The following is a 288,358-nucleotide window of genomic DNA, read 5'->3' as shown; positions in this document are numbered from 1 at the left end:
GGGATGGAACGTTACTCCAAAGCCCGCCGTGGGCGTGTCCGTGGGTGGCTTGCTTTTTTTTTTCTAAAACTTTCTAATAATAATAATCATGTTTTAACCACATTGCATAGCACATGGAGCGTGCGATTTGAAAGTAATGCTCCGAGTCCTTCAGCAATGTACATTTCCACGTGTTTCTTAATATTGGAGCCACCCATGTGTTTTGGTCTTTTCTGCAATGTATATTTCCACGTGTTTGTTCATATTACAGCCACTCATGTGTTTTGCAAGTGTGCTACGCATGTGCTAACCATTTTGCTAATGGCCTCACTCAGATGCGCAACTAGAGGCAAATTTCGGGGGAGGGGGGGGGCTAAGAAAAAATTTCGGGGGGGGGGCTGACCTTTAATCAGTAGGCAGAGTGGGGCTGCAGGGGCTCTTAGAAGGGGTGCAAGGCCTAATTAACATTCAAATGGTCTTTTAAAGACCTGTTAAACGTTCGGGTGCGGCTGTGTGTGTGCCCGGGATCTGTCTCAGCCCGGGCTGCCACACACGACGGTGGGGGCTGAAGCCCGGTGAGTTCAATGGGTGTTGAGCGCGATCGAACGTTACTCCAAAGCCCGCCATGGGCGTGGCCGTGGGTGGCTTGCTTGTTTTTTTCCAAAACTTTCTAATAATAATCATGTTTTAACCACATTGAATAGCACATGGAGCGTGCGATTTGAAAGTAATACTCCGAGTCCTTCAGCAATGTACATTTCCACATGTTTCTTAATATTGGAGCCACCCATGTCTTTTCGAGCTTTTCTGCAATGTATATTTCCACGTGTTTGTTCATTTTACAGCCACTCATGTGTTTTGCAAGTGTGCTACGCATGTGCTAACCATTTTGCTAATGGCCTCACTCAGATGCTCAACTAGAGGCAAATTTCGGGGGGGGGGCTATGAAAATTTTTTGGGGGGGGGCTGACCTTTAATCAGTAGGCAGAGTGGGGCTGCAGGGGCTCTTAGAAGGGGTGCAAGGCCTAATTAACATTCAAATGGTCTTTTAAAGACCTGTTAAACGTTCAGGTGCGGCTGTGTGTGTGCCCGGGATCTGTCTCAGCCCGGGCTGCCACACACGATGGGGGGGGGGGGCTGAAGCCCGGTGAGTTCAATGGGTGTTGCGCGCGATCGAACGTTACTCTAAAGCCCGCCATGGGCGTGTCCGTGGATGGCTTTCTTTTTTTTCTCCCAAACTTTCTAATAATAATCATGTTTTAACCACATTGCATAGCACATGGAGCGTGCGGTTTGAAAGTAATGCTCCGAGTCCTTCAGCAATGTACATTTCCACGTGTTTCCTAATATTGGAGCCACCCATGTCTTTTCGAGCTTTTCTGCAATGTATATTTCCACGTGTTTGTTCATATTACAGCCACTCATATGCTTTGCAAGTGTGCTACGCATGTGCTAACCATTTTGCTAATGGCCTCACTCCATTCCTTCTGATCGAACGTTACTCCAAAGCCTGCCATGGGCGTGGCCGTGGGTGGCTTGCTTGTTTTTTTCCAAAACTTTCTTATATTAATCATGTTTTAACCAGATTGCAAATTTCGGGGGGGCTGACCTTTAATCAGTAGGCAGAGTGGGGCTGCAGGGGCTCTTAGAAGGGGTGCAAGGCCTAATTAACATTCAAATGGTCTTTTAAAGACCTGTTAAACGTTCGGGTGCGGCTCTGTGTGTGCCCGGGATCTGTCTCAGCCCGGGCTGCCACACACGACGGGGGGGGGGCTGAAGCCCGGTGAGTTCAATGGGTGTTGCGCGCGATCGAACGTTACTCCAAAGCCCGCCATGGGAGTGGCGGTGGGTGGCTTGCTTGTTTTTTTCCAAAACTTTCTAATAATAATCATGTTTTAACCACATTGCATAGCACATGCAGCGTGCGATTTGAAAGTAATGCTCCGAGTCCTTCAGCAATGTACATTTCCACGTGTTACTTAATATTGGAGCCACCCATGTCTTTTCGAGCTTTTCTGCAATGTATATTTCCACGTGATTGTTCATATTATATCCACTCATGTGTTTTCTAATGTGCTACGCATGTGCTAACCATTTTGCTAATGGCCTCACTCCATTCCTTCTGATCGAACGTTACTCCAAAGCCTGCCATGGGCGTGGCCGTGGGTGGCTTGCTTGTTTTTTTCCAAAACTTTCTTATATTAATCATGTTTTAACCAGATTGCATGCACTTGCAGTGTGCGATTTGAAAGTAATGCTCTGAGTCCTTCAGCAATGTATATTTGCACGTTTATTCATATGTTGGTTGCTAAACACGGTTTAATTTATTTCCCCAATGTATAAATGATTTGCTGTGAGAATTGAAGTCGTTTATGGTTATTGATAGTGAGGAGGCTCAAGGTCCTGAAATGTTCGTCCGGTGGGGGTCCCAATGCTTAAAAGTTTTTGATAGGGGGGTCAGCATCTGAGATTTTTAAGACCTGTGCTGTAATCTGTCTCGGTCCAATCGATGAGACGTTGAAACACACCCATGTGTTTTTTGATCAGTGCTACGCACTCAGTCTCTATGGCCAATGTCCTCCAAATAATTTTTCTCAGTGTTACCTTGCATTGTAATGTTCTTGCTCCACGTTTCTTGTACTTTAGTGTGTAGTGCAACCCTTCCTTGTTTTCACCATCACTTAAGTGTGTATTGCAACCAACCATTTGTTTTATGTAATTGTGGTGTTATGTTTTTTGCCTTCCCTTTTCAAATGTAATGAAACCCTTTGTTTATGAAAGTTGTTGATGAGCATCACACCATCATTGTTCAACGTGTGCCTAATCAATTTTGATTCTTAAGAGTCATAATCATTTTTTTCCCCCTATTTTTCGTAGGTCGCACTCCCAGCTCTGCTGACAGTCTGCAGCCCATTCTTTCCTTCGCTTCTGTGCCACTCCACTGTGTAGTCCAACCCTTCCTTCTTTTCACTTCGACTTCACTGTGTCCTGCTACTCACCTTTGTGTTCTTTAAAGTTGGCGAGTATTTTTTGGCCTTCCGTCCACAAATTTCATGAAACCCCAATGTTTGTGAAATTGAATTTGATGCATGAGTTGGTCACGAACACAGTCATTGTCCACCGTGTGCACATTCAATGGTCAATTTAACGAGTCATAATTGTTCAAAACTTTCTCCAACTTTACCTAGGTCGCAGTCACAGCCCTGCTTACAGTCTTCAGTCCAACCCTTGCTTCGGGTCTGTTCCACCTCAGTGTGTAGTCCATCCCTTGCTTCTTTTCACAAAGACTTCACTGTGTACTGCAACCCACTCTTGTGTTTCTTATACTTGGTGAGTGTTGTTGACACTGCCGTTTGACCATGCGATTCAACCCCATTGTTTGAGAAAGTCTTTTGAGCCATGATTTTCATAATATTCTTAGACGTTTCACTGATTGTCATTACTGGTTGAATGAAGTGTGCGAATGTCATTTTTTGCCTGCTGCCTGCCAAAGTCATGAATTTGCAATGTTTTCGCAATTTTTTTTGAGCCATCATTTGGAGAGTACGTTTTGGCTTCTCCCTGAATGTCATTATGGATGCCATGACGCCTGCAAAGTTACTCACTACTCAAGAAGTATGTTGTCTTTTGAATTGTAGTCATGTCCATGGAGGTATGCTAAAAGTCAACTATGTTGCGCCCAGTATAATGTCCAAGAAATTTTAGGTTTTGTGAGCATTCCTTGTATTTGTCACCTAATTTTGGCCTGCGACGTACATTAATTCTCATTTGCTGTTTAATGTCGTTGAAAGTCTTTCTTAGTCATTGTGGATGCCCTTATTAGAAGTACGATATTTTCATCTGTAATTCACTTTAGTATTTTGTGTTTTACTGCAATGTCAGCTGCCATTTCTTCAGATGCCATTTTTCCCTTCCTCAGGATTGTTTCAAAGCCTTTGTAGTATTTTAATTAAGTTAATGTATGGCATTTATATATTAATGTCTTACTTTTAGACGCTTGAGGTAGTTATGCTGTCAGTCTATCATTCTCTTTTCCTCTTGAAGAATATCTAATTTACCCAATTTGCTTTTTTTAAATTAATTATTTATTTTCAGTGGCAATCGAAATGGATCCCTGCAAGTTCAATGACCTTGTGGCTTATTTGAGCCGTAATGTGTATCCTGTTGGTTTTACCAAATTAGAGAAGCATACATTGCGCCGAATGTCCAAAAACTACCTATTCCAAGGTATTATTTATTACTTTTATTTCTTTTTTTTGCCATGTGTTTTCAGCATGTTCGCCATTGATTGTTGATGTGTTTATGTGGTATTTCGATTATGCTTCTTTTGGCAAATCTTTCTTCTTTTTCGTTGATAGATGGACATTTGTTCTATACATTTAAAGATGGAAAGAGGAAAGTTGTTGTTGGTGCTGAAGCTGCTCTAAAAATATTTCATGAATTTCATTCGTCGACATTTGGGGGCCATTCTGGTATCAATAAAACACAGAGAAGCATAGCAGCCCGTTTTTTTTGGCCAGATATGACTAATCATATTAAAGATTGGGTGAGTGATAATGTTGTTTGCGCCTACAAAAACTTTTTAAAAAAGTTGTTGCCTTGGTGATAGTAAAGAATTCACATGCTTCTTTAGTACTTAAAATGATTTTTGGGTACTTGTATTTGGTGAAATTTTTGACTTTATGTACAATCAGACATCGTTTTCATTTGAGTTTTGGAATTATCTATTTGCAGATTAAACATTGTGATGCTTGTCAAAGGGAACATCTCTCAAGAAGTGCCCAGAGTTAAAACCAATTAAAGTATGTTTAAAATTGTCATACTTTTTCTTAAAGGACTCTCACCAAAGTTAATTTTTCTAATTTCCTATCCTATAGTCGTGTTTGGGAGCTTCTAGGAGTGGCTTTGATGGGACCCTTACCTACAACTGATGCAGGCTACAGATATATTTTGACTGCAACCAATTATTTTTCTAAGTGGGTAGAGACATTCCCTTTAAAAAGGAAGACTGCATCTGAGGTAGCTGCGAGACTTTTGGAAATCTTTCACCTCCATGGTTGTCCAAAAAGGATCATCTCTGATAAAGGGCGGGAGTTTTTGAACGAAGTAAGTTAACTACCTTTTGCTGCCATTGTTGTCATGTTTTCATATTGTGTTATTTATTTTTTCTCTTTTGAAAAGTATGTATTCAATCTTTCTTTAATCATTCATATTTGTAAGTTGTATTTCACTTCTTTTGAGGAATGTACCGATGTTTGCTTTTTAGGTTAACTCTAAATTATGTAAGGTGTTGAACATCGAACGTTCTGTGAGTGCAGCCTATCATCCTCAGACAAATGGGTTAGATGAGCGTACAAATGCTAACATTAAAAGGTAATGTGTGTTGTTATTGTGAGTAGTGCATACGTTGATGTCATGTTTCATTTTTGGTCGCTTTTCAAGTTTTGTAATGTTTAATGATTGTTTTTCTGTAACACATATGTAAGTTGAAATCAACGTCCAGTAATGATCCGTTAGTTTAAAAAATGACATATGCAACATCTTTTTTAATTGTACAGCACATTGGCAAAGTACGTGAATGACCATCAGACTGATTGGGATCGTTATTTAGACCATGCTTTGTTTGCTTTACGGTCGAAGCCGCATTCTACCACAAAATTTTCCCCGTTTCTACTGTACTTGGGCCGTGAAGCAACATTCCCTAGTGAGCTAGATGATGAACTGGTATGAGATTTTCAATACTTGACTTAATATTTGTATCTGGCAAATGTTATATGCCCTACATTTTCTATGTACTTTTCTTTTATTTGGTTTACATACCAATTATGGATTTGTAAAGTCTTATTAGATAATTCTCTTTGAAGACTTATCCCACTTCTAAAAAAGTAAAAAGCAATTATTGATTTTTATGTTTCCTTTATTAGCTGCAGTTTGTAGAACCATCAGAAAGTGATTATCCCGCAATTGTTGCAGAAATGAAAATTAGAGCAGCAGAGTTGCAGGAGCAGGCCAAGCAGAATATAGCGGTTGGCCAGGAAAGACAAAAAATCCAATATAAAAATAGACTTTGCAAGAGATATCAGCTATACAGCTTCCACAAAGGAGAGTTAGTGCTTTTGCAAAATGTTAGGCGATCAACCAGAAAAGGCGGCGTTTTGGAGACTAGATTTTCAGGACCCTACTCTGTTGCTGAAATTAAAGGGAAGCGTGTAAAGCTAATGAATGAAAAAAACAAAGTATTAAGTAGAACTTTTAATTTGGACATTTTGAGGCCGTACAATGCTAGCAATCCAGGTAATTTCAGGTTTATTACCTTCCTTTTATCCTTGACATATTCATGTTACCTCCGCAGCCTCTTTCATTCGCTCTAGAATTTGTACGAACTGAGTTGTTCTCAACATGAACCTTTCAAAAGCAGACTCTTTGACTATCCTGAGCAATTGTTATGTTTTTATTTCTTCTGGTTATATATTATGGTACTGTCTTTATTGACGTAACTTGTTAATAAAGTACATTTTTAAAAATGTTTTTTCAGGCAAAATAACTAGTGATACTTGCTCTTCTGTGCTTCCATCATGTCCTGCACCTCTTCCACTGTCACCATCACATCTTCCAGAATCTCAAATTTCATCGTAACCAAGTCACCTTTCATCATCTCCAGCACGGCTCGCCCTGTCTCCGGCACGGGTCGCACCATCTCCAGCAAGCTTCTCACCAAGTGCAGGCCACATCTCACTCTCAACAGCACAGCTTACAGTTTCTCCATCACAGCTTATATCCCCCCATTCTCTGACTCTGTTTTCACGAAAAAAGTTTCTGATGTGTGGAAGAAATGTCTTACTGGAAGGTTGGAAGCAATAGTTTCAAATGTTAAATTATATGATTCTTCGTTTGCTACCTTGAAAGGAAAAGAATGGATATGTGATGAGGTAGGTGTGATATTGCTTATGTATATTCATGCTTGTACCTTTAATGTGCTGGAACCTCTCATGCTTGTATTCTGGAATACATGAGAGTTCCAGCTGTCAGTTGAAGATTTCTCCTGTGGCTGAGGCTTAATTAAAGTATCTCCTTAGCTCATTATATATGTTCCTGCGCGTTTATTCTCATGTGAAGACACCACATTATTTTGGCGACGATCGGGTGAACCCAGGACTTCGCCTCAACAAAGGAAGACAAGAAAAAACGACTCGTCTACTCCTCCAGCGGCAGAAAGAAAATAAAGACTGAGAAAGGAAGCGGTGTCTTCCCAGCGGCTGTATAAACATTAAGAAAACATACGGTGAGGAGTAAGGTGGGCGGTTTGGATAGAAATATAATTATAAACTTAAAATATGGGAGCAGGAAACATCGAGTGAAATAACGTGTGCCTCTCACGCTCTCTCTCGAGAAGAGACGTGACGTTTCACCTCTCGCGCTGAGGCTTGGCTTGCGCGCACATGAGGAGAAGACGCGGGATTAGTAAAGACGCGTGACCTTCTGACAAGTGAACGCGTGCGAAGTGAACGCGTTCTCCCTGCGCAAGCCTGACATTGTCTTCAACATTCTTTAAGTAACAATCAGCTGGAATTGAAATGCGCTGAGAGTAAAAGAACGCTTTGGAGAAGAAGAATTCTTGAAAGTTCTTCTGTTTAACCTGAACATTCTGATTTACATCATAAACGAAAATAAAGAAGAAATTACATCACAACAAAACAAAGGGAATAATACATTCTACTCTACAGAAATAAATGGAATTTATGAATTACAATCTTTATCTAATATAACACAAAGGGAAAAGATTTATTCTTTGTAATAAAGAAGGAAAAGAATTAAAAGAGAATTTATTGTGCAAAGTTTTATTTTCATTTTTAAAGGAAGAGGAATAAAATATTTTAAAGGAAGTAAGAAATCAAAATGCAGAATGTAACCCAGCCTGCTTTCTTTTTGAATACTCCTGGAGAACCAAACATAAAATGGAAAATATGGAAAAAGATTTTTGCCAACTATGCGAGGGTATGCGGAACTAACTTGAGTGCGGAAAGGAAGCTTGCTCTTCTTCTTCATTGTTTAGGAGGGGAAGGACAGGATGTGTTAGAACATCTTCCTGATTTATCTCCTGAAGAGCAACGTAATCTAAATGAATATGAAATTGCAATTGCTCAACTAGACAAACATTATCTCCCGAGAGTCAGTACTATTATGGAGCGTTATCATTTTGGCTTAAGAGAACAGAAAAGAGATGAGACTGTGGAAGAATATGTGTCATCACTAAGAAAGTTAGCGTCCTCTTGTAACTTTGGATTGACTCTTGATGAAAGGATTAGAGATCAATTCGTACTTAGGTGTGCACATGATGAAATAAGAAAGGAACTTTGGCTAAAAGATGAACCACCTCTTGAGGAGGTTTTAGCTATAGCAAAGCAGGTTGAACTTATGACGAAGTGTGTTGGAGAGTTAAAAAAAGAAAAAGAGAAAGGATCTTTAGTTGAAAAGAAACAAGAAACAAAAATTGAAGAGGTTGTTTGTCAAGTTAAGAAGTTTGAAAAAAATGAAACACAAAGTGGTTCAGGAAAAGAAAATTTGGGATCAAATTCAGAGACTCAAAACAATTTTATGGGGCAGAGTAATAAATTTACATGTTTTAGATGTGGACAAATGGGTCATTTGGCCAACTCTCAAATTTTTCCAGCTTTAAGAATTTCATGTAATGTTTGTGGTAAGAAAGGTCATTATGGAAAGTTTTGTAGAACAAAAGTATTTAGACCGGAAATGACAAGGAAACGTTGGAGTCAGTCACAACCACAAGTTAGAACTATTACCTTTGAAATAAAAAGTGATGTGTCTGATCATCCAAAACATGATGTAAAAGTAGGAAATGTGATGATTAACTTCAAATTTGATTCATGTTCTCGCATTACATTAATTGATGAAGAGCTTTTTGACACACATTTTGCAGGAAAAGTAAGGATGATGAAATCAGATGTAAGACCTCTTGGATATTCAGATAAACCGATTAAAATGGTTGGTTGTTTTATGGCTGAGATAGAACTAGGGAGCAGGATAATTGTGGGCAAAATCTATGTTGCAAAGAAGGGGGATACACTATTAGGTTGGGTACATCAGGGTCAACTTGGGGTAACTTTGAATCCCAATGCTAATCCCCAAGTACAGATTCAACAAATAGACACGGTTGACATGAATGAAATAGGAAATAAGTTGTGTGAAGATTTAGCTAACAAGTTTCCTAACGTATTCAGAGAAGGTTTGGGCTGCTTGAAAGGTTACAAACATCACATCAGATTAAGAGAGAGTGCAACACCCATAGTAGCAAAAGTGAGAAGAATACCTTTGATGGAACAAGAGAAAGTGAAAGAAGAGATAGATAAGTTATTAAAAAATGATGTGATTGAACAGGTAGAAGCTACTGAATGGTTGCCCCCTGTAGTTATAGTTAAGAAACCTACTGGAGAAATAAGACTCTGCGTTGATCTCAGGGCATTAAATAAGGAAGTGGTTGTTGACAGGTTTCCTCTTCCAAATATTGATGAGATGGTGAGCACGTTGGAAGGAGCTAGGTTCTTCACCACATTAGATCTTGCTTCAGCCTACCATCAGGTTGTATTAGATGATTATTCCCAGGACTTGACAGCATTTATTACCCCTATGGGCACCTACAGATATAAGAGAATGCTGTTTGGCCTTGTGTCTGCAGCTTCGGTTTTCCAAAGAATTATGGCAAGGATTTTAAGAGGGTTACCTGGTGTGAGATGCTATCAAGATGATTTACTTATTTATGGAAATAGTATGAATGAACATTATAATCGTGTTTGTGCAGTACTCAAGCGTTTGGAGGATGCGGGTATGACACTTAAGAAAAATAAGTGTAAATTTGGTGTGAAGGAAGTAAATTACTTGGGCCATAGAATAACTGATCAAGGTATTTTTCCAAAGAAGGAATTGGTGGACACCATCAACAAGGTAAAAGAGCCTGAGAATAAGGAAGAACTAATTTCCTTTCTTGGCATGGTGGAGTTTTATGGTAAGTGTATTTGTAATTTTGCGGACAAAACCCAGTCTTTGAGAAAGTTAACATCAAGGAATGTAGAGTATGTGTGGTCAGATGAATGTAAGAGAGAATTTGATGGTATAAAATCTGAATTGAATAAGGCTCCTTCTCTTCAGGTAGTCGTGCCAGGGTTACCTACTATATTGTTCACTGATGCGAGTGAAAAAGGTCTTGGTGCTGTCTTGGTACAAAAAAGAAATGGAAAAGATTATTTAATTTGTTGTTCTTCAAGGTGTCTAAGAGGCTTAGAATTGAAATATTCTGTTATAGAGAAAGAGTCTCTTGCAATCTATTGGGCTCTGAGAAAATTGAAGAATCTAATTTGGGGGACAAAGTTACTTGTTCTCTCAGATCATAAGCCTTTGAAAGAGGTTTTTGATAAGAAGGGTTTGGATGCGATTTCCTCAAGAATTAGGAAATGGATTGTTTCTTTACAAGAGTTTGACTTCTCTGTTGATTATATTCCAGGAGTGTCAAACAAATCTGCTGATTGTCTCTCGAGAATGGTAGGAAAAGAAAATTTTGATGAAGAAGATGTTTGTGGTTTTTCTGATGATTCTATAAATGTATGTGAAATAATAGAAGGAGCGATTGAAGAGAAAGAATGGAGAGATGAACTTGAGAAGGATGAAGAAATAAAAAGGGTGATGCTTTCGTTGAGTAATAACTCACGGTTAGAGAAACCCTGGACATTCGTTTCGGATGAACTTTCTATAAATTCTGAATTTTTAACTCGGGGTACAAAAATGGTACCACCTCTGGGTATTAGGAAGAAACTTTTGTCCCATGCTCACTCTGGACATCTTGGTATTGTTAAAACTAAAGAAATATTACGCATGCAATTTTGGTGGCCAGGGGTGGATCTGGAAATTGAAAGACTTGTAAGAGATTGTCCAGATTGCTGTGCTAGTGATAAGATACTTAAGACAAAGCAGATGCCCATGGTTAAGAGATCTCTACCAAGTCATCCTTGGGATGAATTAGCAATAGATATAGTTGGTCCCTTGTCAGGTGTAAGTGATACACCTTATCTTTTGGTTTTGATGGATTTTTACTCTAGGTGGATTGAGGTGAGTGCTGTGAGAGATATTACTTCAGAGGAAGTGATTAAGTTCCTTGATACTATTTTTAGAAAAGAGAGCTTTCCTAATAGTCTTCTTTCAGATAATGGGCCACAATTTTGCTCAAGAGTTTTTGAAGAATACATGAAGAAATCTGGTATTTTACATAAAAAGTGTTCATTATATCATCCTGAAACTAATGGTGCAGTAGAGAGGGTTAATAAAACATTGAAAGAGGCTATACAGTTAGCAAGATCCTCTGGTCTAAATTGGAAATCTGCCCTTCAAGAAAGAATAAGTGCCTATCGTTTTGCTCCCCATTCGACTACTGGAAGATCCCCGTTTGTTTTGTTTAAAGGGAGGGCTCCCGACACTTGGTTGTGTCCTGGTTGGATGGATCTCAACAAGGGTTTGATTGATAATGGACTTGGTGAATGGCGTAAGAAGGAAGAAAGGAAACAGGATGAAAGGAAGAATTATTTTGATAAAAGAAATTGTGTGAATGTACAAAAGATCTTGGTTGGTGATCTTGTTTGTATCAAAGCTCCAATTGGTTGCAGATCCTGGTCAAAATACACTGACGTGAGGGCTGTAGTGAAAGTATTCAAGAATGCTATCAAAACAGAGGATGGAAGAATTTGGAATAGGAGTAGAGTGGTTGTGGTTAAGTCAAGAATTCCTGTGCGTGATTTCTCATATGGAAGACAAGGTTTGCATCTTTCAACTTCTAATTTTGCTGATGGTTTAAATTCGTCTTCTTCTTCTCCTAGAAGTCAAAGAGTACGTAGACTCCCCTCTTATTTAAGAGATTATTCATTATAGTTTTGTTCTCTTCATTTTTGTGTATTTGAAACTTTATCCCTGTTATAACTTGTTGTTTTTACATTTCTTTGGGAGGGAGATGTGTGATATTGCTTATGTATATTCATGCTTGTACCTTTAATGTGCTGGAACCTCTCATGCTTGTATTCTGGAATACATGAGAGTTCCAGCTGTTAGTTGAAGATTTCTCCTGTGGCTGAGGCTTAATTAAAGTATCTCCTTAGCTCATTATATATGTTCCTGCGCGTTTATTCTCATGTGAAGACACCACAGTAGGAGTACTTCAAATTATTTTTTATTGTACGTAGTGTAATGTTGTATGCTTTTCATGTTGGTCCTTGGAGTAACGCACAGGTTTTCCCCTTTTTTTATTTTTTTCCAGGTAATAGATGCTTATCTGTCCAGAATGTGTTTGCTCAGACCAAAGGTACTTATCTTTTGAACAATAAGTCATAGGTCTACTTTTCATTGTTAATATCCATTAAATTTAACTTCATGATATTTTTTTCACTTCATAATATTTTGTTTGTTATCTTTAGTGTTTATTGATGTCTGCCACAGTGGCTTCCTCTGTATTCAGTGGCAATTATCCTTCGTCTTCTTGCCGGGTAAATATTGTTATGTTTCTCAAGGTTCTTATTCGATTTTTCTTGGTATTTTTGGTGGTCCAATTATTTATGAATTGTAATGTCATACCTACTTTCTTAATTTAGTTTACTGTTACCTATTGCAAGTGTCGATGTTCTTGGGTTGTCCTTTTTGTTAATGTTTGTTACATTTCCATTCCATTGTTAACCGCATGATATTTTATGGTTACTTACTTTACTTTGGATGTTGTATGTGACTTGCATTATTTTTTCTTTTTGTTATGCATCGCATAGCTTCCTCTTTTTGAAAATGAGACGGTCCTGTGTCCAACCAATACCGGAATGCATTGGATACTATTGGTGAGTGTAAACGTTAATGAGTTGATATTGATGAATTTAACATGTAAGTGTTGTCATCCTTCATGCTTGTTACTAATATATTACTCCCTTGCTTGCATTTTCCGTCCACATGTTTTGAAGACACAAATGGATGTAAAAATAGAATGTATCAAATATTCATTGTCAGTCTTGTCCTTTTCGTTGCAGATAGTGAAACCTTTGGCCAAAGTTTTATTACTATACGACTCATTGGTTGGCGATGCTGTCAAGTACCAGAAGTGCTTAACAAATTGGAGGTACCACTGTACTTTCAATGTATCTAAAATGTGTGTAATCTGTAATACTGCATACTTAGTACACTGTGGATATACGGATTGTAGATGTGTAAGTTGTGTTCAGTTACATTTTGTGTTATTTTCCTTTTGTTGAGGGACAAATATGAAACATAACTGTTCATATGTTTCTAAAGGGCTTTCCTACAGGCAATCGGTTGTCAAGACAATGATCAATGGCAGTTAGTGGTAGCAAGTAACGCCAAGCAACAGGACAGCTACAATTGTGGTATTTTTTGCATGCTGGTAATTGCTCTATATTGTTATGGTAATTTTACGTTACTTTCGAGGTTTGTTTAGTGCTGCCAAGTGTAAGGTGGGTGGTTTTTGGCAGCCTATTTCTGGGGTTAAGAACATTCACTTGAAAGGAAAGTCGCTACTGTGTGAGCTTTGCTGAATTTTTAACAAATGAAATATAGTACATTGTTCATTATAAAGATCATTTTCTTTACATTTCGTTACTTGTATAACTTTTTTTTTTTAATTGTCTACTTAGTTTGCAGAATCTTATATTACTGGTTTTCCCGTTCCACACCAAGAGATAATAAATGCTTCCTTTCTGACGGAATACAGACTGTTCATTGCAATGAAGCTCATGCAGTTCTCAGGTTAGAGTGCATTTTTTGCCACATTTCTTATGACAATTGAAGTGCTCCACTTTTCTGTTTTAAACTTTACATTTGCTATTTATTTGTGGTTCTTTCAATTTTCATTGAAGCTCCGATTGATTGTTGTTGCTTATATTCTCCACTGGTAACTTTTTGTCACTTATGTCAAAAACGTAATTTGCAATTCTTTACACTTTTTCCAGTTGTTCCTTAAATGCGCAAATGTTTGTCTCTCTTCAAATTTAGATTCCGTCCAAGATGTCTGTGGCGAATGTAATCGTACCTCCTCAAGTCTTCTACCTCAGTCTACCGTCCTTTGCCATGATTGTTGCAGATGGATTCATTTGCAATGCATTAAATTTGACACGTCTTTATTGCATCCTTCTCAAGGCTTCCTTTGTAGCAAATGTCTTTGAAAAAGTCTGGTATTTATGTTATTTATTAACTTTTTGCAAGCCGGCTGTACATCACCATGTTCTGTAAAATCATGTCCTGTTCTATTGTCACGAGTAAGAAAGTGGACTTTTTTCTCAATGTTTTTTGGCATTTGCTATAGTTTCATTCTAAATCCATGATTGCAAAATGCTGACAATTTCTCAATATATACTTGGTAGTACGAATTTACTTAATTTCAGTTTTAATCCAAATTTCAAACGTTAAAACCAACACCCCTTATTGACAGTATGTACTCTAGGCTTTTAGGGATGTTAAGCAACCTATTTCTATCAGTCATATGGTGCTTGCCTTATCTGGCTGCGGACCTGTTGATGGAAGCGTGCTGACCTGAATTCCCAGAAAGTCACCATGCCCTCTTGGCAACATGTACCCACAATGAATAATTATATTTTTAATGTGGCGGTCTCTGTATGGTCGGCACACTACTACAATGCAAAAAGGTAGTCATTTTGTGTTTTCAATGTGTTATGCATTTCCTCACTGTTTTTTGTGTTTCTCCACTTGCCTCATCCTTAAAAGCCACCTGTAGAAGTTCCAAAAGTGGGCTAATGCAAAGTTTGTCCTTGAACTATTTGTGTGATATCCGCACATCTACGACACTGCTCCTTACATATAATTTCTATGCTTTGCAGTTTCAGATTGAACTCATCACATAGCCTCAGCAAAATCCCAAGTCTGAGCCACCTGTCCAAGACAATAATTTGTTTAGACCACTAAAAGACTAAAGTATGTTGTAACCTAAAATTGTAACACATATTGGCCCACATGCATCAAGCATTTTTGTAGTCGCAAACGGTGCGATTACTTAAAATCGGCCGTTTGCGAATGCAAAAGTGCTTTTTGGGATGCATGAAGCAATTTTAGAATTCGTAACATTGTTGCGAGTTCTAAAATTGCGGGTGCTTTTAAGAAGTCGCAGATGTGCGATTTCTTAAAAGCAATGCATCATTCCTTTCACAAGTGCAAAGTCGCAATTAGGGTGCCAAATTTACCGAGTGGTTGAACCACTCGGTAAATTTGGAAAAAGTGTTTAAAATGCTGCAAATGTTTTTTTTTCTACATTCATGTTTCACACACACATGTCCTTAGGACATGTGTGTGTGAAACATGATGCGAAAAATACATTTCAGGGGTGCATGGGGGGTCCTTTGGACCCCCCCCTGCACCCATGAAATTTTCAAAGTGCCACTCGCAATTTGCTGATGCCTTCCCATTGACTCCTATGGGCCTTTTGGCCCATAGGAATCAATAGGAATTGCGAAAATGCACTTAAGAATTCGGTATTCATTTGGGATTCGGTAAAAATTGCGATTTTTACCGAATCCCAAATGAATACCGAAAACAATGATGCATAGCATTTTGCACTTCTTAATTTGCGATTCCTTATTTTTCGCAAATTAGGAAGTGCAAAATGTAACAATGATGCATGTGGGCCCATGTGCTTATTCTTAAATGTGACAGCATCACTTTCACCCTGATCAGTCCCTGTACTTAGATTTCACAAACCACTCCTGGTAAGCCGTGTGCAAACAGTTGTAGTGAACATTAGACATCTTTTTATGGCAATGACAGCCCGCCAACAAAATATCAGTAAAATTCATTTAAACCTCATAAGCAATAAGATTGTTCGATAGGCAGCCTTGATGAAAATGTTAAGGTCGAAATTGCTCATCATTTCCTGCTTTTACTTTGTGTTAAGGCACAACCTAAATATGATAAAAGGTCATATATGTTGTAGCTAAAAAAAAATTACAAAATTAAGTATCGTCTATAAAGCACAGAAATGTGAAGTTATAGTTCGGTCATATCTAAAGATGTGTATCATTAAAATGGAACGCATAACATGACATTGAAATCTAAAAAATGACATCTTTGCTCCATTCACAGATGTAAAATGTAAGCAAACGTCCATTTAGTAGACAAATGGCATGTTAATGTTGTTCGGAAATGTAGTTGATATAAAATAATCCAATTTTACAAAAATTAGTTTAAAAAAGAAATAGGCTTAATGATACCGTTGGTACCACCAAAGAATGTGTGTAACTGCTAAGACATTACACTTACACAGTTTGTTTGGAACCTTTGCATTTTTGGTTTACAAACAAACCGAACATTTGTCTATAGACCTTTTTGATCACACATTGCTTTAATGTGTCATCTTAATATTGTATTGATTAATGTAGTAATTCAGACATCATACCCAAAAGCATGGGGAACTCAAGAAACAATCGTACACACTGTTTTGCAACAAATGGATGGATGGATCATGATTTAATAGTGTTGTCCTGGTATGGTAAATCTGAGAGTTCCTGTGTGAGCGGGGTGTATCGGTATGTGGAAGTAAGCTTCTGAGATTCACATTTGCCAGGTACCCTCCTTGTCACAGCAGTGTCACTACCTGTTGCAGTGTGACCTATTTTGGGCCCTGAGCTCTAATATTGTTGTTATTGACTTGCCATTTTTTGGGATTAGGAACTTTAGTCAGTATACCGCTCTACCCTGATATACTAATGATACTAGTTTTGGACACTTTTTTCCAGCATAACGCTAACCTCTTGCTGCAGTAACTTTAGATGTTCTTTTGACATTGGATGCTGAATGGGTGGTATGTTGGATCGTGTTAAGAAACACTCTTCAAAACGTCGTATTCTGTCTTAGATGTTTCTTGAGTGTTTCTGATTGTCAACATTCGTGGCTCCCTATATAATCTTCAAGGTCGAGTCACCGTGAAGTAAAAGACAGCTTGTATTTTGATTGCACTTACCTTTTGGGAGACCTGGTGATGTGAATGTACGTTTCTGTTGCAGTGGTTTTCTGTATATTTTTTCATGGGAATTGTTCACTTGCACCATTCCCTGTCTGGTTGGAAGGTTGCACACTTGTGGGCCTGTAATTTTATTCATTTTTGGAAGTACAGGCCCCTTCTGGGCCTCTACTTTTACTGTCCAATTTCCAATTTGTCTGGTTTCCAAAGTACGGGCCCCTTCTGGGCCTGTACTTTTATTCTGTTTTGAAAAGTACAGGCCCCTTCCTGGCCTGTATTTTTATTGTCTGTTTTCCAAAGTACAGGGCCCTTTCTGGGCCTGTACTTTTATTTTCTGTTTTCCAAAGTACGGGCCCCTTCTGGCCCTGTACTTTTATTTTCTGTTTTCCAAAGTACGGGCCCGTTCTGGGCCTGTACTTTTATTTTCTGTTTTCCAAAGTCCAGTCTCTTATAAGTTCCTGGAAAACTCGATAGATAACGACATGGGTAGTCTTCCAGCACTTTTTTCTCCTGGTTCTTCTGCCACCAAGAGTCACTGTTCTGGGCCTGTATCTTTATTGTAGTGTTTTATAGGTACAGGCCCATTCTGGCCCTGTACTTTCATTGTTCAATTTTCTAAGTTATTGTCTGATTTCAAATGACAGGCCCCTCAATCCAGAAGGATGAGGAGGCAGGTATCATTTTGATCTAGGTTTTCAAGGGCGTTGTCTATTATGTGAGTCTAGCAGTTTCTGTACTGGGTCCTGCTCGGAAGCCTGATTGATGAGGGTTGAGGAGATCAAACTGATCAATCTGTTTAGTCTATTCATGTGACCGCTGATTGCTTGGTCTTGACGACTGTCTTTTTGTGTACCTTGTAGACCACCAGCTGTTTATTGTTCACTTTGAGAGCTATACTATCGAGTTGAAATCCTTCGAATGCTTAAAATTGCTAATATGTGGAACTATATTTGTTCCTGGAAAAAAGGCCCTGTGTATTACATCAGTTGAATTCTGTTAAATCTATGTTGATATATTTCAACATTCAAAATAATTGTGAGTGGGAACTCCCACTATTATAACGAGGGGCTGTACCTCTAGACTAACTAATTCAAATGCTGGCTGTCTTCTTGACCCCGGCGAGAGTCTCTATTTAACGCTGGCTGTCTTCTTGACCCCGGCGAGAGTCTCTATTTAATGTGCTTAATCCAGTTCCATAAGTTTCTTTCAATCCAATCCATGTCTATGAAATTCCTCAAAATCGGTACAATCTAGGTTGTTTTTTTTACAACATTGGAGATAATTGTGAGTGGGGTTCTACCGCTATACTAACGAGGTGCTATACCTCTAGACTAAGTAATTCAAACCCTGGCTGTCTTCTTGACCCCGGCGAGAGTCTCTATTTAATGTGCTTAATCCAATTCCATAAGTTTCTTTCAATCCAATCCCTGTCTATGAAATCCCTCAAAATCGGTCCAATCTAGGTTGTTTTTTTTTACAACATTGGAGATAATTGTGAGTGGGGTCCTACCGCTAGACTAACGAGGTGCTCTACCTCTAGACTAACAGATTCAAACGCTGGCTGTCTTCTTGACCCCGGCGAGAGTCTCTATTTAACGCTGGCTGTCTTCTTGACCCCGGCGAGAGTCTCTATTTAATGTGCTTAATCCAATTCCATAAGTTTCTTTCAATCCAATCCCTGTCTATGAAATCCCTCAAAATCGGTCTAATCTAGGTTGTTTTTTTTACAACATTGGAGATAATTGTGAGTGGGGTCCTACCGCTATACTAACGAGGTGCTCTACCTCTACACTAATTAATTCAAACGCTGGCTGTATTCTTGACCCCGGCGAGAGTCTCTATTTAATGTGCTTAATCAAAATTCCATAAGTTTCTTTCAATCCAATCCATGTCTATGAAATCCCTCAAAATCGATCAAATCTAGGTTGTTTTTTTTTTATAACATTAGAGATAATTGTGAGTGGGGTCCTACCGCTATACTAACGAGGTGCTATACCTCTAGACTAATTAATTCAAACTCTGGCTGTATTCTTGACCCCGGCGAGAGTCTCTATTTAATGTGCTTAATCCAATTCCATAAGTTTCTTTCAATCCAATCCATGTCTATGAAATTCCTCAAAATCGGTACAATCTAGGTTGTTTTTTTACAACATTGGAGATAATTGTGAGTGGGGTTCTACCGCTATACTAACGAGGTGCTCTACCTCTAGAATAACTGATTCAAACGCTGGCTGTCTTCTTGACCCCGGCGAGAGTCTTTATTTAACGCTGGCTGTCTTCTTGACCCCGGCGAGAGTCTCTATTTAATGTGCTTAATCCAATTCCATAACTTTCTTTCAATCCAATCCATGTCTATGAAATCCCTCAAAATCGTCCAATCTAGGTTTTTTTTTTTTACAAGATTGGAGATAATTGTGAGTGGGGTCCTACCGCTATACTAAGGAGGTGCTCTACCTCTAGACTAATTAATTCAAACGCTGGCTGTATTCTTGACCCCGGCGAGAGTCTCTATTTAATGTGCTTAATCCAATTCCATACGTTTCTTTCAATCCAATCCATGTCTATGAAATTCCTCAAAATCGGTACAATCTAGGTTGTTTTTTTACAACATTGGAGATAATTGTGAGTGGGGTTCTACCGCTATACTAACGAGGTGCTCTACCTCTAGAATAACTGATTCAAACGCTGGCTGTCTTCTTGACCCCGGCGAGAGTCTCTATTTAACGCTGGCTGTCTTCTTGACCCCGGCGAGAGTCTCTATTTAATGTGCCTAATCCAATTCCATAACTTTCTTTCAATCCAATCCATGTCTATGAAATCCCTCAAAATCGGTCCAATCTAGGTTGGTTTTTTTTACAACATTGGAGATAATTGTGAGTGGGGTCCTACCGCTATACTAACGAGGTGCTCTACCTCTAGACTAATTAATTCAAATGCTGGCTGTCTTCTTGACCCCGGCGAGAGTCTCTTTTTAATGTGCTTAATCCAATTCCATAAGTTTCTTTCAATCCAATCCATGTCTATGAAATTCCTCAAAATCGGTACAATCTAGGTTGTTTTTTTTACAACATTGGAGATAATTGTGAGTGGGGTTCTACCGCTATACTAACGAGGTGCTCTACCTCTAGAATAACTGATTCAAACGCTGGCTGTCTTCTTTACCCCGGCGGGAGTCTCTATTTAGGTTTAAAGCATTTTATTAAGCATTCACAAGGAAAAAAGACAATCAGTTGACACATGGGAGCAAGCGTCTGTTACAGTCATATAATAGCGCACCAGTGCAATAGGGTCCTGTAAAGTCAATGTACATTCAGATGCAATAGCTGGGGCGTATGCTACCACAAGGTGCTCCAAAGTGACCAAACCCCTCAACTCCCCACCACCCCAAACCCAACCATACCCCCTCCCCCCACCCCCGTCCAGTGCTCCAATACAACTCCCACCGCCCCTCCAAAGACCATTCCCCTCCGTCCCGTGCCCTCACCTCTAGGCTCGCAGGCCTTCCAAGTCTGCCAATGTAGTCAGCCTCAACAGGCGGAGGTATCTGGGGCACGTAAGCTCTGTAAATTCCCCCACAAGCAATGAGTGAAACGGTTGCCATAGTTCATTAAATTGTTCCATCTCCCCCGCCACCATGAGCGACAATTTTTCCATTCCCAGGACATGCCATAGTCTATGCAACCATCCCGTGGTGGAGGGAAGTGTGGCAGTGCGCCAGTGAATAAGTATATTTTGAACAGCAGAACCCAGTGCTATCGCAATTTGCCTCCCTCTACGCGACTTCAGAGGATACATCAACCCGTTGGGCAAGCCCAGCAGAACATACGCCGGAAAACGAGGCAATTCAATCTCAAAGTTGGAGTCAATCAAGTCTAAAACCTCTTTCCAGTAGGGAGCTAGTATGGGGCATTCCCATAAAACATGAGTGAGGGTACCCAGTTGTCCACATGCCCGCCAACAGGTGGCGTCAATGTTGTGATTCATCTCGTGTAGCCTTTGGGGTGTGTAATACCAGTATGTGGATACTTTTGTGAATGTCTCCGTTAGCCCAGTGTGATATGCAGAGTGTCGGGCCCTATATGCAATGCTGTCCCATTCCTTACGGCTCAAGGATCTCCCTAATTCCCTTTCCCATAGTTCTCTACCTGGGTTATAGATGTCAAAGGGGGAGGGCTGCAGGAATTTGTACAAGTCCGAAATGAGTTTTTTGTCTGAGGTGCATGTTACAAGCCATTTCTCATATGGCAAAAGCTGCCGGTCTGCCGACTCTCGAATCTGTGGTTGCAGTGCCCAATGACGCACCTGCATATAGCGCAACCGTTCTCCCTCCGGCAACTGATATTCTGTCCTGAGTTCCGGGAACGGGATGATGCCCTCCAGGCCATACAGATGAAAAAGAGCCCTGCACCCGGCCACCCTCCAACGTGCAAAGGCCCCTGGTTCGATGCCGGGGCTGAATTCTGGGTTGCCGATCAGAGGCGTGAACGGAGAGGGGAAGGTGGTAAGTGAGTAAGTCAAATTTGTGGCGTCCCACACTCTCAAGAGGCCCCGTGTGATACAAGATGCATATAGATTGGAAGGGCGATGTGTTCATCACAGAAAGGGCACTTCTTGCAAGGTCCGACCCGCAACCGCCTGGTCCTGAACGAGCCAGTGTTTGTCGGACTCCCATTTGCTCCACTCTACCAGATACCTTAGTTGGGCTACTTGAAAATATTTGCGAAGGTCCGGTATCCCGAGCCCCCCTGCCTCAGGTGCCAGAGTGGCCAAGGTCCTCTTGAGTCTGGGTTTACGGCCCTGCCATATAAAGCGCGCAATGTCCGCCTGAATCTGAAGCAGCCATCCCTTTGGGGGTTGCAGTGGCAGGGCGCGGAATAGGTAAAGCGCCTGCGGCAAGATGGTCATTTTCACCGCGGCAATCCTACCCAGCCAGGATAATGTGCCCTTGCCCCAATGGCCCAGTTCCTCCTTGATTTTAGAGCCTAGAGCGGTGTAGTTCACAGCCACCATAGCAGGTAGTGTAGGCGCTACAAGAATGCCCAGGTAAGGTACCAGATCCTTCGACCAATGCATGGGAAATCGCCTCTGCAAGTCGGCTCTAGTGGCCGTGGTGAGTGAGACGTCAAGGGCCGCCGATTTCCCCATATTCATCTTAAAGCCCGCAATGGCAGCAAAAGCTTCCATCTCGTGGATGCAAGCAGGGAGCGACCTCCCCGGATCCTCCAACGTCAGAATGATATCGTCTGCATACAGACTGATAGTGTGGGTATACTCCCCCATCTTAACTCCCAGGGCATTCGGATTCTGACGAATTCTTTGGGCCAAAGGTTCCATGTAAAGCGCGAATAAGAGGGGGGACAATGGGCACCCTTGTCTGGTACCCCTTTCGATCGCAAAGTGATGAGAACTGCAACCGTTAACCCGTACCACTGCTGATGGAGACTTATAGCAGTTAAACACCAGAGTACGGAATTTCTCGCCAATGCTGACTTTCGCCAGAACTCTCTCTAGATATGGCCAGTGTACTCTGTCAAAGGCTTTCTCTGCGTCGACTGCTAGTAACATCCTTTCCCCGGGCATTCTGGAGGCCTTCTCCAGAACATGGATTACCCTCTTGGTGTTATCCACCGTCTGCCTCCCCAGAACGAATCCAGCCTGATCCCAGTCCACCAAACCCGGGAGATGAAGCGCTAAACGAGCCGCCAAGATCCCAGTGTACAACTTAAGGTCGACATTTAAGAGGGAGATAGGCCTGTAAGAGCCACATTGAGTCCGGTCTTTCCCCCGCTTGGGGATAACCGAAACCGTAGCTCTAAGCAGATCCGGGGGAATAGCTCCAGGCTCAGAAAAGGAGTTAAATAGGCGTGTGAGAATCGGGGCCTGTGTGGGGCAGAAAGTCTTATAAAAGAGGGAGGTATAACCGTCGGGGCCCGGGGCTTTCCCGTGTTTAGGCCTGGAAATGGCTGAGATTACTTCCTCCACTCGGATATCCCTCTCAAGATGGTCTGCCTGCTCCGGAGCAAGGGAGGGAAGGTCAACCGAGGAAAGGTAGGTCTCCTCTGCCTGTGCTGATGGGGGTTCGCCCCTATAGAGGTCGGCATAAAATCGACGGAAGCCGTCAGCTATTTGATCATCTTCCGTCACCGACTCCCCGGAGGGCATCGCTAGCTCCTTCACCAAGTGCTTCTGATGCTTTTCTCTAAGTTTATGTGCCAGGAGTTTCCCACATCTGTCCCCACCAGTATAATACGCATGTTTCAAGCGCAGTGCAGCGTACTCCGCCCTGTCCGTATCCAAGGCCGCTAAAAGCTTCCTCGCCGTCTTAAGCTGCTTCCAGATTCTGGGTGCCCCCGTCCTCTGGTGAACCTGTTCCAGTTCTCGCACCTTGCCTGTGATTTCCTCACGTTTCCGCTGACGCTCCCGATTCTCAGCTGAGGAGATGGCAATAAATTCCCCTCGGAGCACCACCTTCAGCGCCGCCCATTGCGTTGCTAGAGAAGTGTCACCATTATCATTGTGCTCCTGGAATTCCCGAATCGAGTCCTGGATCTGTTTTACCACTGTCTGTCTATGCTACAAGGTGTCCCTGAGGCGCCATACCCCACGCCTCGGCGATATCGGTGGCAATTGAAACTCTGCCGTAACAGGGGCGTGGTCTGATAGAGAAAGAACCCCTATCGTTGATGCTATGGCTAAATCGTGGAACGCTTGGAGACCAGGAGATGATCGAGGCGACCGTAGGTCTTATGAGCGTGTGAGTAATAGGAATAATCTCGGGTGGTGGGATGCAAGGAGCGCCAGAGGTCATGGAGATCCGAGTCCTCCAGCTGGCGTTTGCCTATCTGTGAGATCTCCCCAGTCTGCGGTCGCCGTTGTACGGACCTATCCAGGGAGGAGTCGAAGACCATATTCAGATCCCCCCCCTATGATGATGTGCCTATCTGGTGTGGCGGTGATATCCACCACCACCGAATGTAGGAAATGTTCCTGGTGTTCATTGGGGCTATACATCGATCCTACCGTGAAAGTCAGTCCCCCGTACTTTACCCTATAAGCCAGGAGCCTGCCCTTCTGCTCAGCAAACTTATGTAGAACCTCCCCCTTGAACTTGTGGGATATCAAAATTGTGACCCCAGCGGTCTTAGTGGTATTGCAGGAGAAGAATTGAGTGGGAAACTTATGGGAGCGCATCCTCTGGCAATCCCTGGTCAGTAGATGTGTCATCTGTGTATGTTAGAGCAAGGCAGACGCATTGTGACACGGCCCGAGAGGGGTAGGCACTGTGTAGGCGATGTGTAGAAGCACAGCCAGGCTGTGGTGAGTAGCACAGTTGCACTGGACAAACCCCGTGATTCCCCCCAAACCCCCCCCACCCAACTCCCAGACTGTCCAACCCTCCCCTCCCCCTCCCCACAACACCCTCCACTCCCCAACACACCCTTCATGCAATCAGCCAAAGGATCTCTCCCCCCTCCCCCCAACAAACCCCCAAAAACCAAACAACTATTAGTCCCAGTCATGCCCTCGGGCAAGTCTGTGGTGAGGTATCAATGTGGACGTCCAGCCACTTACCCTCTTCCCCCACTTCCCCCCACCCCCCGCCCTCCAAGACCCGAACCTGCTATTCCAGTAAGGCTGTGGTGTTCTCCCCCCGGAGCATCATCATGCTGTGAGAGCCACATCCCCGGTCGCTGCGTCGCTTCTGGCAGCTTGGGAGACCGCGTCCGCCATGTTGGCTCTAATGGTGGGCCAGTCTGGCCTCCTGGGGTTGGCCGTTCCCCGTCTCCGCGACACCCTCTGCCAGCCGTCTCTGGGGCCGCGTCTCCCGCTCGGCGTGTTTGTGTCTTCCTCCTCCGCCGTGATCCCCAGGACCCCACAGGTGTCTTGCAGCGATCGAAGTTGGTGCATCGTGCCGTTCCATCTAAAGATGAGGCGGAATGGGTGGCCCCAGGCATACGGCGTTTCGTGCTCTCTCAAGAAGTCTGTGGCGATCTTAAAGGATTTCCGTTTTTGCAAAGTAATGGCGGACAGGTCTTGATATAGTCCTACAGAGTGGCCACGGAAAGTGAACCCAGATTGTTTCCGGGCTTCCGCCATGATGCGCTCTTTCAATGGGAAGTCCGGAAGGAAAGCCAACATGTCGGGGGGGTGCTGATGCTCGCCGTGGTGGGCCCACCCGATGCGCCCTGTCGATCCTGACCGGGAATTCCGGTGGCTCTCCTAAGATCACTCGAAACAGGTCCTTCAGGTAGCCAGTTACATCCGTGCCTTCGTCCGAGGACGGAACTCCCCGGACTCGAATGTTGTTTCACCGAGAGCGGTTCTCAAGATCTTCGTTATGCATCTGCAGATCTAGGTGCTGTTCTCTGAGGCGCAGCACCTCCTGCTGTAGCAGGGCCAGCTCCTCATCAATACGGTGGTTCGTACCCTCCACTGTAGCCACTCGTTCCCCGATCTCTTCCACTTCTCTGCGCACCTCCCGGACCTCGCACGCCACTTCCTGTTTCAATGTCTGAAAATCGTCTCTGAGGGTGCTAAACAGCGACTCAAGAAATGATCTGGTGACCGGTGGCTCTCCTCCAGTCGATCTCTGCGAGGCCCCGGCCGGACTAGCTGAAGGCGGCCCCCTGTCTCCCCTCAGTTGGGATCTGCTGAGCATTTCCGGGAGAGTACGCTCTCCACGCTTGTTGCCTTTGCCCGACGCCATCTTGGGTTGAATGCGGGCCTGGTTACTGCTCTCTTGGTAAATAAGGGCCCGTGGGTCGCCACCAGCACTACACCAAGCACCCTCTGTGGCTAGTACCCCTGGGATCTTCACATGGGGGTCCGTGTGCGATTGCAATCGCAGGGCGTGCTCTCCGCCTGTAGGCCTCACCCGCCTCCGTCTGTCGCGCCCCCCACGAGGCCAAGATACGATCACCCGTGACTGTCCCCTCTTTCCATCACTGTTCGGGAAGCTTTATGGATTCCTCCGTAGATGCGCAGGACTCGCAATCAAAAGCCTCTCAGGGCGATTCCGCCATTTCTAGGCGTCGGCCAAATTCGTCAGCGCCACAGTGCAAATGACCGGGATCTGCTCCGGGCCCGTCTCTGCAGGGCATGGCGTGGGTCCACCGGGAGCACCGGCGACACTGCGGGCCACGGTGTGTGCGAAGTTGTGGAGTCCCGCCTCTGGAAAAGGCACCGCACTAGGCCCCGGGTCCGCACCTTCGTCTCTTCGATGCCTTGTCGAGGATGGCCAAATGAGGATGCCGGGATTCAGGCGTCACACCCTGCTGCTCCTACGGGGCCACTCCGGTCGTCTCACCCAATTTCCAGGACCCCCTGAACGAGGCGTTGCGGCGTCTCAACTGGCTGCTCACTCCAAGCGGCACTGGGCGCGGCGTGCGTCCGGACGACGTGCTCTGGGGTCGGCCTCCTCCTCCTCGCATCTCCCGGGTCGGACCTTCAACACCGTCCGACGGGCTGTCCTGAGGCAGAACGGAGGCTTGGACTCGACCAGCGTCGTCTCTGTAAATTCCGCTATCTCTCCCCGTGCCGTTAAGCTCCGGTGGGGGGAGAAAAGAGCTATATTTCAGGGCTCGGTCCTAGTCGGGCCGGGGAGCATCGAGAAGAAGCGTCCTCTCACTCCGCCATCTTGGCCACGCCCCCGAGAGTCTCTATTTAGCGCTGGCTGTCTTCTTGACCCCGGCGAGAGTCTCTATTTAATGTGCTTAATCCAATTCCATAAGTTTCTTTCAATCCAATCCATGTCTATGAAATTCCTCAAAATCGGTGCAATCTAGGTTGTTTTTTTTACAACATTGGAGATAATTGTGAGTGGGGTTCTACCGCTGTACTAACGAGGTGCTATACCTCTAGACTAAGTAATTCAAATGCTGGCTGTCTTCTTGACCCCGGCGAGAGTCTCTATTTAATGTGCTTAATCCAATTCCATAACTTTCTTTCAATCCAATCCATGTCTATGAAATCCCTCAAAATCGGTCCAATCTAGGTTGTTTTTTTTACAACATTGGAGATAATTGTGAGTGGGGTCCTACCGCTATACTAACGAGGTGTTCTACCTCTACACTAATTAATTCAAACGCTGGCTGTCTTCTTGACCCCGGCGAGAGTCTCTATTTAATGTGCTTAATCCAATTCCATAAGTTTCTTTCAATCCAATCCATGTCTATGAAATTCCTCAAAATCGGTACAATCTAGGTTGTTTTTTTTACAACATTGGAGATAATTGTGAGTGGGGTTCTACCGCTATACTAACGAGGGGCCCCTCTATGGCCTTTACGTTTATTCTTCATTTTGCAATGTCCAGGCCCCCTCTTTCAAAGTACAGGCCCCTTCAAGTACAGCTGAAGTGGTCACAAACTTTAAGATCACTTTGGAACACCTGAGGCCAGCGGTTTTTCGCCATCCACACAATGCAACACACCTATTTAAAAGAGCGGTGACTCCCATTCTTTACATTTAAAGTACTGGCCCATTCAGACCTGTGTTTGTTTATTCTTTCAATTGAAACTCGAGACCCTTTCTGAGCAGTGTTTTTTTTTCATTTTCTTTCAAATCAAAGTTGTGTCCCTTTCTGAACTGTGTTTGTGTATTATCACAGTTAGTTCAAGTAATGGCCATTCATTGATCCTGTGTTCAAATTACAAAGTACAGGCCCCTTCTGGGCCTGTACTTTTATTGTCTGTTTTCCTAAGTACAGGCCCCATCTGGGCCTGTACTTTTATTGTCCAATTTCTAAAGTACAGGCCCCTTCTACGTAGAGGTGTGTTCCGTTTCCCTGCCTCCGGGGCGGTGGCCGGCTATTTTGGCGGATGTCCCAATGGCTGAAATTTAAGGCTGCTGGATTCTTGATCTTGGCGGCGGAAATATTTTCCGCCTTCTTGGACTCTACCGGTCTTTTTGTTCACCTTGAATGATGTAGATGCCTGGTTACCCCCGGTTTGTTTGAATTTTCTTTTGTTTTTTTCTAATGAGGCGCGATCTCCATGCCAGTGGTGGTGATTTCATCCTCTGATTCTGAGTGTAGGTGGAACTGTAGAACGCTACATCACTGGTGTGTGTCAACGGGATCACGCTCCACGGGATGTCCGTCGACGTGTGTCCCTTTCCCTCGCCCGGGACCCTTTTTTGTGTACCTGGGCGGTAGGCAGCTATTTCTTAATATTTGGAACTGGCCGCCTTCTTTCCTTCCAGCTCTTTTTTTTATTCACCTTTATCTTCTTCCGCCAAGGGCATCATGCATTGCTGTATTCTTCCATTTTATCAAAGTCAAGGAGAAGGGGATGAAACAGTTGTATCCACGAGACAGACCAAGTCCAGACTATGTCCTGTTTACTCAGGGCACAGACAATATTGCTGTAAAAACTGCAATTTTAACAGGCAATTTACTTGTGCAAAAAAGTATTGGAGGTCTTTTTCCGTCGTCAGCCTTGTAGGCTTCCCCCCTCTTTTTTGTTTTCTTCCGTTTTGTCACTTCAGAGACATTATGTACTAATGATACTAGTTTTTTACACCTCAATCCATTTATATGACATGTTCCCCTTCCACTTTACTAACTATTTCAAACGCTGGCTGTCATGACTGTCTGTGGTACTCCAAGTTGTCTCCCCTCAATCCATTCATGTGACATGTTCTCCTTCCATTTCAGCAACACACTGTGCAAAAGTGCTTTATCTTCACCCCGTGCCTGAGCCTTGTCGGCGGGGACACCTTTATTGGCCGCTGATTGCTTGGTCTTTACGGGTGTCATTTGGTGCACCACACATGTTTTTCAGCTTCTTCTATAGCCTTCGTGGGCAGACCTCAAACAGGTCTTTCGTGTTCAATGTATGTTTACATTTTTCAACATTCTAAATAATTCTAAGTGGGAACTTCCACTATATTAACGAGGGGTTCTACTTCTAGACTAACTGTTTCAAACGCTGGCTGTCATGACTGTCTGTGGTACTCCAAGTTGTCTCCCCACAATCCATTCATGTGACATGTTCCCCTTCCACTTCAGAAACACACTGTGCAAAAGTGCTTTATCTTCACCCCGTGCCTGAGCCTTGTCGGCGGGGACACCTTTATTGGCCGCTGATTGCTTGGTCTTTACGGGTGTCATTTGGTGCACCACACATGCTTTTCAGCTTCTTCTATAGCCTTCGTGGGCAGACCTCAAACAGGTCTTACGTGTTCAATGTATGTTTACATTTTTCAACATTCTAAATAATTCTAAGTGGGAACTTCCACTATATTAACGAGGGGTTCTACTTCTCGACTAACTGTTTCAAACGCTGGCTGTTATGACTGTCTGTGGTACTCCAAGTTGTCTCCCCTCAATCCATTCATGTGACATGTTCCCCTTCCACTTCAGCAACACACTGTGCAAAAGTGCTTTATCTTCACCCCGTGCCTGAGCCTTGTCGGCGGGGACACCTTTATTGGCCGCTGATTGCTTGGTCTTTACGGGTGTCATTTGGTGCATCACACTTGTTGTTCAGCTTCTTCTATAGCCTTCGTGGGCAGACCTCAAACAGGTCTTACGTGTTCAATGTATGTTTACATTTTTCAACATTCTAAATAATTCTAAGTGGGAACTTCCACTATATTAACGAGGGGTTCTACTTCTCGACTAATTGTTTCAAACGCTGGCTGTCATGACTGTCTGTGGTACTCCAAGTTGTCTCCCCTCAATCCATTCATGTGACATGTTCCCCTTCCACTTCAGCAACACACTGTGCAAAAGTGCTTTATCTTCACCCCGTGCCTGAGCCTTGTCGGCGGGGACACCTTTATTGGCCGCTGATTGCTTGGTCTTTACGGGTGTCATTTGGTGCATCCCACTTGTTGTTCAGCTTCTTCTATAGCCTTCGTGGGCAGACCTCAAACAGGTCTTTCGTGTTCAATGTATGTTTACATTTTTCAACATTCTAAATAATTGTAAGTGGGAACTTCCACTATATTAACGAGGGGCTCTACTTCTAGACTAACTATTTCAAACGCTGGCTGTCATGACTGTCTGTGGTACTCCAAGTTGTCTCCCCTCAATCCATTCATGTGACATGTTCCCCTTCCACTTCAGCAATACACTGTGCAAAAGTGCTTTATCTTCACCCTGTGCCTGAGCCTTGTCGGCGGGGACACCTTTATTGGCCGCTGATTGCTTGGTCTTGACGACTGCCTTTTTGTGTAGCTTGTAGACCAACAGCTGAATCTCACAGGAAACACTTACTCCATATCCACCAACTGCACTTCAACGATTATTTTCATATGTGGTGGTATTTTGGAATCTGGCTGTCCTTTCGTGCCTTAAGTCCATTTGGATTCAATGAAGACCTAAGCCTTTTTGCCTTTTATTACGGTTGTAAGGGCTTCATCCGACTGTATAATCTAAGCAAGCAAGGTCATTTATTGAGGTCTACCTTCCGTGAATCCTTGGCATAATAGTTCACATTTGTTTTGTCATGGTGTTCTCTCCGCTGCCTGTTTCATTCTTTGATCGGTGCATCTTCCCCCCTCAATCCATTCATGGCATTTGTTCAACCGTCAAGGGTCGAGTCATCTTGAAGTAAAAGACAGCTTGTATTTTGATTGCACTTACCTGTTGGGAGACCTGGTGATGTGAATGTACGTTTCTGTTGCAGTGCTTTTCTGTATATTTTTGTCATGGAAATTGTTCACTTTCCCCATTGACCAACCTCACTGTCTATTTAATGGGCTTCATCCAGTCCCACCTGTTACCGGACTCTTCCACTTCCCAGAGCATTATGATTGGAGACCTCTTCTCAGACTGCCTAGTCCTTGCAAACTTGGTTGAAACCTATTTTCCTGATTCCCAAAAGTATACTGATTGATCATCAGCTGTTCCATTGTGTTTAAATCAGGCAATGTGCCGCTTCATTCTTGTTTATGAGGTTGTATAATCTATGTTGTATATTCCTTGTAGGGCATCAAGATAGATGGAGATTTGTTCAATACTTTGAAAGATATGAAGAGGAAAGTTGTTGTTGGTGTTGAAACTGGTAGAAAAATATTTCATTAATTTCATTCGTCAACTCTGCTTGGCCATTCCGGTATCAGTAAAGCACACAAGCATTGCCTCCCATATTTTTGGGCCCGATATGTCCACTCATATTGAATAATGTGTGACATCACAAGGTGCTGCTCCCACAGTCCCTGTCTGGTTGGAAGGTCGCACAGTTGTGGGCCTTTACTTTTATTGTTCAATTTTCAAAGTACAGGCCCCTCCTTGGCCTTTACGTTTAGTGTTCAGTTTTCAAAGTACAGGCCCCCACTTTAAAAGTACAGGCCCCTTCAAGTACAGCTGAAGCGGTCATAAACTTCAAGATCAGTTTTGACAACATGAGGCCATCCGTTTTTCTCCGTCCACAGAATGCAACACACCAATTTAAAAGTACAGTGACTCCCATTCTTTACATTTTAAGTCCCGGCCCATTCTGAGCTGTGTTTGTCTATTGTTTTAATTCAAACTCGAGACCCTTTCTGAGCAGTGTGTGTTCATTTTCTTTCTATTCAAAGTACTGTCCCTTTCTGAGCTGTGTTTCTGTATTATCACTGTAAGTCAAATTAATGGCCGTTTAATGATCCTGTGTTCAACTTACAAAGTACAGGCCCCTTCTGGGCCTGTACTTTTATGGTCGAACTTGCACAGTACAGGCCCTTTTATTGTCTAATTGTCTATGGACAGGCCCCTTCTGGGCCTGTACTTTCATTGTCTCATTTGAAAAGTACAGGCCCCTTCTGGGTCTATTCCGTTATTGTTCAATTTTCAAAGTACAGGCCCCTTCTTGATGTTCTTCCGCTGTTCCATTGTGTTTAAATCAGGCAATGTGTCACTTTCTTCTTCTTTGTGGATTTGTATAATGTCATCCTGAGACATGTCGATCGCCTTCATGGCTGCGCACTCGCCATCGCTCTGCTCCATGAGCGCACAGATACAAGCACAGTATACATTAATTAACGCCATCATACCAAACATGACAAGAATCCCCCAGCACTACCTTGCCAGCTGCCGATATGCTGTGGTGCGCATGGTCTTTTATAAGGTCATGGAAATCAGGATAGATAACAACATTAGTAGTCTTCCAGCACTTTTTTCTCATGGTTTTTTCTGCCGCCAAGAGTCACTGTTCTGGGCCTCTACCTTTATTGATGTGTTTTCTAGGGATCTATGACAGAATTTCGACAGACAGAATTTCGACCTACACAAATATCGGCGTAATTATATCGATAGCAAAAATATCGACGCCCTATGTACAACATGGTAAGTACCAAAATATCGAAAATTTAATATCGATGTAAAAAATATCGTTGTTAAATATATCGATTTTTTTTTATTTAAAATAACATAACAAAAACTGTAAATAATACATAATAATTACTTAAACATATTTAAATATATGTAATAATTGTTAAAAAAAATAATAACACATATTTAATAAAAAAAAAAATCATATATAATATATAATTACTTAACAATAATTACTATTCCCACTCCAGTGGGTGCAACAGTAGGGAAAACTGACCCTGAACACTAAAAATACCCCTTTACCCAAAAACCTAAAACTGACCCTGAACCCTAAAAATACCCCTTAACCCATAAACTGAAAACTGACCCTGAACCCTAAAAATACCCCTTTACCCAAAAACTGAAAACTGACCCTGAACCCTAAAAATACCCCTTTACCCAAAAACTGAAAACTGACCCTGAACCCTAAAAATACCCCTTTACCCAAAAACCGAAAACTGACCCTGAACCCCAAAAAAATACCCCTTTACCCATGAACTGAAAACTGACCCTGAACCCTAAAAATACCCCTTTACCCAAAAACTGAAAACTGACCCTGAACCCTAAAAATACCCCTTTACCCAAAAACTGAAAACTGACCCTGAACCCTAAAAATACCCCTTTACCCAAAAACTGAAAACTGACCCTGAACCCTAAAAATACCCCTTTACCCATAAACTGAAAACTGACCCTGAACCCTAAAAATACCCCTTTACCAAAGAACTGAAAACTGACCCTGAACCCTAAAAATACCCCTTTACCAAAGAACTGAAAACTGACCCTGAACCCAAAAAATACCCCTTTACCCAAAAACTGAAAACTGACCCTGAACCCTAAAAATACCCCTTTACCCAAAAACTGAAAACTGACCCTGAACCCTAAAAATACCCCTTTACCCAAAAACTGAAAACTGACCCTGAACCCTAAAAATTCCCCTTTACCCAAAAACTGAAAACTGACCCTGAACCCTAAAAATACCCCTTTACCCAAAAACTGAAAACTGACCCTGAACCCTAAAAATACCCCTTTACCCAAAAACTGAAAACTGACCCTGAACCCTAAAAATACCCCTTTACCCAAAATTAATTAATATTACAAATAAATTACTTCCCACCCTATTCCCCTATAAACCCACAACCCGCTCCAGTAGTAAAACATATAATTTAGTTAAAAATACACATAAATTATCAATGAATTAATCAATTAATCAATTAAAATAAATCATTGCCAATTAATATTTAATTGCAAAATAAATTAATAATTGAAAAATAATTATTTAATTACAAATAAATTACTTCCCACCCTATTCCCCTATAAACCCACAACCCGCTGTGGTATTAAAACATAATTTAGTTAAAAATATACACAAATTATCAATTAATTAATCAATTAATCAATTTAAATAAATAATTGCCAATTAATATTTAATTGCAAAATAAATTAATCATTGAAAAATTAATTATTTAATTACAAATAAATTACTTCCCACCCTATTCCCCTATAAACCCACAACCCGCTGTGGTAGTAAAACATATTATTTACTCTTATATATTTTTAAATTATAAAAACATATTAAACACATATTATAACAATTAATTTAAATACGTAACTTATATTTCTAACACATATTAGTAAATCGAAATTACTTACATCGATATATATGCTATCGATATTAGTAATTTCGATATTACTTACCTTAGGGTCGATATTCTGGCCATCGATATTCTGGACATCGATATTCTGTCCCATTGATATTAGCAACTCGATATAAGTGTAGGTCGAAATTAAAAACTCGATATTTTGACTGTTTACCGTTTTCTAGGTACAGGCCCCTTCTGGCCCTGTACTTTTATTGTCCAATTTTAAAAGTACAGGCCCCTTCTGGGCCTCTATTTTTACTGTCTGTTTTCCAAAGTACAGGCCCCTTCTGGGCCTGTACTTTTATTGCCTGTTTTCCAGAGTACGGGCCCCTTCTGGTACTGTACTTTCATTGTTACATTCTCTAGGTACAGGCCGGTTCTGGGCCTGTAGTTCTATTGTTTGATTTCATGGTAGAGGCCCCTTCTGGGCCTCTACTTTTATTGTCTGATTTCCAAAGTACAGGCCCCTTCTGGGCCTGTTCCGTTATCGTTAAATTTTCAAAGTACAGGCCCCCTATTTAAAAATACAGACCCCTTCAAGTACAGCTGAGGCGGTCACAAACTTCAATATCAGTTTGGCCAACATGAGGCCAACGGTCGCCATCCACACAATACAACACACCCACATTTAAAAAGAACTGTGGCTCCAATTCGTTACAAATCTAGTACCGGCAGATAGATCATGTGTTAAAATTACAAAGTACAGGCCCCTTCTGGGACTGTACTTTTATTGTTCAATTCTCAAAGTAGAGGCCCCTTCTGGGCCTGTACTTTAATTGTTAACTTTTCAAAGTTAAGGCCCAGAATGGGCCTGTACATTAATTGACTGTTTTCTAAAGTAAAGGCCCAGAAGGGGCCTGTGCTTTTACTTTCGTGGTGTGTTCCGTTCCCCTGCCCGGGACCCATTTTTGGCCTCCACTGCGGGGGCAGCTATTTTGTTGTCTATACGCTTGGCCTCATTCTTGGCTTTGAGGTCTTTGTAAAGGTTTAATGTAAATCTGTATACGCCAGAGTTGACGGGTCCATTAAAGTCTCTGTGGGTGCTAGCAAACAGCGACGTCTATCCTGGACATGTAGCACTGTGTGAGCTGCAGATCATGACTTCTTGTCACCACGCAGACGCATATCCGTATAGTGAGCAAGGAATCCAAAACATCCAGCCTTTGACATGGCTCCCATCTTGTTGGGTGGAGTGGATATTAACTCCACACAATAACCGTACAGGATAAGCTGCCTCACCCACCTGTCTGTGGTGATGGATTGGCAGGAACTGTTGCAGTCTACACCCGAATGGTGTGGGATGGTCTGGGGCCAGTGACAAGACGCCAAGAGTCAGTTTTCGTTTATGGCTTTCTACGGTCAGAAAACGATTCAACATCGTTGTGTGTCAACAGGATCACGCTCAACGGGATGTTCCATTCCCCTGCCTGGGAGCCTTTTTGGGCCTCCAGGGCGGGGGGCGGCTGTTTTGGCGGATGTCCCAGTGGCCGCATTGTAGGCTGCTTAATTCTTGATCTTTCCGGCTGAAATATTTTCCACCTTCTTGGACTCCACCTTTCTTTTTGTTCACCTTGAATGATGTAGATGCCTGGTTACCCCCGGTTTGTTCGGAGATTCTTGTGGTGTTTTCTAATGAGGCGCGCTCTCCATGCCAGTGGTGGTGGTTTCATCCTCTGCTTCTGAGTGTAAGTGGAACTGTAGAACGCTACATCACTAGTGTGTGTCAACGGGATCACGCTCCACGGGATGTCCGTCGGCGTGCGTCCCCTTCCCCCGTGTGCCCTGTTTACTGTAGGCACAGACAATACTGCTGTAAAGAAATGAATTTTTAACAGGCAATTTACTTTTGCTAAAAACTATTAAAGGGTCTTCTGCATAATAAATCGTCCCACTCAATCTAGTGCCACATAAACAACCTGTTGGCACAAAACTCGAAGGTTTCATCGTTTAGAAGAAACTCGAACACCAGATTTGCCCCTCTGGTCTTCACGACTACCCTTGATTAGCCAATTGCTCTGCTGGCACATTATACCTTTCAACTGGCAAGCCTCACAGCAGGGGCACTGTGGTGGCTGCATGTTGAGGATCGTCCTCTTTGTAAATCTAAACCTGCTGGCAGCTGTATATCAGGGCATGCACTCCTGTCCACCGTTATTTCCTTTTGGAAATGTAAGAGAAAAGATTGGCCTTGGACCTGGAAAGTGCCTGGTTTTGTTATTTTTTATCCCTACCGCTCAGTCTGTACTGGGCACGTTGTTCACTTACTATCTTCTTTACATGTGGTAGCAGTTTCTCTGGCTCCCACTGCGTAATCAGACTCCCATTCCGTGTAGTGGACCGGAAATCCAAACACCCAATGCCCTGAAAAAGCAAAGGTTGATTTACGCGTTTGCTGCCTTTGTTTTGAACTTTAATCCTCATGGCCTTCTGGGCGGGGTGGAAGCCACTTATTGAAAACTTGTGCGGCTTCTACCTCTGTTTGGGTCATCATTTTCCGTCATCGGCCTTGTAGGCTTCCCACTCTTTTTAATTTTCTGACGTTTAGTCATTTCAGAGACATTATGACATTATGTCGTGAAATGCTGCCCCTGCTTCTCATTCAGTATTCACATGTAGATTGAAAAGTGCAAACGCTTCGACACTAGTGTGTGTCAACGGGATCATGTTCGACGGGGTCTCCGTCGAGGTGTCCCGTTCCCTCTCCCGGGACCCTTTTTTGGGCTCCTGGGCGGGGGGCAGCTGTTAGTTTGCATTTGCAACTCCACGCCTTCTTTGATTACAGCTTTTTTTTATTCACCTTTACCTTCTTCCGCCAATGGCATCAAGCATTGCTGTACTCTTCCGTTTTGTCAAAGTCAAGTAGAAGTAGATCATAGTCTTCGATCAACAAGACAGAATGGCTGGCCGTCGACGTGTGTACCATTCATCCCCCTGTAACCCTGTTCCAACTTGTGGGCCTGGTTTGGTGCATTTTTTAACCGCTGGTTTCTTGGTGTTGGGCACTGTCTTCTGGTGCGCCATCTCGGCCTCCAGCTCTTTATTGTTCTGCTGATTCTGGCTGCAAGAGTCACTGTTCTTAAGAAAGAATGGGTGAGTAATGTTTTTTGCAATGTTGATTAAGCTGAGGAAAGCACGAAACGAAGGGCTGAAAATGAAAACCATCGGTCATTCCACGTAAACTGAACCACTTGAATTGTAATATCATATCATTTTTTCTTACCTTGTTTTAATGTTACCTATTAGAAGTCGGGATGCTTTGTAATTTCAATTTTTGTTGAATGTTCTACATTTCCATTCCATTTTTAACTGCATGTTATCTTTGAGTTACTTACTTTACTATGTAGTATCTAACTTGTAATTTTGATTATTTTAATTCTGTATCGCATAAGCTCATTCATATTCAATTCCCACGTAAGCCTTTTTACCTATACTCAAGGTTGAAAGTGCTTCAGCTCACCCTCTGATAACTTTCCCATAATCAAACTTCGAAACTCTAAGGTTTACCCACTGTCTTCTTTTTGAAACTTGTGGAAATATTTGTATGAAATACAGTACCATTCTCCAACTATTCTGTGTAGCAGCAATGAAGTGTTGATACCTTATGCGTTCTTGTGAAACAGGATAGGACTAATTGGAATTGATTGAATGTTTAGCCTGAAAATATATCAGGTATAACGTATAATTTAACAAGCTTTTGAATCATCTTATTTAACAGTTAAAATCAAGCATATTGACGGAAGTGCAATTACCTCATGTTGCAGTCTTGAAGATTGTTGACTCCATGCTCTGAGCTACATGTGATAGCTGTGTAGAGTGTGTACTTCCCTGCTGCTGAATGTAGTACATTGCTGTCATGTTGTCTGTCTGGGTGAATACCATCTTGTTGCACGAATGTAATTTGAACGCTTTGAAGGCAAGGAACACTGCCATAAGTTCTAGCATGTTCATGTGCATTTTCTTCTGTTGTGCTGTCCATAGGCCCTGCACTGTGTACTGATGTACATGGGCTCTGATAAGTTGAATGAAAGATGTGAATATGTTGTCTTATAATGAGACTACTCCCATGGCCCCTTTTTGCAGCATAATGATAACCTCTTGATGCAACAAGTGTACATGTTGTTTGCACATTGGATGTTGAATGGGTGGTGTGGAGAAGCGTTCTAGGCTGTAGCCATACTGGATAATTTGTCAAACCCACTTGTCTATAGTGATGTTTAGCCAGACTGGTAGGAACTCTTGTAGTCGTCCCCAGACCGGTGTGTTGTGGTGGGAGGCAGTGACAATAAGTCACTGCTTGGTGTTGGTTGCGGATCTGGTGGTCTTACCTACTCGGGGGGCAGAAATTTATTCAGATTCCCTCGCCCGGGAGCCTTTATAGGCGGGGGCAGCCACTTGTCTGAAAATTGTACGCCTTCCAGGCCTACCTATTTCTTATGGTTACATTTGGCCTTTGTCAGGCTTCTAGCATTCCACCTCTTTTTTGTTTATGAAATCCTACTCACAAGTACCTGTCCATACAGGCTAACATTACTATTGGTTTTTCTTCCACCTGTCCACAGTTTTGGGATTAATAGACGCCATTTTTTATGATGTCAAGCACTGCCCCTGCTGCCATTCAATAAGAACATTTAACTGTGAAAAAGTACACCTTTATTGTCCGCTGATTGCTTGGTCTTGACGCCTGCCTTTGGGTCCGCTTCCGCTTAAGTGTCATGACTTGAGAAAGGAGGGAATCAGGGAAGGTTTCTGCAAATAATCAGCAAGGGTCAGTGAGAAATCAGGAAAGCATCTGCAAGGAGTTAGAAATGTTCTGAAAGAGATCTGATCTGAAGCCCAAGGGGAACGGTATGTTATAACATGTACAGTCAATTGGCAACACCCCCTTGATCTGCCGCCAAGAGTCACTGTTCTTTCTTGGCTTTCTACAGTCAGAAGACGCTTCCACATTGTTGTGTTAACGGGATCACAATCGACGGGATCTCCGTTGAGCTGTGTCCCCTTCCCCTGCACAGGATCCATTTTTGTGATCCAGGCCATTTATTTATTTATTTTATTTTTAAAGTTTTATATAGCGCGGACAAGATCTTTGCAGATATCAGAGCGCTTTACATACAAGGGGTACATGAGGGAGCATAGTCAAACAGATAAATAAATAGATCTAACGGTACAAATAGGTGGCTGCACAGCCAATCATGTGAGTAATAAGACAACTAATGCAAATAAGCACAGGGGTCCAACATGTAGTACAGATCGTGCAGAGTATTAACAGAGTTCGAGAAAATGGTTCAAGTGTATTTAGCCATGAGGATAGCTTTTACTTATTTTTTAAAGAGTGTAGTGGAAGAGAAAAGTCTGGTTTCGGGAGGGAGTGAGTTCCAGATCCTAGGCGCCATTCCTGAGAAGGAGCGCTTATATGTTTTTTCCTTCCGGAATCTTCGATGTTTCAGGAGAAGATGTTTGTGCCTCTAGTGTTTCTAGCTCCGCCAGAGATTGTCCGCTTCTGAGCGAGGTAGCCGGGTGAGTTTAGGTGTACCGCCTTGTGTGTCATGCAGGCGATTTTCAGATGTATTCTGGCTTCAAAAGGCAGCCAGTTCAGGGATTTCAGGTCAGGGGAAATATGGGAGTGTTTTTTTGACCCAGTGATAAGTCTCGCTGCAGCGTTTAGAGAAGCTCTTAGGGGTGCGGTAGTAGTTAGGGGGAGTCCGCAGAGGGCAATGCTGCCGTATTCTATTCGTGGGATGACTAGTGCTTGTACTGCGGTTTGGAAGTGTTTGGCTGGGAGGAAGGGTTTAAGTTTCCTCAGAGTATTGATTTGGAAGTTCGCTCCCTTTGTTGCCTTGCTGATATGTTGCTGCATGTTGAGATTGGTGTCGAGTGTTATGCCTAAAGATTTTGCTGAGTCCACGATGGTGGGTTGGACATTGAGTGCGGTTAGGTGTTTAAGCCAAATTTGAGCGGTGGAGATCTTCGCTGGAGGTGAGATCAGAAGGAACTCTGTTTTCAGGGCATTGAGTTTGAGATGATTATCGGCAAGCCAGGATTGGGTGCCTCTGATCGTTGAGTTCAGGAGCAAGATGTCTTTGGGGGATTGTACTTTGAGATAAAGTTGGGTGTCATCGGCATACATGTGGAAGTGTACATTGGATGCTTGTAGCAAGGTGGTGAGAGGTTCCATAACTAGGTTGAACAGAGTTGGGGATAGAGAGGATCCTTGGGGGACGCCTAGCGTTACAGGTATTGGCGAGGACATCAGGTTGTTGCTCTTGAATTTCTGCGACCTGTTGTGAAGAAAGGAAGTGAACCACTTGAGAACAGTTCCAGATAAACCCATTCTTGTGTTTAGTAGTTCTAGTAACTTCTCATGTTTAACGGTGTCGAATGCTGAAGAGAGATCAAGAAGGATGAGGAGGCAGGTGTCGTTTTGGTCTACCATTTGAAGTGCGTCGTCAATTATGTGAGTCATAGCAGTTTCTGTACTGTGTCTCTTTTCCAAACTTTGGGCTTGTAGGAATGACCCGGGTTAACTTTAACTTTTTCATTGATGAAGAATGTGACAATATGATGATCTGACCAGTCACAGGGTTGGATAGACTCAAGTTGGATAGAGTCCTCTTTGGAGATGATCAGGTCGAGGATAGAGCCTTTCTCGCGGGTCGGGCTGTTGCATATTTGGGTGAGGTCAAAGGCATCGAGGAAATTTTTAAGACTATTTACCACCGCGTCATTGCGATCATTCCAGTGGAGGTTGAAGTCACCAAGGTATATTTGGGTGAGCTGCCGTCCGGAATTGGTTGAGATCAAATCCATGATTTGTTGGGAAAAGGTGAGGTTGTCCCTGGGTGGGTGGTAAATGCTGTGAAGAGAGCATATCGGTTTGCCCTCACTAATAATGTTGAGGCAAATGTATTCCCAGCTGCCATGGGGCAGCTATTTTGCCACATGTTCCAGTGGTCACATTCTGGCCTTCCTGCTCTTCTTTGTTCACCTTGGTATTCCTTCTAGGGCATCAAGATAGATGTAGATTTGTTCTATACTTTGAAAGATACAAAGAGGAAAGTTGTTGTTGGTGTTGAAACTGGTAGAAAAATATTTCATTAATTTCATTCGTCAACTCTGCTTGGCCATTCCGGTATCAGTAAAGCACACAAGCATTGCCTCACATATTTTTGGGCCCGATATGTCAACTCATATTAAAGAATGTGTGACGTCATAAGGTGCTGTTCCGAAAGTCCCTGTCTGGTTGGAAGGTCGCACACTTGTGGGCCTGTACTTTTATTGTTCAATTTTCAAAGTACAGGGCCACTCTTTCAAAGTACAGGCCCCTTCAAGTACAGCTGAAGCGGTCACAAACTTTAAGATCAGTTTGGAACACCTGAGGCCAGCGGTTTTTCGCCATTCACACACACACATTTAAAAGTGCAGTGACTCCCATTCTTTACATTTAAAGTACAGGCCCCTTCTGGGCCTGTACTTTTATTGTCTGTTTTCCAAAGTACAGGCCCCTTCTGGGCCTGTACTTTTATTGTTCAATTTTCAAAGTACAGGCCCCCTCTTTCAAAGTACAGGCCCCTTCAAGTACAGCTGAAGCGGTCACAAACTTTAAGATCAGTTTGGAACACCTGAGGCCAGCGGTTTTCGCCATCCACACACACACATTTAAAAGTTCAGTGACTCCCATTCTTTACATTTAAAGTACAGGCCCCTTCTGGGCCTGTACTTTTATTGTCTGTTTACCAAATTACAGGCCACTTCTGGGCCTGTACTTTTATTGTTCAATTTTCAAAGTACAGGCCCAGAAGTTGCCTCTACTTTAATTGTCTGCTTTCCAAAGTACAGGCCCAGAAGGGGGCTGCACTTTTACTGTTGAGGTGTGTCCCGTTCCCTTGCCCGGGACCCTTTTTTGGGCTCCTGGGCGGGGGGCACCTGTTTCTTTGGATTTGCAACTGCCCGCCTTCTTTGATTCTAGCTTTTTTTTATTCACCTTTAGCTTCTTCCGCCAAGGGCATCAAGCATTGCTGTAGTCTTCCATTTTGTCAAAGTCAAGAAGAAGGAGATCATAGTCTTCGATCCACGAGACAGAGTGGCTGGCCGTCGGGGGAACATCATTTACGACGCGGTTTTTACACCGCAGTGCCTTTACCCCGCAGCTATTACAACGCAAGTCGTTACTATGACTTGTGCTGGATGGCGCTGTGGGATATGGAATCTTGCAATTTTATATTCCAACACCTTCCCTACTGTTACGGGGACTGGTGTTGGAATATAAAATTATAAGATTCCTAAATCCACGCCCTCCAACGCAAGTCGTTGTAACGACTTGCGTTGTAAGACTTGCGTGGTAAAGGCATGCGTTGTTACAACATGCGTTGTAACAACATACATCCGGCCGTCGACGTGTGTACCGTTCAGCCCCCTGTGACCCTGTTCCAACTTGTGGGCTGTGTTTGCAGCTTTTTGAACCGCTGGTTTCTTGGTGTTGGGCACTGTCTTCTGCGCGCCATCTCGGCCTCCAGCTCTTTATTGTTCTGTTTTTTCTGGCTGCAAGAGTCACTGTTCTTTCGCAAATTTGTACAGTCACTAATACGCTTGGACACCGTTGTGTGTCAACGGGATCACGGTCGATGGTATCTCCGTCGGGGTGTGTCCCGTTCCCTCGCCAGGAACCCTTCATGGGCTTCTGGGCGGGAGGGCAGCAATTTAGTGAAAACCTGTGCACCCTGTACCTCTTTTTGGGTCATCTTTTTCCGTCGTCAGCCTTGTAGGCTTCCCCCCTCTTTTTTGTTTCTTCCGTTTAGTCACTTCAGAGACATTATGTACTAATGATACTAGTTTTGTACACCTTTTTTGTACACCTTTTTTGCAGCATAACGCTAACTTCTTGCTGCACAAACTTTAGATGTTCTGCACAAACTTTAGATGTTCTTTGGACATTGGATGTTGAATGTGAAGTAGTGTGGCTCACTGGTTAGAGGCGGCAGACCCGAGAGCAGAGGACGGCCCGGGACCAGGGTTCGATTCCCGGCGCGGCAAGTTTCTGGACCAGGGTCAGCGGACTCGATAATTCTCTCGCCTTGGTGCCCACTCTGATCAGCGATCACACTCGGCAACTCTGGGCATTAGCTTGCCTCATCTTCACTAACGGCCCCACCAGACCGCCGGGGATGCCTGGTCTCACCCTGGAGATACCCATTAAGGGACCATCTCTCAGGGAAGCCAGGAAGGGTTTCGCAGCGGTCGAAGCGCCTTGGGACCCTACGGGTAAGTAGTGCGCTATATAAATGCCTATACATACATACATACAATGGGTGGTATGTTGGATCGTGTTAAGAAACACTCAGCAAAACTGTGTTTTCTGTTTTAGATGTTTCTTGAGTGTTTATGATTGTCAACATTCGTGGCTCCCTATAGAATCTTTGATATTTATATATGTATTTATCAAATTTGTAATGTAATTGTACCCGTTGTTGATCAGCGCCTACTAATACACCCTGTGCCTGACCCTTGTCAACGTGTGCACAATTATTGGCCGCTGATTGCTTGGTCTTACTGCTGTCATTTGGTGCATCACACAATTTTTTCAGCTTCTTCTATAGCCTTCGAGGGCAGACCTGAAACAGGTCCTTCGTGTTCAATGTATGTTGACCTTTTTCAACATTCAGAATAATTGTAAGTGGGAACTTCCACTATATTAACGAGGGGCTCTACCTGTAGAATAAGTATTTCAAAAGCTGTCTGTCATGACTATCTGTGGTAATCCAAGTTGTCTCCCCTCAATCCATTCATGTGACATGTTCCCCTTCCGCTTCAGAAAAACACTGTGCAAAAGAGCTGTATCTTTACCCCGTGCCTGAGCCTTGTCAGCGGGGACACCTTTATTGGCTGCTGATTGCTTGGTCTTGACGACTGTCTTTTGGTCTACCTTGTAGACCACCAGCTGTTTATTGTTCACTTTGAGATATGCGTGTGTCCCGTTCCCTCGTCCAGGACCCTTTGTTAACATTTGTTTTGTGATGGTGTTCACTCCGCTGCCTCTTTCATTATTTGATCGGTGCATCTTCTCCCCTCAATCCATTCATGGCATTTGTTCAACCGTCAAGGGTCTTTGTCACCTTGAAGTAAAAGACGGCTTGTATTTTGATTACACTTACCTGTAGGTAGACCTGGTGATGTCAATGTACGTTTCTGTTGCAGTGGTTTTCTGTATATTTCGGTGTTCACTCCGCTGCCTCTTTCATTATTTGATCGGTGCATCTTCTCCCCTCAATCCATTCATGGCATTTGTTCAACCGTCAAGGGTCTTTGTCACCTTGAAGTAAAAGACGGCTTGTATTTTGATTGCACTTACCTGTAGGTAGACCTGGTGATGTCAATGTACGTTTCTGTTGCAGTGGTTTTCTGTATATTTTTTCATGGGAATTGTTCACTTTCACCATTCACTGTCTGGTTGGAAGGTTGCACACTTGTGGGCCTGTACTTTTATTGTTCAATTTTCGAAGTACAGGCCCCTTCTGGGCCTCTACTTTTATTGTCCAATTTCTAAAGTACAGGCCCCTTCTGGGCCTGTACTTTTATTGTTCAATTTTGAAAGTACAAGCCCCACTCTAAATTACTCATGTTGTTCCACATGCAGTTGTGTTGATGTCAGCAGATATTTTCCACTTCTGCTTCCATGTATTCACACTGGACCCAATAACAGCAATTGGGGGTCTCTTCTTGACCCCAGCAGTCATAAGACGCTTCAACGGGATCATGCTCATGTGTTCCGTTCCCCTGCGGATGTTTTGGCGGATGTCCCAGTGGCTGCATTGTAGGCTGCTGGATTCCTGATTTTGGCGCACTGGTCACCTTATGGAATGCATGGTGAACTACGATCTGCATGCTTGAAGACACCATTTATAAGAAATACTTAAATATGATTGAATTGATAACACTCCAGTGAGTGTATGCACATACTTACACTTCTTCCAATATAATTAATCAAAAAATTTCAAGGGTAGACGTTATAACAGTGCTCTGTGGACTGTATGGCCACTGCCTTGCTACATCTAGGGCATACGAGTTGAGTGCTTTGTATCCAGAGATGTTCAGTTGGCCTTAGATTTCTTCTATGGATAGCTCCAACGCGGTTTCTTCTTGCTCTCGGTGATCATCGCCTGTTTTCCAAACTACGGGCCCCTTCTGGGCCTGTCCTTTTATTCTCTGTTTTCTGTTTTATTCTGTTTTCCAAAGTCTAGTCTCTTATAAGTTCCTGGAAAACTGGATAGATAACGACATTAGTAGTCTTCCAGCACTTTTTTCTCCTGGTTCTTCTGCCGCCAAGAGTCACTGTTCTGGGCCTGTACCTTCATTATTGTGTTTTCTAGGTTCCAGGCCCCCTCTGGCCCTCGACTTTTATTGTCCAATTTCAAAAGTACAGGCCCCTTCTGGGACTCTACTTTTACTGCCTGTTTTCCAAAGTACGGGCCCCTTCTGGGCCTGTACTTTCATTGTTAAATTTTGTAGGTACAGGCCCCTTCTGGGCCTGTAGTTTTATTGTTTGATTTCCAAAGTAGAGGCCCCTTCTGGGCCTCTACTTTTATTGTCTGATTTCCAAAGTACAGGCCCCTTCTGGGCCTGTTCCGTTATTGTTCAATTTTCAAAGTACAGGCCCCCTATTTCAAAGTACAGGCCCCTTCAAGTACAGTTGAAGCGGTCACAAACTTCAATATCCATTTGGGCAACATGAGGCCAACGGTCGCCATCCACACAATACAACACACCCACATTTAAAAAGAACTGTGGCTCCAATTCGTTACAAATCTAATACCGGCAGATAGATCATGTGTTAAAATTGCAAAGTACAGGCCCCTTCTGGGCCTGTACTTTAATTGTTAACTTTTCAAAGTCAAGGCCCAGAATGGGCCTGTACATTAATTGACTGTTTTCGAAAGTAAAGGCCCAGAAGGGGCCTGTACTTTTACTGTCGAGGTGTGTCCCGTTCCCCTGCCCGGGACCCATTTTTGCCCTCCAGGGCGGGGGCAGCTATTTTGTTGTCTGGACGCTTGGCCGCCTTCTTGGCTTCGAGGTCTTTGTAAAAGTTTATTGTAAATCTGTGTACGCCAGAGTTGACGGGTCCATTAAAGTCTCTGTGGGTGCTAGCAAACAACGACATCTATCCTGGACATGTAGCACTGTGTGAGCTGCAGATCATGGCTTCTTGTCACCACACAGACGCAAATCAGTATAGTGAGCAAGGAATCCAAAACATCCAGCCTTTGACATGGCTCCCATCTTGTTGGGTGGAGTGGATGTAAACGCCACACAATAACCGTACTGGAAAAGCTGCCTGACCCAGCTGTCTGTGGTGATGGATTTGCAGGAACTGTTGCAGTCTCCCCCCGAATGGTGTGGGATGGTCTGGGGCCAGTGACAAGACGCCAAGAGTCAGTGTTCGTTTATGGCTTTCTACGGTCATAAGACGCTTCAACATCGTTGTGTGTCAACAGGATCACGCTCAACAGGATGTTCCATTCCCCTACCCGGGACCCTTTTTGGGCCTACAGGGCCAGGGGCGGCTGTTTTGGCGGATGTCCCAGTGGCCGCATTGTAGGCTGCTGGATTCTTGATCTTGGCGGCTGAAATATTTTCCACCTTCTTGGACTCCGATTTTCTTTTTGTTCACCTTGAATGATGTAGATGCCTGGTTACCCCCGGTTTGTTCTGAGATTCTTGTTGTGTTTTTTAATGAGGCGCGCTCTCCATGCCACTGGTGGTGATTTCATCCTCTGCTTCTGAGTGTAAGTGGAACTGTAGAACGCTACATTAGTGTGTGTCAACGGGATCACACTCCACGGGATGTCCGTCGACGTGTGTCCCTTTCCCCCGTGTGTCGTGTTTACTGTAGGCACAGACAATACTGCTGTAAAAACTGAAATTTTAACAGGCAATTTACTTTTGCTAAAAAGTATTAAAGGGTCTTCTGCATATTAAATGGTCCCACTCCTTCTAGTGCCACATAAACAACCTGTTCTTGGCACAAAACTCGAAGGTTTCATCGTTTAGAAGAAACTCGAACACCAGCTTTGCCCCTCTGGTCTTCACTACTACCCTTAATTGGCAAATTGCTCTGCTGGCACATTATACCTTTCAACTGGCAAGCCTCACAGCAGGGGCACTGTGGTGGCTGCATGTTGGGGATCGTCATCTTTGTAAATCTAAACCTGCTGGCAGCTGTATATCAGGGCACGCACTCCCGTCCACCGCTATTTCCTTTTGGAAATGTAAGAGAAATGATTGGCCTTGGACCTGGAAAGTGCCTGGTTTTGTTATTTTTTTTTTTTTTTTTGAAAACCTTTATTTATCGCAAACATAGTACACAGCGTCTGCCTACAACCACTGCGGGCCGGCCGCTATGACAATATACAACCTGCCAAGGTACCTTGCGCTACAATAGATGACAAAGGTAACAACACAACGCTGGACTGGCAAGGGACCAGAGGAAAAGGATAAAGAGGGTTTCATTTTATCATTTTGACGAATCGTCCTAAAGTCAGACCGGGTAGCTGAGTGGGCGAGCCACATATAAGGATATCCACAAATGAGACATCGTTATCAAAATACTGGCGTAAATCATTACAATAATAATACACAAGCGCAGAAGTACATGTCGCCCCAATTAGCGCCCGCCCAATCAATATATCACCTAAGGAGTTGTAATCTAGCTTATCAACAGTATAATAGGATATTAGAGGGATCATTCTATAGCAGCAATAAAAGGATACGAAGACGTATATAAAGCACTCATTATATGGGAAAATCCGCGACAGGACATGCGCCCTCAAACAGTAGTAGAAAAGGGAAGGAAAAGCAAAAAAATGTAATCATTCAGTGACTATGCATTAAAATCGATATCGTGGTTAGAGAATCAATAAACCATGTGATAAGACATAGACGCAAAGCGCAAAAATCGTCCCGGAAAGAACCAAACCCAACCCCCCGTCTGACCCCAGATAGACAAGAAAGAAAAAGAGAAATAAGAGAAAGAACAAGAAGAAAAGGCCATAGAAACAAAAAAGGAAGGAAAATCAAGCCCCAACCCCCCCACCCTGCACGTTGAAGAGGCTACGGCCCTCCCCCCCCACTAACGTGCCTGTCGCCCCAAGAAACCCACAGAAGGGTAACTCCCAAGAAAGAGAAAAAGAGGGGAGGAGCCCACCAAATACTAAGTCTCCCGGACACCCCAGCCATACAACATCTTCTACCCTATACACAGTAACAAGAATAGATAGCATACAGTACTGAGTAAAATAGGGAGAGATCACAAGTATCACAACAGCACGCACTGAAGAGGTGTCCCATTCCGAGTCCCCACCCGCCAATCGAAACCAATTCGTCACTCCCCCACATGTGTATCAGCAAAAGCAGTGAGCTGCGAGCATCATACAAAGCAAGCAGAGTCACACTAGTATATTTTATAGGAGCGCTTCAATCCGAAATCTCGCCAGCCAGGAATGTACAATCCACCAAGTGAAATCCGCTAACCCTGGCCAGTCCGTACCCGTCCCCCCGGCCGGAACCCTCGTGGGGCGACCCACACTAGCAAAACAAAGGAACAAGATGGCCGCTTTCGACAGGGAGTTGTTGTTCCAAGACAAAATGGACGGGTCCAGTCTCGACCGAATCCATGAACACCACGAAGTGGTGCCAACCGATGCTGCAAAATAATAAAAGTCAGAAGCAGGGCCAACTGAGCGTGGGCAATCAGGCTAACCAGATGCTGCGCCTGCGGCGCCATTCCCGAAGGCAGCAAAGTCAAGGCAGAGATTACAAGTTCCGACAGATATGGAGACAGTGTAGCGCTGGTGAAGAAAGCAGGCATCAAAACGCGTCCGCCAGCACTGTCGGAGAGCCGAAGTGTAGAGCACTCGTGCGGCAACAATGTAGCCCGGTCTAGAGTCAGGATAGGCAGAGCGTCACGGTGAGAAAAGGGAGCCAATGGTGTAGAATCCACCCCGGGCGTGACAGCATCAAGTCTCTTGCGCAGCGATAGAAAGCCTTCACGCACGTCTGCCCGCAAGTTGTCGAGTGCATCGAGAATAGAGCCATAAGTTAGAGCAGCCGGGGGTTCCATCTTCTCCACGAGCACAGGCGCGGTTTCAAAGTTAGTACAGTGCCCAGGGCCCCGCAGCACAGTCGAGTGCTTATCCAAGGCAACGTTGGTAATCAGCGCAGCCGGACCAGCCATCTTGGCAGCCCCATCAGGGGAATCACAGGGGCGCGTGGGCGCAAATACCACAAAACCACAGAGACTCAGGTCGCAGTCTCAGGGCAGAACTGTAAGCAGTGGGCGATCCGTGATAGGACCTCACGCCGATCAATTCGGAGCGGTAGCAGGCTTATGGGGAAGCTACAGTATTCGGATGTCTGCCATCGTGGGAGTGGCGCCACGCACCTCACCTGTAGATCCCGGTAGCAGCGGCACCCGTGAGAACTCCGGTCGGCAGGCACACAGTTCACAAGTTGAAGGCAGGCGCATACATTAGGAGACAGCAGCGCCAGTCAGGACGTCAGGTTCACTCTGCATCCGTAACCCCTCGTAGCTCCGGCAGCCGCCATATCTGCATCCCAGCCTGGGTCTCGATTACGGGGGTAGGGACGAACGCCGTAAAGCACTCGGTAATATATCGGGATCTCAGGCAGGCAGGGACATCAGGGGAGCACCAGTCAATGCAGCGCTCGCTTGCCGTCCTCTCGCTATCACACAGCGGCAGGATACAGGTCAGGATATCATCGCGAGGAACAAAGGATCGAGGAGCCGAGGGGCTACACGTCCGTTCCCGTCGCCATCTTGGCTCCTCCCTCCGGTTTTGTTATTTTTAATCCCTACCGCTCAGTCTGTACTGGGTACGTTGTTCACTTACTATCTTCTTTACATGTGGTAGCAGTTTCTCAGGCTCCCACTGCATAATCCGACTCCCATTCCGTGTAGTGGACCGGAAATCCAAACACCCAATGCCCTGAAAAAGCAAAGGTTGATTTACGCGTTTGCTGCCTTTGTTTTGAAGTTTAATCCTCATGGCCTTCTGGGCGGGGGGGGGGGGGGGGGGGAGCCACTTATTGAAAACTTGTGCGGCTTCTACCTCTGTTTAGGGTCCTCATTTTCCGTCATCGGCCTTGTAGGCCTCCCACTCTTTTTAATTTTCTGACGTTTAGTCACTTCAGAGACATTATGATATTATGTCGTGAAACGCTGCCCCTGCTTCTCATTCAGTATTCACATGTAGATTGAAAAGTGCAAACGCTTCGACACTGGTGTGTGTCAACGGGATCATGTTCGACGGGTCTCCGTCGAGGTGTCCGGTTCCCTCGCCCGGGACCCTTTTTTGGGCTCCTGGGCGGGGGGCAGCTGTTTCTTTGGATTTGCAACTCCCCGCCTTGTTTGATTCCAGCTTTTTTTTTAAAAAAGGGCATCAAGCATCGCTGTACTCTTCCATTTTGTCAAAGTCAAGAAGAAGGAGATCATAGTCTTCCATCAACAAGACAGAATGGCTCGCCGTCGACGTGTGTACCGTTCAGCCCCCTTTGACCCTGTTCTAACTTGTGGGCGGGGTTTGCTGCATTTTTTAACCGCTGCTTTCTTGGTGTTGGGCACTGTCTTCTTGTGCGCAATCTCGGCCTCCAGCTCTTTATTGTTCTGCTTATTCTGGCTGCAAGAGTCACTGTTCTTTCGCAAGAATGGGTGAGTAATGTTTTTTGCAATGTTGATTAAGCTGAGGAAAGCACGAAACGAAGGGCTGAAAATGAAAATCATCGGCCGTTCCACGTAAACTGAACCACTTGAATTGTAATATCATATCATTTTTTCTTACCTTGTTTTAATGTTACCTTTTAGAAGTCTGGATGCTTTGTCGTTTGAATTTTTGTTGAATGTTCTACATTTCCATTCCATTTTTAACTGCATGTTATTTTTGAGTTACTTACTTTACTATGTAGTATCTAACTTGTAATTTTGATTATTTTAATTCTGTATCGCATAAGCTCATTCATATTCAATTCCCACGTAAGCCTTTTTACCTATACTCAAGGTTCAAACTGCTTCAGCTCACCCTCTGATAACTTTCCCATAATCAAACTTTGAAACTCTAAGGTTTACCCACTGTCTTTTTTTTCAAACTTGTGGAAATATTGTTATAAAATAATGTACCATTCTCCAACGATTCTGTGTAGCAGCAATGAAGTGGTGATACCTTATGCATTCTTGTAATATAGGATAGGAATAATTGGAATTCAATGAATGTTTAGCCTTAAAAGATATCAGGTATAACGTATAATTTGACATTTTAACAAGCTTTTGAATCATCGTATTTAAAAGTTAAAATGAAGCATATTAACGGAAGTGCAATTAGCTCATGTTGCAGTCTTGAAGATTGTTGACTCCATGCTCTGAGCTACATGTGATAGCTGTGTAGAGTGTGTACCTCCCTGCTTCTGAATGTAGTACATTGCTGTCATGTTGTCTGTCTGGGTGAACACCGTCTTGTTGCACGAATGTAATTTGAATGCTTTGAAGGCTAGGAACACTGCCATAAGTTCTAGCATGTTCATGTGCATTTTCTTCTGTTGTGCTGTCCATAGGCCCTGCAGTTTGTACTCATGTACATGGGCTCTGATAAGTTGAATGAAAGATGTGAATATGTTGTCTTCTAATGAGACTACTCCCATGGCCCCTTTTTGCAGCATAATGATAACCTCTTGCTGCAACCAGTGTACATGTTGTTTGCACAGTGGATGTTGAATGGGTGGTGTGGAGAAGCGTTCTAGGCTGTAGCCATACTGGATAATTTGTCAAACCCACTTGTCTATAGTGATGTGTAGCCAGACTGGTAGGAACTCTTGTAGTCGTCCCCAGACTGGTGTGTTATGGTGGGAGGTAGTGACAATAAGTCACAGCTTGGTGTTGGTTGCGGATCTGGTGGTGTTACCTACTCAGGGGCAGAAATTTATTCAGATTCCCTCGCCCGGGGGCCTTAATGGGCGGGTGGCAGCCACTTGTCTGAAAATTGTACGCCTTCCCGGCCTACCTATTTCTTATGGTTAAATTTGGCCTTTGTCAGGCTTCTAGCATTCCACCTCTTTTTTGTTAATGAAATCCTACTCACAAGTACCTGTTCATACAGGCTAACATTAGTATTAGTTTTTCTTCCACCTGTGCACATTTCTTGGATTAATAAACACCATTTTTTTATGTCAAACACTGCCCCTGCTGCCATTCAATATGAAGATTTAACTGTGAAAAAGTACACCTTTATTGTCCGCTGATTGCTTGGTCTTGACGGCTGCCTTTTGGTCCCCTTCCGCTTAAGGCAGTGTGCAAAAGTGCTTTTTCTTCACCCCGTGCCTGAGCTTTGTCGGCGGGGACACCTTTATTGTCCGCTGATTGCTTGGTCTTGACGTTGCGAGATTCAAGTTGCATCCGCAGTGTTTCCTCTTTTGGTTTCATTTTCTATGCATCGTGCAATTCTGTTTCACGCGTGGACACCTTTAATGTCCGCTGATTGCTTGGTCTTCATGGCTACCTTTGGGTCCCCTTCCGCTTAAATCAGTGTGCAAAAGTGCTTTTTCTTCACCCCGTGCCTGAGCTTTGTCGGCGGGACACCTTTATTGTCCGCTGATTGCTTGGTCTTGCTGTTGCGAGATTCAAGTTGCATCCGCAGTGTTTCCTCTTTTGGTTTCATTTTGTATGCATCGTGCAATTCTGTGTCACACGTGGACACCTTTATTGTCCATTGATTGCTTGTTCTTGACGGCTGCCTTTTGCAAACCAGAAGCTCAAAACACTCTGAGAATTCGCTGGAACTCTAACGCAGATTTAAATCTGCTGTATTCTAGAAGTGAGCGGTGGGAGGGTAGCACGGAGGACAAATAATAAAAACGTCTTAATTGGTAGATAGCTGTCAACGATAATTTATCATTCTGTCCATAATAAGCCAGTAGCACATTACGTCATGGACGCATTACACCAAGTACAGGAGTTTGCGGCTGTGCTGGGAAGCTCATACAGACAATCGAAAGCTGTCTTGTAGCATCTGTGCGTGCGTGGTGAAATACGCATGCGCAGATTGTAAGGGGGAGATCATCCATGGGGAGATCCTAACTACAGAACCTTGCACATCATGGATGCTATGTACATTCCATGCACGAAACTTGCAAAGCAGTAACATGACATTATGCTGTTTCCATCGTTAATATTCTATTGTAATACAGCTTTGAGACCAGTGTGACGCACCTGCCTATTGTATTTCGTCACATGTCTTCCATGAACCTGTTGCTCATGTCCATTTGCTTCAACTCCTCACAGTTCCTCTTCCGTCTTCCATGATTCAGCCTTGTGGTGCAACCTTGGAGTAAGTTAACGCGCAGCCCAACGCTACCACATGCAGCAGAATGATTTTGAGCATCATATCCGTTCTTCCGGCTGCACAGTATTCAGTAAACCTACTGCAGTAAAAAATTTCATACATGAACTTATAAGAGATGTGTGATGTTCCAAGATTCAAGTAGCATCCGGAGTAAGTGTGTCTTCCTCCATCTCTTCAGCATCCTCTATAATTTCCTTCCTTCTCAGGCTTTATTTTCATTGGTAACCAGTCAGTGTACGAACATATTGACACTAGTTCCTATGAAAGTAAACAGAATTGCACGGTTGACAGGATCTCCGTCTAGGTGTGTCCTGTTCTCCCTCCCAGGACCCTTTTTTGTGCTCCTGGTCGGGGGGCCGCTATTTATTTTCATTTAATACTGGCCGCCTTCTTGGCATCCAGCTCTTTTTATTGTTCAATTTTCAAAGTACAGGCCCCTTCTTGATGTTCTTCTGCTGTTCCATTGTGTTTAAATCAGGCAATGTGTCACTTTCTTCTTCTTTGTGGAGTTGTATAATGTCATCCTGAGACATGTCGATCGCCTTCATGGCTGCGCACTCACCATCGCTCTGCTCCATGAGCGCGCCGATACAAGCACACTGTAGATTAACGCCATCATACCAAACATTACAAGAATCCCCCAGCACTACCTTGTCAGCTCTTGTGGTGTTTTGCGAAATGCTTCGCACTTGCATAGTCAACGTGTCGTTTTAGATAATTCCCCACGTATGTGCAACAGGTTGTACTGCCTCATCTTTAATGCGGAGGTGGGTGGGTTTGGTAATCAATCATGCAAGATGTTCAAGTTGCAGAATCAAAATAAATAGGATTCCAACAATATAGGATGATAACAAACAGAATGCCAGTGAGTCGTTCAGAAGATGTCACAAGATCACTGACCACACGCAGAAAAGCCTACCAGGGAGGAGCACAAAAAGTGACTCGGGGTGAAAGGAAAAGACATTGCAGAATACGTTTTTTTAAAAATCCAAAATGAAGGAGCGGTCAATAGCTTTGTACTCTGTATGCAGTACAATAAACTGTATGTTGTGCAGTGTGCATTCTTGTATGGTTCTCTTGGTCCACTCGAAGAAAGGAGGTAACCTGCCTCCTAGTGAAGGTGCATATTTTGGAATGCCATCAAGGTGTGTACCACCCCCCCCCCCAACCCCCTTGAGTCTTTTTGGGACTCTTTGGAGAGGGGGGGGGGAGGGGGAGAAGCATTTTTGGCCGCTGGATTATTGAACTTGGCAGCTGCCTTATTGGCCACCTTCTTGGAGCCCAGCTCTTTTTTGTTCACCTTGAATGATCTAGAGGCATGGTTACTCCTGTTTTGCTCCGAAATTCTTGTAGTGTTGTCTAATGAGGCACGCTCCCCATCCACTCAGGCTATCTGGTTTTGTCGGATGTGGCTCTGACCCTGGGGCAGACTTTTACAATCCACCTGCCTACTTGCATTTTCTTTAATATTTTAAAAAAGTATTTTATGTTTCCATTCCACCTTTTTGATAAAACTGGGTTAGTCATTAATGTAATTTGATGATCCTTTGCAGACCTTCTTGGTCGCATCGTATCAGTCATCCATCGCCAAATTTTGATGCAAACATACCGATGTGCGTCGACACCTTCTTATTTTTTTTTATTTCTCTATTAAATGCTACGCCTGTATCAGATTGGGAGTTAACTGTGCTTATCTATGCACTCCCAGTAATCAAAATCATTGGACACTTAACACACACTCCTCACAAGTACTGACCTGTCCATAACCTAACATAATGGTATTGTTTGTTTTCAGGTTAATTCAGACTTATGTAGGCTGATGGGATGGGTTGGTGATCCTTGTCAGGCGACCTGTCAGATGTTTCCCTTCTGCTTGAAGGACCCGATAGGCAACAGTACACTATATTTATGAAATGATTTTTTAAAAACATGTTTAACTTGCACATTCAGTTTTTATGGCTGTATGCAACAGTGGCTTGCGGTATATATACAAGGACACTTATCGTAGCACTTTACCAGGTAAAAATAAAATTGTTTTATTGTACTGTCTGTCAACATTTTTTTTTATGATCCCTGTGAGATGTTCAGCTCCTTGTCAGCGGGGCCAGCTTTCTGGGCCACTGGATTCTTGGTCTTCCCAGCTGCCTTTAATCCTGCTGTGAAATACACTAGTATTATTGGACATGCGTGATTTTCAGGTGCGTCAAGTTTGTACACTTTGGCCACAGCATGAGCATTTTTTGAGCTTATTGGCTTGTGGCCCTTGATTGTGCTTCCCATGCAGTGTTTGGCAAAGACTTTGGAAATTTTGAATCATCATCTTTGAAGAATGACAACAGTAATGACCATCTATGTGTAGATGATGACAAGAAATTATATATTTTTTTGACAATTCATAAATTTTCAGACTCTAAACAAGAAGTCAACTGCTGTTCTAGCAACGAGATTGAGGGAATTAAATAGCTCAGTAACATATTCCAATCAGATGGCACAACAAGTGATTGTTGTGGCATTGTCTGATGCAACCTGCTCCATTATTTTAAGCGTACTGAAGAGAGTAGACCCATTGTAAGGCAGATTCTTAATCTTCCTTTGATTATCTTCTATTATGAAAAAGGTTTCCGACCTGTGTGGCGCACCTACCCAATCTTGGCGGGCAGACGGGTTGTTAACACCCTCTTTAGTTGTAATCCAAGTCATTTTCATTCATCATCTTGAACATCATGCTGGATTCACTAGCAAACCCACCCACCTCCGCAATAAAGATGAGAGTGGAGAAGATGTTGCACATACGTGGAAAATAATAAAAAAAGACACCTTGCAAAAGTAGAAGACATATTATCAAGGAATTTATCTCCACTTTTTTGGCTTTAAAAGCCAAAAAAGCAGAGATAAAACTCCCTCCCTATCAGTAAGAGTGTGCTAACATGCAAATACGCATGTTAGAACGCTTTTTCTTTACGCTTCACCTTGCATCTCTAACATGGCGTTACAGAGACAAATAATAGGAGAAATGTTGATATGCGACATTTCAACTATTATCAAGAATTAACAACTTTTGTAAATATTGGCGCTCAGCACAAATATCTCCAAAAGCTAACACCATACCTGAGCTGTTCTTAGCCATGTTATCCAATGGAAGGTGGATGACCTGGCTAAAACCATTACCTCGGTAATGCATTAATATCATTGATTTTTCAAACTTATTTATGCATGCGGCCTATTTTTGTCGATTTTGCGATAAACATTAAATATAGCAAGGTTTATGTGTGATAATTTGTGGCGATGCTTAGCGTTAAACAATTCGTCGCTAAGTATCGTAAGCGATAAATATAGCTTAAAGTTGGTAATATGCCCCTAGTTGTGTAAAAGACTTCCTTGAATATTCCAACAGAATAGAAAATGGATAAAAAAATATCCAAAAATAAAGCCCAATGGTGGGAGAGACAAAAGGAAGAATACAGGAGTCACGGGAAGTACACCAAAAGGTGTGACGTTGACGCCCACATCTGGTACACGGTAAAAATAAGATTTGGCTACGATTCCACAGCCACCTACTGCACCCCGTAATAATGCACAACACAGGGAACATCTTATGATTCATGTTAATGCTGTAGTTGAGACGTTATTGGGAATGGAGTCCAGACGTTTACCAAACCTGCTAGGTATAGTGCTTACTGGTGATGAGGAGAATCTGGACCATCTGAGCCACTTGGGGGACGATTTTTCAGTCTTTCATTGGCTGATAACGCATGAAAATGTGGTGTGCGGCCTTACATTTTTGGTGTACGTGTGGCAATACTGCAGGCATACAATTACTTATATACCAGGTAAGATCTTCAGCCCCTCTTTCCACATGAATTGTATTATAGGACAAATATCTAAAAAGTGATGGTATTCGGCTATGCTTTACACTTTCAATCACAATGACGTTGTGGCCAATGCTGCCTTGAATTTATTGGCTAATTTTTTTGTTCTTTAATTTCATCTTAAGTGAAAATGTAGAACTGCAGAGAAGACAGGCAATGACATTATTTAAGTACAAAGTCTTACGGATTGCTACCCTACCTTGCAACCCACTCACTACCGAATATTATAATGTCTCCAAGAGTTTGTCTACCCCACCTCCTGTTTCTGTAAAGCGCTCTGATATCTGCAAGGATCTTGTTCGCGCTATATAAAACCTTAAAAATAAATCAAAATAAATAAATAAGAAATCCACTAATACAGAAGTAATGCTACAGATGTGTGGTCTAGACACATTGCGAAAGTAAATGATTTATAGTAAACGCGAACTTTAATAATTAATGAACACAAGTATTTGTCAGAGAAGGAATAGTTTCAAATTTCGATAAAGGTGCGTGTATATTATAAAAAGGTGGATCATGAAAACAAGAATAATTTATTGGGAAAATTATTAGGTACCCTTCAGTACATTACCTTTCATGCTCAAGTCATAAGGAATAATCGTGTTGAGCAAGCAAATTGAGAGAGATAGCTAACATGTTGTATGAACCTGCATAACACATTTGAAACGGCCATGGCTACCTCTGTAGGCTCCATTTGGAATGTGAGTACCTCTGTAGACGCCATTTGGAAGTAAAGGTGCACTTGATTTTTCTATTAAGCCATGCTTCTTCGCACTAGTTTCCGATGAATTTTCAACATGGCTCTTCTTCCACTTTCGGCATGTGTTTTAGGGCTCCTTGGGTACTTCCAGAGAACAATTGACATACAGGACAAATTTATCCTATTTAAATCTATCAGGTTAAAAAAGTTGTCCGCTTTTTAAAAGTATTGAAAATATCTATGAAACTCAACTGAATCTGAATACGACATCTGAATAGTTACTCAATAAGCAGAATAACATTATTTGCCCGGCAATATAGAGGACAACATTTGCATACATTGCTTTACATTAAAGTACAAGGATTTCTTTACAAGCATTAATGATTAATTATGTCTACAGAGGAAATTATACGTAACTTAAGTGTGCACATACATTTTTTTGTAAAGTACACTTCAATGTCTTAGTGATTTAGCAGTGTCGTATATAATGTCATCAGTCAGTACGATGTCAGGGCTGCACTGTCCAGTTAGGGAAGAGATGTGCCACCACGTATGGTGACTGACTCCGAAATCTGGGGATCACAGATCGATCAGCTGCAGGAGATTATGCCAGCACCATGTGACTGTGGGCAATAGCTTGCTTTATCTTACAGATGGCCCCCTGCGCCCCTTCCGTGTGATTTTGCGCCTTACAAATGCAAATTATTATTATTATAGTTACCAAGTTTCCATGTTTCATTTACTAACATATACCTAGAAAAATATTACAGTGTTCATAATTCAATTGTCACCATCTCAATACATTGATGATAACAAAAGAATGTAGGCCCTTGAAAAAATATAAGGAGACAGCGACCATGTTAATGTACAGCCGAACATGCAAAACAAATACTTACTGTGTAAGTGATTTTTCACATATGTAACATATGTCAGTAGTAAATAAAGATGTCAGTAAATGTAAATGACCATTCTGAAACATTGCAAGTATTTTGACCTGTTCTGTACTGTTGTTTCAGTGTTTATGGACATCATGTTTACAAATTATAGCTAAACTGGAAGAGTACAGAATTTCCAAAAATAGTAATTAGTATTTGTGGGCCCACAAATTTTAGTGTGAAGTACAGAATTTTTTTTTTAAATGTTACTGTTGGAATTGCAAAATTTTAAACAATTGTGCATTTTGATACATTCTCAACACTTCGATACTGTAATGTTTGTATTTGTGATGTATGATGTAAAATGTATTTAATATTTATTATGCTAATAAATTAATGTAATTGGTACATGTGGAATTTTTATTTAAATAAATGAAATAAAGAATAATAACAAATAAATAATGTGACTCCATTGTCAAGTCCTTTCGTGCACAATATGCATGGAGATGGTGAATTCAATTGTGAAACGCACAAACACAAGAGTAGACTGCAAATAAAGAATATTGCATAAAGGTGAAAAGAAACTACTTTAATGATTTGGGATTAATATGGCATGCAGAGCTAGCATATAAAGCTGCTTCACACCCTTCATTGTTTTTAATGCGAAGGGTTGATGAGGTCTTTCAAAAACAATTTGCACGATAAATGCATGAAAAATGGAAGAAAAGCCAGGAAAAACTGTGCATGAACAATGCCCATTGGAGCCATTATCAGGGTGGGTACGCACAAGGTGGTGTCTAATGATGAATATGAAGTGGTGGATCCAACATGCACTGAGAGGGCAACAACAGAAGAATTATACAGGTTTGCACTGTGAGGAGAAAACACTGTACGAGTAACAGTTTAAGTCAGCAGATTTGATGGAGTAGTTTCTTAGCAGTCAATAAAGTTCTGTACTAATGGTATCACTGTTACTAAGGATATCTCTGTTATAGTCATGCACCCACCCGGATGAAAAAGAACTGCAATGAAGATTACAAGTATAACAGAGATAACCCTACTACAGAACTGTCATTACAGATAACAAAGTACTACATAAGGCTTTGAAAAAGAGGTGGAAAGAAAATGCTTGAAGGTCCGTGGGTGGTGAAGGCTCAGCCTATTAATCTGTGTCCTACGTACTATGTGGAAAAAGTAACACACAGTAGCAACCAAAGACTGTTACTTTATGTAACACCAACATTTCGTGAATTAGGCTGTAAGAAGTAAATGTAAATGGGTAAAGTACATGTGCACAAATGTACTGGTGTGGTCAAAACTCTGGATAGAGCATGGAAGAGCCAATGTCATACATTAAACATAAAACGAAGGAAAACTGCATGAAAAGGTAAGAAGATCTTCTACAGAAAGGGAAAAATCAGCTACAGAAGAAGTGTACAAAAGTACAACAAACACACAATGTGGAACAGATTGCGATGACAGGTGCAAAAGAACTATAAAAATGTGGTGTTCCAAAAAAAAAAAAACGAAAGGTGGACTATCCTAAATACCAAGCACACTAGGAGGTAACACTGTAGTAATACAAAGAAATGTAAGTGCAAAAAGGTATATGTCCCGGTTTTTCAGGCGCAGCAAAGGAGGTGCAGAACCACTATCAACGCACACTCCCAAAATACAACAGGCCTGTATAAGCTCCAATTTGAGTTTAAGGGGTACAGACAACCACAGGGAGCAAAAACACTATCTGCTCACCATAAACAACAATGAAGCAGAAATGTGAGCAGAAATAGTAATGGCTCCCAAATCAACGCAAGCCAAACACTAGTCCACGCACACTAAAAAGCTAGAACAGACCTGTATAAGCTCCCTTTTGACTTAGGGTGTACAAAAAAACTCGGTGAGCTGAAATAATACCTGCTGCCCAATCAACGCGAGCAAAACTCTTGTAGACACACACTATAAAGGTAGAACGGACCTTTATAAGCTCCCTTTTTGACTTAGGGTGTGCAGAAAAGCAAACCAGGAACAGCCATGTAAAAGCTAGCTTTTGATTTAGGAGGGACACACTAACCACAGTGAGCATAAATACTACCTGCTCTCCAGTAACGGCCTGTATAAGCTCCCTTTTTGACTTAGGGGGTACAAAAAACAACTGAGGAGAAATACAAGCAGAACACAATGAATGCCAGCCGAACACTAGCGAACGCACAGTAAAAACCAAGAACAGACCTGTATAAGCACCCTTTAGACTTAGTAGGGAGCCAATAACCGCGGTGAGCAAAAATATTACCTGCTCACCAGGACAAACACTCAGTTTGGATTTAGGAGGGGCACAATAACCACGGTGAGCACAAGTACTATCTGGTCACCAGTCACGCCAGCCGAACCCTAGCCAAAGTACAAAGAAAACAAAAAAAGGCCTGTATAAGCTCCGCAAAGAACCACAGTGAGGAGAAATAGTAGCGGCTCACAATGAACACAAGCCAAAACATAATGAACACACAGTAAAAACTAGGAACAGGCATGTAAAAGCACCCTTTTGTCTTAATAGGGACACAAGAACCACAAGCTTAAAAAAGGGAAAGGCAGCAGGGCCGGATGCTCTACCAAATGAGATATATATCACATTAAAATATATCCTGGCTCCAAACATTACGGAGTTGACAAACTTGATCCTCAAACAGCAAAACAAAATACCCGATTCCTGGAAGGATGCAATAATCACAATCAATTAAAAACCTGGTAAGGATTCACACTAGGTGCGAATCATATCGCCCCATATCGCTGCTCAATGCAGATTACAAAATCTTCACAAAAATCATGGCAGTTAGATTAAGAAAAATAATGACCCAACTTATAAATTCTGACCAAAAGGGATTTATCAAGGGGAGACAACTACATGAAATTACACATGAACTTTTGAGTTCTATTGATAGAGGTACGCAAAAGAAAATCCCCCTTACCATACTCACTGTGGATGCCGCTAAGGCATTTGCCAGAGTCAATTGGTCCTTTCTAGAAAGAGTCATGATTAAAAACAACATAGGTCAACCATTCATGCACGTTGTAAAAGAAATCTATAAGACACCAAGATCAAAAATTCTAGTCAATGGCAGTCTTACAGAGGACGTGAATAGAGGAAGAGGAACAAGGGAGGGATGCCCTCTCTCGCCCCTGCTATTCAACTTATATATTGAGCTGTTGGCGAACAAATTAAGAAATACTAAAGACATTACCCCCTTCAGATATCAGATGTGGGGAAAAAAAGATACAACTATATGCAGACGACCTGATGATCTTTACGGACAACTATATCAACTCGAAGTCATTCATAGAAGAAACCATAAGCGAGTTTGGGAAAGTCTCAGGTTATTTGGTAAATCAACTAAAAACAGAAATTATGACCTGGAACACTCAGTTCAATAGTACAAACATCAGGAAGGAAATAAAATACTTAGGGATCCTAGTGAACCATGAACTAGAGAAGATTCCACAACGTAATCTAAACAAGGTCACAGGAGAGGTGAGAAAGTTACTCAAAGTATGGTCCAGTCTACCATTGAGTCTTATAGGAAGATCGAACATCATTAAAATGTCAATTCTGCCTAAATATACATTCCACTTTAATCCCATTGCTCTAGAATTTGGAAAGTCCCTTTTAAAAAAATCACAGGGGGATATTAGCAGTTTTATATGGGCTTCGAAGGCAATTAGGATCTCATGGAAAAAACTTAGGAGGAGAAAACAAGATGGAGGATTATCAAGCTCAGAACTGATGGAATACTGCAAGGCGTTTCAGTTCAAAAACATACAGACACTGCTAAAAAGCCACCAATACTACCCTAAATACTAACAAGCAATGACAGAAACAGAAGATAATTTTTTTTTCAAATTTGGCCATCCTAAGTACTTTAAAAAAAGTCAAACTGAAGACTTTAAGAGAGGCAGCAAAGTTATGGGTACAAATCAGAGCAAGTTTAAATATTCAATACTATAGCGCAATGGCCCCAATATGGGACTCACCGGGAACTCCTGATTGCTTAAAGGACTCAATGGCAACCCCCTTGAAACAAAGTAATATTAAGTACTGGAGTCAACTATTAGAAGGTTCAACATTGATTACATGGGAAAAACTCCAATCAATCACCAATGGATTAGTCTCCAAATTTAAATATTATCAAATGTCAAGCTGGGCGAAATCCATCCCTATAAACAATGAAGAGAACTTAAAATTGGAAAAGGAAATGGTAAAAAACCTAACCATAATTATTATTATTATTATTATTGCATTTATTGAGCGCACAGCTACCCGGAGGTTTCCCGGCGCTTGCCTTGGGAACCCGTCCTGGCTTTTCCCTGTGAGATAGCCCCTACAGGGCATCCCCAAGGTGAAAGCCAGGCATCCCGCCGCAGGGGGCCGTTGTGGAGATTAAGCAAGCTTAATGCCCAGAGTTGCAGAGTGAGAACCCATGATTAGAGCAGGCACCGAAGCGAGAATTATCGAGTCCGTGGACATTTGAGCTCAAGACCCTGCCGCGTCGGGAATTGAACCCTGGTCCCGGGTCTGACCTCAGCTTCCGGGTCTGCCTGCTCTACACCGTGAGCCACACTTCTCCACGACCATAATTAAAGAAGTGGCAAAGTGGTACTGGGCTTTTATAGCTGAAGGAGAAGGAGACATGAGGATAGAATACCTAATCTGGGGGAGAGATATAAATTCAGCTGATCTGGATAGAATCTGGGAAAAATCTGTGGAAAAATGCTGGTCAACACTAAAGTCTGCAGCCTTGAAAAGAAACCATCGATATACTATTCATCGCGCATACTGGACACCGAAAAAGTTGTCCGAATTTAAAAATGCAGGCGTAAAAAAGTGCCCGAAATGTGGAGAAGAAAAATCAGACGATGTCCACATGTTCAGAAACTGCACAAGGTTGGAAAAATACTGGGAAGATGTGGGTAAGACCATGAGCATGATCATGCATAAACAACTAACTGTAAGTACAACCCTTACTCTTTTTGGGATTCTAGACACAGTACAAGGAGGGGGTTTAACTAAATCTCAGGAAAATCTACATTTTGTACTAATTGTTCTTGCAAGGAGGGAGATTTGCATAAATTAGGTTGGGCCCTCCCCACCAACACATAGAGACTGGATGAACTCAGTCTTAAAGATTAACAAACTAGAAAGGAAGGGAAACACCAATAACAGATTTACACATTTGGGAAATCTTCGAAAACCACCTATTTTCCAATACAGGGTTAGTACACACGGTCCCATGATTAATGCGAAACAACATCTGGTAGACAAGTATGATAGTTGTCGAGTAGTCTAAACGGCTAGCTCAATCTCACACACCTCAACCAGATTTGGTACTATGTTATGGCTTAAGGGTACTCCTCTGGAAAACTCTGAGCAAACGACAAACTTGACTTACCTAAGAACTAGCTGAAACACCCTCAAATCACGGCCTAAAAGCACGGAAAAATAGAAAACACACCATTATCGCAAACTCTACATTGGCCAAACACACCCTTCACTTCAACACAAAAATCCAAAGAAATACCCAGACCTGACACGCTAGACAATCCACACTACCTACATCCCACCCAAGCCCCGTCCCCCTAGCGCAACTGGAAGACCACAAATACAATTTGTCCATGTGCGCCAAAACGCCCACTGGATACCATTGGAAATCACAGCTCCGCACACACATTGCTATTTGCAACACTTCCAATGCACTGATACTCTTCAAACTTGTCTAGACACTAGTTCCAGGGATTACCAACAATGCCACCAAAAAAACACAAAATACATCCACTGGAACAAGTACGACTTTTGACCAGAAAAAATGCCCCACGCAAACACCAAAAAGAGCCATAAAACAGGCAAATCTCGACCTAAAAAATAATAAAACCCTCAAAACCTTCCCTACAACAATATGCATGAAACAGAACAGGGCCCTGAGCCCTAGACAACAATGAAAACATGCCTACGCCTCAAATCCAGACAAAATGCACTTCTACACTAGGGCCAAAACACCACTTCCAGCCACCCTTTCTCTTAAAAACAATTACTACCAAAAAACAAGAGCCCAAACTATCAGCCCAGCACGCATACTCCGCGAAGAAGTAGCTGGAACACACAACAATCGTGTCACGAAAACACGAAAAAATTGGAAACAGACAAGGCCTCCAATTGGGTCTCTCAAAATATCAAAAATATACAAACCTCCATCAATTTTCTTCAAACCAAATTTCAGGAAAAATAAACACTCCCAACTCTCAGCCTATCTCGCCAAATCAGCTAAGAAGTAGCTGGAACACCCTGCTATAGCGCCCTCAAAACACGCAAAAATCCAAACCCGAAAATTTTTGTACATTCGACATTGGCCAAACACACCTTTCCGTGCCAGTTACAAGTTCCAAAAATTAAGTACACCTGCCAAAACACTGTCCACACCTCTCATCCAACCCGCGTCCTCCTAGCGCAAATAGAACACCCCCAAAACAATTTCTCAAAACCCACATTGCATAAATTTGCAAATCGCGCCTTTGACAAGAAATGCTTCTTGAGCACTTGCAATGCTTGAATCATCATCAAAATGACAAGGAAACTAGTTGTAGCGATTACCAACAATCTCAACAATTATCAACAAAATCCATCCACTAGAAAGGGTACGAATTTTCACCCAAACACACGCCCCCCCCAATAAACATAAAAAACGTCCCAAAATTCGCCAAAATCTGGACCAATAAACGCCAAAATCCATGAAAATCTTGCAAACCTAAATATGTACGAACGTGAGTCGGGCACTGAGCCCTAGAATCCGTGAAACCCTACCTAATAGAGCCCAAAGCCCTAAAAAAACGCATTTCCACCCACTTAAACAGCCCTAAAAACGAGCCACAAACGAAAACAGACCTCAACTTCCCTCAACTTAACAACTGAACATACTTGAAAAGAAGGATTTAAACAATATGTCATAAATAACTTGCTTTAAAGCATGCAAATGGCATGTTTTCAAAAATAACTTCTTGAAAATTATGCAAATAAAATGATATCAAAATTATTTCACTCGATTTTTACAAATATTGCTCGCGATAAAAACTTTTGCAAAGAAATGGCGGCTGTGTGTAAGCACATCGACCATCTACCAGAAGCTGCAACGAACAATGAGGAACTAAAAAATTGCGCGCGTTAAACGCTTCTGCTAAGAAATGTCGGCTGTGTGTAAGCACAGCAACAGTCTCCCACAAGCAACAACGAAGAATGAACAACTCCTCCCCCGTGACGTATGGGGAGGCAAAGCGCAATGGGGGAGCGACGGCGAATAGCTGCGTTCTGAGAATCGCTGCACCTCCGTGACGTAGGGGGTGCAGCGCCTCATGGGGATACAATGGTTCTCAGAACACCGGTCTCGCCAACCTCCCAAAAGTGCGCCGGTGGTCTGTCCCGTAGCTAGTGCCCCTGCGAGGTCTCCGTCCGGCCTCGCTCTTGCCCGCTCCAGCATGGTCTCTCTGCCAGGCGCAGGCACCAAACAGAGCCTCATGCGATCCCCAGCGCCGTGTTCCGCTGCTGCCCCCACTGCTTTACCTTTAATCGCAGTCTCTGGCAAGGCCCGCCAGCTTCGTCCGACCAAGGGCGGTCTTCTCTGCTTTACGCCGGGCGTGTGGCCTAGCAGCCGCGTGTAGAGCCCCGTCCTTTCCTGAACATGGCAGCTGCTCCCCAGTCCCGCGTTGTTCCAGCCTGTGGCAGGCACAATCTTCTAGTGTCCTGATGGTCAGTTCCCCAACAGCAATCTCTTTGGTAATTGCACCGAGTGGTGAGGGGGGTTAGTTCTTCACATTCCACGCCTTGTTGGTGAGGTATACAGTCATTTGCTCAGGATAATTTTAGGATAAGGATTCCAGGATGCAGGAGCCTCACATCAGTGCGGCCATTCTGCTTGGGCGCTCTTTAGCGCCCCCCCCCCAAGTTTCCTCTTTCTCCCAGGCACTGAAGTTATGTCTGGGGCTTAAGGATGTGGCCTCGCATCAGCTGCAGATGGTGGTGGGAAAGTTTAAGTCCAAACATGTGCGAGGTGTACTGAACAATGTAGCCAATGCGTTGTGTCGTTTTAAGATGCTGGCTTTCGGGTACCATCATCCAGGAGCAGTGGAGTTCCCTACACCTTTGCCGGAGCAACTGTGGCTGCTTGGTGCTCCAGTCTACCAGACCTTGTGGCAGCCAGTTTATAACCCAGGAGGAGGCAAACCTATGAGAGGGCATTTGGTACGTATTGAAATTTTTGGGGGCGCACAGTGTGGTGGGCTGGTTCGCTCCTGAGTCAGTGATAGCATTCCTGGAATCCCTCAGGGAAGAGGGGAGGTCAGTTTCACATGCCAGTCCTCAAACTGCTGCAACATCATTGTTTGTACAAATGCTGGGGCACACAGATGGGACGAAAGCTTTCCTAGTACAGAAGGCATTAAAGGGTTTGCAGCATCTGAACGGGATCAAGTCAGACTCTAGGTGCCCCATTCAGACAATTAAATTGGTGGCGATTATGTCCAACCTGGTGAGCATTGGCAAATCGCAAGATGAGGTCTGCCTTTTTATAGTAACTTTTACCCTTATATTCTATGGGGCATTGAGGGTGGGTAAACTGGTGACCAAACCAAGAAGGATACCTATGGTAGTTGCAATGGGCTGATGTCCAGTGGCCTGATAGCTCCCTAGTGATCGCTATTCACCATTCTGGGATGAATGGGTAGGTTCGATCACATCCTTTTTCATAGCGTTCCCGACAATAAATGTTGTTCCCTGGGAACCTGAAGGCATTTCAGGCACAGGTGGAATTAGGATTACTCCAAGTGCTATGTAAGATTGAACCTGTTGTAGGTTCCTGCCGCTAATGTCCTCTTATCTTTTATCTATGTCTCCTGTTGATGCAGGTGAATGGCATGAGGACTAGAGTCAGCCACTGGATTCCTGGGCACCTCCTGTCAACGTAGGAGCAACAGAAGCTACAAAAGTGCTCGTTTTTGACCATTCCAAAGTCCAGCGTGCAAAGGTTTTCCATTTCGCAGGTGGCTTGGCAGCTAGGGCAAAAGAGGCTGAATATCGGCTGACTTTTTTGTGGTCAAGAAGGCCTACGCCTGGCCCAGTTGGTGACTGTAATGGATTAACTTTTGTCCAGCGGATATATGAGCCATGGGGTTATTATTGTGCACCTCAGTGGAAATTATTTAGTTTAGATTGGCAAGAGGGATTTGTTTGAGTTGGTGGTTTTTGAGATTGGTTGGGTTAAAAAGTTCTCCAGAGATGATGCCGGCTTGGTCCAACATCAATCTCAGGTTGTAGTGGAGAGGTGGGAAGTTTGTCTGGGCCATCAATGACTCAGTAAAGTGAGTGAATAATAAAATTGGCAAGTTGTTCATGTCACCAAGGCTGTTGTCTATACTGCATGGTTGCATAAGGGGTGAGAGGTTTTCCTTTCAAGGCGGGGTCCACTTGTCTCAAGAAGGTAGGGAAGTATTTCTCAAGAATTTACTGGCATGGTTAGTCCATCGCCTTAGTGTTATTGGAGGATGAGACCAGATAGTAGGTGAACTATGCTGGCCTGTAGCTGTTGAGGTCATGATTGGTGGGACAGTTCAGGTCAATGTAAGGCATCCTTTTACACCAAAATAATAGCAGCGTCAGAGACCCCTCCAAGGGGTGCTTGCAGCAAGTCAAAAGGAGTTTGCTTTGGTGTCGGGTTGGGGCGGTCATTGTCACGTGGTCCTTCCCTGCCAACCACCCAAAAAGGCGCAAGCAAGCACAGGCCCTTGGAGGGAAGTAATGTTGGGCGTAGTGTGTGCCTGAGGTAGGTATCCTAGTGGGCAGGGGGGCGAAGCTAGCTGGCAACCAAGATGGCTGCTTAAGCTGAGAGCTCACCCGTAGGCAATAATCCTGCGTGCTATCCTGCCCGCAAATACCTCCAGCTGCGACCCCGCATCGCTGGACCCCACGGACCTTGGAGGGTGCTTGTGTGTCTCCTGGGCTCCCTCTCTGGCATAGGTGGGGGACGCTGGGGCCTAGTGGCGTGGCTGGCGACTGAGACCTGCGCTCTGTGGTGAGGAGGTGGGCCGTCGTCTGCCTCGTTGCTGCAGCTGCTGGGAACTGCCGGAGGCGGCCCTTCCAATTGTGAGGCCTTGGCACGTTCGTTTTTACCCCTGCCCGCTGCCGAGACTCCCGCCGCTGCGGAAGAGTACACGCTGTGGTGAGCTTTCCGACTAGGGCCTCGGAGCTGATGGTCTGTGCGGGAGCTGCGGTGCGCGCTGAAGGGGCGGGTGTCGCCCTTGGAGCGGTGAGGTGGCTCCTGTTCTGGCGACCCGACCAGCTTTTCCATGGCTAAGGAGCGGCGACGACCTGTGGGCCCCCTCTCATCTGCCGCGCACGGTACGGGCGTGCAGGGAAGCGCGGACAGCAGCAGGGGGAGATGCTGCACTGCCCGATATCCTGTGGCCCTGGTTGCGAACTGCATGCCCTAGGATCCCCTGGAACATTGGAGGAGCCTGCGCGAGGTAGCGCTGGGGCCCCACACATGCCATTGAGACCCCGGGCGGGGGCAGAGGTGAGTCAACTGTGCTGGGACGCTCTGGACCGGTGGATGTGCGGGTACTGCGCCGGTAGCCATACTGGCAGTGGAGCGGTGCGGTGCCGTGCTCCCGGCGCATAAGGACTAAACTCCGGCGGCTGGACGGGGCCCTGCATGCCCTGGGTGCATGTCTGCTGATCCTGGGTCGTTTCTGCGGCCTCCCCCCTTCCTACCATGATAAAGAGGTCTTGTGTCTCCCCAGAAGAGTGCTGGGGCGCCTTGGGCGGCAGGCTGCGCAGCGGCGATACGCCCACATCTTGCCCCGGAGTGCCTTGAAGTTGGCAGAGAGTTCCTGCAGATCAGAGCGACGTTCCTGCGGGTCGCAGCTGCGGGCGGGAGAGTTCCTGGTGGCGAACAAAGCAGTCTAGGGGTCTGCTGCATCTCGCTGTTGACGGCGCTCCTGAATGGCAGTGCTGCCGCTGCTCTCTGGATTCCGCGGCTGCTCCCCAAACGACAACACCTCGAGAGTCTTTTTGCGACGAGTGGACATTGGTCATCGGGCCCCGTTGTGATGGGGCGCACAGATAGGACGCAAACCAAGCTGTCCTTTGATCCTAAAGGAACCAAGACGGGAGATTCTGCTTCTGGGAAACACCTGGGGGAGCAAGAGCAAGCTGAGGAAATCCCACAGCAAGATATCCGTGGACTATTGCTAGCGATGGAAAAGAGCCTGCAGGGGGGGATTGCATCCTTAGGCAATAATATGGATGTGCTCACCTACCGTATGGACCGCATGGCAGAGCGGCTCGACAAACAAGCGGAGCGCATTGATATGTCTGAACGCAGACTCACCGAGGTGGGGGAGGCACAAACTACCCTAGACACAGACAACAAGCGGCTGAATAGTGCGATGCAGATGCTCCAGGACAGGACGGAGGATTTGGAGGCCCGTTCTCAACGGTGCAATCTACGCATCACGGGCCTGCCCAAGAACACGCAGACCGGTAATATGGAAGTCTTTATCGAAAATCTCCCAAAGAAACTCCTTGGCGACACCGCCTTCTATACCATGTTTGTTGTTAAAAGACCCCACCGCTCTTTAGGCCCAAGACCCAAGCCGGGAGCGCCGCCGAGGCCTATCATCGCTAAGTTACTCAACTACAGGGACCGTGATGTGGCATTAAGACTTGCAAGGGAAAAACAGCCACTCCAGTACGAAGGCTCGACCCTTTCTCTGTTCCCGGACTTTACAGCAAGGGTACAGGAGGCACAGCGCCAGTTCCTACCGATGAAGCGACAGTTGCCCGAAATGGGCACAGACTATGCGATGGTGTATCCGGCAAAGTTAAGAATAAACAGACAGGGGAAAACCATGATCTTCACGGACCCAAAGGCCCTCCAGCGGGCCCTCAAGGACTGGCGTAAGGAAAGTCATTCCTCCCCGAATGGAGTGGAGGAGGCTGCAGGAGGCTCACTGGACGAACAGGGCTAACTACGTTCCTTGCAGATAAGCGCTGTGGGTGTTCAGGATAAAGGGGGGGGGTTCGTTGTTTGTTTTGTTTGACTCATAAGGATAATGTATATCATGACGAACTGAACACGCAGATGGGCACACGCCAGACACAATGGCAACCATGCACTGAGAAAACCATGTCAGTCCTTCCAGGTACGCTATGGCACACGACGTACAACCTGATGCCCTAGGGGAGAGCGCTCGCTCGGGGCCGGTAACTCCACTACAATTGATGTCCTGGAACGTGAGGGGACTGGGAGACAAGATAAAGAGGGGGTTGGTTCTACAGGATATTAAACGACTAAATCCAGATTTGATCCTTCTTCAGGAGACACACCTAGTGGGAACGGCCAGAAAGGCCTTAGACAGACGAGGCTACAGCATGATAGTGCACTCAGATTTCACCTCAGGGCCCCGTAGAACGGGCATCTTAATGAGAAAAGCATGCCGTTTTATATTACATTCTACTAGAACTGATGAACACAGACGCTTTTCGGCAGCAATTGGGCAATGGGAAGGTAAGCCACTCAACATTGTTTCTGTATATATTCCTCCAGCATTACATGCGACTACCCTTCCTGATTTGGGGAAATTACTGTTAGATCTCCCGGAGGGCGACCTTGTGGTGGGGGGGGGGACTTTAACGCAGTGGCACACAACACACAAGATAGATTTCCGGTCCGGTCACACGCTCTTGGACCGTCCCGTTTCAATGAATTCCTGGAGGCGCAAGGACTGCTAGATATTTGGAGGCATCTTAACCCTGAGGGCCAGCAATACACCTACTACTCTGCAACCCATAATAGTCTGTCCCGCATAGACTACTTTCTTACACTGGGCGATGGCCACCTTACCATAAACGATGTGCAGATTAGACCCAGGGGTATTTTGGACCACTCCCCCCTAACATTGAGCCTCTCGAGCTCAGAAAGAGCCCGCAAAAGAATCTACCCAATCTATCCAGGTTATATTAAGATACCGCATGTCCGAAAGGAATTGAAAAAGTCGACCCAGCATTATTTTGCAGAAAATACTGCCTCTGTATCATCCCCCACGACCCTATGGGAGGCCTATAAGACGGTTTTGAGAGGGCATGCAATTACAACGATAACAGGGCATAAATGCACACAACAAAAAGAACTGCTGGACCTAGAATTGAAACTTGAAGCAGCAAACGCGGCACACATGGCACATCCAACAGAGGACGCACTTCACACACTTAATCTCTGCCAACAACTGCACAATGATCATATACGGCGGCAGACGGTTGAGAATATAGCTACGACAGCGAATAGAGTGTATGATATAGGTGACAAAGCCAGTACACTCCCGGCTTGGTTGGATAAAAAGAAAGAGGGTTGTAGGAACATATTGCAATTGAAAGACCCGGACGGAAAGCTACACTCACACCCATCGGACATAATAGAAATCCTAGCGGACCACTTCCAAGGAGTCTATACCCCGGAAGTGGAAGTCACAGCAGATGCAGCAACACTGGCCCTCCAGAATGTACGGACCCAGAATCTACCCCAGGAAACAGTAGATGAATTGGAGGCAGACCTATTGGTAGAGGAGATACAGGCAGCAATCAACGCACTACATACAGGAAAAGCGGTAGGCCCCAACGGTATACCGGTCGAATGGTACCAAACAATGGCAGACACATTAAGTGGGCCATTGTTGGCCATGCTAGAAGATAGTTTAGAGCGGGGGATCCTGCCCTTGGATCAACGGATGGCAACTATTGTGGCCATCCCGAAACCGGGTAAACCACCCGCCGAGTGTACATCGTACCGCCCGATCTCGCTTCTTAACGCTGAAGCAAAAATGTTGGCGAAATTACTAGCCACTAGATTGATGCCCCACCTATCCCACCTGATCCATCCGGACCAGTCGGGTTTTATGCCCCATAGAAGCACGGCACTGAATCTTCGACGTGTACATGGTGCATTGGCACGAGCCCCCTTACTATCGAAACCAGCAGTCATACTATCGTTGGACGCCAGAATGGCGTTTGACATGGTGGAATGGCAATAACTATTCACAGTCCTAGCACACATGGGCTTTGGCCCTAAATGTATCGCATGGATAAAACTTCTGTACACAAATCCTGTCGCACACGTGGCGGCCAATGGCCACATCTCCCGAGAAATACCGTTGGCCAGGGGGACGAGACAGGGTTGCCCGCTCTCCCCCCTACTGTTTGACTTGGTCCTAGAACCATTAGCGACTGTCATTAGAGCCACCCCATTGATGAGAGGAGTGAGTTGGAGGGAACACTGGGAGGACAGGGTCTCCCTCTACGTAGGTGACATGTTAATTTACCTATCCAACCCAACCACTGGTATCCCGGTACTATTAGAAATATGCAATGCGCATGGTATTAACTCTGGTTATACCATTAACTGGTCGAAATCGGTCATCTATGAGCTGAAGGGTCCACTACCAGACCTTCCCTGCGACTGCCCGTTGGCGATTGCAGACGTCTCGTTTAAATATCTAGGAATCTACGTCGCCCGTGACGCCTCGATATTATATTACCAGAACTTGATACCGCCACTCACTCGTTTGAAAGCAGACGTGAGACACTGGAAAACTCTACTGTTGACGCTGCTAGGAAGGGCGGCACTGTTTAAAATGAAGGCGCTTCCACGTCTTCTATATATTCTGGAAAATACACCAACTCTAGTGCCACCCTCATATTTTCAAAAAGTGACGGCGGTAGTTTCAGGTCTGCTATGGGGGGAACGTCCGGCTCGGGTGGCGCATATAAAACTTAACCGAGGCTGGTACGACGGTGGAATGGCTTTACCGAATATGCAGTTGTACTATTGGGACAAGAGAATAGAGAGGTGCACTCGATGAAGTCAATAGCACAAAAAGTTCATTAAATGTGTAAATCTTCTGTTCTTTTCTTTAATGTATTCTTTATTTTCCTTTTAAAATACAACAGCACAGCCAACGCATTTCATTCCCTTTCGTGCCTAGGGAATTTCATCAGGGCATATAATAGATAGTCTGGTAAGTACGTTAGTCCTGGATGGGGTCGCACCTAGGAAGGTGGTGTAGAAGAATGATCGCAAATGACCTCAAAGTATTCCTGAATAAACTTGGCACTCACTTCCGAATGGAATGGTGGTTCGATTCTCCCAAGCTAGCTACGGAGTTAGGCTGAGAAAGTCAAGAAGTATATTTATCCTGGACCCCTTGAAGGAACGGCAAGGCGGAAGTGGGTCTCGAGAACTACCTTATACAGACTGCATAGGACTGACCATCCAAATTGCATGAGGGGCTGTGGGGAGGAAGGGACACTGCTACACACACTCTGGGGTTGCCCGAATATTTATGAATACTGGCGACGCATAATGCGAACCATTTCCCAAACTCTAGAAGTATCGCTCACGCCGGACCCTAGAATATGTTTGTTGAATGTATGGGGGAAGAATGATTTGACACGTCAGAGACAGCAGTGGGTAATAGTGGGAGTAATGTTAGTCAAGCGTGATATAGCGCAGAAATGGGGGGCGGCGGACGTACCAACTTCGGCACAATGGTGCAGAAACATGGATAGATTGATGATAACCGAGAGAGCGGTGTACAAGATGAGAGCTAACCCTCGCAAATGGAACAGAATACGGCTACCATGGAACAAGTATCGGGGTGACCTGTGTGAACCTCTTCCAGAAGAGGACGATGATAGCTCCGAAGATGAGGACGAGCTAGATGACTGACTCACTTAGAATACTGTGGAGTAGCGGGAGGGGGTCTAGGCGCACGTGATTGCTAGTTTATACTACCCACAAAGGGAGGAGACAGAACAGTGGTTCGGGGGAACCCACTGATGTGAACGGTTGAATGTATATTGATATCCTTCTATTATGTTCTTCATTCCTAATGAGTCTATAGTTGCGTTCAGATAAAAATAATAAAAAGTAAGACGCTTAATTTTCTTCAGCTATTACCGGAATGTCTTAAGTACACTGTCCATTATTGCTGCCGGACCGGAAGGTTGTCGGCTGAAAAGCTGTGTAACACCAAAGTCGAATCACTGAATGTATGACAATTGGTCTTCGGACATACAAGTATTGTAATGTACATTTGACAACTACTAATAAAGTCTTACAAAAAAAAAAGAGATACCTGGGCATACTGGGTACAATCTTTGGCCCCAACAAAAGAGCAGTGTGCCAGCAGAGCAACACAGGAGTTAGGGAAGGACTTGAGTTTAGGGTACATGTGCTGTGCGTTTGGTGCCTGTTAGATTAAAGTGAAGAAAACTGGTGCACTGCCTGAGACACTGGACAGGATTGTTGAGTGTACTTGCCCCGGAAGCTGATTGCCCTATCCTGGAAGGAAGACCTTTTCTTCTCAAACTGGGCCGTGATTGTTTCCTTGAGTTGCGAGTTGTGCAGCTCCACCGTGGGAACAAACAGAGCCTGCCTGTGAGGCTCAGACGGATACAGGGAGAAGACTCCCCTCTGGATGGTTGTACAGCGGCTTCAATTTTCAAAGGACTTCTTTTTGTTAGCAATGTACTCCTTTGGTCGTCCCATTTTTGAGGACGAGCAGCTCTTTGTGGCTCCTCGTCCTAATTCCCCTGGCCCCATTTGGTCAACCTGGTCCCCTGCAGCCAAGATAGTATTTGTAATGATCCTTGTATTTTCTTTAATATTTGCATTAGGAATAATGTATTTTCTGCAAGAGAAACGTTTTGTGAGCAGTTTGATAAATTCTTCTTTGCCCCCCTCCTAAACACTGGAAAAGTCTATTGAAAATGTTTTTATTAGATATGTGCGGTTGGCTATTCTGAAATTTAAATAGATGGTCACTGAAATACAAAGGAGCCCTGAAACATAGAATTGGACTGGATGGTTTTGGGATTTGTTTTCTGCTTGGGGTTGAAAAATATTGATAGTTCTGTTTGTAATAATAGTCATTACTCTCTCCTGTATGTTAATTATGACCCAATGCTCTGTTCCCTTTTTGTTTCTGTCTATATCTTATATATGCCTGCTTAACAATATTTAGAATGAAAAATGCCCACCTAGCAATGGATCAAGATATTAATTTATGAGAATAAATGTGCAAAATATGTCCTATATTCCTTCTAGATCATAGTGGATGTCTTCAGCTAATGCTAAAACGGTCGTCTGTGGAAACTAGCTGCAATGGCTGTTAGCATCAGCTGAAGCCATTTTGTTTTGTGGCAGCCATTTTAGTTAGCCATGTGTTCGCCATGTGCTTTCTCCCTCGTCACTATTGCCTTCCCTTGTATTCTGCTTGTGTCATTATTTTAGTTAACTCTTTCTGCACTGAGCCAGAGCCTTGTACATTCTCAGAAAGACCTGTAGCTGCCAATACCCCTGTCCTAGTATGTAACTGTCAGGCTATTCTTACTGCTGTAAGCAGTTTAGTCTCTCCTCCCACTCTGTTGACTAAGCAATTCTTGTGTATCCTTGTATGTATTTGTGTGCACACTGTACTGCCTCTTTTTTGTGTCTTCATGCTAACTCAGCAATAAACTGGCCATAAAAGGCCCCTGTTCTCTGTACTCCTTAGACTGCCTAATACAGCGGCCTGAGGGTACTGTATGACGCAGTCTCCCTCATGTGAGGTTAATAAATACTTCTTTTGACATTACAGCTTCCGTGCCAATCTCTTCTTTGTTGGTTTAAAGACCAGGTGAACCCCTTAAAAAAGGTTTTTCTTTCTACACAATGTACAGGTAATGTTACATATGACAATGAGGGTTATAAGGTGTAGGAATCACATATCATCCATACTAGTAGACATTTTATGTTAATTGTGAATTGTCAGGAGAAGCACAAAGTCAGGATATAAAATGTAACGCAGTGATTGTGATGGTCTGCTCTAACAAGACTTTATTACTTCCCAAAAGGACCCTTCTTTGCAATCTTAGAATAGAAACAGATTGACTAAAAAGCAATAAGGATCTAAACTCTTGACTTACAGTTTGCATGCTGCATGTTGATGCTGGCAAATAGATCATTGTGCTATATTAGAAGGCTTGAAATTTATGAGCTGGAGTTAACAAAATATTCTCAGTGTCAAAATCAGTAGCTCACTTACCTAGCTACATAATATACAAACCTGTGATTTGCATGTTACACAAAGTGCCTTGCAACAGGTACATTAGGAGTCAAAACTGTGACTGAACAAAACACAGAACTCTCCCTGAGCAGTGTTAGCCATTAAAGTTATGTTACCACTATTATAAACCCTCCAAAATTGCTGGGAAAACATTGACCTCCGCAGCAGATGTCTTAACACTGTAAACCATTTTAAAATGCAGGCTCATTTTTCCCTTTTTACCAATTAATTTGTAGTTGATTATGTTTCATTTATGTATATAGTGATTGCCAGACTCTACTTTTCAAGCTTTGCCCCCAAGTGACTCCACCCCCTTTCCTCAGACACACCTTGGCCCCCAATGTATGGGTTCCTGAACTATTTTTTTCCAATTCTAGCTCTGATGCCCGCTGTAGGAAAGTAGGCTCTGCTTCTTATGGTTACCCCCACTTTTTGCTTGATGTCTCACTGTTTTTGACTAGTCTGGCTGGGATCCTGCTGATCAGGACCCCAGCCTATCTGCTTTCTCCCTTAAATTGCCATAAATGTACTTTGGTACACTCCAGATTGGATACTGGGGTACCCTAATCAGTCCCAGGCATATGGTACACCATAAACCCAGGGCATAGGCACCCTTGAGGGGTGCCTATGCCCTGGGGGCCCACCCATTCCCTCAACTTGTCTAGCGATGTGGGGGTGTTATTGACTAGAGTACGATAAAACACTTGATGTTCCCTAAAGCAAATCATTGTAATGACTCGCGTTGTAATGGAACACGTGGTAACAACGCATTTGTTGTAGTGCCTGTATTATAACGGTACTACGTAGTGCTGTCTGCATTGTAAACGCTGTTTCCAATTTAAAAAAAATTCAGAATGAGCTAAAAAAAAACAGCATGCAAAGTGCTTTTGGTTAACATGCTTTGGCAAAGCAAATAGGTCTCACCTATGAGAGAGGTATTGACTTTACCAATGTCATTTAGCCATGTTGTACAGCAGCATGGCTCCTGATCAGCATGGATAAAAGTTAGTAGCGTAGAGTGGAGTTGAGTAGCGTGGAGTAGCATATAATATAGTGGCATGGTGTCGAGTGGCACTAAGTGGAGTAGAGTTGTGTGGCGCAACGTGGCGTACAGTAGAGTGGTATAGAGTGGCAATGTGTGGAGTGGTGTAGAGTGCTGTAGGGTGACATTGGGTGGAGTGACATATAGAGGCATTTAGTGGAGTAGCATAGATTAAAGTGATGTGGAGTGGCTTGCAGTAGAGTGGCTTTGTGTGGAGTGGAGTGGGGTGGTTTGGTGTGGAGTGGAGTACAGTGGCATAGAGTCTAATCGCATGGAGTGGTATAGAGTAGTACAGTTGTGGTTGTGTAACTTAAAATCAAGCAACGGTATGGGGCTTAAAGGGGGTGAATGGCTGGTGTTGTGTAGTTCCTATATAACCTATACCGGATCTGCGCGTTTGGATAACAAACTTTGAGACTGGTGGCGGACTGATTCCGTGTGTCACGATTCACTCCCCCGACCTCTGGTAAATCACTGCCTGCCTTATCATATGAAACGGAAGAAGAAACTACATTTCCCATGATCCTTGGCGCCGCGCGCTCCTATGACGCTCCGCGACTAGGGATTATCAGGAAGTCTCACGGAAGACGCACTGCCGATTATTCCTGATTGTGACTTGGTTCGTGTACTTTGGATTCGTTGTTCAGGAGTCTTGGAGATCGGCGGAGGCAAGGTTTTGCTCGTGCTGAAGGGACACGCCGCTTTCAGCGTGTGGGTTCAGCGTATCGTGTTTTCAGGACCCGTTTGTGGATTATTCTGGTGGGGCTTAGGAAGCGCCTACAACGTGGTGTTCTTTGGAGTGGTGCTGCTCGAGTGTGGAATAACCGGAGGGGCTTAGGAAGCGCCCGTATCTGACCATCATTCCATCTACAGGTTTTTTCGGAATCGAGTGGGGCACTAACATTCCTAGTGTGTGTGTTGACTCCGTTTATTGTGTACTATCAGGGAGCGTCTTGCTCCGGTTAGCGCAGGACACCTGGGTATAGGTGCCGCCTTACCTATTCAGTACTATTTACTCACTTGGAAGCGCTTACAGAGCAGGATCTGTAAAGACGCTATAAACATACTGTACGCTGGGCATATGAAAAGTTTTCTTACTCCTACTTTATAGGGAATGTTGGAGAGATCTGGGGGTAGTCGCGTCTTGCACACCCTGAGGTCATTATTTTAAGCATTTCCTCGGAGGAGACTGACCTTTTGTTATTAACCACCGTTTTCCAGGAATGTGATCATTATTTGCTTTCCATTATATGTGCTCTGGGGCAACATTAAGTTATCTGTATCCTACACAAGGTAATTAACCAAGGGATATAGAAGCCGCCCCTAGATCCTTCCTGCATACAGGCACACCTGTGGGATATACAGGTGAGGTAGCAGGTGTTTTGTTACGTAGTATATGTTCCAGGTTAGGGGTCTGAGGTACTTATCCCTTGTTTCTGTGGTTACAGGTGACGGTTACAAGTGCCCAGCTGTTCTCCTCCGGACCCAACTTTTCCCCCGCTTGATCGCCTTAACAGTCTGGTCACATTCACAGTCAGACTTGGGTTGATCTAGAGGTGGGCCCCCTTATAGCATCGACCCAATCCTGAGGAGCAACCAGGACGGACCTGACACCGTGCACCCCACCAGATACATTAGCCTGTCTGTATCAGCTAGCTCACAGTGCCACTTTCATCCCCTCTTTGCGGGCAGAAATAAGATATTGGCAACCTCAGAAGATGACAACCCTGATCCCTCAAATTCGTGGAAACAATATACTACCTTTCGTTCAGTCACTCGTGCTCACTTAGTTGGTCTCAGAGAGATACACAGAATAAACTGGTTGGGTGTTTTCAATAAGAATTTATTGAACAGTTGTTATTCTTGTGAAGTGAGCTGCAACAACCATTAGACAGTAGCAGAGATATATGATTAGAAGCACTAAGAAAGTGAATCGATGGTGTAGCTCTACCATCTTGCAATAATCATGAATACATACAAGTATATAAAACACATGATAAAAGTGGGTACTCCTACTATGCCTCCCTAACTAGATGTACATAAATGTACCTATCTTTGGTGTAGGTGTTATGCCAAGAATCCCTCTATGATCTAATCAACCCCATTATCTAAGAATGAGAGAATATGGAAACCCGTCTGGGTCTCGAGTTGGACACCCCGCGAGGGATGTTAGACCACTGCGAGTTGGAGTGTCTGCATGCAGGAACCTCAGCATCTCTGGTCAGTGTATCAGCCGGAAAGTCACGGTATCCTCTTCTTTCTAAAGCAAGATGTGATGTATAAATATACCCACAGGTCCCCCCAGGGGTCGTACCTTGCTGTGTTACTGTGTCGGCCTAAAAATTGGTGTAGGGCCTGAACTTTATACAGAGATACTATACAGGAGATGTTCGTCCTGCTGTCAGGCCTGCTGTGCTTCCAAGATGGCTCATGCATGATGTATGAGTTGTGAACTAGGGGAAAACCCACATTCTGAATGCAGTGTCCTATCTTGGTAAAAGATCTGCCACTATGAACCATTATATATGTAATGTAGGGAAGGATATAGGTGAAAGGTTGCAGTGTCACTTGCGCCTATATAGGGTACCTATATGAAATATAACACTGGAAGGCAATGAAAATAGGCATGTGGCTGCAAGCATCATGAAGGGGTAAATGTGTTAGTGTGGGAATTGTATATTATAACGGTTTAATCACACCCTCAAGAATTGTAATTTATTTTTAGTTGTACGTGTACCAAAAGATGATAGCGTGAATAAACAATGTCCAAAAATGTGTTTGAAATTAGAACGAATAGAGAAAGCGTCAGAGACCTGCAAATAGAAGAAGTGTCCTGTAACGCCTACTTCAATCACATCGTAATCAACGGACGGACATTAATGAAGTTGAATCAATCAGCGCTTGGTCCATGCTCCACAGAAAGAAAAGGAAGTGATGCAGGGCACACACTAAGCAATAAGGAGGCAGCAAAGAAGAATGACAATGAAACCAGCAGATGTAAGCAATATGCATGCTCCAAGTCCTTTATTGTAAAAAATGCCCCTTGAATGCAAGTGTGCATGCGCTGTTGCAGGCGAGACCTAAAAAGGCAGTATTGACCGAAGGTATATCACATGGCCTTGACATCATCGTGCGAGCCAGGAGGCGCATATGTTTGCTCACAGCTCCCGCTTCGCGGGACCCGCACAACACCACCGGCACCAACAGCAACTTGGCTGCATCACAGGGGGGAACTAAAGCCCCCAGACTGCTCCCTGCTGCCGCCTTGACATAATCGTGCGCGCAAGGAGGCGCATAAATTTCCTATCGGCTCCCGTTTCACGTGACCCGCACAACACCACCGGCACCACCAGCAACTTGCCTGCATCAGGGGGGGGACTACAGACCTCAGACCCATCGATGGATCTGTCCTGCAGAGTTCATAATAGATCAACAAAGCCCGTCCAAAAAATTATCTCACAGCAACCTGAACCCGTGGGTCCAAAAGGGTCTAGCAATTCTCCTATAGGGAATAATATAGGTCTAATACGTAGCAACCATGACTCTAAAAGGGATACTCTGTTATCGTGGTATATTGCAGTAATCGGCCCCAAATTATTATCTCCAGACTGGCTAGCCTTTATTGACCTTTTTAATATTTGTTGTTTTCAAGAAATGTGGCTATTAACTGCACACCATTGGGTAGGTTTGTTAAATTATTATGTGCCGGCAGTAAAGGGGGCAAAAGATCGTCCATCTGGTGGTTTGACCACATGGGTCCGGCCATCATTAGGTATCAGTATTAAGGAACTTCCTTCCAACAGCAACGACAAACAAGCACTAAGATTAAACTTGTGATTGCTAGGTAAAGTTGATATTTTTAACATCTATGTGAGGGGAACAAGAGGGGGCAGGTCTCAAGTTTTAGCAGCTTTATATGATCTCCTCGACTCCTACTCTCAAGAAAGTAATCTAGTTATAGCTGGTGATTTTAACTTAACGTTTGAGCCACTCGCCAGCGAGGAATGGTTCCTCACTGAAGAGGAAGATGCCCAGTGGGGAATCCCAAATCTGGAGCTTGTTCCCATAAAGAAATGGACAGAGCCGGTAATACAGATAAATTCTATCTGCCTAGAGAAGGGGCTCAGGGCACTAAATGGTAGCGACTCCCCAAGATAGGCAAGGGTCCAACACATTTAATAACGAATTTGGTAACAGCAGGATTGACTATATACTTGAATGTTTGAAGCAAATTAACTACCCATTACAGTTAAAAATTGCACATAAAGAAGTCATTACTGCCCTTCAAATGTCAAAATTCAGCAAAGCACCAGGCCCGGATGGGGTCCCGGCAGACCTTTTTAAATATAACTTAGACCTCCTATTTTAACAAGGGTATTGGAGGCAGCAACCAGTATAGGATTAGTTGAGTCATGGTCCACGTCCATTTTGGTACCAATTTTCAAAAAGGGCCATCGTCATAGCCCAGCCTGCTATCTGCCCATATCACTTTTGGATTCCCTCGGTAAAACCGTTGGACGAATCCTTTTAGACCGCCTCCAAGTCTGGGCCTCTGATAATAGTATACTATCAGATTTACAATATGGCTTCTGAGAAGGCCTGGGCACGGTCGATCAGGCACTGAACTTAGCCCTATTAATTGGGAAGTATGTCTCAGCGAAGGGAGGAGCCCTGCACATGGTCTATGTAGACCTAACTGCAGCCTTCGACTGTGTTAGTCATTCAAAGTTGTGGGCGATAATTTTAGACATGGGGGTAGATCCCCGTTGGTGAATTTCCTAGGAGAGCTTTACTCAGATGAATCGGCTAGGGTAAGATATGGGGTAGAGGAAGAGCTGACCGGGCCATTTAGGATAGAGAGGGGGGTCAGACAGGGGTGTGTCCTGGCCCCTTTCCTATTTACACTGTATACTGATGGGTTGGAGTATGAGATGGTCAAAGAGAGCCAAGATTTACCAGCAATACGGCGTCAACCCATACCGGCCCTCTTATATGCTGACGACGCCGTCATCCTGGCCAGAACCCCTGTACAGATACAACGCTCGCTAACCACCTATTGTAACTTTATGAGCTCCCTGAATCTTAAAATTAACATAAAAAAGACATTCACAATGCATATTGGTCCGGGAACAAATAAAACAAAAAGCAAAGCTATATTCGTTAACAACTCTTGCTTAGAGACCACAACATCTTACCCTTATTTAGGGAGCTAATAGACAATAAGATAAACTGGGCAAAGGCAATTCAAGCTAGGAAGCTATCCTTTTTAAGGACTACGAAAGCACTGGTGGCTTTTGCTCAAAAGCTAGGCAAGAGATCGCCTGAAGAAATGTTAAAGATATATCAGTCAAAATGCACCAGTGTCGCCAGTTATGGTTCATGGCTATGGGGCTACTCAAACACTGAAGCATTACGGAAGGTAGAGAACTCTTTCATTAGATACCTTTTGTCAGTTCCCCAAAGCACAACGACATACGGCTGCCACCTAGAACTAGGACTGGACCACATATCAGATATTATAAAGATCCAGCCCATAATGCTGTGGCGGCGTATCTGGACCACTGAACAGTGTGAGTTAACCCGTTCTCTCATAGAGGAATGCATGCTTCTTGATAATAACCAAAAGATCAGATGGTTAGCTTACGTAAAGTCCTTTTTTAATGATTTAGGCCTGCAGAGATATTTTACTCACCCAGATACTATCTCTGAAATACCCAGAAGAGAGCTAAAAAGGATCTCTCTCCTTCATCTGGGTGACCTTCGATTGGTTCAAGAAATAGGAAAGCGTTCAGTGCAACATCTGCTGACCATTCAAACGACCTTCTCGATTCAGCCATATCTGAAGTACAATCTAACCCAATTTGAGAAATTTTTGCTCACTCGATTCAGATTAACTATATTCCACAGGCTGGTCTCGTTTCCAAAGCAGAATGACTGGACTAAGAATTTGCCACCTTGTCCGTGTGACTACAACTCGCCACAATCTTCAATCCACGTTCCCTGTTCTGCAAGTTTATGAGGCTCCACGCAGACGATGGATTCTCTCGTTATTGAGACAAATGGGACTTCGATCCTGCCGCCCAGCATTCCTAGCACTTCAGATGTTAGAAAACGAACTATATGCTAAATCCATTGCCTGTTTTTTAAACTTTTGTGTAAATCATCGTCCTAATCTATATTAATTCATGATTGTCCTATTTTTTAATTATATCATGTATTCTCTTTTTTGAATGATTTTAACTGTAACCACGTTAAATTTGTACTTTTATGATTTTTCTCGATTGATGAAAACCGAATAAAGATTTTGACTGACTGACTATATACTTGTGAGTTTGAAACTCTGGCATACAATTGAAGACATGGAAGTAAGGGATCGACTTGAAAACGGCCACAATCCCTTGTGTTTAGCTTTAAGTTGGTGGCTGCCCGAACAAGCGTCCAGTAAAAAGGCTGAATTACACTCCCACGATGTAGTCCCCATGAATGACATGAGACGACTCAAGTTGGTCGAGTATAGTTGAAAACCCAGGGTTTGTGGAAAATATTGCAAAGGAAGTTGACCATGCCCTAATAACGCTGAATAACATATGTTTAAACAGCACAGGTTTGGAGAACGTCTACAACAGTCTTTTTTTACACATGAGAAATTATTTTACTAAACCTCACAAGCCAAAGAAAGTAACATACCAGAAATCCTGCCGCTGGTACAACAAAAATTGTCGGCAGACAAGAGCTCTTCTCAGGAATGCCATTAAAGGTGGCGAACCAGCCGCAGTACGGGTAGCCAGGCAGGCATATAAAAAAACTCCATGGCCACACAAAATGCTCCTGGGATGAAAAAAGGTGGCAGGATCTTAAAGAGGCCAGTTACAAGAAAGACAGCAAACAATTCTGGAACATTATAAAGTGGGACAGAGAGGGTACCCCTGAACCTCCACACAACCATGTTTGGCAGGAAGAGTAGGTTACACATTTTGAACCACAATATGCACGTAACCCACTATAGGTGACATTGGGAGGGGCGAGCTATGTATTTTATGTAGATGAGGCTTTTAATAGCAAAGATTTTGAGACAGCTCTTGGTGCTGTTGTTGGAGGGAGACCACCCGGTTCAGCCGGCATCCCTGCTGATGTGTTCCTCTACGACAAAACCAGATGGGGAAAGTATATTATGCTACTGGCTAATGCAATTGCGCGAGGAGCCTGTGAGAAGTTGGCCTGATATGTGATGTCAACTATTCTAGTGGGCGCCCTGTATCAGTCCAAACAACCCTTATGGTAATGGTGTAAAGTCAACCTTATAGACCAGCTATCCTAGTGGTAGCATGGACAAAGCAGTCTTAGGCTAAAACTTCAGAGAGCATGTGAAGCCATCTGTTTTACCATATGTAACCCCTTTAATACCAAATGAAAGGACACCACACAGGTTATATATAAAATATATATATATTTATTACTAGCACAACCCCTCTGAACTCTTTATGAGGTCAGAGGCATAAGCACATAACAAGATACTTAATTATCATACAATAAGATGCACAAAATAAAGTTGAGCCCTAGGGGCGTTGCAAACCATATACTAAAATAGTGGTATAAGAACCACGTCACGAACAGGGAGTAGGCCTAGGGCCTAGGGAATCGCTAGGGCTACACTGAACTACCAAAGGTTAGGAAGCAGGAGACCCACGGGAAGTGTGTGCAGTGTCTTAACACACACGCGAGTTACCATAGGGATACAATGGGAACGTAAGTGTTAGAAACTAGTTGATTTAGGACACTATGTGGAGGGCTGTGCGTCGGTGCAAATGTGGCTCGGTGCTGGGGCTTCTCAATCCTCAATGCACAACTTCGAGGGTTCCTGTCTGGCTCTGTGCTCTGTGCTCGGGCTCCGGCGGGAGCGTCAACAAAGCAAACCGGCAAGTCGCTGTTGGTGCCTGTTTGCACAGGGTGGTCACTCCTTGACCACAAGGGAGATTCTTCAGTCATCTAGTTGCAGTAGAATATCAAAGGTCCAGAGTTTTTATTTCAAGTTTCATTTCAGGATAAATCTAAAGTCTCTAGACTCAGCTCCTAGCTTTATACTGATTAAAGGGGCAGAATTACCTGCTAGGTCCCTCCTATGGGTGGGACCAGGGAAGGGGGTGGATACACATCTTTCCCTTTCTCCAGTTTTGCGCCAGAGCTGGGGGTGGAGTGCCCCAGCAACTGGTTTGAACCAGGCTATGCATGGAGCACCTTGTGTGCCCCAGGCAGTGTCTCATTTCATTCAGCCCTCCCTGCCCCAATACACTCTGGCCTGTCTGGGGTGGTGCTAGCACCTCCCAAGACAGGAAACCTATTGTCCAAGCCTCCCTCGCTGGAAGGACTCCCAGCAGCAGGAGGTCAGACTTGTGTCTGTGGCAGCAGCATCCATTTTGTGATGCTGAGGCTCTGGTTAACTTTAACCGGGATTAACTGGTACAACATGTCTTCTCCCTCTAGAAGGGTGAAATGCTACCCCCCGCCACCAGAACTGGTGAGGGGGTAGTATTCCAAAGCGTAGGACACCTTACACGACATGTTTTGATAAAGCCAAACCAAAGTTAGCATTAACCGCGAGGATTATAATGCACTTAAGAGTATATGGTATGGCTATACCATAGAACAGCTATAAGGACATGGTTCCAAAAGCTGCAGACAGGCTCAGCTCATGCTAGAGCACCATCTCACATAAGACCCAGCACTCTGCCTTCAGGATTGTTAAGGCCTGCCATAGGAGTGACTTATAGGTATATATGTGTCTATATGTAATGGTAGGTATAGGGATACTATACCTAAGCAAGGGGTGATTACACGACCTTGCCCCAGGTGAGTGATCAGCCAGTTGTGTCAAAGTGGATGGCCAGCCAGGGGTGGCATAATACATGCTGCAGCCCCTGGAAGGCCTTGGATGCACCTATGCCCTGGGTACCTATGGTACACTATACAGGGGCTCACAAGGTGACCCAATATCCAATTGGAGATGTACCTAAAGTACATGGAGTCCATTTTACAGTGAGAGCAGATAGCCTGGGGCCCTGATTAGCAGGATCCCAGGCAAACTAAGTCGAAAACCAGCTAAACACTAGGCAAAAAGTTGGGGTAACCATATAGTCAGATATCCACCTCCCTACACAACCCCCCCCCCAACGAAAAGAGATAAGGTTATCCTTGACCAGGTATGTCTATATTACCTACGTGGCCATATAAGGAAGTACCTGCACTAGCATGATTACCACCTGTCTCATGGTCCACTAAGCAACCCCTTACCCTAAGGGTATCATAGCGTCTCGCCCATAGGGAATCTATACCTGTGGTGTGTTTTAGCAAAGTAAAAGGCTGGTGTTGAGATGGAGTACTGAAGTGAGGCTCCTCTAATGTAGGGCTCAGCTTCCTCCAATCATCTTCCACCATGTATGCCTTTCTTTCCAGGACTGAGTTGCACTGTGCTCTCAAGGTCAACTTCTGGCTACCTATAGCTGGAGGCTGGGTCCCTTTTGTTGGCTCACTGGAGTGACAGGTCATGTTTGGGGCCCTTAGGTCCCAGGTTTGGCTGTGCCCAACGGAGTCCATCTGGGGGAGGTTCCTAACTAAGTGTAAGGGAGATCTCTCAGGAGTGTTTAGAATGTTCACCTTGCTAGGGCTGCTAGCTTTGGTGCCCCTAATCTGCTGATGGGGGGGTTTTCTGGACAGGGGGCCCTTTGGGGTCCACTGGCCTCCCTGACCTCTACAGCCTTAGGCTGACTGAGGCAGGGTAGAAAGGGACAGGTTACCTGCTCCAGACTGGGTCCCACCTTGGAAGGGTCCACTGACATCAGAGGTTCTGCCAGGCTAGGTCTGACTACCTCTGGGGCAGTTCCTTCACAAGGGGTTGGGGCAGTTCCCTAGGGAGGCTGACTCTCACCTAATGTCTGGTGGGGGGAGACTTTTCTTCCTCCCCAATACTCTCTGTCTGAGTGGAGAGATCCATAGTTTCAGGCTTCACAACACTAGAATCTGTTTGAGTTTGGGCTGTGACCATCACAGCCCTACCAACCTTTTCAGGAAGGAACTCTGTTTGTGTGTGGGCTGTGGCCATCACAGCCCTGCCAACTTTTTCAGGGAAGTTTGCCTGAGCTTGGGCTGTGACCATCACAGCCCTTCCAACCTCTTTAGGAAGGAATTCTGCTTGAGCTGCGGCTGTGGCCATTATAGCCCCACTAACCTTTTCTGGAAGGCCTACTATTTTGGAATGGGTTTCTTGTTCTACCCCAGCCCAGGATGAGATCTCTAGATCATTTCCCAGTAGACAATCTACAGGCAAGTTTGTAGACACTGCCACTCTCTTGGGGCCAGTGTCACCTCCCCAGCTGAGATTTGCTACTCCCATGGGATGATCTGTCTGTACTCCATCAATGTTGATCACCTGATAGGTGACCCCAGGTAAAAGTTGTCCTGAGGGGACTAGGCTGTTAATCGCCATAGTGATGCTAGCCCCTGTGTCTCTATAGGCTTCAACTTTCTGGCCGTTGATGAGGGGCTCCTGCCTGTACTTGCCCAAAGTGTTGGGACAAGCAGTGAAGTTGTCAAACCCCATGCCATTTTCACAGACCAGAGTAGCTATGGTAGGGGACCTGGTTAGGTCAGAGTCCACATGAGTTCCCAAAGTAAACCCAGCCAAATTCTTGGGAGCACTCCTACCACCTGGGGGATTACTACTAATAGTAACAGGAGGTCTGGGAGTATTGCTTGGAGGAACAGTTTCCTTATTGTTGGCTTTTGGGCAACTGCTGTCAGTTTTCCAGTGGCCAGGCTGTCTACAGACATGGCAATAAGGTTTTTTGTGGTTAGAGGAAGTGTTTTGGGACCCGCCACCCCCAGTGGAGTTTTGGGGCCCTGTAGGGGACTTGTCCTTGGATTTATCCCCACCTTTCTCTTGAGGCTTGATAGAATCTTTCTTCTGGTCACCACCCTGATTTTTAGGCCTAATCCAGGTTCTGACCCATTTGTCTGCCCTCTTACCCAATTCTTGTGGAGAGGTCAGTTCAGAGTCCACCAGGCACAGGCACATAACAAGATACTTAATTATCATACAATAAGTTGCACAAAATACAGTTGAGCCCTAGGGGCGTTGCAAAATATATACTAAAATAGTGGTATAAGAACGACGCCACGAACAGGGAGTAGGCCTAGGGCCTAGGGAATCGCTGGGGCTACACTGAACTACCAAAGGTTAGGAAGCAGGAGGCCCACTGGAAGCGTGTGCAGTGTCTTAACACACATGTGAGTTACCATAGGGATACAATGGGAACGTAAGAGTTAGAAACTAGTTAATTTAGGACACTTCCGGATGGACTAGGAGAAAACTACTGAAAACTAGGACACTTGAATAGTCAATACCCACAGGAGCATTGGAGTACTCGCGTTACCTCACCCACAGGAGCCGGGTGCAAAGGTGTCAAGTTGTGTCGGGTTTTGTCGCTGAATCCTATGGAGACCTATAAAAAGATGCTGCAGGCTACCAGGAGAGAAGTGTCCAATTGGATCCAAGGGTGGATCGAGGATGAAGAGTACCTGAAAGCAGAGGGGACAGAGTCTGGGTCACTAGCCAGTGACAAGGAAGGAACCAGGAAGGAACCAGGCGATGTTGTGAAGCAATCAGGTGATGTTGTGAAGTTTGTCTCTGCAGCCACGAGGTACAGGAGGTATCGACGATGACCAGGCGCTGGAATCGAGCTGTCCCACAATGGCTCTAGATGTCTGCGGTGTCGGGACCCGGATTGGATCCAACGAGCCTTGTCAAATGCAACCCACGCAGGAATCGAATATTCGCTTTGAGTCAGACCAGCAAGGTCTGGGGGGCTTCTCTTTTTCAGGGAAGCAGGAGCAAGCCTGGATCAACCAGGACGGCAGTGTAGATTCAAAGGTTCACCTTCACAGAGGCCACTAGCCAATGGGCAAGTGCCCGGAAAGCTACAGCAGGCCCCATGCAGCACTCGTGGAGTGTGGAGGGCTGTGCATCGGTGCAAATGTGGCTCGGTGCTGGGGCTTCTCAATCCCCAATGCACAACTTCGAGGGTGTCTGAGAAGCTGCGCAATTAGCAAGAATCAGGTTTTTCAAGATGTCCGGTCCCACGTCTCTCGTCCCCTCCACGGGTCTCAGCTCCGCTGCAAATGTGGGTCAGGGTCAGAGAAGTTTAGAAATCCAGTTCCTGTATGGCTCTGTGCTCGGGCTCCGGCGGGAGCGTCGACAAAGCAAACCGGCAAGTCGCTGTTGGTGCCTATTTGCACAGGGTGGTCACTCCTTGACCACAAGGGAGATTCTTCAGTCTTCTAGTTGCAGTAGAATGTCGAAGGTCCAGAGTTTTGTTTCAAGTTTCAGTTCAGGATAAATCTAAAGTCTCTAGACTCAGCTCCTAGCTTTATACTGATTAAAGGGGCTGGATTACCTGCTAGGTCCCTCCTATGGGTGGAACCAGGGAAGGGGGTGGTTACACCCCTTTCCCTTCGTCCAGTTTTGCGCCAGAGCTGGAGTGCCCCAGCAACTGGTTCGAACCGGGCTATGCATGGAGCACCTTGTGTGCCCCAGGCAGGGTCTCATTTCATTCAGCCCTCCCTGCCCCAATACACTATGGCCTGTCTGGGGTGGTGCTAGCACCTCCCAAGACAGGAAACCTATTGTCCAAGCCGCCCTCGCTGGAAGGACTCCCAGCAGCAGGAGGTCAGACTTGTGTCTGTGGCAGCAGCATCCATTTTGTGATACTGAGGCTCTAGTTAACTTTAACCGGGATTAACAGGAACAACATGTCCTCCCTCTAGAAGGGTGGAATGCTACCCCCGTTGCCAGAACTGACGAGGGGGTAGTATTCCAAAGTGTAGGACACCTTACACAACATGTTTTGATGAAGCCAAACGGCGAGGATTATAATGCACATAAGAGTATATGGTATGGCTATATCATAGAACAGCTATAAGGATATGGTTCCGAAAGCTGCAGACAGGCTCAGCTCATGCTAGAGCACCATCTCACATAAAACCCAGCACTCTGCCTTCAGGATTGTTAAGGCCTGCCATAGGAGTGACTTATAGGTATATATGTGTCTATATGAAATGGTAGGTATAGGGATACTTTACTGAAGCAAGGGGTGATTACACAACCTTGCCCCAGCTGAGTGATCAGCCAGTTGTGTCAATGTGGATGGCCAGCCAGGGGTGGCATAATACATGCTGCAGCCCCTAGTAGGCCTTGGATGCACCTATGCCCTAGGTACCTATGGTACACTATAAAGGGGCTCACAAGGTGACCCAATATTCAATTGGAGATGTACCTAAAGTACATGGAGTCCATTTTACAGTGAGAGCAGATAGCCCGGGGCCCAGATTAGCAGGATCCCAGGCCAACTAAGTCGAAAACCAGATAAACACTAGGCAAAAAGTTGGGGTAACCACATAGTCAGATATCCACCTTCCTACAGAGCCCCAACACCGGACTACTGGAAAGAAGCCAAAATAATCCCTGTGTATAAAAAAGGTGATAAATCATTGCCCGGGAACTATCGACCCATTCGCCTGATCGACTCATTACAAAAAATTGTGGGGAGATTAATCCTTAATAAAATCCAGGATTGGGTTGAGGAGTACAGCATACTGTCTCCTTTGCAAGCCAGCTTCTGTGCATAAACAAGTACCATAGATCAGGTGTTTTGTTTTGTTTCAATACACTGGAAGGTGGTGCTCCTGGGAAAAGGCAGCATGTATGCTGCCTTTGTGGACCTCCAGTCTATGGGTGACCCTTCTAGAACTAGGGCTGCCCATTGAAGTCTTGACGCTTTTAAAGAGATTGCACAAGGGTAATTACGCAAAAATATGCTGGGGCTCTCAGGGACAGGTGACTGATTCTTTTCCCATTGAGCGAGGGGTGCGCCAGGGACGCCTTATGGCCCCGACCTTGTTCACTGTATTTATTAATGGGATAGTTGATTGTATGACACGTGTGAGCACAGATGCCCCGATTTTAGCAGGGATCCCGATTTTAATGTTCGCGGATGACACATTGATAATTTTGAAGACTCTGAGTGGGCTCCAACGAGCTCTAACAGTAGTTGAGGAATTTTGCTCTGCTCATGGCCTTGAAGTCAATGTGTTGAAAATAAAATGTATGACTTTTAACCAACACAGAGTTTTTAAAGCTGGCATTTTAATGAATAATCTTCCCCTGGAGCAAGTTAGGGAGATCACATATTTAGGGGTGAACATACAGAGCGACCTAAAATGGAACCACCAGATTGATATGGCCACACTGAAACATCGGCAACTATCAGGGGCCTTACGTCTTGAGCATAGCAGGTCCTTTACGAAACCTATTAGACCGGTTCTCCAAGTATATGATGCAAAAGTGGTAAGCTCTGCATTATACGGTGTAGAACTATGGGGGTTAGAGAACTTGTCTAAACTTAGCATGTCAGAAAACAAGTTCTTGCTGTGCATTACTAATCTCCCACAAAGCACGCCTCTGTGTCCGCTGTTTTATGACCTTGGGATAAAACCCCTTCTTGACACCGCTAAGCTAGGCATTGTGTTGTATTGGCGCAGATTGTGGACAACACCAGAACTGGCACCATATGCTGAGGGTTTTATGGACATTATAAAAACCGACACTTTCCACAAGATCAGTTGGTTACGTGGCGTCAAAGATATCCTAGCCAAAATTGGTATGTCAATGCTTTGGGATGACCCTACTACCGCTCGTTTTCCAACAAAGAAGGTCTTAAAAGAAAAGTACTGGGAGATGGTTATATTTAATGCCCTTAGAGTTAGTGATTCATCCTCATTAGCAGGAACATTCCTGGAATCCAAACTCATTCCGAGCTATGAACCATATTGGGACACTGTCACTAAACCACTAGACAGGAAGCTTTACTTCCAGCTGAGAGCGGGCACGCTGCCCCTAAGGTCTTTCACATTGAGGTGAAACAAAGCTTGTGATAGCAATTGTCCTAGCTGCGCGCCCTGCACTGAATCAGTTGCGCACATGTATTTCGCCTGCCCAGCTTATGAAACCCCTCATAGGGTATGGTTAAAGCCCATATGTAGACTCTTGAGGACAAGAAGCAGCCTGGCAGCTGAAAGAATCTTGCGTACTAACACCTCATCCCCAATATTTTTAGCAGTTGCCAAATATCTTGGGTAGATGTGGATAATCAGGTCGAAATTCAACTCTACTTAAAATGTGTATGTAAAATTGAGTTAAAACATTTCTCTGGTTTAATGATTTTAGACATTTTTATAACACAGTGCTCCCCAATAATATGAATTCCTATTTTTTGTGGTTTTTTATAAACTCTTAGACTCACTGGTAAAGTAAGAGATTGCTTCAGGAAACCATGAATTTTCATGAAAATTAATTTGGTACAAGTGTCTTGGACATTTTAGCTCCTTTTTTTACAATGCATTTCAAATTTCGCACATCTGACATATTAAGAAAAAGAATGACACAATATGGCTTTTGTGCAATTATTTGAATATGCCCCTGTATCCAGTGCTCTACTTGAAATCTTCTGAAAACACCACTGGGTTTGGACTCCCCACAGCAAGGCCAAGCCTCAATTTAATAAAGAACTACACACATGCCAATACTGCTACCTGATTCCAACTCTTTTAATCTAAAGCGGCCTTATTGAAAATCCAATAATATGTACCATAGACTATCTTTTTAGACTGAAATTAATCTTTTTTTAGAAAAAAGATTCATTTCTGACTAAAAAGGTGGTCTATGGTACATATTGTTGGATTTTCAATATGGCCGCTCTAGATTAAAAGAGTTGTAATCACGTAGTAGTATTGGCATGTGTGTAGTTCTTTACTACTTGAAATGTTGACTTGACTGCTTTGAGTGATTTTTTAAATGAAAAGACCCACTGCAAATGAGTTTTTCCTTTGTGTGTTAGATGGTATACCCTAACACCCTAACACCCCACTAGGGCCCTTGCAATAAATGGGCAAAAATCCCCATTACCACCAGATTCGGCAACCCCATTGCCATTTCAAAGCCCTTTGGAATTTACAGGCCACTTTCTTCCTTCTTTTCCAGCTTTGTAGCATTTCAACTTCAACTTCAGAGCATTTAAACCTGCAAATCCTGTTTATTGTTGTGGACTCAGATCTGTCCACATTTTAAGTCAGATCTACTGTATTGTTATTGAGAACCTCTATCGTTTATTTAAGTTTCTAGCCCCCAGATTCATCAAACTCAAATTCTGCAAATTCTAAATTGCGAGAAATACCGAATCGCAATTTAGAATTCGCAGAATGGGATTCATGAACAAATGCGATTAAAAAAGTGAATCGCGGGGGGGAGGAGCTACGACACCAACTAAGATGGCCGCATAGTCTCCCGGCTCCGCTGACCTCCGTCCTACGCTCGCTTATCCTGTTGAATATCCTGATCTCCTGCCCCGGGTTCGTGTGGGTGAACTAGTCGGCACGCCGATGGTGCGACCACAGAATTTTTCTGATGTTCTGGGGTGAAATAACATCGAAAATGTTTTGAGGCCTAACCCAGACTGGAAGCCGGGGTCTCGATTGCTGGTCTACCCGGGTCCAAAGTGAACAACAACGGACTGAGGAGAGTGGTTGGGTCCGGTCCTTGGAACTTTTGAAAATTTCTCTGGACTAAGTTGCAACCATCTGCTGCCTGGTGCTGTACCTGAGGTGAGATGACGGGAGGCGCGCGGTGCTGCGTCGCGGGGGGCCCCCGGCCCGGAGGCCCGGCACTAGCACCGCTGGTGCCCCGGGGCGGGGGTCCTGCCGCGCGTTGCTGCGTGCTGCTGGCCCGTCCCTCACGGCTTGATTCTGCTCCGGCGTATCCTGCCCCGGAGAGGGCGCCTCTCCAAGGGGATCGTTATGCCTGCGGAACGGACTCAATGTGGCCCTTCCTTGCGGATGGTAATGGTGGAACTTGCGGCGCTTCGGGCGACGATGAGGGCCCAGGTCAATCGTTTGCTGTCGGCAGCAGATGGGATCATAGGACCGGGAGCAAGCCCTGACTTGATTTTTGAGACCCGGCAGCCGATTTGCCTCCTGTTGGGCGCCCTAGTGGCACATTTGGACCCGGTGCTGGAAGCTGTGCCTGCCCCCGAAGAAATGGAACTCATCGTGTGTGCTGAGATTGGTGACTCTCTTACGTTCTCGGAAACATCGGTCCTACAGTTATCGGAACATTTCACTGCTTCCCCCATCCTGGACACTGTTGGCCCACACTATAATCTGTATCGGAACGAGTCGCACCCCCTCCCCAATCGGTCTCCCAACATGGCGGATGTAACGGTGCTTGGCTTCGGAGACGGGGAGGGACATCGCTTGTGCAAGCCGTGTGCGTTGGGATCTGCTATTCCTCTCCCATTTGCTGGCCCAAGCTTCGGCTGCTACTGTGTGACTTTTGACTTTCCGGGGATGGGGCTTTACTTATCCGAGGGACTCGGCAACTTTGATGGACGGGGCCAAGGCTGAGATTGTGGGTTGAATTGTGCATGATGGATCTATTGGTAACGGGACTGCTTCATTAACAGACGGATTCCGGGGTGGGGGGTTTATAGTTCCCCCCGGGGTATTTTTGTATGGTGGACAACTTTATTCGTGCTGGCTTAGGGGGGCCCCCCTTTGTTAGGGCGGGGGGGAGAGACCGGGAGCGCAGAGACTATCGCCCTCCTCCACTTCCCCGTTGGGTGGGGTTTCCTTTCTTTCTCCTTTTTCTCTGTTTCTTCTATATTTCGGGTTTGGTTCTCGGCCGACAGGCACACTGCTGGGTGGGGGGCGTAGTCATCTGCAGGGGTGCAGGGTGGGGGGTTGGGGGAGGGGATTTTTTGTTTTTATTTTGTTTCTATGGCCTTTGTTCTTTTCTCTTATCTTTCTTTGTCTTTTTCTTTTTCTGGGTCAGTGCAGTGGGCTTCCTTTGATATCAATCATTGCTTTTTCATCTGTGCCTCAATTTTCGTGGTGTTCTCTGGGTCTTAGGGCAGGTGACTAGCAGGCGCGAATTGACTGTAATATTCCTTCATATCCTGAACCGCCTGTTTCAGCGCCATTGATTTGACCGATTACTGTTTACTGTTGACACGTTTCCTATTCTGCTTGCCATTTTTCGCTGCTGGGAAATTGTTCGGCACCTGATCCTTCCATCCTATACTATAAAATGAAAACCTTTTATATCCTGTTTTTCTAATTGTGCTATTCAGTGACCAAGAGTACGCTAGCATGGTGATTCTGCTCCCCTACGTGCTGCATGTGATTTAAAATTTGCTCTCTGCTAATCTAACTGCTTAGCGGCCAGCCCCAGGGGTTGTAGGCCCATACTTGTATTTGGTTGAAATGTCAATAAAGGTTTTTAAAAAAAAAAAAGCGAATCGCATTCGGCCGCAATTCCCGATTGCGATTTTGCCAAAATCGCATAGAATTTGCAGAATCTGCCATTTTCCATGTTGAAATTGCGATCTCGCAATTACCAAAATCGCAAATTGCGAACTCGCTAATTGCGCGATCACAAAAACGGGAAGTCGCATTTCGAGCACAGTGATGACATCACAACCAGGAAGCAGGCAGTTCCCTCCCTCATTCTGCATACTGAGCCTGAAGTGGAAGCAGCACTGTCCAGAGCTCCACTCCAGACCACCTCCAGCTCAAATTCAGGAGACACCCCACAGCAGAAAATGTCCCAGAAAGCAGCAGGGAGCGGTTCCTCAGGAATGAAACAAAAAATCTAATTCTCAGAGCAAGAATTGGAATACCTAATTGAGGGAGTGAGCAAAGACCATGACCGGCTCTTTCGGAAGGACTCAAGGAGGGTGCCTGAGGCGGACAAAAGACGCATTTGGATGCGCATCCGCGCCAAAGTAAATTCCGTGGGAGTGACCCAGCCATCCATAGATGAATTGAAGAAGAGGTGGTATGACCTCAGAGGGCGTGCCAAGGAGAAGATTGCAGAGAGGCTGGGGGAGCGTGTCGCAACAGGAGGAGGAGAGCCCACTGTACCACCCAACACCCCACTGGAGGACCTTGTGGAGGACACGCTGAATCCCGGGGCATGCGTGGGGGTACCCCGGCTGGACTCCTCCCGACTCATCCAAGAATCCCAAGGTAAGTGCCATGCGACTGCGACTCTGTCCCCTAACAATGGCCATGACCGCAGAGCTACCCATTAGAAACCCCAGTAATGTAGCCCATGCACACCAGAAAAGCCCTATTGCATTGTGGGACATGTAGTCTGACCACAATTTCCATCTAGTCCCATACAGCCAGACCTGTCCAGTGAGAGTCAATCCTACAGCCAGTCAGGGAATGGTAGCCTGCATGCATGTAGCAACCTTCCATGTGCAAGATACATGTCATTAATCAACGTCCACTTTACATCACAGGTGGCGCTGAAGAACCCAGCACTGATAGTAAGGCCCTGCAAATAGATGACAATCCTGAGGACACCGAGGGAGACGTCCATCCTTCCCCTCAACCAGGACCATCTGGGCAAGCACCAGCAGTAGTACCACCACCTGCCCCTGTGGACAGGGCCACCTCAGCAACAACAGGCATGCCACAACCGCACCGTGTGACACCCATGCCAGTGGCACTGGCAACAACAGCTGCAGCACGGAAAAAAACACGGCGCACAGCCACTGTGAGAACACAGTCCAGCGGATTGGTGAGGGAGCCGCGTGACACAATACCCAGCGCCAACAGGGGGGTGAATGTGCGGGTACCTGGCCTGTCAATTGAGCGCCGTATGCTCCGCATACACCAGAAGCAGGCACGTCATCTTGCAGCCATTAACCTGCAGCTGCACAAGACTGCAAGGAATGTGGGACAGCTCTCTGACAGAATGGAGAGGATGACCACTGCAGTGGAGGAAAACACCCAGGCCATGTTGACCCAGCGGGACGTCAACCGGCGCCGCCACCGCCAGCTGCTGACCCGCCTGTCTGCGTACACATGCTCAAACCACATCATAGGGAATGCCACCTCCCAACTCTCACGACGCTCGTTGGCCATGCAAATACAAATGGTGCAATGCTGCCAGGATGTCGCTAGGGCACTGGAGCAAGTCACCACTGCAGTGCAGGGTCTGCAGGCGACTGACCATGGCCAAGCAGGTGGGGGGGGGATGACGCAAGTGAGGGCAATTCAAGCCACAGCAGCCAATTGTTGCCACTTGTGACAGTACCCCGCCGCAGCACCAGGCCCACTGCTGCCTCACGGACAAATGCTGAGGAAGAGGTGGAAAGGCGACTGGGCGCGTCCGCCCGGAGGCGCCATTGACAATTTATTTCGTACCATGCAGGGCCATGCTGATGAGACAAGCATGCCCTCCTCCATACATGGGGATGTATGACTCAATACAGCTCTCATGTAACTGTAAGAAAAAATGCCACATTATTGTGAAAAAAACAATAATATATATTCAGTACCAGTTAATTGTCATGCATGAGTGAAGTGTTGGGTGAGGGGAGTGGGTGCACTAGAAACAGTTAATTGTGATTTGGTTGTGGCGCCTGTGTCCTTCAGCAGGATTCTCACCGCGTGCATGATGCACATGTGCAGGTTGGCGGTTGTCCCCTTCCGACTCACTGCCAGAGATCTCTACAGGTATCCTGCGCTTGGTAGCAATGTTGTGGAGTATTGCACACACGGCCACGATGCGGCAGCAGACCTAAGGCTTGTATTTGAGGGCCCCACCAATCTTGTGAAGTATGCGGAATCGGCTCTTCAAAAGCCCAAATGTCCTCTCAATGCACTTTCTTGTGCATATGTGTGCAGCATTGTAACGCTGTTGCTGTGGTGTGGCAGGGTTGAGGTATGGGGTGAGGAGGTATTCACGGAGACGGTAGGCGCTGTCACCTGAATGAAAGGAGCAGAGGGTGAGTGCCTGTTATGCGCAGCTACATGGTGACAATGTACTATTTGGTGGCATGTGTACTTACCTAGTATGCGTCCTTCGCCAAAGTCTCCCCTGGCCAGTCGTGTGTGCATGCTGCTGTGCCGGAATATGAAGGAGTCATGTGTGCTCCCCAGGTATTGTGCCACTATGTCCGTGATGATTGTCTTTGCGTTGCACACCATCTGGATATTCAGGGAGTGGTAGGACTTGCGGTTCCGGTACATCTATTCTGTTTGTGCAGGTGGGCAGATGTGGATGTGGGTACAGTCAATGCATCCTATTACATGTGGGAATTGCGCAATGTTGTAAAAATCAAGCTTGGTTTGATTCAAGTCTTGTTGGGTGGTCGGGAATGTGATGTAATGGTGTAGCCGGGTCAGCATTGCCTCCAGGAAACTCCTTAGGCAGCGGGACATGGTGCTCTGGGATATCCCCCCTGCAACGGCAACCACCCCCTGAAAGCTTCCGGAGGCCAGGAGGTGCAGGCTGCACAAGACCTGGACATGGGTGGGTACGGCATTGTTCCTCCTTGTTGGGTGCTGCATCGGGGGGTCTAGGTCCCGGATCAGCTTAGTGATCATTGCCCCATTCAGGAGGTACTTGGAGTAGATTTGCTCTGCAGTTTGGCCCAGAAGGGTGATCCGCTGGCGGAATATTCGCTCCTGGATCCTGCGTCTGTTCCTTGCTGCAGCCGGGAGCCTTTGCGGCCTGACCACCATGTAGAGTCCTGGCATTGTGAGAGTCCTCATGCTCCTACGGTGTCTCCTTAAGTGTGTTTGGTCAGGCCTGCACCTGTGGCTAGTTTATTTTTTTTTATTATTTTTTTTAATTCATGGTTACCACCTGGTTTGGGTTCTCCTTAAATTGCACGTCACAAATAGCGATTTTCTGATTTTTCGCAATTTGCGAGTTTTCATTAATTGCGTTAGCGATTATTTAGCGAGTTCGCAAAATATTTCGCAGAATCCATGGATTCTCGCTAAATCCGATTTTCTATAGGGGTTCCTCCAAGATTCTGCGTATTATTTTGCGATTTTGTGGTAATTATTTTGCGAATTCGCAATTTTGGACTTTTTCTAATCATGAATTGCTTTTCTTTTGATTGCGATCGCAATAGCTCATTCGCAGCTATTGCGATCACAAATTTGGTTGAGGAATCTGGCTGTAGATCTCATAACTCACTGCTATGACATAGCAACAGATGACTCTTGGTTCTGTGTCGCAGCCCAGTCTGAGCACCCACTGCCAGTCGCCTACCTCAGCGCATCTCCTACTGCGCCCCTGTGAGGGCTGAAGTTGGAGGGACGACTCTGGTCTCCGCAATAGATCAGAGCAGAGTCGGGGAGGGAGGGGGGCGAGTCGTGTGCCATTAGAACAGTAATTAGCACCCCGGACCGACTCTGGTGCTAATCAAGCCCGGTTCACCCTCGGCGCACCCTGTGCTCTCGTAATCAGGCAGGGCAGTTCGAGAGGCAGCACCCCTGGGCTGAATGGGGCTAATCAGCGCTGGAAGGCGGCAAATCAAAGCAAATTAACAGTCAAGGGAGCTTGAATATTCACCCCGGGAGGGGCCGCAGTCTGCCCCTGCTCACCCCTCCCTCTCGGTCCGCTCCTTGACTCTCTGCCCAGGCCCAGTCACACTCCGCAGTACCCACAGCACACGTGGCGCAGGGGAGGAATTAAACAACCAGCTCTGCCTAATTAGACCTTATTAATCAACACAATGTGCATGAAATTAGACTCTTTCAGAAAAATATTCCACAGAGGAGACTTTCTCCTTCGGGGGAGTGGCTTTTTCCAGAGGCCGCCCGTGCCCGGGGAGAAGGCCGGGTCCTCCCGCAGTCTGGACTGAGGAGGCCTCTCGCCCTTCACTGGAGTCACCGCGGGTCAATAGCTGGGGCTGCTTGTTTCTGAACGCACTTTCTCCCTAAAGCCAGCTCCCAATATGATCCGGGCGGCCGTGGTGAACGGAGTCACTTGCCAAGTTTTTCTTCGAGCTGCTTCCCCTTAACTTGTAAGCACCGGGACTGTCTGGTGAGTGCTTTTGCCCCCTCTCCCAGTACAGAGATTTGAAGGCAATAAACCCCGAACCGCCCCAGCCCTCCCTCCCCGATTTATTCTGGGGACCTCTTTCTTTTCATTGAGTCACTTCCACCCTCTGTAACCAGGGGGCGGGAGATACTCACAGGGGGCTTCACTCACTTCCCATTGATCACTATCATAATGTTTACAATTCCCCCCAGGAAGCAAAGAGCTGGACACCGAGGGCGAGGGGACCAGAACCCAAACATCTGCCTGCGCTCTGCCCCTCGGCTTCTGCCTGTCTGCCCCAAACTCCCACAAAGACGCCTTGTTCAGACGCCGAGCCTAAGTCATTACCAATCATCAATCAGCATTAATAATAGCTGATTAGACTGGCGTGGCTGGGGAGGGGGCTCCCCGGGAGCAGCAGGCTGTCCCACTCCGTGCCAAAGAGGCGAAGGGGCCTGAATGAGGAAGCCAAGCGTAATTTGAGGAAGATGGATGAGGCTGCAGCGTGACACCCTCCGCCCCCCTCTTGTCCTGATGAAGATGAGCTGGGAGGGAGGGAGGCGAGAGGCCGTGAAGCAGTGCGGAGTGTGAGAGGAGGGCAGAGGGAGCCGTGCAGGTGCAGCAGGAGCGCGCCGCGTGTGCCCCCAGCCTCCTGCCCCGCTGCCTGTCCTCGCCATGCCCGCTGCCGCCTCCGGAGGGGCCCCGTCCGCACTCCACCCGTCTGAGGCTGTGAGACTGATTCTTTGAAGTTTATTCCAGAACTAAAGAAAGGGACTTTGCGCTCGGAGAGTACTGGAGGCCTGAGCGGCGCTGCCCCGGGCTCGCACCTGTGGCAGAAGTTCCAGCGCGCAGCCATGCAGAGACCCAGCGGCCCGGGCACGGCCTTCTCCATCGACTCCCTGATCGGGAGCCCGCAGCCACGGCCCGGACACCTGCTGTACACCGGCTACCCCATGTTCATGCCCTACCGGCCCCTGGTGCTGCCCCAGGCCCTCTCGCACGGCCAGCTGCAGTCCGGCCTCCCGCCGCTCGCCCCCCTGGCATCGTTCGCCGGCCGTCTCTCCAACACCTTCTGCGCCGGCCTCGGGCAGGGGGCCCCGTCCATGGTGGCCCTGACCACGGCGCTGCCCAGCTTCAGCGACCACCCCGAGAGCTTCTACCCGCCCCAGGAGCTGCCGGCGGGCCGGGGCAACCCGGAGGCTGGCTGCCGGAGGCAGCGGGAGGCCGCCGACCTCGAGGAGCTGCAGCCCCGGGAGAAGGGCTCGGACTCGTTGCACTTCCAGGACTCCTTCTCCAGCCTAGCAGGTAGGTGGCCAGGGCCCGGGGGCGGGAACCGGCGCGCCTTCCGCGGGGTCCGCTGGGGCGCCAGGAGTCTCGGTGTTGTTTGGAACAGAGTGGGACGCAAAATAAGGCAATGGATGATGCATTATCACTAGCGAGGTCTTCTGCAGGACACAGGGGGAGGCCGGAGAGTGTCTCGCATGCAGGTAGGCAGCTGCGCCTGAGGTTAGTACCGGCGTGTGCTGGAGACGAGACTCTCCACAGAACCCCAGTCTGCCTGCCCCCCCGGCTCCGCACTGGTCCTGGGGCCCCTGTCTGCAGCTCCCGTCCAGGGCCCAGCACCACAGCAAGAAGGTGCCCTGCTGCCACTTTACACCAACCCCACCTACACGTTTGAGAGTATCGCGATTTTTAATTGTGCAGGCGGCGCGCCCTCACCTTTTATCTTGCGCACATTTGGTGTGAGCCGCTGACAGTGAGTTGGAAACGTGTCGCTGGGGGCCATCCTCAGGCAGGGAAGTTTAATCACCTTCAGGGAGCTCCATCATTTTACGTGTCCAAAGAGCTGTGCCAATGAGTTCTTTTTACACAATTGACAGGGACGTAAAATGGTCAGTAAGGGGAGAGGTCTTCTCAGATTTACCAACAATCGCGCTGGTGAAAGCAGGGCAGGAGGGGCCCTTAAGGTCCACTGGGAAGGGAGAGGAGTGCGGATTGTGAGGGGGACTTATAACTCAATATGTTGTAAAATAATATTTAAGACTTTTAAACCAGAGACCAGTGTGGCGTGTGTTTGTATGTAAAAGTCCCCAAGTGAAATCGACAAACACCTCACCATATCCAATTTAAAGCGCGTGCACCCAACTATTTACTACTGAGCTTCAACTACTACAGAATACATTTATTAGAAGGGATTACCCCCCCCCCCCCCCACACACACACACACACACACCCCCAACTACATTGCGCTATTGATAATTGACAGTCAGTCAGTACGAATTCTTCTTCTCTGAAATCTGCATTTTCGAAACCGTAATTAGCAATTGTATATATTTGTGGAGCGTCCACCATCATCACCAACTAAGATGAAACTTTTGACAGCAGCTTGTAGGACTTTGCAAGTGGTAGGGTGCTTGTCACGGGTCTGGGACAGGTCCACAGCGCCTAAGGATGCTTGGATGAGGAGCCGGCTGGTTCCGTCTAGGGGAGTTTCCCTGAACAGAGCAGAGAACCCCCTTGTTTCCGACCCTGAGAGCGGCTAACCCAGAGACAAGCCTCTAGAGCATTGTGACCCCAGCGGGAGAAATTATTCTATTTTTTCGCTCCCTTTTTGTCACAGCACAGACTGCTCCTCACACAGCGAATTGTAACTTGCTGCTTAAATGCTGGCTGTTATCACTCAGCAAACAAGCGCTGACTTTACCAACCAGGAAAGTGAAAGGCTAAGTCTGTTGTCTGCCTGGCAGTGAAAGCGCACTTGTGGAGTAAGTCGCTGAAAGCAGTAGGACACCGAAAGCCCGCCCGGAGTAAGGCGGTAATACCCTCGCGGTATGTCATGTTTGCGGTATTCTGGAGAGACGGCATTGAGAGTCCTGGGGGCGCCCGGGGCTCCCTCGCCAGACAGGAGGGGCCCTGGGGCGGCCCGGGACGGGGGCCCCCTCGCCAGACAGGAGGGGCCCTGGGGCCGCCCGGGACCGGGGCTCTCTCGCCAGACAGGAGGGGCCCTGGGGCTGCCCGGGACCGGGGCCCCCTCGCCAGACAGGAGGGGCCCTGGGGCTGCCCGGGACCCCCTCGCCAGACAGGAGGGGCCCTGGGGCTGCCCGGGACGGGGGCTCCCTCGCCAGACAGGAGGGGCCCTGGGGTTGCCCGGGACAGGGGCTCCCTCGTCAGACAGGAGGGGGCTGCCCGGGACGGGGGCTCCCTCGCCAGACAGGAGGGGCCCCAGGGTTCCCTTGCTATCCGCGTGCACAGAGTAGACGCCGGCTTTTGGGGATACGTAGGAGGGAGGTTTCGAATAAAATAGAGTTTAATTTGCCTATTAAATGGAGTTGAAGAGGAATATATTTTGAGCGGGAGAACTCAAATAAAGCAATTTTTTTAAAGCGTTGGCTAGGATTGCAGTCAATTTGTCATCCCACCGATGTGCTGGCCCCAGAAAAAGGCCTGTTTAGCTCCTCCCTGAATAGGTAAGATTTGGGGTGCTCGTGCTGTTTGTATGAATAACTTAGCCGGCTTCGAACGCCTCTGATCGGATTCCATCGGCCCCTCGCCGAGGAGGGTGAGAACTTGAAAAAGTGAGAATGAATGAAGTGGGTGGTTAGACTGCTCCGGGGGCTGGAAAGGCTCGGTTGGCCGAGGGTTGCCCTCAGCTGCTGAGCGAGACCTCCGGGCTCTCTCCGCCGAGCGTGAATGCGTTTCAAGAGTTGCATGGTGGAGAGCAGCTGCCGAAGGCAGAGGAGCTGGGAGAATGGCACGGAAGGCTGGCATGGGCATGTCCTTTCTTTGAGGGTGCCGAGGGGACCCGCAGAGAGTGCCGCGTCTGTAGTAGGCGGAGGAAGAAGCGCTGCGGACGCTCACGTGCGCCAGGTGAGCTTTTCATGGAATAAGGGCCGGGTGCGGGGGAGGCAGGGACGAGGTCGAGGGGCAAAAGGAGAGGCGTGGGGGGACATGCTGGGGGCATCAGGGGACGGACGTGAGTGGCGCAAGTTAGACGAGGCACAGAAACAGTGTTGGGGAAACGGAGTTAAGAATTAAATATGGGGGGAGGCAAAAAGGACTGGAGGTATAAGGGGGCGAAGAAAATCTATATTTCTGCGGTGGAAGCAAGAGTGGAGGGTGGGGAGAGTATGATGCAAGGCGGTAAATGTAAGTAAGAGGGCAGGGCGAGAGGCGATCGAGGGAGAGCCTGCGAGCAGAAGGTGCGATGGATCGGGGGTAAGTGACGGGAGGTGACAGCGAGTAGTGAAGCTGTGCATCAGTGCTGTACACCGAATCTCGGCTAGGTGCTTCCAGGCGCTACAGAATGTTTCCTTTTTAATTAGCCACTCTGACTGATTCCTAGTGTTGGAAGCCAAACCAGAGCTGAGTGAAATACATGAATTAGTGCAAGATAAAGCCATATTAATCAAGGGCGTAGCATGAGTCTCACTTCTGGTGCCCGGGCCACACGGCAACTACTCCCCTACTTTAAAAAAACGAGACCATTTACGAATGCTTTGGTGGAACGGATATGGCAGGTGACTGTGGAAATGGGGGCGTGGCGTGGGTCTGATTGGCGGGGCAGAGTTAGGGACTGGGGTGGAACAGACCCTAGGGCGATGGCAAACATGAGTACTTATGAAAGTGTAACCAAACAGTGGCAGGACCAAATCACAAAACCATGGCGGCAGCCGCAGTCAGGCGGGGCGGCGAAAGGGCCCCACACGATGGGAACCATAACGCCAAATGCTGGTGGCGTAAAGTTTCTGGCTCGCTCTGCCATTGGACAGGATCCCGGGAGCGCGTCATCAGAGGTGCAGCGTCGTGATCCGGGGGTCGTCGCAGGTCCTGTAAAGTCCTCTGGGTTGTTTGGCGTTCACCCTCTTTACCTCCATGACTGGGCCGCTGTGCTTAACCTGCCCACCCTGGCCACTTTCCTTTACTTTTGCTCTTGGATAGCGGCGTTCTCGAAGTGTTTTTATGAATTCTGTAATTATTATTTCATGTATGCTATGAATCTGAACATGTCGTACATGTTTGTAGAGAGGACAGGGTCAGTACTGCTCCAGCTGTTAATCAGTGCTATTAGGGACGTCACATCCCGTAGCTCGAGGCCTGCAGTCCCTGAGGGGGGGAGTTAGCAGGGTCCGTGGCACTCCACGGGAGTCTGCTGACCCCCGGGTCCCCAACCCGGGAACCCAGCGGACAAAAAGCGGGACTGGGCCCAGGGTGGGCGTCTACTGACTGTCGCCGGTGGTCGACCCCCAGAGTGAGGATGTTCAAGTCTTGGCCCTCAAGCACGACGCAGGATTGGCATCTTACCCTATCATTTCAAGGGTCGTGCACGTGTTACACCTGCACTCATGCTTGCCATGCAAATAACCACGGAGGCCTCTGAGTGGGGACAGTGCTGGCCTCATCTGTTTTAGTCAGATGTAAATACATTTCTTATCAGAATAATGCCGATTTAGCAAGATTCTATTTATAATAATGTGTTTGACGAGTTTAAAGTGGTTATGAAAGCGAACGAAAGTCTATGTAGATAAATACAACCTATATTTTTTGGGAAAATGCGTATTTGGGTTGTAAGTACATTTTAAGTAGAACGGGGGTCCCTGCCTGGCCAGTGCTTACCCTCAGACCTGGAGCCTGTGCGGAGTGAGGTTGGAGGGACAGGTCACGGTGCGAAGAGGGCAGAGGCGGCTGGGCTCGGACAAGTGCACGGGTTCAGGCACCGCTGGCGCACTTCAATCATTAGCATGGAAGTAGCACGAAGGGTGAGTTGATGTGGGTAGCAGCAAGCTTGAAATGATGGTCGTATACCCTACAAGGCAAAAAACGCAGCCCAGACGACCTGCCGACACGATTAACTCACCAGTGAAGGGGGTGTCCCCTGGTCCCTCATAGTAGAAATACTGAACTCAACAAGCAAAAGTTACAAATACATATTTATTTTTGCCCCCGACATTGGATTTCTTACCCAGAATCATGTGGGCATAACTACTTTCCTTTATGTTCAAGAAAGTCCTGATAATCTGTTTTCAGAGTCCCTCAGGGATGAATGTATTTACCACAACTCTTGTGAAGCCCCGCCCACCAGTGACTGCTCCCCGAGATTGTGCGCCGTTACATGTGGATGGAGTGCGCCATTACCTTAACGGTAGGCCGCACTTTCCACAGGGCCCTGTCTGAGTGAGAAGGCAGGTGGCAGGAAGGGTGGCATTGGGGTGTGTGGAGGGGAGAAGGGGAATGTGAGGTGGTGTCAACGCTGGCGCGGACGAGGGCGACCCTGGAGGCCATGCTAGCGAGCGCCGGTGGACGTGAAACTGGAGGTAAAGATGGCGGTGAGAATTGGGGAATACGGAGGGCAGAACGGGAGGTGCGTAGAGCAGCAACGGAGTTGGAGTCTTGTAATGCCTTCGCGGGTGTGTCCATGACTAACCATTTGAACCCTTTGGTCTTTTCTACTTACAATCACCAGGGCCTTTTATAACTCGGGTCCCCTTTCCCTAAGGTCTCTGTGATTTGTAAATGTCTTTGCTGTTGTGGGACAGCAATGAAAGAGTGTCTCTCCTTCTAGGACGTGCCATTTCTGATATTGACATGCATTTGACCCGGTTTGTTGGTCTGTACCAAGGAAGTGAGATGCGCACGTGTCTGTGCGTTCCTTTTGCTGTGACCTCAAAGTGAGGGTTCAAACACTGACGGGGCTGACTTGGCCCTCATCCTACTGAAGTGAACACAACTGATCCTGGTTTAAATGAGGGGGTGGCAGAGTGTGGTGAATGTTGCCTCGAAACAAGGGTTGAGCTTCAGGTTGGAAGCGCGAATCTTGGCCACGCCTACCTTAGTCTACCAGCCTTTCCAGGTTGGTAAATTCAGACCCATTACATTGGGTATCACTAACAAAAGTTACTTGGAGCTCTTACACATTCATTAAGAGCAGTTCGTAACGCCATATAAAACAAGCTACGAAGCGACAGCTATGCCTATGAAATGCTATGCGGCAGCGCCTTCTGCAAAGGGTGCATCTGCAGATATTGATACAAAATACGCCACCGCCTGCAGATTGAGCAAACCACGTTTTTTATTCAAAATGCGTGAATCATTGCACCTGGGGCTCAGTGCCCGGCATGACGGTGCAAAGGGAAACCCGTAAGCTCTCGGCTACTGGTTACTGTGCACTGGCGTGCAAAGAGGGGCGGTTTATGATAGTGTCAGCATCACCTTCACGGACTGGGGGGCTTTATCGGCAAGTTAAAGCCGAAAGAGTTCGCTTCAATGTTAAAGGGGCGGGAAGGTATTACTTGTATGTCATGAAAACAACTGTTATTGGACACTTCTTCAAGTAGTCGGTATCTCGAAAGTGCACCCTAACAGGGCCCCAAACGTGTCCGACCTCCTTTTGAAAGGTGGAAGGGCTCAAATCCTAAAGATGTCTCCGACACAAATGAATGCACCGAGCCTGGCTTCTAAGGAGCCGGCGATAGAAAGCAACCGTTTATTCCTGCACGGCCCCTTGTTTCTGGATTTAAAAACATCTGACTCGAGGCTGTTTTACTAGTTGCCGCTTTCATCTCCTGCACGTCACAGCGCCGAAATGTCCCTTCAGGATCGAGTCGTTGCGCTATATCAAGATCAAATGAGCATTACATAACATAACTGGGACTCGATGAGCAAATAAAACCGTTTTATTCCAAGGGCTATTTCTTAAGGAGCGCGTGTACCCTGTATAGCACCCCACTCTCTCCTGAATGAGGAAATATAAATGTAGTTACATAATATTTATCTAATAATATGCCGCATAGTTTGAGATTCCATGACGCATAAATAATTCAAACTCTCTTAGTAATCTTCGAGGCGCTTCAGAAAGCAACTCCTTTCACTTGCTGTGCGCTCAGTAGCTAATTAAAAAAGTAGTATTGTTTCTACACCTAGAATAACCACACAGAAGGAAGAGCGACTGGAATAAAACGCAATATTCGAATTGTTTCCGACTGCTGGTGCTGCACAGCAGTATCTGAAGACGAGGGGAGGGACCAGGGACCGCAGCGCGCGCTTCTATACGGTGCAGCTATTTATGCGGTTGTATATTCTGAAGCAGCGCATTCATTCAACAAGATAACCCGTGTCCTCACCCAAAACAGTGGCTTCTTTTTCCGCGCTGTGCTGTGGTGAGGAACTTATCCTGAGCTAACTGTGTGTTCAGAAAGTGCAATCGCATAGAAACAGGCGCACCGCTGTGCACGGGGGTGAAAGCGCACTACACGATAAACCCTGTATAATAATCGCAATTTTAGGAAGCTAATACTTTTTTTCTATACTGAAAATCTGTAATCCAAAACTCTACACGCTAACCACTGGCATCTCCCGTGATCTGTGAGTGGGGAGTTCAAAAGCTTCCCTAGGCGCTCTTTATCTTTCCGAGGCCGATATCAAGAACCTTAAAGTGGGCAGTAGTAACACCTGTGGTTTACAGTGCTGACGCCAGAGACGGGGTAGACCGTGCGGTTTTGTTCCTTTAAGAACACGGCACGTGTGGACACCTACAAAGTAAGTTTGCATACATCAAATATGATTCCTACAATATGTAGATGGCCGCCCGTAGCGTACAAAGGATGCCAGAGGGACGGCCTGGCGCATGCCATCTGACTTCTGTTGGGGTGGCAAATACCGCTGCCTTCTGGTCCCGGCGCCACTGCACCAGCTGCACCAACGGCAGCTACGCCCTACTGCCCCATTTCCTTAAGGTGGCCGGTCGTGAAGAAGTCAGAGAAGCCGGGTTTTACACTCCCTGCAGGTCACGGCGAATAAATACGTCACTTCCATTGTTTCTCCTCCAGCACAAAAGTCCACTTATTGGCTTTTATAAAAGCGCAGTTTTACCCATCATCTTGCTGATCCGAAAACCCCACAGAGACCCCCTTTTATCTTATGTATACTCTTTGTTGTGCTGCGTATTCCTGTTGCACGCTTCAGTCTTCTCACAGGTAACACCAGTCCTCTAGGGGGCAATACATGCTGCCCCGCGGCGGAATGAAGTATGGAGACCGCGGCGGCACCTGAGGGTGGCGAAAGGATACGAAGTGTGTGTCGGCGTAGCCGTGAGAAGTGACACAGGCTCCAGGGTGAAGGCGACTGGGGCTCCGGGGGGCTTGGAAGCGGCAGGCTGGTCGGGGTTCACAAAGGGCCCGAGGCGCACACCTCTGCTCCGCCTGGCAGTAACTGAAGCCGACAGAAGGGCGACAACGTCCTGTCTGTAATGACGGAAATATTTCAATTATCTTTCCCATCTTTTGTTGTGAACAATTAAGCGCTGCTTGCATCTGGCCGCGACCGCGCCATTTGGATACTGTTACTAAACAAAATAAATACATTTGGGACCTCTTCATTGCCAACGATTTCTTTTCTTGAGTGCTCTATTTGAAATGTTTTGTTTTCCATCAAACGTCTACGAGAGATGTTCTATTTGGGAAAATAGTGTCTCTAGTCCCATGTACCCCAATTCGCTAAAATGAGGGCCGGCTTTCAGGAAGTGCGAACGGTGCGGCCGCACCGGGCGCTGACTCGTGGAGGTGGGCGCTGACCCTCGAGGGTGCGACGTGTTTAGAAATAACTTATGATTGGAGAGATAAGGGGCACTTTTGCCTGGCGGTAATGAGGGTATCTTAGAAGGAGGTAACGTGGGAGAGCGCCAAAAATGATAGTCGCAACGGGCGCCACCCGCGCTAAAGCCGCCATGACCAAAACCGTGGCTCCTGCGCAATCCGCTCAGTGGGCCTGTCGAGCGTCGCGAGGATCCTAGGCAAGGACACGCCAACAGACCAGGCCCCAGCCAGCGATTTTTTTTTTTTTATAGATGACACCATCTCAGGTTGTATTTATTAGCACGAAATTACAAAGGGAAACATTTAAAAAACGTAATAATGTATTATTTGATTGAAAAAGCAGCGCATCTAGATTGAGTTCCATTACTGAGTAACCTAGACAGAAGAATTTGTGAACATCATCCACCCTGGGCACCTTTTGTGAGAACTTTGCCCGAATCCTCCTTCCAAACCATTCTGAGCCCCACTTGGGATTGTGAATGCCCACCAGAATCTTGACCACTGGGTCTCCCCTAAGCGCAGGCACTGTCCATCCTCAGCCCCCTGTATGAAACAAACAAAAAAACAACCTCCAAATGCCCCCTTTTGAGGTCCAGATGAAATACACAATTATAATATGTATTCGATGCAAACATGAGATGCGATCAGAAGGTCCGGCGCCAATCAGGAGCCCTTCCCGCCACAATCTGACACGGCGCACCTGCATTCAATCTAATTCTGAGACACCCAGACTTGTGCTGCAGAAGAAAATAATTGCACACGGGGTTAACTGCTTCCCCTATGCATGCACGTCATCAGTATGGAATGCAGCTCTCTCCCTTGAGACAACCAGGGACGTAGCTTCCACCGGTGCAACAGGTGCAGTGGCTCCTGGTCTCAGAGGCCTGGGGGTCCCACTGAACCCTGACTATTGCTGTATGTGTCAACCAATCAATATACACGTTATACGGTTTTAAGAATAAAATACAAAAAAGCAGCGCAAGCCATAGGATAACATATCTAATCAAACCCATCCTCGATGAATACAGGTTAAAGTTAAAAAAAACATACATTATGTAAAAATACATAGAAAGGACCGCAAATCATTTAAAACAGCCTCATGCACCAAATACTTGTAGTTACATTTTTTTCTTAACCGTAAGGCAACTTTTAAAAAGCTATGGATGGTATACCCTGTAATCTTTTGCAAATAAATGAGGGCAGGTCGGACCTGAATAAAGTTAGCCCTTTTCAGTTTGGGTAGAAGGTATAATTACCTGGGAACAGCGTAAAAACTGCAGAGCACAGTAAAATGTAGCGTGTCCTGCGGAGACGTATTGTCGCAGCCGCAGGACAAAAGCTTATGACCCCAATTCCCACACGAGGGTAGGCTAACAAAAGGGCAATAGGTCTAACTGAAATCTCAATAATAAAAACCGATCATAGCTGCCTTTGAAGCACAAAAGGTAGTGTGCTCGGTGGAGGGTACAGTCTGCAACATGACATCACTATGAGCACTGGCCACAATAAGGCTACATCTTCCCTAACCAGTAACCTCTGTCTAAAAAAAAAGGCTCCTTCGCCAGATTATAATCCTAGCTGCAAATACCATCAGGGTTACTTAATAAATCTCTCATTCCTAGACTCAAGAGAGAATCCTGAATATATTTAAACCAAGGGATAGGAAGGAAATGTTCAAGAGACAAACATTCCTTTAAAATATTTTTATTCAATTGAATCCCAGGCCAGGACCAAATGCTCACCCAAAGGGAGTGAGAACGTAGGTTATGCAAGCCACTCAATTCAATTCAAATTAAGCTTTATTCGATTTCTTCATTGGAAACCATGAAAGCATATATAAAAATCAAATTCTATTAAATTGAAAACCATATATATTCCATACAAAATGTACAAACATTTTAAAGCAAAAACAACAATTTATGGACGGAATGTTGCACAATGGCAAAACATTCATCCCCAGTCACAGATCTGGGTTTAATCCATCGTTATTTTGTTCATCAAACCACCCCAGTTCAGACATGGCCATATGCAAATCAATCTTGACCCTGTGCCTCATGGGAACAGTCCAGCCCGAACTACCAAGCCATATCGTCCCTGGACCGGAACTAAGCATCGTAGGACCGGTTTCTGGCTATCAGCCGTCATCAGCCAGGATAGCTTGATTCCAGTGGCATGGAGAGCATGGGACTCCCTTCTGAGCATACCCATACGACTCTGGGCGACAAATGCAAAAACAACAATTGATGGACGGAATGTTGCACAATGGCAAATCATTCACCCTCAGACACAGATCTGGGTTTAATCCATCGTTATTTTGCTCACCATACCACCCCAGTTCAGACATGGCCATATGCAAATCAGTCTTGACCCTGTGCCTCATGGGAACAGCCCAGCCAGAAATGCCAAGCCATGTCTTCCCTGGACTGGAATCAAGCATCCTAGGGCGGTTTCTGGCAACATTTTTAAGCACCATAGCATATTAATAATAAAATGGCATTTCTACATCTAATCACACTCTAAAAACCTTGCCATAGAGAAACGTATGTACGCGTTAGGTAGATACTGTAAAATTTAGAATGCAGGTCGACATTGTCCAAACCCATAAGACGTCAGTATCAGTAAAACCCAGCTCTTTCTCTGTTCATTATAGAAGCTACATAATACAGAGTGTATTGTTGATTATAGTGACATGTCATCACAATAACATTTACAAAGACATTGCAACCAATCGTTTATCTCTGGGAAACTGGCCAAGCGATGGAATATGCCCAATCTGAAGCACATTAGAACAAATCTATTTTGTGTCCTCTCAGTAGATTTTAAATATGGTTGCATGTCGTGAGTGACCATGATCATTGGATTATTACGGACGCTGCTTCATCAATTCCGAAGACAGACTTAATCCCTCCAGTAATGATAAACACTCACTTTTCAATTTCTTTCTATCGATGTTTTCTAAAGATTTTGGCTGAATGTAAAATGTGGGGTGGCCCAGATCATTCATAATTTTTTAAGTATATTTCAGCCATTGTATGCAAAGAGCAAAATGAGATTCAACACAATCCCTAATAATGTCACTATTGAAGGTGGTTTTCACAGTGGACCAGATAGGCCACCCCCATTTCTTCGTGCACCGAGTATGTAAGGGCACTTTGTGGGACGCACAAGAAATGCCTTAAAATGGCATTCTTAACTTGACGCAGCTCATCCAGGTTGGTGTATCCCCAGATCTCGCTCCCATATACTACTTTGGAAATACACTTGGCCCTAAAAATCATCTGTAGGAGAGACCCAGTGGATCCACTGCCCAGCCGTGATGCACAAACTGCAGTGTTTGCCTTTACAAAATCCTCCCTCTTCCTGTTAACCAGAGGACGCCTACATAAAGCAGAATTGATCAACAGGCCCAGATAAGAAAACACGCTAGTCGCTGGCACAGAAGACTCGACTTTAAAAGTGGACCCTTTTGTAGAATGAGGAGCGACCACCATCACAAAAGATTTTTTTTCTCATTCACCAGGAGATCCAACTCCTCCATGAAATAAACAAAGAAATTCAACAGACACTGCAGTCCCCTGGTGGTTCTAACAGTATATCTCCGTTCTAACAATGGCTAGGGGCCCATTTCGTTCCTTGACCTAGGGCATATGACACTCTGGCTACAACCACGTGGCATGGACATTACTACTGATATGTGGACTCACCAAGGGAAGCAGCAGAATCCCCCCCCCCTAGGATTCTTTTCACAGAATGCCTTGTCTTTCACAGGCAAAGGCCTCTGACGCTGAACCATCTATTCATGAAACCTGTCTCACAGGTATGCTTCTTGAAATCTCCCTCAGAGTGACTCCTAGACTCGCCTAGCTTACACATGTCCAATCACCAGACTTCAAGTAAAGGCATGATACCTAGTGCATGTGAAGGAAGGAAACCAGCATCAGTAACCTAACTGCTGAGAAGAGGATTAGAGACAACACAAGAAGGGAGCAAAATACAAGACCATCTTTACGCACACAATAGTTTCTAGCAATCTCACTTACTTCTACCTAAGCTCTGGACCAACCCAGGCTCCAGGTCACACACTACAGATGATGTAGCTGCCCCAGTCCAAAAGGAGTGTCGGCTGACACTAGCAAGATCAATATTAGCACTCATAGCTTTGTTGAGGACTCTAATAAACTGGACCCTCAAAAGGAACCCTATTAGCATGCAGGAAATAGTCTCACCTTTCCAGCTGGGTGAATCTTAATGTAGTCCCTCAGTGCCATCATGGGGCAACATGGGTGGCCTGGGACCACCCCTCAACATTTCGTTACTCCCCTTCCCACCCAATCTTGGTCAGATTTTGAGAGGTGGTGAGATCTGGAAAGTGCTCCAGAGGCTAACAGATGCTGACACTGTAGCATTAAAAAGGATGCCCAAAGTTCCCACCCTGCATATTCTTTGCAGTTCAGGAGTCCTCCCTGTCCATTCAGGTGAGCTTATTGTTCGCTCCTAGGAGGCTCTACCTTTTTCACACCTAATCAAGGCTGAGCACAGGGTGTGAGTTGGCAGCATATTACGCTAATCAGCCTTCTGGCAGTTAAAGGGTAACTTTCTAAAAGATACATTTCCTTATCGTTTATTAAAAATCCAACTTCACTCCTCTGCTGCCTCCGGATGGAAGCATCTAAATTCCTGAAACCTGAAATGCGGCAGAGCATTAACATCATTATTCATCATCCTAGGGACAGACTTAGCTTTAAGCTGAAAATTATTTTTTCAAACATAACAGTATAATTACTTTCAATAACCTAAAAACCATCCTCAATTTTGTGTGCTGCTGAATAATAGACAGCCACTGACTTGTTGTCAGACCAGAAGCATTACAGACTGACCACGGAAGTGACCTATCCAGGTGCACAAGGCTAGCAAGATGGGTAACAATCCCAAAAGCCACATTACCCACTATGCCAAACGCGCACCATTCTTTAGGGCCTTTCTGGTCACCCCACTTCATTCCCAGAATTGCTCCAAAGCCAACACTTCTTGCCTCTATAAAACCCAACACCAGGAACACAACTATTGAAACTTGCAAGGAATGAAAAACAAAAAAAAAATCATGCTTGACCTCTGATGACACCCTCATTCTGTCAGATTTTACGTTGAACCCAGGCAAGTCCTCAGCAAAAGACTTGGACAATAGGCAGCCCGTGAGAATAATGAATAAAGTAAAATGTATTTGGCCAGCTAACACCTGCTGCTGATGTAATGTAGTGTTCTGAGCTCCTAGGGAATCCTGATTATACTCCTTGAATGCCGCCACATTCTGCTTCTGGCAATCTGCACAGGCCCGCAACCGTGCCAGTCTCTATCTTCAGAATTATAAGGGTTGTCTCAGGGCCATTGGTGTTTTCTTCAGCTAAGAAACCTCTATTCTTGTAACCAAAGGCATGGATGCTACAAGCATGCCTAGAATCTAGGCGTCCAAGGAACACTAAATCGTTAAAGTAATGCAGAAATGATGCAGACTCTTTCCCAAATACCCTTTTCAAGAAAGTGCTGAAGTTCTTGACGTAGGTGCAAGACACTGCACACCCTTTAGTCCTGCTATAATAAAACCGAAGGAACCTCTGGGAGCCCATTAGATGGAAATCTCTTGGGTACTGTGGAAGAGGCCTGCACACTGTTGCAGTGTCAGAATTTACAGGGAGGACCCTCAGCCCCACACATTTGAGCATAGCTACTGCCTGGGCTAGGGAGACATATTTCTTTGCGCGTAAGACATGTTCACTAGCATCATTAACAGATTGTCCTTTGGAGAAGAGAGGTTATGGATGAGGCAGAATTCGGCCAGCTCTTTCTTTGGCACCATCCCCAGTGGGAAGCAAGCAAAATCAAGTAAAGGCTCGGAACTAAAAGGTTCAGTAACCCTCCCTATGCCCTCTCTTTTTCCCAATCTTTATTCGGCCAGATATGGCCATAACTGACAGAAACCATACAGAGCAATTTAATGGTTATTAAGCAAATAACTCCATCAACCTCGACATAATTTATAAGATAAATGATCCAATAACCATAAAGCATAATAGCTTGTGCTCCACAAAATAAAACTACAGCACATAAGTCCTTTAAAACAATTCACATATATTGTAACAGTAACAGTTTTTATTGAGCGCGGTTGCTGCCCGCAGGCGTCCAAGCGCTGGGTAGAGGGAAAGTGACTGAGGGAGCTTAAGGTACATAGGATTGAACAAACAACAGTGTCTTTAGGTTTTTCCGGAATGCAAGAAGGTCAGAGTTGGAGCGGAGTGTGATGGGAAGAGCATTCCATAGCCTAGCGGTGTTCAAGGAAAACAGCCTGCCTCCAGACCTAGCTCGCTTCACCCTAGGCACAACGGCCAGGAAAGCCTCCGAAGACCGAAGGTTCCTTTTAGGGTGGTAGGGGGTAACCAGGCCAGTGTTTATGGAAGGTCCCGTCTTCCAAAAGGTGCGATGAGCCAGGCATAGCGCCTTGAAGGACACTCTTTGCTTCACTGGCAGCCAGTGGAGGCTCTTCAGGGCAGGTCTGGCCGACTGGGTCCGTGGAATTTTCAGCAAAGTGCGTGCTGCACAGTTCTGAACAATTTGCAGTTTCCTGAGGGTCATCTCCGGGGCCCCCAAGTATAAAGCATTATTTGAGTCCAGGCGAGATTGAATCAGACCTTGGACTGCCACCTTTTTGGCCTCTAGGGGAAGTAACGGGAGCACCTTCCTCAGAATTCTGAGTAGGCCAAAACAGGTGGCGGACAGCTTTTTGGCCTGGGTGGAAAAGGAAAGTTTGTCATCTAGCCATACTCCCAGGCTTTTAACACTTTCTTTGTGAGTGGGCGGGGGACCCAGGGCACTGGGCCATAGGGAGGTGAAAGACAAAGGAGAGGTTGGGCCCAGGAGCATGAGCTCCGTCTTTTCTCCATTCAGTTTAAGGGAGGAGTTGGTCATCCATCTCTTCACGTCCACTAGGCAGTTTAACAGGTCTGCTGAGGAGTGAGTATTGTTCTCCGTTGCCAGCGAGACCACAAGCTGGGTGTCGTCGGCATATGACACGATTTTAATGCCATATGGTTCGACAACACCCGCCAGCGGCCTCATGTAGACGTTGAACAATACAGGGCTCAAGGAAGAGCCCTGTGGCACTCCGCAGCTCAAGGGTTTCCTGGAGGACATTGTCTTTCCATCAAAGATCTGAAACGACCTCCCAGACAGAAAGGACTCGAACCACCTTACAGCGTCACCTGAAACTCCGATGTTATAGAGACGGTCTAGCAAGGTGGTATAGCTGACCGTATCGAAGGCGGCACTTAGGTCAAGGAGGATCACTGCCACCGATCCTCCCCGGTCTAGTATCCTTCTAGTTTCTTCGGTGACTGCTAATAAGGCGGTTTCAGTACCATGCTTTGGCCTGAAGCCTGTCTGGGAAGTATGTAGTAGAGAGTGGTCCTCCAGGAACTGGACCAGCTGCGCGTTTATGTGTTTCTCCAGCACCTTGCTCACCCAAGGGAGAAGTGAAATGGGGCGATAACTGGAGTGGTCGTCTGGGTCTAGGCTGGTTTTTTTTAACAGTGCCCGCACCATGGCCTGTTTCCAAGCCATGGGGACTGAACAAGCAGATATGGAGGTGTTGAGGAGGTCTAGAATTGCGGGCAGGGTGGCTTTACTGGCTCGCATAAGGATCTCTGGGGGGGCAGGATCACAGGGGGAGCCCGACTTGACTTGTTGAGCCACCTTGCTTAAGGTGTCCAGATCCAGAGGATGGAAGTGCTCAAGGGAGGGCTGATCTGGGTGAAGGGGTGGTCTGGGGGGAAGTGAGTTGCTCGAGTCCAGGGATGTAGCCGCGATAGGGAATGTAGAGTAAATTTTTTGAACCTTTTCGTGGAAGAAGTCCGCAAGCTCGTTGCATTGGTCCTGGGTTTTAATAGGTGGAGGGACCGTATTGACGTTGGAGCACTGTTTTATAATATGAAAGATTTCTTTTGGCTTGGATTTTGCTTCTAATATTTTCTCGGAGTAATGGGTTGCCTGGGCTGACCTGATTGCTTCTTTGTAAGATCTGATCGCCTCTTTATAGGCAGCCTTCTTATCTGGGAGGAAATCTAGACGCCAAGCTCTCTCTCGTTGTCTGCAAATGCGTTTTAATTGTCTTAGAGAGTCGGAGAACCAGGGGGCAGATTTCTGTAATCTCTTCGCGGAGGACCTACGATGCGGAAGGATCGCGTCTAGCGAATGAGTGATCCAGCTCTCATAGTGGGTGTTTGCCACGTTAGGGTCTGAACAGGGTAGCGGGCGGGTGGAGTCTAGATTGTTCATCCAGAGCTCTAGTGGGAGTTTTGACCAGTTCCTCCTAGTGGTGGTTTGGGGAGGTAGCTGGGAGGTCTTATGTTTTACCCAGGAAAGAGGAATTAAGAAATGGTCTGACCATGGGAGGGGGATGGGTGGATCCACAGTTAGATTCAGACAATTACTGAATATAGGGTCAAGTAAATTGCCTTTATCATGGGTCGGGGCAGCAACCAGTTGGAGCAGTTGGAGAGCTTCCAGGTCCTCTTGTAGTTCTTGAGCAATGTGGTCAGAGGGGGAGTTAAAGTGAAGGTTGAAATCACCCAAGATTGTATGATTGGCAGAGGAAAGGATTCTTTGCGCTGTAATTTCTGGAAGAGACCTGTGAAACTCTTTTGCAGGCTCGGGGGGGCGATAGATTAGGGTGCCAGAAAAAGTGCTGTTGGCATGAAATTCTATACAGAATTCTGCACTCTCGCACTCAGGGATGGATCCTGCTGTAAAACGGCATCGGTACTGGTCTTTTAAGATGATCGCCAGACCTCCGCCTCTCCCTAGCGGTCTATCCACTCTGAGGATATAGTATCCTACGGGTAAGGCTTTTACCACGTCTGGCTCGGAGTGGGCAGTGAGCCACGTTTCTGTTAGAAATACCGCGTCCGCTCTTTCCTCCTCCAACAGCATGGAGATCTGTGTGCTGTGTTTGGGTAGGGAACGGCAGTTGAGCGCGTACATACGGTACGTTTGAGCCGCGGTCGAGGGGGTTTCGTAGAAAGAGTGTTTGTACCCTGAACATCGGGCAGGTAGCTCTGTGGGTCTAAAGGTATGAGGGCACTGGGGAGTAAAAGTCCTGCCTATGCTATATAGGGTCGTCGAGCTGTAGGTTCTGCTCTGGGTAGGGCAGGAGCCAGGGGTCGTGGCCCCGGGTCCCGGCTGGTCGCGGACGGGCGCAGACGGGCTTGCCTTAGGCGCGCCTTCGGCGCGCAAACGGCGCTCCCGCTGCGCTCGTCCGCTGCGCTTCCTGTAGATGCACATATTTGACCAGAGGGGGGGTGTGGCCTAAGTGGGCGTGGTCAGCGTGCACGCCTCGTCTGATGGCGGCCGCTGGGGCTGATGAGGAGCGTCAACAGCGTTTAGAGCAGCTGTGCGCTCATTTCCATCAAGTCCTGGCGTTGGTGCAGTTTAAAAACAGCACGTTAAGTGACACCACGCAAATTGTAAAAGTAAGCTTTTTGTATTTAAAACAATCAGGTATTTATCAACACTCGTACCTCCAGCTCCCGGCTTTCCGCCTCAGGAACTGGGTCAACAGTCTGCCGGTGCGCTGAAGCTCAGCGTTTATATAGTGTGATCGAGGGGGCGTGGCCTAAGTGGGCGTGGTCAGCGTGCACGCCTCGTCTGATGGCGGCCGCTGGGGCTGATGAGGAGCGTCAACAGCGTTTAGAGCAGCTGTGCGCTAATTTCCATCAAGTCCTGGCGTTGGTGCAGTTTAAAAACAGCACGTTAAGTGACACCACGCAAATTGTAAAAGTAAGCTTTTTGTATTTAAAACAATCAGGTATTTATCAACACTCGTACCTCCAGCTCCCGGCTTTCCGCCTCAGGAACTGGGTCAACAGTCTGCCGGTGCGCTGAAGCTCAGCGTTTATATAGTGCGATCGAGGGGGCGTGGCCTAAGTGGGCGTGGTCAGCGTGCACGCCTCGTCTGATGGCGGCCGCTGGGGCTGATGAGGAGCGTCAACAGCGTTTAGAGCAGCTGTGCGCTAATTTCCATCAAGTCCTGGCGTTGGTGCAGTTTAAAAACAGCACGTTAAGTGACACCACGCATATGCATATAAAGTGCATGGTGTATCTATAAAATATGAACTAATCAAGTATAGTAAATATCTAAAATAAGAATACAATTTTTTAAACAGGCAGTACTACGTGTCCATCGTTTTCCTAGCTAAAAAAGCTATTTTAAGGAAAGGACATACTCTGAGACAGACAATTGGAGTATCCAATGATTTCAATTTGTTGCAAAGTCTGTTCACAGCTTCAGTACCCAAAGGATTTCAAAAGTGGTTTCAAAAAGAGTCTCTGGGCATAACTAAAATAATTACAAACAAGGATGTAATGCATTAGTGATTGTGAGGAAACCCCATCACAAAGAAAAGCCCTGGAGGAGCCTCCCAAGGCGTCAGTTCGCATTCTAAAACTCATAAGCCGCCAAACCGAGCCTGACTTAAAACGGAAGAGAAGGGACCTTTCCCATTGCGTTAGTTCAGGAGGGATCACTGAAACAATATCGATGGCAAAAATATAGAACTACAAAAATATCGAGTAAAAAAAATATAGAATGCCCAAATATCGACTTCCTATCTCTAAACAGGTAAGTACAAAAATATCGAATCAAAAATATCATTGTAAAAAATATAGATAGTCAAAATATCGATTTTTTTAAATAGTTAAAAGTAATTTAAAATTAATGAAATAATAAATATAACAAACTTAAACATACTTAAATAACATTAAAATAAATACATAATTAATATAAATGAAAATAAATAAATATTTTAATGCATACACATATATATATATATATATATATATATATATATATATATATATAAAATGTAGTATTAATAAAAAATATACAATATATATACCATAGGATAGCGAGAGGGTTAAATTTACTATTACCACTCAAGTGACTGCAACAGTAGAAAAAACATTGGATAGCGTAGCAGTAAAAATTACTATTCCCACTCCAGTGAGTGCAACAGCAGGGAAAGCGTTGGATAGCGTAGGGGTAAAAACTTACTATTCCCACTCCAGTGAGTGCAACAGTAAGGAAAGCATTGGATAGCGTAGGGGTAAAAATTACTATTCCCACTCAAGAGAGTGCAACAGTAGGGAAAGCATTGGATAGCGTAGGGGTAAAAATTACTATTCCTACTCCAATGAGTGCAACAGTAGGGAAATTACTATTCCAACTCCAGAGAGTGCAACAGTAGGGAAAGCGTTGGATAGCGTAGGGGTAAAACTTACTATTCCCACTCCAGTGAGTGCAACAGTAGGGAAAGCATTGGATACCGGGAAGGTAAAAATGACTATTCCTACTCCAGAGAGTGCAACAGTTGGGAAAGCGTTGGATAGCGTAGAGATAAAAATTACTATTCCCACTCCAGAGAGTGCAACAGTAGGGAAAGTGTTGGATAGCATAGGGGAAAAATTACTATTGCCACTCCAGTGAGTGCAACAGTAGAGTAAGCGTTGGATAGGAGGAGGGTAAAAACTACTATTCCCACTCCAGTGAGTGCAACAGTAGGGAAAGTAAATACTTCATATATAAATAAAAATAAAGTAAATATTAATACCAATTACAAATTAACTAAAATAAATAACACTTTTATATAATATATTAATTAATCAATTAAAAATACAAATGCAAATTAATTAAAAATAATTACCTACTAATACAAATTATTTACTAATTAACAATAAATTAATTAACAATTGAAAAATAATTAAAAATTAGATAAAAAAATTCAAAAATTGAATTACTTACAATTAAATTACTTCCCACCCTATTCCCCTATAAACCCACAACCCACTACAGAAAATAAATTAATAAAATTAACATAATTATCAATTAATAAATTAATTAAAATTAATTACCCATTATATTTGAATAAATTACCAATAATAATTAATTAACAATTAATTAAAAAATACAAATAAATAAATTAACATATTTAATTATTTATAATTAAATTACTTCCCACCCTATTCCCCTATAAACCCACAACCCGCTACAGAAAATAAATTACTAAAATTAACATATTTATCAATTAATCAATTGATAAAAATTAATTACCAATTATATTTTAAATAATTACCAATTAATAATTAATTAACAATTCAAAATAAATACCAATAAATAAATTAACATATTTAATTAATTATATTTAAATAACTTCCCACCCTATTCCCCTATAAACCCACAACAGAAAATAAATTACTAAAATTAACATAATTATCAATTAATTTAAATTAATTACCAATTATATTTTAATTAATTAACAATTAATAATTAATTAACAATTAATTCAAAATAAATACCAATAAATAAACATATTTAATTAATTATAATTAAATTAATTCCCACCCTATTTCCTCATAAACCCACAACCCGCTACAGAATTATATTACGCAAAAATTAATTACCGTAAAAAAAATTAATTAATATAAATAATAAAATAAATATACACTTTTCAAACATATACTAACATAAAAAACACTTTAAAAATTGATTTTAACTTACCTCAAATTCGATAATTTTGTAGTCTATATTCTGTCCATTCTATATTTTTGTAGTCTATATTCTGTCCATTCTATATTTTTGTAGTCTATATTCTGTCCATTCTATATTTCTGTTGTCTATATTCTGTCCATTCTATATTTTTGTTGTCTATATTCTGTCCATTCGATATTCTGTCCATTCTATATTTTTGATTCAATATTAATGCTATCCTATTCAATATTTTTGTAGTCTATATTCTGTCTAGTCGATATTGTGTCCATTCTATATTTTTTAATCGATATTAATGCAAATCGATATTAAAAACTCGATATTTTGAGTGTATACCGTTCAGGAGAAAGATAAAGAATGGACTTTGGCCTGGCAAGGATACAATAGTAAGTCGAGACAGAGCTCTTGGCCAGCTTCTTATGTGTTCTTACCTCAGCATAACTTCCAAAAAGAGACTTTTTATCCTAGCTTTGTGTCCGTTCTGTAATCTAATTGGATACAAGAACAATGGAGACAACCCCAGCTCTTGAGTGGTTGCGTCAATGTTTTTCAACCATGGTATAGATCCCCCAATTAGCCAGATAGAGACAATCTGAAATTATCTCTCTACAGAATGTGGCTTGGAGATTTGTCCTTATACTGACTCAAAGAAGTAGAGGTGCCATTCGGACACTATCCTTGATAAAACGTTGCTTAATTTATGTGTGTAGGATAAAACTAGAGGCTGAGGGGAGAGCTGTAAAAACCTTCTACATATACGTTCTTCCTCTTGCTGAAGGGAAGAGCTCTTTCAGGCGCCCCAAATCCCTGCCCCATATGTAGCCGCAGGGACGCACTGAGTGCTACAGATTTTTAATACAGGTAGAAACATCCCCTTACCCTTTTTGTCCTGAAGAGATTGAAAATGGTTCCTAATGACCTACTAAGTTTAAGACTAGAACTAGCCAATTGTGGCTACCAAGAGCTTGATGAGCTAAAAGTAAAACCCATGTAAGTGAAATCCTCCACAACTAGATAGAAACTGACACCTTATAGGTAACCTGTGGGTTTCGATTCTTACTAGTTTGCAGGCCATAATGTGGGATTTACCATGAATGCTAATTAGATCTAAACTGTCCATGAACTGGACAAAGCAGTCCAGTAACACATGCAATGCCTTAAGAGTGCAAGCCAACAGGAACGCACCATCTGAATATACAAGTGGGGGCACCTGAGTATCTGCCACTCTAGGGGTATCTACCCAAACAGAAGTCAGGTAAGGGCCAAGGTCATTGATGTATACGATGAACAACGCAGGAGCAAAAATGCAGCCCTGGCCCACTCCGTGATTGAGGCTGAAAACAGAGGACATTTCATCATTTTGGTTAAGGCGTTCTTCGGCAACTTCATCCGAGTGCACATTAAACAGAAAATGCACAAAATACACCTCTACCCCTATGTCCTAAAGTTTGAACCACAATTAAGTTCTATTGACAGAGTCAAACGCTGTTGAGACGTCCATAAAGGCAAAATAAAGAGGACAGCGTCTGGCTAAACTGCATTTATTAGCTATTAAACATAAGTTCAGGCACTATTGATCGTTCCCAACCCTGGTCAAATCCAAATTGGACCATAGACAGGATGTGCTGCTCCTGGACCCAATCAGACAAATCATTTTAAATGACTCTAACAATAATTTTAACAGTACTGTCTGGTAAGGAGATAGGTCTATAGCACTTCGGGGACATCCTGTCACCCTTTTTAAAGATGGGTACGATCAAGGCCAGTTTCCATGGCTCAACGATATGCATGTTTAAAGAGCTGTTAAAACATTAGTAATCAGGGGGTCCCATAGGTCAATATTGCTCTTTAATAAGTAAATAGGGGTCCCATCTGGGCCTAGTGCCTTAACCCCAATGCTCTCCTCAACCGCAGATTCAACTTCTATTAAAGATATATTAACTGGGGGGGGGCGGTGGGAGAGGGGCAGTGCTTAGTCTGCAACTACTTCATCTAGGGGGTAAATAGGTGAAAAATGGCCCACCAAGTCAGAGTCTAAGATGTTGTATTGCATCAGGGAATTATCAGGGGCTGATCTTAATCTAATTCTGTTAACAGAATCTCAACAGAGTTTAATTCTTCTAAAAACTGCAGCTGATTCCAAAATTTCAAAATCCTACTTATGCAGGGCCTCCTTCCTGTCTTTAAGGACTCGTTTGCATATGTGGCGGGCAAGCTGTACTTCTGAGGGTACTCTTGAGGAAGCATATAAGGCTGGCTTTAAGCGCTGATTGGCTCCTGAGTACTGTTCATCAAACCAAACAGGGTTCCCAGTTATCTTTGCGTACTGATTCTAAAAGAAAGTTTGATGGTCTGGACTAAGGTTTAAAAATAGCCTAACATATCACTTCCAGGTGCTGCTGATAAACAGTTCCATAAAAGATCCCCTGACTGATTTTAAATGGTTGGATTAACGCTCTTTACAGAAAGCACTCTAGAGATGGAAATAATATTGGGATTTCCCCCCTTCCATCTGCACAACCTCCCCTTTAAAAAAGCACCCCACGAAATTCCTAGTAATAATAGTCAATGGTGGAATGCCGACAATGACACCTATATCGACAAGGTCATCAGTGGCTAGGTATTTTGTGCCAACTCAAGTTCCCTGGCAGCATTAAGATTTCCTAGGGGTCTACCCTCCGAGAGCCTTCCCCCACCTATCCTAGCATTGAAGTCCCCCCACAAAATATACCGTGGTTGGATACAATCTTATCCTTCCGAGTTTTTAGACTAGGTAGGAAGTTAAACAACTGTGCATAAAGGGTGCAAGAAGAATTGATAAAATCATTGTTATAAAAATTAATTATGCAAAATGGCCCTCGGTATGGTGACTACCATGCCATGTGAAGGAGCCCCACTTGGTATTTCAACAAGACTGGGGCAGTTTGACGAGAAATTGAAGGGTATCGGGGATCGTGAATAATGCTTGCTTGTGGGAAGGAGGGACCTATAAGGCCCGGCTTGTTCAAAGAAGGAACTAATGAGGGTTTATTATAAAAAAAAAACGAATGGGACCAAAGTAGCGGCGCTCCACGGAGCCGCATGCAAACAAATACCCCAAAAATAAGTTATGAACTTGGAACAGAAATCTCAAATTCATAATGACACAATCACTGGTGGGATCGCTATGGTCGGGGCCAATCCAGGCACATCTACGAACCATTAGGATGTAATTGGCATTGGTCAATGGGAACCCTATATGTCGCACTATCCAGTGCAGCGATTTGTTATAGAATTCCTCATAAGATTCTGACTGATTTCTATTTAATGGAGGAACACCAATAAGTATTGCCACATGAGGACGTGCAGAAGGTGGCACATTGACAAGAGATTTATTGGGCATGAGATCCAAACCTGAAAGGCCCTTTGTCAATTTTGAAGATCGAGCAGGCACACTGTTGTGGCCTAAGTTGATCTGACTATCACTAGTGACACTAGTGAAAACAAGGGGTGGCCTGGTCTCCTTTCGAGGTAGGCTAATGCCATTCCTTCCTAAAGAATTACGGCTACCAGTTCTCCACCTGTACATATATCAGTTGTCTCCACTTCATTGAGCAAATGAGCACCTACTCCACCTGTAGCTACTGAGTGACAAACAAAGTTGGTACATGCAGATGGCAGTAAGCCAGTGCAAGACAAGGGGAAAAGTGAACCAAGACTTGATGCAATCGAAAAAACCCTCCAGTAAGGGCGTAAAATGATCGCCAATCGGGTGCTGAGAAGATCCCCCTGTTAGAGCAGAAGTGGGATGAGTGGAGGAGCTCATCCAAAGGTCATCAGTTTGGGAAGAAACTGTTTCGAGTTACTCTTGTCCTTTTTTTTTTAATGTACCGCCGCTACAGAAGTTAAAAGATTTTGTGGCCTCGACAGGGAAAAATTAGATGGAAGCATACACAGGAGGGTCACCATTGGCTTGACTGAGCATTGATCCAAGGGAAAACCTAGGTCAACGCTACCATTAATACTGCTACCAGGTCCAGCGCTTAAGGACATCCTCCTCCCTGTCAGCGCAATCTCTCCAATAGCTACGTTAATGGCCGACTCCAACATTAGATCCATAGAGGTAGGTTTGCTAAGGGGACTCGCAGCGTAAACAATTGCCTTCTTTTACCCCATGCCGGTTGGACAAATGGGCTTCTCGCTCGTGATAAAAATGACAGGCGAGGGACCCCCGAATGTTACGCAATCAACAGATATTTCAAAGACAGGCTCCACAGAAATAAAATCACGTACAATTTCGAGTTCACCAAGTAAGTCCTTGGGAACAGTGGCCGCTGTCGTGATCCTTGTTGCATCCATGATTGTCAACTAAGACTGCTGTTTCCTGCCCTTAGCCCCACTAATACTCCCTGTGTAGGGATTCTACAACCGAAATGAAAACCCAAGTACAGCTACAGAGCCACCTAGAAGTCTGGATAAAGGTTGTCACCCGAAGAGCTGCCATTGCCCAATGGCCCTCCCACCTATGGGCCCACTTTTAAATTGGTATATGATTTGGAGGTCGAGAGGAAATGGGGAGGGTGCCTTGTTGCATTTGTGCGGTACAAAAGGGGTACATATGGCCATGTCTGAACTGGGGTGGTGTGGAGTGCAAAAAAACGATGTATTTAGGCCCAGATCTCTGTACTGGGATGAATGTATGACATTGTTCTGCATTCTGTCCATCAATTGTTGTTTTTGCATTTGTCACCCCGAGTGGGATGGGTATGCTCAGACGTGAGTCCCATGCTCTCCACACCACTGGAGTCAAACTATCCTGGCTGAAGACGGCTGATAGCCAGCAACCGGTCCTAGGATGCTTGATTCCGGTCCAGGAAAGACATGGCTTGGCAGTTCGGGCTGGACTGTTCCCATGAGGCACAGGGTCAAGGCTGATTTGCATATGGCCATGTCTGAACTGGGGTGGTGTGGAATGCAAAAAAACGATGGATTTAGGCCCAGATCTCTGTACTGGGGTGAATGTATGACATTGTTCTGCATTCTGTCCATCAATTGTTGTCTTTGCACTTGTTGCATTTTTTCAGCATGGCAAGCTCACATGTGAGGAAGGAGCGTATAGGCAAAGATGTGCAGGGACAAGAATGACTCAGAGGTCCAGAGAGAGAGGCCTCCGTGGCATGGGGCAATGAGTGCATGAAAGAGCACTGATGATGAGAGAGCAGACAGAAACAGATGCACAGTGGGTACAAGGGTAGCAGGGCAATGCAGGGAGGCACAAGAGGCAGGTATCACTGGGAGGGATGAGTATTGCAATTGGAGCAGAGGGGAATACATCCTGGGAGATGGCTGCATAGACAAGGTGGGACTGGGGGCAAGTGAGGAGCAAAAAGAGCTCGAACATCAAGGTAAGAAGACTGGCTCACAGGGACAGCATGGGTCGGCAGCCATCAGAAGGGATGCACCTAGATGCATAGAAATGCATAGGAGGCACAGGAGGCCCAAGGAGGTTAAGAAGCACTGACTGTATGGGAGGCAAAGGCAAGCAAGGTAGCTATGGCCCGGAAGACTTCAACAGGCACAAGCAGGAGGCATAAAGGCCCAGACAGGATTAGCCACGACGGGGCATGATTAGTACAATACTGACTGTGGTATCATGGCACAGTGTAATATCAAGATTAACGTCCTTGGACAGAGCGAGCTCTTATGCTATCCAATCCATTTCTGCTTGCTCACCCGGGACAGTTAGAGGTTACAGTCGTGACAATTTGACACTTTTGCCTCCGGTGTTCTAGGACCAGCTTACTACTACCCATAACGGAGTACCAAGTATACCCCTTTAGCACTTGCCCCTAAACTAATGGACAGAGCGGTCTAAGGCTTACTCAGAGAGGTGGTATGGTCTAGAAATGCAGAAGTCACCAGAGACAATGATACAACCAAAAATGCTACCAATCCAACCAATGCTTTTACTTTAAAAATAAAAAAAAGTTTATACACTATTAAATACTAAACATGGAAATATAAATACTCCTGGATTAAGAACACTCAATATAACACATGCTTTTCACAAAAACCATACGCTGCCTTTCGTTTGACCTTGACACAGGGTACACGACATCAAAATCCCTCTAGGTATTGACGTTGACAGATGATCTTCACTGTCAAACTACTGCCTATGAACCATCGCGCCAGGTTTTTCAACACAGGCAGACTTAAGCCTATTGGTTTTAACAGGGAGTTCTCACTGTCAGCACTTAATACTATGCGAGTGTCAGTCCAGCCCACTCAGACCACTTCCGGCGCTGCTCTCCTACATGAGAGCAGCTTCTGGATTGGATGGGGAGCCTGCTTAGAGCACGATCATTGAAGAAGCCGGATTCCGGCAACGACAGGTAAGTCCTTTTTTGAATATATATTATTCCTGCCCCCACCGCGCTGGCTTCGGACTTAAAGCCAAATCAACAACCCTGCTAACAACTCCTAGGATAGGGAGGAGGACTGAGCGAGTTGAAGGTGCCTTTGATACAGTTACGGTCAGATACTGGGGAGTCATGGATGGAAAGTGCTCACCGCTTACTTGCTGGCAAATTCTGCCCTAGGGAGTTCGGTGTTGCTCCTATTTCTTTGTCCCTCTTGCACAGATTTGGTCTTCTGTGGTAGAGTGCCCTGCATTACCCCTCTTCATGGTGATGTGTCCTCTTCCCTTCTGGTAGAAGCAGCACATCCACAAGTGTTCAGGTCCCAGTCCTGTTCAGGCTCCTTAGTCACAACATTGCTGGATTGGTGACTCAATAAGGTAAAGTTCCTTCTTTGTGATTCAGTCCAGAATCCCCCCTGTATGCATCTGGCAGCTCCCCCTCCAGGCAGTCTTCGTCTCTCCTAGCGGCAATCTTGACTATGGTTTGTCCCCAACCTGCTGAAGAAGCCACAATCCAGGCTCCTACCCTAGTGAAAGAGAAACCTTGACACGTTTGCCTGGGGTTTTGTCCCAGTTATTACCCATGGCCCCTGTCAACATCAAAGACTCCACGGACAAGAATTGAATCCCAAGTATTTGACTTTAATTTGATAAAGAAACTGTGCATGGAACCCACATGGTTGGTTATTAAGTCATTGATCCAGTTTCTTATAGTCATCTTTGAGGAGCTCCTCAATTCCCACTGATTCCCAGGGTACTCTTCCGGCTTTCACTCTCTATCCAGGGAATATTTCCTTCCTGAAGATGAGAGAAGGTTTATGTCAGCATCTCTTGTAGGCATCTGAGCCTCCCTACCTTTCCAAATACTTTTCGCCATTCACGGGGTGGAAGGGAATTTCAAAATGAATAATTCTGTGATTTCTTTAACACACGGGAATCTCAGAAGAAATGTTTGCATTGTACTAAATGTAATGAAGTTCTTAAGTTGACATAAGTGAACCTAGTCGAGTTTTCAAATGCACTTGAAAATACTTGTGATGTGCAAGTTAAACATTGAAATGGTTTCTCATTTCTTTACCTGGGCACCAAAAGTTGCAAATGTGGCCTTCAGTATTTTTTTTTAATTATACGAAATTCAGTCAGTTTTATAGTTCTGCTTGCACTGTAACCTTTGAAATTGAAATATTTAGTTCCTGTAGAAAGAACCGATTTGTCTGTAACAATTGAAGGTCATTTTCTATGGCAGTACAGAGGTGCTGTTTATATTTTGAATGTGCCTTTTTTTTAGCTGTGAAACATAATGCTACATTATCATTGGATCATGTAAAGCAAAAGTCATTATCTTCAATTTCTTGCGGAAGTTGTCGTCTGCGCTTGTGTGTAATGAAAGGATCTGCGTCAGATTTACAACTTCTGGCGCATCCTAGCTAATCAGTGCGCCAGTACAGTTGCGACACGCCAAACCACCAGTGCGCCACCACTGATGTGCCGCATTTACAATGCAGCTCACCATGGGGCACGGATGGGCAGATGCGTGTCGCATACCCCGGCAGAAAGGCGGCGCATTGCTGGAGTCGCGTCGCAAGCGTGACGCAGCTCCAGCAAGGCTCGGGGTGCCCCTATGCCTAAAATGCTACTTCAATCCTTACGCCTGCTTCAAGCAGGTGCAGGGTTTTGACACAGCATGGCCATAAAAGTGGCTGAGTGAAATCTTGTAGATGTCACTCAGCCACTCTTCCGAGGCGTTCCTGCGCCGGAATGCCCCACCCCTGTGCTGGAACGCCCAAATGTGGCGCAGGGCTTTACAACGTGACGCATCTCCCTAAATGCGTTACGTTGTAAATACCCCGCAGCGTGGCGCTGGCTTTGTGCACAAAAGTGACACAAGGGCGGTGCAAATGTTGGGTACGGGGCTTGTAAATCTGCCCCAGAGTGTCTGAACTGTGCGCATGCTCAGTGATGCTGTTTCATGTAGAGTGCAAGAAAATTATAGTATTTGAAAAAAGTTCCTTTATTGATCCGATTCTTTAAAAGGCCTCAGCCAACGCGTTTCGTTCCCGTTGGGAACTTCGTCAGGGCAAAATGGTTTATGGGTGGAGTCCCTTAAAGCAGCCAAATAAATTTCACGAACAGGGAGTCTCCAAAGTAACCAATGGGTTTTATATCTAGTAGCTGGTAACAAGGATGTGGTATGGGTGATTGCGGTAGTTCCTTCAAATCAAGCGGCGGCAGAAATATTCACACTCCTGATGGGCATGGATAGCGTGAGTAAAGGGTCAACAAATAGCAGTTTGGTAAGGAAGCGATTGGGGGTTCTTACTTAACCTACTTTTGGTTTTCCTTTACTTCCTGTCTGTTTTTTCACCACATCAAGAGGTACCCCTTTGAATGTTGTGGTGTTCTATCACTCTTTAGTTGTTTATATAATCATTCCTTTGGGGTAAAAGAGTGAACTGTTATACCCTTACTCTCTTTTTGTTTATGTCAGTCTCTCCTTAGACTTTTTAAGGAATCATTTAAGGCTATGCAAGAAGGCATACAATATCCTGATCTAGAGAATGTAGAGGAGCAAGTGGAGTTTCTTTAGGACATTTTGTTTGAGGCAGTAAGGGCTTCCGCTCCATTATGTCAATCAATTAATCAATCAATCAATCTATTTGTAGAGCGTGCTATTTACCCATGAGGGTCTCAAGGCACTGAGGGGGGGGGGAAGCTTCGCTACTGCTCGAAGAGCCAGGTCTTGAGGAGTCTTCTGAAGGCGAGTAGGTCTTCGGTCTGCCGTAGGTGGGTAGGAAGGGTGTTCCAGGCCTTGGCGGCGAGGTAGGAGAAGGATCTGCCACCTGAGGTTGTTCGTTGGATGCGGGGGATGACGACGAGGGCGAGGCTGGGGGAGCGGAGCTGGCGGCGAGGGGTGAGGAAGCTGAGTCTGCTGTTCAGGTAGGGTGGTCCGACTTTGTGGAGTGCTTTGTGTGTGTGGGTGCGGAGTTTGAAGGTGATCCTCTTGTCGACGGGGATCAGTGTAGGTTTCTCAGGTGGGGGGTGATGTGGCTGCGGCGGGGGACGTTGATGATCAGTCGGGCAGAGGCATTTTGGATGCGCTGTAGTCGTCGTAGGTGTTTGGCTGGGATTCCGGCGTAGAGTGTGTTGCCATAGTCCAGCCTGCTGCTGACGATGGCCTGTGTCGCTGTTCTTCTTGTTTCGGTCGGGATCCACTTGTAGATCATGTGGAGGGTGTTGTAGCAGGGGAGGAGACGGCGTTGACCTGTTTCGACATGGAGGGGGAGGATTCGAGGATGAATCCAAGATTGCGTGCGTGGTCGGTTGGTGCTGTCCCCAGAGTGGTTGGCCAGCAGGAATCGTCCCAGGCTGAGAGGTTGGGTCAGAGGATGAAGACCTCCGTCTTGACCGAGTTCAGTTTCAGATGGCTGCTCCTCATCCAGTCGGCAATGGCCTTCATTCCATCGTGGATGTTGGTTTTGGCGGTGCGTGGGTCCTTGGTGAGGGAGAGGATGAGCTGAGTGTCGTCAGCGTAGGAGATGATGTTGAGGTTGTGGTGGCGGGCCACTCGTGCAAGGGGGGCCATGTAGATGTTGAACAGCATCGGGCTGAGGGAGGAGCCCTGGGGGACGCCTCAGATGATGTTGGTGGCTTCGGATCGGAAAGGTGGGAGGCTTACGCTCTGGGATCTGTCGAAGAGGAAGGATGTGGTCCAGTCGAGGGCCTTCTCTTGGATACCGCCTTCTTGGAGGCGTGTTTTTAGTGTGCGATGGCAGACCATGTCGAAGGCGGCCGAGAGGTCCAGGAGGATGAGGGCAGATGTTTCGCCGTTGTCTAATTGGCGCCTGATGTTGTCTGTGGCAGCGATGAGGGCTGTCTCGGTGCTGTGGTTTCGTCTGAAACCGGATTGGGACGGGTCCAGGATGTCGTTGTCTTCAAGGTGGCGGATCAGTTGCATGTTGACGATTTTCTCGATGACCTTAGCATGGAGCAGGGAGATGGGCCGGAAGTTCTTGAGGTCCTTGGGGTCCGCCTTGGGCTTTTTGAGGAGGGCGTTGATTTCGGCGTGCTTCCACTTTCCGGGAATGTTGCTGTTTCGAAGGAGATGTTGATGATCTTCCGTAGTTGGGGTGCGATGGCTGCGTTTGCCTTGTTAAATATGTAGTGTGGGCACGGCTCTGTCGGTGATCCTGAGTGGATGGAGTTCATGACCTTGCGTGTCTCGACGTCGCTGACGTTGGACCAAGTGGTCAGGTGGTTGGTGCTGTTGGTGTTCGGGAGAGGGGTGGAGTCCGGGGTGGTTCGGTCGGTCGTGGTGTTGAAGCTTTCGTGCATGTCGGCGATCTTGTGGTGGAAGAAGATGGCCAGTGAGTCGCACAGTTCTTGTGAGGGCGGAATGTCGTTGGTGTTGGCGCTGGGGTTGGAGAGTTCTTTTACAATGCGGAACAGCTCTTTGCTGTCATGTGCTTTGTTATCCACGCGGTCTTTGAAGGAGGATCTCTTGGCTGATCTGATGAGGTGGTGGTGTCTGTGGGTGGCGTCCTTGAGGGCTGCGTGGTTGTCCGGTGTGCGTTCGTGGAGCCATTTCTTCTCCAGTTTCCGGCGTGCGCGCTTGGAGGCCAGGAGCTCGTCGGTGAACCAGGTGGCTCTCTTTCTGGCGTGGTTGTTGGAGGGTTTATTCAGTGGGGCGAGGGTGTTGGCACAGTCGTTGATCCACTGTCTGAGGTTGCGGGCTGCGGTGTCTGGGTTGGTGGGGTCGGTGGGTGGGTTCTTGGAGAGGGTGGTGATCAGCTGATCTTCGGTGACTTTGCTCCAGCTGCGGCGAGACAGCTGTTGAGTGCGATGGTGTGTGGTTTGTTTTTTGATGGTGAAGTGAATGCAGCGGTGGTCGATCCAGTGGGGTTCGGTTGTGTGGTCGAAGGTGACGTGTGTGATTGTGGAGAAGATGGCGTCCAGCGTGTGGCCGGCGACGTGGGTGGGCGCGGTGACGAGTTGTCTGAGGCCGAGGTTGTCGATCAGCGTGGTGGAGTTGGCGTCGTTGTTGTTCTCGAGGTGGAAGTTCAGGTCCCCGAGGAGGATGTAGTCCATGGAGGCGAGTGCGTGGGTGCTGGCGAGGTCGGCGATGGCGTCGCTGAAGCGGGCTCGGGGTCCGGGGGGTCTGTAGATGAGAGTTCCTCTGAGGGTGGTGTTGGGGTTGGTGTGGATCCGGAAGTGCAGGTGTTCGGCAGTGTTGAGGGAGTCGTCTGCGTGGATGGTGACCTTGAGGGTGGAATTGTGGACGATGGCTATTCCTCCTCCGATGCCATTGGCGCGGTCCCTGCGGGGGATCTTGTATCCGTCTGGGATGGCTACGGCGATGTCTGGTGCAGAGCAGTCGTTCCATCACGGCTCGGTCAGGAAGGCTACGTCCGGGCCTGTGGTGTTGAGCAGGTCCCAGAGCTCGATGGCGTGTTTGCGTGCGGAGCGGGTGTTGAGGAGTATGCAGCGGAGGTGGTTGGGTCTGGTTCTTGGTAGTTTGATGGTTCTGTCGCAGGTGAATCTGCAGCTGCGGCAGGAGAAGGATCCGTGGGTGTGTTTCGGGGCGGCCTGGTTGCAGCAGCTCGGCCGGTGTTGAGAGCGTGGAGGGAGTTATCATCGTAGCTGAGTCTGGGTCGGGTGCGGTGGGGGCGCGGAGGCCAGGGGTTCCGGCGCTGGGCACGGTCCAGGCACGGACGGGCGCAGACGGGCTTGTCTTAGGTGCACCAGCGGGGCGCCAGCGGCGCCCCCGCTGAGCGCGGCCGCTACGTGGCCGCGTAGCGGCTTCCATATGAGTGGATGTGGGAGGGAGGAGCAGCTGGGAGGCGGGAGCGGGCGGCGAATGGGATTGCAGGTAGGCAGGGCCGCAGGGACGTAGCGGCGGGAAAAACGGGCAGGGGCCGCGGGAGAACTGGGCACAGGAAGGAAAAACAAGTTTAGGCAAAAAAACAAGTACAGGCACAGAGGAATAAAAACAAGTCTGGGCAAGAGAGCAAGTTAGGCACAGGGGAATAAAAACAAGTAAGGGCAAAAAAGCAAGTACAGGCACAGGGGAATAAAAACAAGTTTGGGCAAGAAAGCAAGTTAGGCACAGGGGAAAAATACAAGATTAGGCAAAAACAATGCACACAGAGCCGTGCAGCAGCGTGAGGAGCGACCTGCCTGCGAGCATTATGTGGGGCTTCTGTGGCTGCACTTAGAAATCTTTTCCTAAAAGACTGGAATTCAGTACAAAGAACGGCTTCTCTGAGAATAAAATATTATTTGGTATGGAGGTTGAAGACAAATTACACAAGATCTTTAAGAAAATAAAACACTATTATTTATTTCGTAAGTAGCACCATTTCAAAACGTCATTCTATTACAAACCTAGATCTCTTAGACAACCATCTAGGAAACAGTAGGATGCAGAAAGAAGTTCAAGATTCTAGGGGGAACAGATTTCCCTTTAAGTTTCAAAGAAAGATGAAACAGGAAAATATAACATTAACCTGCATTCTTGACTATGCCAGGGACGACAAAATAAATGGAGCCGAGGTTGAGGTTGGTAAGAGAATCAAATATTTTCTGAACAGTTGGGAGGAGCCCACGTCTGACAAGAGGATGAGAAACATCAAACAAAGAGGGTACAAGATAGTTTTCTTTTCCCTGACCTGCTCGGGGACATTTCATACTCCCTTAGCAAAATCACAAAACAAGCATTGGCATAGCCAATAGGTCTCGCTATTGGGACCTTATAAGTATTTAGTAATGCAGCATAATATCCTTGGTGCAACAACAACAACGTGGCTAAACACTTATAAGGTCCCAAAGCCGAAACCTATTGGCTATGCCAGTGCTTGTTAAAGATGATGGCGATCCCTCCACCTGTGTTGTCTTGTCTATCTCTTCTAACTATCGAGTATTTGGGGGGAGGGAGCCGCAATTACCTCTGGCGAGGATCCCCCATGTTGCCAGGTTTCAGTAAGGAGCACAGCCTAGTTCCATAAAAAGTTCCATAGGTGTTGCTGATGTTGAGACTGGCAATTTATTCTAAAGAAATGGAATTCTCTTTTGGAGGTAGTTTCCCCCGGTGGTATAAAGATATGGTCAGCCATACTGGTTGTGGTGTCAGGGTCACTGGTAGAGGACGGAAGCATAGCATTGTGAACATTACAGTTTAGCAAAGTTGAACAAGAGAAATTGCAACCCCTGCACGGTAAAGGACTCACCCCTAGATCAAATGGCTGGAAAGTCCTGCCTTAATGCCTTTAGTAGATCAGCAGAGTATAACTGTCTCTCTGGGAAGAATGGTTCAAGGATCCTGGTCCCCGGCCTTGGCTACACGCGGACAGGCGCAGATAGGCTTGCCTTAGATGCACCCGCTGCGTGCATCTGCTATGTGTCTGTCCCTTAGCCATCTTAAATAGGGCCATACCACACAAGCTAGACCGCTAGCAGCCAAGAATAACTGCACGACCAAAACAGCCACCAAGGCCGGGAACAGTACTTAAACACGTGCTTTCCTGCAGCCAATACAAAACATAAAAGGCCCAAGTCCCCCAAAACACACTTCGTTACCAAGCAGTCAAAATATGTTAAAATAGATAAACAATATGAAATTTGGCAATGTGCAAAATGAAGCGATAACGGTTCTCAAAGGCAAAACCCTACCAAGCCACTGCGCGTCTGCTCCCCGGCCATGTTAAACAGGGCCTTAACACAGGAGCTAGACCGCTAGCAACCAAGAATAACAGCACCACCAAAATGGCCACCAAGGCGGGTAACAGCACTTAAACACATGCTTTCCTGCAGCCAACAAAAAACAAAAAAGCATTGGCAATGCAATAGGTCTCGCATTTATGCGAGTTTAAGCTTTTGGCATTGTAAATGACAATGCTTTTTATTTATGTTTTAAACACTAAAACATAAATAAAAGGCATTGTCATTTACATTGTTATTAGCTCAAACTCACGTTAATGTGAGACCTACTGAATTGCAAATGTTTGTTGATGCTGGGAAAGGAGCAAACTGTGATGTTAAATGTGGATATTGAGACAAAAGATAGGGAGATTGTACCGGCCATATTGGTCCATGTTAGAAATGAACCTATGTATTGTGTGCATTTCTTATAAATAAGACACTAAAGAGTGAAGTCTGGCCATTATGTTAGTTATTTGTCTCTGCTGGAATAACCTTCACCTACACACAACGGCGTAGTCTTAATAAACACTGTGTGTTTAAGGAGTGCCTCATTCCAAGCTTGGAGTTTTGGCCATTACGGACCAGTGCATTTCAGAAATATCATCTAGCGTTATTGCCAGCGTGATGAGGCTTCACTAGAAGAATCCCATCATGGAGACATCTATAGAGACTTTTATTTGTTTTAGACAAAGTTCCTCAGAAGAATATTTCAGCATGTATACTCCAACCCTCTAAAGAATGAAGTGTCTATTTGAACACTAGAAGCTTCTGGTGTATGTACATGTGGCTGCATACATACTTAATATTAACAGCTGTCCTGCAGGACCTAATTACTCCCAGCTGTCGCCCTCAGGTACCCAATACATGAATCTCACACGTCTCACTAATTAGAATAAGAGTAACCAGGGTGATGGAAGAGAGCGTCCGACTCAAGTACTACTGATGCAGGAGGTGACGTTTTGGGAGGAGCTTATACCACAAGGCCTCTTAAGGTAAACCTAGGTGCGCTCTGCCCGATACAACCATACAACCCGAGGGCTTGATATTCTGTGCTGTGCACAAGGGGCATGCTGCGTAAAGAAGTCACATCTCATCCTTCCTTTAAAGTATGGAGCTGCGCAGGTGCCTACATTGCACCTACTCTGTATTGTTTTACTGCAATGAGCCAATGGCATTTCAGAAGAGGGTGTGGGGGTGGGGGTGGAGAAGAGGGATATAGGGAACACGTCTAATCGAGCTGAAGGAAAGATTGTACTTGAGATTGATGGAAAATAAAAAGTTGTAGTGCTCTCGCGCATGTATATCGAAATGCAAAACCATGTAGTGCCCTTAACTCAATATGCTACTCACATACCAGTCACCAGCATATAAAGTGAAAAACAATCGAACAAGGGGTTCCAGTCTTTCAAATCTCATGCAGCATCACGCATTACTCAAATGCAGTGAATGCATATACTTCTACACGTCGTATGTCAAACTCACTGCTCATCCAAAGGGCAGATATGTATGCTCATGTTAAAAACAGGCCAGCAGAGTGTGGCAATCTGTGGTGGGGTAGGGGGAGGGAATTGCAAGGCGGAGAGAGGCACGCAAGGCTTACTGAGCCTTGACAGAAACCCACATGGCGGCTGCACGCGTGAACACAAGCTTGAGGCCAGCAAAAACCTCTGGTAGCACTTTGAAAACCCCCTTACTAAAAGTCGAGCAAGCAGAGCATGCGCTGCTCTAAGCTCGACCTAAAAAAGAGCCAGCGTTACGGTCCTGAAGAAGGAGGAAGGAAAAGGAACTTACTAAATTGTCATTCTTGTTCTGAAACAAAAGATTGTGATAGACTTAAAAAAGCTCAAAAAAATTAATGAAAAAGATTCCTTTCTGTTGGACTTGGCCCTCTCTGCAGTTGCGTGCACCTGTTTTTGTTGGTGTTTTGGACTCTATGCACCATATTACCTTAATACATTTAATAAGTTTCAGTGTTTGATTAAGAGTAGGAAAAAATTTCATGTTGAGACTCAAGTTAATTGTAATTTAAAATCCACTTTGATGGTAAAGTTGGACTTTAGAGTACAGTTTTGAAAGGTCACTTTTAAAAAGTTGGGAAAGCAACAATTGATGGACAGAATGCAAAACAGTGTCATACATTTACCCCAGTACAGAGATCTGGGCCTAAACCCCTCCTTCTTTTGCTCACCATGCCATTCCAGTTTGAGCCCAGCCACATGCAAATCAGTCTTGACCCTGCTCCCAATGGGAACAGGGAAGCCCGAACTGCCAGGCCAGGTCCTGCCTGTACTGGAAACAATCATCCTAGGATCGGTTTCAGGGTTCCACCCCTCATCAGCCAGAATAGCTTGACTAATGGCATGAAGAGCACGAGACCCATGTCTGGGCATACCCATCCCACACTGGGTGACAAAAGCAAAAAGAAGTTTCAGCACTCCGTCCATTGTCTCCTTGTGTTTGCTTTGTTCCCCCTAAGTTGGCAGGGTATGCCCAGACATGGATCCCTTGCTCACTTTGCCACTGGATTCAAGCTAGCCTGGCTGATGAGGTGTGTTAACTAAGGGTGGGCGGAGTTGGTGGAGTGGCACTACGCAGAATTCTGCCGAGTTGCCTTAAAAAACAATGAGGAATTCCACAGAGTTCCTCTCTGCCCTATGACAGCAGCAGACTGCCTCCAACTGTCACCGGCTTACTTCTCAGCTGATCTAGGTGCATAGTGCTACCACCCCTCCTGCCACCATGGCGGGGATCCACAGTGTTTTTTCTCTCAAACGAAAGCACAGTGGTGCATACTAAGCTGGCTCCGTGTGAGATAATGTGTTCTCTGACGCCCAACTGTAGCCCCGTCCCCATAACACAACCTGCTTCTAGAGTAAGAAGGCAAGTCTACCAATTCAGTGCATCCCCAGTCCTTACTCCCTTTCTCTTCGCGGATACCCATCTATGAGGAACTCCACTCATTCCTCCTGCCCTCTCTACAGGATGGTAAACCACCCACCTCCCGAAATTGGCCCGTGAGCCCCAACCACCCTCTACCATCGGGGTTCAAGGGCAGAGTAGACTACAATGCCCAGTGCCAACTAAGCTTACACGCACCACAGGAATTCAAAAGAGGACTGCGGAGCTGATCACGTGATATGCATCGGTACTATGGGTGTCAATTGGGTTGTTTCTCTAATGCACTAGAACATAAACGCTGATGCACCAGAAGACAATGTCCTTGTAACTCCAGCTCATGGCCTGAGTTGAGCCTGGGTGTGGATTTTATGAATGCCAGGATTTCTGTGATTACATTTTGATTTCTGCGAGGAGGAGACAAGGTGATTAAAAGACAGTGAATTTCCTTGCCTCCGAACTGCTGAGTTCCCTCCGAGGATCCAGTCTGCTACAGGTAACCCGATGTTAGTGGAACAGAGAGCCGAGTGTCTGTGTGTGGTAGTCTCCTAAAGAGTAGCAGATTGTATATGTGACTGTCAGTGAAAGTTTGTGACTAAATAGCAGATAGCAATGCGTGACATAATGAATCAGACTATTCTGTGCCATGTAGGAAGCAAACTGTTGCCACGAGATCCAGTGCCTTGTTTGGCTACCACATAATGGTGGGCGGCAAGGGCAAACTCTGCCACACAGCAGAACCTGAGTTTTTTGCCCAACTCCGCACTCCCATGGAGCGCAGAGGTGGAAAAATTCGGAAAACTCTGCTGGTGAAGCGGAGTTCGCCACCCACTCTGAGTGTTACCTCGAAACTGGTCCCAGGATACTTGTTTCCGGTTCAGTGAGGGCCTGGCAGTTCGGACTGGATTGTTCCAATGAGGCACAGGGTCAATACTGATTTGCATATGGCTGGGCCCAAGCTGGGCTGGTGAGCTAAAGAACAATGATGGATTCAACTCTGATCTGTGACTGGGTTTGAGTGTCTGAAAAGTTTCAACTCTCCATCCTTGGTTTTACTTTTAGAAAGTTGCCAATTTCCCACCCTAAACCTTCGGAGGCATTCTAGGAATTTCCAGTTGCCTAGGCCTGTTAATTGCTCCCCTATCTGCAATGTGTATTGGGCCTAGACAGTGAACAGTAGAACCTGAGTGTAGCTAGGAAATCGCCATCCTGCCACGAAGGGATGGGTGGAGCTGTTCCCTGTCCCACTTACATTTCTAAGGCTGTATCCAGCATACTCTTAACCCCTTCGAGGCTAATGACGAGCTGGCCTCGTCATGGCGCTTACCTGCCGTGCGCGGATGACAAGGCCAGCTCGTCATAAAACAATGAAAAAGAATAAAACTCAGCGCAGGACGGGAAAACGCCTAGCAGCCATGGGGTTAAAGGAACTTGACACCAGCCTTTTTTCACCCTAGACTTCTGCAGGAATGTAGACTTTTCCAGAACTCAATGTGGGGTGGACTAGAGGTTTCCCCACTTCACAAGGGTGGCACTGTGTATAAATATTAACCTCCTGAGCCACTCTTTAGTACACCCCTGGACCTATGGACATTACAATAGAGGAACTGTCCTATTTCCCACTGGATTGCCCTGATGCTTGAAGCTTGCCTTGTTTTACAAAGGACTGACCTGCTACTTAAGCCCTGCCCTGTTCTTCAGAGGATAGCCTTGCTGAACGAGGCCTGCCCTGCTCTCTGAGAAGAACAACTGAAACTTCTCCCTTCATCTTAGGCTAACCTGAGTGAGCCCCAGGACACTCCCATGGACCCTTCACCTGCCACTCCTGCAAGTACGACTGCATCAGAACCCACACCAAATCGACAAACTCCAAACAGAGCTCCGTAACTGACCACCTGAAGTGTATCCTGCTCAATACCCGCTCGGTTCACAAACACGCAACTGAACTATGGAACCTACTAGACACCACATCGCCGGACGTCGCATTTCTCACAGAAACCTGGATGAACGCCTCATCAGCGCCCGACATCGCCATAGCCATCCCGGACGGCTACAAGATCATCCGAAAGGACCGCATCAACCAAACAGGTGGAAGCATCGCCATCGTCCATAAGAACACCATCCGAATCACGACCAGTTCTGCCAACACCCTCGCAGCTGCCGAACACCTTCACTTCCAGATTCACATCGACCCCAAGACCACACTCAGAGGCACCCTCATCTACAGGCCACCAGGACCCCGCACACAATTCAGCGAAGACATCACTGACCTCATCAGCCCACACGCCCTTCCCTCCGAGGAATACATTCTACTGGGAGACCTCAACTTCCACCTGGAAAAGAACAACGACAGCAACACCACCACCCTTCTGGACAACCTCGCCAATCTCGGACTCAAACAACTTGTTGACACACCCACCCACTATGCCGGGCACACGCTCGACCCAATCTTCACCTCCAGCAAACACATCTCCTTCAACCACGCCACAGGACTCCATTGGACGGACCACAGCTGCGTTCACTTCAACTACAAAAAGACCACGACCCACAACCACCCACAACCAATTCCCCGCAGAAACTGGAACAAAATCACCACCGACCAGCTCTTCACATCGCTTCACCAAAACCCTCCAGCCAAATCACTGGACCCAAATCAAGCAGCCATCAACCTCACGCAATGGATCACCCACAGCGCTGACGAATTAGCTCCCTTGAAAAACCATCAAATCAAACAAGGTAGTAAAAAAGCCCCCTGGTTCAATGATGACCTCAAGAAATCCAAGAAGATCTGTCGCACCCTCGAGAAAACATGGCGAAAAAACCCAACCACAGACAACATGACCACCCTCAAGAACACCACCCACAAACACCACCAACTGATCAGATCCACCAAGAAATCAGCATTCAAGGATCGACTCGACAACAACGCCCACAACAGCAAAGAACTATTCAACATCGTCAAAGAGTTTACCAACCCCACCGCCGGCACCAACGACATCACTCCCTCTCAAGACCTCTGCGACTCTCTAGCCTCGTTCTTCCACAACAAAATCGCTGACATGGATGTATGACGTTAGCACGCATACTATTACCACGCATACCTTTACAACGCGGTATTTACAACGAATACCGTTACAACGCATAGCGCTTTGAGGTGCTGGATAGTGGTAAGTATAATTTTATATTCCAACTCCAGTCCCCGTGGACACTAGGGAAGGTGTTGGATATAAAATTAAACTTATTCCCTATCCTAGAGCGCCCCCCAGCGCAATGCGTTGTAATGGTATGCGTGGTAATGCCTGAGTTGTAATGGTAGTGCGTGGTAAAAAATGCGTGCGAAACGTTGTATACCCGCTGACATACATAACAGCTTTGGCGACCAGCCCACCCCACCCACCTCCGAACAAAACCCCCCCCACCAACAACCTTTGTGCCTGGAACCCAATCACCACTGAAGACACCATCCGCTTGATGAACTCCATCCACTCAGGATCGCCAACCGACCCATGTCCCCACCACATTTTCAACAAAGCAGACTCCATTATCGCACCCCATCTCCGAGATGTCATCAACTGCTCCCTCAACTCCGCCACCTTCCCGGAAAGCTGGAAACATGCCGAACTCAGTGCCCTCCTGAAGAAACCTACAGCAGACCCCACCGAACTTAAAAACTACCGCCCCATCTCGCTCCTCCCATTCCCTGCCAAAGTCATTGAGAAAACCGTCAACAGCCAGCTCGCCGCCTTCCTTGAATCCAACGGCTCCCTCGACCCTTCACAGTCCGGCTTCCGAGCCAAACACAGCACCTAGACCGCCCTCATCGCAGCAACAGACGACATTCGAACTCTACTGGACAACGGAGAAACAGCTGCCCTCATCCTACTTGACCTCTCCGCAGCCTTCGACACAGTCTGTCATAACACCCTTATACAACGCCTCAGCAACGTCGGAATACAAGGAAAAGCATTGGATTGGATCATCTCGTTCCTCGCCGGAAGAACCCAGAGAGTCCGCCTCCCCCCTTTCAAATCAGAAGTCATCTGCGGCGTTCCACAAGGATCATCACTCAGTCCCACCCTCTTCAACGTATACATGAGCCCCCTCGCATCCATCGCGCGCCAACACAACCTCAACATCATCTCCTACGCAGACGACACCCAGCTGATCCTCTCCCTCACCAAAGACCCAAACTCCGCCAAAACCAACCTACACGATGGGATGAAAGGTGTGGCAGAGTGGATGAAGAACAGCCGTTTAAAACTAAACTCGGACAAAACGGAAGTCCTCATCCTAGGATCATCCCCCTCCACTTGGAACGACTCATGGTGGCCACCGGCCCTGGGAAACGCACCCAAACCAACGGACCACGCACGTAACCTGGGCTTCATCCTAGACTCCTCCCTCTCGATGACCAGACAAGTCAACGCCGTCTCATCATCATGCTTCAACACCCTACGTATGCTCAAAAAAATCTTCTGCTGGATCCCCACCGAAACAAGAAAGACGGTCACCCATGCACTAGTCACAAGCCGACTGGACTACGGAAACACCCTTTATGCCGGAACCACAGCCAAACTACAGAAAAAACTCCAACGCATCCAGAACGCCTCCACTCGACTCATCCTAGACATCCCCCGCCAAGCTCACATTTCCGGCCACCTGAGAGACCTCCACTGGCTCCCCGTCAACAAGAGAATAACGTTCCGTCTCCTCACTCATGCACACAAAGCCCTTTACGACCTAGGACCCGAATACCTCAACACGCGCCTGACCTTTTACACCCCCACCCGCCAACGACGATCGTCCAATCAGCCCTTGCCGCGATTCCACGCATCCAAAGATCCACCATGGGTGGAAGATCCTTCTCCTACTTAGCGGCCAAAACCTGGAATTCTCTCCCACCCACCTCCGCCTTACACAGAACCACCTCTCCTTCAGAAAAAAACTAAAAACCTGGATATTCGATAAGTAACGTACCCCCCCCTCCCTCAAGCGCCTTGAGACCCTCTGGGTGAGTAGTGCGCTATACAAATTTTTTAACTTGAACTTGCCATAGTCCTGCTTACCTCTTCTGGAGTGAGTGCCTGATCCCCAAGAGGTTCCTTCCCACCCCAGGTCCTGGACTGGAATCCAGTGAGCTCCTCCTGTGAAATTCTGAAGTTTTGAAATCTGTGTGTTGTACTTTTGCAAAGGTAACTCTTTCAGCAGGATTAACCTGGCCCCTGTATCCAGCCAGCCCTCCATCACGATTGACCTGAACTTGTGACTTTGTCCTAGTCTAGTATGGCTAGATACCCACAGTTAGCGCTTTCTCATTTGTGGCACTATTTTTACTTCACCCTTTAAAATGTAATATCTTTGCTTCACCTGGTTGGATTTTTGTTGTTTTGGGCTCATTCTACGTATAGAAATGTACTCTTTACTCTATTTTTCAATATTGGTTTGGCATTTTTATTGGATAGTGTTTTCACTTTATTACTGTCCCTGTGCTGCATAAATGCTTAACACAGCCCCTCTAAGATAAATCTGACTACTTTGGTGCCAAGCTACCATAGAGTTAAGCACAGGTTAATTTAGTGACTTTGGTGGTTCACCCTGACAAGAATTGTGGTTGTACCTTGAGAAAAATTAACCCCCGCCCTTACCCGCCCCCAACCAATAACCCAGTTTCTTATATTGGTGTTCAGTGGTGGGATTCAGTGCTTGTGTTTGTGCAATACCACTCAGTGATGTTGTGTTACTCTAAAATCCAATATAAATACATTGATGCAGGCTGACCTTATTTTTTTCCTCTCTTTGATTGGTTTATTTTGCTTTTTCAAAATTCACTTCCATTCTACCTGACTTTGTGCATCGGTGACTCTACCTGCTGCAAGCATGGAGTTTGAGCTGTACAACCTCAAGAGCATAACTGTGGCTGAGCATGAAGGCTTCTGTAGAGAGATAGGGCTTCCAGCAAACAAGAACTCCAAGAAGCAGCAAGGTATTGCTGATCCAATTTTCCTGAGCCCTGCCATTTGGTGGATGGTAGGGAAAAGTCATGAGACAGTATATTCTGTTGTTAAACGTTAGGAAGTTTCTAGACAAGGCATGCCCTTTGGTAGTTCCCTAGTTGCTATTTACAGTTATGCAGATAATAGCCAGAAGCAGAGTCTTCACACTTCATTGTGCCCATATTTTTGATAATCGTGCTTGGAGCCAACACATCACTACTTGTGAGAGCCAGCACCTAGCACAAATGTTGTGCCTGCACTATGATCAGGAAATGACATTTAAAGGGAACCACCTAAAATGAGTTCCAGGACCTTGGAGTAAAACACCCCCAAAACACCCTACTTTGTTCCAGGTTTAAGCTGCTCATTGACCAAGGAATATAGGGCTCTGCAGAGTACTCAGAAAGTTACTATGAGGTCAGAGCTGGTGACCTACATGACAGCTGGTCTCCCAGAGATGAGAAGACCTCACACAAAGTCTGCACTACTTGCTTGAGAAGCCTAGGGTCTACGTAGCACCTAAAAGCTGGCCTGTCTGTTCAGAAATGGAAAAATGCACCTGCCAGATGGGAGACTGTCCAGCATGAGAAATCCAACCTTGTTCCAGGTGGGTTTAGCACCCAGAAGAAGCCAACTGCTATTGGAAGTGCAACCATCACCAACCAAGACATGTGAATTTATCTGGTTTCCAGTGGAGATCAAGAGACAAACCCGCCATGTGTGAAACTGGGAACCTACTCTTTCGATTTGAAGGCCAAAATTAGTGCTACCACTGTTCATCGTGGTTGCGGCCCAATAACCCATGTCTGCCCTGTGGACTCCCCAAATGGTGTCTGATACACTATAACTAGAAAATTGTGACCAGCCACTTCTGAGATATAGTCTTCTATCAGTTTTGATACCCACTTGTTCCAAGCGCGAGGTACTCTTCATTCCTCATGGACCCTTGGTAGCCGGCACTGATGACGGATCACTTTAGACTCTTCATTGTTCCTTTAAATTGTGTCTTTTCACCTGTTGATTCTAGAGGCAACGTCGCAGTCTGATGCTGGTAACATTGTATGAGGTAAGTTAACACCAAAGAGTTGATCACAAGTTGATCTTTAATCCTGTTCCAGCCAAATTCTCCTTTTTTTTACCTTAATTGTATTTCAATTCATTATCAAGTGCTATAAAACCTGGGTATAATTCCACCTGCCCAGTGCTAAGAAAGGTGTGGTGACTTTGCATCCCACTAGTTACTCCCCATCACTTGACCATTGACTTGTAATTGCATGATAATATTAGTGCTCATGCGATTGCATCTCCAACAAGACGCTCGAGAGAGTAGCTCAGTGTCGCCAAGCCTTTTCGCAGGCCAATGCCACCTAAGTAAGATTTGAAAGTAGCCTGATTTCAGACTGGCCTCTCTCAGGCATTTATTAGGGATTAACATCAGCTCTATTTAGTAATCAACTCTTCTCTTCCCCTGATTCCTCGTCCCTTCCGCTGCTGTTCCCTCCTGAATTCAGGTTCAAGCGCTGGGATGCTCAAGGGTTACTACGCGCTCTACAAAAACCTTAAATAAATAAATAAATAAATATTTACATTATAAACCCATTCACTACTTTACATTATAAACATTATAAATATTGAGAAACCCAATCTTTCAAATGCTCTGATTTTGAGACTGGGAAAACATGGTTCATAATCCTCTCTTAGAACACCTGTAACACCCCTTAATATATGCCCCAAGTGTGTAAATATTAAAGAATTGAGCATTCTGGGCGATAAATAGGATGTGGATAAACAGGATAAACAGATGTTTATTTTATATCTCATATAGAGTGATCTGATACCCACCACCTTCAAGTTCTGGAGCCTCGTGGGTAAATCCTGACTCCTTTCAAACGAAGTTCACAGTGCCGGTCATTACCTCTTATGTTGTAGCAATTGCTGTTAGAAATGAGGGTCTCTAGTTGGCAGTGGCATATGCCCTTTCCAAGTAGGGACCCCTATTTTAGTCAGGGTAAGGGGATAACACAGCTAAAATAACCTCTGCTCACCCACTTGGTAGCTTGACACAAGCTTAACACAGGCTTAACTCAGAGGCAATGTGTAAATCATTTGTTCAAACACCCACAGTAACACAGTGAAAACACTACACACTGACAAAACACCAGTTTAGAAAAGTACCCAATATTTATCTGAATAATACAAGACAAAAACAACAAAAATCCAACATACACAAGTAAAGATATCACTTTTAAAAGTCACAAATTAGTACAGTCTATAAGAAACCATGCATGCATCACTTTTATCACAAAGTACTTGGGTTGCGTCAAAATCAAGGTTAAAAACAGGCACAGGGGAGGTCAGGCTCCAGAAAGCAAAGCAATGCTTCCATTTCTTACACGCAGTGAAGCTGATCCATCGGTTCCTTACATGCAGGAAAGGTGATTCTTCTGTTCCTTGCTCCCAGAGGAGTTGATATGTTTGGTTCCTTACTTCCCTGCAGGGGAAGTGATGCGTCGGTTCCTTACTGTGTGAGGAGGTGATGCGTTGGTATCTTGCTGAGTGGGGACTTGATGCATCAGTTTGTTACTGTGAGGGGAGGCGAAGAATCATTTCTTGGGACATGTGACCTCGGTTCCTTACTGAAGCCCAGCATTGATGCAGACTTGCTGCAAAGGCGCAATGAGTGAAAAATCCAGATGCGCTGGGGTCGGTGCAGCTGCGAAACAGACACTGGGTCCATTCTCCCAGCCACAAACGGGTGATGCATCGAGTCTTCAGCTGCATCGCAGGGCTTGCGTTTGAGTCGGAAAGGGTGTCTCGGATGTCAGAGACATGGTGCTCAGGACTCTGGCGACAGCGATCATCAGGCCGCGTGGCAAGCACTGCAATGATTCTTAGGCCGCTCCGCAGAGATGCATTGTTTTTTCAATTGCACGGCAGGCTTGCAGTGGGAAAAAAGGCACTGAAGACCAGTGTGTGGATTTTTTTCTTTTTTTGCAGCAGAAGCCACCTCCAAGGACCCAGAACTGGAACTGGCACCATTTGACAGGTCAGAACTGCCAGCAGAGGAGTTCAGGGGCTGCAGGTGAAGCCTTTGATGGCCCTGAGACTTCCGACACGTGGCAAGCACACACAAGCCCTCGGACAGCTTGGAAAGCAGGAGTCCAGAAAGCAAACTCCAATTCTCTCACTACTCACATACAGAAGCAGCAACTGCAGGCCAGCCCAACAAAGCAACTCAGCAAAGGGGCACTACTCCTTCTGACAGCTCTTTTTCTTGGCAGAGTCCTCAGTGCAGAAATGTTTGGAAAAGTTTGGGTTACAGGTCAAATACTTATAGCCCTTTTGGTCTTTGAAGAAGGCATACTACAAAGGATAGTTTGTATAGTGCACAGCTCCTGCCTTGGCTCCAGACACACTACGAGGGTGGGGGGTTGGAGACTGCATTGTGAGAGAACAAAGCCCCATTGAGGTGTCTGTGAAAACTCCTCCTACCACTCTAGCTAAGGAAGGCCCGTCAGCCTGGTGATAGGCCATCAGGATATGCAGGGCACACTTCAGCTCCCTTTGTGTGACTGTCTAAAGTGAATGCACAAACCACCCAACTGTCAGTCTGAACCAGACGTTGATTTAACAGGCAGGCAGAGGGACAGGATGGCAAAGCAAGAAAATGCCCACTTTCTAAAAGTTTATATAGTACACAAATGGCAGTAGCTGTAATTAAAAGAACACTTTATATTCTCGGTCAAGTAAATTCATTTTCTTGACCTGTGTATTTGTTCACAACTTATTTTGTGATCTTCTATGCTATTTTTTTACACTTAACCATATCCATTTAATCACATTCAGAAATCAAAAAGGCAAATTTTTACACTATACAACACTGTACAAAGCTCTGACATTACTTATACCATAGTGACAAATATTGACACATACTCATATGACCAATCTGATAATGAACCTAATGCAGAGTTTGTAGTTGCTATGATTATTTATGCAGAAGAATCAAGGCTTTCCCCGAGAGTTTGCAAAGGTAGAGCAAACTGCTTGTGAGTACTATGTGGACCCCAAATCGATGCAAAGCAACCTGCGGTTGGCGCATGTGGAGTTGAAGCTCTGATCCAGTCCATACACAGCCATGGAAGAAGTTGAAGGCCCAGAAGAAGAGATACTATGCCATGCTGTATTACTACAGAGCTATAATCCATACGAAGCAAACGCTAAAGGCAGAGACAACCAGGTACGGAAGCAGAAATATACTTACTAGCACAAGCAGTTAAAGCGCCACATGACCTCGAAGTGGACATGACGACCCTGGCTCAGGTGTTCGGCCAATGCCTGCAGCAGTTTCAGTTGGCATCCCATGTGACAAGCGCTGCCTGAACACTATACACTCTCAATGGCAGTGGAAGGACGTGCAACGTTTACCACGACTACATTCCGGAAGAAACCACGTCCATTTGACACCACAAAGAAACAGAAGATCGTTGCTAGATGGGCTGCATAGATTGAAACGTTTGATTTCATAGATGCACTAGAAGAAGAAGACAGTAAGAAAACCGTTAAATACTTGAAATCCCTTGCTGGTGATAGAGGGGAAGAAGTGATAAAGAAAGTCTCACAAACTGATGCAATGTCGTACTGAAAGATAAAAGAAGCATTGGAAGCCAAATTCAACCCTATGCCGAATCCCAACTCCAAAAGATACATCCTCAACCAAGCACAATAGACTGGTGAAATGATGGAAGAGTTTGTGAGAGACTTGATGCACTTATCAAACACAGTAAATTCTCTGTCTTTAATGATGAAAAAGCCTTGCGCCTTAGGATCATTGATGGTTGTGTTTCAGGTTCATTCAGGAGACGCACGTTGAGAGAGACTTTCAGTTTAGAGGAAATGCTAATGGCTACAAAAATGAGCATATCGAAAAGCTGCTCATATGGAAGCAGAAACAGCATTTGATGAATCATCATGACAAACAAGCATAAGCACAAAGTAGTTGCACGCAGGTCGACATCTCCAAAGAAAAAGAAGTGATTTTTCTGATGTGGATTTGCATTTCCCCTTGAAGGTAAATGTACAGCTACAGGATGTAACTGATGTAGAAAAGAAAACCACTTACTAACGTCTGCAAATTGAAATAGAAGCCTAACATGTCACAGCAGAAGAGAAAATGAACACGTGAAGGTTCCAGAAGCATTCTCACCATGCCCACAAGGCCAAAAGTCAATATCAGTTATGACAAGTGGAAACCCAGCACAGTCAATCATCGTCTAGTTCATCATCTAAAGACTCTTCAACATGGTTATCAAGTGCTAGCAGAGAAGACAGCTGTGTGTTAATGATATCAACTAAGAAATGACATGCACATGTAGGATTGGCTACTTGCATAGAATATCAAAACTCAAAGAAAAAACAACCAAATGAAGCAATCAAACTCATTTAGAAGCTGCCGTAAAATTACATTCAAGGTTGCCCAGTAACCTTCATTATAGACAGTGGTGATTCGATTAACAGCATGCCAGTAGAAAAGTGCCACACCTTACTCTGTCAAACATGAAGGTATACACGTGGGCTGTTTCCACACCATTATAAGGTCATCGGTCATTTGCAACAACCATGCAACATAAGGCAACGTCAGTACAAGCACTGATTCATGTCCTTCAAGGAACTATTTCTAGTACATGCCTACTTAGATTTGTCACTGCCGCCAATTTGGGACTGCTATCTGTCAATCACAACCTCGGTGCTCAGTCTAAAATTGTAAGTCAGTTCCCGACATTATTTCATGACCTAGGAAAACTCGCAAGGAAATCAAAGTGCAACTCCACATTAATGAGGAAATTTGCCCTTTTGCTCAACGGCACCTCAAAATCGCTTTCCATCTGCAAGCAGCCACTGAGAAAGAACTAGAAGCACTTTGAAGCATGACATCATTGAAAGGCTACAGGTCCTACACCTTGGGTTTCGCCCATAGTTGTGGTGCCAAAAGGGACGGTGAAGGTGCAGTGCACATTTGTGTTAATATGCCCCAGGCAAACAAAGCAGTTGAGAGAGAAAGACATTCTGGTTCCTACATCACGGACATGATAATGTAGCTGAACTGAGACAAGATCTTCGCCAGCCTTGCCTCAAACAGAGGATACCATCAAGAGATGGAATCAGGTCTTTAGGTACATTACTAGTTTTTTGACTCATGATGGTTTGTTCAGATATAAAAGACTGAGTTTTGGATCATATTCAGGATGCCATTTACCAAATAATTTAACTTATTACACATGCTTTCAATTATAGTGATGGCATACCAGTGTTTGGAGCGAAACAAAAGGAGCATGACAAGGCTCTTACACAAGTGTGCCAATTGCTTATTGTTGCAGGTCTGACTCTGAATGCAGCAAAGTGTGACATGTGGATCAACATGGAGATTTTATCCGGGGGTATGAAGAAGCTATTCCTCTGGACTTTTGAGCGACATTGCCCCCCACCACTTTGGGCCCACCTCCAATGGTCACTCCGGTCGAGCTCGCCATCTTGCGACTTGGTCCTCACTGCCAGTCCCACTGACCCCCTCACAAACTATTATGGGTGTTCTTCTCTCCTCCACATGGATACTCACATTGTTTTAAAATGTGTTATTGATACCTCTGCTCCTCCCATTCTCTCATGTAATGTCCCCCCCGATTATTTAAATGTCTTAATGTTCTAATACTATGGTTCGTATTGTACTGCACTACTTCTTTCATTTACTCTCTCTGTTAATTTTGTCTCTTACCATTACCCTTGCTTGCACACCGACTCCTCCGGGTTTTTGCCAGCTCTGTTCACTGTTCCCTGTTGAGCCTGCTTATACCTGCCTGCGCTTTCTATGGCAGCTAAATCTCTCCCCACAGTGTCCACATCCTCCCTTTCCCTCCGCAGTCTATTTTACCAATGTATCCACCTTTTTCTTTCTCTGCCCATGCTCTTTTACTGCTGGCTCCTTCATTTTAGACCTTGTCAGTGAACAGTTTTTGATCTATTTCCCCTCTTCCTTCAAGGTTAGCTGCTCTAGGGATATAGGCGCCTTATGACCTCCTTTAATTGTACCTCTTGCCAAAGCGCTCCCTCTCCCCTTGTTGGGGAGGGATTCAGCATTCTTGCCCCGGTGTCTCAGATTCCCCTCTGAGAGAGTCCACAGTGCTTGGAATCACATAAAATTGGAAAAGGCCTTAATTGGCCTCCTTTAAATGTACCCCTTGCCAAAGTAATCCGCCCCTTGTTGGGGAGGAATCCTGTATTTCTGCCCTGGAGTCTCAGGTAGCCCTCTGAGAGAGTCCACAGTGTTTAGGGAATCTCACATAATTGGAGGTTTAGGAATGTTCCCATTATCGCTGGGAACCCATTCACCTTGCATCGTGATAGGCCCCCTCCCTGTAATTCTTGACAAACCATCTAGGCTGTTATCTTTACCCTTTGTTGTACTTCGGTCGACCGAGCAACCTCTGGCTGATGGAGCTACCCTATGTACCTTTTGAGGAGCTTGGCTCGGGTCCCCCTCCTAGACCGTCTCATACCCATCCATTCTTTTGACTCTGTTTCTTCTCTAGTCACCCTTGCATTTCCCAACCCCTCCCTCTCCTCTTTCCTCCCTCACTCCTCACTTCCCTTAATTTCTCTCTCCCCTGCCTCCATTTCCTCTCCCCACACCTAACCTGTGCCTTTAAATAACTCCTATTTCTCCTTCATTTTTGTTCCTGAAACTGTTGTAACTTTGTAACTACGTTCTTAAAGCAACTGTACCTCGTTATGTATAGCGCTCTGATACCTCCGGGTCTGCCAGCTCTATATAAAACTTTTCTCTCCGCTCTACTCTTCTCCACTTTCCTGCTACTGACCTTTGCCCTCACCTGTCCTGGCCCTTAGTCCCCACCCTGTTTATATTTGAATTTTCCCTCGTCAATTGAGATCCAACTATTTTGTCTGATGCCTGATGGAGCTACCTGGTTTAGCTATAGGAGAGACAGGCGGGGATTCCCTCCTTGGACATCACCTACCCAGTTGGTCTTTAGACAGACTTCCTTTCGTCTCTCCTGTCATCTCTTCCCGCCTCCTCCCTCTATTTATGTCTCTCCTTTTCTCCTCTCTCAATGTATTGAGACTCAACTATTTTGTCTGATGCCCGATGGAGCTACCTGGTTTAGCTAGAGGGGAGATGGGCCGTGGATTCCCTCCTTGGTCGTCACCTACCCAGTCGGTCTTTAGACAGACTTCCTTTCGTCTCTCCTTGTTGTTTCTTCCCTTATCCTCCCTTTCTCACCTCCCCTGCCCCCCCAACTAATTTTCTCTCTCCTTTCTCTCCTCTTCTAATTGTATTGCTTATTTTTTTGATGTATTGTGTAATTGTTGATCTTTATCTATTACATTGTTGATTCTCATGTAAAGCGCTCTGATACCTTCGGGTCTAGCCAGCGCTATATAAAACACTTTAAATAAATAAAAAATAAAGTTATTGCTCCAGGTACACTCGTTACTTTGCTACAGTGAGTGCCCCACTGAGAGACTTAACAAAACTAAACGCCCCATTTCCCTGGTCTTCTGAATGTGATCAAAGTTTCAAAGAAATAAAACATGCTATTAGAAATGTGACTGGAATGGCCTTTTTTGACCAAGTTACATACTGAGATCATAGTCTATGCGAGCCTGGGGACAGTTCTGACACAACACAATAGCCATCCAAATTGCCAGAGACACAAATTGTAGCTTGTGGGCGTAGAAGCCTGTCTGAAACAGAACGTACCTATTCTCAACCAGAAAAAGAGAGTCTGGCCGTAGTGTAGGCCTGCAAACATTTACACATGTTTCTATATGGGAAACGATTCACAATTATTGCAAGCCATCAAGCATTACTCACTATCTTTGGAAATGTAAAAACTAAGATGCCTCCTCACATTGAGAAGTGGGGATTGCGCCTTCAAGAGGACGAATATGTGATTGTACAGAAGCCAAGAAAAGATCAGAGCCCCACAGATTACTTTTCATGAGTACCGCTACATCGCTCCAGCTCAACATCTAACCTGGCTGAAGAATATATCAATTTCATTGTGAAGAAAGCATGCCAACAGCTCTATCCATTGAAGAGATCATTGCTGCTACCAATGAAGATAAGGATATGCTCATCCTCAAAGACTTCATCGAGACATGATCTTGGAAGAAAAGAAGTCGACCTTTTGCTGATGATGTTGAATTTCAAAGATTCCAAAATTTACAGGATGAGTTATCCGTTACTCAAGAGGATATCATACTGAGAGGCTTGAGAATCGTCATACCTGAGAGCCTGAGACATCAAGTGTTAGAGCTAGCCTAAGAATGACATTATTGCATTGTAGCCACCAAGGTAGCTCCAATAGACTGAAGGTGCCACAGGATTTGCTGAATATGTCTGACCGACCTTCCTGCGCATGCCTGGGAGAGGGTTGCAGTTGATTTCTTTGGGCCGCTAGGAAACGGACATCATATCTTGGTAGTCATTGATGAATACTCGCGGTTTCGTTTGGTGGAAAACTTATCGATCACAACCCATGACAAAGTTATTGAGCGGCTTAAAGACATTTTGGCAGTGCCAGGCATTCCCGCTATTCTCAAATCTGACAATGGCCTGCCTTTCAATAGCACAGAATTCAAGGAGTGTCTCATTCGACTCAATGCCAAGCATCAAAAGAGCACACCTCACTGGCCCAATGCCAATGGTGTTGTTGAATGCCTTATAGGCACCCTCAAGGACATGATTCAGCTAGCATCAATTGAAGGTCTGAATCAAGCCCTGTGTCCTGCCCTTCATGCCTATCAATCAACTCCTCGCTCACCCACTGATCGGAGTCCTGCTGCCTTGCTTTTTGGGGGAGCCATCAGAACCAAAGTATTGAAATGGACATCAGACTGATCGCTGAGTGCTGATAAGGTTTGTGTCACATACACTCCTCAGAAGTGCAAGATAAAAACATATGCAGATCGATGCTGACGTGCCAAGGAAACAGTCTTCGTTAGAGGGGACTAGGTGCTAGTCAAACATGAACAAAAGTGGAAAACAGACACTCCGTTTGCTGTTGACCCTTTGAGAGTTGTAACATTCAAAGTACATATGATGACCATGTCGTGTTTTGGAAAGTTCATCATCAGGGACACATCCTATTTTAAACATCTACCTCAACACTCATCAGCTCCTGAGACCATGTGCGAGATGGCTTCACCTAAATGTCGTAATCACACATCTGAACCTATGCCATCAGTGCAGAATCAAGCTGCAACTCAACTACCTAAAACCAGCCAATCTGACAGACCAGTTTGAGTGCCTCAAAGACTCATGACATATATAGTTCATGTTGTTTGTACTTTTTATTTAACAAAGGAGGAGATGTAGTGTCATCAACACTATGTGCTCTAGGACCCTCGTGGTTCTGGGTGGACCTAAGGGGAATTTCATAATCTGTTGGGAGTGGTAAGGTGTGGCTATTAACCTCTTGCCTGCTTATGATAGAACCACGCCGTCATGAGCAACGGGAGGCGTGTGCTCATGACGGCGTGGTTCCGTCATGCTGCAGCTGCTCCGCCCACGCAGCATTAATTCCCCTCCTGTGGTGGCGAATTTATGAGCGGGCGGGGCCGTGACGGAACCATGCCGTCATGAGCACACGCCGTCCTTGGCTCAAGATGGCATGGTTCCGTCACGGGCATAGCTGCTCCATGCTCACCCCGCCCCTCCAGCGCCACAGCGGAATTCGCGCTGCAGCCAAGGGGTTAAAGTTTATGACATGATGCATGCAGAGCGTAGTCATATGTTGAAGAATAAAGATGTTTGTTGCAGAGCTCTGTGTGTGGAATTTTCATTTTCATGCTCCTTGGCTGGGGAGGGTGCTACAGTACCTTGCATGGGGATGGTCGATCAGGTTCTTTAATTTTGACCCGACAGACCATTGTCTTGTTACTGTATGCTCCTGTCTTTTGGAAATGTCCATGTCATTGCAATCTAGAAGAATCCTTCGAGCTGGCCAGGGACCTCATATTTTGCAATTAGTCTGTTCTGAGTTACTAGCAGGGTGGTGAGGTCTAGTAAGCCGTCACAAAAGCCCAGTTTCTTCTGGCATGTGCTTAGTGCCAGAATATTGTCTGTTCTTTTGCAGGTTCCTGCAAGATGTCTTACAATAAGAAAATCCAGTGGTATTGATATAGATTTCATATAGAAAAGGGCCATGTTGCTTTGCTTCCATGACAATCCGCCTCACATGTTAATGCCTGAGAAAGCAAGCTATCACCTCACTGCGACCTTTATTTTCTACCATAAAGTACATAAAAAAGTAGTGTATAGAATGCCTGAATTAATCTCAGGCACTGGTAATTACTTTGGACGCATCTCAATCCATCATTATTTTGCACACTATGACACCTCAGTTTGGACCCAGCCATGTGCAAATCAGTCTTGACCCTGCTCCAATCAGAACAGTCCAGCCCGAACTGCCAGGCCAGGTCCTCCCTTAACTGAGACACAAGCAACCCAGGCCTGGTTTTGCCCTAGTTAGGGCTCATCAGTCAGATGTAGCTTGGTTCCAGTGATACAGTGTGAATGGGACCCACCTCTTGGCATACCCGCTTCTCATCGGGCATCCAGACCTTATTCTGTGCATGCTTTGTAATTCTAACAGTGGGTCGAATCTTAGTTGGACAAGTTTTGGAATGAAGCAGAGCAAAAAGGCGTTCATGTCATTGCCTTCCAAATTTTCCAAAATTATGAAGAAATGGAGGGTATTGGTGGTTTCTGTCCTCTAGGTCACTGAACCTTGTTGCATACACCAATAGTTTTGTTCCTAGTCCGTTGATACTGCTATTTTTGTGTTCACCCTGTGAAAGCTTGTCTTGTATTCCTTGCAAGTGGTAATTGAAAGAAATGTTCTTATTGAAAGAAGCTCTGCAGACAATTTAATGATATTATTTCCTACAATTGACAATGATGTTCTGAAGGTGTCTGTTCCTCCAAATGTTCTCAGTCATTGTGCAATGCTCTTTAGCAGGCTTTTGGGTTTTTCCTCTAACAGCCTCAGTGACTAGTAACTATCTTACAGATTTCGACATCAGGTTAGTTTAGTTCGCAGCCATAAATTAATTGTATTGTGACTTCAATGTCTCATTCTGTGTGTCTTCCGTTTAGATTTCATCTAACACAGCACTTGTGGACCAACCCGTTGGTTAATTGAGAGTGATTCACCTTTGAAACCCTGTGGTCTGAAAGGGATTTAATCAGTCTTTCCCTGGAGTGACAAAGGGTCAGCCAGTTTGCAAAAAAGTATGTGATCAAGTATTTTGCGTCATTTGCAGTTATTAGTAACTGGGAGGCCTCTGTTCTGTGCTTATCTCTGTGGTTTTTTTTATGGGTCAAGGTAATGGTGGTTGGACGTGGGAATGCTTTGGACATTAAGCATTGGTTATTGACTTTGAAAGGAGCCTTTCACTCCCTAAAACAGCTCTTGCATCTCCTCTCAGACCGTTCAGCTTACAAGTCCATTCAAGGTGACCCCCATTGACATTCCTCTATGCCTATGTGCAGTAGTGGCGGTTCTCCTGTTGTCCCCAAACTCGCTCTTGGACCAGCTCAGGCTGTCTCCCACCTATTCTAGCAGTGAACCTTAAATTCTAGCACTGTGTCATGCGTATGAGGGCTCTTGATATAGTGTTACAGTACTGCTCCATCATGCTACTTCCTCCTCTGTCAATGAGACTTAGCTCTCTCTGCCCTTGTTGTGCATTGTTTGAATGCAAACACAAGTAGATGATGGACGGAGAGCTGAAACTTTTAAGACACTCACCCCACTCACAAATCTAGGTTGAATCCATCATCGTTCTTTAGCTCACTTTGCCCCTTCAATTGACGAGATCTGTTCAAGGTTCGATGTCCGCTACTGTGGCTCTGTCTACAGCAGCGGACATCGAGCCTTGAACAGATCTCGTCAATTGAATTGGCTTTCGGACTGACCTTCCAGGCATCCGACTGAGATTGAATGAGTCCTATTATATAGCTACCCTTTCTACTATGACCAGTGAGGATGAGGGTTATTAACCAGGAGTTGGTTGGCCGCCTGTTCACCCCCATGCTGTCCTGATGAAGACTCGCGAGTCGAAACGTCGACGAACACATCCCCCTGTACCTGGACCCACCGAACCCCTAATAAATACGTGCCCCAGATGACTACAATCTGTGATTGTACAAACACTTGTAAATAGACCATGTAAAATAGACCATTGTGCCAGGACACCCTGATTGATACACTTGATCAATCTCACCTTGAATCCTTTTACCTTTTCTTCTAATCACACATTGGGAATACTTCCCCACCCACTCACACCTTCGAGCACCCCTTCTCTGCACGTTCCCCTTGGAACAACCAGATATTATCATTGATAAATGCAAATAATTTTGGAATGAAAATAAATTCATGCTGCTGACTTACCAAACTGAAGTCTCTGCACATCCACTTTCTCATGTTTTTGAAAAATTATGTTTCATTGATACACAGATGTATTTACAAAACAAGGAATGGTATATGATTGGATATGTTAATCTGAAAGGACCACAAACTTTACTTTAGCTCCTAACTAAGTAAACACTGAAATAGTATCATTTGTTTAAATCATTTGTTTGAGGACCATTGTTTTCTATACCGTACGTCACCCAGGTCCACAGACTTTTTTTGGGTCACCCCATACCTGTAATGGCCACGCTACTTGCGAAGCGCCTGATTACGCGAAAATGAAAATCACCTGACGCCCCCACCCTAAGAGGCTAGGACTTCCTGGGCACAAGCCGAAAGAAGGGCCCTGCACCGATAGGACGTTAAGGGGCTGTGAAAATACCCCATGTGGGCCACGGGGGATGCCCTAGTGTCGGAATTTTGGGATGCCACACAGGATGGGTATCCCTCCCTCACACCGCGGCCTGAAGCAGCAGCCAGTCACTTCACACAACCACCTGGGTAGCACACATGGAAAGCACTATACGGCCACACATCCCCGCAATATTACATTTGTAAGGTTATCACAAAGCTAACCCTGAACCCCGACGATAGGTTCATACTTGTTTTATTACTGTAAATATGGTAAAAAAGATTTTCATAGTTACTATTTATTTATGAGTCCATATAACTTGTGTTTCTATTACATACCCACTTATGTCAAAACATTAAGCTGCGGGTCCGTAGGACTGACGTAAAGTGCGATTCTAGTTGACTTGCCTGTAAAGTTGGGCCCTAGGCCCACATGGTGGAAGTAATCATGACACAGGACACCAGTTAGGGGATAGCAGATCTGGCCTCGAGCACGTGCGCTCTGGCTCTTTTATTAACAGCGTCACCTGACCCAGTGACGTCTGTGGTGGGTGGGTGTTTAGTGTAGGGTTACACTGCAAACAACGAGACTGTGTCCTGGCAGGACACTACATTCCTCCCCAACTTTAATGAAAGGAAAAACAAATGTCCAACCTGCAAGAAAACAGAACAATAACATTTGATAGCCCCAACAGATCTTCTTCAGGCGATCGCTGGGAGAACGTTGAGAGTTTCAGGATTACAAAGTCAGTCAGATGAGCTTCACCTCGGCGGTGTACTTCAGATCATCCTTGTTTTGCTGTGTTGACGCTTATATACCATGTTCATCACTTGGAGCATTGGAGCAGGATGGGTGTGACCCTAGAGGGGTCTCTCAGGTGTTCCTAGTCCAGTGGATGACAACGCTTGTTGGTTGTAGGAGACGACTATGTCACGAGGGGTCTTTCTTTGGATTTGCTGATCTTGATGCCTTCACATCTCCGTCCGGCCAAGTAACTTCCGACTTGCCTTCCTTGCCAGACTCCTCTCTCACTGGAGCCTCGAAGACTGGCCTCTCCTGCTTGGACTCTTCTCTCCCTAGAGACGCTGGGAGGACCCTCTTGTCGGACACAACGGGACCGGGTGGGCCGTGCGGGCTTCGCATGAGCCGCGCAAAGGCGTCGCTGCCGAACTGCCAATGGACTCACCGCCAAGTCTCTCATGATGTCCTCGGGGGTGTTGATGTCATCCGCCAGGATGGTCTTGCCGTTAGGACATGGGTTCAGTGTCTTCAACAGACCGTTTCTCGGTGCCAGGTGATTACCTGGGGCCTTCATGCTTCCTGTTGCCTGTCGTGGAGCTGCCGCTGCTGCACCTCTCCCATCCGGATTCCTCTCTCACAGGATATGCGGCCGAGGCCCTTGTCCCCTGGACCGCCACTTGATCGCGTGGGCTGTACGGGTCGCTGCCGAACTTCGGACATGGCCACAGTCGAGTCTTGTGTAGTCCACAAGGGTGGATTGTCTAGTGCTCGGGTATGCTCTGCTTCGGTAAGCTTCAGGTTCACGGGGCACCCATGCAGTTCTTCAGTGGTTGGTCTCCTTGAATGCAGGTTGTAGAGATTACTGGGATCCACACGGATGTTGCGATGCTCCTTGGACAGCACCGATGTTCCTGTGTGCTGTGGTCCTCTCTCCCCCTCTGTGGAGTGATGTTGTGTTACTCCGTTCTTCCTCTTCGTTCTCTTCCTCGACGCGGTCCGGTCTTCTTTCTTGCTTTCTCATGCTAACCAGGATTCTCCATGTAGCGGGCCCTCTACATGTCGTCCCCGTGGTCTTGTCCATGTGGTAGGACACTGTCTTCACTTGGCTTGGTGACTAGACCTGTCGTCGTATCTTCTCTGTTGTTGCTTTTCTTTCCTTGGTGACCATACTGGGTGGTCGGTTTTCATCTTGGGCATGAGTTGTCATGCTGTGCTATTTTCTTTGTGGTCGCTATTCACCGTCACGGTGCTTTGGCGTTGGCGCGCTTTGTCTGCGCGGAGGAGGGTTGCGTCACCGCTCCTGGTGCAACTCTGGTGCATGCTGCCATGCGTGCTGACGATGGCGCTCCGGTTGCTGCAAGACATTGCTGTCTCTGTTGGGGACCTTTGTGTGCTGTCCCGTGGCGTTGGCGTGTCGCTGTGCAGCGTCACTTTGGCGCTCTTGATTCCTGGCACGTTCCGGCGCAGTGCTGCGCAGTCCTGTCGTGCGGGTGTGGAATTCTTGGACGCCTGTCGCGTTCTTGTGCTTTGTGGTGCGGTTCTGTGCTGTCTCCCGTTTGTCCTCATTTGAGCGTGGCAGTGTTGCTGCACACGGTTTGCTCAGTTTCTCATTGCGGGCTTGCGCTGGTGCTGTCTGGTGGGTTCTTGGACGCCTGTTGCGAGTCGTTGGGTACTTACTGCTTTGGCTGTTGTCAGGGACTTGCTGCTTTGGACCGTTGGCAGGAGTGGTTGATGCTGCGGTGAACACCTGTGGCCACAAGGCGTCGCTGCTCTCTCCGTCGTTTGATCTCGGCACTCGTTTTCCCTGGACGTTCTTCCAGTGCTTGGCAGGCGTTTCCCTCCAGACGTTCTGTCAGTGCTTGGATGCTTGGTGAGGCGTTCGTGCCTCTTTCCCACGTCGCGCTGGAAGTGGCATCTGCAGACCCTTTGCTGGTGTGTGTGGGTGTCTTCTGCGTGGTTGCGCACTTACTTGCTGCGTGAGATTGGATGCTTTCCTTGGGGCGTTACTCAGTCTGTTGCCCCTTACTGCTGCTGATGTTGACCCATCGTGGGTTTGTGCAATGCTTGTTTTCTTGCTTGCTTGAATGGCAGGTGCAGGTTTCCCCTCCGGCCACTAGATGGCGGTAGATTCCAAATTAGCAGCAGACTGCCTTGTGGCTCTTGTCTTGCCTGTGTTGTGCACTCTACTGTCGGTCTCTCATTCTCGGTGCACAGGGAGCTGGAGCTGCTGCTGTGAACCGGCCCCAGGGGCTGGACGCCAGGGGCTGGAGCTGCTGCTGGTCACCTGGCCTCATGCCGCCTTCTAGGTGAGTCCCTTCCCAGTTTTATTTGGTTTGCTTTTCGTTTAGGGGTGGGATGGTGTGTGTTCAGGGTTCTTGCCTGGTGCCCCGGCACTTTGTTTGCTGTCTCTGCGGGAGGGGCACAGTTATTTGTACTTTCAGCGGCGCTGGCCGCTTATGGGCGCTTCATTCCTCCGCCAGGGAGCCGAGGAGGTGGGGGCCACCTCTTGCTGCCGGCGCCCGTCCTGCCTTCACTTCTCTCTGCCCTCCCGGCCTGCGGCAGTCCTCGCGCGGGGGGGGGTCTTTGTGCTGAGCGATGTGTGTTGCTCGATTCCGGGCACCGAGAGGCGGTGCTGGCGGCGGTTTCTTTTCCTTTGCGGCGCTGGGGCCGTGCGGGGCGGCACCTGCGGTAGGCTCTGCTTACTCGGGTCACTCTCCCCGGGACAGGGGACGCTTGAGGCAGGCCGCGGGTGAGCTCCGCCGGCTCTGCAGTGCCTGTCCTTCACTGGGGTGCCACCGGCGGGCCGCGGGTGGGCTCCGCTGGCACTGCTGAGTCTTCCCTTGGGGGGGCGCTACCGGCGGGCCGCGGGTGGGCTCCGCTGGCTCTGATCACGTTGCGAGGGTGGTCGGGAGGCGGTTAGCTACTCCGCTCTCTCCCCCTCGTTGATAATGTCATTTGCGGGTACCGGCCGCACTTCCCCCATGGGCACAGTTCATGAGTCACTTCGCCCCTGGGGCTCACCTTCGGCCGGCGGGCCTGATGCTCTGTCGCGGTCGTGGCGGATGGGCTCCGCCCGGCTGGTGCACCTCTCCGGTTGGGGTCTCTGTGTCGCGGCCGTCGCAGGTGGGCACTGGGCGGTCCGCTCTTTTCCTGGTGGCGCTGGATGGTGGCGGCCGACGCGGGTAGGCTCCGGTCGGCTCGTCCTTGACGGCTGGTGCGGTGGGCCTCACGGTCGCTGCGGGGCTCCGATGTGCCCACCGGCTTCTCGGCGCTGCTGCGCCCTGCTACAGGGGGTGCCCTGCAGGCGGGCAGCTCTCTCCCCCTTTTCTCAGGATGTTTCGGCAGTGGCACGCGTGGCTTCACTACCGGCCTCGTCGCCAATGTAAAGTTGGGCCCTAGGCCCACATGGTGGAAGTAATCATGACACAGGACACCAGTTAGGGGATAGCAGATCTGGCCTCGAGCACGTGCGCTCTGGCTCTTTTATTAACAGCGTCACCTGACCCAGTGACGTCTGTGGTGGGTGGGTGTTTAGTGTAGGGTTACACTGCAAACAACGAGACTGTGTCCTGGCAGGACACTACATTGCCCTTGTTCTCACATGATCGCTGTCATCAATAAATTCAGTTTTTGATGTTTGTGAGTTGATAAAAGTAACTGTATAAACAAAAAGCACAATAAATAAGAGTTTAAAAAATGAAAAACTGAATGCATTTGGGTTTACTGCGTGCAATGTTTGTGGTAATATCACGGAAATCAACCATAAAAACTAACCACCCGGCCATAAACGGGACCAAAAACTGCAAAAAAAGAAACGCCTGGTATCAATATGTCAGACCAGCCCATCTGACACTGCCTGATTGCCCTAAAGGCCAGTCCGACGATATTCACAGTACAGTGGTGCGTAGGGTCAGAGTATCAAAAGAATGATGTCTCTTGCATTTCCTGCTTTATGCAGTATGTTATATTACGGTAGATGTGTAGAAAGTTAAATGGTGTCCATTCAATATTTTCTAGTTTTACCTGGTTAGACAGCTGTTCAGACTACTTTGTTTGCCAAGCATCCACCCACCTCATATACCTGGGCCAGCACAAGGTGATTTTGTAGAGACTTAAGCATCCTTGCAATGCACCTCCGTTGAATAGCGCTTCATTGTCTATTTTCCTGATTGATGGCAACCTCTTGTTGTAAATTTTGTGTCATATGCAGGAGGCAGGGTGCCGCCTGAGACCACAGAGGCTTTGAGGCTCCCCCCCCCCCCCCGCAGTCCCAGGGAAAAGAGATGAAAGAGGCAAACTGGAGGTCAGAAACGAGTAGAAAGAGACGAGATAAAGGTCAGAAACAGCAGAAAAAGACAGAATAAAAGTCAGTGAGAGGAAGAATAAAGGTTAGAAACAAGGTGAAGGCGGCAGAATAAAGGTCAACAACGAGCAGAAAGAGGCAAGATAAAGGTGTGAAACAAGCAGAAAGAGGCAAGATAAAGGTGAGAAATGAGCAAAAAGAGGCAAAATAGAGATCAGAAACGAGCAGAAAGAAGCAAAATAAAGGCCAGAAACGAGCAGAGAGGAAAAATAAAGGTGAGAAACTAGCAGAAAGGCAATATAAAAGTAGGAAAAGAGCAGAAAGAGGCAAATTAGAGATCAGAAATGAGAAGAAAGAGGCAAAATAAATGCCAGAAAGTGCCAAAATAGGGATCAGAAAGGACCAGAAAGAGTCAAAAGGAAGGTACGAAATGAGCCGAAAGAAGCAAGCTAAGGGTCAGGAACAAGTAGAAAGAGGCAAAATAGAGAACTGAAATGATTGGAAAGAGGCAAAATAAAGCTCAGAAAAGAGCAAAAAGAGGCAGAATAAAGGTGAGAAACCAGCAGAACTGGGCAAAATAATGGTCAGAAACATGCATAATGACGCAAAATAGAGATCAGAAACTAGCAGAAAGAGTCAAAATAACGCTCAAACTAGCAGGAAGAGGTAAAATAAATGTCAGAAACAAGCAAAAAAATGCAGAATAAAAGGTCAGTAATGAGCAGAAAGAGGCAAAATGAAGATCAGAAACTAGCAAGAAGAGACAAACTAAAGGTCAGAAATGCGCAGAAAGAGGCAAAATAGAGATCAGAATTGAGCAGACAAAGGCAAAATAAAGGTCGGAAACACGCAAAAAGGCAAAGTAGAGATCTGTAATGAGCAGAAAGAGGCAAAATATACGTCAGAAACATGCAGAAAGAGGCAAATTAGAAGTCAGAAATTAGCAGTCAGAGGCAAAATAAAGGTCAGAAATGAGCAAAAAGAGGTAAAATAAAGGTGATAAGAGAGCAGAAAAGGCAGAAAACTAGCAGAAAAAACTGAAATTGTAGCCCCCTACCCTAATATATTAATAAAAACATTCTAAAAGTCATACTGGCAAGTAGCCAGATGCCCCGCCCCCTTTCTTCACCACTCTGCATACGCATCTCCTGGTGAACTACTGGTTGGGTGATGCATTCCCTTTGATGCTAAGGGTCCTTGTGGGCCACAAGCCCTCCTGTTACCTCCAGTAAATCCTACACAGTGGGATTGCTGAGAGATCTTCAGAGCCCACGCTCCCTTTCTCCACCACTTTGCAAATGCATCTCCTGGCACACTACTGGTTGGGGGATTAAGTCCCCTTTGACGTGAGGGTCCTTGGGGCCAACTACCAGTCCTGTTACTTCCAGTAAGTCCGACACAGTGGGATTCCTGAGAGCTGGTCAGAGGCCCATACCCTTTCTCCACCACTCTGATAACACTACTACTAATTAAAAAAATATAGAAATTCACTTAAAAAAACAAAAGGTTACAGAGATGTTGTAGTAAGGAAATAGAATTTAAAAAACCGTAGAAATTCACAGAAAAAGCAAAGGTTACACAGACGCTATAGTTAGGAAAAAGAATTAAAAAAACATTAGAAATTCAATGCAAAAAACAAAGGTTACGGAAATGTTACAGTTAGGCTGCCATTTCACTTGTACAAAACCAGAGAAATTCAGCAGTTATAGTTAGCTTAGCTAATTATAATTTATGTCCCTGCAATGCACTGCATATGAACTCACAGATTACATCACTTATGACATGCTGAGTGGCATCACTCTTGACATCACTGATGACATCTCAAATTACCACTGATGACATCACTGATGACCTCATCTATAGCACCACTCATACACAACCACGCACATACTCTTTCCAAGACCCATACAAACACTCACATACCAACTCAGTGATCCATAGACCCTCTTAAACATCCACTCAGCAACTAAAGCAACCAGTAGCTCACATATACAGCCCCTTATGCCCTACTCGCTGACCAACACAGACACTCATGCAGACATACAAACACTTACACACCCATTCATAGAGGCACTCTGATACTAAATCACTCACCCCTATAGCTACTCACACACCCGTTTTTTTAAAACAAATTTTATCGGGTTTTTGTTTCACACATCATACAGAATCAATTGCAGTTCCCATGGTTCCCAAGCTCACAATATAGTCCCCCCTGGTTACATTCTCAGTAGTGGGCTAGGATGCAATCCAGACTATGTTTACAAACCCCATTAAAGGCAGGCCCCAACATGCCCTTTCCTAGTTTACTAAGGAACTCCCCTTTGTTCCCTCCCACCACCCTGGAACCCCATCATCGATGCCTGCACATGGTGCTAGTTGTTTCAATTTGTGTGCACAGGAATGATCAGATACTCAAACACCCATATACCCACTTGCACACACATATGCACCTATACACACACACTCATTTACCCTCTCATTCACTCATTCATATACTTATCCTTTTCAGTCACCCATACAATCACTCATGCACCATCTCATTCACCATTTATAGCTACTGACACAACCGCACACAGCCTGTATGGCTAAGTCAGTCATTCACCCTTTCATTCACCCTTACAGCCACATATACACCCAAAGACTCGCCCATATAAAAACTTACACACACACTCATGTTTACAGTCTGTCACATACCTATTCATTCTTCTATACACCTTTTAGACACCAACTAAGTCACCTATGCAGACACTCCCACTTACCTTAGTTTATATGTTTGATACACAGTTTTTTTAGACCATAGTTACAATCACTGGATGATGTCATCAGTAATGCCATCAGAGGTGTGGCACAACGGAGAGGTGTGGCCCAGCAACCAGAGCTGCTGACCCCCGTTAGCGGGGGGCTCACAGTTTGATCTCCGGCAGCTCAGCACCATTTGACTCTGGGCAATAGCTCACTTAATTTCCCCGACGGCTCCCAGAACCTTGAAACCTTCAGGGGCGGTATGCTTGCGCTTTACCAATATGTATTATTATTATTATTATCACTGTTGTCATTTGAGATGTGATCACTGATGTCAATTGAGATGTTATCAGTGATGTCATGAGTGATGTCACTGACCATGTCATGAGTGATGTAATATGTGAGGTCATAAACAGTGCATTGCGGAAGGTAAGTTATAGTTAGCTCAGCTAACTATAACTTCTGAATTTCTCTGGTTTTGTACAAGGGAAATGTCAGCCTTACTATAACCGTTGGATTTTGTTTGTGAATTTATATTTCTTTCACCACCAACTCGTTCCCATTGTTGTATGCACTCTCTCAAAACTGGTGCTGGTTTCGGGGGGTGGACCAACCTCGAATAGAATCCACCATCAAGATAAACCGCTGCACACCAGGAAAGGTTTGATGCAATTAATTTATTCACAAGTACAAATGCCACCACATGCACCACCACTGATGAATTTCAATCAACCGATGTTGCTCACGGTTCTGTGAGTCAATTGTTACTTTCCACTTTATATACAGACCGCCCACTATATTCCCGTTATGAGGCATTCTGGGCTTTGTAGTTACAATAACATCCAACATTAAAAACTGCATTAAAAACAAATTATTCAATCAAACATTTTGGCTAGGAGGTTACAATAATGCATGTCACTTTCATACAATGAAACAAGCAGTGGGAGACCTTTCTCCCACTGCTTGTTGTCTCAAGGTTTCCTATGATTATTTCAGTTTGGTATGCCACTGAGATGTCAGAGGTTCCTTCTGTGTATTACTAGATTCATTGGATTTTTTGCAATAAGTCCTCATATGAATTTATTATTGTTTAACATATCTCCTTATTCTACCCACTTATCGCCATAGTAGACATATCTTGTATTGTGAAGTGCTAGATACATTATTAATGGTTACTAGCTCAGTGCCTTTTTAAAGTTCTCACCCTAGACATCTAAAATAAGTATGTATTGAGATTATTATCTTTCCTGCATAGGGATATAAGTGCACATATCCTGCAGAGGGCAGTGTTGGATAGGCCTAATGTTCTATGGCTCTATGAGTTTCTATATTGCACTGACTTTGTGTCAGTATTCTAACCACATTATCTGGTCTAGATATGGTATAAGATGCCTAATGTCCTAATCTTCTGTATTTGGCTGAGTGCCTACAGTTCTCTATGTATCCCATGAAGGGTATATATTAGGCATTTACAATGTTGTGAAACCTTGTAGATTTCTCTATCTTGATGGCATCATGTCAGTGTTTGTACCACATTGTGTGGAATGGGCCCTCTCTCTTCTCTATTGTAGTGCCATATCAGATGTTTAGTGCCCTACCTTACTAGATCTGTATGGGCAAGTGGTTCACACACTGTCTTTGTTCTTGTGCTGAATCTCATTCTAACAGCTTGTCTCCTTTGGCCAGTCATCCTGTTGTGTGTTTATCATAACTAACAGCCAATGTGTGGTAGCTCCAAGCTCTGCAATAATTTATTAATCATCAATTCATATATACAATGTTATCGACACCTGATGATTAATATTTCAAAGAATATCTCATTTATAAATTAATATAAAGTATAAAATGAATGAGTTAGTGCATGTGTGAGAGCCTCTATGGAGGAGTAAGTGAGTAGATGAGAACTGGTATGGGTCCGTGAATGGGTATGTGAGTGGTTGTGTGGATGTGGGTCACTGGGCAAAGGAGGGGTTCTATGGGGGTGTGAGCGGGTGTGTGAGGGGTTCTGTGGATGATGTCATCAGTGATGTCATTTGAGATGTCATCAGTGATGTCACTGACCATGTCATGAGTCATTTAATATGTGAGGTCATAAGCAGTGCATTGCACAGGCATACATTATAGTTAGCTAAGGTAACTATAACTGCTGAATTTCACTGGTTTTGTGCCAGTGAAACCTGAGCCAAACTATAACGTCCTATAACGTTTGTTTTTCAGTGAATTTTTATGTTTTTTCAAATTCTTTTTACGAATTATAACGTCCCTGTATCTTTTGTTTTTGTAAGGGAATTTCTATGGTTGTTTAGATAGTAGTCGTGTTTGCAGAGTCGTGGAGAAAGGGGGTGGTAGTTTTACCCAGCTTTTAGGAATCCCACTGTAAGGGACTTTACTGGAGGTAACAGGAGGGCTTCTTGGCCCCAAGGTCCCTCAGCAGCTAAGGGGACTTTCTCCCCAACCCGTACTGCACCAGGAGGTGTGTTTTCAGAGTGGTGGAGAAAAGGGGAATGGCCTCCGAAGACCTCTCAACAATCCTGCTGTGAAGGACTTACTGAAGGTAACAAGGGGGCTTGTTGGCACATAAGTACCCTATGGAACCAAGGGGACCTAATCCCTCAGCCAGCACTGCAACAGGGGGTACGTTTGCGGCGTGTTGAAGAAAGGGGGCATGGCCTCTGAAGTCCTCTCAGCAGTCTTGCTCTATGGAACTTACCAGAGGTAACGGGAGGGGTAGTTGGCCCCCAAGGACCCTCAACAGCAAAGGGGACTTTATTCCTGAACTACTAGTGCACCAGGAGGTGCTTTGCAGAGTAGTGGAGAAAGGTGCGGGGTCTCCGACCAGCTCTCAGGAATCCCACTGTGTCTGACTTACTGAAGGTAACAGGAGGGGTAGTTGACCCCTAAGGACTCTCACGTCAAAGAAGACTTCATCCCCCAAACAATAGTGTGCCAGGAGGAGGACTAAAATTGATCAATTTAGCAACCCCATCATCCAGCCGCACATTGCCCACCAGATAGCCAGTACCGGCAAGAGCTGATTTACTCACCGATGCTGGACATGCAATCATGATCCGACATGTGTCTGCAGTAAGGCCAACACTACTTGGCTTGCGGTGGTTCAGCAATTGTTTCAATACCTTGAATACTTCCACTAATACCACTGAACCTGAAGAACTACTTCAGGATTGGTGCTCCAAAACGTGCTGGTGGCCGCACGTAAATATCCAAAGACAATCCACCCCTGCAGGAAACAGGACAGGAGCACCCTGCGGGATTGCAGGAATGACTTTTAATTAAACCTGCATGATGCGATTTAGCATCCTTGTCTTTTTCAAATGCTGATCTCACACGTGTATTTAAATTACACTGTTTTAAACAGATCTTGATGCATTTTTACTGGTAGAGTTTTCATGTGGCCAGTGAGAAAGAACTACAATGTCTCAATCCTTAGAATATTTAATGCGAACACCATTCACATACATTCTGTGAGTGTTTCTTTAACCAAAAATGTTAGATGGCCCCACAATGGATGTCTGCCCCATTTTAATCAAATATATCCCCAAGTGGACACGGGCTGCATCTCGCTTGCACGTTGCTGGCACTGCCGTTCTCATCACTAAACCAGTAATCACTGTCCATTCAATGGTTGTGTCCTGTAGTTATACGTGTATAAAACCTACTGGAAGTCACCAGTAGGTAGTTATAGTTAGGACCTAGTTCCATAGAAAGAGCATTTTTTCATTTGGAAATAACGTTGACGTTCACTTCAGCTGCTGTTTTAAAAGTTTTGTAGCAATCCATCAAGCAGGGGCTGAGGAAAAGGGAGGAGTCCCAGAACAGGTTTTCCACATTGGTCACAGCTATAGCCCGCATTGCTGAACCGAATGCCACCAAATTTGGAAGAAAGGTATATATTGGTCTGGGAAGTACTTTTTGTGATTTGGTGTAAATCTGTTCAGCAGTTGCGAAGTTATTAAAATAAAGTCAAATTTATAAGTATAGGCACACGGATCCTCTGAGGATCTAACAGTCCTCATCTCAAATCTGATGGGCTGCCAAAACTTCAAACCAGGAAGTGTTGGCAGCCAGCAAAAAACATTAAAAGAAGAGAAAGGGCAGGGTATGAATACCCTGACCCCCTAGGCCTCTTGGCAGGGGTCCTAGAGGGCCCCAGCCAGGGAAAAAACATGGAAAAATAAATATTTTCAGTGGGAACCGTGCTGGAGCCATGGCTCCCTCCAAAAAAGAAAAAGAAGCACTTGCTCCTGTGCTTCTTTACTAATAGTCCTCTGGGTGGGTTAGGTTCCAGGGGCATGAGCACTTATATAAAGTCGGGGCCTGCCCGTGCCCAAGGGACTGCCACCTCACTAGGGGAAGAGAAGTGAAATTAATGCAGGAGCCCTTGTGGCCATCTGCAGCCCCGTGGACTTCCACCTTCCTGGGGCACTATGAAAAATAAACGCAGACGGGCACATTTTATTTTATTTTCTAACTGTAAACTTTGAGAGTGACTGTGTGAGTGAGTGCATGCATTTCTCAATGGATGGGTAAGAGGGTGTGTGTATCTCTCAGAGGGTGTGGGAGTTGCTGCATAAGTGTCTCTGGATGCGTGAGGGGGTGCATGAGTGTCTGAGTGGATCTGAGAGTATCTGAGTGGGTTTGTGAGTGCCTCCACGTGTGTATGGCATCACTGATGACATCATCCACAGAACCACTCACACACCCACACATACTCCATAGAACCTCTCGTTCATCCACTCCCATTTGCACACAACCCATCAAATACCCATTCTCACACCCATACCAGTACTCATATAACCAATCACTTGTCCATAGAGCCACTCACATACCCACTAACTCACCCATCCAGCTACTCATGCAGTCATATAGACATACCGACACTTGCACACCCACTCATACACCCTTACAGCCACTCACACACCCACTCAATCACCCACGCAGAAACTCACATAGCCACTCACTCTCCCATACAGATACTCACACACCTACACACTCCCCCACTCACACTGCCACTTACTCACAAATACAGCTACTCATACAAATACTCACTTATCCATACATGCAACAGCCCCTCACTCACCCATACAACCACTCACACACCAGCAGAACCACTTATATACCCATTCAAGCATCCATACAAACACTCACCAACCCACTCCCTCACCCTTACAACCACTCATACAGACCTTCATTCATCCATACAGCCACTCACACCCCTACTATCTCACCCATAGTCACCCAGACACCCATATAGCCACTCACACACCTATGCAGCCACTCACACAGCCACTAATTCACAAATATAGCCACTCACACACCAATTCACTCTCCAATATAGCAATTCACACACCCACTCTCTCCCAATACAGCCACTCACACAACTACTCACATTCACATACCCACTAACACATCCATACAGCCACTCACAGACCTGCTCACAAACTCATACAGCCACTTAGATATCCACTCACACACTGATACAGACAGCAGACCGCTACTCAGATGAGATATGTTAGAACTAGTATGACTAATTACTAGTAGAGAAAGAATCGTTATTTACCTTTTGTTGTAGCTTAGTATATATGTTCAAGTCTCACACTTTTATAAAAAACACTTACGGGATTATGTCATCACTGATGACATCTCAAATGACATTACTGATAACCTCATCCACAGGTTATCGGAGGTCATGCTTTCTCCTCTACTCTGCAAATGTGCCTCTCGGCACACTGCTGGTGGAGGGTGACAGCCCCTTGCCTCCTGAGGGCCTCAGCACTAACCTGGACTTCTTCCCCCAAGCAGTAGTGTGCCAGGGGATAGGAGGGGTACTTGGCCCCACAGCTATAACGAAGTTTACCTTAATTCATCTCCGGAAACTGATTTGATATTAGGTATAGTAACAACCTACTAGTTGAATACCTTTTTCCTGACTCTAATTGCACCCCGCAGAAAGCTTACAGCACCAAAATAAACCAGAGAAGGCAAAGGCATTTGAAGATATTTGAATGCTGGTTTGCTTGTATAAATTCATTTTCTTTTAGCAAGGGAGCAATAAAAATGTTGCCTCAGTGTCTGGTAAAAAATCTCAGAAGAGTAAAAAATGTATAGTGTCTTGCACTGAGAAGTTGGCATATGGGCAAGAGTTCAACTCCTCAATTTTATGAAATCCTTTGGAGACGACTAAGAGCCAATATATTAAACTGAGCCTAAACCTCATCAGTAAAAATAATGGTGAGGATTATTAACTACCACCAGGTAAGGCTCAACTGCTGGGCCTGTTTTCAGAAAAATATACAATCTCACTCAGGGTTTAAATATAAATATGGCAATGCAGAACTGTATAGTCCTGATAGTGTACATTTTTCAAACTACAGAAACTATATTTTCATTTCAAACCTAAAATTCTTGCCTTGAGATATTACAATATGTTTTGTAAAAAATAAACAGTCTCTTTTAATTGACACCAATTTTATTTGATCAGATATCTTTTTTTTTACATTTCAATAACTACCCTAGTACCTGAATACGTTTGAGACAGTACAGAGTGGAGCGGACTGAGTAGAGAGGAGTGGTAGCGGTTGGCAGCTGGTGTTTCTCCCGGCTTGTTTTTTCACTAAGATGGCTCCTGAGCTACTGGTCTCGGCTGGACACGGTGTGCGGCCTCTGCTCTCGCTCACGCTTCTGCTCCTGCGGCTTGCTGCTCCAGCGGCCAGTCTCTCGGCTGGATTTTGGCTGGATTTCCCGGACTGCCACGGATTCCTTCGGATGTTGCGGGTGCTTGGATTGCCGCCGCTGTTCACGGTTCACGGCTTCCACTCCTGCAAATACCTGCCAACAACAACGGGATTCAAAACGCTAAAAAATAAAAATTGTGGTGCGGGCTGGAGCTGTCGTTGGACTGAAGTTGGAAGCAGGTGCTGCGGTGCCACGGCGCAGCAAACTGAAGCCCCGCAAAAGCCCAAGGAACGAACAAAGAACTTGGTGAGGACCCCCCCCAGCGGGGAGGAGCCAGCGACCAGCAGCAGGCAGCAGGCCCGGGAAACAAATAGTGAGGTGCCGGTCCAGGGGTGGATGCGAGGGGTTCCTGATTTTGATTCTGACTCTAACTGCCTCCCCTCCCGTAGTCTGTTTTCACAGGATGGTCAGGCTAACTCATCAATAAACACTCACCATAGTAGAGATGAGCAAAATGCCTACACGTAAGGCCCTGATTGACTGCCCGGGAGGAGTAATTGTGGGGACCCTTGACTCATTTTTATCTCTAGCCACATCGGTTTTAAATCATGAAATTGAAGGGGCGTGGCTTGCAGCCAATGATGGTGGCTGCTTAAGCGGAGAGCTCCGCAATCCAGCCCGTATTAATCCTGAAATATCGGACCTCGGGACCCCCGCCTCACACACGGCGATAGGGGAAACGGAGGCCCCCCTCGTGGTTGCGGATCGAGGGTGGTGGAGACCTGGAAGGCCCGCAAAGACGAGCCCGCAGGCTGGCCAGTGCGCCACAAGAGGAGACCCCAAAATGGCGCCCGTGCTGTACGGCCTGACGCCCTGAGCAACATCGCAAGCGAGGAGAGAAAGCCGACCCGCGACAGCGTTAACACCCGAGTGGTCCCGCGCTCGCACCCGGACAAATTGTGTGAGCGCCACAGTGGAATTGCTGAGGCACGAACACTGCTGCCAGCGGATCGGGGGAGATGGGTGGGGAGCGGCCGCAGGAGCAGAGAGCGCTTGTTGGACCTCGCAGAGTGGCCCTGCTTGAAGAGGAGCTGCGGGCCCCCATTAGGAAAATGGAAGCAGGAAGAGCGTGACTGCCCGATATCCCAGGGAGCAGCCCAGATGTGGGGGCGGCAAGGTGTAACAGGAGGTGCACAGAGCAGCTAAATAACTGGAAGACGTTGGGGACTACAGCCGGCGCCAGGGACGAAATCCGATGATGGACAAGGAGTAGGCCTTTCACCCTAATAAACGATTCAAGATGGCGGCCATCGGACCATCCGGCCGCTGGGACCAGAAGGACTATAGCTGAGCATCCAGAACAGTGGTGAGTGAAAGTCCGGAGGGGGGGATCCCCGCTGGTGCTTGTCCACATATAGCCACACCCAGCGTCGGTTGTGGCGGCGCGCTCCCTGCTTGTGTCGTCTGGTGCCTGACACTTGGCTCTGCTGGATCGTTGACAGAGAGCAGCGGAGAGCCGCGCCCGGAGGGAGCGACGACGAGGGGTACCTCCTGAAGAGCGATTGACCAGCGATACCTACAAGAAGAGGTCAGCACCGATTGTACTGGGTGTACCTGATGATGGGGAAGTTAAAAGGGAACAAGGGCGGCACTCAGCCACCAGCGGAGGAGAGCTTACCCGACCGCGAAAAGCAGGGGGAATCTGAGCAAGCATGGTACCCCCACTTACAGCAACAGCTAGATAAAATTCTGGAGGCAATAACGGACACCCGCACGGCGCTCCAACAAGACATAGCGCAGGTAGCCAGCGGACTGGGCTTGTTGAGGGCCGATCATGGCAAGCTGGCTGACAGGGTCACGTCAGTAGAGGGAGCGCTGCAGGTCACTGAACCACTACAAAAAGACCTCAAAACTTCTCTGAATGACATATTGGAGCGCGTGGTTGCCTTGGAAAAGAGAGCGGAGGACGCCAAAGGGCGCAATCGCCGGAACAACATCCGAGTAGTGGGCCTTCCGGAGAGAATTGAAGGATTGGACATGGTAAAATATCTTGAGACTTGGCTTAAAACTGTGGTGGCACCAGAGGGATTATCTACCTTCTACACCTTGGAACGGGCCCATAGAGTACCAGCCAGGCCAGCCCTGCAGGGACGGCCTCCGCGACCGGTGGTGGCTCGGCTATTACACTTTCGTACCCGAGATCCAGTTCTTCAGAAGGCACGAGTGGATGGCCCCTACCAAGTGGAGAATAACTGTGTCAATATATTCCCAGACTACACCTACGAAACCCAGCGCCGTCGCACCTCCTTCTTGGCCGTCTAAAGGGAACTGCGCAATGAGGGACTGCAATATTCTCTCCTCTTTCCGGCTAAGCTGAGGGTCATTGTGGATGGCAAAACGGTCTTCTTTGACACCCCAGATGACGCCTGTGCCTGGTTAGAATTATATAGAACAGGAAGAGATGACACAGAGCAGAGGTCACAGACCGCCACAGAAGGACTACCACCGCGGAAATCGTGACGACTTCGCAATCGACAGCAGGGATTGAGAAGACTCTCTTCTTCACAAACGGAAGTGGAGCGCCGAGATGTATTGGCAGCGGTATCCACGCTGTCAAGTGCGCAGAGACCTCCATCGCTGGATGGCACAGAGTCGGAAAAAGACAATGCTCGCTCTGACACTGAACACTCAGAGGCGGACAGCGACCGATTGCCGAAGGTCACACCTGAGACGGCCGACGGGATGCTGGATGAGGGGTAGCTGAACTTGTGGGTCGACTGGATTGTGAAGTAACCGCCACGATGGACTTCCTGGGGTGAGGAGGCGAGAAAGTAGTTGATTAATCGAGCGATGTTGGGGGGGGGCTGGGGGACTTTTTGAGGCGCTAATTCTTAGGGGCTCAGCGGAATACTCAGAACTGTCGAAGTAAGGTAGCTACCACCTGGCGCACGGCTCCCTCTCATTGCTCTTAAGGCATGCCTGCAGTGTCTACTGCTGGGCTTAAAAGTGTGTTGAATTGTGTTATGGTTTGGATGGGAACTAGGTGGTTGTGGCTAGGTCCTGTTCTTGGGGGGGTGGGTGGTATGGGGAATTAAGGGTTGAGTTGGGGAGGGACAGTCACCGACGCACACGCAGGGTCATGTTTAGTGTTGCACAGGCCACTGTTAGAGAATGGGTGACACTGTTGATTTGAGATGTATAACCTGAAATGTGAGAGGGCTTCATACCATGAAGCGGCGGCATAAAATCCATGCTTATTTAGTGTGTAGAGGGGTACACATAGAACTACTTCAGGAGACTCATCTGACTAGAGCTGAAGGTATAGCGCTGCAGCGGAGATGGAGGGGCCAAGTTTATAACACTATATACTCGGCATTTGCTAGAGGTGCTTTGATCTGGGTGAGGGCGGAAGTCCCATTTCAGTTAACTAGTCAGGTGATTGACCCTGAAGGCAGATTTGTAGCCATTAGGGGGAAACTTAGAGGCAGGGACATAGACCTTTGTTGCATGTATGCACCCAATGTTGACCAGCTGGGCTTTTTAACACGGATGTCAGGATGTTTGGCACACTACCTAGCGGAACCACTAGTGCTGGGTGGCGACTTTAACTCCATTACGGATGTATCGCTAGATAGGTCACATCCCCCATTGGCCGACTCCCCAATACACAGCTTGACCATGGGTAGGCTGGAATGGCAAACGAGATGGGACCTGGTAGACGTGTGGCGTAAACAACACCCGCTGGATAGGGACTGCTCTTTTTTTTCTGGGATGCATGAATTGCATGTCAGACTGGACGCGGTGCTGAACTCCCCTACGGTGCTGCCAGCAGTTGTACAATCCGAATATCTGACCAGGACGGTTTCAGACCATAATCCTTTGCTGATCACCTTGCATTGGATGACTGGAACTTCATGCATACCCACCTGGAGACTGCGTCCAGAGACGTTGGACGACCCGATTTTTTCTGAGGCACTGAAATAAGGGATTACCCACTATTTTGCGGAGAATTCTAACTCGACGGCCACAAGGGCAGCAGAGTGGGACGCCTTCAAGGTGGTCATGAAGGGGATTTGTATAGGGAAACACGCGGGAGTACGCAAAGTGCTCTTAAATGACCTGACTATAGCTGACAATAAATTGCGAACGGTGGAACTAGCAAGACCTGGACGCCCGAAACTACAAGAAGAGGTTAGACAGGCGAAGGAGGCAGTTGCGGCAGAAGTTGAACGCCTGCGCAGTTTCGACCACAAGGCTTATACGACGAGGGTTCATGCAGAGGGTGACAAGGCCGGGACTTTATTGGCCTGGCTGGCCAACCCTGCTAAAGAGGTTCCCCCATTCTGGCGCTAAGCACAGAGGAAGGGACAGTAGTCAATACCCAGAACAAGATCCTGCAATGCTTCCTACGTTATTATGAGGAATTATATAAAAGCACACTAATAGCAGGGGACCCTTCCATTGACGCCTTCTTAGAGGAACTGCACCTGCCCGAAGGAGATCAAGAGCAGGCGAAAGAATTGGGAAAGGACATAGAACTGGGCAAAATTCTGAGAGCCATCAAACGCATGGCCCATAATAAAACCCAGGGTATAGATGGCTTACCTATAGAATTCTATGAGAAATATGCCGATATCCTGGCACCTAGACTTCAGAAGCTCTATAGAGAGGCGAAAGACCTAGGGCAGTTGCCCCAGTCTATGTGAGAAGCGCTGGTGATCCCACTGCTGAAACCAGGTGCGAGACGGTACGGAAACAGCTACCTATCGACCGCTGCCGATGTTGACCGCTGACTACAAAATATTAAGTAGTGTGTTGGCGACCAGACTCTTACATTTTATGACCACATTGATCCATGAGGACCAAGCTGGTTTTATACCGACGAGAAATACCTCCGCAAACATCAGGAGGCTAGTGCGACTACTGGAGGATGACCATCCCGCGGTGCGGCAACCAATGATCCTATCAGTGGACATAGAGAAGGCGTTCGACAGTCTAGAGTGGGGATATTTATACAGAGTAATGGGACGCTTTGCCTTGGGGTCGGACTTTATACAAAGGACGAAAGTGCTATACACGTCGGCTGTGGCCAGGGTAAGAGTGGGCACGCTGGTTTCGGCACAGTACCCAGTTAAGCGGGGCACGAGACAGGGATGCGCGCTCTCCCCATTATTATTTGCATTAGCAGTCGGACCTCTAACGGTGAAGGTACGAGAAGGGAACTGCTACGAGGCCCTGAGGAGCAGAGATGATCACTAGTATATATCGTTATACGCTGACAATATGCTACTGTTCCTGGAGGATGCTGGCGAGGCACTGATGGGGGCTGGGACTTTACTCACGAGTTTCGGCAACATCTCGGGCCTAAGGGTAAATTGGTCGAAAACATGCCTGTTCCCGGTGCAGCGGGGTGAAACCCAGCCCACCACAAATTGGGAGGTGCGATGGGAACCCTTGTGTCTGAAATACTTGGGGGTCCATATCTATCACAGAGCCGTGGACATGCTGGAGGGAAATGTAGGTAGGGGCGTGCGATCCTTGAAAAGTAGCATGGCCTTTTGGGCCACCCTCCCGTTATCGGTGGTGGGCCGAATAGCCCTATTAAAAATGATAGCGCTTCCTCGTTTCTTGTATTATTTCAGAACGCTACCTATCTGGATAATGAGCTCCATATTTAAATCACTAAAATCACTAGTGGTAGCTTTCCTTTGGGGTGCAGGCCGGCGCAGGGTAGCACAAGCCACGGTAATACGGCCTAAAGCCGAGGGAGGACTGGTAGTCCCTGACTTTGAAATCTATTATTTAGCTGCCCAGCTACAAGTACTAACGTAAGCAATAGCAACAGAATTTAGAGGCCCAAAACAACAAAGAGGCAGGGGTATACCGTGCCACGTACTGTCGTTTATAGCGCTACAACAAAAGCTAGACCTTAAAGATCTGTTAACGGAGGAGAAAACACTTCAGTTGTGCTGGAATCTGTCACAACGCAGGGCGGGAGTCCTACACTCCTATGCACCCGAAATCCCGCTGGGAATGGCCACGGTATTGCCCCATGGCAGCAACTGGTCACAATTGCAGACCTGGGAAGAAGCTGGGCTCCAAGTATTAGGAGACCTCTACGAAGAGGGAGTCTTGCTACCCTACCAGACGCTGCGGGAAAGATTTGACCTCCCCAGGGGAGGTTATTTATTGCATGCAGCCTTGACGAGGGCGATGCAGGACCACTGGAGAGAAGGCCTTACGGAGCCTAAGACAACAATGGCTTGCCAATACACTATGATGGCAGCCGGGACGTTCAAAGCTGTCACTATTCCAGAATGCTTCATGAAGGACTAGCGCCCTTGGAGACACTAAAGGGAAAATGGGAGACGGACATAGGGTAAGATATCCCTGATGCTGCCTGGATGCAAATAGTGCGCAGGGCCTGAAAGAGTACAAGAAATGCTAGATTCCAGCTTGTGCACTTCTACATACTCAACAGAGCGTACTTAACACTAGGTAGGATCCGTAAATATTTTAAGGTAGCGGAGGCTGCATGCCCTAGATGTGCGCGAACAGGAGTAGAATTAGATCATATGCTGTGGTCATGCCCAATGATGGGGCCTTACTGGGAGGAGGTGGGGGCAACGCTAAATGAAACTACCGAAAGACAGCTGACATTTGATATGGCCACTTGGGAACCAATTCAAAGTGTATGGGAACCAATTCAAAGCGAATGTCACTAGTTCTGCCATTCTGAGGGGGGACATCTCTGACCTGTGGCTGAAGGGAGGCGGACCAGCAGACTCCCGGGGCACTCACACGCCCTCAGGAGCACACACTCCACCGAGCGCCGTGAGGGAGCGGCAATCCAAGACCCAGACTACAATTCCCAGGTGCCCCGGTGGCAGAGGCGCACCTGGGACGTGACTGCCTGGGCCAGGAGGCGCCTACAAACAGCGGAGCACCGACAGCTCCGTGGGGGACATCTCTGACCTGTGGCTGAAGGGAGGCGGACCAGCAGACTCCCGGGGCACTCACACGCCCTCAGGAGCACACACTCCACCGAGCGCCGTGAGGGAGCGGCAATTCAAGACCTAGACTACAATTCCCAGGTGCCCCGGTGGCAGAGGCGCACCTGGGACGTGACTGCCTGCGCCAGGAGGCGCCTACAAACAGCGGAACACCTCCTGTCCCCGCGGGACGCGCGCGGGACCGCCGGGCTAAGCCCGGGTAAAGGGCGGGCCCTCTGTGGCCCTCAGAGGACCTGAGGAGGACGGGGCGGGCCACCCCACTTGGTCCTAACATAAGAGGTACAGAGACATAATACCGTATACATATTTATGTTCAATCGTCCAGTGTCGTCATCAGGCCCTACATAGTCCTCCCAAGATGTCTTTTTGGGAAGAGCTTAATGCCGTGTGCGGCACTAACTATGTCCCTGATATATTAACCCCCCCCAGAGTGGGCAAAGACACTGATCTCATAACCTGTACCACCCAAGCTGTTCCTGTATCCCCTGATTTAATCCTGTTTAACAACGAGGAAACTTCTTCAAATGTCAACCTAATGTGTTGTAGCTCCTCATCCCTCCCTGCCAATCCAATTGTTTTAACGCCACATAAAGCAGGGTCTACATTAAATAATCCTGTTTCCCCCCTTCAATCGACCCTATTGGCCGATTTTGAGCGATTGTTGAATGCTGCTCTGTTACCCCTGGTCACTAAAATTAAGGAGTTGGGAGACAGGTTGTCCAGTGTTGAACAAATAGTAAAAATGACTTACCCACCAACTGTAAATTCGGCTGTCTCCCCACGTTCTACGCTCTGTATAAACCCGGACAAGCCTATTCCTACTGAACTCAGAAAAGCACGAACAATTGACCCTGCCCTGAGTATACCCTTCCCAAGGGGCCATAATAACACTCCTAACCATAATAGTGCTCCTTTTAAAGCCTCTAGATATCCTCAGCCAAGAAGGCATAGAATTAATTTACCCCCTGAAGCTGCCCCCTACGTGTCCGTTCTTTCCGGGGTGCCTGAACTTGGTCAGGGCAATCACGAAACAAGCAAGGAGCTGCTAAATAAGACCATCTTTTGGCTTAACAACAACAGACCGCTGCCGCCCGCCCTTGACTAGATGGTGGAATTGTGAGCGTCAGGAGGGTGGGGTGGTTAGGCAGATTGCCTAAAGACATTTCGGGAGACCTGATATTGATCAGATTTAAACACAGGAACATTGTCCCCTTTTTAAGACTTTCCCAACCAAAACCCGGTGATGGCCCTATTTCTACTTGGGACTTGTTTGATTTTTACCCGGGCCCCAGAGTAATGAACAATAACACTTGGTGAAAAGGGACTCTGGCCACCATGTGTTTATCATTCTTATACCCAGCCACGTAAAATGGAAAAAGCCCAATATGCTCTTAACAATTGTATATATGTATCTTGTCGTACATGCTATGTCATTTTTCCTTATGCATCAAGGCCTAATTGATTGCTCCTATTCTAATTAACTCTTAATCACTCTAAAGATTGGCTCTCCAGATCTTGCTTTTTAAATGGTTGCCATTTACTTATATTAATGAATTGACCAGATTGTTTGTTTTAAATTATTTCTGTAATTGTATGTTTGTATGATATTTTATGAAATTTTACGCTTATATGATATTTCTTTGCTGAATATCGAATAAAGCATATTTTGAACCTTTGAACCACTAGTTCTGCCACTCTGCTGCCCATCACTACTGACGAAGCCCTGGTTTTTACCTCTACTGAAGTGAGGGCAGTGTTAAGGGTTATCCCGGGGGTAAAGCACCAGGACCTGACTGCATACCAGCTGATTTGTTTAAGCAGGAACAGGACCTTTGGGTCCCATACATTGTTCTTTTAGCCAATGCTCTGGCAAGGGGTGTGAAAGTCCCTGACTCTTGGCTGGGGGCGGAGATCCTCACAATTCATAAGAAGGGTGATCGCTCAGTAACGGCTAATTACTGACCTATTAGCCTTATTGATGCTGTACAAAAGATTGTGGCTCGCCTACTTCTGGGTAGGATCCAGAGTTGGATCTCTGATTATGATGTTTTAAGTCCTCTCCAGGCGGGTTTTCGGCAACATATGGGGACCCTAGAGCAAGTTTTTAGATTTATGCTATTATATTGGAAGGTGGTCTACCTAGGGGGAGGTCTGCTGTTTGCGGCATTTGTGGACCTTAGGTCCGCCTTCGACCTAGTGCCTAGGATTAAGCTCTGGGAAGTCTTGTTGGATTTGGGCATGCCCAAAGAGCAGGTGGCGCTGCTTATTAATCTGCATTCAAACACCTATGCCAAAGTAAGATGGGGTGGTCCAGGGGAGGTCACCGACAGTTTCAAAGTCGCCAAGGGGGTTAGACAAGGGTGTGTGTTGGCCCCCACCCTTTTTTCTTTGTTTATTAATGGGGTGACTAAGTATTTTTCTAACTTTCCAACGGACGCCCCCTCCCTTGCTGGAAGGAAAATTCCCCTCCTCATGTTCGCGGACGACACTCCTATTATTTCTAAAACGAGGCAGGGCCTTCAGTCCGCGCTGGCCCGTTTTGAGTGTTTCTCTAGTGAGCATGAGTTAGAGGTGAAAATGTATGGTTCTGTGAGGCCCCAAGGCTGTGAAGGCCAAGGTGTCGATGAACGGAGCCATTTTGGATCAAACGGAGGTCTTTACATATTTGGGTGTCACATTAAGTGAGAACTTGAGCTGGAAACCCCTATTGGATCTTATGACCCTGAAACATGCTCAACTTGGGGGAGCTTTATTGAAGGAGCACGCACAATCTCTCACTAAACCTCTGGCACCGTTGGTAAAAATCTATGGCTCCAAGATAATTCCTGCAATTATCTACGGTGCAGAACTGTGGGGGTATAGTGATTTATCCACTCTGAGGGTGGCTCAGAATAGGTTCCTCAGAATGGCAACTGGTCTCCCACAATCAACACCTTGCTTACCCCTGCAGCTTGATTTAGGTGTTAAATCTATCGAGGACGTGGTACGGTATAGACCACTGGCGTTCTGGCGTCGTCTGTGGACTACACCCGAATTATCCCTGTTTGCTGAGGCCATCGTTGAGGTGAGGGGGCTCGAAGGGGCCCATAGGGTACCCTGGTTCTCTCATCTCAGGATGCTTTTGAAAAATCTGAGCCTGGAGGCACTATGGGTTGATCCAGCACGTGCTACCTTTCCATCAAAAAGGGCACTCAAAGATATTTATTGGCACTGGATCGCTGAGAGGAGATCCACCATGGTTGTTGGTCCTACCATGTCACTGGAATTTTTGGTTGTTAAGGATGTCCCTAAATATGTAGCCTACTGGGACTTAATAACCAAGCCAAATGATCGTAACTGTATCATCAATTACGAGTAGGCTCGTTACCCGTGCGGGGGCTTACGCATTCCTGGTCGACTGGTGGCAGCGATAAGTGTCCTTTCTGTGCAACAGCAGTAGAGAATATTGAACACTTTTTCTTCTGCTGCCCTATGTACTCGTTACCCAGAAAAGTTTGGCTTTTACCAGTTTGCCACTTACTAGGTACTAGATCTGCTGTTGCAGCGACTAGGATTCTAAAAACTGATACTTCTGCCCCTATCGCCATTGATGTAGCAAAATTTGTGAGTTGGGCTTGGTCAATCCGCATTCGCAACCTTGGTAAATGAAGTTCCCATTGTATATGTTTTTATGAGTTTTTAGTTGCAACTTAGTATTGCTCTTATGTAGTCAGGGGTCCTTTGTACATCATTGTCTAAATGTAATACTTTTTTTAACATGGTTTTAAAATGTAACATATTTATTATCTTATATGTAAAATCGTATGAACTGTATTTTTATGTATTTTGTCTTTTATGATGCAAATCGAATAAAGACCTCTTGACTGACTGATATGGCCACTAGCGTACTACATTGGTTTCCCCACACATCAAAAAACAAGGTAACAAGTAAATTTGAGGACATGGGCCTCATATTGGCAAAGCGGGAAATCACTAAGCATTGGAAGGCAACAGTAGGACCTAGCAGCAAGAGATAGAGGGGCGAGTTCATAAAATGGGCAAACAGTGAAAGTATGTTACAATATCAGCAAGCGCGCAGGCTAAACAACGATAAAGTGTTGCAAAAGGGAGGTGGTCCACGAAAGGAGACCAAGTCCACATTAGTTTTCACTGTTTGTTTGTTGATGCTAGCACACTCAAGAAAACTCTGGACCTCTTGAGTTTTCAAACAACAAAGTCTTTAGAGGGGATGATGAGTGTGTGCAGTGTTACATTTTAAAATCCTTAGGCTCAGTCCTTTTTAAATGAAGAAGATCAAAGTAGCGCGGAAACAACGGGAGTGACGAGCTGTTTGGAGAGCCACGCCGGGGATTCGATCCCTTAATAAGTTAACAAACCGGACTTTATGGTGAAATTTATCATGCACAGACTGCGGTAATATACAAAATTGTAAATAGCCTTGAGAAAGCCCTGGCGCAATTCGCCACAGGGGCGAAACACGTGTCGGCTGTCCACGTTTGTATCATCATAAATAAAGAGCTATTTTTCTACAAAGAATTGGTTACTTTGATCTTCTTCATTTAAAAAGGACTGAGCCTAAGGATTTTAAAATGTAACACTGCGCACACTCATCATCCCCTCTATAAACAACGATAAAGCACTGGAAGCGGCAACAGCATGGGAGACATTGGTGCAGGCATTGCGGGATTATGAGGCACACGACGACTAGGTGGAACCCTCCATAACATAGGGGAAGCCCCGGGACATGACAGGCACATCAGGAAGAATACAACACAGTGACTCCTGAGCATGCTTCAGAGACAGGATTATTATTACCCTATGCGTCGGTGACGAAAGTTGGGGAGAGAGGAGGGTGGGAACTGTTTATGAAGAAAGGGAGTTGAGGGTGAACATTTGACGTAGATTTGTGGGTTTTCTGAATGCAATGAATATATGATGATGATACATCACCATGCCACATACCTTGTACGAGGGGGGATTTTCAGTTAATTTCAGATTGCCACTATCTTATTGATAGTAATGTATCTTTATGTGTACTGTACAGAAAATCAATAAAATACGTCTTAAAAAAAAAATCATGAAATTGAATTGACACAGCGCCGCCTATCCCTGGAACCGGTGTTGTTAACCGGGGCCATGCAGGGGGAAGCAGCCTTACATATCGCTGATATAAATTTCCCGCCATTAACACAGGAGGCAGAAATGCTAGCATGGAATGGCTGGGCCCGGAGCACCAAGACCATGCACCACCAGCGAACAGGTCATCGTCAAGGGCAGTGGCGGCAAAGAAATTGCCGGATAACGCGAACATAGGCAAGAGGAAAAGAGGTGGCGGCCCACTGAATAAAAAATCCCAGAGCAGTAAAAGCAAAGGCAAATGGCAACGAGGAACAAGTAGGGGAATGTGATGCACATGGTGGAGAAAATTCAATCGAAATGTCCCCGTGTATAATGAACCCCATAGTAAACGAGGACATGTGGCAAAGATTTGAGACTTTGGTGGCCACCCTGTTAAACCCTATATTAGCAAAATTAAATATGATCGAAGAGAAGCTAGCAGATCTCGAAACCCAGGCAACAAGCAACACACAGTTATTGAAATCAATCCCCACCAGGCAGGACTCAAGACCAGAAAAAGCGTCCCTAAGCAATATACAGGCGCATGGAATTATTCCACCTACGAGTTATTCAAAAGAGGGGACTGGGCCTACGCCCATTGGAAGGTCTAATCCGCCACAAAGTTACATTAATGACCCTGCCAACATGAACACAAACTTGGTGACATACTCCAACACAGCAGTCCTGTGCCAGCACCGACGCAACATCTGAAGGGACAAGGGAAGCAAGACCTTACAGGAGAACTAATCCTGAAACACTACTTGTGGGTTAGGAGGGGCCATGGAGTGGGGAGGGCAGCGAGCCTGGTAATCAAAGGACAGAAAGACAGACTACCGGTCAATGGGCCCCTGGATCGCAATTCCTTCATCTCCCCCGACAGCCGCACCCCTAGTATTAGTGTTGGGGGATGTTCCAGAGGTAAAGGAGGGCCAAATGGATACGGGTTTTTTTGCAGAAATCTTTCAAACAGACTTATCATGGCAAGAAGGACACCCTGGGTAGGGCCAGCTAAGAAAGAGCTGAAAGGAGATTGTGTGGCCCTAAATTCTAAGAATGAAGGTGTTGTCAGATATTTATTAGAGTTTGTAGGCTCTTTAAGAAAGAGAGGTGTCATATTCTTAAGCCCCTTTTAAAGTAGAGGAACATTAGGCAGTGTCGAGTTGCACTCTTCTTTTTAAAATCATTACCCGACTTTTTAACATGTTTTTCACTAACCTCTTTTCTTTGGACCTGTATGAGAAAAAGGAAGAGGGTGACGGCTTGTATCTAAGGGCCATGGAAAAGTTATCCACTACTGCATCTTAGAGAGTGACTCACATAAGGTTGAGGTTAACCGGGTACCTATATTATATTATCATCCTTTTATTTTATTTTATTTTTTATTCTTATACAAGGGACATGAAGTATTTTATGGACATGAAATTGTTACTTTGTATTTATTCTGTGCTTTTATGATCTTGTTTAAACTGCTCGAATAAAGAATCAATGAATGAATGAATGAGACAGCACAGCTGCCATTGTAAACTTTAAAAAAATATATACATCAATGAAAATACTTTTCTATAACTCCACGGACTTTGTTAAACTGCCTCATTTTGTTCCTATACATTACAAAAAGAGATGTAAGCTGTGTTGGACAATAAAATACATTACAAAGAAAATGTGTGGTTGTTAGAACTGTCTGCCTTTGGGTGGTCTTCCCCCAAACTTTTTGCCTGTTTTGCATCACTTTTTGCTGATCTGTTATTGTTGTCCTTAGGACTCTGGTCACTTTACCACTTCTAAGCAGTGCTAAAGTGCATATGCTTACTCCCCTAAACATGGTAACATTGGTTTATCCACAATTGGCATACTTAATTTACTTATAAGTCGCTAGTAAAGTGCACTATATGTTCCCAGGCCTGTAGATTAAATGCTTCTAGAGGGCCTGCAGCACTGATTGTGACACCCATTTAAGTAGCCCTTTAAACATGTTTCAGGCCTGCCATGCAGAACCTGTGTGTGCAGTGCAGCTGGAGGTAGGAGAACAAGCCCCTTAAGTGCTAAGTGTATGGGCACTCCAAGAGGGATCCCAAGTGTCCCAAGATGTCACAGCCTCTCAGTGGAGGTCAGACACCGGGGGTGGCGAGTGTAGTGCTTGGGGAGGAGTTTGTCCCAGGTAGTGGTGGTACCCCGTGAGGTTACCCTAGTGTCGTGGGCGTTGTGTAGATGGTCACAAAATCCCAAATGTCATTTAATACTGCAAAGTATAGCAAATAAATTACCATCAATGGCCTAGGTAGTGAGGCTCTGAGGAACACAGGTTTCAGTATGACTATGGTAAGGAGTCAGATGGTGGCTCCAGAGCAGATTTTACCCAATGTATTCCACCAGGTTGTGGTAGTAGACAACCGTGAGGGTCACTACCCAGTGGCCCTTGTTCCATTTGAGTGGGGGGATCTCACGACTTTTGAAGGAAGCTGTGAGCCCTGCCATGCCTGTGGATTGATTACTAGGGAATTACCTAGAGCACACTACCTAGAAGGAAATGGAGCTCAAGTCACACCTGGAAATGTTGGGGGTATCTGGGTGGGTGTGTGCAACCATCAGGTCCAGGGTTGCCCAGGAAGGGAGTCAAGAAGGTCTGGAGCCTGGAAGAATGGCCCAGACATCTGCCAAGAAAAGGAAGGGAAAGGAGAGTGGTAAACCAGCCCCTGACTGTCTCCCAACTGAGGTAGATGGAGTGCCGGAGGAGGCCACACCAGAGCAGAGGGCCTTCCTACAGGGATTGGGTCACAAAACGTTCCTGACAGGACATCTGAGCCAGGACAAGATCTTTTTCCAGTCTTGTCCCTCACTTTTACTGGCTCCAGAATGAAGGTCTCTTCAGATGCATAGTTTAGAACCTGATTGACCTGCCAGGCCAGTCAAATGACAGCACAGACGCTTTATGTTCCCCTGTCTTGCTTACCTGCCATTGGCACTCCCTTTGGGAGGGTAGGCATCGGCATTGTAGGGCCCATTGATACCCAGACCACCTCTGGTGACAGCCTCAGGTATATCTTGGTTTTGTTAGATCATGCCAATAGGTACCCAAAGGCCATACATCTGAGGTCTCCTATGCACCTGCAGTGGCCAAGGCCCTGGTAGAGATTTTTACCCAAGTGGGTTTCCCAAAGGTGTCTCACAGGTGCACCATCTTTATTTCTGCTTACATGCAATCAAAGTACAATGAGTGTGGAGTTACTTGTAAGCTCTCCAACCCCTACCATTCACAAACCAATGGGCATGTTGAGAGATTCAACAAGACCCTGAAAGACATAATAAGGAACCTGCCTGAGGCATAAGTAGAACGTCCTTTTGCCATGTCTACTCTTTGCTTATAAAGAGGTACCACAGAAGGGGGTTGGGTTTAGCCCCTTTGAGCTTCTGTACGGTCATCCTGTAAGGGGACCTCTCAGTCTGGTGAAGGAAGAGTGGGACCAAGCTCCCAAGAAACCAGCCCTGGATGTAGTTAGCTACACGTTGGCCTTCAGAAGCCAAATGGCCAAGTTGTGGAAGCAAGCTTAAGACAGCTTAAAGGCCAGCCTAGAAGTGATGAAGCAGTGGTATGACCAAACAGCTGCCCCTGTGGAATTGCCAGAAGTCCTCCAAGACTACTCAACTGGGCCACATCAAGCCCCCAGACAACACCAAGGTCACGTCCTTTGATGCTGGTAACAAAAGCTGCCCCAAAGGGCACTATACCTAAATCCAGGTTGTGTGTAGAGTACAGGGAGCTCAATTCAGTCACCAAGACTGATGTTCATAGCAATCCCTGTGCACATGAGCTGATTGACAGATTAGGGGCTACTCAATTCCAGAGTACTTTGACCTTACTTCAGGATACTGACAGATTGTCCTAACCGAAAGAGCTACAAGTGAGAGCCTTCTTAGGCCTCATTAGATATTACAGGAGGTTTGTCAAAGGCTAAGTGAACATTGTTGCCCTCTTAACTGAGCTGACTTCAAAGAAGCAGCCCAGAAATGTGATTTGGACAGAGACATCCAAAAATGCATTTGCCTTCCTGAAGCAGACCATGTGCACAGCCCATTTGCTCGAGGTCCCTAAATTTTTCCAAATAATTCATAGTCCATTCTAATGCCTCAGAGCATGGCAATAGGGGCAGGACTGGCACAGCTTAATGAAGAGGGCCCGGACCAACTTGTAGGTTTCATTTCCAGGAGGGTACTACCCTAGGAACAGAGGTGGAGTGCTATTGAGTGGAAAGCCTTTGCTGTGGTCCGGGCTCTGAAGAATTTGAGACCATACCTGTTTGTGACTCACTTCCGAATTCAGACAGACCACAGGCCCCTTAGGTAGCTAATGCAAATGAGGGGTGGGAATCCAAAATTTTTGAAGTGGGCCATCACCCAAGAGGGGATGGACTTTATGGTGGAACACAGACCTGTGTCAGACCACACCAATGCTGATGGTCTCTTTAGGTTCTTCTGCCTTAGTGATGTGATTTTCCAAGAGATTGGGCAGCTCTCCCCACGTTCATCTGGGGGACATGTATTAGACCTGTCAGTCATAGGGTGGTCTTCGGCCAAACCATTCGCCTGTTTTGCCTCATGTTTTTGCTGATCTGTTTTTGTTGACCTTTGGACTCTGGGCACTTTGCCACTTCTAAACAGTGCTAAAGTACATGTTCACACTCCTGTAAACATGGAAAAAAAAATGTATCCACAGTTGCCATATTTAATGTACTTATAAAGTCCCTAGTAAAGTACACTGTATGTGTCAAGGACCTGTACTTTAAATGCTACTAGAGTGGGAACAAATACCGACTCATCCGGTACTCCCAGTCCTTCATGCGATCGGTTTCCCGACGCTACGCGGTGGCTCCCCATTTTGATGACCACTATACGCCTTATGTCCAATCTCTAGCCATACATTTGGATTGGTTTTAGAGGCTTGAATTCAATTAGGCAATTAACAAATGTCCTGATGATGATCCCTTTGAATTACAACTGGGATCGAAATGCCGTCGACCATTTTATGTGCCTTATACAAAGTTTATACCATGCACTATGTTGATGTAAAGGTGCATCCTATAATAATTTTTGTTCCAACTGCGATGGTGAGAACACTTAAGCTTTCTGCCTAAAAGCCCTTTCCTGTTCGTTCACTTTTAGTGCACTAAGGTGTTTGTGTTAAAATTGGGGTACAGACTTCCTCACCCTTTGGTTATCCAAAACCGCCGACACCTTAGCACCACTGAAAAAACGTCAAAACAAACCTGGCAACAAGAAGGCCTCATGGTTCAACGACGACCTCAAGAAATCCAAGAAACTGTGCCGCTCCCTTGAAAAGGCCTGGAAAAAAGACCCATCCTCCAGCAACAAGGACGCCTTCAAAAACGCCACCCGCACTCACCACCAACTGATCCGAAAAGCCAAGAAAACAGCATTCAAGGATCGACTTGACAACAACGCCCACAACAGCAAGGAACTTTTCAACATCGTCAAGGAATTTTCCAATCCCTCGGCCAACTCCAACGACATCACCCCCTCTCAAGCCCTCTGCGACTCCCTAGCCTCATTCTTCCACAACAAGATTGCAGACATCCACAACAGCTTTGACAACCAAGCCGGAAGCCAACCCACCCTACCATCAGCTGACCATCTTCCCCCCGTTAACACCCTTAACGCCTGAAACCTAATCTCCACTGAGGACACCATCCGCCTGATGAATTCCATCCACTCTGGATCCCCCACAGACCCATGCCCTCACCACATCTTCAACAAAGCAGACTCCGTCATAGCTCCGCACCTCCGAGACGTCATCAACTGCTCCTTCAACTCCGCTACCTTCCCAGAAGACTGGAAACACGCTGAACTCACCGCCCTTCTGAAAAAACCAACAGCAGACCCCACCGAACTCAAAAACTACCGCCCCATCTCGCTTCTTCCATTCCCGGCCAAAGTCATCGAGAAAGCTGTCAACAACCAGCTCGCCGCCTTCCTCGAAGCCAACAAATCACTCGACCCCTCACAATCTGGCTTCCGAGCCAAACACAGCACTGAGACCGCCCTCATCGCAGCAACAGACGACATTCGAACTCTACTGGACAATGGAGACACAGTCGCCCTCATCCTCCTCGACCTCTCTGCAGCCTTCGACACTGTCTGCCACAAAACCCTTTTACAACGCCTCAGAAACATCGGAATCCAAGAAAAGGCACTGGAATGGATCACGTCGTTCCTCACCGGAAGAACACAGAGGGTCCGCCTCCCACCATTCAAATCCGAGGCCTCTGAAATCATCTGCGGCGTACCACAAGGATCCTCACTCAGTCCCACCCTCTTCAACGTATACATGAGCCCCCTCGCGGCCATCGCCCGCCAACACAACCTCAACATCATCTCTTACGCGGATGACACTCAACTGATCCTATCTCTCACCAAGGACCCCAGCACCGCCAAAACTAACCTACACGAAGGAATGAAAGAAGTCGCCGAATGGATGAAACAAAGCCGTCTGAAACTGAACTCAGACAAGACAGAAGTCCTCATCTTAGGGAAATCCCCCTCTGCATGGGACGACTCCTGGTGGCCGGAAGCCCTCGGAAATGCACCCATCCCGACAGACCACGCACGGAACCTTGGCGTCATCCTGGATTCTTCACTCTCAATGAACAGACAAGTCAGCGCCGTATCCTCCTCCTGTTTTAACATTCTTCGCATGCTCAGAAAAACATTTCGCTGGATCCCCGCCGAAACAAGGAAAACAGTCACCCACGCTCTAGTCACGAGCCGACTGGACTACGGAAACACCCTCTACGCAGGTACCACCGCTAAACTCCAGAAGAAACTACAACGAATCCAAAACGCCTCAGCCAGGCTCATATTAGACATCCCACGCAACGAACACATCTCTGGTCACCTTAAAGACCTCCACTGGCTACCCGTCAATAAGAGAATCACTTTCCGACTGCTAACCCACGCACACAAATCACTCTACGACATCGGACCAGAATGCCTCAACTCTCGACTGTCCTTCTACACCCCCTCCCGCCAACTTCGCTCTTCCAGCCAAGCCTACGCCACTGTACCTCGCATCAACAAGACCACCATGGGAGGCAGATCCTTCTCATACCTGGCTGCCAAAACATGGAACTCACTCCCCGCTTACCTTCGCCTCACCCAGAATCACCTAGCGTTCAGAAAGCAGCTTAAAACGTGGATATTTGACAAATAATCCTCCTCCCCTTCCTAAGCGCCTTGAAACCCTCTGGGTATGTAGTGCGCTATATAAATGTTTTGACTTTGACTTTGACTTTGCCCCACAACGTGAAACTGCTGAAGGAAATTCTCCTTGTATTCCTGTTTAAAGTAAAAATTTAGACCTCTGTCCGGCTGGACAAGTCACTTTATACAGATTTGACTCTGTCTGTGCTTATCTTGATGCTTGATTCCTTTATGCATGGGACCGTTGTTGTTACAAAAAAAACTAGAGGGCCTGCAGCACTGACTGCGTCACCCACTTAAGTTGCCCTTTAAACATGTCTTAGGCCTGTCACTACAGAGCCTGTGTGTGCAGTTTTACTGCTATGTTGACTTGGCTTTTAAAACCCCTTGACAAGCCTTAAGCTCCCCTTTTTTACACTTACGTCACCCCTTGGCTAGGCCCTAGGTAGCCCATAGGGCATGGTGCTGTGTAAGTTAAAAGGCAGGACAAATGCTCCACTTTTACATGTCTTGGTAGTGAAAAATTCCCAAATTTGTTCTTCACTACGTGGGGCCTCCCCGTCTCACAGATTAACATTGGATATTTCTTATTATATTTATTAGTGTCATTCCTGATTGAGAAGAAGTAGAACTGTCATATTTGGTACCTACAGACTTGCAATAATAAATCCTCATAATTGGCAAAGTTGGATATCTTATTACAACTTTAAAAACTTCACTTTTATAAAGTTGCCATTTTTCTGGTATTAAGCTTTGAGCCTGCTGCCAATCTTCAATAGACATCTCGGGAGGGTGGCAGCTTGGCCTCTTGATGGGAAAAGCCTTTACAACAACAAGGTTTTTACCACATTGTACCTTTACCACACATTTCTTACCATGCTTTTACAACGTATGCCTTTACCATGCATTTAACCCCTTTGCTGCTAGGCCTCCCTCTCTCCTGTGCTAAGCCTTTTTTTGGCTATTTGGTGTAGTTGGCGCTTAGGCCCCAGTAACTAACATTTTGTGCACATTAGGTATCTATTTCAATTTAGCGTCCTTTTCTTCCACCATAATGGGGATTTTAAAGGTACCCAGGGTTTGTTGATTCCACTGAAGGGAACCCAGATATTAGCCAAAATACAGCTACATTTATTTTGGTGGGATGGGAAAAAGGTGCTGCAGAAGAAAGTGTTTAGGTTGTTCCCTGCAAATGGTATCAACAAAGGGTTTGTGGTGCTGAAATCACCATCTTCCCAGCTTTCAGGGGCAGGCAGATTTTTGTCAGAAAACAAAAATGTTTTCCACAGTTTTTGGCATTTTACTGGGACATAGCCTATTTTGGCTATTTTATGTGCTTTCAACCTCCTTCCAGTTAGTGGTAGAAATGGGTATGAAAGCAATAATGGATCCTGGTAAGCTATACATTTCGGAAAAGTAGACATGATCCTGAATTCAGCAGGGGGTTATTTGTGTAGATCCTTTGAGGTTCTTTTTTAGAGAAACTAACAGTTGAAAATAAGAAAACTTGAAAATGAGTTGAAAGAACCCACAATTTGTGCCAGCGTTTTCACTTGTAACTTCTTCTAAGTATGACCGATTTTTGAAAGCAATATACTGTTACACCCACTGGACCCTTCTTGTTGTGGGGATATATAGGACTTGAAGGTTCACCAAGAACCCAAGGAACTCCGAGGCAATAATTGAGCTGTGTCTTGCAATGTTTTTTCATTGAGTACCGGGTATGTAACAAGTCATTTGGAAAAATATAAAGAGTGAAAAATAGGTATCAAGGACACCTATGTATTTCCGAATTAGGAGTAAAATATAGAGTTTAAAAGCACTAGCTATTTGCACATCTCCCAAATTGTCGGTACCCATACTAGCATGTGAAATATAGGACATTTTTCAAAGTGACTTTTTTTTTACACATTGTCTTATATTTGGAATGCAGAAATGCCTAGAAAGTCAATATGTAATAACAGTTGCTCCACAATACGTTTTGGAACCTTGCCTGTTGCAGGTACTTGGCCCACCTACACAATGTACCATTTTTATCGGGAGACCTGGGGAATGCTGAGTGGTCGGAAATTTGTGTCACCCCAGTGAACCTACAACATTTCCCCACACAAACTTGAGAAAAAAATCGATATGTTTCTGCAAATTTGAGGTTTGCAGGTGATTCTGGGTAGGAAAACATTGGAGGTGGGGGGGGGGGCAACACACACACCATACCTCCCTAAACTCCCCCGGGTGTCTAGTTTTCAAAGATATCTGGGTTCGGGTTTGGTTTCCCTAGATGGCCACCGAGACCGGGGTCAAAAACCCAGGTGAGCCCCTTTGCAAAACCAAGTTGGCCCACCCACGCAAGTGAGGTATCATTTTTATCGGGAGACTTTGGAGAATGTGGGGTGGGTGGAGGTTTAAGGACCCTCACACATTCCAGAACTTTCTGGCACAGAAATGTGGGGTTTATAGCGTTGATCAGACTGTGAGCAACGTCCCCAAATGCACTCCGTAAGTAATTTATTTGGAAAAAACACTTCATGAGCCGTTTTGTTACAGTCTTCCAATAAAGTTGTTTATTTTGAATTCATTTGTTTTCTTTCATTTGATTCTTATCTTTTTTCAAATAATCATGATGTTAGGTTCACATCAGAAGATTCAACAGAACAATATTATTCTTGCCCAATGCATTTCGGGCATGATCCCTTCTTCAGGGGCTTCCTTTACTGTTAGGAAGAATGTACACAACATAATAAACATCCAGTGTCCTCAAATCTTGTTTGTAAACAAACAGAAGTAATAAACTGTTTAAACAATAAATGGCCTTATATCCCATATGGTCTATTAAAAGTGCCAAACAGTCGAAAATCACTACAGTGTGCTGGTATGTATTTGTGTGACATGTACATAAAACAAGAGTGCCAAAAACGGAACGTACGCAAAAGTGAATGTGTGCCATGCAGACACCACTTGATGTGATACAAAATAGGCAAACCCAATGTCTACCAGTCAAGAAATGTGAGAACATACATAACATTTCTCAATGCGTGTGGAGCACGTTCTCCAACTTCCATGAAATAATGTAGATTTGTCTAAAACATGATAATCAAAAAATAATAATGAAGTGAAGATTATATACGGTTTGTGAATACCATGTATTTTAATGTGCCAAGGGTGAAAAAAGTAAAGATCACTTACGAAAAAGCCTGTTGCTGTATGATCTTTAAAATGCACGTTCTGAATGAGTCTTAAAGGTCTGTGAAAAAACGGGAATAAATACCGTCACCGAGAACCTGTCTTTTCCTCGGGTGGTCAAATCCGTACATGAAAAACGCGGACTCACTTCTCACCTCTTACTCAGGAGGATCACCAAATAGCATCGATTGACATTAACTAAAGTATCAACCCTTGGAGTGCGACAGTTCTATTTCAACCATTTCACAGAAATGTGGGGAAAATGTTTTTTGTTTTTTTACAAAGTTTAAGGTTTACGAGGGATTCTGGGTAACATAACCTGGTGAAAGCCACACAAGTCACCCCCTCCTGGATTTCCCTGGATGTCTAGTTTTAAAAAATGTATAGGTTTGCTATGTTTCCCTAGGTGCTGGTAGAGCTCGGGTTCAAAATCCAGAACTAGGCACTTTCCCAAAAAAGTGTCAGTTTTCACTGTAAAAATGTGGTGTGTCCACGTTGTGTTTTGCAAGTGCTCACAAGCACACTTGCACTTGTGCATTGAAACATTCCGTCATGAGCACAGAAGGGGTTAACATAAGTTCGGGGTGGGGGTGTCTCACCTCACAAGTACATTGTTTATATTTATCAGTATAAATATAAAAACAGTGCGTGGTAAAGTCATACGCTGGAAAAGCATATGAGATGGGGGACAAGATGGCGGACTGAAGACGCCACGGAGCGGTGGCCAGGTCAGAATCTCCTAACTCCTCGACATTAAATGAAGAATATCTCGCTATGGCAGGCTTTTAAGTGGTCGTAGCACAATGCCTGAAGCTTGAAGGAAAAGAAATAAAAACAAAGGATTAAAAATACTCGAAAAAACGTAATTATCTTTCCAGCAACTTTTCAGCAACTAGCTAATGTTACAGCTGCTGCTTTTACGCGGCCGATACAGCAGGAGGCGGCTGGACGCCCGGTCTCCGGAGACGCTGTGCTGGGCTAGGAGGCTGTTTGGCTCGTGGCTCGGCTGCTCTGGCCTGAGCCTGCATCTACCTTCATTTGCAGTGCCGGCAACTAGTGTTTCGGGAGAGATTGGTTCAGCTTACATTGCTATGGTGCCCAAGTATGTACCCAGGTCTACTTGGGCCGGGAGGGGGCCCCCGCGGCTGAGGAAGGCACTGTGAATGCAGTCAATGCAGCTAATGCAGCAGTACAAACAGTTGCAGTGGGGGCTGTGATGGCCCCTCTGCTGCCTGTAACCTCAGAAAACTCGGGAAAGCCGGGAGACCTAGACCTACAGACCGGTAAGCCGCAAATAATCCGCCCCTTTCTTTTCCTCGCCCCAGATAAGACTCAGCCGGCTAAAGTCAAAACTGACGTGTCTGCTAAAAGTAACTCTGGTAACAATGTTGCATTATCTATTAGTGCACAGAGAGCACAACACAATGTAGCAGCTGGTGGCAAAGTGGATGGAGGGGGGGGCGGGCAAGGATTTAAGCGTGGAAGATACAGAGTCTCTCAGCTGTAATATGGAGGAAGAGCCGAGCATCGATACAGCGTTTGTAAATACTATGGTCTCAGACTTTGAAGAAGATACAGGGGGCACTGCGAATGTGAACGGTGATGAATTTGTAATGGGAGAAGTACTTGTAAACTCTAGCCCTGAGGTACTTAAAGGAGCCTATTCTGAACACCTTGATAGAGCGGTTGATGGGATGGCTGATGGGATGGTTTGCATCAAGAAAAGTGCCATCAGTATCTCTGAGAGGGCTGAGGAATTCTCCAATGATGAGTACGAAGAGATTGTGGAGGATGATAAGAATCAACTGGGTCTCCCGCAGATGCAATTAAACAGCTATCTGGAAAAAAGGTAGATCTAAGGCAAAAAAAAAGCTGAAGAAAGGAAAGAATACTAACCCCTCTACTCTCTCTACCTCGATATCATACTCAAACACAAGAGGGAAGCTCATTAGAGATGAGAGCCCTCTACATAAGTGGATTCCAACACGTAACAGCTTGCCTGTGGAATGCACTCCCTCTTTCCCTCCGGAAAGCAAATAATCTCTTGGCCTTCAGGAAGGAGCTGAAGACTCTGCTCTTCACCTAGTAACCCGCGTTTCTGCAGTTTGCTTACCTTTTGGTTTTTCTGTTTCTAGGGGCCTCTTTGCTAAAGCGCCGGGACACCCTTTGGGGTAGCCGTGCGCTCTAAAAGTGTGGCTAACATTAACATTAACATTTAAGCTAAAGGGGGGGGGGGGTAAAAACATAGCACTGCGGCTGTCAGGGAACAGCCCCACGGATGCAGTACACCTGAAAGCTCCGCCTGAGGATGTGGACTGTAATGTTACCTCTCAGGTGTCGCCTGAGGCCCATCTTGTAACAACCAGGCTGGAAGCAAATTTTATACCTGGGGCAAAGCTTCAATTGGGAGCTGCTAGCACTGACTGCACTGCAACTGCAATGATAACCGTATGGTAATGGTAACAGGAGCTGTGGTAAATTTAAATTACCTATACTTAATTTATGCGGTAAAGTTCAATAAGAATAACTCAGAAAAATAAGAGGCAAAATCCGTGATATTTGAGGTTTTCAAAAGGGGTTTTATTCCTTAAAAAGGAATTGGGTATTTGGCTCGAGCCAAGGTGGCATACCATTCCGTCACCACGTAGGTTCGGGAAGGGACTGACAGACAATACTTTATTGACAATCATTCATATATATAGTCAATGCATTACAGTAAAGGCATATGCAGAAGGCGTAACAGCTGAGAGGAGAGATAAGAATACACATACGTAATGAAAAGGCGTTACAATAGGCGTGCATGAAGGCGTGTACTAGAAACGTCATTAACATGATGTCACAAGTAGGTGGATCCATAAGAGAATCCTGCAGTGTCAGCAGAAATACATGGCAGGGATGCGCGCGCAGGCAGCATGACGTGTGATTGACGTGTAACTGGAGGGTGAAGGGGACTTGACATTTAGCCCTACATGAGGAGACAGAAGTCTGGGATGTCAGAACAACCTAATCCCAAATCGTATCTAATATCTTGTGTTTAAGGAACTATATTATCTGGAAGGAAAGGTCTCTTGGACAGAGGCTATTCTATACTGACTGTGAGTGCGTGTAGAAGCGTCTACGTGTCTGCATGAGATGCGAGGGGGCATGTGCCTACCATGGTAACAGGAGCTATGAATTACTTGCACGGAGACAGTGAGGCCGGGCCCTTTGCTCTGCAGCTGGAAGGATGTTTACTTGAACTACTAGACAGGAATGTATTTTCGAGGAGTGGAGCAGATAACTTGAAGGCTGAATACAGTCTTGGCAGGCAACAGGCTGCACCAAGCACCGTTAGCCGCGCAGGGAGTAAGGCAGAGGTCACGGGTACAGATGCAGGCCCAGGCTGAGGCATTCAGAGTCAGAAGGCATGAAAAGGCTCGATGGCAGAATTCAGGGCCTACTTCGCCAGGGCTGAAAAACGTGTAAAGTACACCACATAAAGACGTTGGCAAGGCATACTTAGGAACGGCATATCCGACCCATTCATGGTGGATCTGAAAGAGGACATGTTAACGTTGGACGCAAATGTATTTGCGTCTTCATAACTGGAAGTGGAGGGAACATACATGTACTTGTAACGCGTACACGGAGTCGTTGGGGTCTAAGATAGGGGACACAATTGATCATAAAAATTCATATTTCCTCATTCCCTCCTTGTCCCCTACGGACCCTTCATGATATATCGATCCTCATGAATCGATCAATCTGTTCACGTAACATCATTTGCTCTTCTTTCTTCTTTTCGCGTTTTGAATGGGAACTTGAATGTGGAATACATGATGTGGCACACAGGCCGCAAATCGCTGGCCCACATTGCAGACATAGGCAGCAACTAAATACTATAAGAAGGCCAATGCCTAGGAAGGATAGGATCTTCCATCCCCAGGCGGTCAACGTTGTCCAGAACCAACCGGACCAAGTCCAGGTGCCTGGATTCTGATGTATCAAACTTGCAATCTTATGGAGACGTGTTATAGCTTTATATACTGTTGGCGCATTTTCTGGAATGAAAACACAGCAGCTCGACCCGATGACCTTACAGGCTCCGCCCCTATCTGCTAGAATGACGTCAATGACAAGACAATTTTGAAGAACAACAACCCGCATAGCAGACTGCTCCTCTGTCAGGTTGCCTAGGGCGGAAGTAGTTTCATTCACTACTGCTTCGAGGGTTCTAGTCAATTTGCGTATCAGTTTACTATTAAAGACAGCACCTAAGTAGAGAAAGAAACCTTTATTGAAGTCTGTGTATTGTTCCCATGCCGTTTCAGTGTAGTCGACAATCGGGAGATCTCTTCGAAGTCTATTGTTTACTAAATTGGTATTTCTGTGGTAATCAGGAGGGGCTAGGAAAACAGGTGGCAGAAGGAATGCAATATAACAGGTGCCATCCCAATCTAAAGGTAAGCGTATGTATGCGGTATGACCACAAACGAAGTAGGAATGACGAGTAGCTCTGAATGTAGACTTGCCTTGATCAATGAATTCAACCACAGTGGTACATTTACTATGACCTAAGTGTACTGAACCATTCTTTCTGACACATACTTCACCTGTGACTGGTAATACTGACATAGCAGGCAATACTGGTGCAGCTTCGGATTCAACCGTTAAAATCATGAGGTTAATTGTATAATTACCTAATCCATATACTTCATTTTCTAGATCAGTTCCTGTCCTTGTGGGAAGTCCCTCCTTGTTAGGGTAGCAGGCTTTAAGCAAAACTAAGTTCAGGTTTCCCCAAACCCAATTTCCTGCATAAACTATAGTATCAGAATCTAAAGAATTAATCAATCTAAACCATGCACCACATGAGCCGTTGTGAGTGAACGGGTACGGAAAGAGGGGCAGAACTCCCTTGTATTTCTGGTAGGGAGGGAGTCGGCCACATATCCAACAATTTGTAGCGTTGTTGGTCTGATGGGAGTGATGTAACATACTAATGAATGTGTTGTTGCGCAGCGCAAGTCTGTAAGACAATTCGTGTGGAGGTAGTTCGCTAAAAGAATGTTCGGCAGTGACGTTGTAAGCAGATGGTGCACGCTTGAAAATAGGGTAATATATATGCAAAAATATACTGGCAGCAATAATCAGCAGACTTAGGAAAAACATAATCAATAATGTCACTATACAGTGACTACGAAGTGATTTACAATATGCACGTTTCTTGAGTTGTTTCTGTCTATCTCTCTCTCTATCTCGGTCTAGGGGGTACATGTCAGAAACTAATTTAACCGATTCACCTAGGGGAGGACTTAAACAATCAAACTGTCTGACTTGCTAGACCGTAGTTTTAGTCTATATTCCTCGGAGGCGGTTTTCTCAACCAGGGGGAGTTTTGAATCAGTCTGTGGAGGAGGGCAGGGCTTAGAGTCCAAGTCCGAAGGGAGTCCGTGACACTTCTTAATGTGGCTAGAGTGTAGCCACCCTTTTCTGCCCTCAACCTTCACAGCGGTCCTCGTCGTCAGAAGAACCAATTTCGGAGTTTGCCAGCGGGGTTCCAACGGACTTCTCCGGTCGAAGTTACGAACGAAGACAAAGTCGCCGGGGACCACTTCATGGGGCTTCACCTCGGTGTTGTCGGGAAAGGCTGCAGCTACCTGTGAACGACAAGATTGTAGTGCAGACATCAAGGAGGCAAGGTAATCTGTCAGCATAATACAGTCAACATCTGTTATTTTACGAGGTATAGGCGTCCCCCACATATTTGGTGGCCTACCAAAGACCACTTCATACGGGGATAGCCCGGTTCGAGAATGCGCTACCATCCTCATATAGAAAAGGGCAACTGGCAAAGCTACTATCCAGTCAACGCCTTTCTCTCTGCATATTTTTGAAAGTCGGATTTTCAGAGTCTGATTATGACGCTCCACGAGACCTGCTGCCTCGGGATGCCGGACACAGTGGAACTTCCACTGATAGCCTAACAGGAGTGTAATATGTTTCACAAGCTCGGATGAGAATGGCTGACCGTTATCTGAGTACACGATACGGGGCAAACCATACCGTGGGAAAAATTCACGAACCAGCTGCTTGGCAGTGGTCGGAGCAGTGTAATCTGGGACTGGATATGCTTCTGTCCATCGGGAAAGTGCACATACGACTACGAGGACATATTTGAAACCTCGACAACGTTCCATCTGGATATAATCCATCTGGAGGACTTCAAAAGGGTGATCGGGAGGCTGAAATCCACCTTGCTCTACGGGAATGCTTTTACCTGGATTGAACTGACAACATATCATGCAAGTACGCACTTTTTGTTTGGCTGCTGCTCGTAAGTTTTTATTGAACCATATATGTTGAATACTGTCTAGCATGGCTTTTTCTCCTAGGTGTGCTGGGCTATGTATTGTGTTAATGATGACTTGAACCATAGAGTCGGGGAGAAACCATGTAGATTTTCCCTTCGTCATCCATCCCTGATCTGTTTGGATCCCTCCTAGTTCAGTCCATTTCTTGATTTCATCTGGTGTAGCATGTGTCTGTATGTCGATTACATCATGTGCGGGATCCCTAACTGTCATGCAGTGTGTCGATGTCGGAACTATTGTCTTTGCCAAGTTAGTTACATGAGTTCGATTCTGAGCAGTTTGCTTAGCTGTTCGATCTGCCAGGTCGTTACCCTGGGAAATGATATCGGTGACTTTTGTATGTGCTTTACACTTCATAATAGATATTGCAGTAGGCAGATGTATTGCATCTAACAGGGCTTGAATGAGGGGACCGTGTTGAATGTTGGCACCGTGAGAAGTTAAGTAACCTCTCTCTCGCCAGAGGACTCCGAAGTCGTGAACGACTCCGAATGCATAACGTGAATCAGTATATATGTTAACTTTCTTATTTTTTGGCTTGAATACAGGCTTGTGTCAGAGCGATGAGCTCTGCTGCTTGAGCTGACAGGGTGTCAATACAATTGGTTTCAATAACTTCGGTGTCTGTCGTGACTGCATAGGCGGCCACTAATTCACCTGTACCTGTTCTCATACATGAACCATCCACATAGAGTGTCAGGTCTGGGTCTGGTAATGGAACATCTGTCAAGTCTTGTCTGGGTTTCGTCGTAATAGTAATGACTTCAATACAATCATGTGCCAATGGGTCTACACCACTTAATGGCAAAAGTGTGGCAGGATTCAATGTACTACAGCGTCTGATTTCTATGTGTGGTTGAAACAATGTCAATTCATAACCTGTTAGTCTTGCTATAGTCAAGTGTTGGGTCTGTGTACGATTTAAAAGAACTTCCACGGAATGTGGAACTTGCACTGTCAATTGATGTCCTAGTACTATGGAATCGCTTTGTCTGATTGCTAAAGCTGTCGCTGCAACTGATTTCAGGCACGCAGGCAGAGCCTGGGCTACTGGATCTAATGTGCTAGAAAAGTAAGCACACGGTTTGTGTGAACCTGCTTGTTCCTGAGTGAGTACTGACAAGGCAGTACCTTCACGTTCTGTGACAAAAAGTGTAAAAGGCTTACTATAACATGGTGTTGCTAAAACAGGTGCTTGACATAAGGCTTTCTTTAAGTCTTCAAAAGCTTGTGTATGTTCTTGAGTCCAAGGGAGGACAGTTGATGTCGCTGCCTCCTGTGTTGTCAACTGAATGAGTGGCTTTGCTAGAAATGCATATTGGGGAATCCATTGTCTACAGTACGAAGTGAGGCCTATAAAGGCCCGCACCTCCTTTTGTGTCTTGGGTGGTGTCATGTTTACAATTAACTGAATGCGATCAGGTGTGAGCTGTCTCCCCACTTTGGACAGCAAGTGACCAAGGTACACAACTTGCTGAACACAGAATTGCAGCTTCGAAGGGGATACCTTGTGCCCCTTGTCAGCCAGGAAATTTAAAACCGTCAGTGATGCTTTTTCACATTCGGGTTCGCTTCGGGCGGTGATCAGCAGATCATCGACATACTGAAGCAGGGCGGTGTTAACAGGCATGTGGATACTGTCGAGTTGTCTTTTCAGTGCTTGGCTATAGATGCTGGGGCTTTCTGTGAATCCTTGAGGTGCCCGTGCAAATTTGAAACTTCGTCCATTTAAACAGAATCCGAACAAGTATTGGCTTTCCGGATCGATTGGGACGCTAAAGAAGGCGTTCTTGAGGTCAATTACAGTAAAGAACGTTGCTTCTGGATCAATAGCTGTCAGTAATGAAGAGATATCTGGAACCACGGGATACTGTGGTACAATGCATTTATTCAATTCGCGCAGATCAATAACTAATCGATAAACAGGTGGTGCATTTGGATCAGTACGTTTAAGAACTGGAATGATAGGAGAATTACATACATTAGAGTCGGTCTCTACGACCACTCCTTGTGCAATGAGCTCGTCAATGATTTTCAGTAAAGCCACTACAGCATCTGGGGGTAACTTGTATTGCCGAATTCGTGGTAATACCACTCCTGCTTTGAGTGTGACTCGATATGGTGTAATGTACATACAACCTACATCAGTGGGGCCTTGCGCCCACAAATGTGCAGGGACATTCTGTAATCGGTGATCCATGTCTCTCAATACATAATGACCTTTAAAATCTCGCAAGAATAATCGTACTCCTTCCGGAGAACAGCATATTATAGCTCCTAGAGCTTTCAGTGTCTTTATACCTAGTAAGTTTTCTGGGCATGATTTGGTAAGCAATAAGTCTGTAGTCTGTGTCAGAGGACCGACTGCAAGAGGAAGAGGTTGTGATACTTCGTTAATAATAGGTTTTCCTGAAAAACCAAGGGAAACATTCTGTGAGCCTGAGAGGGGTGCCCCTGGAACCTCATCATGACTAATCGTTGTACGGCTTGCCCCTGTATCAATTAAAAACTTTCTGTCTTTCTCTAATACTTGACTGTGTACATAAGGACCCTCTTGATCTACAGGAACCTCAATAAGAGGCAAGCCAACCTCCCTCTCTAGGCTATTTCATGTGTATCGCTGATAATCGGGGTAGTCATTTTGTGCATACTGGTACATCTGTTGTGTCGTGTTTTGTGTTGCGGCAATAGGCTGTGGCTGTGGTACTGCTACGGTCTGTTGTGAAGCTGGCATAGGCGGTATATGCTGTATATTCTGGGGTACTTGTTGTTGGGCTTGGTCTTGTCTAGGTGGACGTGGTCTCTCCTTGGTCTTACCCGTGGAGATATTATGTTTCAGAACTGCACAATCGTTTATATAATGACCTGGCTGTTTACAATAGTTACATACTCCTTTAACAGGAGCCGTTGAATTACTGGGCTGGGTCGTACCCTTTTTATGACCGTCAGCTGGAACTGACTGGGCAACTAACATTTTCATTTTCGTGTCTTTCATACGTCTTTGTTCGTGTTCTTGTTCTTCTCTAATTCTATTCTGGTGATACTGTAACATTTGTAACATTTGTGAAGGAGTATTAGCTTGCCAAGTGCTTTCGACTTTCAGTACTCTGTTCTTAACCTGGGGCAGTGAATTCTCGACTAATTTCGTTACAAAAAGATGTGGATACGACTCGCTACTTGCTTTCAGGCCGCTATTAATACCAAAACATTTTTCAAATCGGGAATAAAAATCACTAGTGTCTTCATCAGGTTTCTGTTTGCAGGCTGAGATTGCACCCCAGTCTTCCTTTTTCGTACTTAATAAACGTGGCAATACTTGTACTAACAATCCTGGTAACGCTTTAACTTTGTCTCCAAGCCCTAGGCCTGGAACTCGAGTATTTTCTTCGTTTTCTAATGCAGTCCAATCAATCTTTGCATTTCCCACTTCCCATTCTTTTTCTTTGAGTTTCTCGTAAATACCAGCAGGCAGTAGTACTTTCAATATTTTCATAAGGTCTGGATAAGTGTAATCACCCATGAGTAACATGTCTTTTATTTCACGAGGAAAACCTGCGGGATCTTTGTCATGGCTAGGTACTAATTTTTTCATTTCCAATAATTCTATTTTAGTTATGGGCGTGTACACAAACACGCGTCTAAGCGTATTATCAGCATTCTGGACTGGGTGCACTTCTCGTAACGGATTCTGTCTGTCTATGTAATACATTTTTCTTTCCCTGGAGTGCGCTGAATCAGATTGTGGACATAGGAAGGCACTATATCGGTGCCGATGTTCTAGAATTACTTTAATTAGATCGGTACCTAGACCTCTCCATTTATTCATGAGTAGTTCTGCTAATATATCAGGCAGCGGACCTGGATCGGAATGTTGGCTTCTATACAATAGGAGTAGGTGTTGTATCATGTATGTACCAGCTAAACGCTGTTCGCTTGGTGTCATATTCAAAAATGTGTGTGCTAACGCATCATCACTATATTTCTCAGGATTGTCAGCCCATTGTACTGCTGACCTAGCTAATTCCTGTTCATCCATAGAATCGAGTACATGGTACCCCATTCGTTCTCGAAGTCTGTTATCTGTGGCTTGAAATAAGTGTTCAGGAGTTCTCGGATTACACATGGCTTTCTGAAAAATTCTTTTACTTTCTGGACGTACTGGACGCATTGAATTATTAAAGGGTCTTCCTTTACCTACATAAGCTATCATTTCTCTAGCTGGTAGCTGTGATTGTCCTGCTACTTCTTCTGGTTCGTCCTCCTCCCCTGAGGATTCAAGTTTGTCTGAATCTATTTCTGGTACTGGCTGTCTTCTTTCATGCATCTTTATTACTACATTCCTGATCCTTCGGTACATATTTTCTATGCAAGCCTGTTTATCATGATTCCCATCTGCTATCTTCTGACCCCATCTATGAAGTGCTTTTATGTCCTCCGGGTTTGTGCCCGGCCTATCCGCTTCTCTTATTAGACAGTTTATAAGGAACCGTAGTATCTTGCCTTGAGTATCAACTTTCTGGTAGGCCAATGCTTCCTTAATACTTTCAGGCCCTGCCCCTGTTTGAACAAAATGATATATTTTATCTAGATGATCTACCATTCCAGGTAGTGTCAACAAAAAGTTTGTGACTCGTCGCAATCGTACTGATGCGAGCAACATTCCCTCGTCATTCTTTTTACCAGGTACTGGATCATATCTACAGTCTGCAAGACGGTCTCCATATATGTCAAAATCGGCTGCTCGAGGTGTACGTTGTTGTGCTAGTTCTCTATAAGTCCACCGATGCGTTGGTGGCGGGGTTTGGAAAACTGTCGCCCCTCCGGACGCGCCTCCTGGGGCGCCGGCTTCGAAAGGATTGTTTGGGTGTAAAGTAGGAGGAATAGGTGCAGGCAGTGATGGAAGGACCGCTGGGAGGGTTGGGACGGGAGGAGGAGTAGCTTGTCGCGGAGGTGGGGGCTGACTATCTCGGGGTCGAGCGCCGCCAGTAGGGGGTGTGTGCGGCGGTACGGTATTAACATATTCGGGGGCTACATCGTCTAGATAGGAGGAAAGGAAAATGTCCTTTGCAGTTTTCTGATGCATTTTAGTTGGGAGCAATGGAGGTGGCAGATCTTTTGGTACTTCCGGGGTGGCCTTAGGTAAACCCTCGGCCAGAAGAGGATACATACCATTCATAAGGGTGTTTCGTTGTCTATCTACTTGCTCTATTTTTACTCGGATACCTTCCTCAACTAATACGTTTTCTTGGGCTTTTTCTGAATCCTCTCTACTTTTCTCTTCTTTTCTGTGTGCTTTTTCTGTACGCCTATGCGATTCTTTACGCCATAATTCAATGGCATCTTTCTGTGACTGTCTGGCTTTCTTTTTCCATAATGCTTCTTCTACTCTCATGATGCAATCTGCATCCCATGTCCCAGCAGCGGGCCATCTCTGATTCTCTGCTAGATCCTTGGTGTAGTCCACCCATAAATCGAGATATAAAACGGCATCTAGGCCATGTTTGTGGTACATAAAGTACCCTGGAATGTCCCTAGGTGGAATGGGAACAGCTTCCTCGAGTATCCCTTTTCTAGTTTTTATCTGTCTTAATTTGGAGAATAACGGCATCTTAAAATCAGGCTACTTGATCCTTACTTTAGATATGAACACAATGAACACAATAATCACATCAATGAAGATCGAACAATCACTCATACCACGACATTTTGAAAACACATTAAAACATTTTAAAACGAACAACAATGACTAGAATAAAACTAGCTAACTGCATGATACTGGATGTACTGCTAAACAGTACAGATACACTGCTAAACAGTGCAGACCAGGTCTGTGTACCCAAACCCGTCTTGACCGGCACAAATTAATGCGCACGTCTAGATGCGTCCCCAGCAATGGTACTCACCGGGAAGCACGGAACGGAAGGCCTCGGAAACTGGACTGGACTGGACCGGACTCGACTCGACTCAACTCGTGACGCAGATACTTCGGAACTTCAGAACCTGGTGGGCCTCTGTATACCTCGGATCTTGCTCTCTCAGCTAGGCTCTGGTCGGGATCCTCCGCACTCCTCACCGCCTCGTCTGGGTGTTGATCGCAGCCTCAGTCACCTCCGTTGGCCTGAGGGAGATACAGGAAATCCTGCGGGTACGCGTAGTTGTCCGTCCGGCTGTGGCAGGGGGCCAGGCCTGCAACGCACCTCCGGCGCGTGAGATGGGGGAGGGGTCCCTATTCGGGCGCCAATTATGTGGTAAATTTAAATTACCTATACTTAATTTATGCGGTAAAGTTCAATAAGAATAACTCAGAAAAATAAGAGGCAAAATCCGTGATATTTGAGGTTTTCAAAAGGGGTTTTATTCCTTAAAAAGGAATTGGGTATTTGGCTCGAGCCAAGGTGGCATACCATTCCGTCACCACGTAGGTTCGGGAAGGGACTGACAGACAATACTTTATTGACAATCATTCATATATATAGTCAATGCATTACAGTAAAGGCATATGCAGAAGGCGTAACAGCTGAGAGGAGAGATAAGAATACACATACGTAATGAAAAGGCGTTACAATAGGCGTGCATGAAGGCGTGTACTAGAAACGTCATTAACATGATGTCACAAGTAGGTGGATCCATAAGAGAATCCTGCAGTGTCAGCAGAAATACATGGCAGGGATGCGCGCGCAGGCAGCATGACGTGTGATTGACGTGTAACTGGAGGGTGAAGGGGACTTGACATTTAGCCCTACATGAGGAGACAGAAGTCTGGGATGTCAGAACAACCTAATCCCAAATCGTATCTAATATCTTGTGTTTAAGGAACTATATTATCTGGAAGGAAAGGTCTCTTGGACAGAGGCTATTCTATACTGACTGTGAGTGCGTGTAGAAGCGTCTACGTGTCTGCATGAGATGCGAGGGGGCATGGGCCTACCATGGTAACAGGAGCTATGAATTACTTGCACGGAGACAGTGAGGCCGGGCCCTTTGCTCTGCAGCTGGAAGGATGTTTACTTGAACTACTAGACAGGAATGTATTTTCGAGGAGTGGAGCAGATAACTTGAAGGCTGAATACAGTCTTGGCAGGCAACAGGCTGCACCAAGCACCGTTAGCCGCGCAGGGAGTAAGGCAGAGGTCACGGGTACAGATGCAGGCCCAGGCTGAGGCATTCAGAGTCAGAAGGCAGGAAAAGGCTTGATGGCAGAATTCAGGGCCTACTTCGCCAGGGCTGAAAAACGTGTAAAGTTCACCACATAAAGACGTTGGCAAGGCATACTTAGGAACGGCATATCCGACCCATTCATGGTGGATCTGAAAGAGGACATGTTAACGTTGGACGCAAATGTATTTGCGTCTTCATAACTGGAAGTGGAGGAAACATACATGTACTTGTAACGCGTACACGGAGTCGTTGGGGTCTAAGATAGGGGACACAATTGATCATAAAAATTCATATTTCCTCAGTAACAGCAGCAGCAGTAGTAGCAAATTACGTATGCCCATCAAGTATGCACATATTTCCAGCTCCAGTATTGGAAGCTACAACTAATATATTAAATTTGACCCCTCCAGCTGCTATAGAATCCTCCTCACTAGCATTATTCTTAAAACGCTAACAGAACATCGGCAGGAAGCACAGCAGCACTTCTTGCAATTGAGAGAAGACAACAACAAAATGCAGAATTGTCTATTGGAAGTGACTAGTAAGCTGGGAGGAGTCACACAAGAAATTGAAGAGCTTCAGCAGAGGGTGGTAGGTGTTGAGGAACTGTCCGCTCGTACAGAGACCTTAACCCTCCAGCATGAAATAGAGATCACAGCCCTTCAAAGTAAGCTGGAAGACATGGAAAACAGACAGAGGAGGCAAAACCTCAGACTTTTCGGCGTTCCTGAGGGATCAGAGGGATCAGTCCCTCGTGCATATGTGGTTAAACTATTCCGACGCGCCTTTCCAGATTTGGCTGATTGGGATTGGGACTCACAATTGCAAAGAGTACACAGACTACCTGCAAACAATAGAAACAAAGAGAGTAAATTTCCCCGTCCCTTTCTGATTTATTTTGGAAATGTCTTACTTAGGCAGGCAGTTTCTATCAAAGCTAGACTGAATTCTCCGGTGATAATAGAAAATGCAACATTTTTTGTGAGGTCCGACCTTAGTAAGGCTACTATGGAGAAGCGTTGGAAGATGCACCAACTTATTGATCCTTTTAAATCAGCGGGTGCTCAGGTATACCTTCAGGAACAAGCACGTCTTAAAGTAGTTAAAGCTGGTCATACCTACTACTTTACTGATGTTAAGGAAGCCAAGTTAGTACTCTCTAAATTTTGTTTAAAAAATGTTTTTGTTTCAATGTCATATTAAGCTATGGGGCTTTTTTTGACAGCTGATATGAGACATGACAAAGCAAGTTTTTGTCCTACACATTTGGTTTTGTCTCTTTTTTCCTTTGTTTTTGAGCAGAATAAAATGAACTTGATTGAGGGAAGAGTATATAAGTGGTTTACTCAGAAACTCTAGATTTTTCAGCTTATTTACTCAGGTATTCTTTTTTATATTAACCTGCTGTAGTAGGGTATAGATAAGGGGAGGAGGGAGATTTGCTGGCTACCTCTCTGATAGGCTGCTCTTACAGCGGCAGCAGGAGATAGAGGGGGGCTCTCCCTTAAGGTACAAATGGGTGGGGGGAAGGGAAGGAAAGGGGAGGGAGGGGTAGGTAGGGTAAGTGGGGGTAATAAAAATGTGGAAAAAGACAACACAAGTACAACTGAGGTAGAAGGCGAATATAGGAGAATGTTTATATATATGTTACAACAGAAAAATGACAGAACATTCAGATTTATGAAATGTATCAAATCAGATGTTTAGCTTGGAATGTCTCAGGTCTTAACAATAATAATAAGAGGCGATTAGTATGTGAGGAACTGAAAATGTTTAATCCTCATGTGGTACTGCTCACAGAAACCCATATCTGTTATAAGGATAGGAAATTATTAGGGCAATTGGGCTATAAAGTAGTGGTTTGCACAACATTAAATGCCTCTATACGAGGAGTGGCTATTCTTAAGAAAAGGCAATTATGAGAAGTAATTAAAACGGCTTCTGATAGAGGAGGTAGATTGGCGATCGTACAAATGGAGCTGGAAAATTGCAAATATGTATTCTGTGCAGTATGCAGGCCTAATATTGACGATCCACTTATTTTTGATTGGTTGAATATTGAATCATTAGCTAGGGAGGGGGAACTGATACTTATGGGTGATTTTAACTGTATAATGAATTATGATCAGGATACTACTAAGAAGGGATCTTTTCAACGTATGCGTAAGACGTGAGCTGCTATATTAGAATTCGCTCGCTTACATAACGTTAAAGATGTTTGGTGGAATTTATATCCTAGTATAGCAGGGTACACTTATTTCTCTCCTCCTCACAAATTGTGTTTACGTATCGATATGGCATGGGCTTCAGACAAAATTTTAGAATCTGGCATTATGGAGATTTGCCCAAGAGTAACATCAGATCACAATCCAATTCTTCTTCTGTTTAATATTACACTAAGGATACAGGAACCAAGATTTTTTTCATTTCCCAGATACTTATTAGTGGATTTAGTATTTATCTCTCAACTCAAGGAACATATCAAAGAATTTATTAAAATTAATACGAACTCTGCCGCACTTATACATGTATGGGATGCCTGTAAGGCCAGCATAAGGGGATTTGCTCAGCAGTTTATACTTAAACAGAATGCAGAACGAAAGAAAGAGATTAAGACTGCGACATCGAATATTATGACACTTGAAAAACACTTGGTGGAAACTCTTCGGCTTGGGGTACAAAGCTCACAAAACGTTGTCCAATTAGAAATTAAATTAGTGGCCCTCCGATCTGCCCTGAAAAATTCATTTAGAGAGAGAAGTAGTATTAAACTTCATAAACATAAACTATCACAATATGAAAGTGGAGACAAGGTAGCGAAAATCCTTGCATACAAAGTAGCAGACGACAGAGCCAGTACCTTAAATAAATCTATTAATGGACCCAATAATATTAAATATAGCCAACCGGCACAAATATTGGAGCAGTTCGTCATCTATTATAGTAAGTTGTACACTCCTGAAAACTGCCCCACTGCCCCACTGAGGGTAGTATACAATCGTACATCCGCAAGAATTCTGTAAATGATAGGTATTTAGAGAAAGAAAGTATTGAACGACTGGAGGAAAAGATTACATTTGCAGAGCTGAGACTTGCTATTACTTCTCTTCCCTCAGGTAATGCAGCAGGGGAGGATACGCTTCCTATAGAAGTGTATAAAATCTGCATAGACGAATTGCTGCCACTTCTCTGTTTGGTCATTAATCAGATTGGCGAAACAGGGAAGGCCCCTGATTCATGTAAGACCGCCAAGATTATGTTTTTCTTAAAAAAGAACAAACCAGCAACGGATTGCGGGTCTTACAGACCTATTTCGCTGATCAATGCGGACGCGAAGGCATATGCTAAACTTCTTGCCACGCGGCTTGCTCCACTCATGACAAAGTTAGTCAACTCTCAACAACATGGTTTTGTGCTGGGTAGGGACATTACAGCCCATGTAAATATGGCAATAACCGCATTTGATGTAGCAGCAACTAATCCCACCCCACTCGGAATGGTATTATTAGATGCTGAGAATGCTTTTGACCGAGTGGAGTGGGATTACCTATGGGCTGTAATGATTCAATATGGCTTTAAGTGTCAATATTGGAGGAGTGTTCAGGCTTTGTACAACCACCCCAACGCGAAAATAGGCTATGCTGGCATGATGTCTTCTAACTTTCCGATTTTAAGAGGGACACGTCAAGGGTGTCCTTTATCACCTTTATTGTTTGCTCTCTCTATGGAGCCATTTATATATGCTCTTCAGGCACAATCTAATATTATTCCTTTTCAATATGGTACAAATACTCTTAAAATGACAGCATACGCTGATGATTTAGCGGTGTACACAACAGATGTGGAAGAAGCCATAGCAGGGATTACTGAGGAAGCTAAAAACTTCGGAGCCATTTCTGGCTATAAACTAAACTTAAATGAAACTCAAGTTATAATGAACAATAAACCTCTAATCCCTGTTCATGGAATCTGTCAGACGGCCACTTATCTTGGTGTGAAAATCTCGTCTAAAATAGGGGATATAAATTCACTTAATTACGATGTTTTATTGAGTGGCAGTGCTCCTGAAAAAGTGGCAAAAGATCCCTCTTAACCTCTTAGGGCAGATTAACCTTAGATGAAGATCTTACCGAAATGTCTTTATCTTTTTAGGTCTATTCCCTTATGTGTTAATAAATCCCTTTTTTTAAAAACTTGATGGGATCCTTAGCAGTTTTATATGGGGATATAGAAAGGCCCGAAGATCGATTTCTATATTGAAGCTTCCACTTAATAAAGGGGGGCTTAACTTTCCAGACTTTAGAATATATTTTTTTGCTACCTTCTTGGGTTGCCTCCATAGCCTTTTTTGTAACCAATAATCAATTCTATTTTCATCAGTTTATGTTAGGTAGCGACGTGAATCAATTCCTGGCAAGAGTAAATGACCCAAATTATTTTAAAAGGGTTAAATTCAAGACGGCTAGGGACGCAATATGAATATGGAATTTAATTTTGACTATTTGCAGAACTTCCTTTTTTCTTTCTAAATTGCTATTGTGGGACAATCCGGGAATACCGGGAATTTTTAGTGATAAAATAGGTTGTGCATGGGCTAATTATGGAATAAACTCTTTAGGAGATTTGTATGGTACAGTGGGTATTTTAGACTTTGAGTCACTCAAGCTTCTTTATAAACTGCCAGAACGGATGTGGTTTAAATATATACAAATACAAGATTTTCTCATACGTAAAATGAATTTGAAAGAAGTATCCGATTCCGATATATGGACATGCTTATATTCTGAAAATAAGAAATTGTTAATTAGTGCAGGCTATAAGTGTCTCAGCCAATATAAAGTTGATGATTGTCCTAAATTGGCTTTGAAATGGACTACTATATAAGGCGTAAATGTAACTGCATACAACATTTCTTCTTTATTTTGTAATATTAACAAAGTGGTACAATCTTCTAGTTTGAGGCTCCAACTATACAAAACAGTATGTCTCCTATATTACACTCCACAAAGAATTTTTAAATGGTCCCAAAATAGCACAGCAAGTGATCGTACTAAGTGCCCTAAATGCAGTCTGGAGGCAGCAGATCTTGAACATATGCTTTATTCATGCCCATCATTAACTGAGTACTGGTCTGGAATTGAAAATATTTTAAATCAAAAACAAGTGATCTGTACTTCTCTATCAGCAGAGATGGTGCAATTGGGCATGCACTCATCTAACCTCTCACAAAGATCTGTTAATTATTTTAATATCTTGTGCGAGATTAGTGATAGCTAGAGCATGGATATCTTTAAAGCCACCACATTTAATGGAATGGTGGGCATTGGTCAACGAAATTCATACTATGGAATCTTCACTAGCCAAGATAAGAGGAATTAGATCAAGGAAAAAATTAGATGAAATTTGGGGTACCCTTTTTTGATATTAAACGTAGTTTTTGTCTTTTTTCTCTTATTGGCTATGGAATGTTTTCGGCCCAAGGATAATTATTGATTGGTACCATACGTTGCTATTTAGATTTATACTTTTTTTCTTTTTTTGTGTACTCTGATTCGATGTTTATCAATGTTTTAGTATTTCTGGTTTTTGATTTATGTTAAAAGGAGACTTAATGATGTGGGACTATTAATGTCTTGATACATTTCTTTTTTTGCTTTGTTTTTCTGTTTTGTATATGAGAGAAAAGAATCTCCTTGTGTTTTGTTTTGGCTTGTGTTGTCAATAAAAAATTGTGGGCTGTATTCTGTCATCACACAAATGACTGCTTAACCCCCTGCATTGTCTATGGAGCCAGGTCAGGATAGGGAGGATGTCTGTGCACTTCAAAGCCCTTTTTTGAAGTCTACTACACTTCAAAGACACCACTGGCAATAAGAACTGGACTTCTGACCCTACCAACTCCGCACACTTCTGGACCTGTGGATACTCCACCAGGCAGACAGACTGCTGTGCTGCTGAAGAACTGTCACACTGCTGGACTGCCCCAGTAGTACTGCTTTTCCGCTGTGCTGGCCTGCCTGCTTCCCTACCTGCCTGGGTGAGAAGGACTGGATCTACACCACTTCAACCCAGAGTGACTCCAAGGGCTTGTCTGCTTGCCAACTGTTCTGAAGTCTCAGGCACATCAAAGGCTTCAGCAACCCTGCAACAGCACCTGGACTCTGCCATCTGTGAGTCCTACCCTGCCAAGTGTTGCCAATATAAAAGGGTGTTTTCTGTGCTGCATCTTCAAAATCCATGCATCGCTGTCATTGCGCTAGTCGGGACAGATGCATCCCCTTTGGTGCAGAAACATCACCTGCTTCAAGGCCATCAAAGTGTCAGCTGAGTGGCTCGACAACGACGCATTGACTACATCTAGTGCTGTTTGATGACGACGCATCCGCAAGTGCGTGGCTCGATGAAGACACATTGCCTGCAAATCGTGAGGATCAGACGTGATGCATTGACGCCCTGCTCCTCGCATCTCGATGTCGACAAATCCCCCAACCAAGGTAGATTTTCAGCAGGACAAGGTTGGCCCCTGTATCTGACCTGTGCTCCTTCGTGGTCGACCTGAACCTTTGTATTTACCCCAGTCAAGTGCTACTAGATAGACCAGTTGGCGGTTTACGCTTTTCAGCACCAAATTTGCAGATATTATTTAAAAACTCATAACTTCAGTTATACGTATTGAATTTTTGTTCTGTTCAAGACAGTAAGCTCTATTTTTCTCTACAGATAAGGTAAATGATTGTGTGGTATTTCCACTGTTTTACTGTTTTTAAGTGTTGCACATATACTTTACTCATTGCCTCCTAAGTAAAGCCTGCCTGCCTTGTGCTAAGCTACCAATGGTTGAGCACAGGTTAATTTATGGTGTGTAACTGACTTACTCTGACAAGAATTGTGGTCCCTTCCTGGACAGGGGATATACCTCTGTCAACTAGAGACCCCATTTCTAACATTGGTGGCAGAGGTGGGCTAGGACTTGTGTTTGTGCAGTGCCTTACAGTAATTTAGTGTGCACTACCAATCCATACCTAAGACCAATTCCAGTCAATTCTTCCTAATTGGCATTTTGTTTTCTGTCTGTCCTCTCTGATTGGAATCTTTAATTTTTCTATTTCTCCACAAAGGGCATTTTTTGCTTTTTCCTAAAATCATGTCTCTGACTGGAGGTTCTACATCTGCACCTGCAAAAATTGTTTTTGAGCTGACCAAACTTGAGGGTTACACTGTGGCCTAGTTCAAGTATTTCTGCAAGGGGTTTGAGTTTTCTACTAAAGGCTTTACCTGGAAGGTGGAGCTTCAAAAGGCTCAGGATGTGGCCCCAGAGGAGGAGGATGAGTTACTGGATGATAAGAAGGAGTCTGGACCAGGATTCACTGGAGATTCTGAGATTGCCTGTGGGACAGGGGGCCAATATCATGCCAGGACCAGTGGTTCCTCCCAAGGCAGGAACCAGTGTATCGTCCAGGGGTGTGTCCCCAGAGGAGCTGGCGGTAGGAGAGAAAACTCAAGTCAGAGCTGGCAAAGTTAATATGGAAAGAGAGAAAGCTTGATAGAAAAGGAGCCATTTTTGATGGAGAAAGAGACTGCACATGGGGGCAGATCAAAGGAAGATGACCCATGAGCTAAGCCTCAGTCAGCTCGACATCATGGCCATGGAAGTGGAGTCTAGCAGTAACGGTGGCAGCGTACTGGCAGTGTACACTGGAGAAGGGAAAGTCTGCATCACAAAAGATTTGGTATTCAATTATGTGGTGGCGAGGATGTTGATAAGTGGTTCTCAGCCTATGAGGGGGCTCTAAGGGTACACAAGGTTCCTGCGGAATATTTGGGGGGTAGTTTGTGGAGATATATGCCCACAGTGTGCAGGGAAACACTCCTGACACTATAGGTGGAGGGCCATTCACACTACACTCCCATGAAGGCCACACTTATCAATATGTTTGGTTTAACCCCTAAGAGATACAGAGAGATAATCAGGAATAGTCACAAACCTCCCACACAAACCTGAGTGGATTTCCTTGATTCTTCCAGCACGGCTCAGAAGGACTGGGTGAGCAACAGTAAGGGAGATGATTTTGATGGGCTGTAAAACCTAATTATGAGAGAGCACATGCTTGACAATTGTTAACCAGAGCTGTGCCAGCAACTAGTGTACAGCAAGCTGGCGCACCCCAGGAAGCTTGCACAAGAAGCAGACTTCTGGATCAGCACCAGAGTATTCAAAAAGGCTTCTGGGGGGACTCCCAAAAGGGTGGTTGGGGTTCCAACCAGAAGAAAGAGGGGGCAGATAAAAAGAAGATGATTTTCAAGGCCCACAAAATAGTGTTCAAGAGAAGGAGGTCCCAATTTCAACCTGGACACTCGAAAAAGAGCTTCCCTGAAAGTGTCAGAACAAGCCCCTTAAGTGCTATGAGTGATAAGAGTATGGGCACTACAAGAGGGATCCCAAGTGTCCCAAGAGGACACAGCTTCCCAGTGGAGGTCAGACACCAGGGGTGGCAAGTGTAGTGCTTGGGAGGAGTTTGTCCCAGGTAGTGGGGGTTCTCAGTGAGGTTACCCTAATGTTGTGGGCTACATGGAGATGGTCACAAAATCCCAAATGTCATTTAATACTGCAAAGTATAGCCAATGGATTCCCATCAATGGGCTAAGTGGTAAGGCCCTGAGGAATACAAATGCCCGTATGACTATGATAGGGAGTCATCTGGTGTAAGCATGGGCGAATTTTGCGAATCTCGCGTTCGCGAATTTTGCGGATTTGCGAACTCGCAATCCGCAAAATCCGCGAATTCCCGCGAATTTGCGGATTTTTTTTTTTTTGTGTTCGCGCGTGTTTCTGCCAGTTCGCGAGGGTTTTTACAATTTCGCAATTTGCGAACTTACCTGTCGGGTCGCAAGTTTTGCGAACTTGTTGTTTCTACGTGTCCAGCCTGTTTGGGACACTCTTCTTCATCACTGCCACTCTCTGTCACCACTGCCACTCTCTGACTACTCATGCCACCCTCTGGCCCACCCATGCAACCCTCTGTTTCATCACCACACCCTCTGGTTGTCCAGTGTACATTATTTTCGGCAAAGCAAAGCACACCTTCCCTGCCTCAAGTGACCTGAATTAATTTGGGGCTGATTAATGTGTCACAGAATATATTTTTAGCTGGCACCTGCTTCCTTAGTGCTTCCTGATTAGTGATCTTTTGCACTTGCTAAGTGCTTTCATTGTTGCAAAATTAGTTACAACACCTGCCCTGCCCCAACTGACAATAATGAATTAGGGGCTGATTAATGGATTTTAACTTCCAGCCTGGCTCCTGCTTGTCTCCCTTAGCTGTAATTCAGGACCTTTGTGGCATATGTGTAACTATTCTGAGGTTCAGAGCAGGGTCACATAATAGTTGCAACTGGCAACTGAACTCTGGAGGGGCCCCTCAGGAAGCACTACAGGAAATGGCTACTAATGATGAGCCTGAACTTTTGAACCTGGTAAGTAGTTTCAGTTTTGCTAAGATCGTATTTCTGCAATTTAGCACTTACTCGCGGGGTGCGAAGTTGTACTGGCAAGCCGCGAACTCACGCGAACAGTGCGAGCAAGCCATAAAATCCGCTGCTCGCGGATTTGCGGATTTTGCGGGAGATTCGCGGATCTCGCGGATTGCGAATTTACCGAAAATCCGCAAAATCCGCGAGCGAAACGGATTTTCCGCCCATGCTTAATCTGGTGGCCCCAGAGCAGATTTTACCAAATGTATTCCACCAGGTTGTGGTAGTAGACAACCATGAGGGTCACTACCAAGTGGCCCTTGTTCCATTTGAGTGGGGGGATCTCATGACTTCTGAAGAAAGCTGTGAACCCTGCCATGCCTGTGGATTAATTACTGGGGAAAGACCTAGAGCACACTACCTGGAAGGAAATGGAGCTCAAGTCACATCTGAAAATGTTGGGGGTAATGGGTGGGTGTGTGCAACCACCAGGTCCACGGCTGACCGGGAAGGAGGTCAAGAAGGTCTGGAGCCTAGAAGAATGGCCAGACATCTGCCAAGAAAAGGAAAGGAAAGGGGAGTGGAAAACCAGGTTCTGAGTGTCTCGCAACTGAGGTAAATAGAGCGCCGGAGGAGGCCGCATCAGAGTCGAGGGCCTTCCTAATGGGTCTGGCTTACAAAACTTAACTGACAGGACAGCTGAGCCAGGACAATACCTTTGCCAGGCTTGTCCCCCACTTTTACTGGTTCCAGAATGAAGGTCCCCTCAGATGCCTACTGTAGAACCTGCCTGACCTGCCAGGCCAGTCGTAAGACAGCCCAGAAGCTTTATGCTTCCCTGTCTTTATGGCCATTGATCCCCAGACCACCTCTGGTGGCAGGTGTATCCTGGTTTTGGTAGATCATGCTAATAGGTACCTAAAGGCCATACCTCTGAGGTCTCCTACTGCACCTTTAGTGGCTAGGGCCCTGGTGGAGATTTTTACCCAGGTGGGTTTCCCAAAGAAGTGGTGTCGGACAGGGGCACGATCTTTATTTCTGTTTACATGTAATCAATGTATAGTGTGGAGTTACTTGTAAGTTCTCCACCCCCTATCATCCACAAACCAATGGGCTTGTTGAGAGATTCAACAAGACCCTGAAATGCATGATCAGGAACCTGCCTGAGGTGTAAGTGGGACTTATTTTGCCATGCCTACTCTTTGCTTGTAGAGAGTTAACACAGAAGGGGGTTGGGTTTAGCCCCTTTGAGCTTCTGTAAAGTCATCCTGTAAGGGGACCTCTCAGTCTGGTGAAGGAAGAGTGGGAGCAAGCTCTGAAGAAACCAGCCTAGAATGTAGTTAGCTACACAGTGGCCTTCAGAAGCCAGATGGCCAAGTTGTAGAAGCAAGCTTAAGACAACTTAGAGGCCAGCCTGGAAGTAATGACGCAGTGGTATGACCAAACCGCTGCCCCTGTGGAATTGAAAGCTGGACAAAAAGTGTAGGTAATGGAGCACGTGGAGCCTGAAGCCCTCCAAGACTACTGAACTGGGCCACACAACATCATTGAGAGGAAGGGGGAGGCCACCTGCTTGGTGGAGCTCAAGCCCCCAGACAACACTTAGGGCTCTCCAGCTCAACCTTCTCAAACCTACTTGGAGATGTCGGAGGTCACCATGATGTTGGTGACAGATGTAGGGGAGGAAGAAAAGAGTTAACCTCTCCTTGACCTCTTAGCATCCAATGAGAAGGATGGGTCAGTGGAAGGTGTAAACCTTTCCTCTACGCTGACATCTGAACAGCAGAGGGACTGCCGCCAGTTGCTCAGACAATTCTCCTCTCTGTTTTCCCTCACTCCTTGGGTTACACCCTTGTATAACCATGACATTAACACAGGATACAGCACCCCTGTCAGGAATAAAATCTATAGGCTGTCTGACAAAGTGAGGGTCAGCATTAAGTAAGGGATTTTCAAAATGCTGGAATTCTGGGTGATTGAACCTTCCTAGTAGCCCTGGTCCTGTCCTTTGATGCTGGTACCAAATGCTGGCCCAAAGGTTGTGTGTAGATTACAGGGGGCTCGACTCAGTCACCAAGACTGATGCTCAAAGCAATCCATGTGTATATGAGCTGATTGACAGATTAGGGGCTACTCAGTTCCAGAGTACTTTGACCTTACTTCAGGATACTGGCAGAATGCCCTAACCAAACGAGCTAAGTAGAGCACAGCCTTCTTCACTCCAGAGGTCCACTATCAATTATGCGTGATTCTCTTTAGAGTCAAGAACACACCTTCCACCTTCCAGAGGCTGATGAACCAGGTTTTGGCTGGTATGGAGGCCTTCGATGCTGCTTACTTGGATGACATAGCTGTCTTCAGTAGCAGCTGAAAGGACCATCTCTTTCACCCCCAGTAAGTGCTCCCGACCCTGCGTAAAGCAGACCTGACTATCAAGGCCCGTAAGTGCATTGGCTACCAGTGGAAGCGCGATTAAAATTCAAAACGCTCACAATAGCACACAGAGCTCTTTACGGCCTGGGCCCAAGCTACCTGCAGGAAAGATATGCTTTCTACATTCCTGGGAGACATCTTCGCTCTTCCAACCAACAGCTGATACAGACCCCCAGGTTTACTCGTCATCGGCTGGGGGGCAACTCTTTCTTACGCCGTGCTAGCTTGGCATGGAACAAGTTGCCCTTGTCACGACGGAATATTCAAGATCCGAGGATGTTCAAGAAGAAACTTAAAACGTTACTTTTCTAGTGCCTAGCCTTTAGCATTTTATCAGCCGTTTCCTTTCTGGACTTAAGCGCTGGGACACTCGTGAGTAGCTGAGCGCTATACAAATCCAAATAACATAACATAACATAACATAACATAACATAACATAACAGTTAGAGCAAGGGTCTTTGGTGTACTTGGGACACCTGGTGGGCATGGGTGAGGTACAGCCCCCCAGATCAAGATAGAAACCATCTTGACCTGAGCCCCCAAAGACTCAGAAAGAGGTAAGAGCATTCTTAGGCCTCATCAGATATTACAGGAGGTTTGTCAAAGCGTAAGTGACCATTGTTACCCTCTTGACTGACCTGACTTCAAAGAAGCAGCCCAGAAATGTGACTTGGACAGAGACATGCAAAAATACATTTGACTTCCTGAAGCAGACCATGCGCACAGCCCCTTTGCTCAAGGCCCCTAACTTTTCTAAATAATTCATAGTCCAAATTGATGCCTTAGAGCATGTCATAGGGGTAATACTGTCACAGCTTAATGAAGAGGGCCCGGACCAACTTGTAGCTTTCATTTCCAGGAGGTTACTACCCCAGAAACAGAGGTGGAGTGCTATTGAGTGGGAAGCCTTTACTGTGGTCTGGGCACTGAAGAATTTGAGACCATACCTGTTTGAGACTCACTTCCGGATTCAGACAGACCACAGGCTCCTTAGGTAGCTAATGCAAATGAGGGGTGAAAATCTAAAATTGTTGAAGTTGGCCATCTCCCAAGAGGGAATGGACTTTACGGTGGAACAGAGACCTGGGTCAGACCACATCAAAGCTGTTGGTCTCTTTAGGTTCTACCGCCTTAGTGATGAGATTTACCTACAGATTGGGTAGCTCTCCGCACGTTCAGCTGGGGGGACATGTATTTGACCTGTCAGTCATAGGGTGGTTTATCTACAGTTGCCATATTTCATTTACTTATAAGTCCCTAGTAAAGTGCGCTGTATGTGCTAAGGGCCTGTACATTAAATGCTACTAGAGGGCCTGCAGCACTGATTGAAAGTTGCAATTTTTCTGCCATTAAGCTGTGTGCCTGCTACCTATCTTCAATAGACGTCCCGGGTAGGCCTGGTGCATTCCCTCTATACAGCCGCACATTAAGGGAGCTTAGGTGTGACTGATGGGAAACAGCCTTCACAACAAGGATTTTACCACATTGTACCTTTACCACACATTTTTTACCATGCATGTTTTTAGATGCCATTACCAAGCACTTAACCCCTTTGCTGCTAGGCCTTCCCCCATGCTGTCTTTTTTTGTCTATTTGGGGTAGTTCGCGCTTAGGCCCCTGTAATCTTTTGTCCACATAAGGTATCTACGCCTATTTAGCATCCTTTTCTTCCAACATAATGGGGATTTTAAAGATACCCAGGGTTTGTTGATTCCCCTGGAGGGGACCCAGATATGAGCCAAAATACAGCTACATTTCATTTGGGGAGGGATGGGAAAAAAGTGCTGCAGAAGAAAGTGTTTGGTTTGTTCCCTGCAATTGGTATCAACAAAGGGTCTGTGGTGATGAAATCACCTTCTTCCCAGCTGTCAGGGACAAACAGACTTTTGTCAGAAAACCAAAATGTTTTACACAGTTTTTGGCATTTTACTGGGATATAGCCTGTTTTTGCTATTTTATGTGCTTCCAACCTCCTTCCAGTTAGTGGTAGAAATGGGTAGGAAAGCAATAATGAATCCTGGAAAGCTATACATTTGGGAAAAGTAGACACAGTTTTGAATTCAGCAAGGGGTCTTTAGAGTAGATCATTTGAGTTGTTTTTATTTTATAGAAATTAACAGTTGAAAATAAGAAAAATGGAAAATGAGTTTAAAAAAAACATAATTTATGCCAACGTTTTCACCTGTAACTTCTTCTAAGTATGACAGTTTTTTTAAAGCAATATATCGTTACATTTGCTAGACCCTACTGGTTGTGGTCATATATAGGACTTGTAGGTTCACCAAGAACCTGAGGAACCCAGAGCCAATAGCTGAGCTGCATCTTGCAATGGTTTTTCATTGCGTACCGGGTACGTTGCAAGTCATTTGGTAAAATATAAAGAGGGATAAATAGGTATCAAGGACATCTATGTACTTCTGAAATGGGAAAAAATATAGAGTTTAGAAGCAGTAGCTATTTGCACATATCCAAAATTGTGGGTACCCATACTACCTTGTGGATTATAGGACATTATCCAAAGTGACTTCTTTTTTACACATTGTCTTACATTTGGAAGGCAGAAATGCATAGAAAGTCAATAGGTAATAAGTCTCCCGATAAAAATTATACCTCACTTGTGTTGGTAGGCCTAGTGCCAGTGACAGGAACCGGCCCAAAATCCAAAATGGACACACCACATTTTTACAGCAAACACAGGCCCTATTTTTTCAAAGTGCCTAGCTGTGGAATTTGAACCCTAGCTCTGCCGGCACCTTGGGAAACCTAGCAAACTTATTCATTTTTTAAAACTAGACACCCAGGGGAATATAGGAGGGGGTGACTTGTGTGGCTCACACCAGGTTCTGGTACCCAAAACCGCGTGCAAACGTCAAACTTTGCAAAGAAAAAAAATCATTTTCCCATCATTTCTGCGATGGAAAGTTCTGGAATCTGCGTGAGTTCCCAAACTTCCCCCCACCCCACATTCTCCAAAGTCTTCCAATAAAAATGGCACCTCACTTGTGTGGGTGGGCCAAGTGCCCGTGGCAGAGAAGGGCCCAAAACATATTGTGGAGATATCAAAGTTACCTATCACAAAACGACCTGCTTTTGCAAAAGGGCACACCTGGGTTTTTGGCCCCACGTTTGGCAGACATCGAGGGAGACCTACCAAACCAAGATATCTTTGAAAACTAGACACCCTGGGAGCCCAGGGTGTCTGAATCCTAACTGTATATATATATATATATATATATATATATATATGTCAATCACCAAACGCCCAAGCATATCTGGAGGCACGCAGCTACTGTTGTAAACCAACGGTTTATTTAAATCATAGCAGCCAGCATACACAGTCCGGTATTCACAGTCTTTTCGCCGACTCATTTTGAGGATTTCACCTCTTCTTCCTGGGCGACTGTATCAAAGTCCTTTGGAAAGGACCAGCATGCTTTTATTTATTAACTCCACCCATAGTGGGTTTTGCATCGTGCACAGGGGCATGCTGGAACGAGTAGTTCATCCCCTCAGTGGGGTTCCAATGTCTTCTTTGGCAGCAATTAAGATATCCTTAGTAGGGTTCCGGAGAGGATGCTGGTTTATTGTATGCCACGACGGTAGCGCCGCATTGGTGAGGAATCGTTCCCACCGCGGCTTCTCCAATTTTGTAAGACGGTGCACTGTAGCGTGGCAGGGCTGACGCGTTACAGATCAATCACCAAACGCCCAAGCATATCTGGAGGCACGCAGCTACTGTTGTAAACCAACGGTTTATTTAAGTCATAGCAGACAGCATACACAGTCCGGTATTCACAGTCTTTTCGCGGAGGCGTTTCGAGGATTTCACCTCTTCTTCCTAGGCGACTGTATCAAAGTCCTTTGGAAAGGACCAGCATGCTTTTATTTATTAACCCCGCCCATAGTGGGTTTTGCATTGTGCACAGGGGCATGCTGGAACGAGTAGTTCATCCCCTCAGTGGGATCCTTAGTAGGGTTCCGGTGTTTTTTGGAAAGAGATAGGAACACCCTGTAAGTACAGCAGAAGTATCGCGTGTACTATAAGTATACTCACCAGGAAGGGAGGCAGGTGATGTTCAGGACATTCTATTTATTAGATATAGAGCAGTTTTTTTTGTGATACACAACCTTGTTCATGCCAAAGTTGGGAGGTACCATGGGTACCCCCCAAGTGCTGCCCCCCCAACCCCCCTCCTCCCTGGGGGTCCGCAACGGGCCCCTAAAGAAAACTCTGCATGCCTTTCCATGGCGGAGTCTCCGCCATGGAAAGGCAATTCACTGCTATCCTCCTAATATGGATGGCAGTGCCTGCAAGGTACCACCACCATATTGCTGGCCTTTTCCGCCCAGTAGGCAATCGGGCGGATTGCCTACTGGCGGAAAAGCGGCAAATGGTCTTTCCGTACGCAGCAGTACCCCCCGCCACAAAAGGCCATCCGGCAGGGTGATTTGGCAGGCAGATCGCCATCCTAATAGACCCCATAATGTTTACTTTATTATAATTTGAGAGTGTGTATACATATATACGTATTCATGTGATTTATAATATGCTATCAAATTTAATGAAGGTAGAACCAAATTCATAGACTAATTTTTGCATTATACATCACTCATCACAGTGATTTTCCAATTAATAATAAAAGTGGATTCAAGCCTGAAATAGACATATGAACAATAGTTACTTACCTGTAATCTGTGGTTCTCCAATATTGGTGTCTTTCAAAGATTCACATGCCTGAATCCTTCCCCGTCGTCGGAGTGGGAGTCCCACGGTACATAAAAAAAGCAATAATATGCACATAATAACCAAAAACCTTGGTAATAACCAACCAGGAAGTAAAGTAGCCCTAGGCTACAAGAGTAAAAACTTCCACACTCATGACTATCATAGTCATTTTGTATAGTACAAACTGCAGCCAATCAGGCGACATCACCCACCAGAATGTTCTCCCCAGAGGCTCAGGCTCTCAGATTTTCTCTCACAGGAGTGAAGCCAACCTCATAGCCTAAGGAGCCCCTGAAGGGAGGTGGGTGGGTGCATGTGAATCTATGAAAGACACCAATACTAGAGAACCACAGATTACAGGTAAGTAACTATTGTTCTTCTCCAGTATTGGGGTGTCTTTCATAGACTCACATGCCTGAATCAGAGTAGATAGCAGTACAAACCATAATGCTCGTTAGACGCTTTTTGTATCACAGTATATATGTAAACATGCATCTCAATGCAGCATGAGCAGAATCCAAACGTATAAAAATACAATAGTGCTTACAAATGCATACTTGGCAAAAGAGAATACCATGTAAGAATAAGTGTCTAAAAAGAGCATAGTGGAGAGGAAGAACAGAGGCTCACCTTATTTGAAAAGATTGCGGAGAACTGCTCGTCCCACTGACGTATCTGCATCACTTGCAGTGTCCAAACAGTAATGTTGGTAAACATGTGCCTGCTGGACCAGGTTGTCGCTCTGCAGATCTGATGAAGAGGCACACCAGCAAAGAGAGCGGTGGAAGAGGAGACCGGTGTTGTAGAATGTGCTCTTGGCATAGAGCGTAGAGGCCTTCCCGCCTGTTGATGACACAGACTAATCGTTGAAGACATCCTACGGGCTATAGTCAGTTTGGATACAGCGTAACCTTGACGTAGCCTTCCATATGCTATGAATAGCTGATCTGTTTTCCGCATTGTTGCAGTTCTTTGGAGATAGAATTTGAGACATCCCCTGATGTCGAGGGAATGCAAAGCTCTTTCTGCCGTTGTTTGCGGATTTGGAAAAAATTTCTTTAGAATTACTGGTTCATTAAGATGAAAGTCTGAGGGAACCTTAGGCATGAAGCTTGAATTGGTACGAAGCACCACTAAATTTGAAGTGAATTGTAAGTAAGGAGACTTGATCGTGAACGCCTGAATGTCGCTGACGCTTCTTGCTGACGTCGGCGCTAGAAGAAGAGAAACCTTCCATGAAAGGAACTTGAGATCCACTTTATGAATAGGTTCAAAGGGGTGACGCATGAGTTGAGCGAGCACCACATTTAAGTACCAGGATGGAGGTAGACGTCGAATAGGAGGAAACATTCGGAATAGTCCTTTAAAAAATTGCTGAATTATTCTAGCAGAATAAAGAGAGTTAGAGCCATCCTGACGGACTCTCAAAATGGCTGCCAAAAATACTTTCAGCGTGGAATGAGACAAACCCAATCTAGCCAAATGAAGAAACAATGGCAAGATCTGTTCTGGCTTGGCATGAATTGGATGTAAATTGGCAGAGTGACACCAGGCACAGAATCTCTTGCATTTGAGCTTGTATGTCTTAATCATGGCAGGTGCACTAGCATTGGCTAAAACCTCTTGACAATCCGCAGGGATATCTAAATGTGCAAACTCAATGTGTTGAGGAGCCAAGCTGCTAATTTCAAGGAGGCTGGGTCCGGGTGACAAATTTAACTCCCGTGAATGGTCAGAAGGTTCGGTATTGATGGAAACTGAATGGGATCGCACTCCGAAAGGAGGAGAAGTTCGGTGAACTAGTATTGGCGAGGCCATCTGGGAGCAATGAGAATGAGGTGACATGGCTGTCTCTTCATTTTGCGGATGTCTCTGGGAACAAACGGTATCGGAGGAAAGGCGTATGCATATATCCGAGACCAATTCATCGAAAGCGCATCCCCGCATGAGTCCTTGTGGGGAAGCCAGCTTGCAAAGTGATGGCATTTGCGGTTCTGAATCACTGCAAACAGGTCCAGATCGGGGTGACCCCACTCCCGAAAGACTCGGTCCAGGGTCGGTTGATGGATCTCCCATTTGTGATTGGATATTGCAGATCTGCTGAGAGAATCTGCTAGTACATTGGATATACCTGGAACATGAACAGCTGAAAGATTGATTTTGTGATCCAGAGCCCAATCCCAAATCTCCTGGGCTTGCTAGGAGAGGAGGGCCGATTTTGTACCGCCTTGTTTGTTTAAGTAATGCATACTTGTTGTATTGTCTGTCCGAATTAGAACCGAGGACCCTTGGATGACTGTTCGAAAGAACTTCAAAGCCAAGAAAATGGCTCGCAGCTCTAGGAGATTGATGTGCCACTTCCTTTGTTGCACATTCCACTTTCCGTTGACAGTCATTCCCTGAAGGTGTGCACCCCATCCTTCGAGGGAAGCATCGTAGTGATGGTAAAATGTGGTAATTCCGCCAGGAATGCACATCCCTCTTGCAAATTTTTCCCTTGAGTCCACCAGTGAAAGACTTCTCTCATGCGAGGAGTTATGCGGATAATGTCGTTGAAAGACCCCGACACCTGCAACCATTGGAGGTTGAGTTCCTCTTGTAGAGGTCTCATTCGGAGACGACAGTTGGGAATCAGAGGGATGCTGTCTGTAACTCCACCACCAATTCCTAACACCCTTTCAACATAAAAAGTGTATAAAAAGTGTGTGAAAAGTGGGAAGGTACCTCACGGAAACAACCGCCAGGGAACTACTGATAGGTACTCATCAGTGTGTTCCACTTATCATCATCGGCACCATTCGACTGGATTAAAAAAAAACATTTTTATGAAAGCACAAGGTTGTGCCAATGCACAACATGTATATATTGCATTGTGGTGGGTGCTGCTTACAGCACCGCCCACCACAATGTAATATATACGGGATGCCACTGTGACCGTGGCAGTGACATCCTAATTGGCTGTTGCAGGACCGCCGCAGCACTGGCGAGCGGTCCCAGCACCGCTAGGGTGGCGGGCAGACTGGAGTCCATCCGCCATCCTAATTGACCCTTATATGTTTATAATTAAAACATTTGAACTCAGATAAAGGATTATATGTAAATAAACAGAAAACCCAAAGATAATGACAGTCCTGGAATTATATTACAACAATTCCAACGACTGGGAGGCCTACTTACAAACTGTATTTTGTAGTATGTTTAGTAGTACTACAATAGTAAATGTGGGTGGGACCAGGGAGAGTCACTGGAAAAAAGGGCATTGTTACTACAAATAGGAGGGGTTTAGAGAGGAGTACAGAGAGGGTTTGGGAGGGGTATGTACCCACCCACAAAAGAGTAACCTTGCTGTTCCCAATCTATGGGGCATATTTACAAAGAAATGTAAATTATCACAGCACTACATCATTTAAAAAATGCAGGGATGTGTTGTATTCACAAGACTATGGTGAACCCTTAAGTTTATCCTTGTGCCTGCACTAAAAAAGCTGCCTAGCAACAACGCAGACACCCTTGCATCATGGTGCAAGGGTGCCTGCATTGCAGGGATAATTGTTCATGTGCAGGAATGGACACCTTCCTTCACATCAAAAATTATTAAAGGCAATTTGCTCCTTCTATGTGTGCCGCAGAATAGAGTACTCATAGGAAGAGCAAAAAACGAGGAGAGATAAACGTTTTTTTCCTGATTGTGCCACTTTAACGCCTGCTTTTCAATGGCGTTACTTTTAGGCTCTGTCTCAGATTTACAGATTCTAGTAAATCTGGGGCCGCATCAAAAAGCATGGGGTGTTGCTGTGGAATGCCCACAGCAAAACTCATTGCACGGCCCTTTGACACAGAAAATTGTGGCAAAGAGTACATATTTGCAATGCCACGTTAAGCCACACAAAGTGGCTTACCGACACATTGTAAATATGGACCAGGGCATTGCGCCACTTGAGCGTCGTAAAAAGTGATGCTTCGGTGGCGCAATGCCCTTGTAAATATCCCCCTACATTTCTAAAGCTACTACATATAAAAAGAGGCCCAAAATAGTAGAAAATTCCTCCAGCTCAGAGCTGGACTGAGTCCATGGTCACACATTGTCAACCACCGGTACTGCAACACCCTCCCGTAGAAAAGAATAGAGATAAGGGCTTAAAATTAAGCCTAATAGGAAATAATGTTAAATTTAATATTTAAAATTGTTACAATATAATTATAAATAGTTTAATGTTTAAAAAATCTTAATCAAACACTCACACCCAGTCATGGGATCTGGGTTTAATCCATCACCGTTCTTTAGCCCACTCTGCCACCCCAGTTCAGACATGGCTATATGCAAATCAGTCTGACCCTGTGCCTCATGGGAACAGTCCAGGCACCGTTCTTTAGCCCACTCTGCCACCCCAGTTCAGACATGGCTATATGCAAATCAGTCTGACCCTGTGCCTCATGGGAACCACCCCCTTTTGTACCGCTTTTGGCCGCCATAAGTGTGGCAGGGTATGCTCAGACGTGAGTCCCTTGCTCACTTTGCCACTGGATTCAAGCAAGCCGGGCTGAAGATGGCTGGAATGCCAGAAACCGGTCCTCGGAAGCTTGTTTCCGGTCCAGGGAAGACATGGCTTGGCAGTTCTGGCTGGACTGTTCCCATGAGGCACAGGGTCAGACTGATTTGCATATAGCCATGTCTGAACTGGGGTGGCAGAGTGGGCTAAAGATCGGTGATGGATTAAACCCAGATCTTTTGACTGGGTGTGAGTGTTTGATTGATTCAGATGCTCCGTCCATCACACCCCCTTTTGTACCGCATGTGTTGTCTCAGTAGCTGTCTGCTGTTAAGGCTCTCCCATGAGTCTTGCACAGCTGCCGCCATGAGACCACAACAGCACCCCTCTCCAGCCCTGGATTATACTCTAGCGGGCACATGCATCATTGTCAATTGCATTCGCAAACGGTGCGAATCGCAATTTTCGGCCGTTTGCGAATGCAGCTGACAAAATTGGGATGCATCATGTTTTTCGCAATTTTAGAAATCGCAATCACGTTGAGATTTCTAAAATTGCGATTGCATTTAAGAAATCGCAATTTGAGATTTCTTAAATGCAATGCATGAACATTTTAAATTTGCGAATTCGCAAATAGGGAGAGGTAAATTACCACGAAGTTGACCTTCATGGTAATTTGCGAAAACTTTCAAAAATGCACAAAAGTGCATTTTTGAAAGTTTCATTTTACACACACACATGCCCTTGGGGCATGTGTGTGTGAAAAATGCACTTAAAGTTATATTTCAGGGGTGAAAGGGGGGTCCTTTGGACCCCCCTGCACCCTTGAAATGGCATTTTCAATTTGCGATTCGCAAATTGCGAATCGCAAATTGAAAATGACTTCAAATTCATTCCTATGGGCCTCTAGGCCCATAGGAATCAATGGGAAGGAATTCCTTAATTGTGATTCGCAAATTGTGAATCGCAAATAAGGAAATTTAAGAAATCGCAAAAAAAAATGTGATTTCTTGGGTGCATAGTAGTTTGCTATTTCTTAATTGCGATTCCTTAATTTTCACAATTAAGAAATTGCAAACGGCAACAATGATGCATGTGGCCGATAATCCTGTCGTCGGGTGCATGACGGGCTTATTGGTCCGCTTGTTGACGCCTCAGTGGCGAGCCGACAAGAGGCAAGACAAACTCATAATAAGGCCCTGAATCACTCTGTGCCTAAAAAAAAATCTGACCATGTGTAATATAGTTTGGTGTTCATGCAAAGTGCTCCGATGCCTTAGGGCAATGCTCACACTATATAAAACTGGAAAAAATAATTACATCAGAAAAGTCTGAGAGTTTGAAACTCATTGCAGTTATTCTAGTACCACCAACTGTAGATGACAGTGAAGCCACGATACAATCAAATTGGAAGTTGTTGATATTGCAGATGGATACGACATCAAAGGCAGAGTTGAAGGTGCAGATGTAGCAGTTGGAGCATTTCATGAAGTGACACTGCATGTTGAAGTGACACTGCATGTATCCAAAAATTGTGAGATTGTCTGTCCTACACGAATCGACACAATGAACCACAAGTGAAGGTTAACAAGTAGCAGCTTTGATGTCAAGCACAAGCATTGTATTGCATTACATTACATTTGAGGCTCTCTGATCGGGCAAGTCAGTTCTCGGCCATGAACAGGAACCACAGCTGTTCATGTGGATCTTGATCGCTTCAGTTAAACAAAAATAAAAATTGCACACCCCACGATAAGAATGGTTGTTGATAATTCACGAAACAGGCTTGAAAACAAAGCACCAAAAAGAAAGAGATGATTAAAAAAAATAGACTTGAATCCAGTAAATAAAACAGATCCAAAAGTTCTTAAAACATGATTAATCCAGTTGTTTTTGAGATATAGAGCACAGTGTGCAGCAGATCAGCACAATGAGTTGAAAATTGGGTTTTAAAAAATTGTTGTATCTCAGGGATAAAAATGGTCTGTTTGAAGAGCAAATGTATCAACCAATGAGTTCATTGAGAATTGTTTCTGAGTTGAAATTGTCATGAGTTTAATAATTTATCAAAGCATATATTTATCATGCCAATTTTAAGCCACGAAACACCTTCAAAGGCTTTTACAGGAGGAAGCAAAAATGTAATTTCACACACAATCTCGGGCTAACCCACCCAATAAATCGTTTCTTCAAATTGCATAGCCATTGCCATGTAACTGAGTGTGATAAAATAAACGAAAGAAGTAAATACATGTTAAAAGAAGTTTTAAAGCAAGACTAGACTTCAAAGGGTTTCACGTGCCATAGATAATTTTGGCCTTGCAAAAGTGGGAATGTCCTAATGAATTAGTACATGAGGATGTATGTGCTAATAAAGGCAGGATTTCCATTCACTAAGCAATGGAATTCAAAAGATAAACTCAAAGCATCTTGAAGGAATATTTTCCTGCCATCTATCAGGTGTATAACTTCAATGAATGATGTGATGTCGATAAAGATGGAAACAGGGCAGCTCTTGATGATTATCTTTATCGAGATACGGAGCTTCACTGTCCAATGACGCATACAAACTCAAGTCGAGCATCAATTGTTTAACAGCTTTTATAGACCAGGAACTACCAAAAGGACCTGGAATGAAAATGCAGTACAAATAGGTTCTAAAAACAAGGAATATAAATCAATTCTGATAAGGCACCTTTTTTCATACAGCACCATCAAGCAAAGGGCATGCAGAGCTGTTGATAGTATGACTCAGTAGTCTCTCTTAGCTGTATAAAAAGAAGAATGTGGTTGAAATTCCAGAACCTCAGGTGACAGTGTTGGACTTTCAGAATGAAAGTGACCATGCAATTTAAGCAAAATAATCATCTGCATTGCAAGCTACAAAAGAAACAATGATATTGCAGAAAAGATCCAAATGTAGGACCATGGTCATCAGTTATACCGTTGAAGGGTCTTGGCCACAAGTAAGAATCCATTTGTAGCACTGACTAATTGCAGAAGTGGATATTTCTTGTGTGATTTGGAAAGAGGGAAGGAAAACCAGCTCCAGTTTCAGGATCTGGATTGGGCTAGTTTCTAGATAGTTCAATTTCGTTTACTGGTATCATTTCTATTGATGTAGACTCTTTTCAGTAGTGCACATAAGGCTGCAGTTATAGCAATTGTAACTGATTCTTTGTCTCACGATACAATGCCGGAGCCTGTTTTAAAGCTCACCCTCATGCATATTTTTCCTGCGATCCACCGGTACTAAGAAGGAAAATGCTTTCACTATTACATCCACCCCATGGGGTACATCCCCTATAAAACATGGAACCCTATCACCTTCTGTGAGAAGTAGGTCAGAGGAATCTGATAAATGTGATAAAATACTGCTTTAATTCTACATAACTAATTCCATCAGTAGGGTTTGCATGTTCATCTGATGTTTCTACCTGAATGTACTCTTCTGTTGGAGATGCCACCAGATGCTCTTTGAGAATCTGACAAACAATCGTTACTGCGACTGCGCTGCCCAGATGTGCTAATGCTCATTTTCCATTTTGCAGTATTTTTAGTTTCTGAATCCTGCTTTTTCTTTGTCAGTCCAGCACTGCCTGTTTCTTAAAGTGAGCGTTTGAATCCAAACCCTAGTCTTCTTTTTTCAATCTAATCCCAACATTGTGTGCTGGTGTTCTCACTCTTTTGTCTGGAGTACTAATCTTTCCTGCTTTACTCAATCGATCATTTCATCTTTATTCAATGGTTTCAGTGGTCCCCCAATCCCTTTCCCTCATTGCTCCTGTGGCTGCCCCTACCTGCTCTGCTCCGTTATTCATGGACTTCTTTACTTTTTCTTTCTTCTGTCCTGGCCGCCATTTTGCTGCTGCTCTCAGCCGCTTCTTTCTCCTGACCCTGGCCCACCATCTTGTCCGTTCCCTCGGCCTTTTCCCTTCTCTCACGTTTTCCCCTTGACAATCCTCAAATGTTTCTGATTTGCCTTTTTTCCATACCCCAGTATCCCTCCCACCCTCCCTCCTCCCACCCAATTCTACTATTTGTATATATTCGTATATAGAGATAACTCTAATCACTAGTTATGCTGTAGACCATTGTACTCTCTACCATTCCTATGTGACGCTTAGAGTTTATCCATTTGTATCGCTTCCTTGAGTGACTCTCTTCCTTGTGTTACTTTACAACTTGTACATGTGCAATTTTTTCTGCTTGTGTCTTTTATGTAGCACACGTTATCTTAAGTCCTTATGTATTGAAACTGGTTCTTATGTAAATCGCTCTGACACCTTCAGGTAAAGTTTGCGCTATATAAAATCGCATTAAATAAAATAAAAGAAATGAATAAAAGATTACAATTTAGAGATTTAATTATCGGTACAATAAAAGATCTCCTCAGATAGGTGTATAAATTACAAAAGAACAAGATGTGAATCATTGATTGTTTGGACATATTATCACAGGGACAAGACATTAATTCCCTTGACCAATTGTTGACACTTGGAAAAGACGTCAAACAGTGAAATATATCTAATCTAAAACGTGTTAAAACAAATCTATCTTGTGCATTTAATACATTAACCCCTTCGCTGCTAGGCCTTTCCCCCCCTGTGCAAAGTCTTTTTTTGGCTATTTGGGGTAGTTCGCGCTTAGGCCCCTGTAATTTTTTGACCACATAAGGTATCCACGCCAAATTTGCGTCCTTTTTTTCGAACATCATGGGGATTCTAAAGGTACCCAGGGTTTGTGGATTCCCCTAGAGGGGATCCAGAAATTAGCCAAAATACAGGTACATTTGGGATATGTTAAGAAAAAGGGTTACAGATGAAAGCCTCTGTTTTTTCCCTGCAAATGGTATAAAAAAAATATTCTGGTGCTGAACTCACCATCTTCCCAGCTTTCAGGGATAAGCAGATTTTTGTCATAAAACCAAAAAAAATGTTACAGTTTTGGCATTTTTCTGGGACATAGCCACTTTTTGCTATTTATTGGGCTTTCAACCTCCTTCCAGTTAATGATAGAAATGGGTATGAAAGCAAAATGGCTCCTGGAAAGGTTTACATTTTAGAAAAATATACAACAATCTGAATTCAGCATTTATGTACATCCTTCAAGGTTTCTTTATAGAAACTAACAGTTAAATATAGGAAACATTTAAAAAGAGTTAAAAAACAGTCATTTGTGTCAACGTTTTTATCTGTAACTTCTAATTATGACAGCTGTTTGAAAGCAATATACCGTTACATCCACTGAACCTTTCTGGTTGTGGGGATATATATGACTTGTAGGTTCACCAAGAACCCGACGAACCCAGAGCCAATACCTGAGCAGCGTCTTGCAATGGTTTTTTATTATGTTCCCGGGTATATAGCAATTATTTTGGGAAAATGTATACATGGAAAAATCGGTATGAAAGATACCTATGTATTTCTGAAATGGGAACAAAATATAGAGTTTAGAAACAGTAAATATTTGGACATTTCCCAAATTGGGAGTACCCATACGAGCATGAGAATTATAGGTCACTTTTCAAAATGACTTCTTTTTTACACATTGTCTTTCATTTGCAAGGCAGAAATGCATGGATAGTCAATAGGTAATAACAGTTGCTCTACAATTCTGCGTTACCTTAAGTCTCCTGATAAAAATGATACCTCACTTGTGTGGGTAGGCCTAGTGCCCACAGTAGGAAACGGCTCAAAACGCAACGTGGACACACCACATTTTCACAATGAAAAATTACCCTTTTTTTGCAAAGTGCCTAGCTGTAGTTTTTGAACCCTAGCTCTGCCGGCACCTAGAGAAGCCTAGCAAACCTATACGTTTTTGAAAACTAGACACCGAGCAGAGTCCTGGATGGGGTGACTTGACTGGCTCTCACCAGGTTCTGCTAGCCAGAATCCATTGCAATCCTAACAAATTGTCAAAAAAAAACACATTTTCTGCATATTTCTGTGGTGGAAAGTTCTGGAATCTGTGTGGATCCACAAAATTTAATCCACCCCGCATTTCCCAAAGTCTACAGAGAAAAATAGTACCTCACTTGTGTGGGTAGGCCTAGTGCCAGTGACAGGAAACGGCCCAAAATGCAACGTGGATACACCACATTATCACAGTGAAAAATGATCCTTTTTTTGCAAAGTGCCTAGCTGTAGTTTTCGAACCCTAGCTTCTGCCCGCACCTAGGGAAAACTAGTAAACCTATATATTTTTGTAAACTAGACACCCAGGGGAATCCAGGATGGGGTGACTTGACTGGCTCTCACCAGGTTCTGTTACCCAGAATCCCTTGAAAACCTAATAAATTGTCAAACAAAACACATTTCCCTCACATTTCTGTGGTGGAAAGTTCTGGAATCTGAGTGGATCCACAAATTTCCTCCCACCCAGTGTTCCCCCAAGTCTCCCGATAAAAATGGTATTTCACTCATGTAGGTGGGTCAAGGACCATCCGACAGGCCAAGGACACAAAACCTTTTGAGGCGACATCAAAATTACCTATCACAAACCAACCTGGTTTTGCAAGGGGGTCCCATGAGTTTTTGGCCCGGGGCTCGGCAGCCATCTAGGGAAACCTATCACACCCACACATTTCTGGAAACTATGCATGGGTCCCCAACATTCTCCTACCCATAATCCCCTTTAAACCTAATTTTGCTGAAAAAATCACTTTTTGCTCAAATGTCTGTGTGGTATAGTTCTGGAATCTGCTTTGATCCACAAATTTCCTTCCACCCAGCTTTCCCCCAGGCCCCCCAAAAAATATGGTACCTCACTTGTGTGGGTAGGCATAGTGGCTGCAAAAGGAAATGGTCCAAATTGTACTGTGGAGACTTCAAAATTACCTGTAACAAAACTACCTGGTTTTGGAGGGGGGGGGGGGGCACCTGGGGTTTTGGCCCCAGGCTCAGCTGCCATCTTGGGAAAGTACCAAATCCAAACATTTCTGAAAACTTGATACCCGGGGAGTCCAATGAGGTATGGCTTGCGTGGATGCCCCAACGCTTTCCTACCCAGAATGCAATGCAAACCTCAAATTTAGCTGAAAAAAAACATATTTTACACATATTTTGTGTGGAATCACCGTGCTGGCACAAATGTCTTACCCCACATCGTTCTCCTTAGTGTACCAAATAAAATGATACCTCACTTGTCTCACTCTGCAGAGACACAGCAAAAAGCAACGATATCCCACTAGAAAGAAAAAAATAACAATTACTCATAAGACAACAAAGTACACATCGAGCACTAATGCAAAAAGATTTTGACACTCAAAAAAGTGAAGCCATACATACTGTTATTATTACACCATTTGCAAAAAACACATTCATGTAGAGAAAGTAAACTAATTTCGAGTAAATAGTACAAAAAAATCTCTTACCAAACGCATGCAACTACACAAGCTGCAGAACCACCAGTAACAAAACTGCAACATGGAACAGTCTAAAGAGCAAAAGCCTTGAACTAGAATAAAACATAGAAATAACAAATTTACAATTACATTTCACAAAAAAATACAATTAAAATTATAACACACTATGTCACTACCCAAATGGTCAATCTGCCAGATGGGCCTTCAAATAGGGCTGGGAAAAATGGGGAGCAGCACCACCTAAGTGTGCTCGCCCGCTGCTGCCTTCCGCTGCTCCTAGCGGGTGTTCCAGTCTTGTGTGCCCCAGGATCACCGCTGTGTAATTCTTTTGTATTTTTACTGTATTTCTCATGGTCTGCATACTTGTTTTCTGTCTATTTTGCGCGTTGCGTTCCCCGTGTTTTCACCCGTTTTTCACTCAGCCCCACCCCCATTGGTTCTGTGCCCCGTCCTTTCCCACCACTGCCCCTGCAGCCACGCCCCCTCGTCACCCCGCTCCCGCCTCCCAGCTGCTCTTCCCTTCCTCCACGCCTTATATGGCGGCCGCCACCCGACAGTAGAGGTGACCCCTGACCCTGCTTGTGGGCCAGGTCGCCCCCCCTACTGCCGAGCAGCACCACCTGAGTGTGCTCGCCCGCTGCTGCCTTCCGCCACTCCTAGCGGGTGTTCCATTCTCGTGTGCCCCAGGATCATCACTGTGTAATTCTTTTGTATTTTTACTGTATTTCTCATTGTCTGCATACTTGTTTCCTGTCTATTTTGCGCATTTTGATCCCCGTGTTTTCACCCGTTTTTCACTCCCCTCTACCCCCATTGATTCTGTGCCCCGTCTTTTCCCACCGCTGCCCCCTGCGGCCACGCCCCCACGCCACCCCGCTCCCACTCCCGCCTCCCAGCTGGTCCTCCCTCCCTCCATGCCGTAAATGGCGGCCACCGCCCAGATGCGCAATGGACGCGCGCAGCTGGCACGCCGATTGCGCGCCAAAGGCAAGCCCATCTGCACCCGTCCGCGCCTGGACCGCACCCAGTGCCAGAACCCCTGGACCCTGCGCTCACCACCACGCCAGAATCCGATACAACACCAACACTCTCCACGCTCTCAACACTGGCCGGGACCACCGCTGCTTCCAGGCCACCCGAAGCGCACCCACGGACCCTTCTCCTGCCACACCTGCAACTTCACCTGCGACAGAACCACCAAACCTCCAAGGACCAGACCCAACCACCTCCGCTGCATACTCCTCAACACCCGCTCCGCACGCAAGCAAGTCGTCGAGCTATGGGACCTGCTCGACACCACCGCCCCAGACGTTGCCTCCTGACCGAGACCTGGTGGAAAGACTCCTCTGCACCTGACATCGCCATAGCCATCCGGACGGATACAAGAACTCCCGCAGACACCGCACCAATGGAATGGGAGGAGGAATAGCCATCGTCCACAAGTCCTCCCTCCGGGTCCACACCCTCACAGACGACTCCCTCAACTCCGCCGAACACCTGCCCTTCCGGATCCAGGCGGACCGTAACACCACCTTCAGAGGAACACTCATCTACAGACCTCCTGGACCCGGGCCCCCTTCAGCAACTCCATCGCCGACCTTGCCAGCACCCACGCACTCACCTTCACAGACTACATCCTCCTCGGGGACCTGAACTTCCACCTTGAGAACATCAACAACGCCAACTCCACCGCCCTGATCGCCAACCTCGCCAACCTCGGCCTCCGACAACTCGTCAACAAACCCACCCATGCCGCCGGCCACATGCTCAACCCTGTCTTCTCCACAAGCACCCACGTCGCCTTCAACCACACCACCAAACTCCACTGGACTGACCACCGTTGCATCCACTTCACCTTCAAGAAACCAACCACACACCACTGCACCCAACAGCTGCCCCGCCGCTGCTGGAGCAAAGTCACCAAAGACCAGCTGACCTCCACCCTCTCCCAGAACCCACCCACCGACCCCGCCGACACAGACACCGCCGCCTGAAACTTCCGACAGTGGATCGACGACTGCGCCAACACCCTCGCCCCGATCAAGAAACCCTCCATCAACCACCCCAGCAAGAAAGCAGCCTGGTTCACCGAAGATCTCCTGATCTCCAAACGAACATGCCCGAAGCTGGAGAAGAAATGGCTCCACGGCCGCAAACCAGACAGCCACGCAGCCCACAAGGACGCTGCAAGCAGACATCACCACCTCATCAGAACAGCCAAGAGATTGTCCTTCAAAGCCCGACTGGATAACAAAGCACACAACAGCAAAGAACTTTTCAACATAGTGAAGGAACTCTCCAACCCCAGCGCCAACACCAACGACATCCCGCCCTCGCAAGAGCTGTGAGACTCACTGGCCACCTTCTTCCATCGCAAGATCGCCGACATTGACGACAGCTTCAACTCCTCACCCGCCCAGACTGCAACAGACCACACCCCGAACGCCACCTGCACCAATCAACTGACCTCCTGGTCCCACGTCAATGACGAAGAGACTCGCAAGGCCATGAACTCCATACACTCAGGATCTCCAACAGACCCCTGCCCACACCAAGTTTTCAACAAAGCTGATGCACCCATCGCCCCCCAGCTACGAAAGATCATCAACAGCTCCTTCAACTCAGCAACATTCCCAGAAAGCTGGAAGCACGCCAAAATCAACGCCCTCCTCAAGAAGCCCAAGGCGGACCCCAAAGACCTCAAGAACTTCTGGCCCATCTCCCTGCTCCCCTTTCCGGCGAAGGTTATCGAGAATATAGCCAACATGCAGTTGACCTGCCACCTTGAGGGCAACAACATCCTAGACCCATCCCAGTCCTGATTCAGATGCAACCACAGCACAGAGACTGCCCTTATCGCCGCCACAGATGACATCAGGCACCAGCTAGACAACGGCGAAACCTCAGCCCTCATCCTCCTGGACCTGTCAGCCGCTTCGACACGGTCTTCCACCGCACACTAAGAACACGCCTCCAAGAAGCCGGAATCCAGAAGAAGGCCCTGGACTGGACCACGTCCTTCCTCTCCGGCAGAACCCAGAGAGTCCGCCTCCCGCCCTTCCGATCCGAATCCACCAACATCATCTGCGGCGTACCGCAGGGCTCATCCCTCAGACCAACCCTGTTCAATGTCTACATGGCCCCCCTCGCTCAAGTGGCCCGCCAGCACGACCTGAACATCATCTCCTACGCCGACGACACCCAGCTCATCCTCTCCCTCACCAAGGACCCACACACCACCAAAACCAACCTCCACGAGGGAATGAAGGCAGTCGCCGAGTGGATGAGGAGCAGCCGTCTGAAACTGAACTCGGACAAGACGGAGGTCCTCATCATAGGTCCCACCCCCTCTGCATGGGACGACTCCTGGTGACCGACCACACTGGGAGCAGCCCCAGCACACACAGACCACGCACGCAACCTTAGATTCATTCTCGACTCCTCCCTCTCCATGTCGAAGCAGGTCAGCGCCATCTCCTCCTCCTGCTACAACACCTTGTGCATGCACCGCAGGATCTACGAGTGGATCCTGACCGAAACAAGAAGAACTGTGACCCAAGTCCTCGTCAGCAGCAGGCTGGACTACGGCAACGCACTCTACGCAGGAATCCCGGCCAAATACCTGCGACGACTACAACGCATCCAGAGCGAATCAGCCTGACTGATCCTCAACGTCCCCCGCCGCAGCCACATCACCTCCCACCTAAGAGACCTGCACTGGATCCCCATCAACAAGAGGATCACCTTCAAACTCCTCACCCACGCACACAAAGCCCTCCACAGCACCTCACCAGCCTACCTGAACGACAGACTCAATTTGTATACCCCCGACCGCCAGCTCCGCTCCGCCAGCCTCGCCCTTGCAGCCGTCCCACAGATCCAACGAATGACCTCCGGCGGCAGATCCTTCTCCTTCCTCGCCGCCAAGACCTGGAACACCATTCCCACCCATGTACGGCAGACCCAAGACCTGCTCACCTTCAGAAGGCTCCTCAAGACCTGGCTCTTCGAGCAGTAGCAGCCCCCCCCCCATCAGCGCCTTGAGATCCTCACGGGTAAGTAGCACGCTTTACAAATTCACTGATTTGATTTAGGTGGGGTGTTCTGCCAGGCCAATCTGTTCCCCAGGTGGGGCAGAAAACAGTAAATATTTGCCCCCTTGCAAAAAAATAGATCCCTGGTGCCTAGTAGGGTTTTCTGCCTCCCCCTCCCACCTAGGGCAGAAAGGCAAAAAAAAGGGGCAAATATGTCCCCAGGAGGGGCAGAAAATACACAAACATAATATAACCTCCTTGGAACCGACCCTTGCCCAATGGTTCGCTTCCATTTGAAAATATATACCATCCCTGGTGACCAGTGGGTTTTTCTGCCTGCCATGGGGGCTGATATGCCCCAAAAAAATGGGCCAATCTGCCCCCGGGGGAAGGGCAGAAAAAACATCTCAACAATTTGCTCCCCTTTGGAAGCGAACTTAGTCCAAGGGGTTGCTTCCATTTAAAAATAAATGCCATCCCTGGTGCCTAGTGGGGCTTTCTGCCCTCCCGGGGCAAAAGGCCAAAAAAAGGGAGGGGGGGGGGGGGCAGAAAAAACATGCACATTTTTGATATCCCTTTGGAAGCATCCCTTGCCCAATGGGTTGCTTCCATTTAAATAATTATTGCCCTATTACAAACCCTGGTGGCTAGTGGAGTTTGCAAAAAAAAATGCTCCCCTTTGGAAGCGACCCTTGCCCAAGGGGTAGCTTCCATTTAAATGTATCCCTGGTGCTAGTGGGGGCATTTCTGTTGCACAATCGCTACGCTGTGCACGATCGTCAAGCAGGAAGGCCCTGCAGAGAGACATCAGGGGACAGGAAACCCCCCCAGGAACAAGGAAACCTACCTTGTTTGCTCAGATGCCTGGAAGAAAATGGCTTCCAGAGCATCGGGGACTTCCTGATTACGTCAGCACGTGCTGTGTGCGTTGACTTCATGGGATTCCCATGGGGGGGCCAGAGTGGCAGCGTAAACTCTTCCGCTGCCATCCCCCTTTGTGGGGGCTAAATCGGCTACACATGGGAGGAGTGCCAGTGCTTCCCAGAAAGGTGGGTGCCATGATGGAGCGGTTCCATCATGAGCACACGCCAACCGTGACTCATTAAGGAACTGCTCCATCATGAGCACCAAAGGGGTTAAAAAGGTATGGTTGCATTGAGCATGTAGTCAAGACCATTTGATTGTGTTGTACAGAAGGTTTGACTAGTTCCACAGATAGTCTCAGTGTGAAAAGTTGGCCTGATATGTGATGTCCACTATTCTAGTGGGCACCCTGTATCAGTCCAAACAACCCTTATGGTGATGGTTGTAAAGTCAACCTTATAGACCAGCTATCCTAGAGGTAGCATGGACAAAGCAGTTTAAGGGTAGCTGGTCTATAAGGTTGACTTTACAACCATCACCATAAGGGTTGTTTGGACTGATACAGGGTGCCCACTAGAATAGTGGACATCACATATCAGACCAACTTCTCACATTGGTGTGCAGCGTTGGGATAAGAGCTTTCTGTTGTTTTACCAATTGTAATCTTAAGATATCATTTGAAATATCACATAGGTACCTATAGGTACATATAACAAGACTTAGAATACTTAAGTTCTACTGAACTTAGTTGTTGTAGAGCAAAGGGCTTATCACACCCTGACTACAACTCCTAGGGAGGTTCAGTAGGAAAACACTTACCCCCAGATGCATCAACAACCCAATTTGCGATTCCTTAATAGCGAAAAATACCGATTCGCTATTAAGGAATTGCAAAATGGAATGCATCAAGAAATCACTTAAAAAATAGCGATTTCTTAGAATTCCTTAATTGCGACTCGCAAATTGCGAGTCGCAATTAAGGAATATCTCACCACTCATTCCTATGGGCCTAGAGGCCCCCTAGAGGCCCATAGGAATAAATGGGAAGACAATCTCAATTTGCGAATCGCAATTAGCGATTCACAAATTGAGATTGCGATTTCAAGGGTGCAGGGGTGTCCAAAGGACACCCTGTTGCACCCCTGAAATTGATATGTGCACATATGTTGCGCACACACATGCTCTTAGGGCATGTGTGTGCGTAACATGAATCTTTGAAAAATGCACTTTAGTGCATTTTTCGAAGTTTTTGCAAAATACCATGAAGTTGTACTTCATGGTAATTTGCATGCCCTATTAGCGATTCCACTATTTTAAAAACCTTCATGCATTGCATTTAAGGAATCTCAATTTGAGATTCCTTAAATGCAATTAATCGCAATTTAGCGATTTCTAAAATTGCGATTTTTGCATTTGGGATGATGCATCCCAAATACAAAAATACCGCTGGCAAAGGGGCAGATTCTGAGAATCTGCCCCTTTGCGAGCGGATTTTTGTTTGATGAATCTGGGCCTTAGTGTAGGTAGGTGCACACACCCACACCTCACTAGATCATGTCTGGCACAGGTGTACCAAGTGGATCTCTACCTGTGGTGAGTGACCCTCCCAGGGCACCCTCCAAATTTGATATACTCAGCTTCAGGGAACTGAGGCACTTGTGTACTTCAAGAAAGCTGAAACAAGGGTCTAACCCTACCCTTCAGCAACTGATAGAACTCCTAGAGGAATCTAAAGTTTTAAAGGCCTCTGGTTCAGGCACTACAGGGAAGATAGATGAGGTCCTTCCCTCAACAGATGATGATACTGACCCCCAGTCATAGAAGATGAGGAGGATGAGGTTGATTAAGATTTTGGAGAAGAGGTAGATAGCCAGGTACCAGTCAGAAGACTTAGCCAGGCTAACCTAAGCCAATTTGGGGCTGAGAATGGGACAGCCCCATTCAGGCCTTCAAGTGGGCTTAATCAGAGGTATAGGAGGAATAGATCTCACTCAGGTGACTCTCTTCACTCCAATGCTTCAAGGGGTTCTCAGAGGGGAATAACTTCCCCTCAGAGGAGAGAACACCAGGCTAGGATGAGGGAGGTCAATCTCAGAATAGAGAGAGAGAGGAACTTGCCCTAGCTAAAGAAAAACTTGCTTTTGCTAGAGAAAAGAAGTTGAGTGGGTCAGAACCCACTGGTGGCAGCAATATCCTTAAGGATAAACACAGGTCCTATGACAATAGACACCTGAGTAAGATTGTGCCCCCCTACAAATATGGGTATGACATCTACAAATTGATAACTGCTTTGGAGAGGGCCTGCAAAGTACAGCAGGTACCCCAAAGTCAGTGGGCAGCAATCTTGTGGCTCTCCTTTTCAGAAAAAGGTAGAGATAAGCTCCTCACTGTTAGTGATGAGGATGCTAATAACTACAAAGTCCTGAAGAGTGCTCTGATTGATGGGTTTGGCTTAACCACTGAACAGTGCAGGTTGATGTTCAGGGATACCCAGAAGACACAGACTCAGGACTGGACTGATTTTGTAGATTGTGCTACTAAGGCTCTGAAGGGCTGGTTATTGGACAACAAAGTACATGACTATACAGGATTGTATAATTTGATTATGAGGGAGCAGATCCTTAGTAATTGTCAAAACCAGCTTTTACACCAGCACCTGGTGGACTCAGATCTGACCTTTCCCCAAGAATTGGGTAAGAGGGCAGACAAATGGGGCAGAACCATGATTAGGCCTAAAAATTAGGGTAGTCACCAGAAGAAAGATTCTACCAAGCCTCAAGAGAAAGGTGGGGATAAATCTAAAGACAGGTCCTCCACGGGGCCCCAAAACTCCAATGGTGGGGGTGGGTCCCAGAAAACTTCCTCTAACCTCAAGAAACCTTATTGCCATGACTGTAAACAGCCTGGCCACTGGAAGACTGACAGCAGTTGCCCCTGGGCCAACAATAAGGAAAACATTCCCCCAAGTAATACTCCCAGACCTCCTGTTACTATTAGTAGTAATCCCCCAGGTGGTGGGAGTGCCCCCAAGAATTTGGCTGGGTTTACTTTGGGAACTCATGTGGACTCTGGCCTAACCAGGTCCCCTAACTTAGCTACTCTTGTCTGTGTAAATGGCATGGGGTTTGCCAACTTCACTGCTTGTCCCAACACTTTGGGCAAGTGCAGACAGGAGCCCCATATCAATGGCCAGAAAGTTGAAGCCTTCAGAGACACAGGGGCTAGCATCACTATGGTGACTGACAGTCTAGTCCCCTCAGGACAACATTTACCTGGGTTCACCTATCAGGTGACCAACATTGATGGAGTGCAGAAAGGTCATCCCATGGCAGTATTTAATCTCAGCTGGGGAGGTGTCACTGGCCCAAAGACAGTGGCAGTGTCTACGAACTTGCCTGTAGATTGTCTACTGGGGAATGATCTAGAGATCTCAACCTGGGCTTGGGTAGAACAAGAAACCCATTCCAAAATGGTAGGCCTCCCAGAAAAGGTTAGTGGGGCTGTTATGGCCACAGCCCCAGCTCAAGCAGAATTCCTTCCTAAAGAGGTTGGAAGGGCTATGATGGTCACAGCCCAAGCTCAGACAGACTTCCCTGAAAAGGTTGGCAGGGCTGTGATGGTCACAGCCCATACCCAAACAGAGTTCCTTCCTGAAAAGGTTGGAAGGGCTGTGATGGTCACAGCCCAAACTCAAACAGATTTTAGTGTTGTGAAGCCTGAAACTATGGATCACCCCACTCAGACAGAGAGCATTGGGGAGGAAGAAAAATCTCCCTCCCACCAGACATTAGGTGAGAGTCAGCCTCCTCAGGGAACTGACCCTACCCCTTGTGAAGGAACTTCCCCAGAGGTAGCCAGGCCTAGCCTGGCAGAACCCCTGATGTCAGTGGACCTTTCCAAGGTAGGACCCAGTCTTTAGCAGGTAACCTGCCCCTCTCTACCCTGCCTCAGTCGGCCCAGGGCTGCAGAGGTCAGGGCGGCCAATGGTGGACCCCAAAGGGCCCCCTGTCCACAAAACCACCCCATCAGCAGATTAGGGGCACCAAAGCTAGCAGCCCTAGCAAGGTGAACATTTCAAAAACTCCTGAGGGATCTCCCTTACACTTAGTTAGGAACCTCCCCCAGATGGACTCTGTTGGGCACAGCCAAACCTGGGACCCCAAGGCCCCAAACCTGACCTGTCCCTCCAGTAAGCCAACAAAAGGGAAACAGCCTCCAGCTGTAGGTAGTCAGAGGTTGACCCTGAGAGCACAGTGTAACTCAGTCAAGGAAAGAAAGGCCCATATGGTGGAAGATGATTGGAGGAAGCTGAGCCCTACATTAGAGGAGCCTCACTTCAGTACTCCATCTTAACACCATCCTTTTACTTTGCCAAAACACACCACAGGTAGAGATTCCCTAGGGTGGAGACCCTATGATACCCTTAGGGTAAGGGATTGCTTAGTGGACCATGAGACGGGGGGTAGCCATGCTAGTGCAGGTACTTCCTTATATGGCCACTAAGCAATATAGGCTTACCTGGTCAAGGATAGCATTTTCTCCTTTCGTTTGGGTGGGGGGGTTGTGTAGGAAGGTGGATACCTGACTATGGTTAACCCTGATTTTTTTTGCCTAGTTTTTAGCTGGTTTTAGACTTAGTTGGCCTGGGATCCTGCTAATCAGGGCCCCAGGCTATCTGCTCTCTCTGTAAAATGGACTCCATGTTCTTTAAGTACATCTCCAATTGGGTATTGGGTCACCTTATGAGCCCCTGTACAGTGTACTATAGGTACCCAGGGCATAGGTGCATCCAAGGCCTACCAGGGACTGCAGCATATCTTTTGCCACCCCTGGCTGGCCATACAAACTGACACAACTGGCTGATCACTCAGCTGGGGCAAGGTCGTGTAATCACCCGTTGCTTAGATATAGTATTCCTATATCTAACCTTATATCTAGACACATATACACCTATAAGTCATTCCTATGGCAGGCCTTAACAATCCTGGAGGCAGAGTGCTTGGTTTTATGTGAGATGAGGTTCTAGCATAAGCTGAGCCTGTCTGCAGCTTTCGGAACCATGTCCTTATAGCTGTTCTAGGATATAGCCATACTGTTAGACCTGTCTGCTTCTGTGAGTCCCCTCACAATTATGATTTATTTTGTCCCCTTTGGCCTCTGAGTGTTACTATTTTTTTATTTTATGTCCACCCGGATTTTTTTTGTCAGCATTGACTGAGGGGCTAGATGTTCCTTGAGTAGGACGTTTCGCCTTCCCTCTGAGGCCTAGTCCTCCTCATGAAAATTTAGTGAAATCCAAGAAACCTAAAATGGAGTCCACCAAAGGACATAACGGTCATCTCAGCAATACTGACCCATTGGGTTGTATGTAGAAGGTTCTGGAACCCTCCAGTGTGTTCTGTTGACCAGGGTCCAGTCTATAAATAGGACCACTCATCAACGGCCATTTTAGAGTGGACGGAGCTTCTGTCGAAGAGGGAGCGTCTAGGAGTGAGGCAGGAGTGTGAAGAGGTGACGCAGTACTGTGAACACGATTGACCCACGGGGCAGCTGTTCGGTCCTGACGTACCCCTGCCTGTTGACCAAGCCCTGGGTCGTCTCACCTGAAGGAACTTGAAGAACCTAAAGTGAAATCCCAAATAATTAACAACCTGCCTAAGACGTGAGGTGTTAGAAGGAAACACGTCTGGAGAGACGCCGAGACACTGACCCCATTAACAACGTAACTTTGGACTGGAGGAAGATCAGTCACGTCCCTGTGAAACCAATAAAAGAACGAAGAGTTCGGCGATCCGCCGAAATCCTACCGTGTGTGAGGAGTTGCCCGCACTGACTGGAGGATCCGGAGTGGTCGGGTCATCGGAGGAGGCCGGAGGTTCCCCATCGCTGTCTGCAACATCCGCCGGAGGTGAGCGCAGTGCTGAAGATCCCCGCGGCGGTCAACTTCCGAGGGGAGGAGAGCTGACAGAGAGGCCGGACCTGGGCGGAGTTCCCCGGCGTGCGTCGTCAAGGGAGGAGACGCGGAAGCGCTGTGAGGAGCGCCCGAAGGCCAGCTGACTGAGGCATCGGAGCAGGGGAAACGACATCCTCTGGGTAGCGTGACCAGAGCGGACGCTTAGCTGGACTACCAGCGCTCAACAAAAAGAAGTAAGCTGAGGGTTGAGCGGTGGGAGGGAGCGAACGACCAGCGGCAACCAGGGCGTAGACTGTGCAACGAAGAGGCAGCCATTCCCTTCTCATTGACTGAGCCTGGCGGAGGTGGAGATCATTCAAGAGGTGTTTAGACTGCTGTAACACCTCCAGAGTCCACTAATAAAGTGTCCGTGCATTTCGGCCACTAGCGAGTGTCCTTACCGAAGGGGAGGGGGACAGCCAGTGGTTGTGGAAACTTAGTGAGGTTCGGAGAAGATCAGCGGCGATAAGCTAAACTTGTCGAGAAGGGTTTATTCATAGTAAACAACTGTCGCATTGATTGTACAGTGATATTGAACCTGTTTATCTCTCTCTGTTTAGTCAGCGGTGTGAATGAAACCAGCCAGTATTGAGAGTTGAAGAGGGAAACCACGAAAACTGTAATATCTAGCCAGTGTTAACCCTGTGAACTGGGTATTAAGGTACCGTTTTAACACTGAAAAAGGTGAAGTGGTTCTGTGAAGTTTTCAATTGCACTGGGATATCTTTTCCTCTAAGAAAGTCGCAGGAAACTGTGTATCTATGAATTTCTTTCTTTTCAGGAGTAGAAGAGTTATGTGATTAATGTAATGTAATGTGAACTCTTGGTGAAAGCTGATGTAAAAGTATATGAGGTGCTGAAACTAACGTAAAACAAAAGGTGTTGTACTAATGTAACAAAAAGAACTATCAAACGAAAGAGAACAGAGTCTATTTTTATAAAGTACGAACCTTATTTTCCTAACGAGGTGTAGTGTCGTTTTTGGAATGGATGGGCGCTGAGTTCCTGAGAAGTTTTACGAAAGCTTCACACATTAAGCCTTTGGAATTAGTCTTCCCCTCTGTACCAGGCTATCCACGTGTTGGCTAGGAAACCCCTAGGTCTAACATATTGGTGTTTTCAGCGGTGGGATACTACTTGTGCTTGCGTATACCTTGCAGTAACTCAGGGTGCACCATAGGCCTACACCTGGAGTTTTCTCCAAGCGGTCTCCCAAATTTATATTTTGATTTTCCAAATTTACTCCTAGTGGTGGGTGGAGGTTGCCCTCAAAATTACACTTCTTAGTTCTCTCCTGAGTGCCCATTTGATACCATATTTGAAAAATGGAATTGAACCTTGAAGAGATAGAGACCTACACTGTGGCCCAACTTAGAGAGTGGTGTCAACGACAGGGGGTGTTCTTCAAGAAAGCTGCCAAGAAAAGCGAGTTGCAGACAAGCTTGAGGGCATGGGTGGAAGCTCATACAGAGGAGGAACGGGAAACAGAAGAGAGTGATAGAGACACTGTCCTTGGGGCAGGGCTGCTGTACCAAACTGAAGGGGGGAATCTGCTGACAGGTCCCAGGACACTTTCAAGGGAGGGCAGCAGTGTCTCAGTGAGGAGCTTTACTGAAGCCGAGCTGGAAGACAGGAGGGAAGAGAGGAGACTGAAATTGGAGTTAGCTAGATTAGAAATGGAGAGGGAGGACAGGAGGTTGGCCCATGAACTAACACTAAAGGAGCTAGACCTTAAAGCCTTAACATTAGGGTCCCCCAATCCTAACAATGGTGGCAGCGAAAACAAAGAGATCACCAGAGAACCCAGACCCTACTTACCCAAGGATGTCATTGCTAGCTACACCCCAGGTGATGATATTGCCAAGTGGCTAGCCGCCTATGAGGTCTCCTTAAGGGCCCATGGGATCTTGGAAACCCACTGGGGGGATGGGCTGTATAAGTACATGCCACCTGCTGGCAGGGATACCTTGTTGGCCTTGGAGCGGGATGAGCAAACCCACTACCCTACAATGAAAGTGGCGCTGGTGAAAAAGTTTGGACTAACCCCGGAAAAATACCGTCAAAAGTTTAGGGGAAGTCACAAATTAAGCACACAAAATTGGGTGGATTTCTTGGATTATGCAAAAAAGGCCTTGGAGGGTTGGGTGAAAGGCAGCGAGGTAGGGGACTATGAAGGTTTATATGACCTCATACTCAAGGAACACCTACTCGAGAAATGCTTTCCCGAGCTGCGACAACACCTGGTGGACAGCAAGCTGACTAGCCCTAGGAAGCTTGCTGAGGAGGCAGACATCTGGGCTAGTACCCGGGTGTCCTCGAAGGGGACTGGAGGGGATTCCCAGAAGTCTGGACAGGGCGCCCCCCAGAAGAAAGAGGGGGGAGATAACAAGAGGGAGTTCTTAAAAGGTCCACAAAATACTTCTCAAGGAAGGGGCAGAGGATTCATCCCTAAGGCTAACCCACCCCGAAACCCTAATCCTGGCCAAAGCCAGCAGCCAAGGGTTGTCCATTGCTTCGAGTGTGGTGGTGTGGGACATTATAAAGGAGACGTGAAATGCCCGAAACGACCACCCCCTCCCACTGGAGGAAAAGCCCCGGGAAGAACTAGTGTAGTGCTCGGGGAGGAGATGCCCTTGGATAGGGGGGGGAGCGGGCGGGTGTCCCTTTAGTGTCCCTGGGAGAGAAGGAGATGGTACCAAAGACCCAGTTGCCCCCAAATACTACCAAGTATGAGCAGTGGGTTACCATCAATGGCCATAGAGGGGAGGCTCTGAGAGACACAGGAGCCAGTATGACTATGGTGAGAAGTCATCTGGTGACTCCAGAGCAGGTCATCCCAAATGTACTCCATCCCGCTGTGATGGCTGACAGCAGATTGGGTCACTATCCCGTGGCCGAGGTTCCCTTTGAGTGGGGAGGGGTTGCAGGTTCACTTCGAGTTGCCGTAAGCCCTGCCGTGCCTGTTGATTGCCTGTTAGGAAATGACATGGAGCACAATGCTTGGAGGGAGGTGGGATACCGGACTCATTCAGAGATGCTGGGTACACCTGACTGGGCCTGTGTCAGCACAAGGTCCGCAACTACCCGTAGGGGGAGTTCGCTTACGCTGGAGCCTGGAACAATGGCCCAGCCAGCTGCCAAAGAAGAGAAGGACAGTAGGCAGGAGGAACCTGCCTCAACATCTCTACCTCGTGAGATAGATAGGCCACCTGCGGAGGTGGATCTGGAGTCCACTGAGGAGAATGTTACTCCATTGGAGAACCTACCCATCCCTGCTGAGTGGCATGTGGAGGGAGGTCCTTCCAGGGAGGATTTCTGCAAGGCTCAGAAGGAGTGTCCTACTCTTGAGGGGCTGCGGCAACAGGCCAAAGCCCAGGCAGCAGGGAACGTTGTAGGGAACTACCAAATTTACTGGGAGGATGGACTCCTCTACAGTGAGCCCAAGGCACCCGGACATGGTTCATCCAGGGCCTTGGTGGTCCCTCAATGTTTTAGAGCCTTTCTTCTAGAACTGGCTCATGAGATACCCTTGGCAGGACACCTAGGTCAGGACAAGACCTTTGCCCGGCTTGTCCCCCACTTTTACTGGCCTCGGATGAGAGTGGCGTCTGATACCTACTGTCGGACGTGTGTGTCTTGCCAAGCCAGTGGGAAAACAGGGGTGAAGCTGAAAGCTCCCCTGGAACCACTACCGGTCGTTAGCACCCCCTTTGAAAGGGTGGGCATCGACATTGTAGGGCCATTGGATCCACCAACTTCAGCTGGTCACAGGTTCATCCTGGTTCTAGTGGATCATGTCACACGGTACCCAGAGGCAATTCCTCTGAGGACCATTACTGCACCTGCAGTGGCAAGGGCCCTGATGGGGATCTTCACCCGAGTGGGTTTCCCCAAGGAGGTTGTGTCCGACAGGGGGACCAACTTCCTATCTTACATGCGGGCTATGTGGAAGGAGTGTGGTGTTACCTACCGGTTTACCACTCCTTATCACCCACAGACCAATGGTCTTGTGGAAAGGTTTAATAAAACCTTGAAAGGCATGATAAGAAGTCTGCCTGAGAGCCTGCGGAGGAAATGGGACGTCCTCCTACCCTGTCTCTTGTTTTCCTACAGGGAAGTGCCACAGAAGGGAGTGGGCTTCAGCCCCTTTGAACTTCTGTATGGGCACCCTGTACGCAGCCCTCTCAGCCTGGTGAAGGACGGATGGGAAAAGACTCCCAGGAAGCTTCCCCAGGATGTGGTGAGCTACATGCTGGCCTTCCGGAGCCAAATGGCCAAGTTGTGGAAGCAAGCTTCTGACAACTTGGAAGCCAGCCAAGCAGTAATGAAGGAGTGGTATGACCACAATGCTCACCCAGTGGAACTGGAGCCTGGACAAAAAGTGTGGGTGATGGAACCTGGAGAGCTAAATGCCCTCCAGGATCGTTGGACAGGCCCCTTTGAGGTATTGGAGAAAAAGGGTAAGGCCACCTACTTGGTGGACCTAAAGACCCCAAGACAGCCCCACCGGGTGCTTCATGCCAATCGCCTCAAGCCACACCATGAGCGGCCCGAGGTTGTCTTAATGATGGTGACCGATGGAGCAGAGGAAGAGGAAAGTGAGCCTCTCCCTGATCTTTTCTCGTCTCAAGAAAAGGATGGGTCGGTGGAGGGAGTGATTTTCTCACCATCCCTGACTCCTGAACAGCAGAGAGATTGCCGCCAGATCCTGGAGCAATTTTCCTCACTGTTCTCCCTTGTCCCGGTAAGAACCCACCTGTGTACCCATGATGTGGACACAGGAGACAGCCCACCTGTGAAGTCTAAGATCTACCGGCTGTCAGACAAGGTGAAGGCCAGCATCCATGGTGAAGTCGCCAAGATGCTGGAGCTAGGAGTAATTGAACCTTCCAATAGCCCTTGGTCCAGTCCGGTGGTTTTGGTACCAAAAGCTGCCCCACCGGGCGCCAGACCTGAATTAAGATTCTGTGTGGATTACCGAGGACTAAATTCAGTAACGAAGACAGATGCTCATCCGATCGCCAGGGCGGATGAACTCATTGACCGGCTGGGAGCTGCCCAATATTTAAGTACCTTTGACCTTACTTCAGGGTACTGGCAGATTTCCCTTACTGATGGAGCAAAGGAAAGGTCAGCCTTCTCCACGCCTCAGGGTCACTACCAGTTCTGCGTGATGCCCTTTGGGCTCAAGAACGCCCCTGCCACTTTTCAGCGGCTGGTGAACCAGGTCCTCTCTGGAATGGAAGCTTTTTCTGCTGCTTATCTGGATGACATTGCTGTCTTCAGTAGTAGCTGGGAGGATCATTTGCAACACTTGCAAGCTGTTCTCCGGGCCCTGCAACAGGCTGGCTTGACAATCAAGGCCAGCAAGTGTCAGATCAGGCAGGGGTCGGTGGTGTACCTAGGCCACTTGGTGGGCAGAGGGACGGTGCAGCCCCTCCAGGCGAAGATCGAGGCTATCATGGCCTGGGAGCCCCCCAAGACTCAAACTGAGGTCTGAGCCTTCCTGGGCCTCACTGGATACTACCGTCGCTTCGTGAAGGGGTATGGCACCATTGTGGCCCCCCTCACGGAACTTACCCCCAAGAAACAACCCGACGGGTAGTCTGGACGGAGGCTTGTCAGCGAGCCTTCGTAACTTTAAAACAAGCATTGTGTACTGCTCCAATATTCGGGGCTCCTGATTTTTCAAGAGAGTTCATTGTCCAAACAGATGCATCAGAACATGGCATTGGGGCAGTGTTATCGCAACTAAATGATGAGGGCTTGGATCAACCCGTGGTCTTCCTGTCCAGGAGACTACTCCCCAGGGAACAGAGGTGGAGTACTGTAGAACGGGAAGCCTTTGCGGTGGTTTGGGCTCTGAAGAAGTTGCGTCCATACCTATTTGGCTCGCACTTCCTGGTTCAGACCGACCACCGGCCCCTTCGTTGGTTGATGCAAATGAAGGGGGAGAATCCCAAGTTGTTGAGGTGGTCCATCTCCCTACAGGGAATGGACTTCCGGGTGGAACATCGGCCTGGAGAGGACCACGCCAATGCAGACGGTCTCTCTAGGTATTTCCGCCTTAGTGATGAGAACTCCCAAGGGATTGGGTAGTTCTCCCGACTTTCAGTTGGGGGGGACGCGTGTTAGACCTGTCTGCTTCTGTGAGTCCCCTCACAGTTATGATTTATTTTGTCCCCTTTGGCCTCTGAGTGTTACTATTTTTTTATTTTATGTCCACCCGGATTTTTGTTGTCAGCATTGACTGAGGGGCTAGATGTTCCTTGAGTAGGACGTTTCGCCTTCCCTCTGAGGCCTAGTCCTCCTCATGAAAATTTAGTGAAATCCAAGAAACCTAAAATGGAGTCCACCAACGAACATAACGGTCATCTCAGCAATACTGACCCATTGGGTTGTATGTAGAAGGTTCTGGAACCCTCCAGTGTGTTCTGTTGACCAGGGTCCAGTCTATAAATAGGACCACTCATCAACGGCCATTTTAGAGTGGACTGAGCTTCTGTCGAAGAGGGAGCGTCTAGGAGTGAGGCATGAGTGTGAGGAGGTGGCGCAGTACTGTGAACACGATTGACCCACGGGGCAGCTGTTCGGTCCTGACGTACCCCTGCCTGTTGACCAAGCCCTGGGTCGTCTCACCTGAAGGAACTTGAAGAACCTAAAGTGAAATCCCAAATAATTAACAACCTGCCTAAGACGTGAGGTGTTAGAAGGAAAAATGTCTGGAGAGACGCCGAGACACTGACCCCATTAACAACGTAACTTTGGACTGGAGGAAGATCAGTCACGTCCCTGTGAAACCAATAAAAGAACGAAGAGTTTGGCGATCCGCCGAAATCCTACCGTGTGTGAGGAGTCGCCCGCACTGACTGGAGGATCCGGAGTGGTCGGGTCATCGGAGGAGGCCGGAGGTTCCCCATCGCTGTCTGCAACATCCGCCGGAGGTGAGCGCGGTGCTGAAGATCCCCGCGGCGGTCAACTTCCGAGGGGAGGAGAGCTGACAGAGAGGCCGGACCTGGGCGGAGTTCCCCGGCGTGCATCGTCAAGGGAGGAGACGCGGAAGCGCTGTGAGGAGCGCCCGAAGGCCAGCTGACTGAGGCATCGGAGCAGGGGAAACAACATCCTCTGGGTAGCGTGACCAGAGCGGACGCTTAGCTGGACTACCAGCGCTCCACAAAAAGAAGTAAGCTGAGGGTTGAGCGGTGGGAGGGAGCGAACGACCAGCGGCAACCAGGGCGTAGACTGTGCAACGAAGAGGCAGCCATTCCCTTCTCATTGACTGAGCCTGGGGGAGGTGGAGATCATTCAAGAGGTGTTTAGACTGCCGTAACACCTCCAGAGTCCACTAATAAAGTGTCCGTGCATTTCGGCCACTAGCAAGTGTCCTTACCGAAGGGGAGGGGGACAGCCAGTGGTTGTGGAAACTTAGTGGGGTTCGGGGAAGATCAGCGGCGGTAAGCTAAACTTGTCGAGAAGGGTTTATTCATAGTAAACAACTGTCGCATTGATTGTACAGTGATATTGAACCTGTTTATCTCTCTCTGTTTAGTCAGCGGTGTGAATGAAACCAGCCAGTATTGAGAGTTGAAGAGGGAAACCACGAAAACTGTAATATCTAGCCAGTGTTAACCCTGTGAACTGGGTATTAAGGTACCGTTTTAACCCTGAAAAAGGTGAAGTGGTTCTGTGAAGTTTTCAATTGCACTGGGATATCTTTTCCTCTAAGAAAGTCGCAGGAAACTGTGTATCTATGAATTTCTTTCTTTTCAGGAGTAGAAGAGTTATGTGATTAATGTAATGTAATGTGAACTATTGGTGAAAACTGATGTAAAAGTATATGAGGTGCTGAAACTAACATAAAACAAAAGGTGTTGTACTAATGTAACAAAAAGAACTATCAAACAAAAGAGAGCAGAGTCTATTTTTATAAAGTACGAACCTTATTTTCCTAACTGGGGTGTAGTGTCGTTTTTGGAATGGATGGGCGCTGAGTTCCTGAGAGGTTTTACGCAAGCTTCACACATTAAGCCTTTGGAATTAGTCTTCCCCTCTGTGCCAGGCTATCCACGTGTTGGCTAGGAAACCCCTAGGTCTAACACATACCATATACTCTTAAGTGCATTATGAAACTTGCGGTTAAATGCTAACTCTGATTTGGCTTTATCAAAACATGTCGTGTAAGGTGTCATACGCTTGGAATACTACCCCCTTGCCAGTTCTGGCGACGGGGGTAGCATTCCACCCTTCTAGAGGGATAAGACATGTTGTTCCTACTAATCCCAGTTAACGTTAACCAGAGCCTCAGCCTCACAAAATGGACGCTGCTACCACAGACACAAGTCTGACCTCCTCCTGCTGGGAGTCCTTCCAGCGAGGGAGGCTTGGACAATAGGTTTCCCATCTTGGGAGGTGCTAGCACCACACCAGACAGGCAATAGTGTATTGGGGCAGGGAGGGCTGAATGAAATGAGACACTGCCTGGGGCACACAAGGTGTCCCATGCTTAGTTCAGTTCAAAGCAGTGCTGGGGCACTCCAGCCCCAGCTCTGGCGTGAAACTGGACAAAGGGAAAGGGGTGTAACACCCCCTTCCCTGGTCCCACCCATAGAAGGGACCTAGCAGGTAATCCAGCCCCTAGATTTGGTATATAGGTAGGAGCTGAGTCCCAAGACTTAAGTTTAATCCTGGCTGAAACTTGTAACGAAACTCTGGACCTTCGACATTCTACTTGAAGATAGAAGACTGAAGAATCTCCCTTGTGGTCAAGGAGTGACCACCCTGCACAAGCAGGCACCATTAAGCGATCAACGGTTTGCTTTGTCATTGCTCCCGCCGGAGCCCGAACACAGAGCCTGACAAGACCCAGACTTCCAGACTTCCTTCAGCCCGATCCACAGCCACAGCAAAGCTGAGACCCATGGAGGCGACGTGAGACGTGGGACCGGCCATCTTGGAAAGCCAGCGAATTGCTTTCCGTGCAATTTCTAAGGCACCCTCGAATTTGTGCATAGGGGATTAAGAAGCCCCAGCCCTGAGCATCATCTGCACCAAAGATCATCCCTCCACACTCCTCGAGTGCTGCGTAGGTCCCTTTTGCATTTTCCTGCTCGACGCGTCTGTCCGGTCACTTGCCGTTGGCTAGTGGCCTCTGTGACGACGAAACCTTGAATCTACACTGCTGGTCTGGTTGCCCCAGACTGGCCCTCACTCCCCTGAAAAGGAGCCGCTCATCAGACCTTGCTGGTCTGACTAAGAAGCCATCTTCGATTCCTGCGTGGGTTGCCATTAGCCAAGCCTTGTTGACTCCAATCCGGAAGCCGACACCGCCGACAGCGAGAGCCTTCGTGGGACAGTCTGTGTCTGACTCCTGGTCGTCGTCGACACCTCCTGGTCCACGTGGCTGCAGAGACAAGCTTCACGACATCACCCGATTGCTTCGCGACATCGCCTGGTTCCTTCCTGGTAACTGGCTAGTGACCCAGACTCTGTCCCCTCTGCTTTCAGGTACTCTTCATCCTCGATCTGCCTTGGATCAAACCGGACACTTCTCTCCTGGTCGCCATAGTCAGGTATCCAACTTCCTATACTCAGTTCCTCCAAGAGATTTAGACAGTCTGTTTTAAGTGCTTTCCTCATAATTGCGTCCATAAAGTCAGGTAACCACCGCATCGCCCGCCCAATTTCTCGAGAGGGATGCCTGTCCATCATACCGGAGACGACCACATTAAAGTCGTCTCCCAAAATTAAAAGACCCCCATGGAGCGAAAGGAGGACCGACCCCAAATCTGCAAGCGTTGTACTCTGAAGCCCTGGAGGGACATAAATAGAAAGGAAGGTTATGTGGTGACCCTCCCACATGCCCGTGACCCCAATATATCTGCCCCTCCCAGCTTCCCAATTGGAGGTAACTGCCAATGGAAAAGCCTTGCGGATCAATACCCCTATCCCTCTAGAACCTGATGTAAACCCTGAATGCGGGATCAATTTACATCCCATTCTATGTAGTGTGTTGCATAAGTTACCAACCAAATGAGTGTCCTGAAGCAGAACCACATCTGGAGCCTGCCTTTTGAGAAATTGAAGAACAACACTCCGTTTGATTTTGTCCACAGCCCGTTAATGTTCCAACTCAGTACTTTTATTTCACTACCCCACATCATCTACCCAGCACCACCCGCCTCCCCCTACATGCCGCCTATTCAACAAAAATATAGCGCTGATGAAATCTACAAACCCATAAACATAAAAAACTAACATTCCCTCCCAATTCCCCCCCACCCCGCTGCCCTGCCCATTGGGCTCAAAACTGCCCGATGAAAACTGCAGAGTGCCTGTCGTGCCTAACGGTTCAAAGAAAGAAAAAACGGAAGAGGATCCCGCTACGCCACCCCCTCCCCAACCCCAAAATACAACAACCTCCCCCCGAGCCCATATTTGTCTCAATGAGCAAACTTCCTGAGGCAATACAAAATTCACACGGATCCCTAACTAAGTGAAAGTTGTTCTGTAGGGAATAAAGGCCGTCTCATTCCTGTTCCATCACTGCCTCCTCCTCCGATCGACCCGGTGAGTCAGTTCCATCCTGAGGGAGAGTGTCAAACCAATCAGCTACAACATCCGGATTGTCAAAGAATCAAACCTTCCCACGCACCTCCACTCTCAACCGTGCGCAAAACATCATAGCATATTTCAACCCTCTGTCTCTTAGTTTCTTTTTGACTGCTAGAAATGTTACGACGCTGTGTCTGTACTGCCTGCGTGAAATCCGGGAAAAAGGACAGAGCGGTGTTCTAAAACTGGGCAGGGCCTCCGACTCTTGCTGTTTGCAGGATAAGGTCTCTGTCTCTAAAATTTAGTATTCTGGCGAACATAGGGCGGGGTGGGGCCCCAGGCCTCGGTTTCCCCTCGGGCATTCTGCGCGCGTTCCACAGTAAAAAAATTACTGAGGCCTTTAGGCTGAAGATGCTTGAGGATAAGATCCTCCACAAATAAGTCGGGGGCAGGCCCCTGTGACCTCCCAGAATGCGGATGTTGTTTCGCCGGGCCCTACTTTCATACTCATCCAGCTTGCGGTCTGGCAATTCCTGAGAGGATTTAAGCACCCGCACGTCCTGCTGTAGCTGGGCCACATCATTCACCAGGATGGATGTCTTAATGTCTAGCAACTTGACCTTCTCGTTGACTTTAGTTAGGTCTGCTCGCATGAGGTTTACTTCAATAGATACAGTGTGCAATTTGGCATCCATCGTTACCATTTGTTGGCCTAGGGAGGATTTAACGCCATCTATTGCTCCCATAACATCATGCAGTGTGATTTCACTCCTCTGGTCCGGGAGCGTACCAGTAACCACGGCTGGTGAGCCCGTTCCGGTCGGCGAGGGTATACCGGTTCAGTTTGTTGGATTGCACTGGTTTCGGGGCTCTCTGTCCCCTGAGGAATGCTTCTCGCCATCTTGTTTGGACGCCATCCCATGTGTTCTGTGGTTCCCAAGCACAGTTCCCTGCTCTGTCACGCCCCACCGGGCGTCGCTGCTCTTCAGACTGTGGGCCCCGTTACTTTCAGGCCGATCCCCAGTGCAGTTCTCCCACCAGGAGGGGGAGGATCCCCGACACCTCCTCAATCACCTAGCCAGGCAGGCCACTTTTCGCCCACAACACCTCACTCCTCCAGCGTCTCCTCCCCGGGACCCCTGCACCAGGCAGGACCAACGCAATCACTATGTTTCCCTCGACACAGGGAGTCTGCCCTCACCCGTGGACGCTGGTCCCACAACTCACTGCCACTGCATCTAGCTCCTCATCATGGCGGCTCCCCCTTGCCAGCAACATAAACGCCACAACAGAGAAGTCCGGGGGAGGGGGGCCCGCAGCGAAGCCCCAACCCACACTCACCCCCCACTGTGCCTCAAATCCGTTCCGTGGGTCTCCTTTGGCGCCCAGAGCTGCACAGTGTTCGGTGCTCCCACACACGGGGCTGAAGCGAGTCATGAAGGGGAGGGTGCCCACTGCCAAGCCCCCACCCTCACTTACGCCCCAAAGCTCCCGGGTGCCGGTCCGCTGTGTACAGGGCCCCCTACACTACGGGGCATCTGCGATATACAGCCGGAGGGGGGGTGCCAGAGATGGTCCCACAGTCACGACGTCCTCCTGCGCTACCTCCGCGCCCCCAAATCCAGCGTCCTCGGCGGACCCAACCGGCAACTTCCGGAATGGGCCGCCGCTGTTGTTAAACTCCGGAGCGGGCACAGCAAGGACTCCAGTCCCCGGTCTCCGCCCTCCGCAGGTCCAGAGTCAATATGGGCACAGCTGAGGCATTCGATGGTCCCCGTCTCCCAGAGTTGGCCCCACCTGCTCTGCGCAGCCTCCGACAAAAGATCCAGGGCTCGGGGGACAGGATTTAGATCAGGATTTTAGGGCCAGCAGACGGACTCGGCGGAGCTGAGAGTCTACGCGGCCATCTTAGGTCGTCGCGTAGCTCCTCCTCCGGTGAAAGCATCGTTATCTACTTGCCCCTACAAAAAAATAACCATGCACGATTCTTGTTATGCATGATCAGTTATTGCTCAAAGTATATTTGTGACTTTGCTACAGTGAGCGCCCCTTTAAGAGACTCAACAGAGTGAAATGTCCCATTCCAGTGGACCCCTGAATGTGATAAAAGTTTCAAAACAGTAATAGATGCAATTGAAAGTGCAACTGAATTGCCTACTTTGATCCGAAGTTACATACTGAGATCATAGTAGATGCGAGTCAAAATCTGTCTGAAACTGAACATGCCTATTCCGGAGAAGGAGAGTCTGACTGTGGTGTAGACCTGCAAACATTTTCATGTATTTCTGTATGGAAAACATTTCACTTTTATCACACATCATTAGGTGCTGCTCGCCATCTTTGGAAACCTGAAGGGAAAGATGCCTTCTCGCACTGAGAGATAGAGATTGTGACTAAAAGAATATGGTTACAAAATTGTACACAAGCCGGGGAAAGATCATAACCTTGCTGATTACTTTTCACGAGTACCACTATTGCGCCACAGTTTTACATCCAAAGTGGCTGAGAAATATGTTAACTTTACTGTGATGTCTCATACACCAGCAACTTTATCACTTAAACAGATTATTGCTGCTAACAACACAGACTAGAACATGCTCATACTCCAAGACATCATTTCGACCCACTCGTGGAAGAACAGTGTTCGACCAGTTGATGATGATGTTGAATTTTAGAAATTAAAAAATGTACAAGATGAATTATCCATAGCTTGAGAATTCATTATATTGAGAGTTTGGGAATTGTCATACCTGAGAGCTGGAGACAACAAGCTATTGAGCTTGCCCATGAAGGACATCGTGGCAGTGCAGTCACCAAAAGAGCCCTGAGGGATCGAGTGTGGCTCCCACGCCTCGAGGAACGAGTTGAGAAAGAACTAAAAGTGTGTCATTTGTGTAGATGCTTATCTTTCAGAGTGACACAGCACCCTTTGACTATGTCTGACCTTCCTGCACATGCCTGGGAGAGAGTGTCAGTTAATTTTTTGGACCCCTGGAGAATGGGCATCATCTTATGGTGATCATTCATGAATACTCACGTTTCCTTTGGTGGAAGACTTATCATTGACAACCATTGACAAAGTATTTCAGCGCCTTGATAACATCTTTGCAGCAAGGGGTATACCCGCTATTCTCAAAACTGACAACGGTCCACATGTTAATAGCAAGGAGTTCAAAACATTTCCGAGTCAACTCAGCATGAAAAGAGCACAAAGCTCTGGCCTCAGGCCAACGATGTTGTTGAATGCTTTATGGGCATAAAGTATAATTCAGCGAGCGTTGTTGGAGAAAATCAATCTGAAACAAGCCTTGTGTCAAGCTCTTCATGCCAATCGGGCAACTCCTCATTCCACCACTGGTGAGAGTCTTGCCAGCTTGCTATTTTGGAAAGCCATAGCAACTAAGCTACCACAGTTGACATCAGACCTATCAACAAACGCTGACAAGGTTTGTGACACGGACCCTTCACAAAAGTGCAAAATGAAAACCTATACTAATCGGCCCTGACGTTTTGAGGATACAGTCCTCAACAGAGGGGATTGAGTACTGTTCAAGCTGAAATTGAAGCGGAAATGGACATGGAGTTTGTGTTGACCCTCAGAGTTGTAAAGACCAAAGGGCACATTGTGACTGTAATTTGTCCCGGAAAGTCCATCGCAAGGGACTCGTCACACTTTAGACATTTAGAGCATCCTTTATGGGATTTTGGCATAGGGCAGTGCAGAAAGGCACCTTGCTGTTCTGCCTTATGCTAAAGTGAAAGAGCAGGAATCCGTGGTCAATTTGTAAAATAAAGAGTGCTGGGGCTCTCCTCAGAAGGCAGCACTAACAGGAGAAATGGGCTGATGCAAACTGCCTCCTGACCATAGCCCTGGCACTTAATATTCTGGAGAGAACTTGTCCTAATGGCTAGAGCTGTCGATTTTGGAGCTGGGAAACTGGGTTCGAGTCTTGGCGTGGCTCAACATCCTGAGATTCTGAGGAAAATCACATGCCTTCCTAATGAGTGTGTCCTTAATTTGTGCTACAAACGCCAGTGCTGAGCTTTAGGTGCTGGTGCTGAGCACCAGAAAGCCCTGGCTCAAATCAAACACTGGCAGGAACGCACCGTATTTAAGCAATACAGTGCATTCCTTCCTTTGTGCATGCACAGGCACAGTTTCAGCAGCCTTGCTCCTAAGCGGGTACACTAGCACCAGGGGGCAAGGGTGCCACAATAGCATCTAGGATTGTTTTTGTGCAGAAAGTGGCACCTTCCTGCACAAAAACAATCCTATGAAGCATGTTTTTCTTTCCATGTGTGCTGCAGAATGCAGCATACATGGACAGAGGAAACAATGAACAGAAATACATATATTTGTCCTCGTTATGCCTCACCATGGGAGGCGTATAGATTTGGCGCCTCCCCAGGTTAACATCACTATGTAAATCTGGGGTAGCATCATATTCCATGGGTGTTGCATCGAAAAATCCACTGCAATGCCCATGCAACGCCTCGTAGGCGCAGAGTAAAGCAATGCATGGATTTGAGTTCCATCGCCTTACTCATGATTTATAAGGCCACTCAATGCCATGCTGGGTGGCTTTGCATGGCTTCATAATTCTTTGAGATCCCTTCGTCATGCATGAACCCCTTTTAGTGGTGCTAAAGTGAGGCAGAAATAAGCTCTTTAACTTGGTGTTCATCTACTCCTGAGAGCGTGAGTAAGATAAACCTGTCTGAACATCCAGATCAAACAATTGAGCCTATGTCATCAGTAAATAGTCCATTTCCCAGTCAACCGCCTCAAATTACTCGATGTGGCATACCACTGCATGCGCCTCGATGACTGATTGAGAAAATATGATATTGATTTTGTTTGTACTTTTTATTTAAGAATAGGGAGAAGTAGAGTCTTGATGTTATGAGCATTAGGACCTTCGTGGTTCCAAGAGGACTAAAACAGGAATTACATAAGCTGCTATGAAGTGTTTGGGTGTGGCTTATAAATCATGCACTGATGTGTACCATTTGGGGTTGTGTGCTCTTATGCCGTTAGTGGTTGTGGGCTCCTGAGCGGAAGCAAAAAAGACCTCTGTTGTAAAGCTCTATGTGTGTCGTATTTCATTAACATGCTCCCAGGCTGGGAAGGGCGAGACACAGCAAGGCATCTATGTTGGACTCAATGTAGCTTCATTAATAAAAAGTCAAAATGCAAGCCAATACTGAGTGGCGGGCAACCCAGCAAATTCACCGGGAGAGCCGACCCGGCGGTCTGGCTCTATGAGCTAGAACACTGGGTAAATAATACATCAAACCACAAGTTCGAATAATAAAAAAAGAAAAGATGCATCGTGAGTAAGGAGACACTGCTGCTGTGGGGCACGCCAGGAGAACCACAAGCCCCAGGACGCTGCTGGGCTCGCCGGACCTCTCGCCCCTCCCCCTTGACACCGGGGGCTACAAACACTGCTCGCGCCTCCCGCTTTGCGGGAGACGCATAGAGAGTAAGAAGACACTGCTGCTGTGGGGCACGCCAAGGAGAACCACAAGCCCCAGGACGCTGCTGGGCTCGCCGGACCTCTCGCCCCACCCCTTGACACCCGGGGCTCCAAACACTGCTCAAGCCTCCCGCTTCGCGGTAGACGCATTGTGAGTAAGGAGACACTGCTGCTGTGGGGCACGCCAGGAGAACCACAAGCCCCAGGACGCTGCTGGGCTCGCCGGACCTCTCGCCCCTCCCCCTTGACACCGGGGGCTACAAACACTGCTCGCGCCTCCTGCTTCGCGGGAGATGCATCGTGAGTAAGGAGACACTGCTGGGCTCGCCGGACCTCTCGCCCCACCCCTTGACACCCGGGGCTACAAACACTGCTCAAGCCTCCCGCTTCGCGGTAGACGCATCATGAGTAAGGAGACACTGCTGCTGTGGGGCACGCCAGGAGAACCACAAGCCCCAGGATGCTCCTGGGCTCGTCGGACCTCTCGCCCCTCCCCCTTGACACCTGGAAGGACTTAAACCATCTGCCTTCCCCCGCAACGAGGGACGCGCGCGGGTTGCGCCGGGCTAAGCCCGGGCAAGGGCGGGCCGTCTGAGGCCGTCCGAGGACGACTGAGGCCGGGCTGGGCCACCCCATTTACATCCGCAATGGGGACGCGCACGCTGTAGTGCCGGGGTGAGCATGAAGGTAAAAACACCAAGATTCCTAGGAAATGGGAATCTATAATCTCCTACTTGACTTCGTCCGTGGGCGCGCTGACCAAGGAAATAGCTAACGCCGAGAAGGAGCTGGGGCTGGGTCCTGCTAATACTGATCCTGTGTCAGATCATGTTTTGACCCCAAGTGTACCCGTGGAACCTAAAATCGTGATTGCTAACATTTCCCCTACTGTGGATCCAGCCTTGGTCTCTTCTAATCCAACCCTTTTGGCTCCCCTCCCCAAGACCAGCCATAGGCGAAGGTCTCGGAAAACCGCTCCCACGAGGAAAAACATACCGGGTAAGACTGTTCATCAGAATATTAGCATAAAGGAACATGTTTGTAACATTCTAGAAGACCTGTTCACATCAAGACTTGAACCTGCATTGGTGGCCATTGCTAAAGACATTGTGGACACTTTGAATGTATGTGTAGCGGGACTACTGGGCAAATGTGAAAAAATTGATGCCTTTCTCAAACATCAATCTAGTCAAACACGGGGAACCGGGCCAACTCTCACAACCCAAACATTACTCACCCCAGGGTTAACACCACAAATAAGGTCCCAGTAGCTTCCAATGATAGAAGACCGGTTAACGGGGATGTTCTGGAGGGGTCGAGGCACGTGATGGGTGGGATGTTGAGTGCTACTCATGGAGTTAAGTCGGCTCCCCATAGAGATAGCTGCCTGGAGCTGCCCCCGGAGGCTGCCTCTCTTGTTGTCGTCTTTACCGGGGTTCCACCAGCAAATGCAGGTACAGCCGAGACAACCCGCGATCTTATGGTATTGGCCAGGGAATGTTGCACCCAGTTCAGTAGTGGTGGCACTGACATCACAAGCACCGTCATTACGGCAAGGAGGGTTAGTTGGGTAGGGCGTCACCCTAAATGTATTCCAGGGGACTGCCTAGTGGTAAATTTTAACAACCAGGACATTGCGCATAGACTGTTCTGGGATGCCTCAGACCTGATAAATGACAGTATTAGACCTCCCCCTCTTGGCTTTTTTTACCCACTGAATAGACCCATAAGGCCATTTAGAAAATCTACTTTAACACATCAAGTAGGGCCTCCTCGCACTAACTCAAGCTCATTACATCATCAGACCGACACTATCACCCAACAAAGGTCTATACAAGAGTGGTTAGGGAGGGCAGAAAGGGGATCATCTAATGATCTGGTGGCTGTTCAGCAGGGTGACCTATATACAGCAAATATAGGTCTCACTAATCGTTTCTCCCCATTGGCCTCAATGGATATGAACGGCTGACTACCCCATAGCTTGATGGAGGAGAGGGTTGAGGTTGACCCTCAGAGGCGGACATGTAAAATTTTGACCCGGAACGTGGCAGGTATCAGATCTAAAGCCACAGACCCTATTTGGCTGGAGTTCATCAAGCACCATGATATTCTAGCTCTTCAGGAGACTTGGGACACCTCTCCCAGCTTCTCACTAGACAGGTACCTTAGTTTTTCTGTCCCTGCAGTTCCCGGACTAATAGGAAGACCCAAAGGGGGACTGCTTATCCTTCTTTCGCTGAATTTGCCGGGGGGGTTTAAGAAATTGGAAACGGCCTCTCGGAATTTTCTTATAATTGAAGGGACCATTTCTGACCAACAGAAATTGCTACTTATTAACTTTTATAGCTCAAGGGATGGCTCACTTACTAATGAGCATTTGAGCGCCCTGGAGCATTTTTTGTCAGTCTATAAACACGATTTCTCTTCTGCCCCAGAGGTGGTTCTTCTGGGAAATTTTAATATACATCCTTGTTTGTGGGATTGCTATAACAACTTTCATGGAGGGTCTCCGACTGAGGGGCTCCCCCGTTTTGAGCACAGTAAGGAGGGAGAGGCCCTAGAGAGTCTCCTCTCAAATATGAATTTATTTGAACAAGGCACCAGTAATGATGAGGTGAGAGCACCAACCTTTATAGGGAGAGGGGCAAACACCATTATTGACTATAGCTTCCTATCCCCTGGTGTTTTGGCTAAAACCGTGATCTATAGTGTAGTGACTTCAGCCTTCAGCGACCATAACCTGGTTCTGCTAGAAGTTGATCTTGTAATTTTTAGGAATCAGAATGACTTAAGAGGGGGGTGCCTAGGCACCTGTCGACAACAGACCAGGGCAGACAGATTAAGTGAAATAGGGTTGTCCCAGAAGTTTTTTTTTGAGGAACTCGCACTGAAATGTGAGGCTAATCTTGCTGTCTGCTTGGACGACACTGCTGCAGGTGTTGACGTTGTTGATGCCTATGTAGCAGTGTGCAAGCAGATTGCTAAAGACCTCGAGGCCGGTGATAGCGCCCATACAAGGAAGGCTTATAAATGGTTTGATAAAAACTGCACAATTGCTCATAGTGCCCTATTAAAGGAACTGAAAGTTAGACCGAGGATTAGATCCCTAGTCGCAGACCTCCGGAAAGATTATAAAATCGCAATTAATGCTCGCAAGCGTCAAATCAAGAAGGAGGCTTGGGAAAACCTGCTGTCCACGGATGTGAGAAGGGGACAGCAGGAAATTCTGGGCTGTTATTAATCAGCCGTTTTTCTCGGACCAGGATAACCTAGACACTGACTGTGTAATCCCCGACGAGAGCTGGCTTGAACACTTCAAAAGCATTTATGATATAGATCAGAGAGGGCCAGCATTTGCCGATGTTGATTCTGTCCGGCAGGCTACGCCTGTCAGATTCCATTTGGCTGAGGTAGTAAGGGCCATTAAAGAGTCAAGCAGAAATAGGGCCCCAGGCCAGGATGGGGTTCCTGCAGATTTGTACATCCAGTATCCTCAATTTTGGGCCAAAATCTTGACCAATGTATTTAATGCGGTTTCTACCGCGGGTTTCCCATCCTCTTGGTATTCTTCTGTCATCGTCCCTATTTTTAAAAAGGGTAACAGAGGGGACCCCGCCTGTTACAGGCCAATCTCATTGTTGGACTCAGCCGTTAAAATCTTGGGCAGGGTCATCCTAGAGAGATTGGGGGACTGGCTTGCAGACAGGGGGGTCCTCTCTAACCTCCAGTATGGTGTCAGAGCCCACAGGGGCACCATGGACCAATGTCTAAACTTATACCTTCTTATAAGCAAATATACAGCCGTGAAGAAGAGACTTTTATACCTGGGTTTCATGGATTTATTATCGGCTTTTGATTTAGTTAATCGTTCAAAACTGTGGTTTATTTTGCGGGAAATGGGTATGGATGAGTCCTTGGTTAATTTTTTAGCTGTCCTTCATCAAGACCTGTTTGCCTCTGTTAGGGTGACGAAGGATGGCTGTTGTACTGAACAATTTAGTTCTAGAAGGGGGGTCAGACAAGGCTGTATTCTGGCCCCTCTTCTTTTTACCATCTACATATCAATGCCCTTGAAAAATCACTGGACTTGGCTACATTAGATATTTCGCGTATAGGTGGGACGGGTATCCCGGTCCTCCTGTACGCGGACGACGCCGTCCTACTCGCACGCACAGGCATGGGCCTACAGAGGCTGTTGGATCATTTTGGCAGTTTCATGGAAGCCCTGGATTTGAAGGTTAACACTTCAAAATCCCATGTAATGGTCGTCGGTGCCCGGAATAATAACCTGAAAGTTAAAACCTTCACGTGCAATGGTATAGAAATGTCGAGGGTGCCGTCTTTCCCCTACTTGGGAGTCTTATTTGATGAGAAGGGGAACTGGGGCCCCCAATTGAAGCAAAAGAGCAATGTTGTAACAAGATCCACCATAGCTCTTTTGAACTTCTCCAAGAGATTGGGCGCAAGACCCATGGAAGCAATGCTAAACATTTATAAATCAAAGTGTTTGGCAATTGCCTCCTATGGTGCGGATATCTGGGGTTATGTAGTTCCATCAAATATACAAACTGTAGAAAACAGGTTCCTCAGATCCCTCTTGTCCCTCCCACAATCATCCCTTACATTTTCTGTACACTGCGAACTGGGACTGGGTTATGTGTCAGACTATTTACAAATGGCCTCATTGATTCGGTGGGTTAAAACCTGGCTGAATGAGGTGATCTCCCTTAACCACCTGATATTGAGAGATTGTGTTTCCCTTGAGAAGGCGGACAGGGTCCCATGGCTGTCTTATGTTAGAGCGGCATGCAACAGGCTGGGTCGACCCGAATTGTATTCATCGCCACAGGGCATTAAGAAGGAGGAAATAGGGTGGATCAAGCACAATTTTCGCAATTTGTTGAGGCGGAAAGGGAGGAGGCAGAAATTAGAAAACCAACGGTGAGATTGACTTATGGTTTACTAACTTCGCCAGGGATTTAACCGTATCTAACATATGTCACAAAGCCATTCCATCGCTTTCTTCTGACTAGATTCAGGTTCAATCTTATCCATCTCACGTTAGGTTTATATCCTAAATGTGGGAAACCTGAAGACACTGCACCTTGTACCTGTGATAGCTTCTCCGTACAGGATACGCTCCACCTGGAAATGTTCTGTGAGCACTATCTGGAGGCACGTAAAAAATTCTTATATCCAATCTTGCGGGAATCTGGCTTTGCTCAAGTAAGGCCTGCCCTTTTACATCTACAAATGCTTAGTTCTGTCCAGGTTACTTTTAGCGTACCCAGTTTTTTGGTGGCAGCAGCCCGGCAAAACAAAAGGAGACTTTCATAACTGCAATCTTTGTGTAGGGCTTGTTCTTATATTTTATATTGGCTACTATTTTAAAGCATTTTTTAAATTGCGCTTATGTGAAACATATGATATGTAAGACCCAAATGCGTTCTTAATTATTTATATATTTTAATGTGCAGAAGATGTTTTTGTAAGTTGTATTGTTTTTTATGATTTTAACTAATCGAAATAAAGAACTTTGACTGACTGACTGACAATAAAAACATCTTTAAACTTAAATGGGGATTCCTGCACCAGGGCTACTGGAGCCCCAACGTGTGTTTATCCTGCCAGGTGGTCTACAAGCAACTGGAGGAGCTGTCACCAGTGCTGGGCTGAGACTCGGTCCCCCAGCAGGCTCCATTCTCTGCACGGCGTGGGAGGTGACTCCACACTCCTGGCGCCTACAAACCGGCCAAGCCCTCCCACAGAGCGGGATATGCTCTGGCGTGCCCGGCCAAGGGAGGACCTGCTGCAGCCGTCAAAGCCTGAAAGAGATTGGGCTGGGCCACCCCCCTAGGCCCTGACCACACATTCTCCTGAGTTTGTGACTCCACTGGGCAGCTGTTACAAGGTCAGTGCTATCAACACTTTGTTGTGTGCTTCCTACCTCCAGATTTGTCAGCAAGGACCTTCCTCTGTGGCCACCATCCTTCCAGCACAGCATAGTCCTAAAAAAAAAACATGTATCCTGTCCGCTGGCTAAACACTTCCGACACGAACTTCCGGAAATTTCTATTGTGGCTTAAATCTTTTTAAACAACTCCGCTGCTACTAGCAAATATGGGAAAACGTACATGCATGGAGAAAAACTATGCTGCCGCCTTACCACCTGCACCCATTTTACAACCAACTTCAATTGACAAAATGCAAAAAAGTGCAATTGCTGCAGTCGCCACGGAAATTGAACTGACCTAAAGTCGCCTTTCATTAACCCCGGATTTAGCCCCACTCCCCACCACTCATGATTCTGTCAGTCCCTCCTTTCCCTTAATCTTGGACTCATCAACAGACCTCCCTAGGACACTGCCGAGTTGCATCCGGAGAGTGTCGGCCACAAAAAAGGGAAACACAAACCTGTTACAAACTCGGGCCCCAAATGGAAAAAATACAGGGAGAACAAAGCAACGACCAGTGACTTGGAGGCAACAGGACCAGGGGCACTACCGCACGTGAGCCTGGAGAAACCCCCCTGGGTGACAAACCTATTAGCGGACCTTCAAGCTCAAATCAGGTCTATTGTAAAGGCCGAACTTTATAATATACTGAAACAGGTTGACAAACATTCATCATTGGTTGACCTTTGGGGGGGGGGGGTAGAGTCAATTCTCATGGGGATCGAGCTAGCAAAAACCCCAGTCTCACAACCACCCCCTCTCTTTACTACGCCAGAACCCCGAGTATGTGTCACCTCGACCATCTCCACTAGGCCTAATTTAACTTACCAGGAGGGTGCAGACAATTGTTTGAGAATCCCACCACCACAAAGAATAGTTGCCAGTATTTACTGCCAGGGGCCCAGTCAAGGGATAGTAATAGGAAACACTCCTAGGCAACCGGTAGAAAGCCCCCGAGCATTGGATCCCCAGCAGCAAGGTCCTAACTATAGGGATAGTGCAAGGGCAGGTCACGCGATGAACTCCCGGACACTGTGACCGCCCTGCCATGCATTACTCTTCCCTCGGCCTCAATCCCCAATGTCATCCTATTAAAAGGAGTCCCTGAGTTGAACAGGGAGTGTAAGGAATCCCATTTTGAGTTAAAAAATAAATACTTTTTCTGGCTGGCCAAGCATAGACAATTCTCCTACAAAGACGCAAATGAAATTATATTGACGCGTAGGGTAGGATGGGTGTGATGGAGACCAAAAGATGTCCCCGGGGACTGTGTAGTGATTAATTTCAGAGACACACGGGTCGTGGAAACCATCATAGACTGTAGCTTCCAGAGGGAGAAGGGGGCATAGGTTCCTTCCCCTTGGGATACTTCTTCCACCCAGGGATCACGCCCCATAACCTGAGAAGAGCAGGTCAAGACTGGAGGGTGAGGCACAAGAATAAGCCATTTGCCAGTATGAACCAGGATACCCCTAGACCACTATTTTACAATCTTTCTGTCTCAAATAGATACAGCTCTCTAGATGCAATTGACTAACGCACACCGGGCCCCTACATGTGATCCCCAGCCATCAATTAAAGTTCCCAGGGAGACCATTGTACCAGGAGGAGCTTGCACAGCAGGGAGGCTGTAGGAAGCAGAAAGGAGCACAGAGATAGTCCTCGTGAATAGAGAGAGAGGTGTAAAAAGCAAAAAACAGGAGAAGTCCCCCATTAGTCCCCCATCGCAATAGCCATCCAGACAGGATTTACAGGTAACCAAAGCCATCCAACCACTGGTAGTAAAGCCCCCTCCGGGTCCAGCCGGCAAACGCGTTTTGGGTAGCAGTGCAAGCTCGAAGGGGTGGGCGGGACCACTGACCCATATCAGGCCCATACAAAGGCCTGTGTCACCCCTTGAAACAACACAGCCAATGAAGTGGGACTTTCAGGCCTGCCGTTATTATCCTGGAACATAGCATGACTCCCCTCCAAACTGGATAAACCAGATTGGGGTTATTTATAGAACAACATGAGATCTGCATGTTCCATGAAACCTGGGCTAGGGCGGACACCCACCGATTGGGCTATGTGTCATTTAGCATTTTAGCCACCCAGGGGTGTAGGGGAAGACCATCTGGGGGATTGTGCATCTGGATTGGCGTGCACCTTGGTTGTGAGGTTAAGAAGATAGAAACCTCATTGCAACACATCCTCTGTATTTTTCTGACCTTTGCCACAAAAACCAGAAATGTTCTGATCAATGTCTATCAGGTTCTGGTGTTTACCTGGGCTGCTATGGGAATTCACAAGGGCATATTATTAAGCCCATTATCGCTGCTTTAGCGGCAGTTTCCTGCCGCTAAAGCGGCGATAATTTATCGCCGTTCTTGATAATATGCCCCATGGTTTTTCATGCGAATAACAGCACTCACCCAAACCCCTTCTTAGATGGAAGGGCTCTAGAGAGGGTATCTATCTTCACGCTAACTGAGAAAATGGACTAAGAGGCACAAATATAGAAAGCTAGTTTGAAGCTGGCCCAGTCAGCGGGGGTGTCTCAAAGGCATACAAGAGTTGTACCAGCAAAGTCTACAGATACAGGCTAGGGATGCAGCGTTGTAAGGAGCAGAAATATGGGGTCATTGTTCAACGACCTCCCTATTGCACATAAAGAACTCCTTTGATAGGCAACTCCTGGGTCTCCCCTCCAGCTCCCCATTGACACCACTTAGAATGGACCTTGGGATTAGCCCTGTTGCAGTTGAGGTAGCTCTTAGACCTCTTTTATACTAGCGCCGCCTCTGGAGCACCACTGAATTAGCCCCGTACAGGGACGAGCTGAGAGAAGTTATGGGCCTTCAAGGTGCAGAAAAACTCCCATGGTTGGCATATATAAGGAACACCTGCAAGGCCTTTGGGAGGGGCAATCTGTGGAATGCTGCTGAAGAAAGATGTCTCATGACCCCAGAAAGGTACTCTTAGAGACCTATAGAGAATACAAATTGGCCCAGTTATGGAGGGGGTCTACGTCTGGTCATCTAACCCTTAGGTTTCTGGAAGTAAAAGCCCAATACAAGCTGGAATCAGCGTTTGACGATATCCAGCCGCTCCTTGCGAAGAGGCTTTTCCTCCAATTCAGACATGGGGTGCTCCCACTCTGGTCATTTACTAACAAGTGGATGAGTGCCCCCAGTCTGGGATTCCAGCGTGCGAGAATGCAGAGGAAACTTAAATTCATGTGCTATTTTTTTGCCCTGATTATAGTAGGTGTCGTTGGCTGCTACAGCTGTGCAGGAACCTGGGGCCTCATTTATGAGGCCTTGCGTCAGTTTTGCGCTGCGGATGCGTCACTTTTTGTGACGCATCTGTGGCGTAAAACATGCGCCTTGTTGCGCCATATTTAAAAAGTGACGCATCCAGGTAGATGCGTCACTTTTTAAACCCCTGCGCCACATTATACCTGCGTCAGGTATAATGTATGCAGAGGGGGCGTTCCCCCGCAAAAAGCCTCGTAATAGTGACGCAGTGAAATCTATGAGATTTCACTGCGTCACTTTTAGGATGCTGTTGCGTCAAAATCTTGCGCCTGCCTCACAGCAGGCGTAAGACTGACGCAAGCCATTTCACATGGGGCTTTCCCCATGTGAAAGGACGCATTGCTGGAGATGCGTCACTTTTGTGACACACTCCAGCAATGCGTCACTTTTGCGCTTACAGATGCGTCAGAAATACTGACGTATCTGTAAGTCCTTGCGACATGATGCGTCATACATTAAATATGACGCATCATTGGTGTCGCAAGGAGTGCGCAGTGAAAAGTGACGCATCGCTGTTTTCACGCAGCGATCCGTCACTTTTCATAAATGAGGCCCCTGGGGTCTAGACACAGTTTGAGGTGTTTAGGTTACTCAAGTACGACACAGACATGCCCATTGTGTTTTCCATTTTGCGCTTCTTGTATTCTATGTGGTGTACTCGTAGAGCCATCTTAAAGAAAAGCTCAGGGGCTAACTCCAGCTTACTACTGCTTACTTATTAAGCCACACTGGGCCTGTACTTTCCCACTTAAAATGAACGTACCTAATCGTTGCTCCCTAGGACCACCACTATTTTAATGGATTTCTTTTAAATTTGTATTCTCATATTTTTATTCTGACATTGTCACTGTCTTTTTAATGAAACTGTCTTTTTACATATCACAATTTGATACCTTGCTACATAAATGTATTCTTTTTCCGCTTTTTAAGATACCATATCTGATTGAAAGTGATTTTTCACCAAAAACCAGCTCATTGTTCACGCATATGCACATTATTGTTCTTTATTTTGTGGCTATTTTAGAGGTCATACGCTGTGTTTATTTTGCACAATTCCTGCTAGGACGGCGACAAGAGGAGCTGATTCCGCCAGTTCAAGTTCCCAGATAGGAATTGTATATTTTTCCTCAAAGTATTATCTGGTCCTATATAGCCCAAAGGACACTGCTACAATTTGTATGTAATGTATTGTATTTATTTTATATGTGCTTTTATGGCCCCGGTGGCCGAAATAAAGATCTTTTGACTGACTGACTGAAAAATAGCTAGTTTGTTGAATGCTTTTATTTCACTTTAACGCATTAGATTTTATCACTATGTTGCCATCTGTTAAGAGTAATGTGGCTCTTCTCGTGTTCAATATTTGACATTGTCGATCATGCCAGCCTCATTGACCAAACAGCTAGCAGGGCAAGCACTTTAATGGTTTGGGTGCTTTTACAAGGCAGTTCCCAGAAAGCGCACTACCCCCTTTTTGCTGTAATGAAAGATCTGTCATTGTTGTTGTCCCAAAGGTCGGATGAATTTCCTAATCATCTACCCAATATGCTGTACATGGATATTAAACAAGGTAGGTATCTTGTTTAACACCCATGGACACTCCCTTTGGGAGCTGATTAGGAAATGTGGCTTTCAGGCTCTTTCCTACGCAGATAACGCATACATTCTTTTAAGGTTCGAAAAGTCATCCGTGGAGGCATCTCTGTCTCTTAGAAATGATCTCTCTTGTCTGCAAGACTGGATTGCATCCAGTTTTCTAAAATTTCATGAAAATAAAATGGAGATCTTAATTATTTGAGCTGGCCTCTCAATCTGTTCTAACAATGTGTGACCTGCATCATTGGGAAATCTACCGAGCACTGCAGGTGAATTTAAGAACCTTTGGGGTGTGGTCTCCTGTTTTGTGCCACTCTGTACTCTGAATCAAATTCCACCATTTTCCCTGTGAAGAAACCACAGTCATCTAATGTACTTATTGTATTTACTCTTTGGGTCATTATACCTTAAGTGATTGGCTTTGCATTGGCAGTTGGTGCAAATGTAGCTAACGGGGCTCTCTTTTCTCTTTCCTGTGTGTTTTCATTTCCATATGTTTTCCCATCTGTTTGTACATATGTCCATCTATCTCATGTGTGCATCTCCATCTTCAGCAGAAGGTAAGATCTACAGCTCAGACGAGGAAAAGCTGGAGGTGAAGTCGAGTGAGACTCCTTCGAGTGACCGAGAGGAGGATACCTCAGGAGACAGTGAAGATGAGAGCTTTTTGGATAGAAGCAGCAGCCCCTTTGGGTCCAAGAATAAGTTGAAAAACGGCATCCAGGAACCAGTCGCGCCAGGGAATAACCCTGGGAAGAGCAGGCGACGGAGGACAGCCTTCACTAGCGAGCAGCTGCTGGAGCTGGAGAAGGAGTTCCACTGCAAGAAGTATCTGTCACTGACGGAGCGCTCACAGATTGCTCATGCTCTCAAGCTGAGTGAGGTGCAGGTCAAAATCTGGTTCCAGAACCGCAGGGCCAAATGGAAAAGGATTAAAGCGGGCAATGTAAACAACCGCTCTGGGGAGCCAGTCAGGAACCCCAAAATCGTAGTACCTATTCCAGTGCATGTCAATAGGTTTGCAGTAAGGAGCCAGCATCAGCAGATAGAGCAGGGGAATAGACCATGAGGATCTCAGAGACACCCGAAGACAGGACATCCTACCTCTTTGTGGACCAGAGTGAAGGCTTGAGTTCTGCTCCTGCCCTCTTAACTAAACCATACAAATGCTCCCAGAAACATAGTTGTAACAAACCCTAGGTTAACCCTAACAAGGGAACATCTCATCTACTCATACTTCCCCTTGCTTTGCTTATGGCATTCATGAATATTGCACTTCACAGTAAAGCCACAACTCTTGCTTAAAGAATGCATCTGGTTGAAAAGGAGCCCCTAGACCCAAAAGCAATGGCTATGGTTTAAGCTCAACAGGTCATCCTGGAACCTGGAGATTAGATGAACTGTCTAGCAATTCTAATGTTCAAAATATGTAGCCAGACATATAGGGCTAACAGTACTATATTAAGGATGTTCAGGCTCGGATGGACATGTTCTGGTTTCCATTGTCCCATAGATGCTAGTCCCAATTTTGATGTTTAGGGGTTAGGCAGAGGTTGTGGAGCTCAAAGGGCAAATGAAGACATTTAAGGATATGGCAAGTATTCATATACAAATCAAAGAATATATTTAATGACACTTGAGGGTCCACAACTTCGTTGATAGGTGAAGATACTCTACAAACTCTGCTTACGGTGTGTGTCACTAAAGAAGAGCGGACCCTGGTCAAAAGACATCTCTCACCTTGAGGCCTGTGTAACCAAAACCAGGAACAAAAGAGGAGACTGGCGTGGAAATCACTGTGAACCCACAGTTCGAATTAGACGCTGCTCACAAAGAGAACAATTGTGAGACTGAAAACTGAGCCTAAATCTTATAAGCCCAGAAGACAGGCCATCAGATGTCTGGGGGAGGGACGTGGGTGACAGATTGCTCTGAAGTCAAACATCTTGGAAAAGATGCACATATCTATATGTAAATATTGACTTATTTATTCTGTGTACCATATGTAAATATGAGAGCTTACATTCCTTATAGAAATACTGTAAATATAAAACTCAAACTGTCTTTATATATGTGTTTTTAGGAAGTTCACAATGTCTGTAAATGAATCTCATGCTGTTTATAGATAAAGCTTGCCCTGTCTATATGTTAAGCTCATGCTGCCTGTATATGACGCTTGGAGGGGCTGGGGCCATAAGTTCTGGATCTATTCTAGAATCACAATCCAATGGTTCTTTTTAGCAGCATGTAAGCCTAGAGGGGAGAAAGTCGTTATTAATGCCAATCTATTCAATAGGAATTTCTCTGGACACATAGTAACCACAGATAACGACTTAAGGTTAGTTAATTTATTACAAAGCCAAAATAACGGAACATAAAGATAACTCAAAATTAGGGTGTAAAAATATATTGGTATCAGCATAAATCCAAATCTGCGAATAAAGTTCAGGCGGTGCAACAAGCAAAGAACAATTAACTCAAGAAATAAGATGCAGAGGATCAAAAAGCATGCTTCCAAATTTCCCTGCATCGGTTGATAGAGATACAGCATTTATCTATCTCTGCTTTAACACTAACATGACAACATCCCTACTAGACCATTCTCAGGAAAAGAAATAAAAGGTATCAGCATGTGGAGTCTTCCTAAGAAGTCTCTCCACCATCGATGGGTTGGATAGCCTAAGGCAATTGAGACAGATCTTGTTCTAAGATTCTCTCTGAAGGCAGAGAAGAAGTGGGCACTTTCCTTACTCTAACATTGCAATATTACAGGTATTGTACCCAAGATTCCTTGTAGGACACGCCATCTGCCATCCGCCCGACCACGTTCTCATAGGTAACTTACTAGCAATGTTCCTGAACTGCAACATGTTGACCTTGGTTCCCAGGCCTTCTTTGGTGTGAAAGCACAACTCCTCCCCTTATCGGCTTAGGCTTTCAATGTATCTCCTTCTCTCTTTGCCTGACTAATAAAGCAATTTAATTATTCTAGCTAACAAGGGCACGTCTTCCACCTGCAACACAAAACGTGAGAAAGAACGAAAACCACAGCACACATGAAATTCAAACTTTAAATTCTAAAGTGAGAGATTGCAGGAAAATTGCATTTCAGGCCTACAAGATTCATCTAACATAAGAAAATGGCAGGTGCTTAACAGAATTGCATAAGTATTTTAAAACATGTTCAGTTAATATTCCTACCTCCATGTATAAATGACAATTATTAATCACATTTAATAACTGAAGGATTGTCAATTGCACAACACAAGCACTTCATGTTAACTTTTTCTGCCAGCTACATTTACTTTCTACGTTAATTCTTTAAGGTACTGTGCAATGACCTAAATACACCACATTTCACATTGTTACATTTCAAAGTTCTATCACTCCATGTTAACACGACAAAGGATTATATGCGGGTGAGCTCTACATATTTAATTATAATGTAGCCCTACAAATAAAATGCAGTTTCAGCTTCATCAGTCCCCCCAACAGATGGCCTGTGTCATCACAAAACCCTTTAATTCCCTGTAGGGTAGACCGATCGAAACAGATGTTATAGCTAGTCTCCTCTGTCTGACCTTCTCCAACTGCTTAAGATTCTCATAGTGACTGTCCTGCAATCTTTCCACCCTTCTTTCTCTCTCCCTTAAGGAATGCTCCAATTGCCTCAACTTATTCCATTTGTATGCTTTTATTATACCTAACATGATGATAACACATACACTACAATTATTATTAGCTTCAAGATATGTCCAAGAATTCCTTTTCCTAGGTCAGCAAACCAACTTCCGGATGTATGTCGTTACAACGCATACTTTTACTCTGCATACCATTACAACGCGGTATTTACAATGCATACCGCTACAACGCATAGCGCTTTGGGGTGCTGGATAGTGGTAAGTATAATTTACTATTCTAACTCCAGTCCCCGTGGACCCTAGGGAAGGTGTTGGATAGTAAATTAAACTTACCTCTTATCCTAGAGCGCCCCCCAGCGCAATGCGTTGTAACAGTATGCGTTGTAATGCCTGCGTTGTAGTGGTAGTGCGGAGTAAAAAATGCGTTGTAACAGGTGCATACCCCAACTTCCAACTGCTCCAAATCCTTTTCCAATCTTATTACAAACTCCCTTGGTTGCTAAGTCATGTATCTTATGGTGTTTCTCAGTGATGTTACTTATGTATCCCTTCTGGTCTTTACATTTGTCAGGAATGTAGATGCAACACTCTTGGACCTTCAGCACCTGACAGACTCCACCCTCTTTTGCCAATGATACATCTATAGCAAGACAGTTCTGCATTACCATCGCCCTTATCGAGATCATCTCTCCATCTACGAACACTAATGACTGAACTGTATTAACCGACAACTTATCTACCTTCCAATCTTTACATCATTCAACACAATGCCAAACTGGGTATCATCGCTCCAAATATGTCTCGCACAATCTCACCAGCGCTCAGTACACGTTTCTCCCGATGATTCTACTTTCCCTCCAAATACCTCATATCCTCCACATGGTATATCTTTGGAAACTCAACCGCCACACACCTAGTGCCATACCAATTGTTCAGAAACTGAACATATACATTCTTCCCACACACAAAATATACTCCTGTCACCACTTACTGCTTCTTGTAGAAACTTCTTCGAAGAAGCATCAAGTAGAAAGACTAGATCACACAGACTATGTCCCACAAAAATAGTGTAATAACGGGTATGTACCTGTCGAATGCAAAACTTGCCTCCTCGTTCCCAATCTAGAGCTATAGGACCATTAATTCCCTTCACTTTGTGGGCTAACTCCTCCTTGGTCCATTCAAATTTTCCCTCTCTATTATTAAGTTTAACACTTAGTCCTCTATGTCTATCTTCTGCTTGAACTACAAATTTCTTTTCCATGTCCTATAATGTGCAGGTTAAGTTGTTTCTCTGAGCATAAGCAGTGTCTAGTGTTACTGTGGATACAAAATACTTTCCCATTCTCTCTTCTTGCTTGTAATAATCATATTTTTTCAGATTTTATTTATTTATTTTGAAAGTTTTATATAGCGCGAACAGGATCTTTGCAGGTATCAGAGCGCTTTACACGGCTGGGAATGCCAGCAAGAGAGTGGGGTTACACATAAGTAGTACAGCAAATCAATAGTACAAGTATAACAGTTAAATGTGTGCATAGATAGTCACTGGCATCAATAATACAGGTAAGATACATATTCATAGAGTTCGAACAGCGAATTAAATGTGTGCGTAGATAGTTAGTAGCGACAATAATTCAGGTGAAATACATAATCGCGGTGTTACTCCAACTCAAAATGGCTCAAGGTGAAACACATAGTCATAGAGATCTATCAAAGTAATACAGGTCAGAGTAGGGTCTTTCCAAATCCAAGCTAATAGGTCAAGTGTATTTGGCCATAAAAATAGCTTTTAATTCTTTCTTAAAAAGTGTTAAGGAGGAGATGAGCCTGGTTTCAGGAGGGAGTGAGTTCCAGATCCTGGGTGCCATTCCTGAGAAAGAGCGTTTATAGGTTTTTACCTTCCAGAATCTTCGAGGTTTTAGCAGAAGATTGTCTGTGCCTCTAGTGTTTCTAGAGCCGCCAGAGATTGACAGCTTCTGAGTGAGGTATCCGGGAGAGCTCAGATGTAGAGCCTTGTGTGTCATGCAGGCGATTTTCAAATGTATTCTGGCTTCAAAAGGCAGCCAGTCCAGCATTTTCAGATCAGGTGTGATGTGCGAGTGTTTTTTTGATCCAGTGATGAGTCTGGCTGCAGCGTTTAGAGAGGCTCTTAGGGGTGCAGTGCTGGTTAACGGGAGACCGCAGAGGGCGGTGCTGCCGTATTCAATTCGTGGGATTACTAAAGCTTGTACTGCAGTTTGGAAGTCTTTGGCTGGTAGGAAGGGTTTAAGTTTCCTCAGTGTATTGATTTGGAAGTTCGCTCCCTTAGTGGCTTTGCTGATATGCTGCTGCATGTTAAGGTTGGAGTCGAGGGTTATGCCTAAAGATTTCGCTGAGTCCACTATGATGGGTTGGACAATGAGTGCCGTTAACTGTTTAAGCCAGGTTTGCGTGATTGGGATCTTCGCGGGAGGTGCGATCAGCAGGAATTCTGTTTTCAGAGCATTGAGTTTGAGATGATTATCAGCAAGCCAGGATTGGGTGCTTCTAATCGTAGAGTTCAGTAGTAAAATGTCGTTGGGGGATTGTAATTTGAGATATAGTTGGGTGTCATCTGCATACATGTGAAAAAGTACATTGGATGCTTGAAGCAAGGTGGTGAGATGTTTGTAGACTGGAACTTCTGAAAATACCAAATCATAATTCGAGAAATAGTACTCATAATGACCCTTTCCATTAAACGTGGTAGGGAGCAAACTACAACTAGTATTGAGGAGGGTATTAGGTATCACCAATTTCCCTTGACAAGGGCAAGTGGTGATACCTAATGCCCTCCTCGACCGAATCAGGCAATTGTATACACACGTAACACTCTCTCACATCCATAGTATTCACATATTCATACAGCAACTTTGCATAAGCATTTAGACAAATCTGCATGCAGAAAGTGACTAGTTTGTTCTATTAAGCCTCTATCAGATCGTAATGTACCCTCTTTTGAGGCAGCAGTGGTAGATGTGGATGTCCCATGTACCCCCACTTGCTGTTCCTGCGTTTAAAATGGACTCAGTAATGACTAATTCTATCACTATGATTACTCCTACAATAAGGGGATGATTCCGATTCTGGACAAAATGGCTTCCTAATGCTATTCGTAGGCTTACCTTCCGACCGCATCGCATCCGTAGCTTTTCCCTACAAACTAGCAAGTGCGATGACTTTTCATGGAAAATTCTAACAGAATCGTCAGGTCCGATTCGTGCACTATGTCATTACTTACAGGCTCAGAAAACATGGAAATCGAGTCGTACGGAGGCTCAGCCTACAAAATTTCCAGACACGGAAGTATGATGCATTTTTCATACGCATCGTACAGGGCAAAAGTTCCAGCACCTCGCAGCATTCGGACAAAGCGTATTTAAGCTCGGAATCGCACCATAATGCGTTCAAGGGAGACTAGACGGAGTCTGTCACGTTGTGTATGTGCTAGACTGTGTAGAATCATTTGCATACATGTTAATGGGTTGTGTTAATGCTGGACGATGTGGCATCGGTCGCGTCCGAGTCTGTCGTGTTGTGTTGATGCTTGGCTACATGGAGTCGTTTGTGAACGAGTCTAACGCGTCAGGTTCTTTTCCGGCCTTCAATATTTTTTCCAAACGATTTGGTTGGAAATTACATGATTCGCATCATACTTGCATTCTGTTGGCGGGTGTATGATTCGGTCGGAAAAAATGACAGGTACGTGTCGGGTGAAACGATTTCCTGCAGGAATCGGAATCCCTAAGTGTGCCTATAAAGCATTTATGCCTACAATTCAAATTTCCATAGTTCATTTTCAAAGTTCCTTAGATTGTAGCTGTAAGAGGATCAACACCCAGTCTCTTTTCTATGTTTCTTATATACTTGCAACAACGTCTTTGAGCAAATTCCTTTTGAATCTTAGAAAATTCAGTAGCAGTCATTGGCACAATATTTACATTGCTTAGAAGACTTCCTTATCCCTCTTTCTTCTTCTAAAGGAAAGGTCCCTATTTTAATTTTTCTTCCACTCAGGCCTAGGTTATCTTCTTTCATGCAAAATTCAAAAGTTCAATTTACATCCCTTATGAGATCGGAACCAATCTCGTCAATGACTCGTTGTAACTGCTCTGCTCTAAATGCTGCAATCTATTGAAAAGGTGGTAGATTTCCAAAGCTCAGGAACTCGAGGTCTTCCAGAGTCAAAGTCCGTAAACCACCCAACCTTGGTGGATAGGGCACAGTCAATGACAAGATTGCATTAGCCTCTGTTCTAGGAACTCTCAGCAGGACCTCGACAATCAGAATCAAAGTATCGGACCTCACTCTCCCTGGTATTTGTAGCTAGGTAAGTCCACTCAAGAGAGGGGTATCACTGACACACTACTCTTGTCTCCTTGATCTCCTTACACTTCCTGGGACTTGTTCAGACTCACTCAGATACGACCCAGATAATTCACTTATTGGTGCAAGTTTTTCCTTTTCTGTGCCACAGGCCAGGACTCGTTTGCGGTCTCTTTATTCCTTAACTGCACACAACCAATTGCCACACTAGTCTATTCTGCTGAGTCAGACTCTATACCACTGAAAACATTATCATCTCCCTCAGAGTCTATACCTGGGTCTTGTGTAGTTTGACCCCCCTCAGCTCGACCTAGTGTGTATCCAGCCTTTTCAGGAACCGTCACAGCTTGGTTTGCCCCCTTGGGTGATCTTGCAACCACAGGTGTAATTTCTTCTTCTGGGAGAGGCACTGTTTAATCAGAGGGTCCTGAGACTCATCAGGTATGTGAAACTTGTGTACAAATTGGCACTCTTCCACACTTCACAGCAGTATTCATCACCAATATCAGCTGATCGGGTTCACGCCATCTTGCGTCAAGACAGTTCTTGATTACATGCTTTCGGACGAGCACCCAATCCCATGGCTCAGGTCATGGCAGAGGTCTTTCAACATCGGTGCAGTCGCTGCTCCAACCTGATGAGACAAAAAACGAACCACATCAGCCAGTTCCTTACAGAAGTCAAGGATCAAGTCATCTGATATGTTAACAAAACTATAGCTGGTACTGCAGGTAAGCGCATCACCCTTCCCATCAAGATTTTGTGCGGAGATAGCCCAGTTATCCTATTGGGAATGCTGCACAAGCTCATTAGGACCAAAGGCAACGCATCCGGCCATTTCAAAGATGTCAAAACACATGCTTTTATAACCTCGCCTTTAATGTCCTATTATTCTGTCCCACAATGCCTGATGCCTCTGGCCTGTAATTACAATGCAGTCTCTGGTCCACACTCAAGGCAGTACACAACAGCTTCATGATCACGCTGTGGAAATGTGTTCCTTTATCCGACTCTGACTCCAATGTAGTCTGAAATCCAAAGCGCGGTATAAGCTCCCTCAATAACAACTTTGCTACTCTGAGACTGTCACATCTTCTAGCTAGATAAGCTTTCACCCACTGTGAAAAGATGCACACAACAAACAAAATGTACCTCAATCCATTACATAAAGGCATTTCAACAAAGTCCAATTGGACCCGATTGAAAGGACCCCCTGACTTCCCAATGTGACTCAAGGCAACAACAGTTTTTTTCCCACCATTCATTTGCTGACACAGACACACAGCATCTGTAATCACACGGAACCTCAGATTGAACCAAGTCTGCCTGAACAATCTCACCATTGCATCTCCTCCTATGTGAGCCTCTACATGAATCTGTCTCGCCATTGGGTTTAGCAAACAATCCGCTAACACTGCCCAGTATCAGTTAAAACCCATATGTTAATTTCCCCCTTCTCACAACCTGCTCTGATCCAACCTGCTTGTTCCTGGTCTGTTGCTTCCAATTGTAACCGTCTAACTTCATCCAATGTGTCGGCAACTGCTGGCATCATGCTGAGTTCAGATTTCTCTGTATTCTCGCCAACATAGTCTCCATTGGAAAATGCATGCGAGTGTGGCACACAAACAAGCAACTTCATCTGCGTAGGGGTTTCCTGTGGTGACAAAATAATCTCCTTTGCCATGGGCAGCACACTTTAAGACCACCCCCCTCCTTTGTTAACTACAATGCTTCCAACTGTTTTCTCACATATTCCCTGTTCTAATGGGAGATCCTGATGACGTTAGAAACCCTCTCTGCGACCATAGGTGTCCGAAATCATGAATTACAATGAATCCGTACTGGCTATTGATATGGATGGTGACTCAGATCATCTCAGAGACTAGGCATGCATGGGTTAAATTGATGATCTCGGGCACTTGCGTGAAGTGTACTTGCTATAGAAAAGCAGCTTCCACAACTCCAGAGATAGTACAGACAGAAAATGCTGCGCCCAGATTACTTTCATTGCCCCTTAGGCAAGAACCATCAACTAAAAGGACTTGGTCAGAATCAGACAATGGTTCATTGACAATGTCAGGTCTCAGCTTGGTGCAAAGCTCAGTATCATCCAGACAGTCATGGTCTTCATAATCTTCCCCTTCAGCATTTGGAACAGGTAACAAGGTTGCTGGATTTAACACAGAACAGCGCTTCAAGGTTAGATTTTCTGCTGCAAGCAGAACTTCTTCACATCTTGTCAGGCTGTTGTTAGTCAAATGCTGTGTTTTGGTCCCCGTCATCAGGAGTTCAACTGAGTGTGGTACATATACAGTAAGTGCATGATCCATCACAGAGCTTTCACATCATTCAATTCTCACACCTGTTGCAGCAACGGATTTGAGACATCTGAGCAACACTGAAGCTACAGAATCTAAAGTAGCTGAGAAATAAGCCACAGGTCTATGGCCACCTCCATGTGTCTGTGTGAGTACAGAAAGAGCACAACCTTCCTTTCCATTGCAGAACAGCGAAAACGCTTTGTTGTAATCAGACATTCCTAAAGCTGGAGCGTGACGAAGGCACTCTCTCAGCTCCAAGGAGGCAAGGAAGCAGTCATTATCCCAAGGTACTGTATCACTCACATCCTTGTGGGTCAACATCTGCAAGGGTTTTACCTTCAAAGAAAACTTCTAAATCCATTGTTGGCCATAGCTAGCCATTCCCCAAAACACTCTGATCTCTTTTTGGGTGGTAGGTGGATTCATTTTCATGATCACCTCCACTTGTTTCGGTGACACCTTCCTCTTGTCTTTCTCAGTTCAATGACCCAAATAATGAACTTCAGTCAGACAGTACTGAAGTTTGCTCAGAGACACCTCATGCCCATTATCCGCCAGGTGATTCAGTAAGGCAATTGTATCATCCCTACAAGTGTCTCAGATGCAATGAGGCGGTTATCAATATACTGAACTAACACTGAATTAAGAGGCCAAACCACCTGTTGAGGTTCTTCTTCAAGATTTGATTGAAGATAGATGGGCTTTCAGTATATCCTTGAGGGATACAACACCATGTTAAGACACGATTTTCCAGACAGAAAGCAAACTAAAATTGGCTTTCCTCATGTAATGGAATAGAGAAAAATGCCAGACAAGGTCAATCACTGTGAACCAGACGGCTTCACAAGGAATCTGGAATAGGATCATAGATGGATTCGGTACCACAAGACAACATGGAATCACAATGTTATTCACCTTCCTAAGGTCCTGAACTATGCAGTACTTTCCACTTGGTTACTGCAATCTCATGATGGGCGAATTGCACAGACTTCCTATGATCTCCTTTAATATGCCCTGCGCAATCATGGACTTAATTACAGGTGTAATCCCTGCCACCGTTTCCGGGGTCAGGTTGTACTGTGGTGTTCTCTGAAATTCTGCATTTGGCTTGATCTGTATGCAGACTGGCTAGACTCCTGACATACCATAGAATTGCATCCACTGATTTATTCTGCCAGCGGATCAAATGTTTCTGAGTTATAAGGCTGATTTCTGACCTCAATCCTGTCACAGATTTTGAGACAAATTGTCCCGTTGTGCTCGGGTCGAGTGTATCTAAACCACTACACTGCTTGTAGGCTTACAAGAGACTCTTGTACTTTGCATGCACTGACTCTTTAGGCTGCTGTGTCATCCGA

General features: G+C 46.0%; 1 protein-coding gene across 2 annotated transcripts; it reads left to right on the top strand.

The window, feature by feature from the left end:
• The first annotated feature begins 101,631 nt into the window (after nucleotides 1-101,631).
• GBX1 (gastrulation brain homeobox 1) lies at nucleotides 101,632-278,694 on the top strand. 2 transcript variants are annotated; one of them, XM_086942412.1, is made up of 6 exons: nucleotides 101,632-102,214; nucleotides 130,220-130,230; nucleotides 164,944-164,963; nucleotides 218,835-218,845; nucleotides 250,860-250,877; nucleotides 277,243-278,694. In XM_086942412.1, the coding sequence occupies exons 1-6, from the start codon at nucleotides 101,809-101,811 to the stop codon at nucleotides 277,755-277,757; spliced, it is 981 nt and encodes a 326-aa protein (XP_086798538.1). In that variant the 5' UTR covers nucleotides 101,632-101,808; the 3' UTR covers nucleotides 277,758-278,694. The 2 variants fall into 2 exon arrangements, with proteins under 2 accessions (XP_086798538.1, XP_086798539.1); XM_086942413.1 differs by lacking the exons at nucleotides 130,220-130,230; nucleotides 164,944-164,963; nucleotides 218,835-218,845; nucleotides 250,860-250,877 and having other exon boundaries at nucleotides 101,632-102,259.
• The last annotated feature ends 9,664 nt before the right edge of the window (nucleotides 278,695-288,358 follow it).

The sequence above is a fragment of the Lissotriton vulgaris genome, chromosome 10 (genome assembly GCF_964263255.1).
Source record: "Lissotriton vulgaris chromosome 10, aLisVul1.2, whole genome shotgun sequence".
Classification (NCBI taxonomy): domain Eukaryota; kingdom Metazoa; phylum Chordata; class Amphibia; order Caudata; family Salamandridae; genus Lissotriton; species Lissotriton vulgaris.
The sequence above is the reverse complement of the archived record's forward strand: the minus strand, read 5'-3'. Positions and strand labels throughout refer to the sequence as shown.

Bases quoted from the DNA above. Each gene is read 5' to 3' on its own strand.
- GBX1 (XM_086942412.1), top strand. From the start codon at position 101,809: ATGCAGAGACCCAGCGGCCCGGGCACGGCCTTCTCCATCGACTCCCTG.